At 44.3% G+C, this 246,712-nt stretch overlaps 4 protein-coding genes across 7 annotated transcripts; 2 read left to right on the top strand and 2 right to left on the bottom strand.

The window, feature by feature from the left end:
* Nucleotides 1-16,465: 16,465 nt before the first annotated feature.
* Nucleotides 16,466-122,376, top strand: HERC6 (HECT and RLD domain containing E3 ubiquitin protein ligase family member 6). The gene is made up of 47 exons (XM_030565087.1): nucleotides 16,466-16,712; nucleotides 22,748-22,907; nucleotides 25,953-26,029; nucleotides 27,368-27,595; nucleotides 30,348-30,442; nucleotides 31,706-31,836; nucleotides 32,787-32,920; nucleotides 33,562-33,635; nucleotides 35,997-36,124; nucleotides 36,792-36,851; nucleotides 38,128-38,221; nucleotides 39,782-39,971; nucleotides 41,274-41,422; nucleotides 41,516-41,632; nucleotides 42,316-42,426; nucleotides 44,015-44,185; nucleotides 45,204-45,350; nucleotides 47,706-47,872; nucleotides 49,815-49,881; nucleotides 51,111-51,181; nucleotides 52,478-52,661; nucleotides 52,766-52,868; nucleotides 54,317-54,526; nucleotides 67,819-68,103; nucleotides 70,426-70,546; nucleotides 72,205-72,281; nucleotides 73,746-73,967; nucleotides 80,864-80,955; nucleotides 81,788-81,918; nucleotides 82,803-82,960; nucleotides 85,342-85,418; nucleotides 85,783-85,883; nucleotides 86,809-86,868; nucleotides 87,931-88,036; nucleotides 88,824-89,007; nucleotides 89,371-89,543; nucleotides 90,956-91,054; nucleotides 97,948-97,995; nucleotides 99,801-99,902; nucleotides 99,996-100,115; nucleotides 108,418-108,561; nucleotides 109,318-109,484; nucleotides 113,021-113,087; nucleotides 113,304-113,386; nucleotides 114,248-114,431; nucleotides 118,765-118,864; nucleotides 120,524-122,376. The coding sequence occupies exons 1-47, from the start codon at nucleotides 16,466-16,468 to the stop codon at nucleotides 120,736-120,738; spliced, it is 6,231 nt and encodes a 2,076-aa protein (XP_030420947.1). The 3' UTR covers nucleotides 120,739-122,376.
* Nucleotides 103,181-103,877, bottom strand: PIGY (phosphatidylinositol glycan anchor biosynthesis class Y). The gene has a single exon (XM_030564862.1). It carries the CDS (start codon nucleotides 103,856-103,858, stop codon nucleotides 103,643-103,645), a length of 216 nt encoding a protein of 71 aa, XP_030420722.1. The 5' UTR covers nucleotides 103,859-103,877; the 3' UTR covers nucleotides 103,181-103,642.
* PYURF (PIGY upstream reading frame) lies at nucleotides 103,899-105,467 on the bottom strand. Its single transcript, XM_030564861.1, has 2 exons — nucleotides 105,206-105,467; nucleotides 103,899-104,063 (listed from the first exon to the last, which is right to left on the bottom strand). The coding sequence occupies exons 1-2, from the start codon at nucleotides 105,421-105,423 to the stop codon at nucleotides 103,922-103,924; spliced, it is 360 nt and encodes a 119-aa protein (XP_030420721.1). The 5' UTR covers nucleotides 105,424-105,467; the 3' UTR covers nucleotides 103,899-103,921.
* A 14,436-nt stretch (nucleotides 122,377-136,812) lies between the features above and the next one.
* Nucleotides 136,813-246,469, top strand: HERC3 (HECT and RLD domain containing E3 ubiquitin protein ligase 3). Of its 4 annotated transcripts, none has more exons than XM_030564845.1 (25): nucleotides 136,813-137,129; nucleotides 154,649-154,913; nucleotides 175,243-175,402; nucleotides 178,096-178,172; nucleotides 178,842-179,063; nucleotides 183,456-183,547; nucleotides 184,407-184,537; nucleotides 186,138-186,298; nucleotides 189,170-189,246; nucleotides 189,929-190,053; nucleotides 191,714-191,776; nucleotides 194,741-194,852; nucleotides 197,671-197,860; nucleotides 199,933-200,096; nucleotides 202,015-202,128; nucleotides 203,762-203,785; nucleotides 203,874-203,963; nucleotides 205,700-205,870; nucleotides 208,777-208,920; nucleotides 210,360-210,526; nucleotides 211,769-211,835; nucleotides 213,747-213,829; nucleotides 222,423-222,606; nucleotides 224,392-224,494; nucleotides 246,406-246,469. In XM_030564845.1, coding segments are annotated over exons 2-25 (2,949 nt in total). In that variant the 5' UTR covers nucleotides 136,813-137,129; nucleotides 154,649-154,687; the 3' UTR covers nucleotides 246,408-246,469. The 4 variants fall into 4 exon arrangements, with proteins under 4 accessions (XP_030420705.1, XP_030420703.1, XP_030420702.1 ...); XM_030564843.1 differs by lacking the exon at nucleotides 246,406-246,469 and adding an exon at nucleotides 240,720-242,295 and having other exon boundaries at nucleotides 136,818-137,129; nucleotides 191,717-191,776; XM_030564842.1 differs by lacking the exon at nucleotides 246,406-246,469 and adding an exon at nucleotides 240,720-242,295 and having other exon boundaries at nucleotides 136,818-137,129.
* The last annotated feature ends 243 nt before the right edge of the window (nucleotides 246,470-246,712 follow it).

Raw genomic sequence — 246,712 nt, 5'->3', positions numbered from 1 at the left:
GGCTACCATGGCAGTGTCCCCCCATTTGTGTGATGAAGTAATAAAGAATGCAGGAATAAGAAACACTGACTTTTTAGTGAGATAAAATGAGGGGGAGGCAGCCTCCAGCTGCCATGATAGTGTGAAAGTAGAATGAATTATATTGTAAAAATCAGAATGGATTAAAGAAATGTTGTATGTACCTTTAAGCAGAAATAAGAAATGTTGAAATACAGGTGCCAGGAAAAGAAACATTAGGCATAAACAAGGGTGCTAATGGCGAAACATTAATAGAAGATCGGTAATAGTTAGTAAGGAAATAAGATATGCATGCCTAGCCCAGGTAAACTTATCAGATTCTGCTTCCTTTGTTATCTTGTTACGTGCTCGCCCTTTTATCCGTATAAGTAAGATAGTTTGTGTCTTGCATGGTGCTCACATTATCTAGGTGTTATTAGCAGAGCGCTGTGCTAATAAAACAGAGTCCTGAGTCTAACTTTGACAATTGTCCAGGCAGGACATTAAAGGGTGGCGGGGGAGAGGAGCCCAGCTTCCCGCTGCTATGATAGTCCAGGCAGTACAGAATCTTTTCTTTAGACATGAAAGGGCAGGGCCAGCTTTAGGTCGATTTGCCCAATTCCCCCGAATTGGGCCCCGCGCCTGAGAGGGCCCCCGCGCAGACAGCGTCTCTCCCGGAAGCCAAGCTCTGCGTCTCCCAGAAGCAGCAGCTGTTGCTGCTAGGCAACGAGAGACGCTGGCGGGCAGAGGGCTGAGGCAGAGGCAGCCGCGTGGGTGTTGCAGGTCAGGAGGGATGAGGGGGGAGAAGGCACAAGACACATGTGCTTTGCAGCCTTCCTTCCCCTCCTCTTCCCCCAGCACTTACCTGGAGGAAATGCTGAGGGAGCTTATGGTCCGTGGGAGACAGGAATCTCTGCAGTGGACCTCACTCACCTGAGCAGCTGCTGGGGCTTCCAACGGTGAGTGTTTGACCCTGTGATTCCCCGTAGGTTTGTAATAGTGGGTTGGTTTTGTGGTTTTCAGTGGTGTTACTGTTTGAAGGTGAGTTTCTGCCTGCCTGTGTCTGTTTCAAAACTAAAGTCGGGATCACGTAATGTAACCCAGGAAAAAAGCCCCCAGCTGGTACTTAGTGCTGTGAACTCCAGGTGAAAGAGAGAGGGAGGTTTGGAGAAGGAAATCAAATACATGATCAAGAGGGGAGAATGCGAAAGGTCTGCAACATGGCAGGCTGAGACTTTTATCTCCCCGCCCCCCCCCTTTACTAGAGGGGAAACTGAGGCATGGCGTGATCTGATTCCCCTCTCTAAATTATTTTGCAAAGGAAGGGGACTGGGGCTCCTATCCAAACCAGTTCCCTTCCCATCAACTCTGCTTCCCCTGCTGCAAGACCACTGTAGGGACTGAATATTTCCATTATGCTATGGCTCCTTTGTTTGCCCTACCACAATAAATTAGACCGGCTTTGGGGAGGGGGCTATTCCCCCCCAAAGCTGTGTGGATATTAAGGTTTTTTTAAAGGGGGGCATGATAATATTTCAGATCAATCAAATGCCCAGCTCAGCTTTCTAGCCATCCAGCAGCTCTAGGGCAGGGAAGGAAGGTGCTCTTGGTGCAGAGTGGTTGCAAAACAGGGGTGAATTTAGCGGGGGGTGGGGTTCTGGTTGAAATCCCGCCTGATGCAGTCACACAGAATCACTGGCAGCACTGGGAGAGACCAGGAGTGGAAACAGGTGGCCTTGGGGTGTGAGAACATTTGTCCTCATTCCTGGGCTCTGGGATGGACTAAGCTGGGTGGTGGGTTCAGTCTAGTCTTCCAGCCTGTTGCTCTCACTGGGGTTTGTGGTTTTCATCTGTCTCCACAGAAAAGATCAAACAAGCCCAGTAGAAAACGGGGGTGAGAGAGGCGGGAAGGGTGTGTAAGGGGTTAAAGTGACCCATCAATGAAAGAGTAAAACCAAGGTTTGACTGGGTTTCCCTCCAGCCACCACTCCTGCAAACACTGGGCAAGGGGCAGCCCCATTCCTCACCGAGGCTGTGGTGAGGGGCAGCAGAGGAGGATGCCAGATGTGATGGCAGTTCCCTCCCCTCCCCTCTCCTCCCCCAGCACCCACCACCCCCTCTCCGGTCCCCAAACTCTGTCCCAGAGCCTGCACCCGCCCCTCCGCACTCCCTCCTAGAGCCTGCACCCCTCCACCCTTCCTGCACTCCACCCCATGCCCCAGCCCGGATCCTGCACCCAGCACCCAAACTCCGTCCCACTCAGCCTGGGCAAAGCTCTCCTTGGTCTGGCTCCCAGCCCCTCTTCAAGGGTTGCAGCTGTCTGGAGGTGCTGCCTTCCACATCTTCCTAATTCACACCTCATTCATTCAACAGGGCAATTGATTATGAACTGGGGGGAAGATCTTATTCTTCTCCTAGCAAAAAGACACTTTTCTTTTACCTTAATTACACTACCTTTGGGGCCTGCTATAACATATTACCAAGGTTCAATACAAAGTCATATAAAAGTTGTACAAAAATGGATAATGCAGAGATTTATCTACAACTGCACTGATTGACTGCTGTGTGCAGTAATATAGTGACCCCTGGGTCTTTGAATGAGGCTTTATACTTGGGGGGAAGGGTGAGGGGGCAAGTGGCGGAGGGGCAAAGGGGCAAGCAATGAGCCAGTAGGAGTTCTAGGGGCGGGCATGCGGATTTCTGGCAGGAGAGGGAGAAGGTGAAAGGAGGCGAGTGGTGGGTGGGGAACTGACTAGGAGGGATGCAGCAAGCCAGCAGGGGGCTAAGGAGTGAAGAGGGGTGTGATGGTGGGGCTGAGCAGGGAGGGAGTAGTCCTATTTTACTGCTGTGATCTGGTCACCCCATGTGTGCCGTTTCTTCCCACCACCGCCCACCTTGTTTTGAAGCAGCGGAGCTGGGGAAGGAGGGTTTGTTTCCACGGGGCCAGGCAGTGCTGGGGTGGGAAGGAGGGGACAATTTTATATTAATAAGGAAATATTTTATAAATTTTAATAAAATAAACATTAGTGAAGAAAATCAGTTGTACAACTATCAAAACAAATTATTTTCCTAATATGAAAGTGCAAATCAGCTAATTAATATATGATGCAATGTATGTAATATATAATGTTATTATTTATATAGTCATGGAAAGTAAATAATGCATGGAAGAAATGAAAGGAGTTTTTTAAAGTGTTTTTTTGTTTTAGTCATCCCTGCCAGGGCCCCATTAAAACTATTCGAATTGGGCCCCGCACTTCCTAAAGCCGGCCCTGTGAAAGGGGGGGTCTGATGGAGCTCAGCACCCAGTTGCTATGATTAAGACAGTTACCAGCCGTTCTGTACCATCTGCCGGGAATGACTGGGAGTCATTCCTATTTTTACCCAGGCGCCCCCGGCCGACCTCACTGAGGCCAGCCAGGAGCACTCACAGAATGATGAGCACGGCTATCAGTCATTTTGTACTGTACCATCTGCCACCGGGGAGGAGAGGGGAGAGGATGCTGCTGTTCAGTGCCGCAGCACCACATCTACCAGCAGCATGCAGTAGCCATACGGTGACACTGAAAAAAGTCAAGAAACGATTTTTTCCCTTTTCTTTCACGGGGGGGAGGGGTAAATTGACGAGATATACCCTGAACCACCCCGGACAACGTGTTTGACCCTACAGGCATTGGGAACTCAGCCAAGAATGCAAATGATTTTCGGAGACTGTGGGGACTGTGGGATAGCTGGAGTCCTCAGTACCACGTCCCTCCCTCTATGAGCATCCATTTGATTCTTTGGCTTTCCGTTACGGGTTGTCGCACAGCACTGTGCTGTGGCCTCTGTCTATCATAGCCTGGAGATTTTTTCAAATACTTTGTCATTTCGTCTTCTGTAATGGAGCTCTGATAGAACAGATTTGTCTCCCCTTACAGCGATCAGATCCAGTATCTCCCGAATGGTCCATGCTGGAGCTCTTTTTGGATTTGGGACTGTATCGCCATCCATGCTGATTGGAGCTCCACGCTGGGCAAACAGGAAATTAAATTCAAAAGTTCGCAGGACTTTTCCTGTTTAGCTGGCCAGTGCATCCGAGTTCAGATTGCTTTCCAGAGTAGTCACAATGATGCACTGTGGGATACCGCCCGGAGGCCAATACCATCGATTTGCGGACACATTAACCCTAATCCGACATGGCAATACCGATTTCAGCGCTACTCCTCTTGTTGGAGAGAAGTTCAGAAACCGGTTTAAAGAGCCCTTTGGATCAATATAAAGGGCCTCATTGTGTGGACGGGTGAAGGGTTAAATCGGTTTAATGCTGCTAAATTTGGTTTAAATGCATAGTGTAGACCAGGCCTGAGTAGCAGTGAGATGGCTAGGGGAATGAGGCATGCTCCCAGCAGAGAGTGGGAGTTCCTGCTCCTCGCAGCAGTGGCTGTCCTGGGAGAGAGAGAGAGAAGAGGCTGGATAAGGGCATAGCTGTGATGAAAGACACTGTGGGGTACAGGGAAAACAAGGACTATGTGCCCTGGTGTGATATGAACAATGTTCTGGGACTTTAGTTATAGCCTATCTGCACACTGTTCTTGTAATAAACTGCCCCCCCAAGAGGAGAATTGTTTAAGTAAGATCCTGAAGTGGAATCCTTTGGGTTATCCAAGAGGGAAACTGAGGCAAGGGGCTATTAGTAAGGCTGCCATGAGGAGGTGCCCAGGAGGAGGCCACTCTTTTACAGTGGCCAGGTACCTTCAAAAATCTGGTCCTTGGGAGCCTAATCCTGCATCAACATCTGTTTCAGTGGGATTCTATATAGCCTCAGTCCTGCATCCAGATATGCCATCTACATTATACAAAACACAAACAGTAATACTAAGATGTTGATCAACTTTCACTCTGTTTGTTTCAGCTCTTTTCCCCACTGTGTTTTTTATTTAGTTTGGAAGTTCTGCAGGACAGCATCTGTTTCTTATTGTGTGTTTATACAATACTTACCCATCACCAAAATGCAGCAGTCATAACAGCAACACTGAACAATCCTCTTGGGAAAGCAAGTGAAAAGCAATTCCATTACCAGTTAAAAGTGACAGGGGAATTTGGGTAAAGAGCATGTTCCCTTAACTGGTTCTTCCTTTAGGTCCACCAATGGCTATTAGCCAAGATGGCAAAGCCTCTGACTGCCAGATGTTGGGACTAGATGACAGGGATGGATCAGTTGATGATTGCTATGTTCTGTTCATTCCCTCTGAAGCACCTGCCATTGGCCACTATCAGAAGACAGGACACTGGGCTAGATGGACCACTGGTTTCATCCATTGTGGCTGTTCCTATGTATCTTATGTTTCCATTCCTAATAACCAAATCCTTTTCATAAAGCTATTGAAATCAAGCTGGCACACTGTTAACAGACACGTCCCCCTCCCCCCGTCAGCCACCGTGATGCTAAGGAGGCAAATTAGGACCCTTCCTTTCCTGTGCGTAACTAACATTATCATAATACCCTGTTAGCTACAAAGCAGACTTATTTTTTTTCCAGCTGTATTTGTTTTCAAAGTGCTGCTGAGGCCTTCTTGTCCCTCTTGGCTTGCTGTCGCTGTGAACACAGCCCTGGCTCCTAAGCTGTTTGGAAGGATGAGGGCCGCCTCTAGGCACCAGCAAACCAATCACGTGTTCAGGCGGCACATTTTCAGGGATGGCATTCCGGCCATCATTTTTTCTCTTTTCTTTTTTTTTTTTTTTGCTTTGGGTGGGAAAAGCCTAGAGCTGGCCCCTCACCAGTGCCTCCCCCACCCGCACCCCCTGCCACCTCAGCCCTAGGCTCCCCCCTACCAGTGCTGACTCTGCCCGCTCTCCCCTCACCTCCAGCCGGTCCAGCTCTGGCAGGGTCGGGGTAAGCAGTGGGGCGCCCGGGCCATGCCTCAGCCCAGGGTCCCTCCAGACAGGGCTCCTGCCTTCAGGACCAGCTGGGACCTGGGAGGGCAGAGCTGGGGGACTGCCCTGGCAGGAGGATGAGGAGCTGGGGCAGGGCAGCACCAGAGCGAGCAGAGCCCCAGAGAGTAGGACGCGGTCCCTGCATGGCAGTGCCACGCCCTCTATGGCCCTGCTGCTGCTGCTGCTTCTGGCTGCTGCCCTGGAGGGCAGCCACGCTGCAGCACCTGCAGGTGGCTCCATGTGCCCCATGGGGTGGCCCCCAGCCCGAGTGTCCCCTGCTCAGAGCCTGTTTGGCCCAGCCACAAGGTGCAGGCGCTGCTTCCCCATGGCGTGAACCACAGTGGCCCCAGGGCTTTCCTTGCGCACGACGCACTACTGCTGCCAGGGCCGGCTCTGGGCTTTTTCTGCCCAAAACAAAAGAAAGAAAGAAAGAAAGAAAGAAAGAAAGAAAGAAAGAAAGAAAGAAAGAAAGAAAGAAAGAAAGAAAGAAAAAGATGACCAGAATGCCTCCCCAAGCACGTGCTTGGTTTGCTGGTGCCTAGAGCCAGCCCTGTGTGTAGAGCGCCAGCACGCCACCTGCAGATTACATCACACTCCCACTTAAGCCCTATTCTGAAGACTTAAGAAGGACTTGATGGCAATGGTGAGTAGGCCTTTTTCAGGTCCTCTACATAAGAGTGAATTTCAGCCTGAGAGAGCAACTGCAGAGCCAGTAATTCATTAAACCATAGTCTTTTGCTAAGCCATTCGTAGTTCTAACTATTAAGCCTTCCCCTTGGTGTAATATTTCTTCAGGAGAAGCTCCGATATTTTTTTTTTGTGGACGCTGCGCTATGATCAGCACACAGAGCTTGGAATACTAAGAGGCTGTCTATAAACTGGGTGTCAGTAAAGGATGCAGGCTCAGGCTCAATGTGATTATGGAACAACAGTAACATGGGTCAGAATTTATTATTAGACACCTAAAGAAAAGGAAAGAAAAAGAATACAGAGGCTGAAATTACATTGTGGTATCCCTGCCATTAGAGTGCAGGTCTGGAGTTTAATACCTGTAATAACCCTAATTGAAATCAGTGGGAGTTTTCCATTGACATGAATAGGAGTATGAGTAAGCCCACAGGACTGAGAGAAACTATAACATAAAGCCAGTGTAGATAATGCACCAAGAGTATAAAAAAATGTATTTAGTAATTCAGTCATGTCACTAACCTACATTAATATGAATTTGGGGCAATTAGTTACCAAAAGAGCATAACCACTGCAATTACACTGTAATTCCATGGAACTACTGTATAATTAGACACTGTATGATAAAGTGTAACCAAAATATTTGAGAATCATCCCTCTGCTACTTATTATAGTCAATGCATCTACCGTATTTTATTTGTATTCTTTTTCTAAAAGAAAGTCCACCCTAAAACTCCATCCAAAGCTCTTGGCACCTGTGACATGCATTTAAAAATACAAGCAGAGGAAATATAAAATATAAATAGGCCAAAACAGAAGCATGGCTCCTACCATCTTGGCACACATCAACTAATTACCAGCCATGAGACCAACACAACTTAACCATCCTATCCCCCACCCCCAGACACAATCTTAATATGTGTTAACTGAAAGTGATTATGAAAGCCAGGAGTTCTGACTCCTTAGGACCGAAAAGCCCCAATGTCTGCGATCATCTACACTTTCAGCTGCAGCTTTATAGAAACGTACAAGTGGCCACATTGAGACCCAGTCTACACTTAAAACTTAGGTTGACCTAGCTATGTCTCTTGGGATGTGGAAAATTCACACCGCTGAGAGAAATGGTCAAGTCAAGCTAAGTCCCACTGTAGATAGTGGTAGGTCAAAGGAAGAATTCTTCCCTCGACCTAGCTACCACCTCTTGAGGGGATAGATTAACTATAGTGAGCTAACTGTAGCAAATATCTACGCTACAGCGGCAGCACCACAGGTGAGCTGCTGTGTTGCTTGTAGTGTAAACGTACTCTAAAATAGACAACTGCTCTGCCCAGTCTGGTATCTTGCCTCTGACAGTGGCCTATACATCTTCCCTTAGAGAAAGCCAAGCACCCTGTTACTGAATCTAGCCAATTTTGTAATGCTACTGCATGAAGAAACTTTCCTTGATGCCTCTCTGCAAGAGATCAACTTGTATCCTGAAGTCTGATAGCCAATTTTCCTTGTGATACATTTTCACCTAGCATCTGAGCTTAGCGTAACTGCCCTGGTTACATTTACTATAGCTGCCTAGATCAGATTAGGTCAGCATTTCTCAGTGTTTTTTCAGGCACATGACCCCTTATTTGAAGTCAGAAATATTCACAGTTCCCCCATTATTTGCATTATAAAAATAAGGCTACAAAAAGATTTAGCAATGTTAACAGTGATAGGCTGTGTATGAGAGAGAGTGAGTGAGTGAGCATGAGGAGAGGCTGAGAGGGAATACTTGATCTTGAACGGTAAGAGTGTGTGACTAGTTGGGAAATGAGATTTTCTTTGCTTTGGATTGTAATAAAATGTTAACATCTTTGTGACCCCCCCCCTCCCCAGTTGTCACAAGCACCAGTTGAGAAACACTAGACTAGTTGATCATAATGATCTCTTCCGGCCCTAAAATCTATTAAGAATATACTTCTTCATATTCCAGACCCCTTAGCTACAGCACTAAACTGTTTGCTTCAGTGATTTCCTATGGTAGTAAATTCCACAGACTGATTACAGAATACATCCAGAAGTATCTCTCATCAGCCTACACTGTGGTGACTGATGTCTTTATATAGCTGCCGCCACCAACTCGAAGAAAACCGGATAACTTAACAACAATAACCCCGAAACATATTCAAATAGCTGTAAAGGATCATAAAGCAGTGTGCAGGTGTGTGCATGCGTTTTAAACTATGAGTTTCTGAAAGCAGCTGGACCTTGAGTATCAATTATCTCAAAGACAGCGAATGCCACAGAAAAGGAGAAAGCTGAAAAGGAAAGCATCAGTTTCAACAGATAACACGCTTCAGACGCTAAGGAATGAGTTTGACTGTATAACACAAAGATGGGCCTGAGTTACAAGGTTGAGGTCTGAACAGCCCCAAAGTTCTGGGATGTTTGAACATCGGGGTTTGGGTCAGAATCCTCATGAGATAAAAATAGCTTTAAAAAATTAAAACATTTATAGTTTTAAAAATGGATTATTTTAAACTTTATTATGTAGTACTTTGGGACAGTCTGAAAGACAACTAACATTTTACTAATCATTTGAATATGAACTAAAAATTCTTCATAATCTAAGTGGAACAACATACTCCAGGAATTATGAGTATCTAATCTCTCTGTATTTCCAGGCCTGTGGGGATCCATAAAGTAAGGACATGGGAGGACTTGTGTATAAACATATTCCAGTTCAAGGAATCATCACAGCTCTACTCAAAATGAAGCCCATTTCTTCCTCAGGGAAGATAAAACTTATGTCAACTATCAATTGCATGTCTCAGTGCTTCAATGTTGTGAAAGCTGATGCAATATTACAGTGATTCAGTCTGTGGATGGGTACATTCTGATGTGCAATGCCATCTAGTGAAACAGTATGAAACTACAACTCAGCATACAAACCTACTGAAGTCTAGTCATGCAGCAGTGCAGAATCTAGGCATATATACCAACCAGCTTAGATAATAACAGAAGTTAAGTAAAGTAACCTTGAGATTCAAGCCTTGCAGTACTGGTTTTGTGCACAGGTGACTTTTCAAAACACTGAAAGCCTTGAAACCATCTTATCCTCTTCAGCGCATGGCAAGGGAACGCAACAACAATCAGGGTTTTCTGTTCAAACTTCTTGGTTACTGTATTTATGATTCAGATGATCACACGGATATACACTTGAGGCACTGTAGAGTTACAGACAATTGATTTGATTACTTAACTCTTTAAGCCCTTTCAAAATAGTTTGGAAAGTTAATTTCTAGGGTAGCATTTCCTGCACTTTTGAAAGCCAACTCCCTCTTTCAGGAAAATAACTGTTTGCTCTGCCCTTCACCTCAGAATGCTGCCATGTACTAGTAAAGACCAACCTATTTACATGTATTCATCTCCAGCTAGACCTCTGTGCACCCTACAGCTGAGGAAACACAGGTGTAGCTCCTCATAATATGACCTTTCCTTTCCTGAGAGAGACAAAGTGAGCAAGGTAATATCTTTTAGTGGACCAACCTCTGTTGGTGGAAGGGACAGGCTTTCAAGCTTCACAGAGCTCTTCCTCGGGTCTCTTCCTTTGTTGTCTTACATGATTTGACAAGCTCCACAAACGTTTACAATATTGACATTTAAAGTATCAGCACTGGTATCTGAGTTAGCAGGCAACATTGAAATGAATGGGGCAGGTCACATCTCAGGCCTGGTCTACACTACGCTGTTAAACCAATTTTAACAGCGTTAAATTGATTTAACGCTACACCCGTCCACACTACACTGCTCTTTATATCGATTTAAAGGGCTCTTTAAATCGATTTCTGTACTCCTACAAAACGAGAGGAGTAACGCTAAAATCGATATTACTATATCGGATTAGGGTTAGTGTGGATGCAAATCGACGTTATTGGCCTCATTATTTTACAGTAGCTACCCACAGTGCACCGCTCCAGAAATCGACGCTAGCCTCAGACCATGGACGCACACCACCGAATTAATGTGCCTAGTGTGGACGCGCACAATCGACTTTATAATATCTGTTTTATAAAATCGGTTTAAGCTAATTCGAATTTATCCTGTAGTGTAGATGTAGCCTCAGAGTTATTGCTTCAGCCTCTGCAAATTCAGGCAGACATTACCACATCATTTACATGCAGGCCATATTTTTCATGCTCTTTTTCACAACTAGAATAACTAGAGACTTACTTTTTAAAACAACTGAAAGCTGAGGTTCTGGAGATCAGTTGAAAGCTCTGTCCCAACTCTTCCCTCCCTCCCCCCACTAGTCTGCCATGCCCCTCCAGGAGGGTGCATCCTGCACTCTTGGGAAACAATGCTGTAAGGGCAGTAACCTTACTACATAAAATAGGTTATTTGGCTCCAGTCATATAGCAGGGGTAATATTTATTCCCTAAAATGACTTTTGTGTGTGTGGAATACGGTGAAAAAGAAGGAACAATAATCAAGTTATGTGTCCGACTAGCCCTTGATTTTGTTAAATACAATTAGTTATTAAAGATCTGTTCTAATGTAAAGGAGAGGGAACAATGTCAGTTTTGACGTAATCTCTGTTAACTTGCTCACATAAATCCTAAGGGCTTGAAAGAAGAAAGCTAATTGTTTACAGAAACATGTTATTGAAATAGCTGGCCAAGATCAAACAGCTGCCCTCAAAGGCACACAACCCGCATTCATCAGAGTGGTGCGAAGCCCATGGGCCCTGTTTGACTCCTCACTATACTTGGCTAGTCCAGTAGCATCAGTTTCCAAAAATGCTTTCTTTCACCTCCAGCTTGCCAGGAAACTCCGTCTCTTCTTCCCAGCTGGGGCCCTACCCACAGTATCCATGCAATTGTTATCTCCAGGGTGGATTACTGTGGGTATGTTTACTCTGCAGCTGGAGATGTGACTGTAGCACATGCAGCCATAACTGAGCTAGCTTTAATCTCGCTAGCTGTGAGTACAATAGCAGTGAAGGGGTACTTACTCAGGTAGCTGTCCTATACCAAAGTCCGTGCTGCCACAGCTTCACTGCTGTTGGTACTTGTGAAAAGAACAGGAGTACTTGTGGCACCACAGAGACTAAATTTGTTAGTCTCTAAGGTGCCACAAGAACTCCTGTTCTTTTTGTGGATACAGACTAATACGGCTGCTACTCTGAAACCTGTCATAGGTACTCGTTCTAGCTAGAAAAAACTAAACTTGGGAATGTCTACACATGCTGCTGTCACATACCCGGATTGCAGCATAGACATACCTCCTAACTCATTGTATCAGAGCTAAATGTGAAGATGATGCACGTTCTCCAACTGGTACAGAAAGTGACTGTCCAATTTCTCTATAGCTCACACTACTGCAAGCACATCAAGCCCAGGTATAGGTCCCTTCACTGCCTCTCAGTAAGTTTCCCATACCAGTTTAAGGCCCTGATTCTAATCTCCAAAGCAATTAATACCTCAAGCCCCAGCTTTATCAAAGACTGAATTTCCATCTATGAATCACTGTGATATCAGCACTCCTCTGGGACAATGCAGATCACAACACCCAGGACAAGACATGTGAGAGATGGGGACAAAGTATCTTCCATCAAGAGGATCTAGCTACAGAACAATCCTCCAGAGGAGATCAGGCAAATCCAGCAGCTGACCATCTTTAGAAAATGCTGCAAAACCTTCCTCTTTAAGACCAAAGTGATTCTTACAATTCAAACACCCCTTTCATTCCCAAACTCTACCAATTCTCCCACCATCCCCCCAAAAAATCCCCAAACCAGTCCTAAGCAGACTTTTGAAAAGGAAGAAGTGCCAGAGACTCCATGAAGTCCACGAGGGACTTTGCAATTGCTATTGATTTTACATGGAAGGCACTCAGATACTATGGTCATGGGTGGCAGAACAAAACCCAACAATAAATAGTAGTTTTGGTTAAAAAATATCTCTGGACAATCAACTTAAAAATCACACTTCTGTTCAAAAATGTTTTACTAATATTGTTGCAAGTAACATCAAGAATGACTGGAATAATGAAAAATATATAATTCCTCCTTTTTTTTCAGCTTGTGCATTCAGTAGCTCTTTGTGCCTAGCCAGTTTCACTGTCTCACCTGTAAGGCCCTGATCCTGCAAATACTAGAACACAAGAATAGATGTATACATATGAGTTGTCCCACATATGTATACATTTGAGTTGAGCCAAAATTATTGACGTGCAGCCTTGATTAGTCAGTTTGTCCTTTTGGTTGTCTGGGGTTTTCACACAGTAACAGGTGAGTTTAAAATATTTTACATGTTTAAAATAGGAAAACGAAAACGAAGTTATAAAACCACAAAACTGTCAGATGAAGCCAGGGACAGGAATAGCATCTGAAACTACTCGACATATTTTTTTAAAATGAGCTAGATTTCAAGTTGACAGAGTTTCCTTAATAATATCACCAGTGATGCTGATCAGGTGCTAGAGTCAATCTGTTCCTTTCAACATTGAATCGTTGTTATACATGTTTTTCTGTTTGGCGTTATGATGTTTTTCTAAAAAATATGTGCTAGTTCAACCACAGCTACTAGACTTGAAGCAGGAATTAACTCAGGGAAGTTCTAGGGCCTGTGTTATACAAGAGGTCAGACCAGATAATCACAATAGTCTCTTCTGGCATTGGAGTCTATGAATGTCAGGCAGTTCTCACAGTGCAACTTGGCTAATTCATAAAGTGGACTCAACAGCTGACAAGAGCTTCAGTGTTCAAGGTCAAGATGTTGATTATTTTGGAATGTGTTCTCATCTGAGTGCAATGTATTATAATGCACAGACTAACTTCTGTTTGAAAGATGGTTTGAGCCAGAGTCTAAGGCATGTTTCAGTAGACCATTATGAAGTGATTTTAAACATCCCTTAGTTGGGATCCAGCTACACACTTATACAGTCAGATAATCTTTTTCTGGGCCTGCAGGACAGGGATTGCTCTCTTGCTCTCAGCTAGTGATAAAGTAGATCCAAAAGGGAGTATGGGAGCTCACCAGTTCTGATGTTTGTGTGTCACCCTAAGTGTTCATGTCGTGGGCTAAAGTGACATGATGCATCATCTTGTGTGATTGTGATGGGAAAGGGCTCAGGGAAGAGGAAAGAGATGGAATGTATCAGAAAGGAGTCCATGTGACCAAATGACTCCATAAACAGCTAAAAAAACTCACTTCATAATGGGACATTAAATCATGCCTTAGATTGTGTGTGATGAGGTGTACAAACCCCACACTGGGCACCAAGGGGGTAACGAATTACTTTGGGCCCAGCCAGCCCTGCCTGCCACACCTGCAGCAAAACTCCATGTAACAGAGGAATTAAAAGAGAGGGAAACAGCTCATTTGGGGGCAGACCTGTGATTCCTGCAGTGCAGAGCAAAGGGAAGGCTGAAATCTCTAAGATAACTGCCCCAAAGGGCCCTCCCTGAAGGAAGGGAGGACCCACCCCAGAAACAGCCAGAGAAGGAAGCATTCCCCTCTCCCCCACATATGGATCCTGGCGTCGACATTGGTAATCCTTTTTTATTCTCTTGGTTTGGACTACCCCAGCAGAGGGGAAGCCTTGGACTGAGCTAGCCTTGGGGGGTGGGAAGTGGCTCAGAGAAGGCAGCCTTAAGCTGCTTTGGTGCCAGATCACTAGAAGCCCCAAAAGACTCTAGGTTGGAGCCTAGTGGAGTAGGAGGGCCTGGGCACTTCTAACAACAATCCCTCTGCTGGGCATGGGTCATAGCCCCAACCACTAGGCCACACTTCCTGACCAATCCCAAGTGAGGACTGTTACTCTGACTCAAATCATATTTCAAACAGAAGTTAATCTGTGCATTATAATACATTGTAATTAATGAGAACACATTCCAGAAATCACCAGCATCTTGACCCTGAACACAGAAGCTCTTGTCAGCTGTTGAGTCCACTTTATGAATTAGCCAAGTTGCACTGTGAGAACTGTCTGACATTCATAGATTCCAAGCCCAGAAGGAACTATTGTGATTGTGATGGGTTGGATCACAGAAACCCTTCTGGGAGCTGCCACTGGATGTGCCAAGCCTACTTCTAGCCCTGCTTTCCCTGCCAGCTCAGGACCCCAGCACTCTGTCTTCCTGAGCCAGACACTCCTGGCTGTTCCAGCACAGACCCAGGGTCTGAATTACTTGCCCCACAGCTGCAGGTTTACCTGAAAGCAACTAACGGAAGTGGTCCTGTCTTTAACACTCAGATGCCCAGCTCCCAATGGGGTCCAAACCCCAAATAAATCTGTTTTACACTGTATAAAGCTTATACAGGGTAAACTCATAAATTGTTCACCCTCTATAACACTGATAGAATGCAGATATGCTCCCCCAGGTATTAACTCATACTCTGAGTTAATTAATAAGTAAAAAGTGATTTTCTTAAATAAAAAAAGTAGGATTTAAGTGGTTCCAAGTAGTAACAGACAGACCACTTATGCCAGTATAACTGCATCCATCCTAGGAAAGTTCTGCCATTTTAATCACATCAAGATTAGATCCCTACTACAGTCAAGGTTCCCAATCCTGCAAACATTTAAATGTGGGTAATTTTGCCCATGTGAGTAATCCTTGGCAAAAATTTAGAACCTCTCTGAAGTTGGCCAGCTGAGAACATGGCTTCCTTTAACAGAGTATCAGCTGGTCTATCCTGCAAAGTTTTGTGAGCATAGCGATATCCACTAGGAGGATGAATTTCAAAATTTAGAACCTATTGTTGAAACGGTTTGAGTGAAACTATGCACACGCTAAGCATCTGCACGATCAGGCCCCTAACCAGTCCATTTAGGCGGTTCTGGATGAAATGGCGTAGGACCCTACAATACTACTGACTGATCCTTGTAGGCGGACAGCTGACTTCCAGATAGCTCCATGCTGGTGTACATGTTCAACTAAGCAGATTACTCATCCACAAGGATCAAACCACATGCAGACACAGCATAAGCCAGGAGGATAGATGCAATAGGTGGCTCTATTGGCACTGACTAAGCTCTGTAGTGTAGACGTGGCCTTAGTTACAGTATAAGGCTGCAGCTGCTTCCAGGTGGGTGGGTTTCATGTGCCCACACAAAGCCCATTGCAAAGCAGTGGCACTCCAGATGGCCGCAGCAGAGCGCAGCTGTTGGAGCAGGATGGGCCTAATGCTTTTAGTTGACAAAGAAGGGCAAGTAGTTTGATTCTGTTATCTCTGGTTGGCTGGGGGCTGTTTTCTGATCTGGGGGAGACTGCGGGGCTAGGGCTTTGTTTCTATACACACACTTTAAAGGCACTTAGGGGAGAGATTTCCAAAGGCACAAAGAGCAGTTGGGTGTCTCCATCCCTTGGGAGTTGGGTGCCTCGCTACCCTGGGTGCCTCTCTCCTCAAATGCCCCCAGTAATGCCAGGGAAGGGGCCGCAAGGAAAGCTCAGGAACGGCACCAAGGTTTTTGGCGCCCTAGGCGGGGGTCCTTCCGCGCTCCCGGTTGGCAGCAGCAATTCTGCAGTAGGGGGTCCTTCCCCACTCCCGGTCTTTGGGGCACTTCGGCAGCGGTCCCGGAGCGCGTGAAGGACCCGCCGCAGAAGACCCAGGGAGCGGAAGGACACCCCCCCCCGCCGCCGAATTGCACTGAGGGAAGCAAAATGCCACCCTCCCAAATCCTGGTGCCCGGACGGTCGCCTAAGTCGCCTAAATGGAAGCGCTGGCCCTGGGAAAGCTCCCTCCTTCCCTCCCCCCTGCAGCTCCAAGGCAGGGCAGGCAGGCAAGGGGCCGGCTTGACACAGGAGGGCGGAGGCAGGTTCCCCCGAGGTGGCGGGGCAGAGCCCGGGCGAAGAAGCAGCAGCAGCAGCAGCCACCGGCCGAGCATGTCGTACTGCTGGGGAGCCGGCTCCTGGGGGCAGCTGGGGCTGGGCGAGGCGGCAGCCGCCGGGCCGGTGCGCTGCCGGCCGGGGCCCGAGCCCAGCGGGGGTTGGACGCTGCTGGAAGCGGCTTGCGGGGAGCACCACACGCTCCTGCTGCGGCCGGACGGCACCGTCTGCTCCTGCGGGGCCAACGCCCGCGGGCAGCTAGGCAGGAAGCTCCGCCCGGGGCAGCGGGGCAGCTACACGCCAGGTAAAAGGCTGGAGAGTGCCGGGCGCCCCCGGGGAGGGGAGGACGGGGCCAGGCGCATGGGGCGATGCGGGGAGCTGGGTGCAAAGGGGGATCTGGGCGGTGCTTTTCCCTGACCCCGGGCACTGGGCAGGGCAGGGCTCGGGGGTGAGGTGGGTTCCTCTGGGTGTGTGCAGCCGGCTGGGAAAGCCGCCCTGGGAGGGGAGCCCGCTCCGCTCCGCTCCGCTCCGCTCCACTCCACTAAGTTTCTATTTCTCCCTCCTGCAGCTCCAGCTGCAGGTTTCGGATTCCGCCTCCAGGTCGCTGCTACTTTCGGTTTCGGTTTCCTGGTGGGGGCAATCAGCTGCTGAGAAGCGAAACCTAGCCCCACCTGGTGCTCAGTTTTCTGCTTGTGTGGGGCTGGCTGGCGCCGCTCACCACCAGTAACTCAGCAGACTAGGAGTACTTGTGGCACTAACACGGCTGCTACTCTAAAACCTGTCAGAGATACTAGGATCAGGGGCTAGCCTTGTTTGGCTGTAGCCACAAAAACAACAAGGAGTCCAGTGGAACCAAGTGGGGGGGGGGGGGGGGTTTGACCCACGAAAGCTTATGCCCAAGTCAATCTGTTAGTCTTTAAGGTGTCACCTTGTTGTTTTTCAGAGAGGTTAGTGAGAGCAGGTAGAGAAGGTGACAGCCCTCTCTGCACCTGCAAATCAATATTAGTGCCAGGGTGGATTTGATTTAAATCACTAGTCGGGAAGAGTGGATTTAATCATGGTTTGCTACATAAAAGTGCATTCCTGTTGGTTGTTATAACCTTAATACACATTCTTCACAACTCAGAGATAGACATAGGTTTCATTTTTATAAGGTACACACTATGCATTTTTAAACAGTGATTTATTTTGAAAACTTTTCAGATGAGTTTTACAGCTATATCAGAAAATGAATGATTGGTTATTTCACTTACCAAAGGTAAATGAAGGAGATATTTATGAAGTCATTGGGAGGTGAACTATCTCCAATATTTGGAGGGTTTTCTTGCTGTATTAGGAGGAGAACATCACCAGACAGGCATTTAAATTGTTTTATTTAACTGAAGCAACAGCGTTAAGTATTCTGATTTTTTTTCTTGAAAAGCAAACTATAATATAATATTTTAACAAAACAAGCATATGTCCCTTGCTTCTCACATATATCTCCAGACTTCTTGTCCAGCTCTATTCCACTCCCAACAATCTTCTATTCATTGAACTTTTTGAAAGTTTGCACTTTTAGAGACAGGAAAGGGATTGACTCTGTGTACACAAATTTGCAGAGGGACAATGGAGTTGAGGTCTGTTATTTCTCATCTCTATATATTTATTTATTTATTTATTTTAAAACATTTTTGCTGTTAACAAGCATGTTTCCTCTGGAGGCACAAATCCACGGATTGAGAACTGCAAAACTAGGTATCTCTGATAGTGTCTTTTACACTGAGCACTGAGTCCCACTATGTAGATAGAAAGATTAACCTAAATAATCTATACAGAAGCCGGTGGAACCCCATAAGATTGAGTCCCTAATCCATGAACTATCGGAACTCATTTACAAAACTTTCCTTAAACATTATATGAATATATTGTCTCATACTATAGAATTAGAATTTATAATCCCTATTCCATGATGAGATATCTTTGAGCTATAATGTATCTTAATTAAACCCATCCTTAGATAGTTGTTTTCCCCAAAAGCATTTTATCAAAAAAATCCAATTTAAATTTTAAAAATCTGATATTTTTGATTTTTAAAAAAAAAAATTGATTTTTATCCACCTTGATCAGTGCGAATCGATATTGGTACAAACAAGCCTTGCTCCTGCAGAGAGACTTATGTGTTTGCGTAACTTGTAGCCTGCAGGTAATTTCATTAAAATTACAGTGCCTACAGGAGGCTCGGTACAGAATCTGACCTGTTATATTTTTTGTTTTCTTCATGGTATTCTGGCTTCGAGCATTTTTTTTATTTTAAATAAAGCGCTGCCTAATTTGGTGTCCTGATGTTGTCTGCATGATCTGCAACCTGACAAGATGAGTCACGCTTTCTGCAAAGAGAGTGCTGTCACTAAGCAAAGGTTATGTGGCTGGTGGTTTATTTGTCGCCTTCCTGTGAAGGATCAGAGATGTCTGTGGTTGGAGATGTGATGCTAGATGAGGTGGGTCAGGGCTCTGATGGGGCGCTGAACGTTCTTTCTCTTTGGTGCTTGCCTGGCTCGTTCTTGCTCAGGTGCTCGGTGATTCTAACTGATCACTGTATGGGGTTGGGAAGGAATTTTCCCCCAGATCAGATTGGCATTGGCTTGGGGGGATGCTTGCCTTTCTCTGCTGCATGGATCATCTCTCTGTCATTTGCCAGGATTATCTGGGTATATCTCACTTAATCATTTTCCTGCCATTACAGGAGCCTCAGGCATCGGCGCGGCTCTGTCTCTTCTGTTTTCTCTGTGGCATAGAATAGCCTTGTCTACTGTGGGCTGTAATACTTTGGTCTGATTTTGGTTGTTGGGTTTACTGTTCAGGTGGTGGGGGTGGCCAGGTCAGGCTAGATGGTCTAGTAGACCCTTCTGTCTTTAAACTCTGTGTCTAGAAAAATAATTCAAATTGCAGGATTTCAAAATCATCCCATATGGAAGAACATGACTGCAGGCGATCTTCTTTGCGTGGCTTGTCTGCTGCTCTGCACACTTCTGCACAGCAGTGGTTATGTATTTAAAATGGTGGCTAGCTTTCTGTATAATTAGATTTTTAAAAATCAGTTTAATGTTATTTTGAATACACATGAATTGCTACATGGAATCCTCCCTTTTGAGTGCTATTGCTTTGGTGTGGTTTCCAGTTTGTTTTGGTATCAAGCTGTTATCTACTTCATTCTATGTTAAAAGGAGGGTGTAGAACATTCCACGCTGAAACCTAACGAGCTGTTTATAAGCTTTTGAAATGTTTAAAATATTTATTACCAAACTTCAATTTGTGGAAAAAAATCAGTTCAGATGTGGTGTCCAAATCCCTAAACTCAGTTTTGTGGACTACTGTATCTTGTAAATACAGTGAGATACCACTTTTCTTGTCCAGATCTTCCTGTATATTCACTGTTTCCATGATGCCACAAGATGTAGGTTATTAATAATATTCCAGAAGCAAAAACTTTTGTTGAAAAGAACTAAGGATGGTTGAGTTGGCATTCCCCCTCCTCAACCCCCTCCTCCCCATCAATACAACTCCTGAAAAGCAAGAAAATACCAATTTATGGAAGGTTTCAGAGTAGCAGCCATGTTAGTCTGTATCCGCAAAAAGAACAGGAGTACCTGTGGTACCTTAGAGACTAACAAATTTATTTGAGCATAAGCTTTCGTGGGCTACAGCCACTTCATCGGATGCATAGAATGGAACACATAGTAAGGAGAAATATATACATACAGATAACATGAAAAGATGGAAGTTGCCATACCAACTCTAAGAGGCTAATTAATTAAGATGAGCCATTATCAGCAGGAGAAAAAAACTTTTGTAGTGAGAATCAAGATGGCCCATTTCAGACAGTTTGACAAGAAGGTGGGAGGATACTTAACGGGGAAATAGATTCAATGTGTGTAATGGCTCAGCCATTCCCAGCCTCTATTCAAGCCTAAATTGATGGTATCTAGTTTGCATATTAATTCAAGTTCAGCAGTTTCTCGTTGGAGTCTGTTTTTGAAGCTTTTCTATTGCAAGATTGCCACCTTTCAGCCAGCCTTGTAAAACAGAAGGGTTTATCAGTTGTCTGGAACACAGTGGAGAACAGATCTTGCTAGCACAGAAAGTAAGAAGATTCAGCATGTCTGGGGGAGGTGGGGGAAATCCAGAGCCCTGGACCCTCCTCCCTGCCAAGGTCTCAAAACAGGAGACTGACTAGCTTCCAGCAGCCCAACCTCACTCAACCCAGTTGCCCCTCCTCTGCCCTTTGTCTCTTTCCTGGGCAAACTGGTCACCTGGCTTCACCTCTGTCGGCTGGCTCCTTGCAGAGGGGTGCCAGCCATCAGTTGCCAGGATACAGAGTGTCCGCCCATTATCTGAGCCCAGGGAGCTAGACAGCAGTCACACCCGCCCTCTATGAGTCTGTAACGATCACACACCCTTGTCCCACTACTTAGATCAGTGGTGGGCAACCTGCAGCCCATCAGGGTAATCCTCTGGTGGGCTGCCAGACAGTTTATTTACATTTGCACAGCTGCTTGCAGTTCACGTTCTCCACGTTTGGCCATGGTTCACCGTTCCTGAGCAATGGGAACTGCAGGAAGCGGCTTCCCACAGCTCCCATCGGCCAGGAACAGCAAACCACTGGGAGCTGCGGGCAGCTGTGCCTGTGGACGATCAGTGTAAATGACCGTCTCGAGGCCTGCCAGCGGATTACCCTGACGGGCTGCAGGTTGCCCACCATTGTTCTAGTAGCGCCTGGTTACGAGTATAATTTATGGCTGGAATGTGACCAATCATAGATATCCCAGAATAGTGGGGTTAGGGGGCAGCCCCCCAGATACACACATCTCGGCACAGTGGTGGGGGCCCCAAGAAGCCCCCCAGTGGACTACTTCGCATCCATTCCAGTTGCATTAACAGGCTCCAGACATGCACGTTAACCAAATAAACGGGATTTTGGTATTAAAACAACAACAACAAAACAGTTGCTCTACAGCAGTTGCTTTCTCTATTAACAGTTCTGTAGCAGCCTCTCTCTTTCCTTTGCTTATTTCTTTGCTTGTTGCCTCGATCATCAAAGCCCTATCTAAAGCAGAATTGTATTCTGTTAATATTATTATAAATACATACTTTGAATCTAGATATTTCCAACCAGGTTACAACAGTTTTATAAAGGCAAGGCTAAATTTTAGGTTCAGAATCAGGACAGTGGAAGGATTGTCTCATTGCTGTAAATCTGGATAAAAATAGAATTTTACCCAAAGACAATTACTTGGCTCTATTTTTTCCCCTCCTTTCTCTTTTTACTATTTTTGAAGCTATTCAAATGTTAGTGCTTTTTCCATCTCAGCCTACTTTGATTTATGCAGAAAGCATTGAAATCATAATTCTGTACAAAAGATACTGTGGTCTGTTCTTATCAATAAAATTATTGCTACAAATTTGGTTTTATGACTTATTTCCAGCATCAAAGAAGAGACAAAGTTCTCACAACCCATCTTTTCAAGTCAAAGTACAATAACACTGGTAATTAGCAAATCTAGTAAAGAGAAATTTTTTAAAAGATTTTAGGCTGATGTGTTTAAATGTTTCCTTAGTACAGGGGTGGCCAACCTGTGGCTCATCACAAGTTAATATGCGGCTCCTTGTATAGCCACTGACTCCGGGGCTGGAGCTACAGGCTCCAGCTTTCCAATGTACCAGAGGGTTGCTCACTGCTCAACCCCTGACTCTACCACAGGCCCTGCTCCCACTCCACCCCCTCCCCGAGCCTGCTGTGCCCTAGCCACTCCTCCGCCCCCCTCCCTGAGCCTCCTGCATGCCACAAAACAGCTGATCGGGAAGGAGGGGGAGGTGCTGATCAGCGGGGCTGCTGGTGTGTGAGGCGCTGGGAGCGGGGGCGGCGAGCTGCTGACATATTACTGTGGCTCTTTGTCAATGTACATTGGTAAATTCTGGCTCCTTCTCAGGCTCAGGTTGGCCACCCCTGCTTTAGTATAAAAGTTCTCTTATATTCTTGTGGTACTGCCATAATTTTTTCCCCCGAGGCACATTAGTGTTAAGTGTTAGAAAACTGAGAATGCCCTTGTTTTTCCTCTGTATTAACCAACACACTCATTGTCCTGTGTCAGCTCTGAGCTTTCTGGTAGAGGAAGGAAACTCCATTTAGAGCCTATTTATGCCACTTCTTAGTTAGTGGGGAGGAATCGTCAATGTGAATTTCTTCCCCCAGGAGCTGAGTGTTGCTATATGGCTAATCCTTTGCTATCGGCAGGTATGGTTGGTGTTTGTCTTTTCTTTCTGTAACCTCTGAATAACATTTTTTCCCCCATCAAAAAGAACAAATTCAAGCTTTAGAAGCACAGATTATTGTTCATGTGAGCTGTGGAAAAGAACACTCGCTGGCTGTTTGCAACAGAGGAAAGGTCTTCTCCTGGGGAGCTGGGTCTGAAGGCCAGCTGGGCACAGGAGAATTTAAGGAACAAAGTTTAATTCCAAAGTAAGTAGCCATTTAAGCATAATGTTTCAGACTCACAGTATGGTCCCCATTTGTGCACCTCATGAAACCACTACAAAATCTGGCCCAGCTTGACATAGGTCACTCAAACTGGAAGGTCTGAAAGAGAAAAGTTGAGTTTTGGAGGAAGTTTGCAGGGCATTGAATCTCACATGTAGCTGTCTCAAAACAGCTGTAAGAGTATAAAGATGCTGTGCGTGGTTTCCCACTCTTATATAGCATGTTCTTTACTTACCCAAACACAGCATTTCATCCACAAGTTAACTTTGGCTCTGCATGGTTTCTTTTACCATAAATGAGGGATTAGACAGTGGTTCAACATCACCTGAATTGTTTGCAGCTTGTTTAGAAGAGATTTTTCTGCTAACTATATTGGGGGTGATGTAGGCTTCTGCATGCATGGAGAGAGAACTGCTTGAGGATTTCAGATTTTTGTTTTCAAGTGCACTTACAGGACTTATTTATAAATATCAGTACATGCACTCATCTGTGAATATGGGATTACATTTAGCTCTGGCATAAGTGTTCCAGTAGAAGTCAGTGCCAGAGCAGCATTTGCTCCATGCAATTTTTGGGCAGTGGTGCAGGCACAAGTTAAAGTAGGGGATACATACTATTTTACATAATCCTGTTAGTTGTTCTTGTAAATGACATTTGTTTTACATCCCCCACCGCGAATGTCCAATCAATGCAAGTTACGTTGCTTTACCAAATATGCCTTTTTTTTTTTTTATCATTTTGCACCTGGCATGTTTGACATGACTGAATGGTATACAGAAATGTAAAGCACAAACAGTACAAAAACAAACCCTTCATTATTTTTATAGCAAGTATATTTCTGTCTCTCTCTTTCCTGTATAAGGAGAATTGTCATTTACCTCTCCTTCTCTTATCCCTCCTCCTCCTCCCTCAGAGTCAGATACATCTAAGACCAGGTCAGCTACTTCAGCTCCCTTTAATCCTGACTAAAGTTTGTGCAGGAAGGATGGGAACAGGTCTCCACTCTCTTGCAGGGTGCACCGAAAATTCAGGATCAAGCTCTAGAGTCTAGAGCTTGCAGTTTGTTGTCATTTAGAAGCCAGTGCACGTCATGCAACACAAAGCTATTCTGGGACCTTCACAAAGCTGCTGTAATGTTCAGAGTTAGATTTAGGCTTGGATTCTGACTCCTTTTGCCTCAGGTGGCAGAGAAGTCAGCCCGCTAGAACCTCCCCTTCACCAGCATGGGTGGGTGGGGGGAAGAGGGTAGCAGCGAAACAGAGAAGCTCCGAAAGTGGGTGTTGCTTGCCAGGAAGGGGATGTGGCAATGATGGCTCAGGGATGGTCCTATGGGGCCATGACCAATTTAAAGCTGCACTTCCCTAGGGGAATCCTTGTGAGAGGAAGGTGCCTGCCCTTTCCCTGACCTTAATTCTTTCCTTCCCCTAGTTTGCTTCCCAGCAGGAAATCACTAGACCTCTCCTCACCAGCAGTGATGCAAACAGATCCTCAGCACATCAAGTTCTAAAAAGCCAGTGAATGTTGTAAAATAGTCGCTAACATTTGTACACCACTGTAGAAGAATCATCCTGACCAGACCATAAGTCTTTGGTCACGTGAGGAGTGGGTAGCTGGCTTATGAAATTCTGAGGTCTTGCTGAACTCAGGAACAAAACGCTCCCATCCTATATCTAGCACTTCTTTACCCATTCGTAATGTTATTTTTCAGTCTGGTAAAACAACATTTTTAGTTAGTTAGTTATTCCCCATCCTACCCTCCCATGCATTCCCTTTCTATCTGCTTGTTGTGCATGGGGTTGAGAAAATTGTAAGCAGTTTATTAAAACTCACATTTGAAAATGATTTAGTGAAAAATATTGGGCCCATTCTTAAAAGCACTCTACACACAGACTTAAATGGGAATTTAGCACATGGAATAGATCCAGTCTGGATGACTTCATGGCATATCAAACATGGCTCCTCAAGGAAGTGTGTAGAGCAGATAGGGTTTCTCAAAACATTTAGAACAATCTAAAACACCAGTCAACTTTGTTTTACATGCATAAGCAATAACAACAGAGTATATTCAGAGAGTGCTATTTAGAAAAGAAGCTTTTATAATTAAGAAATATAGCATGCTTTTTTGACTCTTAAAATTCAGACATTAGAATGGCCATGCTGGGTCAGATCAAAGGTCCATCTAGCCCAGTATCAGTGGCCAATGCCACTGAGGGAATGAACAGAACAGGTAAGCATCAAGTAGTCCATAATCCAATCCATAATGGATTTTCATTATCAAAAAATCTGACCTATAAGCAATCTTCGTGCTAAATTTCCAGTTTCTGTTCCAAACTGCTAGGACATCAAAGTTCTTAAAAAAACAAAAAAAACCTTAGATCATTTTCTCCATTATTAAAATTTGTTTGCTTTCTGTTTCCCACCCTGCCTTTGTAGTAAAACAAACAGCAGAACAATATTTGCCTGAGCTTTCTAAAGACTTCATCTTTAGGAAGAAACCAGACCCAGAAAGTTTCACCCTCTCCAGGTGAAAAATTGACAAAGTTCTAGGCAAAAGTCCTTTTTAGCATGGACATGTTTGGGGAACCTTAACTTTAGCTGTAGCTATGCTCTCAAGCTATAACGTTTTTATATGGATATTTTTGCTGTAAAAAAAAAAGTTACATTGCAGTGGATGTGTAAGAATCTATTCTGAAGAGTGTCAAATTACAGTGAACATTCGCCTCTGTGTGAGTAATGGACAACTGAAGCACAGGGCATATTAAGTCAGAGTCCAAATGACACATTTATGTGCAGATATCCTATGTAGTGGAGAAACAGCCTATTGCAGAAAACTCTGACTGGCTAATGACCAGGCAAAGATAAAACAGAGACTGTGCAGAGTCAGTGTTATCATTATATAATAAAATATAATATATTTATTATATATTAATATTTTAGGTATTACATCATCTGTTTTCTGAAACATAATTGAGCTTTTCATATGATCTAGAAGCCAGGTTAACTTGGCTGTCCTGTTATCTACTACAGGAAAATAGATGGTCTCTCTGCTCTCAGAATAATACAAGTCACTTGTGGACACTTCCACTCAGTTGCACTGGCACAAGGTAATACATGTTTCATTTTTAAATTATTTCCCAAGTGCAATGCAAGCAATTCTGTTCTTTGGTGCAGTTAATTTATGTGCAAGTCAGATGTTAAGTTATCCATTACTCCTTTAACAGAAATTAGTATTGTAAATCATGCTTGTTAACAGTAGTTATGGACCAACCTAGAATGGAGCCCCATTGTGTCAGGTACGATGCAAACACAGAGTAGTACGCAATCCTTGCCCTGAAGAATTTACTGTCTAATAGACGAGACAGAGCAAAGGGATGCAATATGCAAGCAGAGCAATCAGTGTGATGCAGGAAATGTCAATTTATCTTTTTCTGTTTTTCCTACAGCCCAATTAATGCCCAGTACTTCATTTCTGAAAAAGGCCGGTAGGGCCAAGTTACCCATTGCTTAGTTATGCTCACAAAGGAGCTGCTTGTAACATTTTTTGTCAAAGCGTTAGCTATCGTGTCAGGTGTTTGTGATGGGAAGGCAACCCTTCTCAAAACTGCTATTTAAACAAGAAAATGTCAAAAATCTTCCCACGTTCTTTTTGGGAATTGTTCATTTGATAGGTAAGATCCGTCTTCAATAATAAAGAGGCGAACGTGTTCCTTCTTCCTTCTCCTAGTGAGGAACCACAATTCCTGCTAAATGCAGTGAGGCTTCTTACATCCAGCACTGATGGTTGGATGGGCAGAGAAGAAGCTTCCTCTGCTGTTGCCTGTTCTGTACTTGTTCTGTGGCTAAACAGAAGGCACTGGGTTCCAGGGCTGTCAATCTAGCACTTGTCATGAGCACTACATTAAATATATGCATTTGGCATAAGATGTCATGTTAAGAGGGTGGTATTTTATTTTGTTACACAGGTTCACTGGCATTTTACTAGTAGAAGGGGACACTGAGAAGTATTTTCCATTCATTATTTTTTATTGTTAGATGAAAAACGTAACACAGTTTCTGTGAGCATACAGGACTACCTGACTCCTCATCTTTGGATGGATTAGGAAACTACAGATACTAATTTCAATTTGTTACAAACACAAACTGTGTAAAATTATCCTGTCAGCACAGTGTCACGCAGCTCCAGGTATTTGCCAAATCACAAGCATGAGGAATCATGGATATGTGCCAAATTTAGTTGTCATTGGGGTGGTGTGTGGGTTAGTGAGTGTAGAATTCACCCTTATGTGGCTTGACTGAGTGGTAAGTCTGCCCTCCTCTATGGCATCAAGTTCACATCAAGGGCATAATTTTTCACAGCTCTTAGTGAGCTAGTTAATTAAAATGTTGCTTGAAAGTGTGTCGTCTTTTACTTTGTTTCTCTCTTTCTTTAAAAAAAAATAAAGATGGCAGAGTCTTTTCATGGGCACAGAACACCCATGGCCAGCTGGGCCTGGGACAAGAAATCCCCTCCCAGCATAGCCCACAGCATGTCACATCTCTCAGCGGGATCCCCGTGGCTCAGGTTGCTGCCGGCGGGGGACACACCTTTGCCCTGTCTCTCTCGGGAGTTGTGTATGGGTGGGGAAGGAACAACGCACGGCAGCTGGGATTAAGCCACGCTAACAGAAGAGGTAACTCTATCCTTTCATTTCTCAAGGAAACACCATCTTAATTCCAGATTTCCTTTTGTTGTATAGACTCTCCTGAGATAATGGGATGGACTTAGACTGTTCGCTAGAATGAACCATGACTAGAACTAGATGAATACAAGGGAGGAAAAGGATACGTAAATGTTTGAATGAATTTGCACCAGGTGTGTTTGCCTTCTGTGCATGTTGTATCAAATGAGTTTACTGGGGGCAGAAATCACCAAAACTGCAAACTTTAAGCAAAAAATGGCAGAATGTTTGCAGGAAACATATTTTGAATTCATATTGACGCTGGAAACCTGATTGTAAGAGTTGTACCTACCCAAAGAGGGAGCAGAAACGTAGTGTGGCATTACCCAGGGTGCAGTCTGGACTGATGGACAGCTGTGTCCCTTCAATTCTCCAGCCTGGGGTCCCTTTCTCAATGCTTCGCCATGAGAGCAACCACTCCTGGTCTGCTCACACACAGCCTCCAGCATGTAGGTTACTCCCAGTTATACCGTATCAGTGCTAGAGCCAGCCACTCATGAACTACTCTGCAGGCAATACCAGTAAACTCCCAGTCCTGGACTTTCCCCCCCAAATGTGCATTTTGTACTGCCCAGCGCCCTCCTGGACAATACAAGTTCATATAAAATCCGTTATTTCATTAATAAAATAACAGGGGTGGCCAAACTGTGGCTCGCGAGCCACATGCGACTCTTTTACCATTAAAGTGTGGCTCGCAAGCCCCCCAGACTCCCTCCCATTCTCCATCTACCAGACTGGAGGCGGAGGGGGGGAGAAGCTCAGGACCTCGACTTGCAGTAGGGTGATGGGGTAGGGGCTTCTGTCCAGCGGGGGAGGTGGGGTTTCAAGGCTTCAGCCCTGTGGGGTGCCTCTGCCAGGTCTCGGGGCTTCAGCAGGAGGGGGCTGAAGCCACAACTCTCGGCTCCTGGCAGGTGTGCCCCAGCTCTTGAACTTCTAAAGATTATTGTACGTGGCTTGGAGGGCCAGTAAGTTTGGCCACCCCTGGAATATGATATGCACAAATCCTGTTCTCCCAAATGAAGTTTCCCAAACGCACTGGTTTAGATAAAACAAATGTATTAACTACAGAACGATTTTAAGTGATTACAAGTAATAAGACATAAAAATCAGAATTGGTTACAAAGAAATAAAAGGTAAAATATAACTAATACTTAACAAGCTAAGTGAATTCAAAGCAAAGGTCTCTCTCACCAGAAGTTCCAACTGTTTTACTGGCTGAATCCTTTAGGCAAGATCCCTCTCCAGTGCTGCTTCCTTTGTTTTTCAAGCGTTGTTGATTCTGAGGGTAGAGAGAAAGGGAGAGGTGGTTTGGGGTGTCTGCTCTCTCCCTTCCAGCCATTTCTCTTGCACAAGAACCACCTCCAGCTGATGTTCAAGAGACAGAAAGTCTGTGTAAGGAACCTCCAGCTGTTGCTTTGTCAAATTCTTTGTCCACACCCTCTTTCCTGTGGAAGAGTGGGCACTTAATCAGCTGAAGGTCCATTTGATCTTGTTGACACCTGGCTGAGCCCTTGGCTAGCCGTTTGTCTCTGGGGAACTGGTTTGTGACTGCCCCTCAGAACAGGTTGCAGCATGTCTCAGTAATGCCACCCAGTGGAAACTTTACATACAGGGTTGCCACATACATTTTACCAAGACAATAATGATCAGCAAATCCTGCGTTTTCAAATAATACCTCCCAATGCGTACTTTTTACAAATTTTACCATAATCCTCTAAAAGGGGTGAACATAGGGGGACAGACTGTCACACATACCACCTAGCCAATCAAAACAGCTTGAATTTCTAACATTGAACTCTTTCAGTGTCCTACTTACAAACAAGATACCATGTAAGAACTATTTACAGAAATTCAGTGAATCATGTGAACAGCAATTACATTGGAGAAAATGATGTGTTTGGACAGGAAAAGATGAGATGATTGACTCTCTTTAGCCAGTTCTAACCATAACATTTCCACAGCTTGTATAATGGGCCCACAGTTCAGGCAGCTGTGGAGACAGTAGCACCTTTGGAAACCAGAAAGAATGACCAATTCATTTGAAAATTAATGGTATATAAACCAACAGAATAATGTGATAGTATTATACTCCTAAAATTCTGGCCAGGCTAACAATATGCAATTTCTGTCTGGATGGAAAGTTTGATGGTTCACTATTTTCAGAGAATCTGTTAGGCTAGATTTAACCTGTATGGAATGTGAGGTTTGGCGTGGCGGGTTGTTTTGTTTGGCAGTCTGGATGTTTAAGCCAGCATCTTCAAGCGCCCTTTGGGTTTCTTGCTCAGCCTGTAAGATTTCCCACCAGGAACCGAATCTATATCTATTTGGATTATAAATCCAAAACAAAGACAAAAACTACAGCCAGGTTGATGGCTTTCAAATGCAACTTCAGCATGGCCTAGAGCAAAAACTCTTCTGTTTCCACTTCTGCTCACCAGCCAAAGCACTTACATTCCTTGCACTAGTTGATGCTATAGTAGGTGTGTATGTAAATACGAGGAGACTAAAGCACAGATGATCTCATTTTGCCCTTAAACTCCCCTTCCCTTTTAAATATTTTTAAATAATCATGGTCAGATGATATGAAATCTCAGTGGGCAAGATGCTGAAAAGCAGGGTTAGGGTAACCCAACATCTGGTGGATGGTGCTCTGAAAGGAAAGAAGCCATTTCACATGCTATAGGAATCTGTGCTTCTCCAACAGAGCAAGTCTTCAAACCGTATGCGGTAGCTGCTCTGACGACTATTGACGTGGTCTATATCAGCTGTGGAGATGAGCATACTGCAGTGCTCACCCAGGTATGCTCCATATCCTTCTGTGTGGGGGACAGCTAGGCCATGACAGTCTAAAAACAAGTGTGCGCGGGCGCGCACGCTTAGTTGGTGTGACGGCACAGCAAGGCTTAAGGGCCTTTGTTTGATTGTGGAAGGGGGGTGGGGCGGAGGGATTAGAAGATCTGGGCAGTGCTAATCTTGTGCAAAGACCTTTGGCCTTGTAACTTTCAGTGAGGTCTCTGGGATGTTTATGTGCTCAAGGATGTCCAGGTTGGACATTGCTGCAGTCTCTGGCATTGGAAACCCCTGTTGAGTGTTTACATGAAACAGAACAAGGGCAGCTTAAGGTTATGGGACCCAGTCTTGCTCTCATTATATTTAATGGAACCTTTGCCATTGACCTCAGTGAGTGTAGGATTGGGCCAAATCCTGCTCATCTTATTCAAACCTATGATGGGACTACGTAGATGAGGAAGACAGGAAGTAGGATATGTCCCAAAGTGCTGTTTAATCATGAAAATCTCCATTATCAATGGATAATTCAGGAAGCTTTGTTCCCAAAACAGAGCTTTTAGAAACACCCCACTTATAGCTACTCTTTATCCCAAAATTAACAATTATTAACCATTATTCCAATATGTACAAACAGATGTAATGACAAACGTAAACAGGTTTTGTACTGTAGGAAAACGTGGGTATTTTGGAAATTTTAAAAAGAAATTTTACTTTAAATCTAAACAAAGGCTACTAATGACAATAGAAATTGAATATATTTGTTTCTAATACCAAAAGCTGTTTTCTGAAAAATTATCAAAAATAAATGGAAAGCACATGAAGTAAAAGCTACATCCCTGCACTACTTCTGACATAGAAATGTTCTCCAACCAGCCAGTCCATATGTTCAGCAGGTTGCTTCTCCCTGGGGGGATGGGGAGCTGAGTGTGTGCGTGTGTGTGAGAGACTCCCATTACTTTAACTGCTACTTACAAGAGGGTTATGAATCTGCTATCTCTTCCATACAGGGAACTTAGCCCTGTACTTCGAGCAGCAGGTTCATGCTTTTTAGTATGAGAAATCCCAGGTTCAAATCATGCTGATGGCCCAGACTAGATTAGTTACATGCCCACCGTGAATATGATCCTTCATTGGTTTCACTTGTGTATGGCTAGATTGTATCATCTTCTTTCAACAGTCTTCAGGTTTTCTTCTTTTTTGTTGAAGGGGTTAAAAAAAAATAGGAGGTGAAAGTCTCATAACCATGGGAAACAAAATTTGCTTTTGTTTCAGCAGGATGGCAGTGTGTTCACATTTGGAGATGACAGTGCTGGACAGCTGGGACATCACTCTTCAACCCAGATACCTGGTCCTCAAAAGGTCGAATGGCTAGATGGTCCAGTTTCCCATTTGGCATGTGGAAGGTGTATACTGTAGCTCATATGTTTTTCATAATAGTCACATTTTGCAAGGGAAAACAAATTTGTTTTCTAAAGGAAGGTAGACAGTTTTGGGTATTTTTTTTTAACAAGGTGTGTGCTTATTAAAAGCAAATAACTGCTTCAATGTAAAGCTAAAGTTGTACAGTTACAATCAAAGGGTCCATTAGTGAAGAAGTTACCCTCCAGTTCTGTGAGAACACAGATACATTCGGTGTTTGCAGCAGCCAGTAGAAACAGAGTTTTAGGGTGAAGTTCAATGGTACACTCTGAGTGCTTGGCACTCATTCCTTCATTAACAGTAAGCAGCTGTAAACCTAGCTTTAACTGGCCCGTGAAACTAGATTTCTTGCTCCTTCACATCAGTGGAGGGATGCAAAGCATTCAGAATATTCCAGTAAAGCTGGCTCTTAATGTATAATTATAATACAACTTGCATATGCAGATTAGACACGCCTGAGGTAGTTCTGCTGTCTGGATTTTTTTTGTGGATGGTCTATATATAGCAAATTCTAGAGGGTTCAGAGGTCTGATACATACTGTAATATGAAATAAAATAAGGCTGGCCATTTATGTATAGTGTGTGTATTGCTCTTCATTGATTTACAATGGTTTTGCAAATCAAGGGCCAAGCTGAAGTCAAATAAGGGAAATAGGCCTTGGTCACTAAGTAGTAGTACCCTCCTTTTCAGATAGGAACACTGAGTTACAATGGGACTGTGACTTACCGAAGGTCACACAGTCTGTAGTGGTGAAGAATAAAGCCCATCTTGTCTCATTCCCAGTCCTGTGCTCCAACCACTAGATATCCTAGTGAATTTGTACAGGTGCCTTTATAACCCTGCTTACCCATCAGCTGACTCTTATTGACTGGAAGGGAGAACCGAGAGTTTTCTGGGACAGATTTGTAACATGTTCTCTCTTCTCTTTGGCAGCTATCACACCCTGGTCTACATGTCTACTCCTGGGCAGGTTATATCTTTTGGACGTGGTCCCCAAAGACACATTGAAAATGGAACAGGGGAGCAGGCACAGAATTTTGACATCAGCAGCCTGGTTTCAGCTAACGGTACTGATTAGAAGTGAAAATATGTTTGTTTTTACACAATGTGTAATGAATCCGTGGAACTCATTGCCACAAGAGATAATTGAGATCAAGACCTTTAGTTGGATTTAAAAAAGGATTTGACATTTCCTTAAATTACAAAAACATCACCAGTAATATTAGATGGTATTAGAATATCTATATTTAGAAGGAATATAAAGCCCTCATGCTTCCTGCCATAAATCTAACACTAACATGGGCTACGAAGAAACAGATGATACCATCACTGAAATATAACTGTTATGTAGTTATTTCCAAGAAACAGAGACTATACAATGAAAGTATGTGGGAGAGTAAAATGTTGTTGTGCCTCTTGCCTGTATTTTTATATAACATCTCCCAGGGTCCAGTTCTGTAGCATGCTGAGCAGCTTCTGGGCATTTCTTAGCCCTCTCCATTCTCTTGACTTTAATGGAAGCTGCAGCCATTTAGCAACTTGCAGGTCTGAGGCCAGATCCAAAACCCCACTGAAGTCAACAGAAGGACTTGCACTGGCTTCAGTGGGCTTTAGCTCAAAGCCTAAGGCCCAAGAGAACAAATTAACAGCATAAACCGCAGCAGTAGAAATTGAGGATTTGGGGTTGATCTGATTCATATTCTTGTAGATCTGTCGGGCGTCCAAGTGAAAATGATTTTTGCTGGAACATATGTCAACTTCGTCAGTACTCTTCAGTCCCAGGTACTGATATCCTGTCTTGTAGATTTCATTTAACTCATTTGTTTCAACAATAGTGGGCGGAATTGCAAGCAATGTGTCACTAGCATGTTAGCAAATTTAAGCTTTATTTATTTTAAAGTAGATATGTCGTGTTTATGGATAAAGGGTTGGAAGCAATAACAGTGGCAGCAGTTTTTACCAAGAACAAGCAGTAGTTAGCAAAACACAGACGAGAAAATGGTAATTTCCAGTTTATAACTCAGCCAAATCTGAACAGATTTACATGGGGCCCACAAAAGACACCTCCCTGACCCTAAGTTCATTCCCTTGTGAAGTTTCAGTTTTGCTGGCTGTAAACTATGAAGGCATTAGAGGTCTCAATTAAGGTTCTTATTACTTTTTTATGGGAAGTATTATGCAACTTTCATATTTGCTCTTAGTACCTTTTTTCTAAAATCAGATTTTATGGACCAGATCTTCAGCTGCTGTCAATGGTCATCACTGCGTAGATTTCAATGAAACTTCGTTGATTTGGCACGAGGATCTGACACTATTTTAAGAAAGGAAAATCCATTCTTTAAATATACTCAAGTATATGAGCCAATGCTGTTTTTAAAGGAAATATGTAACAAGTTTGTGTTGCAAGAGTAAATCACCCAGTGTTAACCTAGCACATGGAGAACGGTAGAAAGAGCAGAGTTACAGTGGTGGGTTTAATTCTGACCGTAGTATCTCAAGGAGGAAGTTGAGGTTGAAGAGCTGCAGTATGGGCTGATGATAATATTTGGTACTTATACTGAGCTTTTACATCTTCAGTGTTCTGTAAAAACATTAATTAACCATGGCAATAGACTAGTGATGATTTATGGCTTTGAGCCCTTTGGTTCTCCATGAATGCTCTGTTAACCATAAGTTATCCACAAAGCCCTTCCTGGTAGTCTGCTGAATGAAATAGTTTGGAGCTAAGTGATGGTTGTTGGAGCAGGAGGAGGTCCAGGTGAGACTGGAAGTTTTCATTTAGTAGTTTGAAGTTTAGTTAAAACACAACTCATGTATCTATATTGCCTGGCTCAGACTAGGAGAGCCAGTTGAGCAGAGAAGATCCTCCAGTCATCAGCTCAAGGATTTCGCAAGCAGTTCACTTTAATCTCCAGAAAGTGTAATCCATAAATACAAAGCGAATCTGGAGACCCGCAGCGGTTGGTAGGAGACTATGTGGTCCCCTAACTTCTCTTCCCACCCCAAATTTAACAATTTTAATCGTCAAAACCTAGTTAGTGGCTCTCTTCCTGTACTGACCTTTCTTCCTCTCTAGAATTGTGTGCAGATCATTCTAGGGCTGATTCATATGGAAGTCAATAGCAAAACTCTCATTGGCTGCAGTGGGAGCCTGGTTTTAGAATTGGTTGCTATCTCAAAGAACTGGTTGGCATAGAGAATCAATGCAGGAGCTTTCAGGCTGTTACTACAATATACCATAACCTGTGTCCTTTTTCATTTTACTAACTGTTGGATAGATGATAAGGGATACTGTGAAGAGGAAAATTGGTGACCTTCAGGAGCTAAAATTAAGTTGTGAGGGATCCTAGGTACAGTTTGGTCCCATCTCTAAGGGCTAGTAATGATGATCTTCTGCTTCTGCTTCAGAATCCAAGCCAAGAGAATTGCACATGTTTATTGTTTGTCTTCCCACTATGTTACAAAATGTAAATCAGGGGTAGGCAACCTATGGCACGCATGCCAAAGGCAGCACGCGAGCTGATTTTCAGTGGCGCTCACACTGCCCCTGTCCTGGCCACTGGTCGAGGGGTGCTGCATTTTATTTTAATTTTAAACGAAGCTTCTTAAACATTTTTAAAACCTTATTTACTTTACATACAACAATAGTTTAGTTATATATTATAGACTTATAGAAAGAGACCTTCTAAAAACGTTAAAATGTATTACTGGCACACAAGACCTTAAATTAGAGTGAATGAATGAAGACTCGGCACAGCATTTCTGAAAGGTTGCTGACCCCTGATGTAAATAAAAACAAAAATTTTCTTTTCAATTTGGGAAGAATCAGGGTTATCATGGTAGTACTCGCATCTTGTTTTGCCTTTTTACTTCATAGCCTTCCACATAAAATAAATCTACTTTAATGTCAGGAAGAGTATTACAAGATTAGTGAACTGGTAGTTTCTCCACGTAGCTGTTGCATTTACCTGCCTAATGCAAATGCAGGGTCTTCAGTTTTGAGCAAAAGCGGGAGCAGATTTGATCAATTGCTTTGTAAAAAGCCTGTTTGCAGTGGTGGTTTATAATTTTATATACAATCATATGCATTTACTAAACTTAATCTTTTATTGTTGTATCTTTTGCTTTTTGGTTTTATTTAAGGATCTTGAGCATGCACGTGGGATCTCTCCCGCAGATACCCTGCAGAAGATTAGCAGGCTTGACAGGACATTGATAAATAAATGGATGGCAGTGACAGTTGGCACTGATGAATTCCAGGAGGCTAAAAGGTTGCTGTCTACCACTTTTCTACATTATGGGATATGAGGAATTGTCTTTAGACATCTTTATAGTCGATGTACTAAAAACTTATTCGTAAACTTTAAAGAAAAGTAGGGTCTGTTTTACTGCCTTTACTGAAACTGCTAGGCCCATAGCTAGCCTATAACATGGCCGTCCTACAGGTTAGCCAGCCTTGTATGAACATCTTTGATGACAACCAGCCCTGACTTAAACTCAATTCTTTAATTGTTTTTCACTGAATCATCAGAGACCCGTTTGCTGCTAAATGGGAATTGAAGCAGACCCTTAACTGATTGGAAAGACACCCTCTCATTTCATTTGGAGTCAGGTTAGATTCTAAAGGCCTGATGCAAAACCGGTTGAAGTTAACGGAAAGACTGTCTTCACTGGGTTTTAGATCAGGCCCTGAGAGAGAATAAAAATCCTGCAGCAAACATTATCTTCCTCTAAATGAAGATATCTTAAGAAAGCATCTTTTGGCAGTAGAAAATTCATCATGCAAATAAGAGTCACAAATGTGCTCTCTTAATAGCTAAAATAACAGAGTAATTGCTTAAGATTCAGTCTTGTAAATGTCTGAGCGCTAAAACATTGACCTAGTAGGTGGGATAATTGTTTAATGCCTACTTTCTTGTATTATTGTGCCTTTTGTAGGGAAATAGCCGTGATATTTTCTTCTCCTGCTTGTTTAAGTGCAAGTTTTTTAAAACCCAGGTAAGTGATACTTTCCGTGCCATTCTTTGCAAAGTTTAAACAAGAAGCTAAAATTGTAAGTCAACTAAATTATGAAGACAAAACCCTATGCCCATTTCCAGAAGATGTACCTGCTGGGCTTAGGGGTGGCAAGGGAGTTAAAGCAGAGCGGTATCAGCTGTTTTTAAGTTTGAATAACCATCATGTTGCTGTGGGATAAGAAGATTCCACTTAGCAAAGAGGGATCATGTAGTTGTGATACTTCAACACACTGAATCCCCAGCACCCATGCTAGCATATGCTACACACTGCAGTATATGCACTAGGCAGCTAGAGACTCAACCATGCCCCTAGCCAGCAGACCATGCTTGTCAGCTGGCCAGTCTAATGTTTGGCCTCCTCAGCATTCGTTTGTGAGTGTGCTTAGGGGTGTGTTGGAAAATGCTCCCTTTCCTCTCTTACCACTCCTTCACCCTCGGCAGGGCGGATCTAGCCCTTGAAATTTACCTGAGTTTCCTAAAGCTTTACTTTTAAAATACCTGAATAAGAATTGCAGAAACAAGCTGCCGGCTGAGCTAAGATGTGTTCTCGTGCTCTTTCACTTCACTTCGCAGTTCTACAGCTTGAAGGCTAACAACAATCCTTCGGGGCTTTTTACAAAGCTACAGCGATTCTAAGCTTGTTTATATTAATTTAAAAAAAACCCACGGGTCTATATCATTTTTGCTGCTTTAGGGGACAGGGTTGGTATTGTGCTAGTGAGCCTACAGAGTCACTGGTTCAAATCCAGCTCATTAAAATAGTGACTGACACGTGGGACTGTCTGAGGGCTGTTTGGTGGTAGTGTGACCTGAGTAGATAGTCTTAGGTCATTTCTCAGAAAGTGGACCCTTGTCCATGTCACAGTTGGAACTGGTCCTCTTTTTTTAATACTCTCAGCAGAGTGACCAAGGATTGAATGGGCACAAATACTCAGCTGTCCTCTTCCCCCTGACAGGTGATGCTTGGTTGACGCACGCTGACTGAGCATTGAGGGAAAGCTTGTATTACCACTCTCTGTCCTGTAGATTAGCAGAGAGAGTCAATTTCTAGGGCTGTCAGTTTGGCACATTGCACAGCACTAAATTCTGAAGACGAACCTATTAAAAATCAGTACTTGCTAAAGGGGAAAGAGCATTTTCCAGAAAAGATTTTAAAAGAACAACAACCCTAAGACCAAAATGTAACCATTTAGGTGTATTGCAGCATCCTCCTTTATTGTATAAAATGAGATGTATATTTTTCCTTATCACTTTAGTTCTGCTTTGGACGCAAATTGTATTGGTGTTGATCTACAAAAGGCAAGGGACGTATTTGATGAGCTAACCAAAAAGGAGTGGATTGTTAACCAGGTAAAACATCTTGAAAATTTTTGTGCAAATTACACTCAGGGTATAACTTAATTTAACAGGGCGTTGGGGTGCACAGGCTCAGTACTCTGGAATTGCTCTGAATGAAGTTGAGACAGGACCCTCTTGTAGTGTGACACCCCACAGAGCGCACACTCACGAAGGCACAACTCCTTGGCTTCAGCATCTTCTGCGTCTGACCTTGGAGTGCTCAGCACCCATTTCATGCTGTGAGCTCTCTGCAGTGAATAGGGTACCTGGGAAAGCCTTTCACACACCGCCATGCACCCCCAACTTCGCAGTCAGCAATGACTCTCAGCCAGCGTCGTAAATCAGAAGGGTTTCTTAGTCATCTGGAACACAGCACAGAGCAGATCGTCTTAGCACGGAAAGTAGGAAGGTTCAGCAAAGTCCATTTTGGGAAGCCCTAGAAGCCTTGGCTCTCCTCGCATGTCCCAGTCCAGGAGAGTGACTCGCTTCCTGCAGCCCACCCTCAGTCATGTCCAGTTGCCCCTCCTCCATCTTTTGATCTGTTTCCAGGTCTTGCAGAGGGTGGGGCCTGGTTGTCAGTTGCCAGGACACAGAGTGTCTATCCTTTGTCTGGGCACAGGGTGCTAGGTGGCAGTCACAGCTGCCCTCTAGGGTCTCTGCACAATCACCCACACTTGTCCCACCACCTAGATACTTTTGTAACATATAGGGGAAACTGAGGCACACACAGTATTCCTACAAAACATTAAGTAAATTCCCACTTTATCACACAGGCCGCTACTGATTAATTTGTTAATGAATTAACTTACAAGGGAATTTTTCTGTGGTGTGTTTGGGGAAGACATGAAGGGTCTGTAATGCGATCTGCCAGAGCTGCTCAGGACAAGCGTAGGATCCAAACTCTGCTCCCTGTGCAGTGATGCGTTGCACTTGGATATGCTAACACATGGACTCTCCTGATAGGCTGTTAATTTTCCTAAACCTCTCATCTCCCAAAGTCTTCACCTCCCCAAGTCTGAGGGATTGTTTTTAAACATAAAAAAGAGGTAGCTGGCAAATATATGAGAAGATGGGGACAACTTTTTGTCCCATGTCTAAATCGCCTCACATGTGGTATAATGTCAAAAGTATTTCTGTTTTTTAACACCGTGACTTTGTAATTGGGAGGTAGACAAGAAACAGAGCAGCAGCACAACTTCCAAATAATTTGGATAGTTTAGGCATTTGGGCCAGTAAGTGGCTCATCATCTCTGAATAGAAAGGTGCAAACTAGTACTTAGGAGTCAGCTTTAAGACACAATTGACAGTCTGTATAAAACAGCTCTAACAAACAAACCTGTCTTCATCCCTTTTTTACCCCAATTTTAACATAGATTATTTTTTATTTTAACTACATCTGAACTCTGACTGCACTGAATGCTTTAAACTCTACATACAAAACTCTTCTGCAAAGTTTCAAGTCCAGCATTATGCCAGGTGGAAAGTATTGGCCGTACATTGCACTGCAGATCATTCTCTAAGTGCTCTCTCTCCTCCACCTTTATTTATTTAATTTTATTTTATTGCATACAGATAAATTACTATCTGTTGGCCGATCTGATTCCTGGTCTTCCACTGCATTCTCCTCATCGTGAGGCTTTGTCTATTTTCCTGCTCCTGCCAGAATGCTCTGTGATGTACAAAGAACAGAACTTGGAGCCTTTTGTTATGCGACTTGCGCAGGCCATTAATAGCATGAGTGACCATTCCTCAAACATACTGGGTAAGGTTGTTTCACTTTGAGCATGAGGAGAAGCCACTGCCTGAGGTGGTGACTTCAGCACACATTTTAAAATGGCTTAATTAGGACCTGGTTAACCTACTGGTGCAAACGTACACAGTGATAACTTTTGCCTCTTCGCTTCACTGCTTGTGGATAGTGCTGCTTTCCCAAAATCTTTATATGACGTGTGTGTGGGAGATTTATTCTCTCTCACAATTTTTGTTACTTAGCTCCAGAGGTGCTAGACAGCACAGTCAATCAATGCAAACCCTAACAAGCAAGGAAATAAAATATTCTACACTCCATCTGCACTCTACTCCTCAGCTCCTCTTCTCAATTTCATGTGCATCTCTTCCACAACTCAGACCATATATCTCCACCTTCACCCTAAACAACCAGTGGGCTCCCTTTCTTCTTGTTGTTTGTACTACCAGGCTAAAAATCCTAGTCCATGGGGCACAGTATGCACAGAACAAAGACAGTCGCTACCCTGGAGATCTTACAGTCTAATTATAAGACCAGATAATTTAGGTGGATGCAGGCAGACTGGAGAGCATAGGAAACAATGAGATAGTATTGGTCAGTGTGATAGGCAGTGGTCTCAGCACACCAGTAGGCCAGTTGTTGTCAGGGATTTATAGGCATCTTGGCAGTGGGGTTTTGAAGGAGGGTAATGAGGCAGCTGTGTGGATGTTTATAGTAAGCACTCTCAAGCCTTCGGGGCAGCGTGGGAGAAACATGACGGTGCTTGTTTGAAAGTTTAACAAGTGGACAGTGGAGGCTGGGATCATGGTTCGTTCGGAGGCAATCTTTTTGATACTGAGAGGGTAGCATAGGGATAGATTATGAAGGGCCTTGAAATTAAGGACAAGAAACATATGTTTGATACAATAGAGAAGAGGGAGCCAGTGGAGAGAGACTCAGAGAGGGGTGACAAGAACCTTTGACGGGCTAGGAAAATTACCTTGAACTCTGACTGTTTATTGGCCTGGAGTGGTCATAAGTTCACATTTAGGCTTGGTGTTGCACTCATCTGCTGTAGTTCTGTATGTGTGTTTTATATGAGTGGGTGTAAATAGCTGAAATATGGTGTCTGATTGCATTTAGTGGCTGCATTGTTTCCCTCCAAAACCACGTTGCATTAAAAAACACTTTGAATCATGTATCATTCATAAGAATGCAAGCTGAAAGGTGTGTTTGTGGAGGAAGGCTGGGACGTGTGTGTTTTTTTAGAGATTTTTTTTCGTTGTTTTTTTGGCAGGGAAGTTTCATTTACATGAATATTTTCCCCTCATATTTCAGAAAAATGCTGGATGTCATTGTCAGCATCCTTTTTGGACACTGTGGTACAGATGTTTAAAAAGGCTGTGGTATCTCAGCTGACGTTTTACACCTCTTCCCTTTACCGGGGCACCAAACCTCTCCTAGAAGTGCTTGAAAAGCTGTACAGGGTAAGCATGTGTAGTCTGAATAAATGCATAGAGAATCATCACTGGTTCTAAGCAAACACGTGCATCTTAACCCACATTTTATTCCATTTCAAGGCAAACAGGAAGGCTAACTACATACTACAGTTAAGCAATTTTTACATAGATGAAATCTCCGGAACATTTATCCTTCCAACCGATGTAGGGAGGTGGCGCTCATGGCAAGCTACAGCTGTAAGTATGATATTGTACCATCTCCTGGTTATTCCAGCGTTTCTAAGGACAGTGGACGGTTAAAAGACAGCAGTTGCTCCTTTGTTTCTTATTAATGTAGCACCTAGCATCTCCAGCTGAGATAAGGGCCAGATTGTGCCAGGCTCTGAACAGCCGCTAAGCAAGAGACTGCGTCTGCCCAGAAGAGCTCACAGTCCAAATAGAGAAACACACACAACCATGGGAGGGGAAATAAAGGCACAGAGCTTTGAAGTGACTTGCCCAGTGGCACCCAGTAGGTCAGTGACGGAACCAGGAATAGAACCTTGGTTTCCTGCCTTCCAGTCCAGTGTCATAACCAGTACACCCTGTTGCCTACCTCGGAAATTTCTAACCTTAATATTAACTCCATATTGTAGCTGTGGTTTGATTTTTAAGTCTGGGTTTAGTTGCAGTACCTGGTTGGTGGGGGAAATGGGCCCCAGGACCTGCACATGATGCACAGCAGCTAATCCAAAGGGGTAGAGGGACTGTTAGAATGGTCTCCCAGTCAAGAAGGGGAAGGAGATTGCAGCCTTGCAGTGCCACTTCTTTGTGGGCGGGGGCAGGGAAGAGAGGGAATCAATGAGTTAAGAGTGCGGAAACTGGGACTTACCTGTTTTATTTTTAAGTATTCAAAAGATGTGTACCATTCTCATTGGTAGAATTTGTGTCATGAAGACGACGTTCCCGTCATATTCTGCCGTTTCCCTTTTGTCTTTAACTTGGTTTCCAAGACTCAAGTGTTCCACTTGGATTCAATTTTCAAGCAAGAGGTATGATCTGGTCTCTGTATACTGTGAGAAACAGTCTAGGTTTATTTGTTTTTCTTGTGTGCCACAAATCTACAGTGGCATTTCAACCCCAGGAGCATGTGCTAAAGTGAAGGACTTAGAATCTATTCACGTTTTTTTTCCCCCAAACCAAGACTGTGGCTAAACTACAAAGTTTACAGTGGTGCAGCTGTAGCTCTGCTAGTGCAGAGTCTATGCCGATGAGAGGGAGCTCTCCCATCAACTTAACGACTCCAGGCCCCGTGAGTAGCAGTAGCTATGTCCATAGCGCTGTGCACACCAGCACTTAGGTCGCTGTAACTTATGTCACTCATGGAGGTGGCTTATTCACACCCCTGAGCGATGTAACTTATACTGACTTCAGCTGTAATGTAGCCATAGCCTAAGTAAAGTATTTTCATGACCCAGCAGGTGCTATCACTTGCCAGTATAAAGTATTTTGCTGGGGATGTTTATATTTTGTTCTTGGGGAAAATGGCATTGGTTGTTCAAATAATGTACTAACATGATTGACTCTGTAACATGACATGGGGCAGTGTGGTTTTAGATTGGGGGGGGAGGGAGGAAAAGAACTTGTAGTGGAATTTGGGAGCATTGTCTCCCAGGACAATTATTTGAAAATACACCTGCAGTTCAGTGGAATTTAGTCCATTATACGTTGGGGGTGCGGGCAATTTGTCCTAATTTCCCTGTGGTTTGGTGGCAGAATTTTAACAAAGGGCTTCTGGAGCCTCAGCCAGCACCTTGCTGCTTTTCCTATAGGAGAAGAGTAGTTCCACCTAAATGAGAATTATTTAGATCTTATTAAGTGTGCCACCATTCTGAACCCTCAGCCTCCCTGGGGGCAGGGGGCAGGGTCTGACCAGGCTCAGGACTCTGCCTGTGTGGATTGAATTGCAGGATTTGGGGCCATTCTGATGTAACAAAGAACGGAATTTGCAATTGACCATCAAAAGTTACTCCTTTAAACGTCACTTAAGTCTTCTTTTACCAATGGGTGTTTTGGTTTGACACAGAGAGACAAGGTGGGTGAGATAATAGCTTTTATTGGACCAACTTCTGCTGGGGAGAGAGACAGGCTTTCAGCTACACAGAGCTCTGGGGAAAGGTATGCAAAGTGTCACTGCTAAATACAAGGGGGACCAGTTTTAGCATAAGCAGTTACCACATTTCAAGGGACCATGCCAGGTGAAGTGTCCAGTTAACATCTCTCCAGTCATGGGAGCTGTGGGGGGCAGGGGAGCGTTCAGTGAGTTATATATTGTTGCAATAAACCATGAATCCAATGGTTTGCCATAGTCATTTCTGTCATGTGTTTTCCTGGAAAATGACTCTTTTGATATGGAGTGCATTCACATTTTTATCTAACTCTCCTTATAAAATAAGTTCTAATTATGCTGTATGACGTGAATACCACTTACTTCTAACACAGTATGTTTCAAATGAAAGAAAATGGGTGTGCAATGCAATAAATTAGTGGTTAGAGCTGGGCAAATGTTTTACCCATTAACCGTGCAGTATTTTTTTCAGGCAAGATGCTGGAAATATAGTTATATATTCATTTTTTTAGGGTGCGAAGATAGCAGCCCAATTCATACTGAAGCAGAATGAACTGCTGAGAAAGAGTGAGCTTCCTGAGTTGCCTGTTTTTCCTCTGCAAGTTAAACGCAGCAACCTGGTTGAAGATACTTTACGTAAACTAAGTCTGGTGGAGGACAGTGTCCTGAAAAAGCAGTTGTTGGTATGGTGCTCAGTCATTCTTCCTACTTAGCAATATGAAGGAGATTAGAGAGAAACTGTATAGCTGGTTGGAATTAGGGCTGATTGAAAAAATTTCCATTGCAACTGCCTCTCAATTACCTGAAATTATTTCTGAAAATTGCCTGCTTTCCACAGAAATGTCACGTTTTAGTTGGGGGGGAAATGAAAACTTTTTGGGTGAAAACTCAAAAACATTGTAGTTTCAGTTTTTGATGAAAACTCAGGATTTTCCACGGAAGAAAAAACATTTTCTGGTCAGCTCTAGCTACATTAGGTGTCTAATTAGCCAATTAGCAAGGATCAGTTTCAACGCATTAGGCAGATTTATATACTTGGTTACCCTCGACAGCTTTGAAAACTTTAACCACGGTTTTGAGATTTTAACCATATGATCCCCCCCATTAGCAAAGATCAATTACTGCAAGGTTTGTGGTCTTACCTCTGCACGACAGTGAACATTTACCCCTCTCTATTAATACTTCCTGCCCTTGGATCAGTATGACACCACAGCTTGTGGTTCTTCCTTAGAATGTAGGCTGACTTGGTGTGGCTTGTCTGTTGCTTTGTTCAACCTCAGAGGGCTGACGAGTTCAAAAGCCAACTTCAGCTTATCTTGAGAGAAAAAGAGAGAGCAGTGCGTCGCTAAGCAGACATAACGTGCACTGTAGCAGTGTGTTGTGGACATCATTTTTCAGAAGGTAGAGAAGGGAAAGGAGGTGAGTCAGAGCTCAAAAGAGAGGTGAGAATGGCAATTTGTAAGAGCAGGAATGATGAAGTCTTCCCAAATCATCCCTTTGCAGAGTTGTTCCTGCTCTGATCTTGGAAAGGACTGATTATTTCAAGCCCTAAAGCTGTGCATACGCTGCACTTAGTAGTTTGACTCCGGCACTAAGGGATAAATGTGGTGTTGATTGTTCCATTTCTGGGGGAATAGTAGTCTGCAATGACTTTGGAACAATGGCTATGAAGAATAGCCATCTTTCTCTGTGTTTTTGCAGGTGCAGTTTGAAGGGGAGTTGGGAGGCCTGGATGCAGGCGGAGTGATATTAGAATTCTTCCTGTACCTATTTGAAGAGATGGTGAATCCACAATATGGGATGTTCGTGTATTGTGATCCTGCATCCCCAATGTGGTTTCCTACCAGTGTAAGTCAGAATCTGCTCAAGCCACTCAGGGTTAAGAGACAAAGGAAGTAATTTGCATTTTGACTCCAAGCTTCCTTACCTTCTGTACAGTAGCTGGAGTCGGCAGGGGAGGGTCTTGGAAGGCTGTGGCAATTTTCCAGAGGAGAGGGTGAGTGTTTTACATTGTGGCATTGGAGAGGGTCCAGAGAATGATTGGGTGCATGGGAAAACTCGTATGCAGAGAGATTGCAAAGACTGGGACTTAGCTGACCACAGAAAGGAGTTGAATAGGAGACGACATGATTAAAGCACATAAATCAGTGAATGCTCTATACATGATAAATCATGAGCTTTGTTGTTTTTGTCTCACAACACAAGAACAAGGAGATGTTCAACGAAACTGAAAAGTATTGAAGGAAATAATTTTCCACTCAGTGGGTAATTAGACTGTGGCGTTCTCTGTGGCCAAGAATTTAATGAGATTCAGAAAGGGACTGGACATTTATATGGATTACAAGTTTATCCAGTGTTGTTATAGTACAAATAATAGTTTTTAAAGGGATAAAAATCTCATGCCTCATGTTTTACGTCATCCTCTAGATATTAGGAATTAGGATGAGATCTTTATGAGAGGCAGATTATGCCACTTCTGCCTCCTGTAGGGGTTCTTGCTGCATCTGACTAGCGGGACTTCTGATCCAGGTCTGGCAATTTCTATATTCCTTCAAGAAATATTTTATAAGAAATAAAGTTAGAATATGTTAACCACTCAGATTATAGTCTCTGTCTAACCACAGTAATTAGCCAGACCACAGCAGTGTGTGGATTACTGTTCTCTATACTGCAACTTTCCATTACTAAACAAATTGTAACTGATCATCAGAGTGCATCTCTGAGAGTTCAGGTGAGCTGCATGCAGTCAGATGGGGGACCAGTTCCATGGTTCTGGAATTCTGAATGACTGGTGTTCTCAGGCTAACTACAAGCATAGTCAAAAACAATTAAATTCCTACGATCAGTAGCAACTCTTCAAGAGGTCATATGCTGCTTTTGTACACTTTATATGGCGGTGGCCCAAGTGATTCTATGTCCTTTGTGAAATTTAGTTTTATTGCTCAGCAAAATCTATTTTTTGTCAGGGAGGGGGAAGAAAAAGGTAAATTCCTTCACCCCAATTTCCAAATAAATGTGAACAAAAAAGGGGAAGACTTAATGCAGCAAATTAAGTCTAAAAGAGGGCTTTTCAACATAATTTTGCTCATTAATTGCCTTTGGTTTGCATTCTGTGAAGTGATAGTGTTACATACACCATCTTGGTTGATGCACCAGGGATTAAAAGCATGAACTGCTACAGCTTGAGTGAATGAGCCAAGGTGTACTCAGTGCACAGGGCCGGCGCTTCCATTTAGGCGGCCTAGGCAATCGCCTAGGGCGCCAGGATTATTGGGGGGCGGCATTTTGCCAGGGAGGTGGCAGGTGGCTCCGGTGGATCTGCCGCAGTCGTGCCTGCGGAGGGTCCCCTGGTCCTGCGACTCCAGTGGAGCTGCCGCAGGCGTTCCTGCGGACGGTCCGCTGCTCCCGCGGCTCCGGTGGACCTCCCACAGGCACGGCTGTGGCAGGTCTACCAGAGCCGCGGGACCAGCACGCGAGGCAGCGAAATGGCCATGCGCCTAGGGTGCTAAAAACACTAGTGCCGGTCCTGTCGGTGCACCTGTAACAGATTCTTATCCTTTGCAGATGAGGCACAGAGTGAGACCTCTAACACATTTCCCAGTGAGACACACGAGGTCCATGAAATCCACTGATGGCAGATCTGTGGTTAATGCATGCCCCAAAGTTGCCAAATGCCCTCTCTTTATCAGTAGCCTGATTCAGTCCTCCTTAAAGAGTCTCATTAACTTCAGTGGACCTTGGATTGGGCTTCAAAACAGGAGCAGACCTCTTATTCCAGGTGTTGCCGCTACTTAGGACTCTGTCCTACTCCCATTTTTTTTTTCAGTGGGAGTTTTGCCATTGACTTGAATGGAGCAGGGTTGGAGCCTTCGGGAGCATCAGAAGGTTCTGGTGGGGTTTCTTTAAACATTGTTTCAGCTCTTCTTAAATGACTGTTAGGTTCTGGTTTTGCTGATTTTGCCTTTTCTTAATTACCAGAACAATAATGTTTAAAAAATTTGCAGAGAGAGTTAAATTTTGCATCAATTGACATTGACATGATGCTCCTTTAACGTTTTTAGGGCTCAAAAATTAACCAAAAGATTTATGTAAATTTTGTCTTTCTGATCTCTCCATTCTGGCTTTTTTGTTTTTTTTCCATCATGACCTGCTACTTACTTGGTTCTCCAGTTATAATATTTCAACATTTGGGGTTTTTTTCAGCCTTCAGTAGAGAAGAAAAAGTATTTCCTCTTTGGGATCCTGTGTGGGCTCTCCCTGTTCAACAGGATCATTGCCTTCATCCCTTTCCCACTCGCTATTTTTAAGAAACTTCTGGATAAGAAGCCTTCACTCAAAGATTTGAAGGAGCTGAGTCCTGTGGTAGGGAAGTAAGTGATTTCAGCTATTGATTCCAGCCTGATCCCTAAAGGAGTTTGTGCATGTACCCACATGTATGTGAATGGGATGGATAGTTTGTTGGCATTCACTATATTGTCTGTAGAGTGGAGGAAGGAAGAATAGTCTTGTGGTTCGGACACTGACCTGGGACTTGAGGCAGTGTTCCATTTCCAGCTTTCCCACTGCTTTCCTGTGTGTGACTTTGGGCAAGTCACTTAAATCTTCATGTCTGTAAAATGGGATTAACATTTCCCTACCAAGGGGTTGTGAGGATAAATTGACTAATATATATGAGGTATTCAGGTCCTGAGGTTAAAGAGGGGGCTATGTAAGAACATAGATAGGTGGTAGCATAAGAGAAGCAAATGCTGTATTATTTTTCTGTGCGTGAGTTCTGTGTCAGTGTCATGCAAGCTGCCTTTGTGAGGCTATCGTTGGCAATAATTTGCCAGCAGCACTGTTGCTCTTAAAATAGAACGGATTGCAGTCTTGATCAAATTGAGTTTTATATGCAGTCTCGTAATCGCTACTCTCTGGGCCCATGTTAAGAAAGAGGGCTGCTTTGACCCACTCTGTAGCATTCCATACTTCGGCCACCCTCCTACCAGGTTGTCTGTCTGGTTTTGCCTATTTTTGTAGTACCTTTCTGTTGATTGTGATTTGATTTGGGAATTAAGGCTATGTGTTGTAACAGGAGGAGATGCATTGATGAGTACATCTGGATCCATTTTTTTTAGGGAATCAGTAGCACCTTGAGCCACACAAAGCCCTAACGGTGAAGGTCTGTCAGACAGCTGCACACCCTGCCCTGTGTTACATCTTATCCGCTGTCTTTTTGGAACAGAAGGAGAGAATGTAGCAGAGGCAGCTGTGAAATACAGCATACCACATACATTGCGCTGTTGTGAGAACGTCAGCATAACTAAAAGAACAAAGCCTGAATAGCTTGTGTTGTCATCAAAGCCCAGAGATTCAATGTTAAGAAAAATAAAATAAAAAAGGACAAATTACAGTTACTAGTAATTGTGCTGGACAATAAAACATACATACAAGTGCCGCTTGCATGCAAAGCATCTTATACTTTATAATAGGGGTAGGCAACCTATGGCATGCTTGCCGAAGGTGGCACACGAGCTGATTTTCAGTGGCACTCACACTGCCTGGCCACCAGTCTGGAGGGCTCTGCATTTTAGTTTAATTTTAAATGAAGTTTCTCAGACATTTTAAAAACCTTATTTACTTTACATACAACAATAGTTTATTATATATTATAGAAAGAGACCTTCTAAAATGTTAACATATGTTACTGGCACATGAAACCTTAAATTAGAGTGAATAAATGAAGACTCAGCACACCAATTCTGAAAAGTTGCCAACCTCTGCCTTATAACATAGAACTCATTTTGACTTCAAAGAAGTTGAAATACCATGTGTTTTATGGGACAACCAGACTTGAAATACAGATTTTTCCTGGACAGATATTAAGAAAACAAAAAATTCCCAGCTTGACCTCCAGGAGGGAAGGGAGACAGAGATTGATGAGAAGGACAGAACTCTGTGGCATACGATAGCAGAGATGGGGAAAGTGGGTGTAGATTTTCTACTGGTTTTTGAGTCCAGAACTTCTCATGGTGGCCTTTATCCTTGACATGTATCCAGTTCTTCTACCCACGAGTGCAGAATTTACAACTTTTTGGTGCTTGCGACTGGAAATATGTTTAACTATAGTATTTACTACTATAGTTAGCATAATTTAATCTACAAACAATCAATCATTTTTAATTGTTGTATATTGAACATAATGGCTCGTAGTTATTACAAATCAATAATAAATGGTTGAGCTTTCACTACTCACAATGCAGGGTAATTTATCACATGGTCTGTCATCTAACAACTTATAAGTATATTTTGGTCTTTTTTTCCCCCCTTTAGGAGTTTGCAGGCAGTTCTAGATTATGAGTATGATGATATTGAAGAGAATCTTCAGATACATTATTGTGTGAGTACCTCTGGAAGCTATTATGATACATGTCCATTTCATTTGCGATGCACTACAGTAGTTACAATTGTTGTCACTTTTGAAATGTTGTTCTTCACATGGTGCACAGCTCTTACACTGCTGATGTGGTATTTGGAAACTTTTCATGAACTTACTTCAGTCGCTTATTCATTCCCCCCTACCCCCACATGCTATCCAGTTTGGGAGACAATGACTGTTCCCTTTGGAAATTCAGAATAAACCGCTATGGGAATGCAAGTCTAGAGTGTCTTTTTATCAGCTCTTTGAGGCAGGGGCGATCTTTTGTTCTGTTTGTACAGAACCTGGCACAATGGTGTCCTAGTCAGTGACTGGGGCTCTGACATGCTACTGCAACACAAATTATTTTCCCTGCTTCCCAATCTTTGAAAATGAAAACCCCACTTTAATAAGATACTTGTAGGAACTAACCGATTTTGTTTTAATTATCACAGCCTCTTATTGGAGCGACGAGCCCTTTGGCTCTGAGGCTGGTCTCTTCCAGTCACAGTGGGTCAGATCTTGACTTGTTGTAAGCAAATGCAATTCCATGGACTTCACTAGTGTTGAATTTAGCCCATTCTGTCCTGTCCATCAATGAGCGAAAGCTCTGATTATGATAGGGGGAGACCTGGGCTTGAAGAGGAGATGGGAAAGACAAAAAAGAGGACAGAAATCTTCATGTTTCCTTTAATGCCTAGAAACACACCCATCTGAAAATGACATACACCTCTACCCCGATATAACGCTGTCCTCGGGAGCCAAAAAATCTTACTGCATGATAGGTGAAACCGCTTTCTATCCAACTTGCTTTGATCCACTGGAGTACACAGTCCTGCCCCCTCTCCTGCCCTGGAGCACTGCTTTACCGTGTTATATCCGAATTCGTGTTATATCCGGCTGCGTTATATGGGGGTAGAGGTGTATAAGAGTTCTACCTGTGCACATTACTGACACACCCATGTCTTTTAATAGCTGCAGGAAGTCACTGAAATTGTGGTCACATTTGCACCAGGCAGGCACCTCATTCTCTCTTGCCACTCTAGTGCAGTTTTGAAGGTGATTGGATTAAAGGTTTCTGTAACACGCACAACACCAGTGGGAACTTTGCAGCCTTATTGATTTCAAGTACCGTAGTAGGGAATTGTTTGATGGAGAGAACGTTGCCTGGATTGTTGCCTCTTGTCACAAGAATGTTTTCATGGTTTCAGGTGTCATGGGACAACAAGGAAGTAGACCTGATTCCAGATGGCAGTTCGATAGCTGTGAACAACAAAAACAAGTATCTTACTGCAGATTGGTTTATTTATTTCTAACTGGTGGGCCTTTCACAACCAGGCCTCAGAGTCAGAGCAATTGCCCAGCTCTTTACAATACTATCCTTTTAAGTACTGCAGTTCTCAGTACCTCCATGCCAATGATGATGAGGCAAGCCCTCCTAGCTGGGAGAGCATGGATAAGGTGGAAGGTACAGGAAAAGATAAGCGTAACATTTACAAACACTCCTGTATAGAGACCTGAGCTAGCCTCTGTCCATCTCACCATCCTCTCTGCCTGGAAGGCTAGGAGTGATAACATGTCTCCTTTGTTCAGTCCCAGACTCCTCTCGCTAGTGAGGTTATGTGAACTCCTGACTTGTCACCCAATAACTGATTTAAAACAACTCCTCCTTTGGCCTGTGTCTGTGAGAGACTCACCAACATTTTCCCCAAATGCGTGTGTGCAATTGCATGATACTGGGACTCTCGCCCTAGAACCGGGCAGTCTAAAGGCGCTTGTTGAGACTTTACCCACTTCAGGCTCCCGATGAGGACACAATCCCTAATGAAATTTTTGCCATTTTGTTACAAACTCAGGGCCAGATCCTGTGAGTACCGAGTGTAGCTCTTACTGTCATGAGTAGTCACTGGGACTATCATGATTTCAATTCGCAGTAGTAAGCAATAAATCCAGCAATAAATGTTTGGAGGGTCAGATTCTAAAGTACTTCCTACCCCTGGAACACAACACATAAGAACGGCCATACTGGATCAGACCAAAGATGCAACTAATCCAGTATCCTGTCTTCTGACAGTGGCCAATGGCAGGTGCCCCAGAGAGAATGAATGGAACAGGAAATCATCAAGTGATCCATCCCCTGTTGTCTAGTCCCAGCATCTGGCAGCCAGAGGCTTAGGGACGTCTAGAAGCTGGGGTTTCATCCCTGATCATATTGGCTAATATCCATGGAAGGACCTATCCTGCATGAACTTACCTAGTTCGTTTTAGAACCTTAGTAGAAACTTTTATCTTATAACCGTCTTTTGAAACTATTATCTGAGCCATTAAATGAATGTCTCCCTCTTCCTTAGCGTCAAAGGAATGTCAGTCTTTCTAACAAGGAGAAAAATACTTTAAAAAAAATTACAGGAAAAAAATGTGTGTCAAACTGTATCTGAATAAAAGCTATTCTTATTACTATTGTATTGCTGTGAGGTGAGAAGCAAGGTGACCAGGCAAATATATTCACTGTCCTATGTGTATGAAGAGAAGAATGTTGTGTGTGACCTAACCAATGTCTCTCTTTGGTTCTGTGAAGGAAGGACTTTGTCAATAAGTATGTGGATTACATCTTCAACAAATCTGTGGAGGTGATTTATGAGGAGTTCAAGAGGGGATTTTATAAAGTCCTGGACAGAGAGATACTTAGATTCTTCCAGCCTCAAGAACTGATGGAGGTGGCAATTGGAAACGCTAATTATGACTGGAACAAATTTGAAAAGGTATGAAGGGAACAGGGGAAAGAATCTTCTCCCATATCATTCTGATTTATCCACTGAGTTTCACTTCTTTAGAGTAAACATTTTCCCTTTGTTTCATTTTGAAGAATGCAGTCTACTGGGGAATGTATACTCCATCACACCCCACCATCAAAATGTTCTGGAAGGTTTTCCACGAGCTCACAGTGGCACAGAAGAAGGGCTTTCTCTGTGAGTATCATGTCCACCAACAGAAGAGTTTATTTGTCCCAAAAATTCAACTAATGAAAAATCTTTCAGAATAGAGTAGTTACCATGAGCAGAATTGACTCCTCTGGGGTTCTACAAAGTCTGTCCCGACATGTACAGTGCTCAAAGATTCTGTGCAGTAAAAATGACTTCTGAATGAAATACTCCCATTGACTTCAGCAGCCCTTTATGTGCATGTTTAGCACCACTGATGTCAATGAGACTATGCATATGTGCAGTGTTTGCAGGATCATTATACATACAATATGATGGGGGCTAATTTAGCTACAACGAGTCAGGAAAAAGATCTTGGAATCATCGTGGATAGTTCTCTGAAGATGTCCATGCAGTGTGCAGAGGTGGTCAAAAAAGCAAACGGGATGTTAGGAATCATTAAAAAGGGGATAGAGAATAATACGGAGAGTATCTTATTACCCTTATATAAATCCATGGTACGCCCACATCTCGAATACTGCATACAGATATGGTCTCCTCATCTCAAAAAAGATATACTGGCATTAGAAAAAGTTCAGAGAAGGGCAACTAAAATGATTACGGGTTTGGAGAGGGTCCCATATGAGGAAAGATTAAAGAGGCTAGGACTCTTCAGCTTGGAAAAGAGCAGACTAAGGGGGGATATTATAGAGGTACATAAAATCATGAGTGATGTAGAGAAAGTGGATAAGGAAAAGTTATTTACTTATTCCCATAATACAAGAACTAAGGGTCACCAAATGAAATTAATAGGTTGCAGGTTTAAAACAAATAAAAGGAAGTTCTTCTTCATGCAGCACACAGTCAACTTGTGGAACTCCTTACCTGAGGAAGTTGTGAAGGCTAGGACTATAACAGTGTTTAAAAGAGAACTGGATAAATTCATGGTGGTTAAATCCATAAATGGGTATTAACCAGGATGGGTAAGGAATGGTGTCCCTAACCTCTGTTTGTCAGAGGATGGAGATGGATGGCAGGAGAGAGATCACTTGATCATTACCTGTTAGGTTCACTCCCTCTGGGGCACCTGGCATTGGCCATTGTTGGCAGGGGCAGCTCTAGACATGGCTTGGCGTGATGGGGCCTGGAGCCGCCCCTGACTGTCGGTAGACAAGATACTGGGCTAGATGGACCTTTGATCTGATCCGGTACGGCTGTTCTTATGTTCTTATCAAGGCCTTAGACTGTAAGTATCTCAACTGCAGGGACTTTGTCTATCTGTTTGCCTTTAAAGCACTATTCATGCCTATGGGGCTATATAAATAATAAATATGAATAACTGTACCATTCTGAAAAGCATTATTGGAGATAAGTTTTTATATGAAATGTGCTATCGTAAATATTCCTCAAATGCCCATCACTTTATAAAAGGTAACTTGAAATACATACTTCTAACTCTTCTTCCAGATGAAATCTAATTCTGTTCTGTTCTACAGTGTTTCTCACAGGAAGCGACCGGATTCCTGTAATGGGAATGGACTGTATAAAGATAAAATTCAGCCCACACGTGACTATGTCTGAAGATCACATCCCTGAAGCACAGACCTGCTATCACATCCTGGTCCTCCCACAGTATTCTACAATAGAAAAACTCCGGGAGAAGCTGCTTCTAGCGATCGATAACAATCGGGGGTTTGGCAAAAATTGAGTCACAAATATGCACAACATGCATCAGAAACAGAAATGCTGCCTAGTCTCTTGATCCTGGATTCTTTCCTCCAGTATTCCCGTTGGAATCAGGCCAGTAGTACAGTTTTTTCCTGATACAGGAGAAAAACTTTGGAATAATTTAAACATCACGTACAAAAATGGGTTTGTTTGTTTTTGTGTTAAGTCTTCAGTGGCAGTTCCCAAACACCCTTGTTCAGGAGTGTCAGGATTATTTAGGGTCTCACTAATGTGAAGAAACAAATTAAACCCAAATAATATCTATATAAATTTAATGGTTTGACTAAGCCTCAGCCAAGCAGAAAAATGTAGAGCATAACCTAAAATAGGGTTTATAACAGAAACTCTGGCATGCTCTAATGCTAATCTAAAACTGTAGTGCTATAGGATGAGAATTTAACTGCCATATATTGAAAGCATCTAACCAACAAACTATATTAAATTACTGCTATATCACTTAAATCTCACATTAAAAAAATACTCTGACCATTCAGTGTATACATTTTGTATTAGAAACTCCATAAAATATCGTCGAGAAGTATATGGGAAGAATAGAGAGTAGTTGTATATGTTACAATCAAGTATTATTAATCCTGCATTGTATTAAAAGACAACTTCAAAAAATATATATAAAATATGAGTGTCAAAGGAATTATTTTCTTAGTTTTCAACCTCATACAAAATTATAGCCTGTCTACTGCACCTAGCAGATCAAACAGCGAGTTCCAGTTTATAACCTTAACTTTAGTTGTTTGTCAAATTTCACTAGCTTCATGACAACTCTGCCAGTTATTGAAGCAATTTTGACCAATTTTTTTTTTGGTAGCATCTTAAGGGTCAAAATTGCCTGGCCTCATTTTGATGTTAGCAAGTTGCAAACACTATTCAGTACAACGTAGTAAAAGTGACATTGCATGTAAAAAGAACAGGAGTACTTGTGGCACCTTGGAGACTAACAAATTTATTTCAGCATAAGCTTTCGTGGGCTACAGCTCACTTCATTGCATGTAAATGATTCTGACCTATTTGGAGGTTGGGTGAGCAGGGTGCAAAGAATGTTAATGAAGAAAATACGTTTGATGGGATAAAGTTCTGTAATATTTGTGCAATAATGGTGTTTCTACTGTATTTAGATAAAGACAACATAAACTTTTAGGTCCACATTATATCACCGATGTTTAAGTAGAACACCCCATTGAAATCAGTGAGATCTACTTAGAAAGCAATTGCATTACATGGCCTTTTTTTTTCTTGGTATTTAGCAGCACAGAAGTCTGATTTCCTTGGCCTGACTGCTGGTTGCATGTAGTTTGCTAATGAAAGTCACATCAAATAAAATTGTAACCTGCTTTTATTTCCTTCATTCTTCACATTGTCTTTATTAGTAAGGAAGTCAATCATCTGGTCCTGTAGGCATTTCTCTAGCGAAAAAAGGGATTGAATGACCTGACTCTATTGTATGCATGATGGACATCTGAGGAAGGGACTTGGGGAAAATAAAGGGATTAGTAATGAAAGAGAATATAAAGGAGAGTGGAGGTAGTCACACTTCCTGCTTGGGCCCAGACTCAGCAAGATATTTAAGCACCTGCCTGACTTTAATCACGAGTACCCCCATTTATTTCCACTCACGTAGTTGCTTAGAAATGATGCAGGAGGCTTAGTAAAAAGTTTGCAGTTTGACAAGATCTTGAACTTTTAGAAATAATGAACAACGTCATATTGTGGATGCACAAATGGCAGTTTTCGATGGTGTATAATTAAGTGAAATAGATACATTTTCACAGAAAAAGGCACATCACCTCTGCTACATCTGTTAACTGCTCCCTACCCTGAGGACCAAGAACTGTTTAGAAGAAAAAGCAGGACAACTCGATATTCACATATTGTTCATTGACCTCATTCCTGCAAGTGGATGAACTGTTTTTGATCAGAGTTTTCAAAAAAGTTCAACCTGAGACAGGCACAAAGCATGAAAAATTTACATCCTAAAGGTTAAAGTTTATCTTCTGGAAACTGGGAGTTATAATGTTATAGTGTTAAGCAAACTTTAACTATAGGCATTACTACTGTGCTGCTTGTAATCTTAGAAGTTTAATAGTCAACACAACATTCTCTTTGTTTGCGGAAGGGTGGCATTTTCTAATGGGGAAAGACAACTGTTAAAAATTGCTCTTCACTGGACTGAGGCTGAGAATCAGTGGGCGAATGCGTCCTTCATAAACTGCAACTCCAGGGCTGAGGGGTGGAGGTGGGGAGAAATGCAACTTCAGGTGGATGAGAGAAACTTCTGAGTTACATCACATACACATACCCACACACACACTTCTTCCCTCAAACCTTGTTCTCTGGCCTGGTCTGGTTTCTGAACAGTGTTAGAGAAACAACTCAAAAACGGCATTCGTTTGTGTGTTCTGCTCTGGCCCCGGGGCTGTTTTTTCTAAGTCAAGTCTCTGCCATCTTTCAGAAGTTGCCTCGGGCAGAGAACAGGTGTCAGTGAAGTAAGGCTGGAAGTTTTCATCCATCAGAATGTTCATCTTGAGGGGTTCACTTGACTTGTAGAGAATATGACTGCCTGACTCCAGATATCCTAAATCCCCACACACTAATCCTCGTCAATTAAGGGCTCCCAGGTATCTAGACAATAACTTTCTGTCAGAAATGTATTAACTTAACAAGGGGGACCCTTTTTGTTGTGTTTTATGGATCCTGTTAGGACAAATAGAAACACCAAATGAGCCGAGCCTGAGTCTCCAAAGAAAGAAGGCTGAGGAAATGAAGCAGTCTCTCTCGCACAACTCGGCAGCTCTGAGGGACTTTCAAACTACCATATTTGATCTTTTATCTCAAGATATACATGAGCTCTCTTAAGATCCAGGAGAAGTGAAAGCTTGTTTCACCTATTTAGAAAACGAACTATGAAAAACTGGCATAGAACTGAAGGAAGTTAAAACAGAGAACGTTTCCGTAAGGCAAAAACTAACCAGTCTTGAGGAGAAACAAGAAGATCTTGAAAACCGATCATGCAGGAATAATTTGTGGTTACTGGGGATCTCTGGAGGCCTGGAAGGAAAAACATGATTCACTTTCTCCAGAACATGCTCTCTTAGGTAATGGGATTGGGTCCCATTTTGCCTCCCCTAGAGATTGGAAGTGCCCATCAAGTGTTAGGAGCCAGAAGGAGAGAGAACAATAATAACTCCAGACCCATCATTAAATTGGTAAGATTTAATGACAAAGTTAAGCTGATGTCTGCTGCTAGGCAAAAAGGAACTCAAGTATAAGGATTTTAAATTTTCTTCGTATCCAGACTTCTCTACAAATTTAACCAAGAAGACGGCAGCATTTAATGGCATCAAATGAGCTCTCTCGAGGTCAGGTATTAAATACAGCCTCAAATAGACTGTGCTCTTCATAACAAAGTTGACAAACTCTGTGAAATACTTCAAAATCCCATTGGATGCTTGGCAAAGACTACAGGAGTCAAAACTAGATCTCGCTAACAGCATGATCTTGGCACATGTAGGTATTTTGGTAAATACTAGTATAACTCTGGCAGATTCTTAATTTGTATTGTGTATGGGGGAAGGGAGGATCGGTGCAGGCATGCACTGCTAGAATCTCGATATGCCCATATTGGAAATCTGGGATGTTACAGGGATGGAGAATTGTATGAGGTGTTATGTTTTTGTTTTATGGAGAGGCACTTGGAGGCTGTGAGTCTATTGGGCATCAACCAGCAGCTGAACAATCACTGATTTTTCATGAGCCCTATTTAAAGTTTTGTTCCTGGAATGCACAGTGGCTTAACGAACTCTCTAAGAGATGCAAAACTTTGAGGCACTTAAAATCAAATGGATGTCTCATAGTTTTCCTTCAGGAGACCCATTTAAGGAATGAAGATGCAGACAGAATTAAAAAACTGAGTGGGAAGATGAATATCACTCCTTTTTCAACTCCGGATGAAGGGAAGTAGTGATATTAATCCACAAGAACCTAATTTTTCAATGTATTCTGTCATGAGTGGCTCCAGAGGGCAGATACATCATAATTTGGGGAGTGTATATAATCCTATTGGTGAGAATGCAGCCTTTATCGTAGAAAAAAACAACATTATTTCCAACAGAACTGATGTCCCAGTGGTACCAGGAGGAGATTGGAATGGTATCATAGATGATATTGTAGACAAATCTCTGTATTCTAAGCAAAAATCTCAGGCCTTTGCAAACTATCCATTATCCTTGCTAAAAGATAGTGGACTAATGGATGTTTGGAGTCTGAAGCATCCTAGAAAGGATAACTACACATTTCTCTATGGTTCATACCTCCTATTCCAGATTAGATTTTTTTTTGTATCATCTAAGGTACTAGCTTGTAGAGGTGTAAGTCAGTAATATTATCATCTCTGATCATGCTCCAATTTCTGTTCACATAGATATTGGTTATAATGCTACAAGATGCTCAAGATGGAAGTTAAACACGCAGGGTGGTCCTTAGGATTTATGGTGCCCTAGGCGAGATTATTAAACTGGTGTCCCCGTGCCTGTCTTGCTCTTAGCAACACAAACATAAGCTTACAGTTCTGGAAAACTTGCCACATGCATGTTATTAAAACCAGTTTAACTTAATTAAGCACACTGTAATGCTGATGGACTAGCACTAAAGAAGTAGCACTATAGAAAAAATTCTGATTTGACAGAATGATGCAAATAATATCATTTTTTTTAATTTGTCAATATTTTATTGGAAATTTATATGAAGAGGTATTGAAACAAGGATTAGTTTTTAATTAAAAGCAATCTTTCTGGCTTTTTTGGCTGCAAAATCAGTAATAATGTCATCGTATGACAAAGACAAAGTGCTGTCTTGTTCGATTGCAAGAATAGCAAGACCAGTCAAGTGTTCCTGACTCATTGTAGAGCGGAGATAGTTTTTAATGAGCTTTAGTTTTGAAAAAACTCCATTCTCCTGATGCTCCTGTTACAGGAATTGTTAGTAGAATACGAGTGCAATGTACATATTAGGATATATGTCAACACGTTTGCTGGTATAAATAAACTGTACAATGTTCATCATTGATTTTGCATGTGGTAATAACTCAATTTTTCATACAGTTCAAGTCCATTTAAATCAAAATGATCACTGTGCTTCAGGAGGCTCTTTAGGTCAGGGGTCCCCAACCCGGTGCCCACAGGTGTCCTGGCGCCCGCAAGGGCCTCTCAATGCATCCACGTGCTGGCCGCAGGACGAGCATCTCCCGAAATGCCACCAAAATTCAGCATCATTTCGGCGGATGCTTGTCTGCCACCATGGTCCTTCATCTGGCACCCGCCAGACGAAAAAGGTTGGGGACCAGTGCTCCAGGCTCTTGCACTTTGTCATTAGTTGCTCTTGTTTTCCTATTTCGTTGAATTTAGTCCTGCTCAGCTCACTGCCAGCTGAGTGAACGGAACCCCAGGCTGACAGCGGGTTGAGTGCTCAGCTGGGGTCTCAGCCTCCAGCCTTCTCAGCCGCTGCCAGCCTGGGGTTCTGTGAGGGTCCCCAAGCCAGCAGTGGGTGCTGAGTGGGGCCAGGACCCTGGGTGCCAATGGGGCAGCAGCCGGAACCCCAGAGCTGTGGCGGGCTGAGCCGCTCAGCTCGCCGCTGTGTGCCATCAAAAATCAGCTTACATGCCACCTTTGGCACGTGTGCCGTAGGTTGCTGACCTTTGCTCTATACATTAGTAAGGAGATGAGCATATTACAGTTGTTGGAGGGCTCTATTTAGCAGTAACAGGGCTATAGGAAAGTCAGTCAACATTTTTTGTTTCTCTGATGAAAACTGGCCCACTCCCTTCCCCATACCAAACTTGTCACAAATAATTGTCAACAACTTAATTTTCTGTTGTTGGCTAAGATATTGATTTTTTTTTAAAAAGTTGAAATTAAATTCAGGATTATTAGCAAGCTTTTTTGGCAAACAAAGTTGTTAAATGACACTTTAAATGGCAACACAGTACTGCTTTCATGCTTGGCTCACCCCCCAGCCTGCTGGTCCAACAGCTGCAGTAGAGGAGGAGATAGGTGGGAAACTGCAGGACCCCAAAATCCGCCTCTTGGGGTGCAGAGTGGCAACAGCAGCAGCAAACCCTCAGGTCTGATCACACGCCAATGGGCACCACCACCAGCCCAATGGACCATACTGAAGTTAGCATAGCATCTGATCTCAGGGATGGGGCACCCATGGAGCCACAGCAGCTCATCCTGCCCTGTGCAGCTCCCCCCGATGAGATGGATCACTGCCAGTCCAGGGGAGAGATGCGCTCCCCTGCTAGGGTGATCAGATCCAGATGTCCTGATTTTATAGGGCCAGTCCTGATATTTGGGGCTTTGTCTTATATAGGCACCAATTACCCCTATCTAGGGTGACCAGACAGCAAGTGTGAAAAATCAGGACAGGGGTGGGGGGGAATAGGAGCTTATATAAGAAAAAGACCCAAAAACTGGGACTGTCCCAATAAAAGTGGGACATCTGCTCACCCTACCCCAACCCTCTGTCCTGATTTCTCGCACATGCTATCTGGCTATCCCTAGCCCAGCCCTGTGCGACCCTTCCAATCCTGTGCCTGCCGAGGAAGTGAGTTACTTTCACTTTCATTCTTCAGCAGGTAGCCAGCCAGCCAGCCTCCCCTCCCCCTCAGCATCTCACCAACCCAGCCCTGATGGAGGGGAGGTGGAAGAGAGGGGTGCTCCATGCAGGTGAGGGAGAAACGGGGTGCTCTGTGGGGCAGAGGGGAGAAGAATGGACGTTATGGGGGACAACAAAGGATACTGCCAGAGCCGCAGAGCCTGCCTCACCTCACGCCAGGGGAAAGAGTCACACTCACAGGTGATTTTCTTCCCTCACCCCTTCCCAGAGACCCCAGCAGCCAATCCCCTCCCTCAGACTGTGCTGCATTTAGCTCTCTCTAGGACCCAGCAGCCCTGCTCTTACATGCTCCACTGCTTCCCTTCTGTTCAGGCTCTCGCAGAGCGGTGCCCCCAGACCTAGTGGTGCCCTAGGCAGCTGCCTATTCTGCCTATGGCTAAGGACGGCCCTGTAAACACACATCTGCTTAGAGACCCTACATTTCTTTAGATGATTGAAACCTCCATTACAAACTTGTTAAAAGAAAATACAAATACTGTCTCCTCTCCTACAACTTTATGGGATATACCATAAAAGAAATATGGGAGGAGCTAAACATCTCCATTTCCTCTGACAGGTGGGATAATATCTGGCACAATATATGAGAGCATCCAGTTCTCTGTTTTTGCATTTCTTTCATAATGAAATTTTAATTAGCTGTTATTGGACTCCGGGGTAACTGCATAAAGCTGTACTCACCCTGCATAAGGAACTGCTGGAGATGTGACAGCACCTGTGCAAACCTGTCTCATACATTCTTTGAATGTCAAAGTATATCTACATTTTGGAAGAAAGTGTGTGGTTCTCTATCCAAGGTGACTGGGGTAGGGGTTTACCCTACTTCAAGCCTCTATGTTTGGGACATTCTAGAAAATCTACCTGTTCCCGTGATGGCAGGAAACAGGATTGCTGCAGAACTTTAGAGAGGCCAAAAGAGTCAGTTTACAAATCTGCTATTTCCCCCAACATTCTCTGATTGGCTGACAGCTAACTAACACCGTCCTCTTGGGAAAACTGACAATTTATGGAGATACAGGAACCAACTATCAAGACACTTGGTCTTTCGTGGGAGTGTTACAAACTGTTTTCAGGTACATTGGGTTTCTGAAGCTTCTCCTTTTGTGGGGTGGGTAGGGTGGTTAGGGAATTATTTTCTTATAACACTTAGGCCAGGAGTATTTATGAATAGTTCATTCTGTGTTATTGTTAAATCCATACTCCTGCTGTGTTTTCTTTGTCATTGTATTTGAATATGGCTGTATGGATCTGTTAAAACTTCTGAAAGATGAAAAAAATAAGAATGTTCATCTTCTCATCCCTGCTCCAGGGGATGCTGTTTGTGAGGCATGAGAGAAATGCCCAGAAATTGCAGCAGACACATAGAAATAATGCTTTTCTTATGGTTGCTTTTACTGAAAGGAAGGGGGAGCGATAAATACTACTGATGTAATGTCCAAATTTAAAACAGGGTGGTCCGAAAGGGCTGCATTTTCTGACAGAATGCAGGTCACTGAGGGTATGTCTACACTATGAGATGATTCCGATTTTACAGAAACTGGTTTTGTAAAACAGATTGCATAAAGTCGAGTGCACGCGGCCACACTAAGCACATTAATTCGGCGGTGTGCGTCCATGTACCAACACTAGTGTCGATTTCCGGAGTGTTGCATTATGGGTAGCTATCCATAGCTATCCCATAGTTCCTGCAGTCTCCCCCGCCCCTTGGAATTCTGGGTTGAGATCCCAGTGCCTGATGGGGCAAAAAACATTGTTGCGGGTGGTTCTGGATACAGCCTCACCCTTCCCTCCGTGAAAGCAGCAGACAACCATTTTGCGTCTTTTTTTCTGGGTGAACTGTGCAAACGCCATAGCACAGCAAGCATGGATTCTGCTGAGCTCAAGACCACAATCGTGGACGTTGTAAACACCTCGTGCATTCTCGTGCAGTCTATGCTGAACCAGGACCAGCAAAACCAGGCGAGGAGGAGGCAGCTACGGCAGAGCGGCAATGAGAGTGATGAAAACATGGACACAGAATTCTCTCAAACCGTGGGCCCCTGCGCTTTGGAGATCCTGATGGTAATTGGGCAGGTTCTAGCCATTGAACGCCAATTTTGGGCCTGGGAAATAAGCACAAACTAGTGGGACCGCATAGTTTTGCAGGTTTGGGACGATTCCCAGTGGCTGTGAAACTTTCGCATAAGTACGGGCACTTTCATGGAACTTTGTGACTTGCTTTCCCCTGCCCTGAAACGCCAGAATACCAAGATGAGAGCAGCCCTCACCATTGAGAAGCGAGTGGCGATAGCCCTCTGGAAGCTTGCAATGCCAGACAGCTACAGGTCAGTCAGGAATCAATTTGGAGTGGGAAAATCTACTGTGGGGGCTGCTGTGATGCAAGTAGCCAAAGCAATCATTAAGCTGCTGCTATGAAAGGTTGTGACTCTGGGAAATGTGCAGGTCATAGTGAATGGCTTTGCTGCAATGGGATTCCCTAACTGTGGTGGGGCAATAGATGGAACCCATATCCCTATCTTGGCACCGGAGCACCAGGGCACCCAGTACATAAACCGCAAGGGGTACTTTTCAATGGTGCTGCAAGCACTGGTAGATCACAAGGGATGTTTCACCAACATCCACGTGGGATGGCTGGGAAGAGTTCATGACGCTCGCGTCTTCAGGAACACTACTCTGTTTAAACGGCTCCAGCAAGGGAATTACTTCCCAGACCAGAAAATAATAGTTGGGAATGTTGAAATGCCTGTATCAGAGGGGTAGCTATGTTAGTCTGGATCTGTAAAAGCAGCAAAGAATCCTGTGGCACGTTATAGACTAACAGACATTTTGGAGCATGAGCTTTCGTGAGTGAATACCCACTTCGTCAGATGAAGTGGGTATTCACCCACGAAAGCTCATGCTCCAAAACGTCTGTTAGTCTATGAAATGCCTGTAGTTATCCTGGGGGACTCAGCCTACCCCTTGATGCCATGGCTCATGAAACCATACACAGGCAGCCTGGACAGTAGTCAGGAGCTGTTCAACTACAGGCTGAGCAAGTGCAGAATGGTGGTAGAATGTGCATTTGGCCGTTTAAAGGCACGCTGGGGCACATTACTGACTCACTCAGACCTCAGCCAAACCAATGTCCCCTTTGTTATTTGCTGCTTGCTGTGTGCTCCACAATCTCTGTGAGAGTAAGGGGGAGACCTTTATGGCGGGGTGGGAGGCTGAGGCAAATCACCTGGCCACTGGTTATGCACAGCCAGACACAAGGCGATTAGAAGAGCACACCAGGAAGCGGTGCGCATCAGAGAAGCTTTGAAAACAAGTTTCCTTATGGGCCAGGGTACGGTCTGACTGCTGTGTTTGTTTCCCCTTGATGAACCCCCCCCTTGATTGACTCATTCTCTGTAAGCAACCCACCTTCCCGCTTCGATTACAGCTTGCTTTCTAAGGAAATAAAGTCACTATCGTTTAAAAATCATGTATTCTTTATTAATTCATTATAAAAAGAGGGAGAGAACTGACAAGGTAGCCCGGGTGTGGTTTGGGAGAAGGATAGGAGAGAAGGAAAAGGCCACTAAAAAAAGTTCAAAGTAATGACAGCCTTTTGGTTGGGCTGTCCACGGGAGTGGAGTGGGTGGGTGCATGAAGCCTCCCCCCACACGTTCTTACATGTCTGGGTGAGGAGGATATGGAACATGGTGAGGGTGGTTACACAGGGGCTGCAGCGGCACTCTGTGACCCTGCTGCTGTTCCTGAAGCTCCACCAGACGTCGGAGGATGTCAGTTTGATCATGCAGCAGCCTCAGCGTTGCATCCCGCCACCACTGATCTTCCTGCCTACACCTCTGATCTTCTTGCCACCACTTCTCATCTCAAGCATCCCTTCTGTCCTCACGTTGGTCCCTCCTGTCCTCACGTTCACTGGCATCTTTCCTGTAATTTGAGACCACGTCCTTCCACTCATTCAGATGAGCTCTTTTATTGCGGGTCACTTCCATGATTTCTGAGAACATTTCGTCTTGTGTCTTTTTTTTTTCCACTGCCTTATCTGAGATAGCCTTTGGGATGGAGGAAGGAGACTTGAAAAATTTGCAGCTGCAGGAGGGAGGGAAAAAGGGAGAGAAGTATTTAAAAAGATACATTTTACAGAACAATGCTTATACTCTTTCACAGTGAACAACACTATTCACCTTACATAGCACATGTGATTTCACTACAAGGTCACATTTTGCATCTTAATATTGAGTGCCTGCGGCTCTGGTGTTAGAGATCTCACAGACGCAGGTCCGGGCAGCAGAATTCAGCTTGCATGCGGTCATAGTAAGCCATTGTCTTTCGGCTTCTGCAGCCTTCATATACATAGTGTCCTCCTTTCCCAAATACCAAGCAAATCCCGTTCAGTGCTGCTTCTTTCCTGATAACATGCAGCAGCAGAAACCACCCCCCCCCATCCAATTCTCTGGGATGATCGCTTTACCCCTCCCCCCACCGCGTGGCTGGTATCATGGAAGATCCCTGCTAGCCAAATGCGAAAAAGCTCAGCACCAGTCCCACCCCCGCCCTGCTTGGCTACCTGCAAGGAAGGATTTCTTTTAAGCAACAGGCAAACAGCCCAGTAGGAATGGCCATCTCTGTCCCCTTAATTAAATTCCTGCATTTCAACAAGGTTACCATGAACGATATCACTCTCCTGAGGATAACACAGTGAGATAAAGAACGGATGTTACTTGAATGCCAGCAATCACCGGGACCATACGCAGCTAGGCTTTGTTATGCAATGATACCAGATTACTTGCTACATGCATGGCGTGGTCAAGTGTCCCACCATGGAGGACGGAATAAGGCTGCGCTGCCCAGAAACCTTCTGCAAAGGCTTTTGGAGTAGCTCTAGGAGAGCTTCATGGAGATGTCCCTGGAGGATTTCCACTCCATCCCCAGCCATGTTAACAGACTTTTCCAATAACTGTACTGGCTGCGAATGCATCCTAAGTCCTCAGGGCAAATTAATCATTAAAAAACGCTTGCTTTTAAACCATATTTCATATTTACAAAGGTACACTCACCAGAGGTCACTTCCATGGCTTCATTGTCTGGGCTAGTGGCTTGGGAGGGCGGGCAGGGTAATTCCGTCAGGGTGAGAAAAAGCTCCTGGCTGTTGGGGAGAACGGGTGCTGTGTGCTCTCTGCAAGCTTGTCCTCCTCCTCATCTTCCCCATCTGCAGAATCCTCAGCCATGGCTGAGATCACCACCCCCACCTCGGAATCCACGGACAGGGATGGGGAACTGATGGCAGACCCCCCCCTAGAATTGCATGCAGCTCAGCATAGAAGCAGCATGTTTTCGGCCCTGCCCCGGACCTTCCGTTTGCTTCTTTGGTTTTCTGGTAGGCTTGTCTGGGCTCCTTAACTTTCACACGGCACTGTACTGAGTCCCTGGTGTGGCCTCTCTGCATCATGGCTTTGGAAATTTTTTCAAATGTTTTTTCATTTCGTCTTTTGGAACGGAGTTCTGTTAGCACAGAAACCTCTCCCCATATAGCGATCAGATCCAATACCTCCTGTGCGGTCCATGCTGGAGCTCTTTTTCGATTCTCAGGAGACTGCATTGTTACCTGTGCTGATGAGCTCTGCGCGGTCACCTGTGCTGGTGAGCTCTCCACGCTGGCCAAACAGGAAATGAAATTCAAAAGTTCGCGGGGCTTTTCCTGTCTACCTGGCCAGTGCATCCGAGTTCAGATTGCTTTCCAGAGCGGTTACAATGGTGCACTGTGGGATACTGCCCGGGGGCCAATACTGTCGATTTGCGGCCACACTAACCCTAATCCGACATGGCAATACCGATTTTAGCGCTACTCCTCTCGTTGGGCTATAAAGGGCCTCGTTGTGTGGACAGGTGCAGGGTTAAATCGGTTTAACGCTGCTAAATTCAGTTTAAACGCGCAGTGTAGACCAGGCCTGAGTCATTGCCACAATACACTGTTTGTCTCTGCTGGAGATAATGAATTGGATCCGCTCAGTCACCCAGCTAAAGAAACTCCGGCTCAAGTTTTTATTGCACAACACAGGAAGTAGCTCTGCGTTTTTCTCTTTCCATTAACTGATGCCTTTAAATCCGTGCCCCGTGCTGCCTCTATGTGTGACGAGCAGGTTTTACTTCCCTCCTCCCCTTGCTAAGCAGAGGGCTCGGGAACGCAGCGTACTTTCGATTTCCTGCAAGGACACACCTCCTGTCTCTCTCCCTTTTACAGCAGGCAGGAGGGCGGAGCAGTTAGTGGAGATTTAAACCCGTAGCCTCTTCCCTTCTCTTCACCAACATTCACACTCAGGGTGGCATCGGACCAGAGCGTCAGTCATACAAGGAACTTTTTATAAGCTAAAAAAATCCCTAGGCTGCCTGGTTCTGTTTTTCTTTTGCAAATCTTTAAAGAGTAAGAACCCTTTTCTCTCTCCAGTTACTGCCACAAGCAAAAGCTGAGAGACAGACGGACCCTTTCCAACGTGGATCCCAGTGGACTTTGTGTTTATCAGCTGGTTTTGCTGCATCTGGAGCTGTTTCCACAATACCGTGTGTCGGGGCTGGCTTTCTGTGGAGTGCTGAACACAGCTGGAGAATAAGAGCAAATCTAACAAAATGCCAAGGTGCTGCCAGACAGGCAGGCGACAGGCCAACAGCCAACCGCGTTTAGTGTCAGCACCTCTTCAACCACCAGCGGTAGCATCCTCCTCTTTGCTGCTGTTCCCAAAACCAAACTGCCACTCCAACTTCTTCAAAAAGCACCCGCAGGAAATCTGCCAGATAAACTGCAAAGAGAGCTCCCTAGTGGTCGTAGAGAAAAATGGGAGCGTTCTCGTTTTTGACAAAGAGGGTGAACACAGAAAACTCCGTGAGTATTTGTTTTTCAACCCCAAGAACCAGGTTCTGATCTGGTGTAAACTGACATAGCTCCAGAATTTCATAGCTTTCTAGCAGCCTAGAATCTGGACCAGTATATGAACATTTTCTTTTTTGTTGTCATGTCCCCAAATCTAACCCCCCATTTTGAGTTAAATGTGTGATAGAAATTGAAGGTGCCTCTGCTGTGATTCTGTAATACATTATTTTTACAGTGCATTAATATGTTTATAGTCTTCCTCTTTAAATTAAACTTATCACAGCAGACCAAGGTAATTTAGGTTGATTTTTCACAGGCAACTCCAAGTAGTTTGTGATTTGCCTACTCTTGCTGCTCAGAAGTCCAATTCCCAGGTCCCTGCTGCCACTCTTATTTCTGTCTTATCTCTTCTCTTCTCACTACAGCAGTTTCCTTTCTCTGTGTACCAAGTAGCAGTTTCGGTTTCCATTCCAGAGGCTGAGCAGAGTGTTACAGGGGCCTGTCAGGCTGCCTACAGCTGCCAGGAAATAATGGGTGAAGTGCAGGAGGTCACTTCTGCACTGCAGACGCCTCCTGATTGCTGGAGGAATAATCCTTTCTCTCTGAAAAAAGGGAATTTTGTTGATATTGCAGATAGTTGACCCTCCTTGACTTCTCAGTGATCTGAGTGACTTGGGCATGTAAATGTAAGTCCTGATCACTGGCTTCATGTTCATTTAGTTTAAGATAAATTTGAACGAGAGGATGGTAACTTATGGAGCAGTAACGTCTACATGATAAGGCAAATGAAGGCACGGATTAGTAAAATGGTGTCAAGATCTGTTGCACACTTACAGGTATCTGAGATTCTGTTATATACTGTGAATGTTAAAGCTGCTGAGCTAAAGCCCCATTTTAGATAAAAACTATTGACTTTATTAGGGTCCCGGCATAATCATCTTCCCCTTTTCACCCTTCTGGGTGGGTTTCTTTCGAAACAAACAAACAAACACAGACTCCTGTGTGCAGGAGTCCGAGTCTAATAAGAATGAAGTTTAAGGGATTTAGTGGGAACACTCCTATTTTGGTAATGGAATAGTGTCTGTGAGAAGAGGACCTACAGCAGGGGTCGGCAACTTTTCAGAAGTGGTGTGCCAAATCTTCATTTATTCACTCTAATCTAAGGTTTCGTGTGCCAGTAATACATTAACGTTTTTAGAAGGTCTCCTTATATAAGTCTATTATATATAACTAAACTCTTGTTGTATGTAAAGTAAATAAGGCTTTTAAAATGTTTAAGAAGCTTCATTTAAAATTAAATTAAAATGCAGAGCCCCCCGGACTGGTGGTCAGGACCTGGGCCGTGTGAGTGCCACTGAAAATCAGCTCACATGCCGCCTTCGCCTTCAGCACCCATGTCATAGGTTGCCTACCTCTGACCTATAGGCTAGAAAAATTGAATTAAAAGGGACGGTGGTTAATTTTTGCCTCCCTTTTTGATACTATTAAAGAAGAAGAGGAGTTACAAAATCTAAGTTGACTAGAAGTACTTTGATGATTTCTTTTGTTGTTGCACTAATGCAGGTTTTTATTTATGGATGTAACCATTTTCCTGCAGGACGGTGAACCCCAGCAGGCATGAGATCCAGACAGGCAGCTCGGCTATATACAACCGTGAAACTGACTAGTTTGTTTTCCATTGTCTAGACTGAGGGGTGTGCAATAAAGACAAACAGCCAGAAAAAACAGTGGCAAGCAAATTAGAGTGGTTTAAAACTCTCCTTCATTTGTAATAATCTGCTGGGCTGACTTTCAGAAGAACTGAGCACTCGCAGGTCTTGCTGAAGGAGATCTGGGTGCGCAGCACCTCTGAAAATCAGGTCATAATTTATAATTAGTCATGCCACATTCCACTGCATTCGGGAGACGAGAAGCAAAGTGGACCTGCCGTGGGTTCCATAAGCCACAGAACTGAGCTCTGCAGTGTTTCTTTCTCTATGGGGTGTTGTGAGAAGGCTGGGGAAGTTGGGGAGGCAGGGACGGTGGGTGTACAAACTGTAAGGCTGCCCTAGAACACACCATCACATAGAGCGGGGAGGAGTAAGGTTCAACCATTACTGAAACCTATGGCCCATGCTACTACATCCAGATCATCTGCATGCCACCTAGGAGAGAACTGTGTGCCTGAGAGTGGCCACATACCAGTAAATGCATATGTGCATATGTGCAAAGCTTTGTGCTGAGATGCAAAAACTCATTCTGTGATCATTAACATAGTGTGAAGTTGCTGGGTAGCTTTTAATATGTTCAATGTCTCAAAATGATGGTGGGTTTCTGTCTTGATTTACTCTGCAGAATGTGTGAATTCAGGAAAAGACAGTCGGGTGCATTCCTTGGACTGTGGAGCAGCTCATATGCTTATTCTCTCCTCGGAAGGAAAGCTTATTTCAGCCACAGCTAATAAGTCGGAGATGAGGTGGGAAATGTCTCAGGGGATGGTGATAATGGTTAGAGAGCGAGACCAGTATTTGGTGAATACCAAATTCAGAGAGTGGCCAAAAACGGGGGGAAGTTGGTCCAGAGCTGGGGTCCAATAATGAGTGTAAGCAGAGAAAGATCTGAGCTGAAGTAGCCCAAAATAAGGGTAAGGGATTGAGAGGAGAGGGGACAGTTGAGCAAGAAATGTGGGGCCTGGTGTAACTGACAGCCAGCTAGAGAGTGCAGGGAGAGATAAGAAGGATGGAATGGTCTTTAGAGGATAGATGAGGGAGGTTCTGAAATAATAACAGGGTAATGGAAGGGGTAGGGGAGGAATAGCTCAGTGATTTGAGCATTGGCCTGCTAAACTCAGGGTTGTGAGTTCAGTCCTTGAGGGGGCCATTTGGGGATTGGTCCTGCTTTGAACAGGCAGTTGGACTAGATGATCTCTTGAGGTCCCTTTCAACCCTAATGATCTATGATTCTAAGGAACCCATCCATCACTGTTGCCCCAGTCACTGGTAAGGGAAGTGGGGAATGGTAGTACACCTCTAGCCTGATGTAACACAAATTCAGTGCTCCAGGGGGGCAGGGCTGTGCATTCCAGTGGATCAAAGCAAGTTCAGTATAACACAGTAAGATTTTTTGGCTCCCAAGGACAGCATTATATCAAGGTAGAGGTGTAGTAAGCCAATGGTGCACAGTGGCAGAGACTGAATTAGAGGGGTATTTTGGAGATACGTTTCCCTTTTACCTAGGGAAGAAAGAGTTTGTTTTTCAACCAAAGAAAACATGGGTCTAAAATGTAAGTTAGGGGGTAGCTTTGTTTATACAGCAAGCATGGTCAATGCCCTGAAAGACCAACCATGCTGGAATGAGGCTTGAGCATCACCGGAAGGGATGCGCAACCCCAAGCTGACTCCTGTGATTACATTGTAGTGCACTGAGCATGTTTGAGGATAGCAGTACTTACAAGCAGCATATGAGTGCCTGCCTATTTCTCCTAGGGATGACAGAAAAGTGCATCCTACAGCAGTTGCTCTTGTTATAAAAGAGGGGGATGGAGCAGAGTCAGATTTTGAACCTACTTTGTTTTTTGTAACTCAGCAAGAAATAGACAATTGAGGATTGTTAATGGTACCAGACTAAATGGACTATCTGAGTACCAGACTCCCTTAGCATCAAGCAGTACCTTATTCCATCAGCCCCACTGGTCTCAATGGGACTACTTGTGGAGTAGAGGTACTGCTCAGTGTGGTGAAGGTGGGAGAATGGGCCCAAAGTGACCGTGTAGCATCTGACTGAACTGTATTAATTGACTCTCCCACTAACCGACAGGAAGCATATCAGTACACTGCCATCACCTGTGTGATGTTGTATTCTGGAGCCTCACCCCAGTCAGAGTTTAAAAAATATGTAACTGTAAAGCCGGATCGTACTCTAGCTCACATTGGTCTAAATCAGGATCAGCTCAGGTGAAGTCAATGGAACTACACCTGGGCAGAAGCAGGGTGAGTAAGGTTAGAATCGAGACTGTACAGCATGCTGAAAGTGGTAGAACAGGATAAAAATAGATTCTCAGGCAGGCTCTTATTGGGTTAAGATTAGAATCATTTATGTTGGATTCACAGCACTTCATGTGTTTTTTTTTTCCAGACTACTGAAAGAATTAAGAGACAAATACATTGTCCAGATCGCATGTGGGGACCATCATTCCATGGCACTGTCTAAAGGTATTCTCTTTGCTTAGATTTCCTCTAAATTATTAAGTTGGAGTATTGCAACTCTCTCCTCAGGAGCTAAAATTTTAAGTATCACAATTAGTTACTGCATTGTTATGAAAGAGTACATACTGGAGAGGAAGCTGTTTTCACAAGGGCCAGAGAGGAAGGGTGATCCAGTGATTAGGACGGTAGTCTGCAACTCAGGAGACCTAGGCTCAATTCCCTAATTCTGCCAGAAACTTCCTATACAGACTTGAGCAAAACTCTGAGTCTCTCTCTGTGCCTCCGTTTCCCCTTCTATAACTTAGGGGCAATAGGACTGCCCTCCTCAAAGGAGTGTTGAGGATAAATACATTATACTGGGATGTGCTCTAATACTATGGTAATGGGTATAGATATAATTCTCACTATATTTACATGAATTTGTTAATCTGTATGTCTCAAATTGTGCTCTTCTCTGAATGTGCATGCTTGTTTGGTTTTCTCCAAATGACAGTGTGTGTTCATTTGACATTAGATGAAAGAGCATGGGACTGTTGTCATACTACTTCCTATCAGATTTCTTCCTGTCACTTGTTCATGGAAATAATAAAAAAAAAGCTCCTACTCTGAGTCATAATTAATTCTTCATATTAAAATTGTGTGAATCATTTACTTATTTCTATAAATGTCAAAATTATTAATTAGAGTTTTTCACTTTTTAAAATATTGAATGTGTAGAAGTGCCACTTTTCCATTAAAATTGTTCAAGAAGGCTACTCATTATGTCTCTGATGGGGCTATTCCAGAGCAGGGATTACAGGATTGGATCCTTAGCAGATAGAAGAGGGCGACTACATCTAGTAGACTAAGCCTAGGGCTGGAAATCAGGAGATGCTTGGTTTATTCCTGACTCTGCCAGTGAGTCGCTGTGTGCCCTTGGACAAGTTACTTAACTTTACTCTCACACGTGTAAAATGGAGGTGATAAAGTGCTTTGAGATCTATGGATGAAAGGTCTATGAATTGCGGATTTGCAGGGAGGGTTACGACCATCACAGCTTTAAGGCACACTCTGGATTTTCACAAGTCAGAACCAGATCCAGCGAGTCCTGAATTGATTTAATGTCCCGATTGTGGAAATGCTGCTTTTTTACAGCATGATCCCTTCTCCGCATGTGATGACACCATTTTGATAATGTGATGATGCAACATAATCCTGCACTGATAAAACATTATGGAGCAAAGGTAGAGAAGGCTGGTTTGGGACCACCTCCTCCAGCTGCTCCCAAGGCTAACCTCACTGTAAGCCCCTGAAAGCCAGTGCTGAGGCATCTGGGATCTCTGCCATTACTGAGTATTAACTGGGGTCTCGATTAATATATAAAGAAGTTAGGCTCAATCTTCGGGTCCTTGGTGTGAAAGTAAGAGGGCCCATTAGGTGGAAACCTGTATGTTTGAAACTGTGATTTTTTTTTCTCTTTCTTGTGTTAAGGAGGTGAACTTTTTACCTGGGGACAGAACTCACATGGTCAGCTTGGAGTGGGGAACCAGATTGCCTTTACCGACAAACCACAACTGGTACAGGAGCTCAGAGGCATCCCGCTGGCTCAAATTGCTACAGGAGGAACTCACAGCCTTGTCCTGTCACTCTCAGGAGCTGTTTACTCATGGGGGAAGAACGATTTTGGACAGCTGGGACTTGGAGATACAGAAAGTAAGGAAAGACACAGTTCAGTATGAAAAGTAAGGCGGGGAGGATATTTTCCTAACAGAGGAGCTTGGCACAGACACAGAAACTATTAAGGATGCCAACCACCATCAGAGCCATGATGTCTGACAGTGTCTCTGGGAACAGCAAATGCAGATAAATTGGTGTTCCACTTGCTAGTTTGCCCTGATCTCTGCTGCCCATGGAAAAGCCAGCTGGAACAAGGGAGTTTGGTGTTTTACTTCCAGAGGACTAATCAATCATTTTACACTCCCACCCAGATAACATGGTCTCATAAAATGCTCGGACCTACGAGTTCTCTCCCTGATCACATTATGCTCTGCCAGTAGTTTGCAGCCTCCCTCCTTCAGTTTTCTGTTTCATAGATTTTATAAATACAAGGTGAGAGAAAATTAGCTATCCAGATTTGGAAACGTTGGTGGATTTTTAAAGTTAGGATCATAAAATCATATCTAAATATTGTCAAAGTTAGACTCAGGACTCACAGTTTGTCAGACCACTCTGTTTTATTAGCACAGCGCTCTGCTAATAACATCCAGATAATGTGAGCACCATGCAAGACACAAACTATCTTATTTATACAGATAAAAGAGCGGGAATTAGACAAAGGGACAAAGAAAGCAAAACAGTAAAATTCACCTGGGGCACAGCATGCATATCCTATACTAACTCTTATCGATCTAAGGCTAATACTTCACCAATTGCCCTTAAATGGTGCAATTGTTCTATGTTAATGTCTGTATTCCTGACACCTGGATTGCAGCATTCCAACAATTTTGCTTAAAGGTACAGACAACATTTCTTTAATCCTTTCTATTTTCACAATATAATTCATTCTACTTTCACAATCCCTCCTTTTGATCAAGCGCACGCCATGACCAACAATTACTGGGTTCCACAAATTAAGCGTTCCTTATCTCTGTTCATCAGTGATATTCAAAATCATCATATTAGCATTCTGTTTTGGGGCAGTCACCTGGGTGACACAATTCTGGATACAACAGGAGATTAACTGAAAGTATACAAAAATCACTAAGATTCCAAACAGGATAGTTAGGGCTCCCTGAAACAACCAGTTTCCTATGCCAGAGAAACTGAACAGGTTACTTAGCCACTTCCATAAAGAACTCGGCTCTACTTGTGATTTGTTCTAAGTGGCTAGTGCGATCTATTACCTCATTGGTATCATCAGGTATAAACAGACAACATTGTTTTCCAATGAGAGCACGGGTCCCCTCTTTGACCGCCAGCACTATGTCCAAAGCCTGACGATTCTGGAGGGCCACCTGTTGGATCGCCCCTGTTTCTTTGGCCAGGGCTCTTAAACTTTCTCTGGTTTTATTTGCCATTATTTTAACTACTGCTTGTAACCTCAGGAGCCTTTTGCCTGGTGTATTACTCCCCCAAGTGGGATAAAGGAACTGCCAATAGCCTCTTCCCAGGTGTCATTACTGTTCCATATTGTGTTAAACGGATAAGGTCCTCCAGTGAGGTCTGGGGAACTGAGTGGGATAGCCAGGACAGGAACACCAGTCTGAGAGTGGGCTGGGATGTGGCTGCAGACCCAGCATTTAGAAATAATAAGAGTCTGAGCTATCCACACTTGCTGCTGGATAAAAGAATTGTCATTGCGGACTCCCCAGACCTTAAGACACCAGCAGTCGAGGAACAGGCACCACCAGAGGCGCATGTTGGAGGCAGGGCCCTTCTGGTTCTGACAACCTCAACTGAGGAAGCAGTCACAGTTTTATGTCCACCAGGCAGCAGGCGCTAGGCTCACTACTGCTTCTTCTTGGGCCTTGCTTTAGGTTGTTGTCTGCTTCTGGCAACCCTTATGAGAACGTAGATTGTAAGGTATTGCAGGCTGTTCCTCTGCGTCTTCTTCTGGAGTCACAATTGACTCTGCGTGGTCCTGAGGTGATGATTGGTTCACTGGGGGTGGTGCATTTTTACACGGCGAAGCATGTATCCACTCTGAGATGCCAGACAGTTTAACAGTGGGTAGTAAGCAGTGCCTGGTGATTCTTTGATGTTCTTTAAGTCTCTTTTCTACTTCTTCCTTGACTCTGGCTATAACAATGGCCTTCACACCTTTATCTTTTCCTGATGCATACATTCCTCATTCACACAAATAGATTGAGAATACAAACAGCAGTATTTTATATCGAGCAAAAAAGCATTGCAATTTAAACCTTGCTAAGTTTTACAATTAATAACCAAGACAATTTACATTGAGACCCAGGCCTTCAATGTTTCTCTAATTTACTTAACATAGACACAATAGAGAATCCTGTCTCTTACTAAAGATTTAGAGAGGGCCTAATTTGTAATGCATATGGGAAAACAGAATCTTATAGTCTCAGGGGGTCATTTCTTTCTGCTATTTAAAAAAAATGGCTAGCAGGATGAAATCAAATTATACTTTAATTCTTATGGGACATTATAAAATCCTGCTTCTACATATCTCCCTTTTGACACTAAGATTATTAATCACCAGTGCCACTTCTTATTTAGTCCACGTAATAGAAAATACTGGGAGGTGATTTGGGCCTGTGGCTTTAGCTTTACATACATTTGTTTTATCCACCAGCACATTTTAAACATTTCAATTAAACACATACAATTTAAAACCAAAAACAATTAGAGGTAGTAACATTAGTATGCCAGTAGTTGTGGGAGACCATCCAGAAAATGTTATACCAATGGTAAGCTGTTATGTTTTTCTGCAGTGGCAATTCTTAACATGTCCCCATTTGCGTGTATAATATGAATGGTCCAGTTTTCCACATTTTTTTTTCTAGGAACTATGTTACCTTTTTACCTTTTAACAGATGATTGGTAACTGTTTGCCATTCAATGCCAAGATTGATAGAGAACTCAACTAAATCAATGCTTACAGTAAGCTGAGACTCTTTTGTTGGTGGTGGTGGTGTGGCAAATAGTAAATGTGATTATTGGTAAACACAGTACTTACAGTACATTTACATTTGTCTTCTGGTGGGTTGCTGACACTTTTTAAACACTGTTCCCCAAGAATTATCACATACACATAGCCCATTATACAGTACTTTGGATTATCTGAAAGACAAAAATAACATTTTTCTACCCCTTTTGGGGTGGCATTGATTATTACTTAAAAGATTCCTTTCTTTTACAAATACCCTTGCTGATTGCAGGCAAAACAGAGGAATTATCCCCTTATTTTCTTGTGTTTTTTGTTCTATAGGCAGGCCAGGTTTTAATGGGTTCTACTTTTTAAGGGTTATGCGGAAGTTATTCCACTGTTTAGTTATTAAATTCATGAGGTGGTGTACCTCAAGTTTTTCCTCTTATATAGCAGACCAAGTTTGTAATGTTTTTCCTGCTGTGTTAAGCTTTAAGTTTATTCACAGGTAATAGCTGAGAAGCATCATTACCATATTACCTTAAAGGATTTTTCCAAAAAGCATATACACTACAAGTTGTTACAGGGGTACTTACTAACATTAAAGTTATTTTAATGTTTAATATTAACAATAACATTAGCATCAAATCTATTAAAGGTATCTTGTTATACCATGCCTTTTATGTAAGCAATTTGTTTGCTCACCAGGTATGTTCTTTATTTGCAGCTTCTTTTGTGCTGGCAATTCTCACCTTTCTTTATCAGTTAGGTAATTTGCATCAACACAGGCTTGGCTTTTGGATTCAAAGCCATCAGCAGAGCTCAGAGACTCTCTGTCTTAACACACAGGGATCTGAAAAAGAAAACACAGCCTATTGCAGCTCTTTTTGGAGCCCTAATAGGATTTTAATTCAGCAGCACGTTTCATTTGCATTTCTTTTACCCCTTTCTACAATATACACTGCACATGTCCTAGGGAAAATGCACATTCCTTCTATACTATAACTTTTTAAAAACATTAGCCATATCAATTTTTACATAAGGTGTAACTGTTTCTTTTGTTCTCACAGAGTTTTCATGTACCCTTATCAAAGTGACAGTCTGATTACACAGAGCCATTTTAAGGCTCAGTGTTTTTAACATTGCTTCTTTTTGTTTTGTGCACCTCACCTCTGCTGTTGCTTCAGAGGGTCACTGTTAATTTCTTATTCTTTCATTACAGCTCTTATCTGCTATTGTTACAAAAACAAACAAGCAAAAAGACTCCAGAATCTCTACCTATTCTCCTGATTTTGACTGCCCTATTGCAGCCATGACATGGTCTTTATTTAAAAACATTTTAATTTTGTAAAGAATCAAGTTACCCCTTAAGGGTTAAATGCTAAATCCCAAAGCCAAACAACACTAATTACCTGTGTCTTGCAAAAAGGTCTGTCAGTTTTGCAACTTTGAATTAAAAAGTCAAATTAATTTGTAGTGGCATTAAAAATAAAAAACAAAATCAATTTATCTTACATCTACAAAACAAGAGTTTTACAAACCAGATGTGCTGGTTAGATTCTTAGAACTTTACATATTTTCACAGACATAGATACATACACATTTTCTTTTCCTTAACATTCCTTTACACTGCTTTGTTTTTACATAGCTGTATATATATTTGGATTATGTACAGGCATTCTTCTGGAAAAGGGCCCATTTCCCTTCAGAATGGCTGCAAAGAAACTGAGAATTCTCTCTCTTTAACATGGTCCTTTTTTAACATTTTCACAAAGTTTAACTGCTTAATTCTCTTCAGCCTCTGTAGAGTTAACTTTTCACTCTCTTTCCTTAAATCACATGTTTATGTCTCAAAATGACACCTTTATCACCTCAGATTTCACCATTTTAGGTATTGTTCCAGGGGTTCATGCCTGCACTTCCTGCTTTTCTTACTCCTAACGCTATTCCCTTAGGGCTTTCAACCTGTTTTTCAGTTTCTTTATCTGTTGCTTGCCTGCTTGTCTGGGCCTGATCCTGCTTTTTCCAATGATCCGTTTGTGAGTGATATTGTGGTCACAATTTTGAAAGAAATGTTCAAGGAAAGGGACCAGGAAGGGTGGGGGCTAGTTGAGGAGCCCACCCTCCTTGCTGAATTGGTAGTGGGACACTAAAGAATCAGTTTTTGAGGCAGACAACAAAGGGAAACAGAACAAGGGGCCTTCTGTCCTTTCTACAATGAGATGGCAGTATGAAGGGGGTTGGATCGATCTGGGGTTTGGAGAACGGGTAAAGGGGAGCGCTTGGTCTGGTGGTGGGAGAGGAGGCTTTTAATAAAGCTTTTAACTTATTTGAATAATTGAGAGAGGCAAGTTTTGATTTTGTCCACCTACGATTTGCCTCTTCCCACCACTGCATGAAACAATTAACCTCTCCTTTAGCCAATTTAGTTTTAGGTTGCCGAGTTTGTCTTTTAAGATGTCCACTCAGTCTTTGTTCCAAGATTTTAACAGTGGCCACTGAGTTTTGGGATCCCCCTGAGTTAGCCTAGACCATTTTTCCAGAAATTTATGGGAGTCTGGATCCTTTTTACAGGAGTCCGGACCCATCCTAAATACATAAAATCAGCCGGCGTTCATTTAGAGAACTGTCCTGACTTAGACGTCTGGTTACTAATACAGGAGGACTTCACACACCAATCACACAAGAAGGAAATTCGGGTTCATCAGAGCGAAGGCCGCTGCAACACACAAAAGGAGCCGACAGGCTACTGCCTCAATTGCCCTTACTTTCACACCAGGGGTTTTACCCAAAGTGCGGTGCAGCTGCGATTGTGCAGATTCCACTCACTCAGACCGTGGGGACAGGAAACCCTTGTTCGGCCAATTCCTGGACAGAGACGGCACCCAGACTCAAACACTCCACAAGAGGACGGATAGACACAGAGACAGGACAGTCCTCAGTCTGGGCAAAACACAGAAATAATTACCTGACCAGATTCCTGATGTCAGATCCCGGGACCCCTGCCAGAACAGAGTGGGAACCAATAGGTTCGATAGCGTAGAATTCACTGTGGTCATGCGCCTTTCCGCCCTAGTGGAGGACCGCTCGGGCCAAATGCCCAGGTGCCGGCTGTCACGATCATCCTACAAAAACGTCAGGAATCACATGGCCCCAGTGAAGACGGTTGCCATCTCGGTGGGACCTCCAAATTGTCAAAGTTAGACTCAGGACTCACAGTTTGTCAGACCACTCTGTTTTATTAGCACAGCGCTCTGCTAATAACATCCAGATAATGTGAGCACCATGCAAGACACAAACTATCTTATTTATACCAATAAAAGAACGGGAATTAGACAAAGGGACAAAGAAAGCAAAACAGTAAAATTCACCTGGGGCACAGCATGCATATCCTACTTCCTTACTAACTGTTATCGATCTAAGGCTAATACTTCACCGATTGCCCTTAAACGGTGCAATTGTTCTATGTTAATGTCTGTATTCCTGACACCTGGATTGCAGCATTCCAACAATTTTGCTTAAAGGTCCAGACAGCATTTCTTTAATCTTTTCTATTTTCAAAATATAATTCATTCTACTTTCACAATATATTTATGGCCTGATTTTCAGAGGTACTGAACACCCACAAATCCCACAAAAGCCAATGGGAACTACAGGTACTCGACGCCTTTGAAAATCAGACTACTTATCTAGGGGCATAAATATGGATGTTAGAGCCTAATTTAAAGCCCTTGGGTTTGAATATTGGCCCAAGTTTTATTCTTAGTTCTAACTACATAAATATGTAAAACAACCAAATAAACAAACTTGCCAGGGTATTATGAAGCATTCTGCATTGTAACGAAACGTAAATAAGCCTTGTAAGCAAGTTCTATATACAGGAAAAAGGCTTTTAAAAAAAAAAAAGTAATACCAAGAATGGTTATAAGTATTTTTCTAGACCTTTATTTGCTTTAGATTTACTAATGTTGTCAGTCTACATTGTTTTTCTTTTCAGACAAATATTACCCTTCATACATTAGAGCCCTAGAACATAAGAAGACTGTGTATATCTCGTGTGGTGGAGAGCACACTGCCGTTCTCTCACAGGTTTGGTTGAATTTGAATTCATTCACTTCACAGAGCACAAGGGAAGATGAGCCCAACAGAGATGATACACTGACTAGTAGAGTGTTGATTCCCTGCAAGGGCAATATTTACATTTATGGGAATGTGAAGCTGGCCCCTGGCAGTTGCTAACTGAGTTTTATAGGACCATAGTCTACTTAAATTCCTGCAGAACTTTAAATGAGTTGTTGTTCTCATTCAGCCATGGGTTATCAGAGAACCGAAGGGACATCCCAGTAGTGTCCGGCAGAAGCTGAACCTTTGAACCCAAGTACATGGGGACTGGATGTCTCAAGGCAACGTTTTTATAGTGTCCTCACTGACTGAGAACAACAACAACTTATTTACTAAGTTTACTCACACAAGTAAAGCCCTTGAGCAACAGGACTATTCTCAGGAGTAAAGTCACTCACATGTATAGGTAATGCAGGATCAGGCATTACATTAGCATTATTCAATTTGTATTTGCATCGCCCTTTCCCTGATCTATGGTCTGTAGCATGTTCTGACTTGTATGTAGTGTAGTTGTAGCCCAGGATATTAGAGAGACAAGGTGGGTAAGGTAACATCTTCTGTTGGACCAGCTTCTCAGAATCTTCTCTCTTTTGCCAGCAGAAGTTGGTCCAACAGAAGCAATTACCTCACCCACCTTGTCTCTCTAATGTCTTATCTGGATAATCAACAGGACTATCCATGTGAGTGAAGTTGTGTCATCATTCCTGAGATCTGGTCCATAGGTGGCAACTACCATTTTTTAATAGTTTGCTCTATTTTGAGATTATATGACCTTCATGTCTGTTTGTTCCTCTTCAAGGATGGGCTGGTGTGTACATTTGGAGCTGGAGATTATGGGCAACTTGGTCACAACTCCACCCAGAATGAACTGACACCTCGTATTGTGGCTGAGCTGTTTGGAGCAAGGGTGTCTCAGATAGCATGTGGAAGGTAGGAAATGGCAATGTCCTTGAATCTTTATAATGACAAGGAGATAACTATGCAAAGCTTTTGGGAGGCACTGGAGGATGTTAGGAAAAGAAATCTTTTGACTCTCTTTTTTCAGATCCCCTTATTTTAATGGCTCACAGCTGATAGACTGTTGACCAGACACACATTTTATTTATTAACTTTTCCACACACAGACCCTGCCCTCCATTGAGCTTCATGAGGACAAAGTCCCGCTCCAATGGCGTGAGCAGATTTAAAAATCATACCGTACCCATAATCCCTGGCTGCTCTCACCAGGTGATGAAGAATACATACATGTGTCAAACAGAAAAAGACCATCAAATTACCTAACAGGGAAGAAATCTACCAAAATTTCCAGTCAATCCCTGTACAACATGGGAAAATGGGTGTTACTGAGCAGTTACAGTCTAACTGTGAATGATGGAAACTATGAAATTATATTCAATCATTAACAGCCTGATACAATATCCACTGAAATCAACAGAAAATCTCCTGTTGACTCGCGTGGGCTTTGGGTCAGACCTAAAACCACGGAAAATATTTATGCTTGCCAAATGGAAAAATATCAATGCAGAACACTTTATTGTTTGTAATTCTCACTGGTTCAAAATTAGAAAATAAAAAGCTATCTGGAATCACTGGAACCGTGTTCATTTAACTAAAGATGAACACATTGTTCTTTCAGTTCTGTATGATTATTGTAAGGAATGCCCTACAAATTTGACTGAAAGGCTTCTGTAGCATGGTTCTCAGTAACTTTAATGGGAAGCTCCCCCATGTACTGCTCTGAAAATGTGCCTGTGTGTATTATCCTAAGTAGCTCAATGGCGCTCTTACATTGTCCATTTTCCTTCTCTGAACAGATGGCACACGCTTGTCTATGTTCCCTCCTTGGAAAAAGTCTATTCATTTGGTTGTGGAGCAGAAGGGCAGCTGGGCAATGGTGACACATCTAATCAGTTGATACCACTGCCTGTCGAATTACCTTCAGATTGGGTGAATGGTGGAAAAGTCAACCAGGGTAATTTTCACAGTAGATCTTTATATGCTGTACTTTGTTATTTTAGGTCCAAACTAGAAAGGAGTTTGTTTTTTAAAATGAAAAACACATTTTGTTTAACGAGAGGAGTGACGAGCGAGGGAGAGAGAGGGCTGGAAACAAGGAGATTTGTCCCTAAACATTGGACAGCCTGAAAGCAATTGAGATGATTGACCTTACAAACACTTGAGAAGAACTAAGTAGATATTTGTGTGCGAAATCTCCTGCCAGGGTGAAGTCACTAACTGCTATCTTCTCCTTCAAATTGGGCAAACTCATGAGAATCACACTCACTTCAAAAGGCAGAACTTGCCATCTTTCTCCCTAGCCTGAATAAATGAGTGGTTTCCCTGATGACTAATGTACTAGAGGACTCTGGGGGAAAACACTCCGGCAGGATTGCTTAGCCTGAAGCAACAGTTACCCTGGTATCTTCTTTACCTCTCAGCCTGATATCTAAATAAGCTGTCACCGGGTAACTGTTCCCTCTAAGGGGAGTTAAGGGGGACAACCACACCTGTGCCACCATAATTAATTAGTTGCTTCCCACCCTGAGGGGGCAGGACTAAGGAGAGGTCAAGTGGCAGATTAGTGAACACCTGGTCCTTTTAAAAGGGCTGTGTGGGATCAGTCTGAGTTGGAACCACAGGGAGTTGGCTTCTGAGAAAGGCCCTGAACTGAGGTTTGGAGGGAAATGGTACTCCAGGGGAGCAAGTCTAGGGGCCCCGTGCTCTATCCCAGAGGCAGCTATATTCTCAAAAGTTAGCCCAGAAAGGGGCTGGGAATGGGGCCAGGAGGGCATTGCTGAAGGGAAACCCTGAAGGGCAGAAGCCCTTTTGCTTGTTTGGGAGTTTTTAGTCTGGACTTTTGCTACCCTGGAACAAGAGACGTTTGTTTGTCACTTGGCCAGAAGGTTAAGCCACATCTCCATCACAGCCAGGTGCCTGGAAAGCCAAGGAGACAACCTTTGGGAAGGAACCTGAGGCAGGGAGTGCTGGCTACACCACAGCGAGCCAGCAGGGGGTGTTACTGAGCAGCCATGGCATTGCTGTTAAGGGTCAACTGTGGATTCTGGTATTTCTCCACTTCAGGCAATGTAGTGCAGGATACTCTTACTGCTGTGCTGTTCAATCTATTTAATTGTCTCAGTTGCTTCTTCTATGATGCAATGCAATTGTAGAAAGAACATCATGCCTTTAAAGGGTTGCTTAATAGCTACTTATATCATTGTACCTATTGCTGTTCAGCTAGATGTGCTGTGCATTCTCATTCGCTGGATTTTTTTTTTAATTAAGTCATTTTAAATTATTTCACACTTTATTCTGAAACTCAGATTTAAACCTCTTCAATTAGTCTTGTCCATGAAGCACTAACTGAGTTTAGTAATGTCAGAGATGTGGAAACCAAGCTAGTGAAGAGCCACTGACTCTGGTACCAAACTCAATTTTAATGAATAGAACAGATGTCTTCTCAACAGCACACCCTGGCCATAACTAGGCAGTTCTTCAGAGGATTGTAGCAGTAGTTTTTCACTGTTGCCCTCCGTGCTCCTAGGTTTGTAGCTGTTTGGGGCATCTGGAATATATCCAGATCTCTGTCATATATTTGGTAAACATGCAGTGATATTGAGGGCAGATCAAAATTAGCTTCTTATTCCTTTTTTATATTCCCTTATTTTAAAAAAGTACCATATTACAAAGTTACAGTTGGAAACTGTTATATCACATTTTTCTAACAACAAAGTAAGTACAAGTAACAAAGGAAAATATGGAAAATAATGAGAAACGCTAGCTAGATACCACCACAAGAACTGTACAGTAAACAACTAAGGAAACAGACTCCACCTTTATGGACTTATTATAACATTAAGGTGACTCAGGTTAACCTGCAGTGGGCAGACTTTACCCGTCTCAGAAATGGGGTTCCTCTGGGTTTTGTATTTAGGAGACTATGACTTTCCTTGGGTCTCTTCAGGCTTGATAACTGCTAGAATCCCACTCTTCTGTGGAAGAAGCTCTGCCTCTGTGTTGCAGATCTGGAACTAAGACCTTCCATGAACTAGAGACAAACACAACTCTCCACAGCTGGCTTCTTCCTGCACCAGAAGATGCAGGAACTTGCCTGCTGCTTTTAGATTGGCTAGCCACCCTCTTCCCGTGTCCCCACACTGCTTGCTGATCCCATCAGAGATATGTTTACTGTTTTCATCATGATAAATAAATGTTATATAGAATCACTTCTGGGGCTGGGAGCTTTTGATTAGTTTTTAAGGTTTGTTTTTATGTGCCTTGTCCATGCACTGAACTTTCTAAAGATAAGGGATTGTTCTTTGGCTCATGCTTTTCTTCTTTATCCCTTCACAGGAAACAGTACCTCCAAAAAGGTGATTAAAATTATTGCGGGAGGAAACCAAAGCATTGTGCTTTGCTTGAAGAAAAAGGTATGCAAAGTATCTAGTCTATTTTTAACTACGTGGTTCATGGCCAACGCTTCTGTTTTGCTGCTGTTGAACTACATATGAATTTGGATTTGCCATCTAGACCCATGATAGGTTTTTCTTCCAAAATCACAGCACTCTCCCCACTTCCCTCCATCCCTACACTGAGACCAAATTGTGTCAGAAAAGCAAATCTCGCTCTCTCTCATGACATCATTTCTGTATTTTATGCTTGTGGTGTTGTCTACTGATTGGAGGCCCATTTGTTCACTCCCAGTTTGGCCCACAGACGGCTGTGATCCTAGCTAACCAGAGTCTCATCTACTGGGCTTCTAACCTCATTAACATTCTTGCCCCTGTTATACAGAATCCATATGTTACTTTGAACGGAACTGCCACAGCAGAAGACAAAGAGGTGGATAAATGGATTTCTAATTCGGATCCTAAACAGTGGGAGAATATAAAGAAGTAAGTTAGATTCTTGGTGGGTTTTTCCATTAATACTGTAAATGCTAAATGTTCAAAACACTGTATTTTCTTGGTAATGTTCTTCCCTTTCAAAAAATCTTGTAGGGAATGTAATTAAAAGGACTATGGCAGAGATGCAGAATTGGCTATTTGCTTGTTTGCTGTTTTGAGATGCTCCAGCACGCTTTACTGCATCTTTGCTCAGGCAAAACTCACATTAATGAAATAAGGGCTCTAGTGTTTGGCCCTTGGACACCATTTTATTGCAAAAAGATGGAAGTGGACATTTCACAAGTACAGAGGTTGAGATACTCTGGCCAGCTTTAGGAGTGTATCCTCCTCTTATTGCAAATATATACTTGCCACTAGTGTTACTGGGAGTTAAGAGCGCACTCCAGGGGGAGACTCAACACCGAAGTGTGGTGGCCTTAAAACAAAAGAGCCTGATGCAAAGTCTGTTGAGCAGCTTGGCTGGAATTTTCAGAAGGACTCAGCATGCACAATTAGTGCCCAATTTTCAGAAATGCTCAGCTCTCTTTTAGGCACAGAAATAAGTGGGCAGATTTTCATCCTAACTTGGTACATTGCGATGGTGAACGCTTCTGAAAATCTCACCTTTTTGATGTGCCTGAAAGGGAGCTGACTTTTGGGAAACCTGGCCCCAATTATGCATGCTGAGTACTTCAAAAACTGGCTCTTTTGAAAATCTATCCCCACGTGGCTAATTTGGATCTCAGTGATTTTCCAAGTATTTTTAATCTAAGGTAAATGGTAAGGAAAGTGGCATTTAGAACAGCTGGCATCTTTAAATCACAAACCAATTTGTACACATCTTTGCTGTTTATTCAGACTGAATAGCTGTTGCTCCTGTTTTTATTGGAATGATTAATTCTGGGTTGTTTTTGTTGTTCTTTTAAATTAACAGGACTATTTGGCTGATCTTTTCATCTGAGGCATGTGTCAATGGAAGTTTTTTGGACAAAAGGTAGAGTGCACTAATTTGAAAACAAAATAGTACATCAGCTGTGTATAAATTGGTCAGAAAGTAGCTACATTACAATGACTATAGAGATTGATAGGATTATCTGGATTTGTAAAATAGAAGCTTATCAAATTTTTTTCAAGGGAAGGCTAAAATTCTCCTCTGATCCGCATAACAGATCTTGACCAAGATTTTAAAAAATGAGTGCCTAAAATTAAGCTTCAAAATTCACATGTAGGCACTTAAATAAGTGGCCTGATTTCAAAGGTGCTGAGCAAACCCAGGTCCCATTGAGGTCAGTGGGAACTAGGGGTGCTCAGCACTCTCACAAAATCTAATCACTTTGTTGCCTAAATTTGGACGTGGGAGTAGGGCTGGCTCCAGGGTTTTTGCCACCCCACCATGCTGCTTTCTTCGTTGGCGGCAATTCGGCAGCAGGTCCTTCCCTCCGAGAGGGACCGAGGGACCCATCGCTGAAGACCCCACTTGCCATCCCTTCCTCTTGGCCGCTCCAAGCACCTGCTTGCTGAGCTGGTGCCTGGAGCCGGCCCTGCATGGGGGCCAAGATTTAGAACTCTGCTCTCCGTGCATGCTCCCATCTCCCACTAATGTAGAGAAGGCAAAGGATCTGAGTGGAGGTTTATCACATGGATATGAGAAAAGCACTTTACTCAAAATGCAGATCGGCCAGGTTTGTTACATATTAACATTTACTGTTAATGAACTTGCATTTATATAGCATCTTATACCCAGAAGGATTCCAAATCATTTCACAAATGTTACTTTACCCAGCACTGAAATGCAACCACTTCTAGGGTGGAATATGGCAAGCAGCTGATTAACACACAGCCACGCTATGTGAGAGTTTAGAACAGGGAGTACAGAATATAATTCAACTGATGCTGCAGTGAGAATATAATTATACAAATTGGAATTAGGGTTAAGCATTTCTCAGAATGTACATTCCCTTCACACCCAAGGAGGGTTAAAATGCTTCAAAGTTTAGCCAGTAATACACAGCAGAAAAGCAGACCTTTCACAGCTCTGATTTTTCTTCCCTTCCAGTAGAGACAAACATTTCAGAACCTCCAAAGAAATCTCAGGCCTGGATATGTCAGCAGTGCTTCTTTTTTATGAGAAGATGAACAAGAAACCAAGAGTCTTCCAGGAGGTAAGAAGTGGCATAGAAATGATACTTGTTACGCTGATACCCAGTGGCTTTGGATCATCGCATTTTTTTTTTCACAAAGGGATGCTGACAAAATGTAGGTCTGGGTTTTTCAAGTGCTTTATAGACTCTACCATAAACAGGGAAAAACCAAATCTGCTGCCTATCAGAGCTGCTTCCAGTGGAGCAAGGAGAGTTTCATTTGTGGTTATTTCTTTGTATTAAATTAGGAGTTGCCAAGATATTATGGCAATGAAGGCCATGTAATGGCTGAGGTTCACATATTGTTTTCATGGTGGTTTTGTTTTGTTTTTTTGTTCTAAACTTGTTTTCCTAATTCAAACTCTCCCTGCTAGAGCAACAGAAACAGAAAGGGAAACTGATTAGAAGTGAAATTGATCAATCTGCAAAACGGTGGTGCAGAAGGTGTGCATTGTGCTCAGCACTATACAAACACAGAGTGTGAGATGGTGCTTGTCTCGAAGAGCTTACTGTCTCTAAATTGGCAGGCATATGGACAAGGGCGGAAGAATTATTATTATTCTAATTTTAGTGATGGAGAATCTGAGGCACTGACAGATTAAGTGATTTGCCTAAAGTCACACAGGAAATCTGTGGCAGAGTCATGAATTGAACCTAGATCTCCTGAGTCCCAGTTCAGTGTATGAAAGAAGATGGGATGTGAAACTGGGAATTCTGTAGTGCTCTTGCTGCTGTAAGTAATAAATTATGGCAAAACTCCACAGCATTTTTTAATTTCTCTTGTCCCCTTGCTCCTTCAATCCCCCAGATGATCTCTGCAGTTGAGAAATTGCTGTCATCGCTATCTTCCTCTCCCAGCTCACCTGAAGCTCTCAGGCCCTACCTGATCATTCCTGTCCTTTTACGGGGGCAGGATAACATGTCTGATTGTCTTCTTGATCGGCTAGCAGCAGCCATCCTGAGTCTCCAACAAAAAGATCTGAAAGTTCTTGGTAAGGCCTATAGCAGTACAGCTGGATCACCTGAGTACTTCAGCACTTTCTGGGGAGGGAGCTGGGAAATACTTCCATTGACTTCAGTTGGGCCAGGATTTCACCCCAGATATTTTCTACAATGGAAAAGGGTTTTGACAAGGTGCTTATGTAGAAATATATATGAAGGGATAATTTGTCTGGAGCAGTCTACAGATCAGAGTATTATATGAGTTTGAGATTTACTCGTTTAGTTTAAAACCAAGTGCTTTATTCGGTTCATTTAAAAACAAAACGAACCGCTATTGTCCAAAGGACAGATCTTACTAAGGTCTATTTGTATGTTGTCTAAGGTAGAGATGTCAACAGTTGTTTTCTTTACAGAATCCCTGTGGTCAAATCTAGAAATATCCTTTTTCAAGGACCTAGTGAGCATGTATCAAAGGGTTTCCAGAATCAATTTATCTCTTTTCATCATTCAAGCCAGAAGCTCTGAAGAAGTTACCTGTGAACCACACTTGAATAGGGCTCTGAAAATGCTGCAGATTCTTTACCAGGTAAGAAAGCATTTGGCTCTGGTGGGTTAGAAAATATACATATGATTTGAATATTTTTTCATGTATTTATTTCTTGAATTTATGAATACATGGCTTTCATACCTAGGGTGACCAGATAGCAAGTGTGCAAAATCAGGACAGGGAGTGGTGGGATAATAGGCACTTATATAAGACAAAGTCCCGAATATCGGGACTGTCCCTATAAAATTGGGACATCTGGTCACCCTATTCATACCTGAGGTACAATTGCTGATTACAGAGCAGAATACACTTTGTCCCATCTGTGCTAAGAGACTGGAACTGTAATGTTGCTTTGCCCCATTACCAGGCCCCATTTGTCCACTATACAAGAATAACCTGCATAGGGGTCTGCAATCAGTGAGTCTGAACTCTATTACCCTCTTATTCTTCCATTAGGGGACTGCCCCATGTCTTGTAGGCCCCACCCTAGAGGCAGGTTGAAATGTGAGTGTGTTGTTTGCTGGTTGCACTCTAATGCTGCAGAAGTTTTTTCACACTGATCAGCTGCTCTGAGGTCATAATAACTTGAATCCTCTGGAGAGCTAGGGATTCTCTCCCCTTTTATTACTGTTCTGGATGTGCAGCATCACAGATTCCACCCCCTCTTCCTGTTTCATCCACCACTTTCTTAACTCTCTCTCAGCAAGCCCATGCACCAGTTCCAGACACATGACTTTCTGAGCACCTCCAATGGATTTGCACCACTGTTGGCATAGAATTTGGGGGCAGATGGGAAGTTGGAGGGAACTTGAGTAAACTTACACACTGAATCTTGGGCCTTAAATCATGAGGACCCTAAGCTAATACCTTTGCTGGAAGCCCTGGGTTTGTTTGAATTAGCTCTGCCTGATTTTTATTTACTGACCCTGATTAGAATCTGTTTTTCTTCTGATTCCTCCCCTGTCTCTCCATATTTGCCACGTCTAAGTAAAAGGCCTTTCCTTTTCCCTCTCATCCCCATTTGGTAGAATTGTCTCGCTTGGGAAATCTACACTGCAAGTTCATTATGTCATTCTAAGATACGTTGTAATGCAAAGGGTCTGGTTCCCATTTACGCTAAGGTCCCTTCTCCCATTCTCATAGTAAAGAAGGGCCTTAAGTGAGTATAAGTGCAATATGTGCTCACTGTCAGAGCTGTGTAAAGGAGCTTCGGTGTAAAAGAAAATCAGGCCCATGGAATTCTCAGTTAATGCACAGAGTATACTACGATTCTTAGCTGTAGGGTTCTATTTATTGTATTGGTTTTGCACTTCTGCCCTTGTACACTGCTTTGCTGCTTTGTGAAAAGTGCTATGGTACATCTGCAATATAGTTCTGTTTTATAGGTTAAGTGTTCCTAGCTCATAGGATCTGCTGGCTGTTTCCTTTTAACACTGTATATATTGATGCAGGTGAATTCCAGTGCTGGTTTCAAAATACAAGAAAACAACTTCTATATACCTGAAGTGAAAAGGATTTGGGGACAGGTTTGGCATTTGAATGAAGGACCAGTAAGTATAACATCTTTCCAAAACTGGAATATATTTTCTTGTTGTTATTTAGGAAGTTAGAGATATTGGGGTCAAATCCTTGGGTCCAGCCCTTCTATCCCCAGTACAGCTTAGAAAGCTTTACATCCTCTCCGGTCCATGGCTATTGAGCATTAGGCTGGCCCCGATACACCATTCAGAACAGCACGCTTCTTCTAAGTTGTGCCAGCCGCCCATGACTTTCAAGGTTGTTTTGGCAGTCAGAGATCGACTGGGCGCAGTCATCCCCACAGCTACGCCTCCTTTTCCATGGCCACATCCCCCCCTTCACTGGAGGCTTGGGAGCAGAGTTAGCATAGGAGGAAACATTGGTGCTACATGATCTGGAGATTCCCCCATGCCTGACGTAGCCAATCCATTGGCCAGTCATTGCAAAGCAGCTGCAATGGGAACCAGGATCTGGCCCATTATATTTCTTCTTATTTTTGTGTTTATCCATTCAGAATTAATGGACTCTTATACAGTCCTTTGAAACTTTTCACCAGGAAGCCAACAGAACATTTTAATTTCCTTTGAGGCATGGACGAGAGCTACATAACAACTTCAAACAAATTTTCACTCCAGATTTTGTTTGTTACTGAGACTCGCTCTACAAACTATTTTGCACCGGTTTAACTAAAGGCATTGTTTCCGATTCTTGTAGTTAAACTGGTGCAAAGCCCATTTTTGAATGATATTAAAATTGACATAAGCCATTTATAAACTGATTCAAGAGCATCCACACAGGGCTTTGCACTGCTTTAATTTACATGAGTCATATATAGGAATATGCAGAAATCACATCTGGAAGAATAGGGTGTGACTTCTGGTCTCATGCTGATTGGAAGTGTATTCATTACGTCTAACTAGCAGCTGTAATTCTGCACATCATGCTAAGTGTTTGTTACATGAGGCTGTTTTATAGATTTTTCACCTTTTCTTAGCCATAGATTTAATCTGGTCTTGTCTTCCTTAGGGGATATGCCCTGATTCTATATATCACTGACTAGCCACTGATACAGCTTCATCAGGGCAGCCCCTAGCATAGATAGTGGGTTATACGCCATGATTTGCACTATGCAAGAGGAAGGTGCACCCCTGCAGATCACAACTGCTTGTGGCTGTCAATACTAGGGGTTTGCACTAGTTCAGCTACACCCATGGTTTGGCACAGATGGCTAAAATCCTCAGCATAGACCATGTCTAAACTTCATCCTTGAGATCTCTCCTGCCTTTATCTAAAAGTGGACTTTGGTTTTGAGTCTCATTTGCTCTTAGTTTGCAGAGTTCAATGTTTGTTGTGTGCTTGCTACTTGATTGAAGTATGCCGTGCGGTTTGTTGGGGGGCGGTGTGCTGAGCCTAGTGGCCTGCTCGGCAAAGCTCAGAGCTTCTTGAGGAGGCTTTGATCCCTAAGCCCTTTAGGATCTGTTAACTAGGGGGCAGGGCTACTCTACCTCTCAGTTTAGGCCAACAAACACTCCCCCACCTAAAAAAGCTGCAGGAATATAAAAGAATGCAGGCAGAAGTCCAGCAGTAGAGTGGGATCTATCCAGTTTATTGCATTGAATGTATGATTACCTGCCTGTGGGCAGGTGGCATATGTGTGCATTCGGTGCACGGAGCTCATGGTCCTCACAGACCGAGTACAGGATCGGGAGACCAGAGTGGCTGAACTGAAGGAGCTAAGAGAGACAGAGAGGATAGATGAGACTTTCCTCCACAGTGTAGAATGGTCCCATCCCCACAATCTGAAAGCCTCTGTGCTGTTGAGGAAAATGAAAGTCTTGGGGAAAGAGAACATCAAACTGGAGCAGAGGAAAATGATTCCATAGTTGGGACCCTCCTTCCAGATGATGTCGTGGTATCCTCTTGCACTGAAGATTCCTCTCTGAGGGAAGAAATCTCAGTTATTAGGAAGAGACGGCTAATAGTGATGGGAGAGTTGATCATTAGAAATATAGATAGCTGGGTTTGTGATGACCTGGAGAATTGCCTGCCAAGTATGAAGGTTGTGGATCTCTCCAGACATCTAGACAGTCCTATGTTCAGTGCTGGGGAGGAGCTAGTAGTTGCGGTACATGTAGGTACCAATGACATAGGGAAGGATAGGAGAGAGATCTTGGATGCCAAATGGAGGCTGTTAGATAAGAGATTGAAGTCCAGGACCTCCATGGTAGCATTCCCTGAAATGCTTCCAGATCCACGTGCAGGGCCAGCTAGACAGGGAGAGCTACAGAGTCTTAATGTGTGAATGAGCCAATGGTGTAGGGAGGAGGTTTTAGGTTTTTTAGGAACTGGGGAACCTTTTGGGAAAGGAGGAACCTATACAGGAAGGATGGGCTCTTCCTAAATCACAATGAAATCAGATTGCTGGCGTAAAATGGAGAAGATTGTAGAGGAACTGGGGAAAAGGGCTGAGGGCCGACAGGTATAGAGGACTGAGACATCCCTTAGAGGAGACTCTATTAACAAGGATTCTCTATATCCTACTAAAGGTGAGAGGATAGAAGTTGATAGAGTACAGGTAGGAACTGAAGAGAAACAGTCAAATGAAAAAATGTCCCATTCAATTAAATCACATGAAAACAGACAACTAAAAAGTGACAAATTTTATAAGTACTTGTATACAAATGCTAGAAGTCTAAATACTAAGATGGATGAATTTGAGTGCCTGGTACTAAATGAGGATATTGATAAATAAGGATTAAATGAGGATTTTGATGCGTCAGAGAAATTTGGTGATAATCAATGGGATACGGTAATACCAGGGTACAAAATTTATAGAAATGACAAGAGTAGATTGTGTTGATAGGGGAGTGGCACTTGATGTGAAAGAAAGCATGGAGTCAAATATAGTAGTAAATAAATAAATAAATCAGACTATCATAGAATCTCTATGGATAGAAATTCCAAGCTTGAATAATAAGAGTATAGGAGTAAGAATATATTACCAACCACCTGACCAGGACGGTGCTCATGATCGAGAAATGCTCTAGGAGAGTAGAGAGGCTATAAAAGTAGAAAACTCAATAATATTGGGGAATTTCAGCTATCCCCATATTGACTGGATACATCTGTCACCTTGGGATGGGATATTGAGATAAAATTTCTAGACACCATTAATATCTGCTTCTTGGAGCAGCTTCTTGGAGAGGCAATTCTGGATTTAGTCCTAAGTGGAGCACAGGATCTGGTCCAAGAGGTGAATATAGCTGAACCGCTTGGTAATAGTGACCATAAAGTAATTACATTTAACATCCTTGCAGGAGGGAAAATACCAAGGAAGTCCAGCACAGTAGCATTTAACTTCAGAAAGGGGAACTACACAAAAATGAGGAAGCTAGTTAAAGGAAAATTAAAAGGTACAGTCACAATAGTGAAATGTCTTCAAGCTTCATAGAAACTTTTTTAAAACACCATAATAGAGGCTCAAATTAAATGTATACCCAAATTAAAAAACACAGTAAGAGGGCCAAAAAAGTACCACCATGGCTAAACAACATAGTAAAAGAAGCAGTTAGAGGCAAAAAAGTATCCTTTAAAAATTGGAAGTCAAATCCCACTGAGGAAACTAGAAAGGAGCATAAACTCTGGTAAGTCAAATAGAATTAGACAGACAGACCAATAAAGAATTTGAAGAACAACTAGACAAAGACTCAAGAACTATCAGCAAATTGTTTTTTGAGTACATCAGAAACAGCTGCCAAACAATCAGTGGGGCCACTGGACAATGAACTTGCTAAAAGAGCACTCAAGGAAGACAAATCTGAGGAACTGTCCCAGATTGAGGTGTCAGTAAAGGAGGTTTTGGAACAAATAGATAAATTAAACAGTAATAAGTCACCAGGACCAGATGATGTTCACCCAAGAGTTCTGAAGAAACTCGAATATGAAATTGCAGAACTATTAAGTGTGGTGTAACCTACCACTTAAATCAGCTTTTGTATCAGATGACTTGTGGATAGCTAATGTGTCACCAATTTTTTTAAAAGACTCCAGAGGCAATCCTGGTGATTTCAGGCCAGTACGCCTAACTTCAGTCCAGGCAAATTGGTTGAAACTATAGTAAAGAACAGAATTATCAGACACATAAATGAACACAATTTGTTGGGGAAGAGTCAACATAGCATTTGTAAAGGAAAGTCATGCCTCTCCAATCTATTAGAATTATTTTAGGGAGTCAACAAGTATGTGGACAAGAGTGATCCAGTGGATATAATGTATGCTGACTTTCAGAAAGTCTTTGACAAGGTACCACACCAAAGGCTCTTAAACAAAGTAAGCAATCATGGGATAAGAGGGAAGGTCCTCTCATGGATCAGTAACTGGTTAAAAAATAGTAAATAAAGGAAAGGAATAAATGGTCAGTTTTTGGAATGGAGAGAGGTAAATAGTGATGTCCCCTAAGAGTGTGCACTGGGACCAATGCTGTTTGACTTATTCATAAATGATCTGGAAAAAGGGGTAAATAGTGAGGTGGCAAAATTTTCAGATGATGAAAAATTACGCAAGTTAGTTAAGTCCAAAGCAGAATGTAGAGAGTTCCAAAGAGATCTCACAAAACTGAGTGACTGGGCAAGAAAATGGAAGATGAAATTCAGTGCTGATAAATGCGAAGTAATGGACATTGGAAAACATAATCCCAACTATACATACAAAACTATGGGGTCTAAATTAGCTGTTACCCCTCAAGAAAGAGATGTTTGAGTCAAAGTGGATGGTTCTCTGAAAACATCTGCTCAATGTGCAGCTGCAGGCAAAAAAGCTAACAGAATGTTAGGAACCATTAGGAAAGGGATAGATCAGTGGTTCCCAAACTTGTTCAGCCACTTGTGCAGGGAAAGCCCCTGGCGGGCCGGGCCAATTTGTTTACCTGCCGTGTCTGCAGGTTCGGCCAATTGCGGCTCCCAGTGGCCGCGGTTTGCTGCTCCAGGCCAATAGGGGCTGCAGGAAACGGTGCGGGCCAAGGGATATACTGGCTGCCACTTCCAGCAGCTCCCATTGGTCTGGAGTAGCGAACCACAGCCACTGGGAGCTGCGATTGGCCGAACCTGCGGACGCGGCAGGTAAACAAACTGGCCTAGCCCGCCAGGGGCTTTCCGTGTACAAGAGGTAGAACAAGTTTTGGAACCACTGGGATAGATGATAAGACAAAAAATATCATATTGCCACTATATGAATCCGTGGTACACCTACACAGTGAATACTGTGTGCAGTTCTGATTACCCTGTTTCAAAAAAGATATATTGGAATTGGAGAAACTACAGAGAAGGACAACAGAAATGATTAGGAGGATGGAACAGCTTCCATAAGAGGAGAAATTAATAAGACTGGGACTTTTCAGCTTGGAGAACAGACGACAAAGGGGGGATATGATAGAGGTTTATAAAATCAAGACTGCTGTGGAGAAAGTGAACAAGGAAGTATTATTTACCCCAGCACATAACACAACAAACCAGTGGTCACCCAATTAATAGGCAGCAGGTCGCACAGTCAACCTGTGGAACTCATTGCCAGAGGATGTTGTGCAGGCCAAAACTATAGCAGGGTTCAAAAAGAATTAGGCTGTGTCTACGCTGCCACTTTCAGCACTAAAATTTTAGTCATTCAGGGATGTGAAAAAACATACCCCTGAGCGACAAAAGTTTTAGCACTGAAAAGCGCCAGTATAGACAGCGATTTATCCCAGCGATAAAGCTACCACCGCTCATTCGGGGTGGATATTCTTTATTGCGGGAGAGCTCTACCCCGGCGATAAAGCGTGTCTACACTGCCCAGGTCACAGCGCTGCCCTGGCCACGCTGTAATGTGGGCAGTGTAGAATATCTTACGATAAGTGAATGGACAATAGGGCCATCAGTGGCTGTTAGCCAAGATGGTCAGGGATGCAACCCCATGCTCTGGATGTCATAAGCCTCTAACTGCCAGAAGCTGGGAATGGACAACGGGTGATGGATCACTTCATAATTGTCCTGTTTTGTTCCCTATAATTGTCCCCATAATTGTCCATCTGAAGCACCTGGCATTGGCCACTGTCGGAAGATAGGATACTGGGCTAGATGGACCTTTGGTCTGATCCTGTATGGCTGTTCTTATGTTCTTAGCAATGAACAAAAAACTATCTTGTCTTATCCAGCAATGAGTCATAGAAGTCAAAATGCCCTATCATTTAAATACTGGTGAAAACCAGATATCTAAAGTAAGGGGAGAAAGAGGGGAGGGACACTAGAATATTTGCCTCCTCTTCTTGAATTCCAAATATATTCTAAATAATGTATTTTCAGTTATTGCCTAATATTGTTCATCATGTGGACAATGCACTTTACTGTAGTTTTTCTCCTTAAATAAAATCCACTGATTACACTTTCTAATCCAGTGACTAATCACATTGCAGTTATGCTTTTAAATAAGCAGTTCAGTCATATAGTTCAACTTCCGGTTCTATGAAGTAGTCATTAAAAAAACAGCAGTGTGATTATACTGCAACTGCAGTTAAATTACAAACAGTGTATTATGAAGCATAATGAAATTAACAAGGTAAGAGAAGGGAGCAAGGGAGGGGAGAGTAGAAATAATACCAAAGCAAACACTAAAGAACACACCGGCTGAGGTTTTTCCCTGTTCAGTAGAGAAGCTAGTAACCAGTTTTTCTTTTTGATGTGGCATCTTGAATTAGACTATTTTATATAATATCTATTTTTGAATATTTTCTAAAAGGTACCTATAATGATGAATCATTTTGCTAAACTTGTGCAATGGTTACTCAACGGTCCAGATGTTCACGTTACTGGTACATAACTCATTCTTTTGTAGAGTGCTTTGGAGTATCTGAAGTATTAAAGGTGCTATTAAAACTCCTATTCTCTTTTTTTAGACTTATGAGCAGTGGATCAAAAATGAGATTTCAAAGCGCTTGGAAATGGTAAGCTATATTTCATATCCAATTAGAAACTGGCCTTTGGACATTAGCATTAAAATGTACTTCTTGTTGTCTCCATGAACTTTACAGGAACACTCAGTCGTCCAAAAAATCCCAGACTGTTTGTACAGATGGTTCTGAATGAAAATTAGTCATAAGAAACAGAGTGATGCAAAATGTTTAATTGGAACACAGAACCCACCAGAATTCAAGCTGGGTTTGGATTTTAGTCTTTTCAACAAACATCTGCCTAAGTCTGTAAAGGTTTATCTGGCCTGAGAACCACACCTCCTGCCCTACACATACCCTTTCCCTGACCTGTTTTCTTTGAGATGGGTTTGGGGTCTGACTCCCCCCAGCATCTCTATAGCATACAGGTTCAGGGATTGACAGGGAAGAATTACTATCCTTTTCAATTCCTACAAGAGGAGATGCTGGGCTGGAAATAGTCCATCCTCTAGGGCATCAGGAGAAGGGAAATATTGGGTGTTCTTCTTGCAGCAGCTTTTACAAATAAAACTTAATTGTTAGCCTCTGTTTAAACAAAAAAAGTTGTAAAATGGGTTCATGCGTTGAGTATTCAACACTCACTTAATATTTCCGGTTTTTATATCTGTGTTACAGCAGTTTAATAAGAGCTCTTCCACAGTGGTAGAAAAACATTGTGATGTTCTGCAGAGTATAATAGTTCATTAGAAATTTATACAAGCACTACATTTTTCTTTCTAGACCTTCCTGGTGTAAATTTATACGCTGTTATCTTTCTTGCTCTGCAGCTGGGGTGATATAACCAAGAGAGGGATGTGATTTTTGTCATCCATGCATTCTCTTGGACAGTTATCTTTTCTAGCTCCTAAAGCCCCAATCTTCTAATTTGTTGTTGATTTCAAGGGGTTTCCATGATGATAAAAGAGTTGGCCCACACGCAGCAAATGACAGGAGCAGGCTCAGCCTGTCCACAATAGTTTTGGAAGTATACCAGACTGAAACCTCCTGCAGTAACTTACCAAATATATATTTGACTAGGTATAGTTGCTATAGTGAGTGGCACAGTTCTCAAACTATTCAGATGTCTCCGTACCAGCAGCATTTCTCACACATTTGCTTCAAATTTATTCATAAAATGGTCCAGTCTTAAAGACTGGGGTGTTATTTTCAGATTTTGCAATTTAGGTGAAATCCACAAATATTGGTCAACCCTTGTGTTCATAACCTACGCTCACTGTCCCCTTTCGTTGGTTAATATATTGCTTTGGAATGTTCATCGTTATGCCTTTAATAATAGCTACCATTGAAATTTAAGAGTAGCAACAAACAGAATTCGGGGGAGCTGAAAACCTCTGCAAAAATTCAATAGATTTTGAAGAAAATATGCTGAATCTGTATAAGCTATCTGGGAATTTCTACTGCCCATGCTCATTGCTGTAATAATGCCTAGGGCCAAATTTCAAAAGCAGCTTTCTGAAGTGTACCGAGTTTGCAAGTGAAAACCATGCATTTGTGCAGGCAAAATATGAAGGCCTGATTCTGATTTCAATGGGACTACTTCTGTAATGAGGTCTGGTGCATTGTGAACCAAGGTGCAGAATATCAGGCTTTAGAGCTGAGGTACTCACAGTAGGGAACATAACCTGTAAGTGGCTATTTTAACAGACAAATGGGGAATTTCACTTTTCAACGTTCCTTTTAAAAAAACGGCCTTATGTACATAACATGACAGGAACAACTGACAATCCAGCTTGTCTTTATCGCAGTGATATTTTAAATACATTTTCCTCATTGAAAATGAAACTTTCTTGTCATTTCAGAGGGCTCTGTTGAAACTGACTGCATACCCTTGCATCTTTGACATGCAAGATAAGATTGTGGTTTATGAAATTGACCGCCAAATTCTGTTCGGGTTGTACAACGTACGTATTGCCAAAGTCAATGAGGTTTTTTTTAACAATTTAACAACCAAAAGAATGTAAAGCTTGTAACACATTGTCTATTCTGTTTTGTAGACAAACTCTTTCCTGCCACGAGGTCCATGGTTTTTAGAGATCAGAAGAGCACATCTTGTGGATGACGTGTGGCAGAATTTAAGGAGCGCAGCACCTAAAACATTTGAGAAATTCTTGCAAGTAAGAAATCAAGCTTGATTATTTTGTTACCTCTTGAGTATATTGCTCTAGAGTACTTTGCCTTTAATATAGCTAATAACCAACAAAGAGATTTTTCCAGCATTCAGCGGGCATTTTAAAATTCAGTTAAAAATGAAGAAGGGAAAAGTATCATGGAAATTACTTAGAAGCACGTTCCATGTGGGCTAGAATTAACTGCTCGTTCTTGGCATACCTGCAATTAAGCTTTGTTTGATTAAAGCAAGTGGCTAATACAAATACCCAGTGAACGGGTGAGAACCAAGTCTTCGGACTTATCTACACAGTGGGGTAATGCGCACTATGGGGGTGGAGTATTTTATAAAGCACAGGAATGTGTTGCGTATTAGTTGGTCTGGGTACTCCCTGGTGGTGCACTTCAACATAGTTATGTTTGAAACAACAGTGTTAAAGTGCACTACAGGAGACCGTTAGTGTGCAAAAGCAGGGTCCACAGGGACCAATTAACACACAACACATTTGTGTGCTTTAGAAAGCACAGCCACATATAAGGCGTTACCCCACCATGGAGACAGCCCTTAGCCAACCAGTGCCAGCCATCTTAACTTAAATAGGAGCTCCCAGCTGGTCAGAGAGAGGCAGCTCTGATGTTGAGACAGAGAATGGTGGTAGCAAAGGTGACTCCTCTGCCTGAGCTAGACCGTACATGTACAAATTGTCCTTATGCAAACCATTGCCACCTTGATGTAAAATGCAGGAGGGTAAGGATGAAGGAGCAGAAAATTCTCCCTACGTAACTTTTTAGCTTAGGTTGGAAATGTGCTTCCATTTACAGGGCAGTAGCAAATATCTATCTCCATGTTAAAATTGAAGAGTAACATCTGTGTGCTGGATACCTATCTGGGTAGTGAGATTTATATACGTTCCTGCAAAGTGCATCTCTAAGCCTGTGATTCTGGCTGGTCACATATGAGGACTCGGAGCCATCCCCTGGGTACAATGAATCGGGGCGACTGCTGGGGTCCCCGCAGGAGGCAGCGGGGAGGTGAGGCAAATGGGGAGGCGAGCAGCAGCTGGACAGGGGTGAGGAGCCCCCCTACCAGAACCTCCCCCTCACTCCTCTCTGCATTCCTGTCCCCTCCCCACCAGCACCTCCTGCCCACAGGCGGGCCCCGCTCCCTCTCAGCACCTACCTCGGATCAGATGTTTCATAGCATCAGGAGGTGCTGGGGGGGAGGGGAGAGGGTGCAGCATACTCAGGGGAGGGGGCAGAACTGGGTGAGGAAGAGGTGGGGCAGAAGGGCAGGGGTGGAGCGGGGGAGGGCCTGGTTGGAGTGCTCCCCCATCCCCTGAGGCAGATTGGAAACTCAGCGCCTATGTCCCGGGCCCCACAGCCCCCTAGGGACAGTCCTGTGGGGACTGGTTAACATTGGTTATGTCTTCTAATGGGGTGGGGGGAAGCTATTCCTTGCATTAGGATGGAGTCAGTGACCTGTGGGTCTTGTCTATAACTAACTATTATGACCCTAAGTAAGATGGTGTCACTTGTACAAGTTGACAAAACAAACACAGCTATAAATCAAAGAATACAAGTCTACCAGATTCATTCTTTGCTACCTCCTTGCCCCTCAAATCTAACTCCGGGAAACAAGAGCTGCTCCCCCCTACCCCTTTGGATAAAGCACATGATGACAGCAAACCATGATACTGCCCAATCAGGTAGCATATTTATCCCATTTTCACAGAGTCTGTATTTAACTGGATGGTGGTTTACATACATGAATTTATATATAAATAAACCAAACTACAGGTAAGTATTCTTAAAGACTTAGTTACTGAGATATCAGAAGACAATAATAAGATGCTCTAGGGAGAAGCAACTAGTTATAATCTGGGAGGGCAGACAGTATTTTTGATGTGTTGCTTAATGAAGCAAAGTAAACAGGATATTCAATGCTGTAAGGCGTGGAATAAACGGCAGAGTGAACCTGCATATTCACACTGCTGCGGTAGACACAGGGTGGGAACCGCTGGCAGGAAAGGACTACCACCAAAAGAAAAAAAAAATTGGGTAACAGGAGTTGTTGCATTTGCTGTCTCTCGTGGTGTGAATATGATAACCAGAGCACTCCAATGCGTAGTGCTGATAATATCAGTTTGGAACATAGAAGGCTATATGACTTTATGATCCTGTAGTGAGATCTATGCAGACCCTGAGCCCATGGCAGAGCTCCATTAAAGTCCAGTACCCTGCAAAGTCAGGACCTTATTCACTCATCCATCCAACTGGTTTTTCATTATAGTTGGTGCCAGACCATCAGAAATGGAAACTGAAGCCTTGTTTGTAACTACAGCAGCTATACCGTCATCTCCCATGCTGTGCCATCTCATCTATGGTGTGTGGGAGGCCATCTCCAATAGGGAGAGCAGCAGTTAGTCTCTGTGGCCAAGCCAATTCTTGGCCCCTAGTGCTGGTCATGGAGATGACTTGTGTTGAACAGACATCGGTTTGCCTGGCCACCACTTTCACAAACAAACAGCCATGAGGAGGTGTCCTAGCCGTGAAGGAGTACTCTATTGGGTAGTGCTAATACGACTTTGGAAAACAGAAACCTATATGACCGTTTAATCCTGTAGTGAGATCTAGCAGCAAACAATGGATATTTTACGAGGCCAGATTCTGAGCCCTGCTCCCTTTGTACTGCATTTCCCCAGACAGCATAGATCTGGCAAGGGGCTGGGGAGAGGGTGTGGTTGCTGCATGCCACACGGCTATCCCCCGTTCGTAGGAACCTTTGCCAGTTGGCACAGATTCCAGTAACCCCCCAGCTACTATCCCATGAGTAGCTGGGCCAGCTCTGCTATCCTGGCAATCATCATAATGACATTTGTTGTTACTGAAATAAGCATCTTCATTCCCCCCTATGATTTAATTAGAGATCTTACTTTTCACTTCCCCATCTAAAATTAGACCTGGAGCGTTACAGGCGCATAAATGGATGCCACCTCCAATGTAGCTGCATTTCAGTAGTGACCAAAAAGCTCCTGGTACAGAGTCTGCAAAGCACATGTAGATACGAGTTTGATGTATTATACTCTTTATTTCCATAGCACAGTAAGACAAATGCATTCTACTGCAGACATCAGTTCAAACCACCAAAGGCAATTACCAAATAACAGTGCTGCTCCTTGAAAGAGGCATAGTGAAACTCACCATAACCTATTTAAAATAATTCATCTCAATCAGTGCACAACGTTTATTCTTAACAAAGAGACAACACCTTTGATGGGCTAATAGTGTAGCCTTACAATACACCCAGCGGTTTTGATGGGACACAGAGAAGGAACAAGAAAAATGTTAATTAATTATCTCTCTCGGCAGTAATGAGGCCATTGTGCATCAAGGCTGGTGCAGAAGGTTACATTTTCAGGTGTCATTGGGAGATTAATGGAGACCATTGCAATTTCACAGAATATAATATTAGGGTGCTGGTAGGCCACAAGTTTGGCAAGTCTACTTTTGTGGTGCCTTCCAAGCTTTTGCTGCCTCAGTTGTGTCGAAAAAGTTTAATACCCATCCAGGTCCAAAGGTGAAAGAACACATAAACTGGTATGGTAACAGGAAGCAGCAGACTGTAGAAACACAAGCTGGTTGTGCTGGTGCAGCCCTCTGGGAACTTTTCATCCACACTGGCTGAATAAAACAGGCCAGCTAAGGACAACAGTGGAACAAGTACAGTTAGTGTAGGCAGTGACAGGAACATTTTTCCTCCCCAGTTACTGTAGGCGTAGGTTAGTCTTCAGGTTTTGTTTTTAATAACAGCTATCTAGGTTTGCTTTGGTTCGTCATCCTGGGCCTTTCTGTCAATCATCCTTGCAGCCTGAGGGATCATATTAGGAATGCCATCAATGATTGGATAGGCGATGCCCAGCTCTTCGTTAATTAGTTCATTGGTGGATGCTTCATACCTGGTCAAAAAAGATTTAAAAAACTGAACAGTAGATACAGAGACCTGGGTTGTTAAGTCATTTAAAAAAAAAAGGGGGGGAGGGAGAGGGGTGCAGGGGAGTGGGGGGCGTGAAAGACAACTGAAACAAACATCAACAGAAGTATGTAGCTGGAAACTATGGAACTAGTAGAATTATCCTAACGGAAAGTAACCAGGACACATTCTCAGAGCAGGAAATCATGCCTTCAAATAAAAACACTATTTAGAATGGAGGCAGGGTATGACTCTTCATTACAAAATTTATAACATTTAAATTATGAACATGAAAACTCTTCTTAAGTGCTTGGGCACCCTACAGCAGTGCAGCTGAGAACTAAGATTTTGTGCAGAAAATGCCATTCAGCTCCATTGTACTTCACAATTATGTCCTCAAGGCTATTCACGGGGTACTTTAGGATTGTGTGTCTGCAATAGAGAAGAAGTAAATATAAATTATGGCAAACTGTAGCTTCCACAGAGCACATGTGCTTGTCATGAACCCTAGAAGTTACATTCAGTTCCCACCTTTTGCTGTATTTCAGTTAATTCTAGTAGATATAACTAGCATGCCCATAGAGGGAAATAGGTAAAAATGGAGAGAAAGCAACGTGAATGGGTGTGACACACACACACTCCCCCTTCCATTGTAACTTGCTTCCCTCCCCTGTGCAGATACACAGTTCAGTTAATGAATAGCTGCAGAAAATTGCAAGTGAGGAACCTGCCAAGATTTACTCCTCGGATGGTGTAGGTGCTCAGTCAGATTAACTTTATAGCTGATTTAAAAACCAGCTCCTCTTGTGATTAAAGGCTATTGCTGTGCTTTTCAACAGGACAGTGAAATTTCACTCACACTTTGAAATCAGCCTCAGACAAAATTGTCACTGTTGGTTAAAATCTTATCTCTAAAGGAGGAGTGGGGGGGGGGGCACTTAGCTGAACACTGGAAGCTCAGAGCGGGGAGAGGGTGTTTGTGGGGAGGGGGAGAAGAGAATATTCCCACAGGCAGGAATTCCTGGGCAAGGCTCTCTGGCTAGCATCATGCAGCAGGTCAGACTAGAGGATCACAAGGGTCCCCTAAGCTCTCTGAATCGGAGAGAAGGGGACGGAGGCTGGCCTCACCTCAGTGGTTTCTTGGATAGCGGGCAGACCAGGAACTCGAGCAGAGCCGGGTCAAACGCCTTGGGCTGCTCCTGGCCCTTCTGCCTGTCCGAGAAGTGTCTCAGGGCTGCACCCGGGAATGAGCTGTTAGCAGCAGCTGCGGCGCCTGCTCCCGAAGGCTGGGGCTGCCTGCGCAGCAGCACAGAGGTTAGGGTCCTGCTCACATACCGTCCTCGCATGGTCCTGCTCAGCCACCGCCAGGCCTGCTGCTGCTGTGTGCTGTGTGCTGACTCACAGGGCCAGCCTCCTCCTCTCTGCAACTAGTTCCTTCCTGTGCTGCTCGACAGAGTCCCTGTGCAGCCTGGCTGCTTGCACTAGTTCCTAGTAGTCAGCCAATGCTGGATTGCTCTCAGCTGTCCCAGCCATACCCCTCACTCCCCCTTGCTTTTCTTGAACTGTGTTATTTATAGCAAGTGCTCTTTCCTTGATAGCCGTTCATCTTTCCTTTCAGCCCAGGCTAGATGTATTCAGTTATCACTTTCACTTGGCTCCCCACACTATCAGCTAATTAAGCTATTTCGCCTATGGCTCGGAAGGCAGAAACTTTGTGGTTTCTATTTTTTAAACACTTGGAGTCTGTCAGATACTATGGTAGAGGTACTACAGGGCAGAGGTACTACATCAATACCATAATAGATTAATGGATCGACAGCTGTAGTAATTTAATCTCATTCTAAAACAATGAGGAGTATCAATCTGTTAGTCTTTAAAGTGCCACTGGACTCGTCATTGTTTTTGTGGATACAGCCTAAAACAGCTATCCCCTGATACTTAATCTCATTCCAAGCATTTCCCTTAGCAGTTCAGCCATGTCTAAAAGCTGAGGCTACAGCTATTTGTGCACCTATAGGAAAAGTTAAGCTCCCTTAGAGCTGACAAATTGTACTCATGTGGAGGGGTTAGGGATACTCCCTTGTTGGGAGTTAATTTTTAGTCTATTTTTATTTTTAAGCTCACTGTGATGAGGGAAGAATTTGTTGAGTTGATTTCACTGGAACATTGGAATTTCTTTTGAAATCTCACTTGTTCAACATAGTCCAGCTTCACTGCTCTAAACCTTTGTTTTCAGAGATTTATAACTTTCTCAGGAAAAAATGGTCCCAGTGGGAAACTGGAAAAAGAGAATCTAGGGTGTTTTAAACTCAATTAAAAAATGAAAGAGAAAAACAAACAAAAACACCAAATACTTAGTGCCTAATGTCATTCAATATAATAAAAATAATAAGACAAAAAATACTATATTTTGGCAAGTGAGCTTCCCCATAGCCTGTATTTTGACCTGAATATCTGCTGACATACAGAAAAAATCTAAACTCCCCTGACTGTCAGCAAATGCCCCAGACAGAGCAGCACTTGATTTGATGTTTGATGTCACACAGCTGCCAGAAGAGGTCACTCTACAAAATATTTCAGTAATAGTATAAAGGTAGCTGAAGCACATGGAAGCCACATGTGCTTTCAAATGTGGACACGGCCACTGGATTTCGTAAATGCTATTTACTGCTGCTGTGATACAACAGGGATGGAGCAGCAAAACACAACTGGGAGGTGAAATGGAGGCGCAAAGAGGGGAAGGGAACACGGGTGGAGATTGGAGGAATAGAGAAGTAGAAAAATGCATTGAGGAATAGAATGAAAGAACACATCAAAGAAAGCACACTGCAAGAGAAGACGAGAGAGAGAGAGACTGTCTCAAACATGAGAGAGCACAGAATAATGGAAGTGGGAGCCTAAATTTATTACAGATGTTCCTGGGGACATTTCCTTGGATTCTTTTACACTTTACAAGTTGGGGCCTATGTGACTGCTATACATGCTCTAATTTTTTTCATAAGAATGTCTAATGCTCATTTTAAATTAACAAAGTAGTACATTTATTTACACAACAGTCAGGCTTAGCTGTTCAAGCAACTCCTAGCTGGGTAATTATCCCTATCCAGGGGCTCTGAGATTATCAGAAACCATAACCCAAAAGATTTATTATTATCGTTAGAGTGGCAAGAAGGAATTACAGCTTTATATAAAACGGCAATCCATATTTGGGGAGTATAAAGTTTTCTGAGAACTGATATACAAATGATGCAGAACAGTAAATACATATAATTTATTGTAATGGCATTGTGTGTGAATATGTGTGTTATATATAACAAATAGGGTTTTTTAATGCAGATATGGCTAATATTTAATTCATAGCGTTAAAATTAGGTAGTACCAACTGATTTCCACTAGATGGTGCTATGCTGTTTATAGAATAAGGTTTGAGCTCAAGCTTCTCTGCTTTCCAATGTTATAAAACTACCAGTAGTGTTTTCTGTAAGGGAATGTATTGTTCTTTAAAGGGGCAAATTTGCACTGTGGCTTTATGCACAGTGCCTGCGGTGTGAATAAGCAGGAGACAACTATTTCCAAGGCTAAGTGAGTGTAGAACATTACCAAGTCACAATGATAGCCTTTTCCACCCACTTGGCCCTGGTGTAAATAACTGCACAGGTTGCAGACCAACAGTGATATAGATCCTGCAGGTGAAATCCTGTCCCTATTGAAGTCAATGGGAGTGTGGGGTCAGGATTTCTGCATACTAATATTCAGGTGTGGCTTATCCTCATTAAAGTGAGTGTCAAGAGCTGGCATCTTTCAACAGCACTAAGAGCAAATATTGGTGAAGCAAAGTAACCTGTGAAAACAGGGCAGGGGAGGAATTAGAAGTTTGGATTTAAGGATAAGGATCTAATTTGTCAGATTTTGGTACCAGTACTGCCAGTTTCAAGCATTCAAAAAAATCACGAGTCAGGCCCCCAAAATTATTATTGCTAGCACAATACTCACAATAAATTTATGACCGTTGACAACACTGTGGTATCGCGTATACCTTTTCCTTCTTCTATCTCCTGTCCGTTGTAACAGACAATGATCATTCAAGGGTAAACACACTGAGCATTTCATGCTGAACAGCCGCTGCAGTTATGGGTATTCAATTTGTTATTGCCACTTCTGGAAACAAGGGCCCCAATCCTGCAATTTCATATGCATTGACAGTCCCTTGCACCTGCGTCAAGCTCACTGCAGCTTTCAGGGACCAAGTAACTGCCTAGTGCTGGGAGGAGTTTGCAAATGACCATTTCAGTATGGACACAAGAGCAGTGATTTTGTTGGGGTCTTTTGGGGCTATTCAGGTGCAGTTTGTTGGAGAACAAGGTATTGATGTTGGAGGGCTGTCCCAGGAGTTCTTCACTATCATTACAAGGGAACTGTGTTGTCCAGAAGCACAGATATTCAGATGTTTTGAGGACTCCAACCTGATTTGGTTCCCCTCCCAGGTGAGTTGTTAAGATGATACTATTTTTTTAACCTCACTTTCAAAATAAGTCTCCCAGCTGGTATTTCCCCATATGACTGTCACCCCCCTTCACGTTTTTATGAAGTGGGTCACCCTCTGGGTCATGTCTTCTGTGAGAAACAGAAATGCTGTAGGTCTGCCTGTGGGCAGTGCTTGAGCAAGCTCAGCCTCCATTAGGGGAAATCCTGGAGTCCCACCAACAACCAGATTTTCAGTTAAAGGAGTTTCCAGTTCATATTTTGGGCTGTGGAAATGCTTGCTCCTTTAAATAACAAGCATAGGGTTCTGTATGGATGCAGTTACTTCTTTCTTTATGCTTAGAACATGTTCTCTGCATTCAGGAGGTGTGATTGTAGGACATGTAGACAAACATGAGCTTCTTTTGAAGGTAGGTCGAGTAACAATCGCAGTGAAGCCACAGTGGCACAGACTAGCCCTGTCTGCCCAGGACCCTGGGCATATACCTGAGTGAGCGTCATCTGCAGCTTCACTGCTATTGATACTCAAGCTAGCTTTGGTCTAGTGAGATCAAAGTTAGCTCAGGTGTATCGACATATGCTATAATCACACCTCCCAGCTGCAGGTTATGAGCTATGAGAGGAACTCAGCAGCAGAGTGATGAATACAATTCACAGATCCAGATGCCCAGTCCCCTGCCTCTAGCCACACTCCCCCCTCCCCATAATAAAAAGTCAGTAATAAGGGGTTTGTTTTGTTTTTCAAACACACAAACTAGGTACCAGGAAGTGAAGACACCTTTTTCCTGATTGGCACTCTGTTTGGAATGGCACTGTATAACATGAAGATCGCTCCCTTCCATTTCCCTCTAGCTCTGTACAAAAAGTTGCTGGATATTCCACCCACTCTAGAAGATTTAAAAGAGCTGTCTCCTACAGAAGGGAGGTATGATGAAACAATTTCCCAAGCTTTGTGCCATGAAATAAAAGTGCGGGGGGAGTCTCCCACTAAAAACAGCTAAATGCAGTTATTCAAGTACATGCCTTCTTTTGATATGATAATTCTAGGACATGGACATGCTCCAGAGATGAGACATTCAGGGTACCTCTGCCCTGCAAGTGGATTGCTTCCTCTGTCGACTGATCACGTCCACATTGGGGACACCATCATCGACAGGGTGAGCAATGCACTGTGGGTATGTATCCCACGTACAGTGTTGTGGGAAGGACGAATGCTGATTGCTGGGCATCTTGGGATTCTCTCTGAGTTCTCCCACAGCCCCCTCAGCTGCCGAGAGCAGCATTGGGAGTAGCTCTGTCAGCTCTCCGTGCTGAGGAATGGCAAAGCAGCCCAGCAGTCTGTCCCCCTCCCACTGCAGCAGCAGTCTGCCTGCTGCTGTGTTCATAGTGCAGGGCACTCCAATGATTTGCTGTTTGTTCCCCAAACGAGCAGCACACAGATACTTCCTGGAGCTTTGAAAGGGGAGGGGCGCATGCCTGAAGGGCAGCAAAGATCAAAACACTGGGCAGAGCAATCAAGGCAGGCATTGTGGGATACTACCTGAAGCCAGTTCTGTTGACAAAACAAGCAGCAGTGTCTACACTGTCTGAGGCCACGTCCAGACTAGGGTATTAAAATTGATTTTAGATACGCAATTTCAGCTACGTGAATAACGTAGCTGAAGTCGAATTTCTAAAATCGAGATACTCACCAGTCTAGACGGCGCGGCATCGATGTCCGCGGCTCTCCGTGTCGATTCCGGAACTCCGTTCAGGTTGATGGAGTTCTGGAATCGATGTAAGCGCGCTCGGGGATCGATACATCGCATCCAGACTAGATGCGATATATCGATCCCCGAGCTATCGATTTTAACCCGCCGATGCCGCGGGTTAGTCTGGACGTGGGCTGAGTCACAATAAAGGGAAGGGAAAAGACAAAAGTTTCTCCTAGGGGTGGAAGTATTTTGTTGCCAAAACTGGGTTTTTTCATGACAAAAGTCCCATTGTAGTATGTACGCTTTTGTTGTTTTGTTGCCAAATGGCAGTTTTTGGTGACAAAACTTGCCAGTGTAGACAAGCCCTCAGACTGTCGTTTGTTATAATTTAGACCTGGCTGAAACAAAGATGCATCTCATCTAATAGTCCCCTGATTGGCGGGTTATATATTTCTGTTGTGATTCCATTTTAACCAACTTAAATGTTTAGTATAACAGAAGTATTTCTCTATGCTGTGATCATGTCAGATCTGAGAAACTAAGGCCATGGCTCCACTGGCACTTTACAGCGCTGCAACTTTCGCGCTCAGGGGTGTGAAAAAACACCCCCCTGAGTGCTGCAAGATACAGCTCTGTAAAGCGCCAGTGTAATCAGTGCTGCAGCGCTGGGAGCGCGGCTCCCAGCGCTGCAAGCTACACCCGTAAGGGATGTGGTTTACGTGCAGCGCTGGACTCACACTTCAAAGCACTGCCGCGGCAGCGCTTTGAAATTTCAAGTGTAGCCATACCCTAAGACTTTGGTTTCAGAGTAGCAGCCCTTGTTAGTCTGTATCCGCAAAAAGAACAGGAGTACCTGTGGCACCTTTATTTCAGCATGAGCTTTAGTGGCTACAGCTCACTTCTTCGGATGCATAGAATGGAACACACAGACAGGAGATATTTATACATACAGAGAACATGAAAAGGTGGAAGTACGCATACCAACAGGAAGAGTCTAATCAATTGAGATGAGCTATCAGCAGCAGGAGAAAAAAAACCTTTGAAGTGATAATTGAGATGACCCATAGAAGGTGGGAGGAGAACTTTACATAGGGAAATAGATTCAATTAGTGTAATGACCCAACCATTCCCAGTCTGTGTTTAAACCTAAGTTAATTGTACCTAACTTGCATATTAATTCGAGTTCAGCAGTCTCTCTCTGGAGTCTGTTTTTGAAGTTTTTTGTTGCAAAATTGCCACCTTCAAGTCTGTCACTGAGTGGTTAGAGAGGTTGAAGTGTTCTCCCTCTGGTTTTTGAATGTTATGATTCCTGATGTCAGATGTGTGTCCATTTATTCTTTTGCGCGGAGACTGTCCGGTTTGGCCAATGTACATGGCAGAGGGGCATTGCTGGCACATGATGACATATGTCACGTTGGTAGATGTGCAGGTGAATGAGCCCCTGATGGTGTGGCTGATGTGATTAGGTCCTATGATGGTGTCACTTGAATAGATATGTGGACAGAGCTGGCATTGGGCTTTGTTGCAAGGATAGGTTCCTGGGTTAGTGTTTATGTTGTATGGTGTGCGGTTGCTGGTGAGTATTTGCTTGAGGTTGGGAGGCTGTCTGTAAGCGAGGACTGGCCTGTCTCCCAAGATCTGTGAGAGTGAGGGATCATCTTTCAGGATAGGTTGTAGATCTTTGATGATGCGCTGGAGAGGTTTAGTTGGGGGCTGTAGGTGATGGTTAGTGGTGTTCTGTTATTTTTTTTGTTGGGCCTGTCCTGTAGTAGGTGGCTTCTGGGTACTCTTCTGGCTCTGTCAATCTGTTTTTTCACTTCAGGCGGGTACTGTAGTTTTAAGAATGCTTTGGTTGCATTAGGTTTTGAATAAGAGATTTCAGCTATGTACAGCAGGAAATGGTGGTGGTGATGCAGTAAATAGCATTCTTCTCCTCAATTCAATTTTGAACCGATGTCCTATCATCATAGTTGGGGATACTGTGGTGCTCGTTCCAGCTGAGAAGTAAGAGACCAGGATCACAAAGATTGCATGACAATTTATTTTGTTTGTTTTTTAATAGCATGTCTATTAACTCCAGTGTCTTGGACAAGTTCCAACTTGGTTACTTGCATTCTGCCTACCCAACCTCCTCCCCCTGCTGGTTCACTTCTGATTTCACTAACGTGCACAGCACTTATCACCATGGCAACTAGGTGCTTCACACAAAAATTAAAAAAACAAAGCATGAATGACATCAGTGAACCAGATTACTAAAAAAATCTCCACTTCCTGTCTTAAATTGCTGTGTGGTGCTGCTCTGCACTACAAAATAGTTCTTCTCTACCATCCCCCTGGTCCATGATGGAATTCTCTTTACTCAGTAAACATAGCAGCCGCAGGCCTTGATTCTGCACCTACTTACACGTGTGAATAACCGTCAGTGGGACTATTCACATGTGTAAGGTTATTCGCATACGTAACTGTAGGATGGAGGTCCGAGGTCCCAGCCCTACAATCACCTGGGTGCAAGCTGACCCATACATCTGCATGGAATTCCTTTAAAGTTGGGGGGGTTCTGCTCAGGCCACATGAAGCTCATTGCTGGATCAGGCCTGAAGTTTATAGACCAGTTGTAGACCAATTTGTGGGTCATTCGGAATGAATGGTGCTAGATAAGGTGTAAGACATAAAATATGTGTATATGTACAGAATTAGAAAATATTTTGCTAACTTGCACTAACAAAATTATTTAGAGTCTATTTCCGTATTGCTTCTTGTCTGACAGGAATCTTCAAGAAATCCTGGATGAAGACTATGATGACATCCTTGAGAACATGATGATTGATTTCACAGTAAGCCATTATCATCCTACTTACGGGCCCAGCTCTGCAAACACTTATACACAGAGTAACTTGGTTCATGAGTGGTCGCACTGAAATCAACACAACTGATCATATAAATTAAGTCCTCACCTTGATAAGTGTTTGCAGTATCAGGCTCTGTGGAAAGAATACAAATGGCGTGTGTAGCCAGCATTCTGTTTTTTACTTTGCCTTTGACTGTTGTAGATAATGAAGAAACAAGGAGGATCTATAGTTTCCATCGAACTTAAAGAAAATGGTGCAGACATTCCAATCACAAAGCATAACAGGTAGTTCTCTCTCTCTCTCTCTCTCATACACATACACTTTTCTTTAAGCATCTCGTGTTTTAGTTTCTGTCTTGGAAGAGGTATAGATTTATATATATATATTGGTTTTAAACTGTAAGATTTTTTTCATGAGCGAAATGTTTGTTACATAGGACAGTTGGAAGTAAAAGTCCTTACAGTGTATCAGGGATAACCTCAACACAGGGGTAACTGGGAGATGATAGTCTTTGGTCTGTGTTATGCAGAAGATCAGAAATGGTCCTGACTGGGCTTAAAATCTCTGAATCTGAAAGCCCTATTTAAGCCCTATATATAATATTTTAAATGGGTAGATGGTCTAGAGCTGCCATTCCAGGGAATTATTCCTATCACAAATAAAAAGAAGACTCAAACTGAGTTAAACCTGTGTAAATCCAGAATAATTGTGTTGACTTCAATGGGAGTTACTCTGGATTTATACCACTCTAAAACAGCAGAATATGGACCATGGATCTGTGTTCATAAATGTGCAAAGAGCACAAAATAAAGAATACCTACCATGGCTTACTCTGGGGCCCTTGGCTACTACTAGAATATAAATAATTAATAAGAATTACCTTATAATGTATAAAAATAGCATGGAAAATGCATTCATGGGGGTGACTGAATTGACAGTCATTTGTAGTGGCCATTCTTGTTTGTTTATGTACACAAGTAATCCTACTGAACTCAGTGGGATGGCTACACATGTGCACAAAGTTTCTTGCATGTGTTGGATTAAGGCCACATTCAGGAATGAACTATTGCAGATTTCCCCTTTAAAATCTCACTCTGTTTCACTAAAAGCAAGAAATCAATAGCATTCAGTTGATATTTCTGCAGGAAAGAATACGTCGATGCATACGTGAATTATGTGTTCAATGAATCGGTAAAGAAGCCGTTTGAGGATTTCAGGAGTGGGTTTTTAAGAGGCTGTCCAGCTAAAAAGTGGAAGCTCTTCCTTCCTATCGAGTTCCTGACTGTTTTCCGTGGACATACAAAATATGACTGGAAGCTGCTGGAAGAGGTAATGCAGTCCAGCAGAGCATGCGCCTGCTTTACTTGCTGAATATAGGCTCTCTGTCTTTGTTCTTTTGTTGAGTACAAACCTTATGAATGAGGTTCAGAGGCCTGGTAAGAGATGAGGGGCTTTTCATTTAGGGCAGTGGTCCCCAACCTTTTCGTCTGGCGGGCGCCAGATGAAGGACCATGGCAGCGGTGGAGCATCCTCCGAAATGTCGCCGAATTTCTGTGGCATTTTGGCGGCGATGCCTCTCGATGATGTTGCTTGTTGGCGGCAAGGGGCGTCATCGAAAGGTGTCGCCGCTGAAATGCCGCAGAAATTCAGCGGCATTTTGGCGGATGCTCCACCGCTGGCCAGGACGCGGGTGCATTTTGGGGACCCCTGACTTAGGGTGACCAGATGTCCCAATTTTATAAGGATAGTCCTGATATTTTGGGTCTTTTTCTTATATAGGGGTCTATTACTCCCCACCCCCTGTCCTGATTTTTCATACTTGCTGTCTGGTCACCCTATTTTCACTTTGGGTTCACACCAGTGCCCCAATGTATTGTTCCTAGTGGCTACTAGTCATTTTGGGACCAAACAGGTTGATGATATTCCTTTAAATTCTTTGGGGTTGTGCTATTGTCCTATTTTTAGTGCTCTGTAGCCAAAGAAACATGATCTGGAGGTCCATGCTGCAGCGTACAGCACCAAGCATGCTTTGGGCACTCAAAGTAAGACAGTAGAAGAGCGGTGCCTCTGCTGACTATGCGAATGTACAGCACCTAGAAAATTGGGCCCCAGTCATGGCAAGGGTTTGTAGGCATTACTGTCATACAAATACTAATAACAATTTTCAGAGCTGCACCTGTTACACTCTTGTTGGAAATTTGCCCCATATGAAAGAGGCCCCTTCGGTTTTCCTGGTACCACTCCCCTCTCTAGAACTGGTTGAGGCAGACCCTCGCTTAGAATGCCCTGAACTTCTGTGGAAGGGAGGGTGGAAGTGCTGTGTGAAGAGATGCCCCAAAATGGAATCCATCATAGCAAATAAGTCCATCATGGCAATATTAAAATATAAGACAAACATTTGGTACAGTTTTTCCATTCTATCTTAAAATAAGTATTTAAACAGCTGGGATTACAGGAATCGAATCTTGGAGTCGCCTTGTGTCTCCAGAAGAAAGGATTAGAGCCTTTTATCTTCCTTATGAGCCAAAGCCTGAGTCATTCAGGACCAAGTTTTCCCTCAGTTCTACCCGTGTAAGTAAGCCCAATGGCCTAAATTCATCTAGTTCTCTGTTACCCTGCATCTTATGCAGTCATTTATACCCATGCTAAGTAGGTGTAAACACTTTCATTGTGATTTGGTGGCACTGTGCCTGGCACCCCATGAAGTACAACCTGGGGGCAATCAGGAAGTAGACCCACTGGAGTTACAAAAAGTGGAAACTAGGTCAAATTACAAAGGATGAAAATTAAAAAAACCTAACACCACAAAAATATAAGGAGAAAATTATAAAGACCAAGGCAAAAAATGAGATTAAACTAGCTTGGGACAGAGAGAGAACAAGAAGAAAGCATTTTACAAGTATATGAGAAGCAAGAGGAAGACCAAGAACAGGCCCATTATTCAACAAGAAGGGAAAGACCGGAATGTTAAATGCTTGTTTTGTTTCAATTTTCACTAAAAAAGTTAACCATGATTGGATGACTACCATAGTGAATATCAGTGTAAATGGGGTAGGATCTAAGGCTAACAGAGAAAAAGAACAAATTAAAAATTACTTAGACAAGTTAGATGGTTTCAGGTTGGTAGGGCCTGATGAAATACATCCTGTGTTACTTAAACTGGCTGAGGAGATCGGAGACATTAGCAACTGTCTTGGAGAACTTGTGGAGGATGAGAGAGATCTCAGAGGACTGGAAAAAGGCAAATATAGTCCTCATTTATACAAAGGGGAATAAGGACAACCAGGGAATTATAAACCAGTCATCTTAACTTTGGTACCAGGAAAGATAATGGAGCAAATAATCTATTTGTAAGCACCTAAAACAAAATAAAGGTGATAAGTAACAATCAACATGGATTTATCAAGTATGAATGATGTCAAACCAACCTAAAATCCTTCTTTGAAAAGGTAACAAGCCTTGTGGCTAGGGGAGAAGCAGCAGATGTAACATATCTCAACTTTAATAAGTCCTCTGATATTCTCTCACATGACCCTATAAACAAACTAGAGAAATATAGTCTAGACAAATCTATTATAAGGTGGTTGCATAACTGGTTGGAAAAGAGTACGTGGAGAATAATTATCAATGGTTCACAATTAAGCTGCAAAGGTATATTGAGTGGGGTCCAGCAGGATCTCTCCTGGATCTGGTTCTAATCAATATCTTCATAAATGATTTGGATAATGGCATAGAGCAGCGGTTCTCAACCCAGAGCCCGAGCCCGAGCCACAGCATCTGCCACTGGGTTGAAGCCCCGATCCCTGTCTCCGCCCCTGCCCTGTGCGGGGCTGAAGCTGGGAGCAGCAGGGCTGAATGCTAGAGCCCCAAGCCCTGGTACTCCCCAGGGGGCCGAAGCCCTGAGCCCATGGGTAGTGTTGGGGGGGCGCATTAGGGGACACAGGTTGGTGGCAGCAGCTGCTGCTCTGGCTGGTGCCATTGCACAGGTAGCCAAGGCGTTCCCTTGTCTCCTGCTGCTGCAAGAGGTTGAAGCTTCTCCTCAGTTCCCAGCCCCCTTTGCTCACGCAGCCGGTAAGAGCTGTCTAGGGTGGAGGACCTGGCTCCGTGGCTGGCAGAGCCCACAGGGAGCAGCTACCACAGGGGAAGCCCTTCTGGCACACACCGCTAGCTACACCCTCCCTGCACCCTGAGCTATCCCCCTATCCGCAGACAGCCCCGAGCTACTCCCGTCCGCACACAGCCCCAAGCTACACCTCCCTGCACCCTGAGCTACCCCACTATCTACACACAGCCCCGAGCTATCCCTCTGTCCGCACACAGCCCCTAGCTACACCTCCCTGTACCCCGAGCTACTCCCTGTCTGCACACAGCCCCAAACTACCCCATCTGCACACAGCCCCTAGCTATACCTCCCTGCACCCTGAGCTACCCCCCAACCCCTAGCTACCTCTCTGCACCTTGAGCTACCCCAGTCCACACACAGCCACTAGCTACCCCTGCCTGCACCCTGAGGTACCTATTAATACATCCCAGAATGATGATCACTTTTTTGCAACAGTGGTACACTGTTGAGTCAGAGTTTCATCCTGAGCTACCTCCCTGCTCGCACACAACCCCAGCTACCCCTCTCCCTGAACCCTGTGCTACCCCTTGCCCACACATAGCCCCTAGCTACCCCCTCCCTGCACTCTGAGCTATTTTCAGACTTTTTGACCTGAGCGCCCACTTTTGAGTTATAATTTTTGGTTGCATACCCGCCGCGCTTCCCCCCCCCCGCCCGAACCCAGACAGGCGGGTGGCACCGCTGAGGTGAGTCAGGTGGTGGAGGTGGCACTCCCTTCCTGGACCCCATCATGGGGGGCTGTCTCAACCCCCACTGGCCCCAGCCCACCCAAAATAGAAGACAAACTACATCTATGCCTGATCCCCACAGCCCAGAGCCCCAAGTCCTTCCCTCCCCCAGCTGGGCCCTGGAGTTTTTGTAGCATGTTGTGGGGGCTTAGAGAGAACACTTATAAAGTTTGTGCATGATGTCAACCGGGGAGCAGTTGCAAGCGCTTTGGAAAACAGGATTAGGATGCAACATGATCTTTTGGAGAAATCTGAAATAAATAGGATGAAACTCAGTGAGTCAACAGTGTACCATTGTTGCAAAAAGCACTGAGAAGGCCTCAACTGGAGTATTTTGTCCAGTTCTGCGTAGTGGGCACCCCACTTCAGTAAGGATGTGGACAAATTGGAGAAAGTCCAAAGGAGAGCAACAAAATGACCTCTGTGGGAAGACTGAAAAAATTGGGTTTGTTTAGTCTGTAGATGAGAAGATTAATGGGGGACATAACAGTCTCCAAGTATGTAAAAGGTTGTTACAAAGAGGAGGGTAATAAATTGTTTTTCTTAACCACTGAGGACAGGACAAGAAGTAATGGGCTTAAACTGCAGCAGGGGGGAATTAAGTTAGCCGTTAGGAAAAACTTCCTGTCAGGATAGTTAAGCACTGTAACAAATTACCTAGGCAGGCTGTGTAATGTCCATTATTGAAGGATTTTAACAACAGGTTAGACAAATACCTGTCAAGGATGGTTTAGCTAATACTTACCAAGGTGTCTTCCAGTCTTATATTTGTAGATTAACTGGGCAGGGCTATTTTTATTCTCTTTGACAGAATACAAAGTACAAAGATTATGAAAAGTCTGATCAAACCATCAAGAATTTTTGGACTGTGTTTCATGAACTCCCAGAAGAAAAGAAGAAGAATTTTCTTGGTAATAAAACAGGCATTTTAAATAATGCACTAAATATTATTCCACCTAAGGCTAATATATAGCCAGTGGAGGCTATGGGTCATGAATCAGCATGCAGCTGAAGCATGAAGTATTTGATTAGCTTCACAGCAGTTACCTCATGAGAGTATTTGACTAAATGGAAGAATATCTGTTTCTTAATTCTTCATCAGTGTAACCCCATTGACTTCAATGGGATATAAATGAAAGAATGTGACACTGGATACTAGTAGAATAATGAGCTACAACCACAGCAAGAAATCAGGTAGTTCTGCTGGAAATATTTTAGAACTATTTGTTAGTAGTTAGAGCAGAGGACTAGGAGTCAAGACTTTTCCTCCCAGCTCCTTCTTTGATTGGATTAACTGATTTCTTAGTACAGCTGGGGTGCAGATTTCTGTTAAAATATTTTTTTCAACAGAAAATGCCATTTTTCCAGGCAAAATTTATTTTTTGCTGATACTCTTTGATTTCCCAGGAAAATCTAAACAAAATGTTTTGGCTCAAGTAGACCAAATTGAACATTTTGATGTTTTTAAATGAATCAGAAGGTTTAGTTTCAGGTCAGTTCAGCATGAATCTCTGCACCGAGCAGCTCTAGAGCATTATGGAATATGTAGTTCAGTGTCCCCATGCCCCCATTTTCTCTTTTGGGCAACTGCTCCCTGGCTAGACTCCATTTCCCATGATGCACCATAATGGTTCAACAAGCAGGAAGACTGTGATGCATTATGGGAGATGCAGTCCAGCCAGGGAGCCCCGTCCATAGAGGAGAATGCGGGTATTATGCACCAGCACTACAACTCCCATGAGGTGCTGTGACAGCTTGGGAAGGCCCCAGATTAATGTTGAACGAAGTCAAAATTGAACCTTTTACTTTGGTTCACCAAACCAAAATGAAATGTTTCAAATTTGAGAGTGCTGAAACATTTAATTTTGACTGAAAATGTTGAACAAAATGTGTAATTGAAATGTGTATGAACTTTCCGTCCATGAAAAAAATTGAAATTTGGACTTATTTTCCTGATTTGGGATGACAACAAATGTCAAAATATCAGAAATTCCCCACAGGACAGAAATTCTACTAGATCTACTAATTAATCTCTCTCTCCAAGGTATTTCAAGACATCTATCGCCATAGTACCTTAGTGCAGGATAGCCATAGATAGCAATTCCTGTGTGTCTTTTTGTATTTAATTTTATAAATGTTGAGGTGAAATTGTGGCACAGCTCAGAAGGAGGGGGCACAAAAAAGATGGCTTGGTCGGGGCCTAAGAAGAGTCCTTAATTATGTGAGTGGTCCTTACTGACACAAGTAGTCCCTGCTTTATCCAAGAAGGTTGCTGGATCAGATTCGTAGTTTTTAAACACAGAAAGCCTAGCCTAGCATTTCTAACTTAAAAAATCTTTTTGATTAAAAAAGAAAAGAAGAGATCATGCTCATTATAAGTCAGGAAGTAAAAGGATTGAAAATACTCAAGTACACTAAGTGCAAAACAAAAAACACAGAACAAATAGCTTATACAATTACCTGTATATTCACTTGGTGATTCTCTGCCCCCAACCCCACTCTCCAATAATATTATCTTAATATGTTTTCTATCTGTATCGTGTTGAGTTGTTTTTTTTTCCTCCCCTCAGCTTTTCTGACAGGAACGGATCGAATCCCTGCTGAAGGGATGAGACATTTTCAGTTCACTATTGCAGACTTTAAAAAAGAAAACCCAGACCTTTTCCATCCTATTGCGAATACCTGCTATCACGTCTTGATGCTCCCGAGATACAGCAATGAAGAGATCCTTCGGGAAAAGTTCCTGAATGCCTTAGAGTTTTATGAAAAATTTAGCCTATCATAAATTGTGGCCAAGAAGCAATGTAAAAAACATTTTTCATGTCTTACTTGGAATAGTCTTCTATTGTTAGCTCTTGTGGGAGGAGAAGCCACCAAATCCTGTTTTTTATTTATACTGCACCTTAAAAACATTCAGATTCATTCATCCATTGGGATTGCACTTTAACAAAGGAGGTGATTCTCAGGCCTGCAAAGTACCTAACATTGTAGAACAGGTTTGTAAAAAGACACTGAACTAACTAGCCAAATGCAACGTTGACTAAACAAAAATGTATTATTGTTATTGGTTAAATGACTTTTTTCCCTGCATAATCTCTTAACAATGGTTAAAAAATATGTGTGTGTGTGTGTGTATATTATATATTATATATATTATATACACACACACACACTGTATTTATATATATATATGTGTGTGTGTGTGTATAGAGAGAGAGAGTGATTTTGTGATATGACAGGTGTATATACACTACATAGGAATTTCAAAGGTACCTATTGGAGTTAAATGCCCAGTTCTCCTGGAATTTCATTTGGATTTGGGTTCAGCGAAAAAGAGGTTAATTAGATGCTGGTAGGAGGGGTTGGTAAAGACAGTGATGACTAACTCTACAGTGCTCTTATTTGACATGGGCCTGATTACTCGGCAAAATAAGTCACTATCTTTGCCAGTTGCAGAAGCCTGAATTGTGTTCACATGGTGACCTCGAGAAGCAAGTCAACAACTATAATATTAACAAATAAGAATTAACACCTCTCCTATAGGTTTCCCAATGCATCCTGTCTTCACTATGTCTTTTTTTGTTAGGCCTGTAAGGTCTTTGGGGCAGAGATTCTCCATACTTTGTATCTTGTATAGAACCAAGCACACTGTCAATGCATTCTTAATAGTAGTCATGCCAAGGGGAGAGGAGGAGGAAATTTCCACTGATCAGATATACTAGTGATGAGTTCTCTAGCCTTACCCACTACCTAAGGGGGCTTGAACCTGCAAATTCGTACTTAACTGAGCAGTCCATACTCTGACAACCACTGCCTTTGACTCCCCTAAGTAAGAGTTTTCAGGATCAGGACCTAACATGGTAAATATTTTATATTCTGTCAGTCATTTCCAGGCTTCGCTAAAAGCTGTATTTTTAAAACATTAATGCAAGGGCCTTGCATTCCCAACAAGCTGTAAACTTATTATTTTACTGTAAGTAGCTTTTTAAAGAGGGTGTGTGGTGTCCTAAGCAAATAGATTTCATTTTCAAAAGCATGATTTTTTTTAAATAAATGTCACTGCTACCGTAAGTTAAACTCTTAGGGTCTAACTCCATGTGAGTGGATCTATGCAGGCTTCCTGGTGGGCCCTGGGAGATGCCTGTACTTTGTACAGTTAAGGCCCAACACTGATAACATTATGCAAGGTTGTAAACACTGCAGACTATACTTCTGTATAGTTTGTTTCTTGTAAAAAGCATATAAATATTGCATCTTTTTCACTGCCCGACAACAATGTTCATTGCTTACCCTGCGTACCATATGTTTTTTACACGTTGAATATGTCAATGGGCAGGTAGCTAAAGCAAGTTTCATGTGTAAGAAAGTGTTTTACTGGCCCTTTTGCCAAATGTGTTGAAATAAATGACGATAGTCTTTCATATTTACAGCTGACAGTGTTTTTCTTTGTTGTACAGCTGCTGGTGGACTGTTGTGTTTCCTTGAGTTTCTCTCTTCATAAAGCCCATTTTGAGAAGCAGTTACAATAGGAAGTGAAGGCTGAGCTGAGTGTTTAAGTCCATTATGTGTAGCATAATTATGTTTCTGATCCAATTTCCTATTACATTAGTAAGCCAGGTCAAGGTCATTGCTGTGTGGTGAGATATTTGCTTTATACTCGTATATAGATCTAGGACAAACATTAGATACAGTATTCTTCACTTCCTGTCCTAAACTGTTCTGTGTTGCTGCTGTGTGCTGCACAGACCCTATGTTTTGCTCCAGAGGCAGCTGCATTTCAGTGATAAGTGAGGTGATTCCTGTATAAGTCTGGCCCCACACTCCCTTTCCTTCTGTCAGTGCAGAGGAAACTAAACTCTTGGATCTGAACAGGGTCACAGGGGGGAGCACCGGCTCTACCCATGGCTCCAGATTCCCACAGAAACTTCTCTGTGGGCTGGGCAGGCCTGGCTATGCTCTTTGGCATCTTGCTCCTTCCTCCTAAAACTGTAGGCCAAAGCAAAGCAAGTGCCATATGTTGTGATGCCTCCTCCCACACATACCCCCTACAGGAGTTTCAGAGAGGAGCAGCAGCTGAAGTCTCTGGCTCTGTCACTCCTAGAGGAGAGAGGTTGCCATCGTGTTGCAAAGGGTGAAGTGGAAGTGTGTGATGAAACAGGCAGCAGGACCCTGTGCCTCTTTTATACACTGCACTTTCTTTCATTGCAGTGAGGAGATTTAATTCGGATGAACGACTTGCAATATTGTATCCCCAAATCCTAACCGAGCTGGGACTCCCACTCAGCTTTCCTGCATGGCGGCTCAAAGCACCACCCTGGGCCAGCCTGCCGCTGATCTACTTGTTTCTTTCCTTTTATATTTTCTGATTCTACACTAGGGCTTGGAAATTCTGAGTGATTGTAAGTACTGTGCAACTATATGAAAGAGGTTTTCTGTTTGGATTTCACAGTAACCCAGTACAAATTAAATGATTATAGGTTTATCTGTAGCCTGAAGGAATTTCCTCCATCTTGTATGATGCAACTGGGCATGAGAGATAAAGCCTGGAGTAACTTGCAAGGCTATTTTTAATTCGTCCTCAAATAAGCCCTAATCTTAAAAAAATAGACTCCCTCACAAGCAGTACTTTGGGCATCAATTTGTGTCTACATTACAGCTCCTGAGTACATTACCAAAGAAACCCCAAAAACAATCCAGAGGAGCTGAACCTATTTTAAGACAGATTTTGTGTAGGCCAGAGGAAGTGTATGAAACCCACATTAGAAAGTATTTTTTGAGACTCCTCTTCCTGTCTGAATGTCACACTTAAAGAAGCCCTAATGCCGTTTGCAGAGAAGAAGAGCTGGTTTTGTCAGGCATCCTTTTAGAGCAAAATCTCCTTGGAGTTTCTAGGTCAAGATAAGCCAAAGGGTGTGAGATGTGCTCTGTGAAAGGGTTAGCCAAGGGTAGGGAATGGATGTTCTGGAGGAAAGGGCCACTGGATCACTTGCACACAGAACTACCGCTGTAGCACTGGTTGGCATAACCTCGGCCTTGCTCTGGAGATTCTGTACGGGATACAGGCATGACAGCCTGGGACTCTTGGTAAATGTCCTCCAAAAGGAGATAGCTAAACCATGGCAGGAGTACAGGAAAAAACACATAAGTGGGTTCATTCCCTCCAGTGACAGAGACTTCTATGGTCACCTCAGGGTTATTACTCCCACACAAGCATGTTTATGGATGGTGGGTGAATAATGTCTGGCTTGTCAGATGGCATCTTATCCCATTAGATCAAGAGTTCTGCCTTCAGTCTATTCCCAACCCCCAACTCTGGGTCATTCTTACTTTGAGTCACTTGCTGGCTGACAGACAGATTCCTCCAGGGACTAGAGACATCAGCGCATGTCTGCCAAGGACCATCTACTAGAACTATAATAGAAGTTTTTAATCTGCCTTCATTCCAGGTCTAAAACCTTTCTGTTCCAACATTAATATAAGGCTTGCTTTATTTCTTCTGAGACAATGCAGGGACAATATGGATGAGAAAAGACCTGTGTACTTATGTGCTAAAATACTGTTAAGGGGAAATAATTCCCAGGATTAGAGACTAAATAAAGAAATACAAATTTTTAAAAACAAAGAGACAGGAAGCCACCAGACACAAGAAATATTAATCTTAACGAGAGGACAGAGACTGCAGTAGGAAATGTAGGGGCCCAAATTCTCTGCTGCCCTGAGTTTTTGTGTGGCACAGCAGAGGGGGGCAGCTCCTTGAATCTCAGGGTAGATCTGAACCCATGGTTGGTTAGAGCAGCACCTAGGCTGCTCTGACTTATGCCAGCTGACTGCAGCAGCTGGAGCTCAATGCACTCTTGTACATCCGGGCCCCCTCACAAATCTTTCTCCCCCATTCGGCAGGAATTCTCAGCTAGCCAGATCTGGCTGCTTCCTGGCCTTTTGTGTACCACCAGAGAAAAATCAAAGGGACCAGAATGCACAAGAGAATCTGCCCTCTAATATATACCAGTTAACGAATGTTGGTGCTCTGATGTTTCTGTAAAAAGCTAGTAGAAGATGGGATGAAAATTACAAGCAAGGAGGAAAGCAGGCAAGAAATCTGTGAACTGACTAATCTGAGACAAAGCAATAAAATGTAAAAATACATGACACACACACTGCACCAGTAGGGATGACGTAGCTGTCACTCTATCAAGCATCCAATCACGCTGCCTAAGCACTGGTACAAAATGAAGGATCAAATTGATTTAACTACAGAAGACGCTGCTGTTGTGCTGAACTACTCTTACCTAGTTGGATGGATTTTTTAAATTTGTCTGAAGTTTTCCTTCTCTGCCTGTGAAATGGCTCATACGTTCTTCAGTCCTCCATTGTGGCAAAGCTCATGCAAAGAGATGGGAATTATGCGGTGATCAGAACATACACAGTATTTCTAACCCCAAATATTCAAGGAGAATGAGTCAGCTCCCTGCACCCAACAAAATAATGATTGTCTTATAAATTATGAGCTTTTAAAGTAAAAACATACAGTTTGGATAATTTTTTCTTTATCTTCAGGTTTTGAGTCTTTAGGGTGCACTCAGGTCACATTCTCGAGCTTTTCTCAGAAGCCCCAGTGCTAGAGAAACCTGCTCTTTAGAAAAGGAAGCTGGGAGTCTCATGTCTTCAGTAGCTCGGGCTTTCGTTAGCTTGGGATTGTTCTGATCTCTAGGGCTTGGCTACACTGGGCTGCAACTTTCCCGCTCAGGGGTGTGAAAAAACACCCTCCTCCCCCGAGCGCTGCAAGATACAGCGCTGTAAAGCCTCAGTGTAATCAGTGCCGCAGCGCTGGGAGCACAGCTCCCAGCGCTGCAAGCTACACCCGTAGAGGATGTGGTTTATGTGCAGCGCTAGGAGAGCTCTCTCCCAGCGCTGGTGCTGTGACCACACTCACACTTAAGTTTCAAGTGTAGCCATACCCCCAAGTCAGTTCCCTAGTGCAGAGTCCTCTGTTGAAAAGCTCTACCCCCTGCAAGCTGCACTAATGATTACAGCTGTGTCAATGGTTCCTGGCAAGGTCTCAGAATGCCCTAGGCTCCTTTTCGATTGGTTTTCTGCTTGATTTTTGGGGAGTACAAACATACATTGTTTTGGGAATTATTTTAATATTACCTTCAAGTGATACTACACGAATGCTGGCACCTTTTCTCTTACTGCTGCATACTGAGAAAGCTGATCATCTGGCTAACCAGCACCTCTGTGCAATTGGCACTAAAAACTGGATTTAAAACAGGGCTGTTCCTCTTCCCTTCCCTCCCTTTTTTGGTCACTTGGCTTCTCAGATTGTAAACTCTTCAAGGCAGGGATTATGTTTTCATATTGAATGGACAGTAGCTAGCATTAGCAAGTAGCAGCAATGAGAATCATGATAATTGTTTGGCTACTAATAACATGCTTAACTTTGCATGCTGGAATTCAGGCCAGATCCTCAGCTGGTGTAAATCAACAGTTAATAGTGCTACACTGATTTACTCCAGCTGAGATCTGCTAATCAAATGTCATGCTTCTGGGTGCAAACTGATCATCACAGTAGTCAGGAAGGAACTTACTCCAGATACAGCATTGAATGATTACCCAGATAGCTATCAAGCTACCTGGAAGAGCATTTTGGTTAGGTTTGTGTGTATGTTTACTTTGCTTTGGCCTGCCTCTAAAGAATTAGGCATTAGCTACTGTTGAAGGAGAGACAGAAGATTTAATGACTTGATGAGGTATGACATCTCCTATGTTGCTAAGTAATAATGATCAATCACAGACCAATGCTATATCTGCATGAAAATACAGCCTGCAACTATGAACTCCTGGGTCAAGAGATATGATACTCTACATCACCATGGAGACAACATGAGCTGAAAGGTAAAAAACAGAAACCTATAACATTCCACAAACTATGGAAGGTCAGATTCTTAACTGGGCATAACAAACCAATGTTTGTGGCTCTGTGTTGCTGGGGCAGGATCTGCCCTGGCCAAGTCCCTAATGTGGTTTAGAGCAGCCCCGGACAATTATTTTCCACCAGTTCCTTTCAAAAACCTCATTCCCTCAAAACATGAACAGTACCTGCTTGCCTCCTGAAAACAGAAGTCTCCAACAGCTCTCCCATAACAGTCCTTAATGGACAGAAATCACATCTGATTGTCCACTTGTGCGGACAACTGTGGTTGTTTGCACCACAGTGAGGTCAGCCCTGGATCAGCTATTACTCAAGCTGGTATCCTCTATGGTAGGAGAAAGATGGTCTGGCCAAAAGTACCAAGGCTCTGGAGTATCTGTAATCATGCTCTCACATACAGTCGGTCTCCTTCCCCTCCAGGCTGGAAAATAGGTGTCCAGACTTTAATTGACTCATATGGATAAGAACATAGTGAACTGAAATGGTATTTAAAGAGAACTGTAGTCTAGGGCTTGGAGCTTTTGAATGGAAGCTAAAAACAGCAGCATTTGAAACATGGAGCTGCCATAGGTTCACCATATGCCTCTGAATCAGTTTGCATCTTGAGAAACTGGTAGCCAGTTGAAATGAAGCCTCTTAGAGATCTCCCTATGCATCCGAAGAAGTGAGCTGTAGCTCATGAAAGCTCGTGCTGAAATAAATTTGTTAGTCTCTAAGGTGCTACAAGTACTCGTGTTCTTTTTGGGGATACAGACTAACACGGCTGCTACTCTGAAACCTGTCTTTAATGGCTGTCCCACTGCTGAAGGAGCATATTTCCTCTATAATAATTCCTATTTCACAGGGGGGGGTTAGAGGGTTATTTTACTACCTATTTGTGAAGAGTTTTGAAGAGGAGTAGTGCTATTCAGATGCATAAGTAGTAGTGTGATCACCAGATAAGTCACAGTTAAAAATTAATACCATGCACAAAAATGGAAGAAGTGCCAACACTGGAATCTGAAACACACACTGAAGATAGATACCTAATTACCTGTTGGAAGGAGCTTTACAGAATAGATGAATGCTGCTACCTCATCACCTTTCTTGAGCCTAAATTGCATTTGGAACATTAACCCCACCTTGGGATGTGTTTAGCCAATATCAATTTCCCCCTTTTCAGTTGTGGCTTCAACTCCAGACCTCTTAAAAACAGGCCCAGGTAACTAGCTTCTCTTGGCCAGCATTCCACCTGCAGAGCTAGTTGGCTGCAGTGAGGAATGCATTGTCTTAAACTGACAGTTGTGTAAAGAATCCCTCCTCTCAGCTTAGGGTGACCAGACAGCAAGTGTGAAAAATCAGGACCAGGGGTGGGGGTAATAGGTGTCTATATAAGACAAAGTCCCAAATATTGGGACTGTCCCTATAAAATCGGGCCATCTGGTCACCTTACCTCAGCTTGTCTGAAAACCAGGCGGTCTAAAAAGAATTGCATACTTACATTTAAAAGCATCACTCTAACGTTTTAATCGTTCATGTTCATAATAGCTGCATGATCTCTTCAGAAGTGAGATAGTCAGAAAGCTCTGGTAATTATATTTCCTAGGTAGAGAAACACCCACAGCTTGCTGAAGACAATAATCCCTGAGTCAAGGTCTGGTTCCTCTGTAATGACCAGCATTGCTGGAATCCAATATATGTAGATTGATTTGTTCAGAATTACATGTGGAAATATAAAAAAGAGTCAGACATGTACTTGCTCTTCAATCAAGTGAAGCTATAGTAAACTATTAAAAATCATATTGTTAATGGTATTTAGGCACCTAATATACAGATAGGTGCCTAGTGGGATTTTAAAAATGCCTAGGACCCTAATGCCTATTGTTTTTTGCATCTTTTGGTGCCTAAATACCTTTAGACTCATAGACTCTAGGACTGAAAGGGACCTCGAGAGGTCATCGAGTCCAGTCCCCTGCCCTCATGGCAGGACCAAATACTGTCTAGACCATCCCTGATAGACATTTATCTAACCTACTTTTAAATATCTCCAGCGATGGAGATTCCACAACTTCCCTAGGCAATCTATTCCAGTGTTTAACTACCCTGACAGTTAGGAACGTTTTCCTAATGTCCAACCTAAATCTCCCTTGCTGCAGTTTAAGCCCATTGCCTCTTGTTCTATCATTGGAGGCTAAGGTGAACAAGTTTTCTCCCTCCTCCTGATGACACCCTTTTAGATACCTGAAAACTGCTATCATGTCCCCTCTCAGTCTTCTCTTTTCCAAACTAAACAAACCCAATTCCTTCAGCCTTCCTTCACAGGTCATGTTCTCAAGACCTTTAATCATTCTTGTTGCTCTTCTCTGGACCCTCTCCAATTTCTCCACATCTTTCTTGAAATGCGGTGCCCAGAACTGGACACAATACTCCAGTTGAGGCCTAACCAGTGCAGAGTAAAGCGGAAGAATGACTTCTCGTGTCTTGTTTACAACACACCTGTTAATGCATCCCAGAATCATGTTTGCTTTTTTTGCAACAGTATCACACTGTTGACTCATATTAAGCTTGTGGTCCACTATGACCCCTAGATCTCTTTCTGCCATACTCCTTCCTAGACAGTCTCTTCCCATTCTGTATGTGTGAAACTGATTGTTCCTTCCTAAGTGGAGCACTTTGCATTTATCTTTATTGAACTTCATCCTGTTTACCTCAGACCATTTCTCCAATTTGTCCAGATCATTTTGAATTTTGACCCTGTCCTCCAGAGCAGTTGCAATCCCTCCCAGTTTGGTATCGTCCGCAAACTTAATAAGCGTACTTTCTATGCCAACATCTAAATCGTTGATGAAGATATTGAACAGAACCGGTCCCAAAACAGACCCCTGCGGAACCCCACTTGTTATACCTTTCCAGCAGGATTGGGAGCCATTAACAACTACTCTCTGAGTACAGTTATCCAGCCAGTTATGCACCCACCTTATAGTAGCCCCATCTAAATTGTACTTTCCTAGCTTATCTATAAGAATATCATGCGAAACTGTATCAAATGCCTTACTAAAGTCTAGGTATATCACATCCACCGCTTCTCCCTTATCCACAAGGCTCGTTATCCTATCAAAGAACGCTATCAGATTAGTTTGACACGATTTGTTCTTTACAAATCCATGCTGGCTATTCCCTATCACCTTACCACCTTCCAAGTGTTTGCAGATGATTTCTTTGATTACCTGCTCCATTATCTTCCCTGGCACAGAAGTTAAACTAACTGGTCTGTAGTTTCCTGGGTTGTTTTTATTTCCCTTTTTATAGATGGGCACTATATTTGCCCCCTTCCAGTCTTCTGGAATCTCCCCCGTCTCCCATGATTTCCCAAAGATAATAGCTAGAGGCTCAGATACCTCTTCCATTAACTCCTTGAGTATTCTAGGATGCATTTCATCAGGCCCTGGTGACTTGCAGGCATCTAACTTTTCTAAGTGATTTTTTACTTGCTCTTTCCTTATTTTCTCTTCTAAACCTACCCTCTTCCCGTAAGCATTCACTATACTAGACATTCCTTCAGACTTCTCAGTGAAGACCAAAACAAAGAAGTCATTAAGCATCTCTGCCATTTCCAAGTCTCCCGTTACTGTTACCCCCTCCTCATTGAGCAGTGGGCCTACCCTGTCCTTAGTCTTCCTCTTGCTTCTAATGTATTGATAAAAAGTCTTCTTGTTTCCCTTTATTCCCATAGCTAGTTTGAGTTCATTTTGTGCCTTTGCTTTTCTAATCTTGCCTCTGCATTCCTGTGTTATTTGCCTATATTCATCCTTCGTGATCTGACCTAGTTTCCATTTTTTATATGACGCCTTTTTATTTTGTAGGTCACGCAAGATCTCAAGGGTAAGCCAAGGTGGTCTTTTGCCACATTTTCTATCTTTCCTAACCATCGGAATAACTTGCTTTTGGGCCCTTAATAGCGTCCCTTTGAAAAACTGCCAACTTTCCTCAGTTGTTTTTCCCCTCAGTCTTAATTCCCATGGGACCTTGCCTATCAGCTCTCTGAGCTTACCAAAATCCGCCTTCCTGAAATCCATTGTCTCTATTCTGCTGTACTCCCTTCTACCTTTCCTTAGAATTGCAAATTCTATGATTTCATGATCACTTTCACCCAAGCTTCCTTCTACTTTCAAATTCTCAACAAGTTCCTCCCTATTGGTTAAAATCAAGTCTAGAACAGCTTCCCCCCTAGTAGCTTTTTCAACTTTCTGAAATAAAAAGTTGTCTGCAATGCAGTCCAGGAACTTATTGGATAGTCTGTGCCCCGTGGTGTTATTTTCCCAACATATATCTGGATAGTTGAAGTCCCCCATCACCACCAAATCTTGGGCTTTGGATGATTTTGTTAGTTGTTTGAAAAAAGCCTCATCCACCTCTTCCGCCTGATTAGGTGGCCTGTAGTAGACTCCCAGCACGACATCACCTGTGTTTTTTACCCCTTTTAGCCTAACCCAGAGACTCTCCACCCTTCCGTCTCCTATGTCCATCTCCACCTCAGTCCAAGTGTGTACATTTTTAATATATAAGGCAACACCTCCTCCCTTTTTCCCCTGTCTATCCTTCCTGAGCAAACTATACCCATCCACACCAACATTCCAGTCGTGTGTATTATCCCACCAAGTTTCAGTAATGTCAATAATGTCATAGTTTTATTTATTTATTAGCACTTCCAGTTCTTCCTGCTTATTACCCATACTTCTTGCATTTGTATAAATGCATCTAAGATACTGGTTTGATCTTGCCTCCCAGCTTTGCCCTGACCCTCCTTCCTCTCTGCCATTATAGCCCGTGCTCCCTCCTGTTTCCAACCCATCTCCCAGGTCTTGTTCCCCACTTACCTGTGGGCTTTGCTCACCTGTCCCCGTCGAACCTAGTTTAAAGCCCTCCTTACTAGGTTAGCCAGTCTGTGCGCAAATAAGGCCTTTCCCCGCTTCGAAAGGTGAACGCCATCTGTTCCTAGCAGTCCTTCCTCAAATAGCATCCCGTGGTCGAGGAAGCCAAAGCCCTCCTGGCGACACCATCTTCGCAGCCAGGCATTCACCTCCACGATGCATCTGTTTCTGCCCGGACCCCTACCTTCAACAGGAAGAATCGAAGAGAATACCACCTGCGCTCCAAACTCCTTAACCCGTACTCCCAGAGCCCTGTAGTCACTCTTGATCTGCTCAGCGTCACACCTCGCAGTATCATTTGTGCCCACATGGATGAGTAGCATGGGATAGTAGTCAGAAGGCTGGATAATCCTCGACAAAGCCTCTGTAACATCTCGGATACGGGCCCCTGGCAGGCAGCATACCTCCCGGGATGAACGGTCAGGGCGACAGATGGGTGTCTCCGTCCCCCTCAGCAAAGAGTCTCCAACCACCACTACCCTACGTTTCTTATCAGTGGTGGCAGCAGACCTCCCAGCCTTAGGGGTACGAGGCTTCACCCCCTTAACTGTTGGGGGTGATTTCTTCTCTCCTGTATCAAGAAGAGCATAATGGTTATCTTTTACCACAACAGGAGGGTTCGCAGCAGCGGTGGAGCACTGCCTGCTGCTAGAAGTAACCAGCTGGCTGTGTCCACCCTGAGCCTCCTCCTCCACTGGTGTGTCAGATACACCCTGAGGCATCTCCTCCTCCACTGGAGTGTCAGTAGTCCTGTCAACTGGGACAGCACCATCAGCTGTCTCCACATGGATACTGTCCAGGAATTGCTCATGGACATAGATGTTCCTCAGCCTGGCCACCTCCTCCTGTAGCTCTCCCACCTGCTGCCTGAGAGATTCCACGAGTAGGCACCTTTCACATTGGATGCCACCCCCAGCCTGGATATCAGTAAGTGGAAATTGCATATTACAGTCTTTGCAAGCCCACACCAGAATCTGGGTAAAAGCATCCATGCTTTGGTGCTTTGTCTGGCTACAGGCGCAGGTGGAGGAGACAGAAGCAGTGCTGGCACAGGTGTTGCGGGTCCTCCTCACCATTGTAAGCCTCCCTCTATCAAACTCTCTCAAATTCCTGTCTACAGCTCCCTATCCGCTCCTCTCTGCTGTAAACAGAAAGGTTTTCGATGTGGCTCAGGTTATGGGTTCAGGGGACCAATGGGTCACAGATGAGACCGACAAGGGACCCTCCCTCCCTTCCTTCCTACTCCCCTTCCAAACTCCCTTGCAAAACTCCCTGTTAGTAACTCCTGTTCGCTAAGCTCCCTGGTCACTTGTGCGCAGCTTTATAAAGCCCTGGCCTGAGTGAATGCCCCGCCCACTGATTAAGGTTCAGCCAATTACCAGAGGCTTCTAGCTTTCAAACCTTCCTAGTAGCTCCATCTCCAACTGCCAGCTACAGCACACGGTCCTTCAAACAAACAAACCAAACAGACTGACAAACACAAGCTCAGCACACAGCAAGTAACCCCCCCACACACACAAACCCAAACACTGCAGACAATCACTTACCCCACAGATGCTGTATGTGCTCCTCCTTCACCTGGAGAACTCCCTTGCAAAACTCCCTGTTAGCAGCTCCTGTTCGCTAAGGAATAACTAAATAACTAAAACACTACAAAGGTGAGTGTAGACCAGGCCTGGATTTTGTGCTGTAGAAAATGTATACACATGCCATAATATTTCATTGTTGAGTAATTGCATCAGAATGCCAAAGAGAAGGTGAGTGAATCAACCTCATCAACCTGTCATATACAGACTGAAAAACCAGATGAAGAAAGTTGGCAGCACATGGAAACCTGAGCTCAGGATGCAAGAAATATATGAACATAACAGTAAAAAGAGGAGCAGTGGGAAGAGAGATTATTTTAGTTGTTATTGGTACTGCAATAGCTTGGAAGGATCTCCAACTTGAAACCTAGCCCATTAAAAACATACTTTAAAAATAGTTTCAGGTGTTACATTTGCCTTGAGTTCCTCTCACAAATGTTGTGGGTTTATAATCACATTTTCGTATACTTCTCATGGTTTCTTTCTCCTCTTATAGTTACATCAAAGACCCATGCAAACAGAGGAAACTAACAGTATACAGGAGAAACACACAGAAATTGACTAAACACAAAGTTCTTCCAAATCACAAACTCAACAAAGCAATAAATAAATAAAAAGAGAAATATATTTTTCCTCTAATCCCTTATTTATAGTAATCTAGAGGTAACTTGTAATAACAGTACATGAAACATTTTCAGTCAGCAGTGTAATTTGTAAGTTGATGGTATTCTTTTAAGCAAAATAAGTGTGCTAAATGCAACATACAAGAGTGGATTGAACTCCATCAGTACAGAACCCTGGACACTGTCGGGGAAAGAAAGACTGTAATGTAATTACCCACTGAAATGCAGTTACCCTTTGGGGAGAACGCAGCAGCTTTTGGACAGCCCAAAGCAATATTGCACAACCATTTAAAATCAGAAAATGAGTCCTCATTAGTTATAGCTGTGTACTCACTTGCACCCCCTTCTCCCTCCCCAAATTTACAATTTGGCTGAAACATGGTAAAAAAAAATCTGAGCCTCAGGGCAAATATTTTTTACCAAATGTCTCCAAAGACTCCAAAAATTATAAGATAAAAAAGGGGAATAATCACTTTGACATGATATTGTTATAAAAGAAGTGATGTTTCATGCTCATACAACTAAAAATAATATTTGGACAGAAACAGAGAAAAGGTGAACCTCACTTGAATAAAATATTTTTATTTATGGATAAAGGCCACAATTATGCAAAAGTATATGCACATGCTTAACTCTGCACATCTCAGTAATCTCATTGCTTTAAATACAACTACTGATGTGCTTAAAGTTAAACATTAGCTGTATGCAGGATTGGGTGTGACTGCTAACAGGGTGACATTTTCAAACATACTCAGCTTTGAAGTCAGTGGGAGTTTTGCTACTGATTATCCCCAGAGAGCACAAAAGACAGGGAGTGCTGGTTAGAAAGTAAGAATGGCCATATTGGGTCAGACTAAAGGTCCGTCTAGTCCAGTATCCTGTCTTCCGACAGTGGCCAATGCAGGTGCCCCAGAGGGAACGAACAGAACAGAGACAATCATCAGGTGATCCATCTCCTGTCACCCATTCCCAGCTCCTGGAAAACAGAGGTTAGGGACACCATCCCTGCCTGTCCTGGCTACTAGATGTTGATGGACCGAGCCTCCATGAATTTATCTAGTTCTTTTTGAAACCTGTTATAGTCTTGGCCTTCACAACATCCTCTGGCAAGGAGTTCCACAGGTTGACTCTGCGTTCTGTGAAGAAATACTTCTTTTGTTTTAAACCTGCTGCCTATTAATTTCTTGTGTTATGAGGAGTCAATAAATAACAAATAACACTTCCTTATTTACTTTCTGCACACCAGTCATGATTTTATAGACCTCTATCATATCCCCCCTTAGTCATCTCTTTTCCAAGCTGAAAAGTCCCAGCTGTTCTATACCCCTAATAATTTTTGTTATCCTTTTCTGAACCTTTTCCAATTCTATCATATCATCCCCCTTCTTGAGATCCTGCACAAAATCCCACCACCTGAGTTCCATGGGGATCTGCCAGATTTATGGGGGAAGGAGGGGTGGAATCACTCTGTCTTTCAAGTCTTTCTCAGCAGAGGAGACGTAAGCAGCAGAGCTCCATGCCAGAATTATTGCTGCTTCAAACAAATGCCCAGGGTTGGGTGGCCTCTACATCCTCACTCACTCCCCTTCTATCCAGGGGGCAATCTGCAGTAAACTCCTTGAGATGAAATGGGTGGACATTTCTTGTCCCTCCGGTTTCTCTTGGGGTGCACACCAGGACAATTTTGCCCTGGCAGCAGCAGATAAATTTAAAGACCGAGATCTTCCCCAGTGCATTTGTAAAAATGCCTCCTTGGAGAGCTCATGAAAACCTGCCTGTCACAATCAGAAATGTTACTTTCAAGAAATTAAAAGCTGTATGCAGTGTTGTACAAGGCATTGCCTGCCTGTGCCATATCCTCAACACTTGTGCACGGGGGTGGACAGTCCCCATGTTAGCCAAGCTATATGAAATCAGTGCAACCTCTGGTTAAAACAAGAAAACTGTTGTGATTATTATGCAAATAATGAGGCTGCCAAGTCTGATTCATGGCCTGTGATCCTTACACATCATCATGATCCTTTGCAAAAATACCAAACTGACTGGTTCCGTGGGGCATCCTAATTCAGCGAACTCGTTTTTTGTCACGTAGTGCAGTTACCCAACTCTCTTTCTTGAATAGGGGCTCAGGGAGCACTCTGAGGTAGGGGCTTCACCCTGCGAGTCACTCACAGTGAGCACTCTGAAGCAGGAGCTCATTCAGTGAGCACTTTGAGGTAGGGTCCTGTGGGAAAAATCAAGAAAAGCTCTGGGTGCCTTGAAAGTTTGTCTCTCTCACCAGCAATTGTTGGTCCAGTAAAATATATTACCTCACTCTATCTCGCTAATATCCTGGGACCAACACAGCCACAACTACAGTGCGTAGTGCATGATTGTTTAATTACTGATGGTATCATAATGCATGTGCAGAAGGAGGGTGAATTTAGGTTGCACAGGCACCTGTAATGCTGGCCTTTCCCAACTGTAGAATGCTTGACTTTGTAACTTTAGTCTTTTCACATATTTAATGGAAAAGATATATTTATCACCCTTTCTCACTTTGTCCCTGCGATATCAGCTCTATACATGCAGTCTCTCTCTCGCTCTCCTGAGTGAACCCCAAACACACTCATTTTGAAACCAGAATGCTGGCTGTCCTCCTGGCATTTTATTTCACCCATTTAAAAGCCTAGGAGGAGATGCTGGAGCTCAGACCGTTTTCTATGTACCTCCTCCCCAGTTGCACGTGGAGCAGCCGCCTACGAATATCGTCCCGCAGACAGTGCTACCGATGTCACTACCTACCCCGTACACAACCCAGCTCTGCCAGGCTGAACAAATCGCTGTGCACCCCCGTCCTCCTCCTCTCCTACCAAGCCAGGCCTTGGCCCCAACCCTCCCTGATCCCTACTAGGACATGGCGATTGGTGCAGGTTGGAGAGTTTCTGGGGCTCCCATTGGACTTCGCACCGTGTCAGTCACGGATGTCGCCTGGCTGCTTCCTTGCTAGGGCTCGGGGGAAACTTCCTTATTGTTGTTACTGTGAGTGACTCGCAGGGCGAAGCCCCGGCCCGAGCCAGAGGTGCAGCCGCAGCTGGACGGAACGCGGGGAGCAGCTGCAGCCGCCGCCGCCGCCGCCGCAGGAGGTGAGTAGCGCTCGCTCGCTAGCTCGCTGCAGCCGGGCAGCCCTCCGCGGCTGTGACCCCAGCTGGCTGCGGATTTCAGATCGCCCTGGCAGGCATTTTTGCCATGGGCTAAGGGGAAGGCAGAGCCGCCGCGCTCAGCTTTCCGGGGGGGTGGGCAGTGGTGTGAAGCTGTAACCAAGTCAGCCCCTGTAAGCCCTTTCCTCCAAGCCTGCTCTCCGCCCCGGCGGTTTCCTGTGTCGACAGTGGATGTGGCTGCTGGGAGGGAGATAGGGAGATTATTGCTGGCTTTTATTAGCCAGAGATACAAGCAGGTTTGCATGACTTTACCCCTCCCCCTTTCACGTTTCTGTGCTCAAAGTGACAAGGGCCAGGAAAAAATACCCTTGCACAGCCCAGCCATAGTGAACTGTGAAGACTAAACCAGCTCACTTTTCAGTGAGCCCACAGGGATTTGTGAGCTATGCACTCGGCTGCCGAGGAGAGCGAGCGAAGATCATAACGCTTGTAATCCATGGTAGGCGGCTTCTTGCAAGCTGCTCTTTCTCTTCCCTGCAGCCTACCAGGGTTAGCAGTATTAGCATCCAGGCTTTTCCTGGGAGATGGTAGGTGTGCATGTAAAGGACTTGTCTGGGTGGTGTAAGGTTTTCATGGCTCTCCGGGAATTGTGGTTTTTCTCACAACTCAGCTGATACACACTGCAAAGTGACCATTTTTATTAGCGAAGCAGCGGCAGAATTTGTCAAGATCCAAATGATCTACCCTGGATTTTATTTAGGGTAGATCTTACTTATTTACCGTGTGTCTGATCCCTCCAGGAATGTATGTAGAGGGATGTTGCTTAGTTAAGTCTTTATCCTTTTACCCATTTCAGCATCTTATTCTCTCCCTGGCTGGCTCTCTGTAGGGGGCAGAGACCAATTCTTAGTTTCATTTTGGCCTGATATTTTCAGAGATGCTAAGCAACCCCGACTCAGTCAGCCTCAGGAGCTCAGCGGCAGCATCTTTGAAAAGCAAACCACGTGTTCCACCAGAGCATGAGGCTTATATACCTTTGTGTGTGTGTGAGACTGTGTGTGCAAGCCTCATTTCCGAACTCCCCCTGGGCTCTGAGGATAATGAGGTCAAAGATAAACTGGCTTATGCTAATAGTGAGTGGGTCTGCGTGGTGACTTAAATATTTGGGCCTCCTTTAGGAATTACAATATAGTAGAGTGAAGTTAATACACTAGCCTACCTGTACATTGATAGAGAAGTGGCTTTTAATAAGAGGGTTTTTATATGCGGTTGCAAAAGTCTCAGGAACTATAAAGGTAGGTCCTGGGGTGTAACTCTACAAAGGAGTATACTGTACTTCTGTGCACCTCTGTGCCATGTGTCTGCATATATGCAAAGAATTTAAATTGTAGTAGATGAAAAATTCATGCATCTATACAATCTTAAATCACTATTAGCAGTTTAATGGCCTGTACAGTACCATTAAAGATACTCTAGAAAATTGCACAGGCAAGGATCCTGCAAGTGATTTTCATGCATGTATAATTTTAGTCATGTGAGTAGTACCACTGACTTCCATAGGACTAATCTCCTGAGTAAAGCTATGTGTTTGGCAAGATTGGGTCCTAATTTGATGCCTATTTGCATATGATTTATTTTTAAGAACAAAAATTGGCTTCCATCCAGCATAAGGCATGGCAGATGTCCCAGAAAAATGGATTCTCAGAGTCTTTTAAATGCATTGTAGGTAATTTATTTGTGGCCGTGCCCCCCAAACAAAGGAGCACCTTCATTGACCCTCTAAAAGTCTAAAGCATATAGCTAGTGCATTCTCTCTGGGGTTCTAAATGACTAAAATAATCAGCTGAACTAGCATTTTACTCTCTAAAGCATTCTCCCCGTCCTGGTGATCACAATATTTAGGGTTTGTGTACACTACAAAATTAGGTCAAGGAATGGTAGATTATCCTACAGCCACTGCAGTAATTACATTGGCTGTTGGTATCCACACTACCTTCCTGCCAGTGGTGTGTGTCCTCACCAGGAGCATTTGCACTGACTGAAGTGGGGCATTGATAGCCAGCGTGTGGGGCACTGGCAGCTGCATGGGGCTCACAGCTGGAGTCCTCCCACTGTGGGCTGACAGCCAGAGCCAGAGAGAAAATGTGAAATAATAGCAGCAGTGAAACTGACAAGAATGTCAATTTCACTACTGGTAGGCTCCCTGCTGTGCAATTGCGCTCCCTGTGGGGCTCATAGATCTCCTCACCCTGTGTGTGTGGGGGGAAGGCGCTCCCTGGCTCACAGCTTCAGTTGTAAGTCAGGGGCTGGGCTCACAGCTTGGGTTGTCAGCCCTGGGTGGGAAGAGGTGGGAGCTCTGCTGTGAGCCCCGCATGGTGATGTAAGTAATGCAAGTAATGTCTACACACAGGCACTGTGTCACCCTAACTGCATTGACCTAAGCACTACGCCTCTCGTGGAGGTGGGGTTATTAAGTCGATGTAGTGGGCAACTTACTTTGGCTGGAGCACCATTGTAGTGTAGACACTTACAGAGTTAGGTTGACAAAACTGTAGTGTAGACCAGGCCTAAATCTTGTACCCAATCTCTTGAATGCTGGGTATCTGAGTATGACTAGACAGTAAAACACTCCCAGGGAAACTGATTCCCTTTGGCAATCTCACACTACTGGGAATAAGTGCTGTGGCCAGAATGCCTTGCGTTATTGTATGTTGATTCCCCCCCCCCCCCAGTAATCCAGTCTTTACATGATGTAAAGTGGGGGGGGCACTCTGGCTCCAGCAGACTCATGAGCGCCCATGCATGTGAAATTTCAAATGGTGTGTGTCACTGTCTTTCAGTTTTGGGGATCCCAGTTTTGTTGCATTCAGGCCATGTCTGTGCTACCACTTATGCCACTCATGGGTGTGAAAAAAAACACGAGTGTCTCCCGCTGACATAGCTACCACTGCTCGTGGAGATGGTTTTACTATATCGACGGGAGAGCTCTCTCTCGCTGATGTAGTGCAGCTACACGAGTCATCTTACAGCGGTGCAGCTACATCAGTACAGCTGTGCCTCTGTAGGCTCACTAGAGGAGACATGCTCTCAGACTAGTAGATAAGGGCATCATCCTGGAGGGTGCTAAGTGCTGGGGAGGAGTTCTGAGCATCCTCCACTTTCATTAAAGAACCGGAATTGAGGGTGCTCAGTGTCTTTTAAGAAGCATTTGGTACATTGCAGGATCATGTCCAGGCATCATGTGGTGTATGCTATCTCCAAGAAATGAGATGAGACAGAAATTGATGATGCCGATATTTTCAAGATGTGCCCATGTAACTGAAATGATCACGCTGTTATCATCTTGACCCTCCCCTTGTGCCTGCTTATGATCCTCACTTGTGTTGAAATTAGATTGTGCTCCTTGGGGCCAAGGGCATGTGTCTGCCTTTGAAAATGACAGAGCTAACTCAGAGAGAACTCCACTGGAATGTTACTGCAGGTCTCAGGCCAAGAGCAACAAGTAAATGAGCCGTCCCTGGGTTGGCCTCCCAGGCAGACACCTCGGAGAGCCCCCTTAGCTATTCTGTTGATGCTGAGGCTTGTGATTATGTAGGTATCAGAAGCTGTCTGAGGGCTCAGTGAGACTTCACTTAAAAGTGTGTCAATGCTCCTACCTGATCAGCTGGCAGGGTTGTCAGTGGAAAAAATGTGAAGCAGTTCCTCTGTCTCACCCCTCCCATCCTCCAGAGACTGAGAATCCTGGCGTGGCGAGCAAAAGAAATTGGAATTGGGTGTTGTACCTGGAGCTCCTTCAGGCTAGGGCAAAGGTGGTCCCAAGGTGATCATCTGACCCATTCACTCACTCGCCACTTCTTCACATTGCCAAAGACTCACATCCCAGAATTTTAAGAAGTCAACTGGATTTTTATTTCCATAGTCCAGTGATTTCAACTTTATTTTCAGTATCAGTTTCCTCTTTCAGCCCTGTTAACCCCATAAATAAGTGTCTGTGTAGTGGCACCGTGCTTCTGGGATATAGTCACATTCTTTTTTTCCCTTTATGTACTAGATCAGGGGTAGGCAACCTATGGCACGAGTGCTGAAGGCGGCAGCTGATTTTCAGTGGCACTCACACTGCTCGGGTCCTGGCCACCAATCTGGGGTGGCTGTGCATTTTCATTCAATTTTAAATGAAGCTTTTTAAACATTTTAAAAACCTTATTTGCTTTACATACAACAATAGTTTAGTTATAGATTATAGACTTATAGAAATAGACCTTCTACAAACGTTAAAATGTATTACTGGCACGCGAAACCTTAAATTAGCATGAATAAATGAAGACTCGGCACACCACTTCTGAAAGGTTGCCGACCCCTGTACCAGATGTTAAAAGGGACAATGTCCTCACCAGGGCTATGAAATAGGGATTGGGAAGATTGTTGTTTAAATTGTCCCATGTGCTGAGGATACTTTGCTTGTACAACAGAAGTGAAGATGCCTTGCATTCTGTCACACATGGAACAGTTCTTGTAAGACTCCCACTTTTTTGCTGCCTGTCCTGATTTAGCTCAAACATCGAGGTGTAGCAAAACGAGGGTCTCTGGGAGGAGAATTATTTCCGTTAGGAGAAAAAACATTGGACTAGGGGCTAAGCGAAGGGACCGTTTGGTAAATTCTGTAATTATTGGGGCAGTGTCAGTAGAAGAAGCACATTAGTTACCGCTGCAGTCCAGTGAATAACAATGAAGGAGAAGTTTATTTGATCGTGCTCCACCAATTGGCAGCCATCAGTGTTTCTGGAGTGCTCAGCACTGAGCGTTGTTTGTTGTGAGTACCGTGCCGTGTTTACTTTCACTCACTTTCCCAGAGTGGTGTGGTTATAGCAATAGCTTTTGCTTCTAGTTTTTGAGGTTGGTTGGAACAATAAGTTCCTATAATCACATGAGGAGGCTGTTAGATGCCATGCCGATAAAAAGAGCTACCTCTGTGTGTTAGATGCAGAGTTGTGTAGGACAAAAAGGTGTTAGTGTCCTGTGACTACAGGGGTGGTAATGGGCCACTTCGTCTTAAGTGGTTCCTTAGAATACGTATTAACTACTTTTGCTAAACCAGGGGTGGGCAAACTTTTTGGCCTGAGGGCCACATCTGGGTATGGAAATTGTATGATGGGCCATGAATGCTTATGAAATTGGGGGCTGGGGTGGGGTGAGAGTTCTGGCTGGGGGTGCGGGCTTTGGTGATGGGGCCAGAAATGGGGAGTTCAGGGTGCAGGAAGGGGCTCCGGGCTGGGTTAGAGGGTTGGAGTGCAGGGGCTCCGGCTAGGGTCCATCTAGCCCAGTATCCTGTCTTCCCACAGTGGCCAATGCCAGGTACCCCAGAGGGAATGAACAGAACAGGGGATGGATCACTTGATAATTTCCCTATCATCCATCTCAGCATCTGGCAGTCAGAGGCTTATTACCAGGCATGTTGTATGTAAGACATGGGTGGCAATTGATAAGATCTACTTGGCATTGGTGAGGCCTCAGTTGGAGTATTGTACGAGTCCCTCCTCCCTTAATATGCTCGGCTCCTCTCCCCGGCAGCTGAGCCCGGGCCTGGAGTGAGCCACCGCTGCCTCCCAGCGAAGCTCTCTCAGACAGAAGCAACTCTGTCTCACTCCCCACCTGGCTGCCAAGGAGAGCAGTCGAACATGCCAGGGGGAGGGACAGGGAGAGAAGGACAGAGCCGCTCTCCCACCTCACCAGGCCAATCTGGGAGGGCACTTGACCCCCCATGCCTCCACTACATGTTGCCTCTGCCATAGTAGACAATTTTGGGGGCTTTCATTTTCACAGGATGGCACCTCTGGAAAAATCAGATTCCATGTCCTAGGGCTGTCTCAAGTTGGGCACCCATAATGACTAATCACTTTTGAAAACTTAGGCATATATATATATATATATTTCCCTTTACCTATTGCCTGTCCTGAAGATTTCCACATGGTGGTCATCAGGATAAAGGCTTGTCTGCGCTACAGAATTAAGTCGACCTAAGTTATGTTGACGATCATAAGCCGCTTTAATTACATTGGTTGTGCACGTCATCACAACACTCCTTGTATCAATGAAGTGTGTCCCAGTCGTTGCTCTTGCATCGACAGAGGGAGCGTTGCATTGTGGGTAACTATCCCACTGTACAACTTGTCACTCTCTGCCTCTGGGAGCTCTGGGAATGGATTGTGATGCATCATGGGGAGGCATGCTCGCCATCTCATGATGCATTTATTTTCATCCCATCATTCCATGGGCTTCCAAATTCGTTTAGTGCCGTTTTTCAACAGCCCTTGTAAACTGTGCACCCGCCATCTCTGTCTAACAGCATGGATCCTGAGTTGCTGACCATTGTGGTGATGAACGTTATGAACACAACACGGCTGGTCCTGCATTATTTCATGAACTGCGAAAGAGAGAATGACTCGGTGGTGCCTGCCCTGCTGGCTGCCATGGAAACAAATAATTCAAGATTGCTGCTGGCATTCACGGAACAGCTGCACGCGGTGGACCGTCGGTACTGGGCTCGGGAAACAAGCACTGAGTGGTGGGATCGCATTGTTATGCACATATGGGATGATGAGCAGTGGCTGCAGAACTTTCGGATGCGCAAATCCACCTTCCTGGAACTGTGTGCGGAGCTTGCCCCAGCACTGCGGCGCAAGGATACCAGAATGAGAGCTGCCCTCACTGTTGAAAAGCGAGTGGCGATCGCTGTGTGGAAGCTGGCAACTCCAGACTGCTACCGGTCAGTCGCAAAGCAGTTTGGAGTTGGCAAGTCCACTGTGGGGGCTGTGGTAATGCAAGTGTGCAGGGCCATTAACCGCCTCCTGCTACGAAGGACTGTGACTCTTGGTAATGTGCAGGAAATAATCGATGGCTTTGAGGCAATGGGATTTCCTAACTGTGGAGGGGCAATAGATGGAACTCATATCCCAATTTTGGCCCCAGATCATCTTGCGAGGGAGTATATCAACCGAAAGGGCTACTTTTCGATGGTCTTGCAGGCACTGGTGGATCACCGGGGCCGTTTCACTGACATCAACGCAGGGCGGTCAGGGAAGGTGCATGATGCACACATTTTCCAGAACACTGGACTGTATAGAAAGCTGCATTCTGGGACGTTCTTTCCAGACCAGAAGATCCCAATGGGGGATGTTGAAATGCCCATAGTGATCCTGGGAGACCCTGCCTATCCCTTGCTGCCATGGCTCATGAAGCCTTACACTGGGAAACTAGACAGCAGTAAGGAGCGCTTCAACAACAGGCTCAGCAGGTGCCGAATGATCGTTGAACGTGCCTTTGGCCGATTAAAAGGTCGTTGGCGCTGCCTTTTTGGCCGGTTAGACCTCGATGAGGAAAATATTCCCATGGTCATTGCGGCCTGCTGTATTCTGCATAATATTTGCGAAGTGAAGGGGGAAAAGTTTCCCCAGGAGTGGAGCGCTGAAGTTGAACGTCTGGCTGCTGATTTTGAGCAGCCAGATACCAGGGCAATTAGAGGGGCACAGTGTGTGGCTGTTCGAATCAGGGAAGCCTTGAAAGAGCATTTTGACCGTGATTCCCAGTAATGTGTCTAAACATTTGGCCAAGCATTGTTTACTTGCTGCCTTGAATGGTACCTGTAGTGCTTGCTTCCTCAGCTTTAACTGTAGTGAGCAAATGTTCCTGCCTTTAGCCACCGTGTTTAAATGTTAGCACTGACTAACGTGTGTATGACACAAATAAAAAGTCAATTTGTATCAAAGAAGAAAGTTTAATAACAGGACAAAACGCATTTTTTTTTTGTCAAACTAGGGACATAGAAATGAGGAACAGTCTCAGTTACGGCTCTCACAGCTGAGTGTAACTCCGACTTTCACTGTGAAACCAGTCCCTCGGAGTTGAGTGCAAGGCTTACTGTGAGGGACCGGGAACATGCTTAGAATGTGGTGGGGAGTTTGGGGAGGACATGGAATGGAGTTCTGTATTAGCTGCAGGGGCACTTGTGCTCTGACAGCAGTGTGATGAGGGACTTGAGCATCTCTGTCTGGTCCTCCAATAGCTTCATCATCTGCCCCTACCCATCTCTCCTTTCCAGGGTATCCATCCTGAGTTTTTCATTACTTGTCTCCCTCCACACTCTTATTTCGTTATGTGCTGTATCTGTTGACTGCAGCACTTCATGAAACATATCCTCCTTACTCCTCTTAGTTCGCTGCCTTATCTTACGGTGGCGCTTCACCGGTGTGGAGGAGTGGGTCCTCAAGGGCACATCTGCAGAAACCAAAGAAATAATGAACAGTGACAGTCTTGTGAGTGCGCTCACAGCTGTGAATCATAACATTTACACACACCTCTTTCTCACTGTCCCTTGGGTAGCACATGGGTCAGCACAAGCCCCAAATACGGTGAGTTCAGCAGGAGGCGCGGGAATATTGGAAAGAATGGACTAAGAGTCTGGGTGGTTTCCAAAGGGAGTAACTAGAAGCCCCAAGGGAGACTTTTCTGAATATTGTTACCGTTTTCCACAGGCTAGGATAATCGAACCCAATATCTCACTCCTAAGGGTAACCTAAGATGCAGGGGTACATCTCCTGCTTGCATGTGGCTTCAGACCAGCTCTGTATGCTGCTCGCCTATGTGCCGCTCTGGTCCCTGCAGAAATTATTGTCATGTGGTGCGGCAAAGTTTTGTACAGCAGTGGGGAGAAACAAGGCAGCTCTTTCAAGGAATTTTTGGCAGAGGATTGCAGAGTACCTACAGGAAAGTTTCCTGGACATCTCTGTGGAGGATTCCTGGGATATTTCGGTGTATGTTAACAAATTTTTCTGCTGGGCCCCCGCTGTGTAGATGCTCAGGCTCTGCTGCATGTCCCTTTCATGCCCCTTCTTCTGCATGCCACTAGCAATCAGCCCGTAGGTATCAAAGTTCCTACAGCTGGAGCGAAGCTACAATCCCATAGACCAAGGGTGGGCAAACTATGACCCATGGGCCAGATCTGGCCTGTTGGGGCTTTGGATCCAGCCCATGGGATTGCCACTCCCGTGGCACTGTGGGCCCCGTGCTGCTCCAGGAAGCAGCCGGCACCACGTCCCTGTGGCCCCTGGAGGAGGTGGAGAAGAGGGCTCCGCATGTTGCCCTCGCCTGCAGGCGCCGCCTCCCACGGCTCCCATTGGCCGGGAACAGGGAACCGCAGCCAAAGGGAGCCTGGGGGGAGGTATCCACAGGAGAGAGCAGCGCACGGTGCCCTCTGTGCCCCCTCCACCAGGGGCTGCAGGAACATGGTGCCGGCCGCTTCCAGGAGCGGCGCAGGGCCAGGGCAGGCATGCAGTGAGCCTGCCCTGGCCCCGGTGTGCATTGCTGCCACCCCGGAGCTGCCCCAGGTAAGTGGTACCAAGCCAGAGCCCCACCCCAACCCCCTGCCCTGAGCCCCGTGCTGCACCCCGCATCCCTCCTGCATCCCAACCCCCTTCCCTGAGTCCCTTCATACACCCTGCACCCTCCTGTGCCCCAACCCCTTCCTCTGAGCCCCTTCCTGCACAGCACACTCCCTCCTGCACTCCAATCCTTTGCCCCAGTCTTACATTCATGGCCCTGCATGCAATTTCCCCACCCACCCTCTGGCCAAAAAGTTTGCTTACCCCAGATCCAACAGCTCTGGTGTTCTCCATGCGGGAGTGGGTTTACTGTGGAAAGCTGGCATGGTCTGCTGGGAAGGTGCTCTGTGCACGGTCCATGCAGAGCAAACAGGGAGAGGAATTTCAAAAATTCCCAGGCTTCAAAAGGGGGAGGGGTGCATACCTATGTACCTTCAGGGCATGGAGTTCAAACTGTTGACCACAGCAGTCAGGATGAGCATTGTGGGACACAGGGCCGTCCTTAGGCATACGCAGAATACGGGGCCCCCCAGGGCACCTGAAAATTTGAGGCACCACTGATTCTTAGTGTCCACCCTCCCAGCTCTTCATATCTCTGTTCTGACTCTTCCTGCAGACTCCCACAGCTAGCTGCCGCGGCATGGTGATTCTGAGTCTGGAGGGGATCTAGTAACTTAAAAGTGAAAAAGCCTTCCAGCCTTCTAGACCTATTAGCACAACATTGAAACTGTTAAAGAGGCATTCAAGTGGTAATGAAGCATTTGCCAACCCGCAGGTATATACTGACAGTTTCTGAATTTACTGGGCAAAACAGTTGTGCATGACTGTAATATTTACTCAGAACATGTTAGTCTACAGGAGCTTAGTTTAAAATTTGCTTTAAAATATTTCATTAGTGAGTTGGTGAAGATTATAAAATCACATCTCTAAAAAATCCTTGCATAGATTTTTAGATGCACAATCATCTTTAGCCTTAAATGCTTGGATCTTCAGACATATAATTTTTTAAATAAATCCTTCAAAAGACCACCCTTATCTAAAATACACATTTAAATTTTACTTACTGTAGTAAAAAAAACTTGCTTCCAAAGTCTTCCTGTCCTTTCTGTCCATCCTTTTCTCCCTTCACACACCTCCACCCTTGTTGAAGAGAGCCCTTCAAGGGACAACACCCCTTTCCTTCCGGGTAGCTGGACAAAGAGTTTCCCTTTCTTTACTTCTGACTATCTGATGAACTAGTTTTAAGAGAACCCTCCAGCAAAATCAGTACCTAGCAAGATATAAAATCCTTTGTTATGCCTAAAATCTTTGGAAATTTTTTTTTAAAGTTGGTGAAATTTCATAAACGTCTGTCGTTATGGAGATCACACAAAGTAAATTTTTCTAAGAGCAATGAACATTGTTATGAACACACTAAACCTCTGTGATGGATTAATTTAAAATAATGTTTTCAGTTGTTTCAGTGAGTTAAATATGTAGTAATCTGGAACGATTATTTTATGAAGGCTTAAGAGTACATTTAAAATATAAAAGAAGCTTAGAAATACTGATTAAGAAAATGTAAAACAGAGGAGAGCTACATCATGTATTCCATAATATTTAATGTTGTAATCAGCAAGACAGCTGACTCACCCTTACTACAAAGTTTTTGCAAATAAATCTCAGACAAACTTCTGGGCATATCAGAAAACCTGTCACCGACATTTTTTATTCCCAAGTTTAGTGCTTTTAATTAGGTACCTTCTGCATGTCCAGTCTTCACCATCTGGCATGCAGTGGAAAACAGGCTCCATTTTCTTTAGAAAGAAATTGCAGAAGAGTGTTTTTTTCAAATGTGATTTGCTTCATTTGGGTTCAGGGATTTAGCTGGAAGGGATTGAGCAGAGTGGGGGAGGAAAGAGAGGAGGGAGACAGGAGGGAGAGAGCGGGGCCGGGGTGGAATGGGGGTAGGGTCTGGGGTAGAGTAGGGATGGAGTATGGGTGGGGCCACAGGAAGAACTGGTGGCCTGGAGAGCTAGCCTCACCAAGCAGTAGCTTCACCCACCGCCCATCAGGGTGGATTTGATATAAATCAAATTGATTTAAATCACTAGTCAGAAAAACTCAATTTAATCATGGATTTCCAAATCAAAGTGCATTCTTGTTGGTTGTTATAACCTTAATACATATTCTTCACAACTCAGAGATAGATGTAGATTTCATTTCTAGAAGGTACTCACTATACATTTCTAAAGTGATTTATTTTGAAAACCTTTCAGATGAGTTTTACAGCTATATCAGAAAATGAATGATTGTTTTGTCATTTCATTTACCAAAGGTAATTGAAGCAGATATTTATGAAGTCATTGGGAGGTGAACTTTCTCCAATTCAACAAGTTAATCATTAATATTTGGAGGATTTTCTTGCCATGTTGTGTTGGAAGGAGACCGTCGCCAGACAGACATTTAAACTGTTTTATTTAACTAAAACAACAATGTTATCTATTCTGGATTTTTTTTCTTCAACAGCAAACATATAGTATTTTAACAAAACAAGCATATGAATTTTTTAATTTAGTTAAACATTCAAGTTTTTTAAAATCAGGTTTGTTCTTGTTAAAATTGTTTTTAACTAAAATAGTTAAATGAAATATTTAAAAAACAAAAATTAAATCGACTATGTCAGCCAGGTCAACATGAGAAACTTAAAATATTGGCTTCTGCAGCTAACTCAGTCATCTTCACCTTCAGTTTCCTGTTTGTTCATAATCTGGAAGAGAAAAACAAACTTTCCTGCTTTTTCGGGTCCCAAACGATTTCTCAGTTTGGAATGAATTAGTCCAAAGGAAGAAAATATTCTTTCTACACTAGCAGAGAAGCTACTGCTGTTAAAAGTAAGATTATCACTTCAACAGTCTCTGAATCCGATTGCTTAAGCGACCGCTGAAATGCTGCCAAAGACCCAGAGCGACTGAAGGGCCCCTGCCGCCGAAGACCAGGACTGCCGCCGGGCCAGGGCTTGTGGGGCATTTCGGCGGCGGGGTGACCCCTCAGTCACTCCGCATCTTCTGCAGCACTGAAGGGCCCCCCGGCACTGAAGACCTGGAGTGACTGAAGGGCCCCCCACCGCCGAAATGCCGGCTGAAGACCCGGACCGTCGCCAGGCAGGGCTCGCAGGGCCCCTGCGGGGTCTGCGGCCTGGGGCCAATTCCTCCCTCCCGCCCCCCCCCCCCCCCGGGCAGCCCTGTCATCAGCAAACATATTTCTTGAATGGTTCACCCTTAGCTCTGAAGTTTATTATAGTTGATATTATGGAGGAATGATTGCTGGATGTCCATGTCATAGCCAATTCCTCTTCGTCAGTTAAGGTTTGACCCTGGTACCGAGTATTGAGAATATTTGCAAGAAAATGAGATGAAGATAGTGCTTGCCTCATTTGTTTTTTTTATGCTTGTAATTTAGCTCTGTCATTGAATATATCTCTTTTTAAGATCTCACTCAGTTACTTCCAAATTTCAACAGTGTCAGCAATAAAACAGCTATTTCCCTGCATTTTCTTCAAGGCTACGGAAATAGGCTTCAGAGTACTCAGCATGTGTTCAACATTTCTCTGAAGCCCAGTGTTGAGAACTTTGGCTGTGACAGTGCCATCTATTTTTTCACGATTTTGTTCACAAACTGTCATCAGATTAGGCCAGTTCTTGAGATAGTGCTCAAAACAGTCCACTACTGCAGTGATTCGCAAACTAGGGCCGCCACTTGTTCAGGGAAGCCCCTGGTGGGTGGGGCCAGTTTGTTTACCTGCCGCGCCTGCAGGTTCAGCCAATTGCAGCTCCCAGTGGCTGTGGTTTGCTGCTCCAGGCCAATGGGAGCTGCAGGAAGCGGCACGGGCCGAGGGACATGTGTCCAATTAGGGTGACATAACCAACCACAAGTCTATGCTGGCACTGCGTCACTCTAACTGCATCACAAAAAGCTCTGAGCCGCTCGTCGAGGCAGTTTTATTATGTTGGCATAGCAGGGGAGTTACATCTGTGGGAGAAGCATTTCAGTGCGGTCACCTGCATTGTTTTGTCGATACAAGCTGACTTTTGTCGACAAAACTGTGTTGTGTAGACAAGGCCAAAGTTTTTTTTTTAATAGAGCTTTCAGCTCAAACTCCCAAAACAACATGAAGTTTCCACTCACGACATTAATGGCAAGGAAGAGTAAAAACATTAAATAGAATCGGCAGTGGAGCAGGAAGCTTCCATTTTGAGTCTTGTGGATAAGTATACAGGAAACATTGTGCCCATTTGAACATATGACACACCAAACTTACAGCATTCTTGCATAATGCATTTATAAAAAACAAAGAATTTTAATTTAAACTTTAAAGTGCACAACATCTTAGAAATAAATCAGTAACAGACCGGGACTTACAGGACCTTTGGAAAATCTTCTGATTTGTCATTCTTTCAAATAGACGCTGCATTTGTGTCTTGTTCTGCTTCCTGCAAATATAGCACTTCCTGGGAAGTGTCAGTAAAAAAGCCTGAGAGACACAAAGGTGCCCTTTGCAGTGCCCTCCTAAAAACTGTTTAGAAAACTCATGTTTGTTGTCAGTTATACCACCATGCTTTCAAAAGAGCTCAGTACACAGCATCTCCCATTGTTTTCAGTAGGAGCTGCTGGTTCTTCTGCACTTGAAAATCTGGCCACTTAATTTATGGGGCTAAATGGGGGCTGAGGCCCTTTGAAAATCTGGACCCTAATTTGTATTTATATTACAGGGGTTCCCAAATTTTTTCATTGCATGGATCCCATTTTAAGAGATGGTCTTGGTGGCCACATTTCCTCCAATTGTCAATCACTTGCCATCCCTGTGGCAACTGCTGCAATTCTTACATGGAAAATTAAATTAGGGGAAATAATTATTCAATCTAATTTTTAACGTTAGCTGCTGGAAACAAGATAGCCAGCTCTCCCCAAACCATAGCCCTGCAACTCTTGGGGAGCAGGGTGTGTGTGTGTGTGTGTGTGTGTCCAGCTCCTACATACACACCCAGAAGATTTATATATAGGTAATATAAGAAATCAGTGTAGCTTACCTGTGTAAACAAATGCTGGAGACCAAATTTAATGTTGGTGTGACTCTTATAGTCAGTGGAGCAGCAGCTGTTTTCACTATCACAGACTTTGGACTTGGACATGTAGGGCTGCTGTTGTATGGATAGCTGTCAAGCAGGTTGCATGCTGGGAAGAGAGTCATGTCCCAGAGCGAATGTTGAAGCTGCAGCCTCACTCTGGATCGCGCTGGCTTTGTTGCTACCCAGAGGTTGGATGATGGGCTTCTTGGAGAGGGAATGTGAGTTTAATACAAGTAGATATCATTTGAAAAACAAACCATCAAAAATCTATACTCACCGCTTTTACTGCGCTGCAGTATTGCCTGTTCTTAGGGAACTGCTGTGGTACACTTAGTTATCACTGCCTGGTGCATATCAGCTGGGATCTGTTTTAGTGTCAGCTACTGTGCAAGTTGTCTTTCACCCGGCATCTATGTCCAGTATAATTAAAAACCAAAATACATGGAAGAACCAGTTTGCACAGGTGGACAAAGCCCTGTCAGCTGGGACGGGAGGAATCTTGACAGGCGACTTTCACTGTTCAGAAGGAGCAGTTCCCTACTGGTGCAGATGATTTAGTCTATACCATGGGTGGATTTGGGGCGGGGGGAATGATTGGAAGGGAACAGCCCTGAAAGTTTAAATAAAAAGGCCAACAAAGACAAATGGGATTTGCAGCATGTTTTAAAGCAACCCAGGAAGGGACTGTCCCATACCCATTCCAGGAGAAAACTCCACCCTTCTCAGTCCTGCCTTAGTGGAATTGAGAGCAGGTCACCGCAGCTGACCTCAGCCAAAATAGGATGAGAGATGAGCACTCAAATGTTTAGGGCTTCGATTCCCAGGCTATTTATTTCCTTCTCTTCCCCCATCACCTCCCTCCCCCAAAATAGTATCCTTGAGTCAGTCCTGTTGTATTCCTAGAGCAGACAAAGGAGTTCTCTGAGGCTTCAGGGGTGGAATTTTATTGTTAGTGCAACATGTTTTAACAAATGACCCAAATACTTTGAGATTAGGTCTGATGGGAGAATTTACAAAAAATCTCACAGTTGCTTCTGGAATGAGAGATTGTTTCTCTTGCTGCTGCCAGTATAAACCAGGAGTGAACTTGGCATATGGCAGGGGTGGCCAACCTGAGCCTGAGAAGGAGCTAGAATTTACCAGTGCACATTGCCAAAGAGCCACAGTAATATGTCCCTCACTCCCTCCTGCTCCCAGCACCTCCCACCCACCAGCAGCTCTGCTGATCAGCGCCTCCCCCCGCTCCCTGCACCTCCCGATCACCTCCCATGCAGGAGGCTCTGGGGGGAAGGAGAGAGGAGCAAGGGCATAGCGGGCTCAGGGGAGGGGGCAGAAAGGGGTGGAGTGGGGGCAAGGTCTGTGGCACAGCCAGGGGTTGAGCAGTGAGCACCCCCCTGGGCACATTGGAAATTTGGCGCCTGTAGCTCCATCCCTGGAGTCGGTGCCTATACAAGGTGCTGCACTGGGGGAGGAAGGGTAGCTCAGTGCCTTGAGCAGTGGCCTGCTAAACCCAAGGCTGTATGATCAATCCTTTGAAGGGGCCATCTGGGGTGAAAAATCTGTTAGGGACAGTACTTGGTCCTGCTGTGAAGCCAGGGGACTAGCCATAATGACCTTTAATAGGGGAGTAGGGAGAGCTCAGTGGTTTGAGCATTGGCCTGCTAAACCCAGGGTTGTGAGCTCAATCCTTGAGGGAGCCACTTAGGGATCTGGGGCAAAAATTGGTCCTGTTAGTGAAGGCAGGGGCCTGGACTCAATGACCTTTCAAGGTCCCTTCAAGTTCTAGGAGATTGGTATATCTCCTGTTATTATTATTATTTATCATTATATTAACTTCTGAAGAGCCACATGTGGCTCTGGAACCACAGGTTGGCCACCCCTGGCTTATGGCATTGTCAAGTACTGGCTAACTGCATGTTTTCTTTTTTCCTTCCTCTTTTGTCTGTCTTTGTTTCTTTGTCCCATGTTACTGTTCTCTTTGAAGGTACTGGCTTTTAGATGGTTTAGTGGACTCAACAGAGGATGGGAAGCCAGGTGTTCTAGTATGCGGGTTTGGGCAAGTCACTTTCACATCAGTATCTTGTTTGTACAGCTCTCTGAGGTGCTAAACTGTTGTTGTGATGCTCCATGGGAATTGTATGTGGTGCACCCTTTCTCCTGGACATTTCATGGCCTTGGGGTGGGTGGGAGGACGTGTGCGCACACAAACGTGTTTTGGTTATGCTTAGTAGTGCAGCTCCCTTCTCTGCCTGGATTTCTCAACTAGTAGTGTACTATGGTATTGCACGTGGCCAGTACCCTGTAAATAACTGAGATCAATCTAATCAGGACCTGTTTAAATAACTTCTTTGCAGATATCATCCTTTGAAAAGGTGGTCTATTGTAATTGCCCAAAACATTGCACTATCATAGAATATCAGGGTTGGAAGGGACCTTGGGAGGTCATCTAGTCCAACCCCCTGCTCAAAGCAAAACCAGTCCCCAGACAGAGTTTTGCCTCAGATCCCTAAATGACCCCCTCAAGGATTGAATTCACAACTATGGGTTTAAGGAGGCCAATACTCAAACCGCTGAGCCATCCCTCCCCTGCAATACAGTTATAAACTGCTGTGTTTTGAGCCATTAGTTTAGAACATTGTAGTGGATTTTTAAGGGTCAGAGGAAGAATAGTTTTGTCTAACAATGCTTAGCACTCTTGTATAGTGCTTTTCCCTGCTAGATCTCAAAACACTTTAAAAAGTAAGCACCATATCCCTGTCTTATACATTGCCAGGGCAGCTAAATAAGGCACAGTAGCTGTGACACACTGAGTCTATAGCGGAGCGGGAGTGGAGCCCATGAGTCCTCATTCTACTGTCTAATGCCCTATTTATTGGTAAGGATTAAAGGTGAATCCATGTAGCAAATACACAGACATGACGGGATTAGACAGGAAATATTTTTCTGTTGGTTCCGCTTCCTTCTGAGAACAGGATGTGGTTGCATCACTTATTCATCACTTTTCATTTCTCTTCTTCCCCAGGAAGGAAAAAGGCTACATGACTTGCTGAAGGGAGACAAAATGTTATGTTGGGGATGTTGGTCTTTTGGCCAGCCTGGGATAGGTAGCAATCTCCAAGCAATCATCCCTGAGCCACAGGTGTATGGATTCATTCACGACCGAAACATCAAGGAAGTGGCTTGTGGAGGAAACCATTCTGTTTTCTTACTGGAGAATGGAGAAGTTTACACATGTGGCTTGAACACCAAAGGACAGCTAGGCCATCAGAGAGAGGGAAGCAAGCCAGGTACATGGATTTTTTTTTTTTTTTTTGATACTTCAAACACCAGTTGCAGTGATGGGGCACGTGTTTGTTTGATTCTTCATGCGAAAACTCTTGTATGAATTCTTTGTGACTCAGCAATGACTGGAGCTGATGGGCATGCTTAGTTGTACAGAATTAGGGTGCTGAATAAGATGGGTTTGGTTATCGGAATGTATAGCTATAGAATGGTGGGATGGGGAGAGAAATAACCGTGACATATCGAAGCATTGCACAATGGTAGAGGCGTCAATACGGGTGTAGATGATCTGGGGCAGAAGTTTCCTACTTTGTGTAAATGTGACTTGCTTTCTCTTAGTGTTGTAGCAAGGGAGGGCTGTTAGTTACAGGGCTCTCCCCTGCTTCTCAGACTTTACTGTGTTACCCAGAATCATTAGTGTAGGAGTTGACGTCTTGCTAGGAGCAACCCTGGGGGCTGCTCCTGCGCCTTGTGGTATCAGTGGAAGCTTGGTCATTGCTATTTGGGAGTGAGCCTATTTTTAGCACAGTTGCTGATAGCAGGGTTTCTTTAGACAAGAGGGTGTCTTCTGAGAACCCTGTAGCAGGGCGTCATGGGGTACGGCCTTCATCACCAGACTGGTGTCTCCTTGAGCTGGGGTTAGCTCGAGGCCGACACTCACATCTGTGGTCTGCACACCAGCACTCTGTCTCTGTTCCTGCCAGCAGCTCCTCTCAGTTTCCATAACGGCAGTGACTTCTTTGTGACTCCGGCTAGGTCATCATCTGTGTTTCGCTGTCCAACAGGCCAGCCACTTCCCCAGTGGCGAGTAGTGGGGACCCGGGCTGTCCCAGGGACCGTGTAACCAGCAGTCTCCTGCTGCTCTTCTGTGCCCTCCGTCAATGCTACTCTATTTCCTTTGGCCACTTCCGCATGACCCCAGCACCTTCTTCACCTTCACCTCAGGGCACTCAGCTGCTCAGTCCCAGCAGCCAGCCAGGAGCTCCATCTTGTTTCCCTGGTTCCTGCCAGCAGCTGCTCTGTCCAAGTTGCTTCGTTCTCTCAGTCCTTCAGTGACATGGTCCTTAATCTCTGGGCTCCATGAGAGAAATTGGTCTTACTCTGCCTTGCAGCTCCCTTTTATCTGAGCCTGCTGGGCCCGGATTGGTTGCTCCCTACAACTCTTCCCTGATTGGCTGTGCTTCACACAAGGACTCACCTCCATTGCTCCTTCTGGGGCAGGGCATGATTAACCCCTTTTATGCCTGTGTGGGGTAGGGACCCCATCTGACAGGAGTCTCAGAAGAATCTGTGCCACAGTCTGTCCCTGTCCCTCCACCTCTGGAACAAGATATTCTCCCCGTCCACACACACACTTGCCTCCCCATTCTGTGTTAGCCAGCAGAGCCTGGGTTTACAATTTGTGGGTTCTCAACCCCTCCCCTCCCATGTGCCCACAAGGGTGGGTCAATCTCCTTACCTTTATCTTTTTGGAAGGCGTTACAGACCTTTGTAAAACTGATCTCTCTAACAGTAACATCCCAGTTTGCTTGGAGCTGCTTTATATCTTTCTCACTCCAGTGTGGTCCAAAGAGCTGGATTTCTTGGCTGTGATTTTTACTGAAAACAGAATATTAAACGGTTTAAAAAAAACAACCCCAAACCAACACTTCCCTCCCAGGCATCCCCAATCCAGGTCAAGGCTATTGCTGCCCTGCGAGGTAGAGATGTGATTCCCCTGCTCACGCATTCATACCCACGCTAGCTCTGACTGAGGTAGATGAATAGCAGCCTATCCACAGTAACTCAGGTAGCTGCCATGGAGACATTTGAACTTTTTAGCAGATAATGGTTTAAAGCTCTGACACACTAAAATAGGAAGACAACAAAAATCTGTAATCACAATACGCTTCAGAACACAAGGACGTATTCAAAAATTTAAAAAAAACAAAAACAGGAGAAAAGGATGAAGTTGTGTGTGCACTGTAGATGGTGTGGCCCAGTTATTAAATGTAAATATTTATAGGCCAATAGTTCTAAGTCTGCAACAGTAAACTGTTTATTGAAATGAAAAGTTTTATTTGGGGAGTAGAGGTATATTGTTTTCTTAAACTCAGAGGTGGTGGTGTGTTTTGAGTTTGGTTTTAGTTCTGCAGCAAACCACATTGAATTTCATTCATCAAAGCTTTCTTCTACTGAATACTTTTCCCCCCAGTCTTTCCGGCCACCAAAATAACCCCCCATAGTTACCCAGAAAAATTATGAATTGATTTTTCCACTGATTTTTGACCTGTTTTTGTTGCTGTAGTAATAAACACGGATACATTCCCAAAAACAAATTAAATAAAATAAAAACAGAAAACAAAGAGCCGCACTCATTTTGTAAAGTAGGGAGTGGCCCAAATAAAAAAAAAAAGTTGGTGGGTGACTTGGAAATGGTTGCGTTCCCTTGTCCTATTGCAATTTCTTTGGTCCTACAACTTATTTTTCAATTTGTTATTTATGGAGGATGGGGTTTCAGAAGTGCCTAAGTCACTTAAGAGCACAAGTCCCACTGACTTTCAGTGGGACTTGTGCTCCTCTGTGACTGCAGCATTTTTGAAAATCCCATTGAGAATCAGAGACTAAAATTTAAAAATCACACACTTGTGTGGCTTAGTAACCACTTGGGTCATTTTTATTCAGCTGGATGCAAATATTTCTTCACACAGATCTTATTGATTAGTTGTGTTGCTGTTTCACATAACGGCACCCTGATCTTGCTTGGGTCTTCTGTGCAAAGGTACTATATGGCAACATAATAAGAGACAGACTGTACAGAGTTTTCAGTCCAAATTCACAAAATAGGCAATGGTGGGAGGGAAAACGGAGACACAAAGAGGTCAAGTGATTTGCCCTAGGTCATATTAGTGTCTGCATTCGGAATAGAATCCAGCTGTCCTGAATCCAAGTATGGTACTCTGTCCACTAGATCATGCTGCTTCCCATAAAGATTTTGCCAAGGCTGCAGCATGGGATTGGGAGGATGGGATAGGAAGCCCTTGGATTGATCCCAAGTTCACCTCTCCAGCATAACCACAGAGCCATTGCTCCTACTGCTGATTATCTCAAATATTTAATTGCTTTTGAAAACGTTACCCAAACCACATGCTCTCTGAGAGCATTTCAGTGTCATTTGTAAGTCATTGTGTCGCTCATGCTATGGTTCAAAGCAGTGCCTTGGGTCGCACCTCTCCAGAGTTTAGTGCTAACTACGTGAAAAGTAGCTGGGGATGCTCAGGAGCGCAGTACTCGAAAAGAAAGGAAAGCGTCTTCCCATCTCAGATTCCTAGTTTCTTTATACACATACAAGAGTCTGAATGGTGAGAGTGGTTTTAAAACTCCTGAAGGCTCCCAGCCTGCTGCTCCATTGGCTGCAGGAGGCCTGCCTGCAAGGTCAGGGCCCAAGTTACTAAGCTTAACTTGTGAGTAAGGGCGATAGGAACTGGGTATTCCGGCTGCCCTTCCCCGGATTTTTATGGCTAGACATTGAAATGACATGGCTTATTGTCCTACTCTCTGTTAGCAAACTGTGAATCCATAAATAAGGCTTCGCTTTCATAAAATATCGGTTGGAAAGGACGTCAGGAGGTCATCATGTCCAACCCCCTGCTCAAAGTGAGGAATGGGTATACTCGCTGGCGTCCCAGGCTGCTAGCGGGGGAGGGACTGTGTAACAAGTTTGCATCTGCTTCCGATCTTAGCACCTGCATGTGTGTAGTTGGAGGGCAGCGTGAAAAGTAGCTGGGGAAGTCTGGTGGCCAGTTGTTGAGCGTTGCTGGAAAGGGCTGCCAGTGCTGTTACTTTACTGCACTCTCCATTGATTTAGGCTTTGGGGCCCAATATGTACTCAAACTCCTGTTAGCTTATTGGCACAACCTGGCTGTGGCTGAAGCAGTGCAATTAGTTTGTGATCCCAGGTATGCCAGTGGGTTTGTGGCTGGCTGGGTTACCCCCAGAAGTGGGTAGGGTCCCCTAGGAGGCCGTTGAACCCAAGCTGGCCAGAGGATAGACACAGATTTATTGTGTCTCCCAGGCTGCCTCGGCTGGAAGGGCAGCTGCCAAGCCCCACCTGGAATGTGGAAAGATTTACATTGCCCTACCACACGGCTTTGCTGTCTCAGAGAACAGGGAAAACGTTCGGCGGTCCTGAGCCTTCTGAAGTCAGTGGGGAAAAACTCGGTGACTTCAGTGGGGTAGGATCAGGCCCCAAGCAGTTTGCATCTCTAAGGGGAGATTCCCATTCCCCCTTCTTATCGCCCCGTGGGAGCTTTTTGCAGTTGCTGCATGAAAAATCTCCACTAGCGTTTTGGGATCGTGCCATCCTGTCGTCACATCCAAGATGGTTCCTTCCCTTGGTGACATCTGCTCTTTAGCAAAATTCTGGGTGGGACTTTCAACAGCGCTGCACATCAGCCTAACTCTGCTCCCACTGAATCAATGGAAGTTTCACCAGCAACTTCAGTGCGAGCAGAGTTAGACCAGCACTGAGCACTTCTGAATGTCCCACTTTCTGTCCCTTTCCTAATTCCAGCTGACTAGTGCTTTCTCCTGCCCCACATCTGTGCATCCATCAATTAGATGGTCACTTTATAATGCCTCCTTCTGTCAATATCCTTAAACATCAAACGGTAGGATGTCTGTGTGTTCAGGTAGCTCCTCCTGGATGAGTGTCCCACACTCTCAGAGAGCAGCTCTGGAGATGCAATAGGGCTCTGGTTAGTTAAGAGGTGGGCTGGATTATCACCTCAGGCAGGCACGTGGCTGTAATACAAAAATCATACAGGAACAGCAGGTAAAATCCCAATCTGACAGGCTGGACTCTGGTCCTCCCTCCAGTCTGGGGTTTCAGACCCACTGGGGCTAGGCTGTCAGAGTAGAACTTGTAGAGATTTCTTCTTTTCTGCTAACTGCCTTCTCCCTAATTCGACCACTTGTGCAGAATAGGCAGAGCAGAGCAGTTAGAAGTGGAAGAGCCCCATTGAAAGGACCCTCTGGAAAGACAGGGTATATTTCCTCCTCTTTGTGCTCTTCTATTCCGTCCCCCCCCCGCCCCGAGAATTAGCAGTTTAATGTCTGACACATCTCCAACATCACATGATGACTTTTTATTGGAGTAGATGTAAATGTGCTCCCAAGACTTAATTTGTAAGTTTCGACTGAGTCACCCATGGGTGTAGAAGCTCTTTCTCCTTTGGCATGGGTTCCTTAGAGTCCAATCTCACCTTGGCTGCCCAGCGTGACCCACAGCTCGTGCGGCTGCCGAAAGGGGCATGTCGCTTCAACCGCAGTTGCTTTTGCCTGGAAGTGTCAGAACAGGTTGAGGGGCACTAGGCAAGGGTTCTTGCTGGGTGTATGGTGTTGGCACCAGGGGGCTATGACCCCGAATGGGTCTTCAATGACTCTCAGTGGAGTAGATTACTAAAAGGTCCACAGTAATTAATTTGCATACACTGCAGTTTATTCGCGAAGGAATTACGCAATCGGTAAAGGGTTACATTAAGCAGATAACTCCAATGTTAGACATTAAAGAACTATACAGTAAGAGCGATACATTCCTCTTAGCGAGCCTCTCTTTCACAAACATACACAAACAGGCCTGTGCTAGCCAGACACAGTTCCTGCTTGGCAAACAGAGAAAGTGGTTACCAAATTCTGTGGATGACTTCTCTCCAGGTCTGGTCTCCTCAGCCCTCTGGTCTGTCTTGGATTCCCTCGAGGCCAGGCCTTGGCTGCCTGGAGACCCTTCTGGCTCACAGTCCTACTTGAGCCCATGAAGCATAGTTTGGGCTACTCTGTCTAGCAGCATTGCTTCTTTAAGCGTCAATTAAGAAATTCTCCAACAGTAATTTAATTTACTTGATTTTTATACTCTTTTTCCTCAAAGGAGTCACATGTCTTAAAAGCATCCCCAATGGGCGTGTGGCTACTAATTTTTACCTAATTAATACTTTAGGAGGAGACTGCAAAGTGTTGCCAACTGAACATTAACCCACATTCACTCCCTTATCAATCATTCACTTCAGCCCCCTGTGTGATGGCCTTCAACAGGGTCGAGATGCCCGGTCAGCCCATGCTCCACTCAGAATGTTCTGCATATGTTGTTTGCTTTCAAGTGGACATATTTGCTGACCCAAAGATCAGTACTGATCATACCTACAGTATGGAGCCAGTCAGTTTCACCTCTGCCATCTGCCTGATGCTAAGAGAGAGATTTTGCTCCCCGAATCCTCTTTTGTTGGTTCAGTACGGCCACACCGTTTGGGCACCATCCCAACATACGATATGCTGTGTTATTATTCATGCCGCACCAGACGTGTGCTAAGCCATTTAAAAGACACAGGCTCTGTTTATTCAAGTTTTTTTCCTTGTACCTGGAGGTATGGTACCAGCAGCTCCATTTGATGTTGTGGGTCCTTGGTCTTCACGTCCTACAAGGCCCCACTTTTTCAGATGGGCCATGTCTCAGAGAACCTATAATGTTAAGATGGGGGTTGGGGTGGGCTGGAGAAGGAGGCTTGCACCTTTCCTCTAGCAACAGGAAGCAAAGAAAACCATGCTTCCCTTACCACCATTGCCTGTAGAGCTGCAGATCAACAGGGCATCAGTGTGTCAGTTTGCATTGTGTAGGCTATCAACGCAGCTTGAGGGCTTGACATGTAATTAAGCTTTACTTCAAAAAAAAAAAAAAGGATTCTGGAGAGTTGTAGGAATATCCACAGAATGATACATATCCCCTGGATTTCTCTGTCCCTGACAGCCTGTACTCTGCAAATTGAACTGCACTTATTCTAAATTCCAGTACAGCGTTAGCTGTGTCCGGAAATCTCAGTGCTCGCTCCAGAGCCCTGCTAACAGATGTGTATCTTGAATGGAAAGGCTGTGTGGATGCTTGGTCCCCGCTTAACCTCTTGCAGCTGGATGAGGAGTTAGCTGTGCCAGGGCTGCTTCATTTAGACTGTGGGAGGAGCGTGAACGGGAGTCGTTGCACTCACTGGAAGCATCCACGGGAGGGAGCAGTTCCCAGATGGAAAGCAGTGCCTGGGGGAAGGCAGGGTTGGTGACTGTACGAATTGGGTGAGCAGTGGGGTAAGTTGGAGAGCCGCTTGGCAGGATGGCAGCAGTGGCACAATTGGGAGGGTTGTTGGTTTGCAGCTGTGCTCCCCTCTCCCCCGTCAGTTTCCTTTCTTGTTTGCAGAAAGACAAACTGAAACAGGAAAGAGAGGAAATAAAGGCGGTTTAAGCGCCAGTGACCTGCTGGGCTTGGTGCTCCCACCCATGCAGCCTGAGAGAAGAGGCTTTTCACGAGGGAGCTAAAGGGAATCTGGAAGATTCTTCCCCCTGCCTACACAGGAAATGTCAGTGCAGCTCAGAGCTGCAGGAGTGCACTTCCTTAGGCCTGTGGCAGATCTGCTCTCTGCTCTCCTGGTTTGTATCTGCCCTGCCTCCAAGCTCTCTGGTGTCTCCTCTGCACTGCAAAATAGAACTCCACAGTGCACAGGCAATAATGCATGGTCCCCCTGTAGACTCTCCATTCTGCGCTCTCTGCAACAGAAACACAGTGGTTCTGCTTTTAGGAGTCAGTTGTCAAATCAGAGGATGCTCCTATCTTACGGTCTTGTCCTGCGTGACTTTTCCAGGGTAGGAAAACCTTAGCAGAGCAGCACAAACCATTTTGGGACCACTAAACTTGTTAAGAATCAGAGATTGCAGATGGAAAAGTATCTTAAAGTGGTCAGAAATATCTCTTCTGCAACCACAGAAAAAGTTAACCTCCCTTCAGAAAACAGTCCAACCCCTTTACCCCTGTAAGGACACCTGCAGGTCATCATTCACAATCACAACACACCTTTACTTGAGTGACTTTCGTGTAAAACTTGCCCCTCCCATAATTTATTGATTGTTCAATTTTGACATCATTTGTCCCCTTTACCCTAGTTCCCCCCCGCCCAAAGTGTATAAACTCCTATTAAAGTTCATTTTGTTTTTCCAGTGAGACAATAAAGAAAATTGTGCGCGAGTTTTAACTCTTAGCTAAGGGAGCAATAGGACAGATTCTAGCAAGTTGAAGGAAAATTGTAATCCACCTGGCACTTGCTTATTGCTGTTTCTCTTCTGGCAAGACATGAAATGTCCCAGAGGCCTGGTAATTACTCCAACAACTGGAACCTCGGATGTAAACCGGCATTCTACAGTTCCTCAGTTCCACTCAAACCACGAACAAAGTACTTTTTCTCGTCAAGATAATCAGTTGGCTCACTCCAGACGCTCCCTTCTAAATAAGATCTCTTTCTGGAAACCAAAACAGCTCAGACCAATTCAAGGTTCGCAGCAGCATCTGAGAGGATCTGGCATTCCCTCCTTTTCGGTAACGCACAGTGTGGCTGTGAAAGGCTGCTCTGTCTTATCTCTTGGCTTACCCTTTAAACCACCTGTCTAAGGGAGGGAAGCTTACAAACACTCGTCTCTACTCTTTTTAGAATGCCTTTTGAATGTTGTGCAAACAAAGAAAACTAAATTATTCTGTTCGTTTCTTTAATGTAATATCATTACAGCTTCCTGGCCTTACTCCTGCACTGATGCTGGTGAGCATATTTCTATGCTTTGCCGCTGCTTTTCCACTGAACAACCACTATTAAATTACTGAATTGCTTAGCCTTGAACTTCACAATGTTTTTACTGTGTTTACAGGAGAAGACTGGAGTTTCCCTGAACTCTGCATTGAGCCTATGTTTTAGCTCGGATATTTTTATGACTCATTTGTACTTTAGCCCTATGGCAATGGCAGAATGTCCAGCATTTTGACGTTTTCTCCAAACAGCCTGAATATATTCACAAGAACTACAGCAAGAACCCCCCCCCCTTTTTTTTTTAACTAGATGGTTCCGGAGACAGCAAGCTGCTTTCATACTGTATCTATCTGGGAGCTGTGAAATCACTGTCTCATTGCACATCCTACACTTCCTCAAACTACCACTTTCTTCTCTTACGTACCTTGCTAAAGCAACAATTTGGTTGGAGTGCGCTTTCTCGTGAATTTAGCTAACTGAACGATCCATGAATCGGGGTCAGAGTAAACGCCAGTCCACACCAGGGAACTGTCTCATATTACTTGGAGTGTGTGTAAATGACATCAGTCTATCTCAGGGCTGAGGGTTACTTAAGTCATTAAGTCATCAAAATGTCAGTAACTGTCTGAAATGCTGCTTTCAATCCCCCTGCTCTCTTAGTAGTAGGATATTCTTGAGCAGTATTTGTGAAAGTGATCTGGATTGCACTGCGGGGAGGGAAGCAGCTCTAAGAGAAATGATCATAGAAATGCAGGGCTGGAGGGGACCTTGAGAAGTCAAGTCCAGCCCCCTATGCTGAGGCAGAACCAAGGAAACCTAGACCATCCCTGACAGGTTTGTCTAACCTGTGACAGAGCTAAGACCCACTCCCCTGCCATGGAACATTGTTCTCTTTGTTGTCATACTACAGCAGACCAATGGTCCTTCAGCTTGGGTACCTAGGCGCCCACAATGATAAATACCAAATACTGTGGAGAAGGTGTTCAGTAATCACCATAACACACCCTCCTGGGCGATGACGTGACTGAAGTACATGGACAGAGGCTCGTTGGTTTTTTTTTTTAAGCTGTAGATGATGATAGTGTTGATGTCTGATCCCTTTAATCTACATGTCCAACCAGCCCTCAAAGCAGGTAAACCCTGGTTGAGCTAGAGAGTAGTTTGTTAATCTGTGATCAAGTGGAGAAGGAGGTGGGTGCAGAGATGGAATCCTGAATTTACTTAGTGTGTTACTCTCTTTTTCCCACTGATGCTTCTATTCAATAAGAGCATAGCTTTCAGCTCCCTGGCCAGTGCTGATCATCCATGCACGGTAAAGGGCCAGTAACCCTGTTGTCCAAGAGTGTGTGAGCTGCCATAGGAAAGGATGCTGAGAGATCAGCCATAGCAGCACACCTCAGTCTGCAGGGGTGGGATTCCTCCTTTGAATATGAGTGGACTTTTGAGTTGGTATTGTGTGTCGTTTCCTGTCTGAAAAAGGGGCTGTCGGTCATCCGGAGCTGTAACAGGTTGATTTCAGCTGTCGCAGTTCTCCAGGCAGACTTAACAGGAATGGCATCTTCGTTGAAGGTCTGGCGGAGCTACGTGTGCTAGCACATACAGGCTGGAGGTTGGTGAATAATTCAAGCACCCATTAATAATACTAGTGGCTAACTTCAACTCTGTGTTGATTAAGCTGTATGCGGTGACTGTTTATTCCCAAACTGCAGAGCAGTATTCATTTGGAGCAAACAACAGGGCCAAAGCAGAGATACGAAAGCCCCAAGTGTCTGCTTTGCAGGGAATTCCTGATAGTTTTCATATCAAGGCAGTATGAGAAGAGACCTTCATTTTCAGGTGTTCTAGGTGGGGCCAGTATGTCAGGCTACAGTTAGTTTTACTCCCAAGAATGTGACAACTGGTCGAAATGGAAATAACCATCCTTGTACACCAATATAGATGGGTTGATTGGCAAGACGATTGTTTAGATGGAAAATAGTTGGTTCTGCCTTGTTTTCACTAAAGATTAGTCTTCATTGTTGGAAATAAGTGGTCAAAAGTGTTTTGGCTAAGATTCCCTTCAGTGCTATGGAAATCATTTCCAGTGTCTGCAATACAAATGTCATCAGCATACGCATACTTCTGGGCCTGCATTTCAGGAAGGTTGCGTGAGTATATAGCGAACAAAAAGGGAGCCAAAACTGGCCTTTGTGGAAGGCCATTACAGAGACTTTTTAAAGTGACTGATTTTTTTCCCAACTTGCAGAATGAATCTTCAGTTAATAATAATTTCTCAAATGAGCTGAACCATTGGCCAAGAATAACTTACAGGAGCTTGACAATCAGCCCAGTGTGCCACACAGTGTCCTAGGCTGCCATCAGGTAAAGACTACACCACCTTTCTTTCCTGACTCAAACGCATTTTCTGTGTCTTGAGTCAGACAACGTACCTAATCTTGCATGTGTTGTCCCCGCTGAATCCAGCCTGAATGCAAGATAGCTGAGGGCTTGTCTGCACTACTGCACAGGGTTGATCTAAGATAATGCAACTTCAGCTACATGAATAGCCTAGCTGAAGCTGACGTACTTAGATCTGTTTACCACGGTGTCTTCACTGCGGTAAGTCGACAGCTGATGCTTTCCTGTCAACTCCGCTTGCGCTTCTCCTTCTGGTGGAGTACTGGAGTTGACAGGAGAGTGCTATAAATTGATCTCTGCCCGCTGATCCGACGGGTAGTGTAGACAAGTCCTGAGATCAACTACCTTATTATTCCACATCAGGATTAGTCTATCAGTTTATAGGTAACACACAGTAGAGAAATTGGTCAGTTGCTCTTTGGGTTTATCAGTGATTTCCCTGGCTTGGGAACAGCTATGACCTCTGCTCTGCACTAGACTTTGGGATTGTGCTAAGTAGAACAATTCAGAAATCAAAGCAGCCTACTTTTGATGATTGGATGACCTTGTGGATGTCACCAGGAGCCTTGGTAGTCTGCAGTTGATGTGTGATCTTGATTTTGATCAGTGAAAGGAGTCATCAGGTTTGTTTCCACACGTAGAGCAGCTATCTCTCCAGAACCATCATTTGAACTGCATGGCTGAAAACTTTTGTCTTGATTAGGATGTCTTCCATTGACCACCAGCTGAAATGCAGTGGAGTCTGCTGTGACTGGGTGTTCCTTCTTGCCCAGACTGGAATATCCACTCAGTCTCTGAATAGTTTGCCAGGTTTTGTGATCACAACGTGTGAAGACAGTTTTTTTCCCATTGCTCTTGTCTGTTCTTTTGTTGAAAACCTCTTGTTCATTCTTGGCAGATTTAAATTCCTGGTATAGTCTAGTTGCATCAGATGACCAACCAGAAAGGAATTGTTGATGAAATCCCAAGCTTTGTATTTCTTTGTAGTGGCTAGAACTTTATCGCCATAAGCTTGGTATTCAGCACTGATATTGTTCTCAATATCTGATTCCGAGTCTTTGCCCACAAGAGACTCCAATTCAGATTGGAACAGGTCCTACCTTGCCTTCCAAAAATTCCATCGAGGCTTCTGGAATTTTTATGCCTGTTTTGATCAGGCATGGCCAATGCTGGGATCAGCAGTGTCAGTCTCCTCATCAGGTCCAAATGATGTTATCGAATGGCAGGCTAATGACTGATATTGGGGATTGTTGTGGGAGGGGAGATGAAATGGTCTGTTCTACTACCACTCTGTTAGATATGTGGACAGAAACAGAAGGTTTATATAACATGCAGCGTACTCCCGAAATGAGTTGATTCTGTTATGGTAGTGTCCAGTGACCCCAGTCAAGATAGGTGGCCCTGTTGTTCCAAGTACTGTACAATCGTATTGGAAGATATGTTCCAAAGAGCATGCAATCTGAAGGCCTTCGCTTGTAGTGCTGTTCAGAAGAACAAATACCATGTCAGTTATTTGGGGGATAACAAGAGTCTTGTTGTCTTCTAGGATGGGCTTGGGAGAGAAGATAAAGGAATGGGGTAAGTGAAGAAAAACTGATTAGAGAGACTAAAACATGCTTGCAATAAAATTGAACTTAACCTCCTCTCCCCTTTTTAGGCTAATAAGTCCACTGGCATTTAATCAGCCAAGGAAATCGTTATTAGTTTGTAAACACAGGGAGTGTCCTAAAGTTGTGTTGGTATTTACAGCACCGTTAGTGTGAATGTTGATTTGCAGATGTTAGAAATAACAAACTGAGGAGCTAACAATTATACTTGTAGATAACACAATGGTAGAGATCGCAATTGATTAGATGATGTGGATGGTGCTGACAGACAATGGACAGGTGATCAGAGTGTGATGAAGAGAGCGAGTTCTTGGTAGGTTTTTCCCTTTGAGCCCTTTTGATGACAATTAATTGAACTATTGTGTTACCTGCTCCAATCTTAGGGCTAGTCTACACTGGGGGGTGGGGAGGAAATCGATCTAAGATACGCAACTTCAGCTATGCTGTTTGCGTAGCTGAAGTCGAAGTATCTTAGTTCGACTTACGTGGCCATCCTCACAGTGATGAGTCAACTGCCACAGCTCTCCCGTCGACACTGCTTACTCCTCCTGCCAAGGCAGAGTATGGGCATCGATTCGCGGATTGATTTATCGCATCTAGACGAGACGCAATAAATCAATCCCTGATATATCGATTACTACTCGCTGATCTGGCGGATACTATAGACATACCCTTACAGGTGCCAATTCAGCCTTATTTTGAAAACATTTAGTTTTAAATTTAATTCTGAATTGCCTGACTCACCAGCGTTGTTTTTAGTAACTACCCATTTGAGTTTTGGCTTTATTAACAAAACAGCAATCAGGGAACATAAATAAATAAGCTCAAACTTCCCCAGACTTGGCTGCTCCCAGGATTCTCTCAAGCTGCTAAGCCTACATTGTAAATGACCCTCGCTTCCCCCCCCCACCCCGAGCCAGTCTCCATCTCCCTTGTATCCACAGGTAATGAGCCACCTGCCTCAGTGAGTCAGTCAAACCTTTCCCACAAGCAACCAGAGTAGAATGTTTCAGGCAAAGCCTGTTACGCTCCTTCATGACCGTAGTCTCTTATAGGGTTTCCAACTTCCTAATCGCACAAAACCGAACATTCTTGCTCCACCCCGGTCCCGTCCTTCCCTGATGCCCCGCCCCTTCTGAGAGGCCCAACCTCCACTCACTCCACCCCCCTCCCCCATCGTTCACTCTCCTCCACCCTTGCTCACTTTCACCGGGCTGAGTCAGGGGGTTGGAGGGTGGGAGGACTCTGACTGGGAGTGCAGGCTTTGGGGTGGGGCCGGGGATGAGGGGTTTGGGGTGGAGGAGGGGGCTCAGGGCTGGGACAATGGCTTGGGGTGCAAGCTCTGGGAGGGTTTTGGGTCCAGGAGGGGACTCTGGGCCGGGGCAGGAGCTTGTGATACGGGAGGAGGTGAGCAGTGTGGGCTCTGTAAGGAAGTTTGGGTGCTGGAGGAGGCTCGGGGCTGGGGCAGGGAGTTAGGGTGTGGGAGAGGGCTCAGGGTGCGGGCTCCAGCTGGGCAGCGCTTACCTCAGGCTGCTCCCAGAGGTGTCCAGCATGTCAAGCTCCTAGGTGGTGGGGCCAGAGGGATCTGCAGTTCCTGGCCAACGAGAGCTGCGGAGCCACTGCTCAGGGCAGGGACAGCACATGGAGCCTCCCTGACTGCCCCTGCACCTAGGAGCCGGACATCCTGGCTGCTGCTAGGAGCCATGAGAAGCCAAGGCAGGCAGGGAGCCTCTCTTCCTTAGCCCCACTGTGCCGCCGACTGGACTTTTAGTCAAAAACTGGTCACCTGGCAACCCTAGTCGCTTAACCGAGCGATGTTTTTTTCTGTTGTCAGCTAGGGATTCTGCTGCTTACTGCCTTGATAACCTAGTTTCCATCTCTCCGGTCTTCTTCTTGGCTATAAAAAATCTTTATATTTGAATTATCCAGCTCTTTCTTGGACAAAATCCACAGATCCTGAATCACTGTGGTTGACTTCATCCACGCTGCTGTGAGTCAGACCAGCACAGCCACCTCCGTGTTCTGCACTGCAAAGGTTACTTTTCTAATTGGCTGAGTCAAGGTGTGTGGTTGCTGTCAGCCTTAAAATAGAGTGACTTCATATGTGCATGGGTGAAGGGAGGTCGCATCCTCCAAAACGTGCTGGGGGGAGAGTGACATGTATGGGGAGTCGTCCAACCAGGTACTTTGAAAATGGGATTTGATTTAAAAGTTAGTGTGTGTTATGGAGACACCATAACCCTCTGCTTCCCAGCCTGTTTTGTTGGAGTCCCTGACCCCCACCCCCTTTTTTTATTGTGTATTTTTTATTGTGTTGCTGTGCAGTCATGTGCTGTTATTTCTGCAGGACCTCTGGGGAGTGAATGGCGTCTGATCATGTAATTAAATATGGTCATAATGCTTATGTGCACGGAGGCAAAATGAGTTGCACTGGCCAACTTTGGCATTTCCTGCCTTTTGAGCGCTTCGAGTTGCAACCTTAATACTCTCTTGGTGTGGGGTGTGGGCGTTGTATGGGACCATACATGCCCTGTGTACCACTGGCTGTCAGATGTACCACGAGTAGTACTCATCGCCCTCAGGCAGTAAGCTGGTCATTTCACCTAAGATACAGTGTAAAGCTGCTTCTGCCAAGCCTTGGAGGAGGTGTGGTGTCTCAGCTGGGAGATCACACCCCTGTGGTGGAAAAGCCTGCACCTTGTCTGTACTGCAGCTTCCCCCAGTTGTCACCATCAGTGGAGAATTCTGGATCCGAATTTTGCCAGTGCAGCTTCAGTACATAATATTTGTTACATTTAGATGGCATGATCTTGGGGTAACTTTGTTCTATATCTGTGCAGTACTAGGCTTGCTTATGGCGCTATACATACTATATGTATAATAAATCATCTGGTGAAAACCTGTCTTGCAAATACCAAAGGGAGCCTCTTGTGTCTGCCAAGGGGACACAACCTGACTAGGAAATGTGTTGGAAAAGGAAGGCCTGATTAATGGTGCAGTGGTTTTATCTTGCACGCAGACTATCAGGGTGGATTTGATTTAAATCAAATTGATTTTAAATCCTGATTTAAATCACTAGTCAGGAAGACTTGATTTAATCCTGGATTTCTACATCAAAGTGCATTCTTGTTGGTTGTTATAACCTTAGTACATATTCTTCACAACTCAGAGATAGATGTAGGTTTCATTTTTAGAAGGTACTCACTATAAATTTTTAAGTGATTTATTTTGAAAACTTTTCAGATTAGTTTTACAGCTATATCAGAAAATGAATGATTGATTGGTTATTTCATTTACCAAAGGTAATTGAAGCAGATATTTATGAAGTCATTGGGAGGTGAACTATCTCCAATTCAACAGGTTAATCATTAATATGAGGATTTTCTTGCCATGATGTGTTAGGAAGAGAACATCACCAGACAGACATTTAAATTGTTTTATTTAACTAAAACAACGACATTATGTATTCTGGATTTTTTTCTTCAACAGCAAACTATAACATTTTAATAAAACAAGCTTGAATTTTTGAATTTAAACATTCAATTTTTTTTTATATCAGGTTTGTTTTTGTTAAAATTGTTTTTAACTAAAATAGTTAAATGAAATATTAAAAACAAAAATTAAATCGACTATATATCAGCCAGGTCAACATGAGAAACTAAAAATTTTGTACTTCTAGTAAGCCCTTATTTCCAAGGATCTCGCAGTGTGTTACAAATAAGCTTCACACGACCTTGGGGAGTAGATGTTATCCCTGTTTAATAGATGGGGCGGGTGGAGAGGGAACCAAGGCTCAGAGATTGAAGGTGGAATTTTCATTCCCGTTCAGCTTGGGCCTATCTCTGCTCCCATTGAAGCCAATGAGAAGGCTCCCTTTGTCCAAGGCTGCAGAGTCAAGAATAGAATGTAGGGGTCCCAGTTACCAGAACTGGGTACTACTACTAGACTACTGTGAAGTCAAACTGTCTTGAAGACAGTGAGCCTCTTCACCATTATACTAACCCACCTGTGTTGCTCCACTGATGCAAAGGAGCTGTAAAGCTGGGGGATGTTATCAGCTGGGAATTCCACCTGCGCAGAGAGCATGGCTGCAGCATCTCTTCATTCCAGTTACTAAAATTGCCCCTTGGGGCCACTGCCAGGAATAAATCAGAGCAGACTTGGGGCTGCTCTAAATGTACACTGGAAGCGAAGCCACCTTTACCCCTAGCTCTCTTGGGACAGACCTTGCACCAAGTACAGCATGACAGAATCCAATTTGTATTCAAAAAAATCTGAGGACGACCCTAAAATAAATCAAACTTTATTACCTTCTCCTAGGAAAAGTGGGTGAGCGGGAGCTAGTTATGAAAGTGGCCCTGTGGACCGAAGAGCTACATTTCAAAACTCTCTCAGGGATTGCCAGCCCGTATGCTGGCTCCGAACATGGATGCTGCAGTGGGGCGTGGCTGTTCTCTGAAATGAAGGGTTGTGACTGAGTGTGTTTTCTATAAACACTTCCAGTTTGGAGTTACAGAGCTGTCAGATGAGGTTGACTCTTTAACGTAATTGGTTTGATATTTAAACACTTCCCTTTCTCTAAGGATTCATACCATTTTACTTTGTGAGTTCCTGGATGCATTAAACTATCTCAGCTTGGCCTATGATTCTCCAGCAAATATGGTAAAAACAAGATAATCGAGATAAAAAGCACTAGCTACACCCTTCTCTACATATTTTCAGTCCAGTAATGCCTGTTACTGACATCCAAGTATCGTTTACCATTGCCTATGGGAACCTGTAAACGTGCATCAGACATTTAAACTGTCTGTCCACTACACTCTGTGAGGGAGTGATGGAGGATGGGTTAGGGAAGTATTTGCCAGTTGCCTGTAACACTTTGTACTGTTTAACAGGGAAGCAGTAGATTCTATAGCATAGTGCATTGCATGTAGTAGCGCTGTGTGTGTGGCTTAAACTTCAGTTCCAATCAGAAGAGAATGTAGCTAATACAGAGCCAACGCCAGCTCCAGCTTCTTTGCCACCCCAAGCAGCGAAAACAAAATAAAGCAAAAAACGGTTGAGCTCACCAAAGTGCCGCCGAAGAAGAAGAGATTGCGAGAAGGACCCGCTGCTGAAGACCTGGACGTGCCGCCCCAAAACTGGATGGAGTGCTGCCCCTTTCTATTGGCCGCCCCAGGCACCTGCTTCCTCTGCTGGTGCCTGGAGCTGGCCCTGTGCAGAGCATATGTGCTGTGCCTTTGGAGCTCTTGGCTATGAGCAGAGCATTATGTGCAGAGAACAGACTTGGGAAAGGCTGAGACTGTGGGTTTGTGATAAGTATATTGAATAGACCTTGCACAGCCTGTAATATCAGATGGGTAAGTGCATCATAGCAAGACCAATTAAGGTAACATGAGAGGTGGGCTGCAATTTATAGTTAAGAAGTAACAAAGCCAGTTCCTCATGAATGCAAGGAATGTTTTTATTTGACATTTCTTCACTCTGTTTTCTTGTGAAGATTCCTTTCCAGGTGGGGATTTTAATTGGGGACTTCCAGATCCTAAAGCAGGTATGCTACCTTTTGAGCTGAAAAATGATCCAACATCCTCTTTTAATTGTCTGACCACTAAAAGGAAGAGACTGCTAGAACTAGAACCAAAATCAGTCTTTCAGTGTATTACTGTGTGCTCATGAATGACCTGTTCTTACCATCCATGGTACCCCCAGGCAGCAGCTAGTTGCTTGGAGCCTGCCTGTAAAAACAGGCCACCTAAATCATAGAATCATAGACTTTAAGGTCAGAAGGGATCATTATGATCCTCTAGTCTGACCTCCTGCACAATGCAGGCCACAGAATCTCACCCAATCACTCCTGTAACAAACTTGTGTCTGAGCGATTGAAGTCCTCAAATCATGGTTTAAAGACTTCAAGGTGCATAGAATCTTCCAGCAAGTGACCCGTGCCCCACGTTGCAAAGGAAGGTGAAAACCCTCCAGGGCTTCTGCCAATCTGTCCTGGAAGAAAATTCCTTCCTGACCCCAAATATGGTGATCAGCTAAACCCTGAGCATGTGGACAAGACTCACCAGCCAGACACCCAGGAACGAATTCTCTGTAGTAACTCAGATCCCACCCCATCTAACATCCTGTCACAGACCATTGGGTATATTTACCGCTAGTAATCAAAGACGAATTAATTACCAAAATTAGGCTATCCCATTATACCATCCTCTCTATAAACGTATCAAGCTTAATCTTGAAGCCAGATATGTCTTTTGCCCCCACTGCTCCCCTTGGAAGGCACATAGCACAAAACAGGCCAGAGTGCTGCAGTTGGGCATGGAACTGCTCAAACCTTGGACTCGTGTGTAACTTACATGGCTGCTCTTGACAACTGGGTCCTGAGCTATGTGTGTCCACCCTTACTGTTATGTGAGAAGGTGAAAATCTTAAATTAGGTAGAAAAAGTTACAGAAACTAAGTTACTAAGCACCGATCACTATTTTCATAGAATTTAATCTCCCCTCCCTTCCTTCTCCTGCTGTAGGCAACCTGGTTTTCTTGTGAAAATGAGTCTTTTGCCTGCATGTGACAGAGCAAATCTTTTTTGGTCCAGTCTGAAACCTCCATCTGTATTTAATTTTTTGTCTAATTAAAAATCATTTTGATTTGATGGGAAAGTTTTGCTACCAAACACGTACCAGCTTATTGCAAGACAGGAATTTTCATTTAATTAAGCAAGCACTGAAAAAAACACCCTTGTAATAAAAGTGCCGTGATCGCTGATGCTGCGATAACATTAAAGCTATTTCAGATACTTAGAGTGACTTAGTAGTGAAAAATTAATTGCAGACAATATTCTTATGGCAGGGTGACTGACTTTTACTCCTCTGTAAAATCTCTTGATATACTCACTGTTTAATGCGGACATGAGAGAGAGTTATAATTTATAGTAATTTAATTGGGTTGATGGATTTGTGCCTGGTTCAGTCTTGGTACTATGTGATATTCTAACAGCTCAGCTTTGGTAGGCTGGGTACTGTCCCAGGAGATGAATAGGGAAGAGAGGTGAGCTGTGGAGCTAGCATTAGGAAGATGGGTGAAGGAGTGAGGAGTTTTGGAGGGACCTGTCAGGTCTCAGACAGGGACAGTCCAGTTCATGACTAACTGGCTTTATTAGCTCCCTAAATACTTAGCTGCAACATGCCCTGCACCTGTACCTTAATTACACTTGCTTTGATGCACATTACTCGCACACTGCATCAGGCTAGACTTTCAAGAATCTCAGCAGCCACGGGCTTGGCCAGACTTTCAAGAGAGCCCAGCACATTGAGTACTGAGCTCCCCTGAAAATTGGGTGATACGTGCCACAGAGGAAGCTGCTAGTTACTGAGCTCTTTGGAAACTCTGTTTCTCTCTGCTGCAGTGTGGGTGTTGGTCACAAATGCAGCATGCCCGTGAAACAGTGCAGGAGAAAAACATTAAAGGTTGTGAGGTGATCCGAGACCATGGGCAATGAGGGGCAGGTAAGCACCATAAACAGAGAGGTAATTCAGTTTTTGTGTCATCGTTTGTATTCGACTTGTGTGTAGTGGGTTTCCCAGCCAAACCCAGGATTTCATTGTGCTCTGTCCTGTACAAACACATGTCTTCTTTATACCCGAGTATATGTGGTGTATGTACAGGACTGTAATGTCCATGCAGAAATATGAGAGTCCCAACACTGTCCTGTTGCTTAGGGGGTTTCCTGTCTTCCTCAGAGCAAATTGGAGCATTGGCAGATCAGCACATAGTCCATGTTGCCTGCGGGGAGTCTCACAGTTTGGCACTAAGTGAGCGTGGCCAGCTCTTTGCCTGGGGCGCAGGTAGTGATGGACAGCTTGGGATCACGACTAGAGAAGATTCTGTGGCAGTGCCAAGGTAAAGTTTACAGGAACCAAATGCTAAAGTTTTCACATGCAATGTATAAAGTTAGATCTTCTAGTTCTTCTTCCTGGGCCTGTGTGAGTCTTTTCATTAACTTCAGTGGGCCCTCCTTGTGTTAAGAGTAACAGAGGCAGGACTTTTCTCCCCATCCCTATTCTGCTTATCAAGTCATCAAGGCCCTTTGGTTTTGTTTTTTACTAGAAAAAATCTCACGTTTTACAAAAGCTATTTGGTTTTCACTGATTTCTTCCCTTCTCTTCTCCTCCCACCCTCAGCCCCGCCCCAAATGAATATTGGACCACTCAGGTACCTGAAAATATGGATTAAGTTAAGAAAATCCAATCCATTACATTATTTATGTTAATTATGGTTTAGTCTAAGTGTAAATGCAAGACTGTCAAAGTGAGGCAATGTAGTGGAAGATACACATGCACCCAGTTGCTTTCTCCAGTAGGAGAGATAGTGACTCAGTAACGTGGGATACCCTGGTTACCGAGTCACCATCTCTCCTTCTGGGTATTCCTACTTTCTCTATTGCCTTTTTTTCTGTCCTCTCATCCTTCCCTAGTAACCCTGATTTTGACCCTGAAAACAGAAGTTAATTTTTTGCACTGATTTTTCACTTTTAATTTTTTGTAATATACACCAATCAATTTCTGAGAAATTTTAAACAAAATAAAAACTACAAGCGAAGGACCTTGCAAGTCATTTGTCCCTTTTGGTTCAGAGATGAGTTTTTGTTAAATTCTGCTGCACAATTCGATGCATTATTCTATGCTATCACAGACGAAATGGAACTTGCACTCTGGTTTCTCAGGAGGAAAAATGGGGCGTAAATTAGCAGATACTTTTTTTTCTGATGCTATAATATTTTAGAACTTTGTATGAGGCACGGGTGAGGAGTTGGGATGCAATGAAAATGCTGATTGGCACCCAACCACCCTTTTACTCCCTAAAAATTCTTGTGCTATGGGATCTGTCTTTCAAGACTAGAGAACTAAACTTAGATGTTTGAAGGAGCACTGTGATTTTGAAAACCTCATGCAACGTTGCCTAGTCACTCATTTTACTTAGTTGAGTTTATGGCACATCACAGTTCAATAAGGAACTATGAAACTGCCCATATCAGCACTGTAGTTAATATTACTCAGAAATCTTTAGATAGTGCTGACATTTTTTATATTTGTTTAATCTGATTGGTTCCTATCATTTCAAAGTGCTGAAAGTTTTAAAAAGCATAATAAGCTTAGTATCATCTGAAAAATGATGAAAAGCATCACCTTAATCCAGCTACCTCGTCCCTGTACCTGTTGAGTCAGAACGCCTTACTTTAGGGGGCAGATATATGCTTTCTCTGTTACTTGTTCCTGTTAGCCTGGCAGAGCCAATACAGAGATGGAAGAGGAACCTTGAAAGCTCTTCTAGGTTGTGCATCATGAGCAAAACTGTTAACGAAGTTCCAGTTTCAGAATCTTGATGATGCATGATCTGAAGGAATCCAGCTTGGCTCGCAGATGTCAGGTTGACTCTACGGTACTGGCTGCTAGGAAAACATCTCTTGTGAATTGAGCAGAGTTATACAAAAATCATTGAAGCAAAAATGGAAACCCCCACAGTGCCATTTTCTGAGTGTTTCAAAGAAATAACTCCATCTTATGAGCCTTATGCCATTCTCCATGCAAGATCTTAAGCTAGTAAACAGAAAGAAACTGCACATCCCACCCACTGACACTGGCAAACACCAGTTGCTTGACAGAGGCTAGCACTATAGACACTGCGAACCAGCTGTTCTAAGTAAGGCTACGTCTAGACTACTCGCCGTATCGGCGGGTTAAAATCGATTGCTCGGGGATCGATATATCGCGTCTCATCTAGACGCGATATATCGATCCCTGAGCACGCTTATATCGATTCCGGAACTCCACCAACCCCAACGGAGTTGCGGAATCGACAGGGGGAGCCGCAGACATAGATCCCGTGCGGTGAGGACAGGTGAGTAATCCGATCTTAGATATTCGACTTCAGCTACGTTATTCACGTAGCTGAAGTTGCGCATCTAAGATCGATTTCCCCCCGTAGTGTAGACCAGCCCTAATTTACAAATGATAGAGCTCAGCTGTACTGAAAAAGTTTGCTTGGCTCTATTAAAGCTAGTTGAAGTCTGTGGTGTTACTCTACTGTCCAGGGGTGTTTTTAGCCACTCCACTGCTTTGTATCCCAAATGGGTGTAACTGTAATCTCCTCAAAATTAGAACTATATATCGCTGTAGGGGAAACACATGTTGCAGGGAAAATATTGGTTTTGGGTTAGAATGACCACGTGCGCTGGCAAGATGTGATGGACTTTAATAATAGAATAAAAGAATATCAGAGTTGGAAGGGACCTCAGGAGGTCATCTAGTCCAACCCCCTGCTCAAAGCAGGACCAATCCCCAACTAAATCATCCCAACCAGGGCTTTGTCAAGCCGAGCCTTAAAAACCTCGAGGGAAGGAGATTCCACCACCTCCCTAGGTAACCCACTTCAGTGCTTCACCACCCTCCTAGTGAAAAAGTTTTTCCTAATAGCCAATCTAAACCTCCCCCTCTGTATCTTGAGACCATTATTCCTTGTTCTGTCTAACAGTAGTGTGTGTGTGTGTGTGTGTGTGTGTGTGGTTACTTTTTAAAATAACCTTTCCTCTTTAGGTTAATAAAGAAACTGAACCAACAGACGATACTGCAGGTTTCCTGTGGCAATTGGCATTGCCTCGCTCTCGCAGCAGGTACTGTCACATTCAGTCTATGTTGTTAATGACATATTATTTGTGTTGTGGTCATGCTTAGAGGCCAGGGCCCCACAGCGTTATGCTCCGTGTGCTCACATAACACAGAGACAGCGCTGTGCAAGGAGCTTTCAATCAACTACAGAAAACCGCTGGAGACCACAAGCGGGTGGAGGGAGCCCAAGGACATGAGGAGAGAATTCTGGTCAGAAAGAAAAGTGATGGTCTCAGTACACCAGGTGCCTAACCATTATAGGGCAGCTGGAATTTTTTTTAAGTCTTTCAGTCTCTGTGTTTAAAAAAAAAAAAAAGGAGCGGGGGGCATGATCACAGTCATTGTGACATTGAGAAAAGCATTCCTGGGTGCTTCTCTTCAGCATGCAGAACAGGTGCCTTTTTCTATTTAGCGGTGTGTAAGCCATAATAGTTTTCCGCTGTCTGTTTTACCATAATATCTGCTGAATCTCCTAATTCAGTCACACACTTTATTTATTATTTTACCTGGTAGCTCCATAGTGCACATTTTTGTAGCCAGTAGAGTCTTCGTCACCACTCCTGCCTTCAGTAGCACTGAAGCCCAAAGCACTGTTTCTTATTCAGGCTTATCAGATTTGTTTCGATGTTGGGCAGATTTTACTTACTAACTTCAGTTGTCCGTCTTCATTTCAGACGGCCAGTTCTTCACATGGGGACAGAACAACTATGGCCAGCTGGGCCTGGGTAAAGAATGCCCCTCTCAAACCAGCCCGCAGCGCATCACATCTCTCGATGGGATCCCCTTGGCTCAGATTGCTGCCGGCGGAGCTCACAGCTTTGCCCTGTCTCTCTCCGGAGCTGTGTTTGGCTGGGGGAGGAACAACTCAGGACAGCTGGGCTTAAGTGACGAGCAAGGTATTGGAACACTTACCAACGAAGGATGAGCTGATTGCTGAGGGTGGCTTTGCTTTTTGTAATAATCCATCATTCTACCAAATGGCTTATAGGAGAGAGCACGGAAACGTGATTCCTCCCGAAGGGTCCGTGAGCCTTTTATACCATCAATGGAAGGAAACTCTCTGCAGATGTAAATAAGAATTAGCAAGGTCAAAAAGAGAGTGGCCAAACATTTCTGGGTGCCTGTATTTTGACACCTAAATCAGTGGTCTGATTGTTTTTGCAGCGGCACTGAGCATATGTAAATCCTGTGGAAGTCAGTGGGCTCCACGGAGGAGCCGAGATCCACCCATGTGGAACAGCCTGCAGGATCAGGGCCCTAGGTTGGTTGAAGCTAGCAGAAAGCAGGTATACAATCTACAATGATTAGCAATAGACATTATCACAGTCTTGTAAAACTGTTTATTGGTAGCATGTGGGCAATGACTTTTTTTTCCCCCCTGACAGCTATGCTAGCCAAAGCTGCTTGTAGCCTGGTCTCCAAACAGTCTGCAGCATGGATTTAGAATAAGTTTCAGAAAAGCAAATGTCATGTCCATCCTGGCCTCAGACACCTTGGTATTGTTGTTAACACATTTTCAATATGGTGTATAGATCAGAGGGGTTTTTCTGCGGGTGGCTTTAAATACATGTTTTAACTACTAGGTAGGCTATTGATTGTGCAATGCAGGTAAGTTAACGATGATTCTGTTTTGCCGTGTATGTAAGTGTGTGTATATACAGTACATACAGCCTTTTGTAATATGCTGCATTTTCATAATGTAGATTGCAAAATATTATCTATGCATACAGGGCCGGCGCTACCATTTAGGCAGCCTAGGCAATCGCCTAGGGCACCAGAATAATTGGTGGGCGTCATTTTGCCGGAGGGGGTGGCAAGCAGCTCTGGTGGAGCTGCCGCAGTGGTGCCTGTGGAGGGTCTGCTGGTCCGTGGCTCCGGTGGAGCTGCCGCAGTCGTGCCTGCAGACGGTCGGCTCCTCGCACGGCTCCGGTGGACCTCCCGCAGGCATGACTGCGGCAGCTCCACCGGAGACGCGGAGCACCGGACTGTCCACAGGCACCACTGTGGTAGCTCCACCGGAGCTGCGGGGCCAGCGCCCTGGGTGGCGAAATTCCCGTCCGCCTAGGGCACTCAAACCCCTAGCGCCAGTCCTGTATGCATAATACTTATATATATTGCAAAATAAAGCCATGAAGTTGCTCCACATTTCACATACATGTAAGTAGATGTTGCAGCTTTTAGCAGCTCACCTAACTAATACAAGCATGTATTTTGAAATTACGCAGAAAATGCACAAAGAATGTTGAAGGTATGACTTTAACCTACACAATGCCATAGATGAGCAGTCTCATCAGCGCTGGGGAATTCCTGCAGTGTCTCGGCAGGTCAATCCTCCATTCCATATTATTATTTATTAGCATTGTGGTAGCTACTCATGGAGGTTAAGTCCATTAATGGCTATTAGTCAGGATGGGTAAGGAATTGTGTCCCTAGCCTCTGTTTGTCAGAGGATGGAGATGGATGGCAGGAGAGAGATCACTTGATCATTACCTGTTAGGTTCACTCCCTCTGGGGCACCTGGCATTGGCCACTGTCAGTAGACAGGATACTGGGCTGGATGGACCTTTGATATGACCCAGTACGGCTGTTCTTGTTCCTAGGAACTCCATGGAGCAGGGTTCCTAGAGCATTCCATTGTGCTAAAAGATAGTCCCTGTCCCAGAGCTTGCCTTCTGTAGCTATTAAGTTTCTCTCTTTCTCTCTCAACAATAGTGGTGTGTGATTAATGCTCTATGGTATCTCTTTTATTTTTGTTCTTTTGAGGAATGGCAGAACACATTTTTAAAAGGTGGGGGGGGCATTTCATGTGTGTTTTTTTTAATAAGATCTAAAATTTTTCTCTCATGTAAGTGACTCATCTAAGAATTATCCATTGTGAATTATTCTTAATAAACATTAACAGCATGGTCGATAGGCATTTGCGAGTGTTTCACAGCACTAGGGTATTTAACTGATGTAATGTTTCGTCTCTCTGTAACAATCCATAGAAGTGTCGTGACCAGCAACATGTCTTAAGCCTTGCATCAGAATGGTGGCCATAGGATAAACAGACAAAGCATTGTGGTTCTGTTATAATTCAAACAGAAAAAAAATCTATAGAACGGCACAGGTCTCCCCTCTCCACAGGCTAAAGATTTCAAAAATAGGTGCCTAAAGTTAAGCTATAAATAGGTGATCTGATTTTCAAGAGTGAAGGATATGAAGCTGCTCCCATTGAAGTCAAACAGCTACTGGACATTCATCTTTCCTTTAAATGCTTAGATATGGCCATCAGTAGCACATGTAACATTGTTCTGTGTGTTTGTTACAGAGGAGACAGACTTCTAGGTATTGTCTACAAAAAATGCCAAGGGATACTTGGAGTATGGGGTTGCCTCTTTGACCATCTTGGCTAATAGCCATTAATGGACCTCTCCTCCATGAACTTACCTAATTATTTTTTGAACCTGGTTATCTTTTTGGCCTTCACAACATCACCTGGCAATGCATTCCACAGGTTAACTGTGTGTTGTGTGAAGTACTTATTCCTTTTCTTTGTTTTAAATCTGCTGCCTGTTAATTTCATCAGGTGATCTCTAGTTCTTGTGCGGTGTAAAGGGGTAACTGTCATTTACTTTCTTCATACCATTTATGGTTTTATAGACCTCTATCATATACCACCTTAATCGTCTTTTATCTAAGTAGAACGATCCAAGTCTTTTTCATCTCTCTTCATATGGAAGCTGTTCCATACCCTTATTCGTTGTTGTTGCCCTTCTCTAAACCTTTTCCAGTTCTAAAATACCTGTTTTGAGATGAGGTGACCAGAATTACATGCTGTTGCTGGAGTGGTTCGGGGCCAGCCGCACCGGCCGCTGCTTAGGCAGCCCTGGGCAGCTAGCCAGCCCCAGGGACTGCATGAGCAGCAGCTGGTGCGGCTGACCCGGGGACCACCTGAGCAGCAGTCTCCGGGTGGCTTGTGAAGCCACTACTAGCAGCGGTCCCCAAGCAGCCAATGTAGCCGCTTCCCCAGGCGGCCCGGTGCAGTCGCTGCCGGCAGCCCCTGGTGGCAGTGCCCAGGTGGCTGGTGCAGCTGTTGCCGGCAGCCCCCGGCAGTGGTCCCCAAGCAGACAGGGTAGCCGCTTCCCCAGATGGCCCCCGGCAGAGGTGCCCAGGTGGGCGGTGCAGCCGCTGCCAGCGGCCCCCAGCAACAGGTGCCACAACTGGCCCCAGCCTCCCCAAGCAGGAGCCTCCCAGGGTGACCTCTCCATCAAGCAGAGATTCCAGCTCCCCCGGCTTCCTCCCCAACAGCAGCCCCTCCAGATGCCAGCTCCCCAGCAGCGAACCCCTTAAGATTTAGTCAGGGGTATTTTTAGTAAAAGTCATGGACAGGTCACAGGCCCGTGAATTTTCGTGTATTGCCCGTGACCTGTTCATGACTTTTACTAAAAATACCCATGACTAAATCTTAGCCTTACCTATTGATTATCCTCATTCCACCAAATTTCTGGGATGCTAGTCATGTCAATATCCTCATTTAAAGCCAGGCACTCTAGTTTACCCTCTTAGTATTTAGACTTCTAGTAACCATCTTGAATGCACAAAGATTAAAACCAGAGCCACTATCCAATAAAACAAGCAACAATGTATTGGTAGATGGGAAATTGTTACATGTGAAAATGCATCCTAAAAAAATTCCATTGATCACATTTGAACTGGTTTCAGGTACTCTGGTCATCCCAGTAGATACCTTTCATTTTATCCTTTCACCTTTGTAGGATAATCTCTCCATGTGAGTCATTTCTTTGTGGCTCCCTGAGGGTCATCTTTGTCCAGCATGTTTTCAGATGACAGATCTCAAAGGAACCTCTTCTTCTCCAGCTAGAGTTGGGCTGAAATACTCTCTGTCTAACTTTCTACCCCTGCCAGTTTGAACACAAAAGAATCCTTGAGTGTGACTTTGCAAGTTTTTCTTGTGTCCCCTGCAGTGTTATCTTTGAGAATGTCCCAGGTCTGCAGAACTTAACTCTGTCATTGTCTTCTGGCAATATGTTACCTAGCTGCTTATCTGCTTACTATGGCTGGATCCCCCTGTGGCTCCAGTTAGGGCTCTTAAACTTTGGAGATGGGAAATGCTATTTAAACACTTAAGAGTCTGATTTTTTTCAGTTGCTAAGCACCTGCAGCTTCTGCTGATGTTGGAGTTGTGGGTGCTCATCGCCTCTGAAAATCAGGCTGGGAGAGTTTTTCAAGTACTTCAGCATCTTATCGATGAATTGCCTCCTTTGCTCCCATTGTCTCTAATGCAGACCGAGAGTCCCCTTGCCACGTGAAGCTCTTACGGACTCAGAAAGTCGTCTATATCAGCTGTGGAGAAGAACATACAGCAGTTCTGACAAAGGTAAAGGCACCAATCAATCAGGAATTCCTTACTAGCTTCTTACTTACTTACTGGGTTTGCTTAGTTTACTTTCTGGGTGATATCAGGAAAGAACCGTGTGGCTTTTCACACCTCTTTTCTCTCTCCTGGCCCCAGCATGATTGTCTTTAAGTACGAAATCTTGTTTTACTTTACTCTAAGATTAACCACCAAACCATGCTCCCTCTACTCTTCTGTAGTGGAGCCATTAACGTTTGTTGGTTTGGATTTGGATTGAATTATTTTTCATATTCACACCCACCCACTGTACCTTGGCAAGACATCAAAAACACAGTGCATAACAATGAAATCCAAACCTTAGCAAAACAGTGGCAGAGCCCATAAAAAACCAGCAGCTCATCAGAAAATAGCAGATCCTTCCGCCTCCAGTCTCCTCAAAGGTCCACCCAAACAGGTGGACTTTGCCTCATGCCCTGAAAGTTAAAGTGGAGCTGCCATCCACCAGCCAGGACAGGGAGTGGACTCCAAAGTTATGGGGCACCAAAGATGCTGATCCAGGAGTAGGGGAAGCTGTCTTAGTCATTTGTGCTATTTGACCATCTGAAAGCAGCTGGGATTGTTAACAGAAGGTGAAGGAGCAGCGCATGTGGCATAGAAGTACCTGGAGAGAGTTCCAGCAGTTGAGTTGACCATTTTAGTTTTTATAAATGCTTCCCTGGACATTGCACTGTCAGGAATTGTGAAAGCTGCCTTTTCATATACCTTCATATCTAGTTCTGTCTCTCTTTAAGCTGGGGAACGGTTGGGAAACAAGACAGGGAGATCTGTTACCAGGAAATGGCTCACTAAATGGTGCATGGGCTGTCTAATTTTCTAACAGAGTGGAGGCATGTTCACGTTTGGTGCTGGTTCCTGCGGGCAGCTTGGCCACGATTCCATGAATGATGAGGTTAACCCCCGGAGGGTTCTGGAGCTAATGGGCAGTGAAGTGTCCCAGATCGCTTGTGGCAGGTGAGTGACTGAGTGGAATGAACGACTCCCATCTTGTGGAGGATAGCCCTTTTATTTTTTCAGGTGCAAATGAAGGGGTTAGATACCTATCTGCCTTGTAGATCACACTTACTGGTCACTAGGTTATAGCCTCTTGTATGTCTGAATTTTAATGTTCTCTGTAAATGAGATTGGTTCTGATTTGGGCTGTTAATCATGCTATGGCCTGGTGCTGTGTAAGATCTCCCTATACAAAAACAGCCCAACTGGATCCTAAAGAGTTATTACCATTATACAAGGCACTGGTGAGGCCTCCTGTGGAATACTGTGTGGAACCCTGGTCTTCCATGTTTAAGAAAGAGGAATTCAAACTGGAACTGGTGCAGAGAAGGGCTACTAGGATGATAGAAGAACCTCTCTTATGAGAGGAGACTTAAGGAGGTTGGCTTGTTTAGCCTAAAAAACTGAGGCTGAGGGGAGGTATGATTGCAGTCTGTAAAAACATCAGGGGGGTAAACACCAGAAAGATAGAGGAGTTATTTAAGGGCTAATATTGGGAAAAGAACAAATGGATATAAACTGGCCATCAGTATGTTTAGGCTTGACTTTAGATGAAGGTTTCTAGCCATCAGAAGAGTGAAGGTCTGGAACAGCCTTCCAAGGGGAGCAGTGGAGGCAGAAAACCTAACTGGCTTTAAGACTGAGCTTGATGAGTTTATGGAAGGGATGGTGAAATGAAATCGCCTACAATAGCATATGACCCATCCGCCAATGGCCAGAGAAGGGGAGAGCTCTGAGTTACTACAGAGAATTCTTTCCCAGGTGTTTGGCTGGTGGGTCTTGCCCACATGCTCAGGATTTAACTGATCACCATATTTGGGGTCAGGAAGAAATGTTTGATAGGTCAGATTGGCAGAGACCTTGTGGTTTTTCACCTTCCACTGCAGGCGGGGCCCACAGGTCACTTGCTGGTTTGAACCAGAATTCATGGTGGATTCTCTGTAACTTGAAGTCTTTAAGTCAAGATTTGAGGACTCAAGTAACTCAGCCAGAGGTTATGGCCCTGCTGAGGAGTGGGTTAGTGAGGTTGGTTGGCCTGCAATGTGCAGGTCAGACTAGATGATCATGATGGTCCAATCTGGCCTGAAAGTCGGAGTCTCTAGCTGCACTCTCCTCACCCTAGTTATTTCCAGCCTTGCTCAGAGAAAGAAAGTAAGTTACTAAAGATACATTCTGTAGTAGCCTTGTGATGTGGCAGACCTTTGCCAATGACTAGGCCAACACCAGCAAACTCATTACATTTGAGGAATGAACCCAGGTGTGTTTAGGAGAAAGGTTGAGTGTGTTTTCACACTGTGCTGTGCATAGGGCTCCAGTTGTGTCCCCCCGTCTTAGGTGTCCACATTTCTCACATTAGCGTAGGGAATTCTGTCGCACTTTAGCATGGCTGAATGCTCCTGTTTTGTTGCAAATCAGCAATCTGCTATTGATGTAAATGGAGCTGTGCTGATTTACTCCAGCTGAGGTGCTGGCCCATAGTTTTCATGGCTAGTTTTTAGTCTGCTTTCAAAAAAAATATTATTTAAACTTGGCACAAACATTGCAACTGTCTTCATTGCAGACAGCACACTCTAGCCCTTGTGCCTTCTTCAGGACTGATCTATGCATTCGGCTGCGGAACAAAAGGCCAGCTGGGAACTGGACACATATGCAACGTTAAATGCCCATCTCCAGTGAAAGGTCACTGGGTGGCTCACAATGGGCAGCTCGCAGGTAGAGCTGGTAAGTGTTCTGTTTGTGTGTGTGATGCGGAGTAGCATTGCAAAGAGACAAGCGCAGGCTGAAATGAGCTAAAGACGTTTTGCATTTGATTAAGGGTATGTCTACACTTGCAGAGTTTTTGCGCTGTAAGTTTCACTGGTGATAGGGAACCGGGTGAAAGTAAAGTGCTGGTTTACGTACTCGCTTAATTCCTCAGGTGTCAGAGAGTGTTTACACCATCGCAGATGAGAATAGCTATCCCACAGTGCAGCTCTGTTGATAAGTCTTGTGGGAAGGGAGTGAGTGGAAGTCATTCTAGTCCCTGTTCAGTGTCCCTCTGTAACAATGAGATCTATATATGGCGATATACCTAATCTCATAGACCTGGAAGGGACCCTGAAAGGTCATCGAGTCCTACCTTCACTAGCAGGACCAAGTACTGATTTTGACCCAGATCCCTAAGTGGCCCCCTTAAGGATTGAACTCACAACCCTGGGTTTAGCAGGCCAATACTCAAACCACAGAGCTATCCCTCCCACCTATGCTGCACTGCTTCATAGGGTGACCATACAGCAAGTATGAAAAATCAAGACGGGGCTAGAGGGTAATAGGCACCTATATAACACTAAACCCCAAATATTGGGACTGTCCCTATAAAATCGGAACATCTGGTCACCCTACTGCTTCATGTCCCAGCAGCTCCATTACTTCTTTGTTTCTTTCGTGGCATTTTTTGAAAAACCCACTGCTATCTGGCTGCTTTCCCCGCCACATCTGCAAGCAAAGGCAAAGGGAGTTTCAAACTTCCTGTGGCTTATAGGGGGAGGGGCAGAGTCCATTTACCTGGCGTCAGAGCAGCAGAGATGCTGGCCAGAATGATTGGACCTGTGGGGTATTTCCTGGAGGCCAAAAGGTGTTCACACTGGTAGAACGTGTCTTCACTTTCACAACAGCACAAAAAGAACGTGGGAAGAGCTGTATGCCTCTCATGAAGGTGTTTTCTCACTGTGCTGTGCATAGGGCTCCAGTTGTGTCCCATCTGTCTTCGGTATCCACATTCCTCACATTAGCATAGGAAATTCTGTCGCACTTTAGCATGGCTGTTTTGGTGCAAAAAGTCATTAACTGCTCCCACGGCTTTAGCGCAAAAAAGGGACATTTTGCACTGTAAATAGGCATAGCCTTAGAATGAAACTGCAAACAACAAAACCACATAACTGGGAGGACCCTGGGAATTAATTTATGCCTTTCTCATCTTCTGCATGGCAGTGCTGAGCCTTCGACTGTGCCACTCTGTGCCACTAGTGAAACACTGATGAGTTGTTCAGTGGCTGACTGCTGGGAAACCATTCCATCGTAATTAGGGAATGGGGACTTTTCTCTCCATAGACATCATATTGGCTTTCTCTATAACAATATTACACAATAACTGACAGCTTTTATTTTAAAATTCAAAAGTAGGTGTAATTTTAGTTGGTAAAACATGGGATGGGGATTGATCTTTATCATTGTAAAGCCTGATCCAAAGCTCACTGAGGTCAGTGGAAAGGTTCCTGTTGATTTCAATGGCCTTTGGGTCAGGGCCTGAGTTCATAAATTTGGCCAAGTGTGCTCCTCTGTTGGAACTAATCTCCTGTTCATCTGAAAGGGGTGCTGACATCCAAGTGGTCACAAATGACCTTTGAAGTCAGTTCATAACATTTGAATCTAAGTACGAGAGCAGCTGGATGTAATTTCAGATTTGATTTCTAAAAATCTAGGTATAAAAACTTTTCCCAACTAAAATGGACCCTGCCCTGTGCCATCTCAGAATACTTACAATGAAGTTTATATTCCCCTCATTGCTATCATTAAAGTAATACCGGATTTTCTTTATCCCAATTAATATTTCTGGTTTTCAGCTATTTGTATCAGGATTTTATTTAAACAGAGGCCATCAACTTGAAAATCACATTTCTGTCTGAAAAGCACCTACTAAAGCTGCAAGTAACGTGTAGGATTACAAAAACTCAAAAAATAAATTAACACAATTATATTTTTTCCTGTGTTTTAAAGCTTAATTACTGTCCATTAAAAAGCACTTTGTGTATAATCAGTTTTACTGGTTTGCCTTGTATAGTCAGTTTTTGTAAATATTAATAAGGGAGCAGAAAAAATTATTAAACATTTTTAAGGACTTTAAAAAATGAACCAAACCCTACATTTCAAGTCTCACTGTTTAAAGAGTGCTCTTCACTTGATAAATAGGAAATTCTCATAAATGTGAAAATCAGCATGACATTAGGAATATTCACAGCTATAACAAGATTTGAGACAGTAGTCACAACTTTGGCCAAGACAACTAGTTTTAAATACCAGTATCATTTTTGTCAGAATTAGACAGTTCTAGCAAACAGGGCCAAACACTTTGGAATGTGTCACTTACTCGCTGATCCTGCAAGATTCAAATGGGAGCGTTTTAACCATTGCCTTCAGTGGCAAAAGATGCAAAAATATAGGCCCTGATCCTGCAGTAGGCTCCGTGCAGGTGCTAGGGACCGTCTGACTCAAGTTGTAGGATCTGTGCCTAAGTTCCTATATAACCCCCCTTCCCTGCCCTGCCCCACCCCGATTTTGGGTTGGTCAATTGCATTTAATTGTGACTAACTGCAAACAGGTGAGGTTTGTAAAGAGTGTTTCTTGCACGTCATGGTGTTTCTTTTGTGATACGAAAGTGGAGTCTTTATGCCCCCGTCTATTTTAAAGAGCCAAGCCCTGGGCATCTGCTAACAAGGTGATGAATGCTTTCACTCCCATTGACCACAGTCGAGGGCAATATAAGTCCATAGTTGAAAGAAGTAGCAAACTTGTGTTGATTGATCTGTAGCACGATTGTATCTCTTTCTTCAATAGATGCCTTTAAATATCACATTGTTAAACATATCTTCTGTGGAGGAGACCGGACTTTTGTACTTTGCTCCAAATCTGAGGTAAGCAAAGAATGCTTTTTCTCTTCTCTACAAGAGGGTGTCTGTGTGTGTGTCTCTTCTTACTTTGCTGTTGAATTCACATAGGTAGCATCAGTTCTGAAAGGAAGCTGGGTTAGCCTGTCTGATTAGCAGCTGTGGAAACTCAAAAGAGGGATATTTGTCAGTTGTAGAACAGGGGTCCCTGCTGTGTAGTTGGTGAGCTTAGGGCCACATAGTGAGCATGCTGATGGCCTGCCAACATAAGCTCACCATGAAGTTTTGTGAGCACCGAATATAGAGATCTACAGTGGTGATAGACAGGGGATGGGGAGGCTTTAGGTGACTTTTTTCCCCCTCATTTCCTCAGAGATGAGTGCCGTAAAGTGTCAAGCATCCTTTTGGGGCTAGATAAATAATAAATCACAGTCACTGTTATAAAACCAGTCCCTTGAGTCCACCCAATCTATACTTGTCAGTGGTGACTTTGAAATGGCCTTTGGCACTGTGTAAGAAATCAAATTCTCAATTTTTTTCTTTTCCCTCTTTCCCTTTTTAATTTTGTTTGGGAGTATCTTCTCCTTTGGAGGTGGTTGAGAGATGCCTTTGGGTTGGTAAATGGTGTGGCAGCCCTATTATCAATCCACCCCAAAGAAACGTGTTATGTGTCTTCTCCTTAAATACTGAGATCTGTATCTTCTCACAGAATTCCTTGCCTGCTGATGATTTCCGGACCATAAATCAATTATGTTACACTTGTTTAATAAATGATGACACTATAGATGTTTGGAAACAAAAGCTATTAGAACGGAACAACCCCAATTCCATCAAGTAGGTGTTATTGGACAAGCCACTTTTGTTTTACAAGCTTTTCTTTAATTGTTTTGTTGGCATCTGTGCTTTAGAACTTAGCATTTTCTAGTTTGGGTCTTGCTCATATCAAAGGGAAAGGCCAGTTGGTGAGAATTCAGCTTTAGGAAACTTTGTTCAGATACAACCCTCTAAAAAAAAATGTATTTAGGTACAGTTCACTACTCATGGTCTACTCTGATTATTGCACAAAGTTTGCTTTGAAAGTGGTATAGAAATCTAAGGGCTGAACTCAAATGATGCATCACCCAAATCTCAGCAGAATTTCTATGCATCACACACGCACTATGTTTGAACTTCAGTTACTGTTTATTCTGAAACCTGGGATGTTCTCTTTTTGTCTAAACCAGCACCAATTCATAATTTATATCAGGAATCTCAGGTCAGGTCTTCCTAGCAAAACCAGGAAGATGCGTCACAGCTTTCTCAGACCCTAACTGAAGGGATGGAGGCATTGGATTCTAAAGAAAGAATCTTTTAACACAAGAGTGGAGTTCACAAAAAGAAGCAAGGAATTTTGAGCAGTCTGATTTAAAAATCCCTTCCCTCTCCAATGTGGGTGCCCTAGGGAAAGCATTGTAAGTGAAGGGGAAAGCATTGTAAGTGAAGGGAGGTAGTGCCAGCCCATCTCTGCCAAAAACTGGTCATGTGACCTTGAGGCAGTCACTAAACCTCTGTGCCCTGCTGTCTCCCCACTTATAATACCAGGGCCGGCTCTGGCTTTTTTGCCGCCCCAAGAGCAAAAAAAACCCCAAAACCCTGTGTGGGGGCTGGAGCAGCAAAGGGAGGGGAGCGGGAAACCTGCCAGCCGGTCTCAGCAACAAGGGGGAGGGAACCTGCCAGCCAGAGCAACGAAGGAGTGTGTGTGTGAAATCTGCAGGCCGGTCAGAGCAACGAGGGTCGGGGGGGCAATGAAACCTGCTGGCTGGAGCGGCGAAGAGGGAGAAGGGGCATGAAACAAACCGCCCAGCCGGCTGGAGCGGCAAAGGGAAGAAAAAACAAAAAACCAAAAAGAAAAAAAAATACTTGCGGGGCAGTAGGTGCAGGGGGACTCCCAGCCCTGCAGACCCCCAGGCAGCAGAGTGCACAACCCAGCTAGCGGGGTGGAATGGTGACAGAAGGGGGGCAGCCAGGGCTTCCTTAAGCGGGGTGCTCACCATGTGGCCCCTCCAGCCGCGTCGCCTGCTGGGAGGGCTCCGCGCGCTCCGGTGGGCGGGCAGGGAAGGACACGGTCTGCGTGCTGGGCTTGCTGCAGACCTGGCACCACTCCCAGCAGCTCCCCTTCTCTGCTCCGCTGGCCCCCTACAGGGCGGCAGGAGCAGCAAACCAAAAGAAAAAACCCTGCAGGGGTGGCAGAAGCGGCAAAACGCCAAAAAAAAAAAAAAAGATTGGGTGGAGTGCTGCCCCTTGGAATCTGTCACCCCAAGCACCAGCTTGCTCGGCTGGTGCCTGGAGCCGGCCCTGTATAATACATAGGTGGTAATGATAATACTTTTGCATATAAGGGATAGAAGGGAAACAACTAGACTTGTTGGTAAAAGAGCAAGTGAGATATGCAGACAAGTAGCATGACATCTGTTCATATCAGCACCCCTGTTTCCTTTTGTCTTCCTTCTCCAAGCAGTGAAGTTGTGCAGATATTGTCGTCGGCTGCCTGTTGGAATGGAAGCTTCCTGGAGAAGAAGTAAGTAGCCAAATGGGGTCAAGAATCATGGCTTTCTTGTGCTTGCTATTCTGTAGAGATAAAATAGGAGTCACCTACTTTCTTCACTGCTGCAGTGGGCCGTGAGACTAAAGAACTTGTGATCAGGCCAAAAGTGGGACAGAGAGTGATGACTGGATAGATGTAGACAAGAGGTTTAGGGGCAGATTCGTGACTTGCTGGTAAAGGAAGACAAATTGCTTAAGAAAAGACTTCTTGAGTGTGTTGTTAGTCAGTCTGTCTGTTTCTGTTGAGGGATCAAAGTGAAACTCACCAGACTTGAATTGCTTTATTAAACATTGCTTAAATGACTTAAAGACATTGGGAGGACCCTATGGGTAGTTATGATTATTTTCTAACTGAGGAAATAGTCATCAAAACAATATACTCTAAAGGAGAGAGTTGGCATATTGAGTGAAGTGAAGTGAGAATGACAGTGGGTATATGGGCTGGGTAAGACTGCCACTTTCAGTGCAATAACACAGAGAAGGTTTGGGGCTGATAGCAGACTAGACCCAAGCTCACAACATGTCGCTATTGGGAAATATGTGCTTTTGTGGTGGAATGGCTTGAGTACAGGTGCGGCCCTGTAAGAACGAGGAAGCAATTCCAATTTGGTGATGTCATCCTTGGAAAGTTTTGAGCTTCTCGTTTTTATCAAAGTGACCAATAGAAAATAAGATAATTCAAGGGAAGGTGACAAAGATGGGTAAAGGATTAGAGCAGGGGTAGGCAACCTATGGCACAGGTGCTGAAGGCGGCACGCAAGCTGATTTTCAGTGGCACTCATGCTGCCCGGATCCTGGCTACCGGTCCAGAGGGCTCTGCATTTTAATTTAATTTTAAATGAAGCTTCTTAAACATTTTGAAACCTTATTAACTTTACATACAACAATAGTTTAGTAATGTATTATAGACTTCTAGAAAGATACCTTCTAAAAACATTTAAATGTATTACTGGCACACAAAATCTTAAATCAGAGTGAATGAATGAAGACTCGGCACAGCACTTCTGAAAGGTTGCCGACCCCTGGATTAGAGGGTGTGACCGATGGGAGGAGGCTAAAGAAAGTGAACATGCACAGCTCAGTGGAAAGACCAGGGCGGACTGGGAAGGGTGTGGGTTGTGACTACTGTGGCTATAAATTGTTGGGAGGTAATAAAAATAAGATGAGGTTGACGACTTTTTTTATGGGGACATGATGAGTCATGGCCTGCAATTAGGTGAAGGAAGACTTGTTATACCGGCCAAGAGCAGCTCAGACAGGAAAGAAAAACACAATTTGTTCTTCCCATCTTCCAGTGGTGTGAAGCCTTCAGCTCAGGCTCTCTGAGAGGGCTACAGTCATTTTTGGGGTCTTTGGGTGTAAATTCATTTTTTATTTAAAATATTCTATTTTTTTAATTGTAAATGCTTCCATTTACTAACTCTAGAACCTCATTTGAATGGGGAAGATAAGCTGAGTGCAGGATGTAGTTGTGGTTGGGGTACCCTGACATGATACCCCTCCAAACCATTAATGGTATCATACACTGAACAGTAACTAATGCTGATGGAAACAGCTGTGATCTGTGCCCAAGTGGCACATCAGTCCTGGAGTGTGATTGCTTATAGCCTTCATAATATGAGGCGTAACTGTATTTTAAATGTGTAATTTTATATGAAAAAGATAAAAATCTTCATATGCTTGAGAAATAGGCCCTACAGCATCACTTCTGATGCGCTGTCCACCTTGGAACTTAGTCAAGTTGTAACGCTGTTGGGTGTGGACAAAGGGGAGAGATCCTACTTGCCTACTATGCCTGCTCGACTTGCACACTATCACCATCGCTTCTGTGTGCTGCTTCCACACATTGCAGCAAGAGCCTCCCTGCACCATAGGACTTGGGAGTTCTTTCCAGCCCCGTCATCTGCGCTGTTATGGTAATAATAGCCAACCCATCACAGGCTGCAGCAGAAAACTGACAAATTCAGTATATATTTAACAGGTGTCTTTCCTTCCTGAGAGCGTCTAGTGTTGTACACGGTTAAGGCTGGCTTGTTCCCACAGTGCTCTGGGGAAATACTTGGTGCCAATGCTTGGGCTCTGTGAAGTTGTGGAAATTGCCTTTTTACTGCCATCTGCAAGTTGTACAGGCTATTTTACCTGCATAGAGTTGTGCTGTAGGCGTCTGATACAAACCATTAAACCTGATGCAGGGTCAGATCACTCACTGCATGAAGCTCCAGGGCCTGGTCAAACCGTGAGATGCAGCCTTTTGCATTCAAAGTTGTCCGTCAGGCCGAAAAAGAAAAGGATTTGTGGCTTGATCCAACACCAGCTGAAGGCCATGGAAAGACTCCTCTTAACTGTATTGGGGTTAGATTGGGTCCTTGATTAGCTGGAGGACTAGAAGATTTTAGAGTGAGGTTGTCAGAGGAGCCGAAGGGAGTTAGCTCATAGGAATTGGGAGTTTAGCTCGCTTAGGCTGCACTGAAAAACCCAGCGTCATCTCCTTTGGAAACCATTCCAAGTTCTACTGTGTGTCCCTAACCACAGTCAACGTCTTTGTCCGCCCTCTCCTGGAAAAAAACAAAACAAAAAAAATCTTGAGTTCTCAGGGGACCATCATAAGGACTCTTGCCACATCTAGCAGGACTGCCATTTTTCAAGCTTAGGTCCCAGTTCTGCAACTGGATCTGTGTGGGCAGATCCTTTGGCCTGTGTGCAGTTCCACTAATATCAATAGACTCCATGCAGGGCTCTGTTTCCCAGATTAGGACCCAGAGGGAGTACAATAAAAGGAATAGTTTATCTTGCACTATTGTATTTAGCCAAAGATTCCAGGTTTTCTAAGTCTTGTTATCTCTCTGTCTATAGACCTGTTCCCCATTGGTGCACTTTGCCTGTGTATCTTATATCTTTCTAATACTTACATCTGTCTGGGGCTTGTTTTTTGTTTTAGGATCGATGAACATTTTAAAACGAGCTCCAAAATCCCAGGAATTGACCTGAATTCCACCAGAGTGTTGTTTGAGAAGCTAATGAACTCTCAGCATTCCATCCTGCTAGACCAGGTATAAAGGTGTTTTATAAGTATTCTTTAAAAAAACTGTTTCGTAGTGTTGTCAGGGGGGGGTTTCTGTGTGTGTGTGAATTTGAAAAATGTGAAGCAGTTTTTATTGAAAGCTGCAGGCTAGATCCTAAACTAGTGTAAATCAGCCTAGCTCTAGTAATCTCAATGGAGCTACACTGGTCTTCGGCAGGTGAAAATCTGGCCCGGTAACTGTTTTTAAAAAGTGTTTGCAATTAAGTGTGTGTATGATATGCAGAGTAGATGCTTGCTAATCCCCTCCACCTATAAATTCAGATCTCGGTGAATGTTTTAGGAAAGACTGAATAATAGAGTGGTGTAACTAGGACTTTTATTACTTCACAAAACTATTACTAAGACGTTATGAAATGTCACATAGAAATTAAACTGCACAAGTACATCTTGTGATGCGGAGTTTTAGTTTTGCATGCGTCTGTATTTGGCTACTTATTGCTTTACAAAATTCAGTCTGTCACGCTGAGTCTCTGCCATTAATGCAAAGTAGGATCTTCAGCTGGTGTGGCAACTTCAGTGGACCTAAATTGATTTACACCAGCTGAGGATTTGGCCCACAGTCTTTTTAATAACTGTTGATGATGCTCTGGTGAGAAATACTAACATTTTGCTATAACTTTGTCAGATTTTCAGGAATTGTAGAGTAACTGCACTTCTTAGAGGTCTGTTCTCCCACTGATGTTAATGGGAGATGAAGTTGTATGTGCTAGCAGAGGAAACGAGACCCCTTTAGATATAGGTATATGGCTACATATAGTAGGTCTAATTTTTCTCTTGTTTACACCAGTGACTCCATTGACTTCAGCGCAGCTATTCCAGATTCACACTGGTGTAAGCAAGAGGCAATGCAAGCCAGAACATTTTACTTCTATTTCTAAAAAGTAGTGGCAATTGTACTCTCTAGTGCAGCATTAGTTAATGATGGATGGATTTGTTCACTAAGACTTGTAGGACATGGTCCTTTTCAGAGCCCCCCCGAAATACATTTGTGTCATTTATGGACACAGACATTTACTACTCTTCTAGCTATTATAGTGATGATAGAGTAAAAGTGAATTTTCATTATTACCTATTTTCTGGGCTTTATCAATGGCCTGTTTAAAGAGAGATTTTTTTCTCTGAGCTAAATTTAATAGCGATGCATGTTAATTAAAAATTGCTTTTAGAGTTAAGAGAATAATAGATCTTAATATGCGTGAAGTATTTAAAGCAGTCTTAAATTAGCTAATTGCCTTGTCTGTTAGATTTTTGTCATCTTGCACCTCAGTATTAACCTGCTTTTTTAGTCCTCCGTTTCCCCAGAGCAGAGACTTCCTAGGTGTGTTGAATTGTATAGTAAGATTGTGGGTAACATGACTCATAGTATCCTTGTTGCATGCAGAGTGGATCCCATTTACAGTGGATTCCGTATAATGAAACTCCGTTTGTTATAGGCAGCACAGGCACCGGTACCTGTTTAAGGCTGCCCAACACTTCCAGTTATAAGACCTTGTTTTCAGCTGCTTGAAACATTGCTAAATTTAAACCTCAAGCTGAAATTTTCCAGGCTGGCTGTCCACTTCAGGCTGACTTTTCTGAGAAAGTTTCGGCTAGAATTGCTCATCCGTTTCTCAGAATGAGTTTAGGGAAAAATACATTGTTTTGGCCGTGTTAAAAAAAAATATTCTTGCAACTGTTCCATTGAAAAGCTTTAGCACCTCAATGCTTTGAAGCAAGGACTTGATATTTGGCAAGGGGGTTGGTTGGGTGTCAGAGATGAGTCATCTGCTCTCCCTGTGAAAATCTACCCAAATTTTAAGCCCCTGAAAAAAAATCTGTTTGCATGTGCTCAATAGAGACTTTTTAGAATTGGGCAGCTAAATTCTCCGAAGAGATGTTTTCACAGTTCCTACGTGCCAGCCAGACTGCACATGCACTATCCCCAGGGAGTGACTGACCATGCTGCGAACTGACTCAAAATGCAGAAGGTTGAGGAACAGGGAAAGGAGATGCAGGGCAGGAGGAGAGGAGCAGAAGGTTGAGGAGGGGGTAGAGGAGAGGCAGTAGCACCAAGGGGGGAAAGAGGGGCATTTCCTAACTAGAGTGCTTGACTCTGCAACCTTAATGTTCTTTTAATGTGTTTTTGGATGCAGTAGGTGAAATGGAACGACAGTTCTCCAGTGTTGCATTATACTGCGGCCTCTAAGTTTTTGTACAGCGATCCTGTAGTCTTTGTGTGGATTAAAAATGAATGCACTTTAAGAGCATATTGCTGTACACACCTGTCTACTCGCCACCTAGCAAATACTGTATTTCAACAGAGCCAAATGGAGGAGGGTTTTTTGGAGAGGAGAGTGCGACATTGCTCACTTAAACCCCCAAAACTGTAATAATAAAATGTAACAAAAACGAATAGAAAGAATAGGAACTCAGGTCTGCAATAAGGATTTTTAGTATCAGTGTCAGATTGAAGAGCACAAAAGCTTAAGCAATGGATTAAATTACTATCATTTTACCTTTTTCCTCCTGCTGCCCTTCACTCCCAGAGTCCACTCTGCAGGCTGAGAGAACAGATGGGAATGTCAGCCTGGATTTTCAGCCTTCACAAAGTACTTCCTTGCTATAGTGAGTTATCTTTAGACCCTCAAGTGTACTGACACTTACATAGCAGACTATAAAAGAGCTGGTAATGAGACAAATGTGCCAGATGCGCACAACGTGGTCTTAGGTGAGCACTGAGCCAGCCTTCTATTGTTCTTCAGGGATGTATGCTGAGTTAACTTCTCTTGTTCTTTTTTCTCCTTCAGATCTTAAAGAGCTTCGAAAGCTTTTTGATTCCCCAGCTGTCCAGCTCCCCACCAGACGTTGAGGCAATGAGAATCTACCTGATTCTCCCTGAATTCCCCCTGTTTCAAGACTCAAAGCATTACATAACGTTAACTCTTCCTCTAGCAATGGCCATTCTGCGACTGGATACCAACCCCAGCAAAGTATTAGGTAAGGGGTGAGCTTCATAGAGGTGTATCTTGTTCTGCGTCATGCCTTTAGCATCAGTCCAGGACACTAGGGGGAGATCATTCACAGAACATAGACTTGGGACTTTCAAAAGCGCTCCGTGTTGGCTAAACTCTTCTCCTGTTGAGCTACTGCTGGCTTCAGTGATAGAGAGTTAGGCGGGTACTGAGTGTCACTCACGGTGCTCCGTTGATGGCTAGTTTGAGATTCAAATACTTGACCCTTCCTCTCTTTGTTCATAGAGACATTAGAACCAGCTGTGCCTCGTCCATGAATCAGTCTCTATAGAAATCCTAGTTTATTGTGTTTGTGACTGTCTAGAACTGTACAGGGTGCTTATACTCTTCCCTGCCAGCCTCTAGTTTTTTTAAATACTAAAATCTCCAGGGGGTAAATCCCCAGATAGTGGCTTTTCCTAGTGGTTGAATTCTAAATGCTATTTTGTTTTTTGCAAAATGTCAAGGCAGACTGGTTCTAGGGGTTGTGGTCCAGTGTTGGTAGCAGAGCAGTACTAGAAGCTGACAGGCAGTGTCCCAGCAGAGGCTGGGCTGGGGGTATTGCCTTTGGCTAGAGAAGGTCTCCCTCTCGAAAGAGGTGGTGTAGGCCAACCTTAAACACTGAAGGGATTTTCATGGGGCATGGAGAGAGAGAGGGAAAAACCCGCAGGTAGATGGAAAGACAGGGGCCAGGCAGGTGAATGGAGCGATGCAGAGGGGCAAGCGTTTCTCCTTCATTTAAAAAGGCATGATGGGATTCTCAGCAAGGTAACAGAATCCTGCAAAAAATCAATGTGGGCTCTACCACTGCTGGGAACAGGGGGATTACTGCTGAGCTAATTGGTCGTGGCTAACAAAGGAAAGAGGGGTGGAGGGAAGGGATTCCCTGAGCTGTCCTGGGTTCAAACCGCTGCCTAGGGCTGACTCCTGCTTTCTCCCTTTAAGCCTCTTGGGAGGGAACTGGAATCTAGATCACTATGCGTAATTGTGTGGGGGTAGGAGTGTATTGTTTAAAGATGGAAATGGCACATAGGAGTTAATATGGCCTAAATACTGCCTTCGGCGTCTCCCAGTACCCAGTGATTCACTCATGGGTGTGACACTTATGCTGTCTTGTAGGAGAAGAGGGTTTGGACAGGTCGTGGAACAGCCCCTCTGTGGTCTAGAACAGCCTCTGGAAGGGGTTAACTTATTGGCAGTCACTGGGTGTAGCTTGGCAGGCACTTACTGCCACAGCGCCTCCTGCTGGGTTGGGGGGACCCCCCAAGCTCCCTAAGCCCTCTTTGCCGCAGTGTCCCACTGCCAGTCTTCATCTAGCCCCTTTGCTCAGGGGCAAACTGAAATGGCCACTCATCATTGGCAAGGGGGTTTGGACCTACTGCCTTTTCCTGGCCTGGCTGCACCACTGTAGCCTCAGTACCCCCACAGGCCCTTTTTGCCTCAGCTCTGCCTGCCCCTCCCCAGCACTGCTCTGCTTAGGACACCCTCCTCTAGCAAGTAGCCAGGTCCTTCCCACTCCACCTCTGGAGTGAGACTCCCCCTGCCTAGCTCCCAGCTCTTTTATCAGGGCCAGCTGGACTCTAATTGGGTGTGGCCACATCTGCAGCTGCCTACCCAATCAGCCTCCCTCCCTTTCCAAGGGCTAGCTTTTAACCCTTTCCGAGCTGGAGCGGAGTGACTGCCCCATTACACTGGGCTATTGGGCCATGGTTGTCACTTGCTCTTCAGAATACAGGACATGTGACTAACAAATAGGAATATAAATTATGACCAAGCTGGAGTGCGGAAACTTCCCCCAGCTCCGCTGCTTAAAGGAGTCCTTGCTTACAACCTTCACTTCACAAATACCTATATATGGTATCATTTGTGTCAGTGCTTGCATTTTTCAGAGCTTCTTTTAATGAAACTGCAGAGCCCATCTTTGAAACAGAGAGAGGAGATACAATATATTGTATAGTGTTACAATACTTTTTTCTCAGATTCCATCACTATAATGCCTGCTACCACCAAGTGCTCTAATAACAGTATTGACATATATATATATTTTCCCCCCTGTAGATAACTGGTGGTCTCAAGTATGCCCAAGGTATTTCCTGAGGTTAGTGAACCTCTATAAAAGCGCCGTAGTTTATCTCCTGAATGGAAGAAAAACATTATTGATCCCTGTCCTGTTCAGTAGTTACATTACAGCTGCTCTCAGACTGCTAGAGAAACTTCACAAGGTAAGAGGCAAGCATGTGTGTTTTGGAACAGTACAGTGTCATAGTCCAGGGGCTCTCTGACCTTTTCCATACCAATCCTTCTTCCCTGAGCAATGTGGGAAGGGAAGGGCAGTCGCAACCCATGATGCCAATTCACAAGCCCCAGGTTGAGGACCCACACCATCATCTACCACAGACATTTGTAATGGCAGCCACGGAAGGAGAATGTGAGCACTTTACCTGAACTTGAGGCAACATTGTTTAACTTCATAGGGATTTGTTTGAAACAATTTAATAAATAGCTGAACTTTGGTAGAATACCCCGCCAGCAAACCGCGCACGCACGTGTGCACACACATACACACACACTCTCTCTCTCTCTCTCTCTCTCATTCTCTTGGTGTGTATGTTCTTTTCTAAAAATTCCAGTAGCTTAAAGCAACAGGAAAGTTTAAAATCTTTTTGTACATAAGTGGATGAGTTATTTCTTGATTGTATTTTAGCATCTTTCCATATGCACTGTAACTAATGACACAAGTTTATTGGATGCAAACTAAAATCTGAGGCACCTCAGTTGTTTGCAAATGCTCTTTTTGGACTGCTGCCCGATCTTTAGATTATATATTAATTGTATTGATTATGTAAGAATCCCCAGTGATCACTTGAGGGTTAACAGGTTCTTGCCCCAAGTATTATTTAAACTATTATATAGTTGGGAACCCCGATGCGCACAGTTGCAACACTCATACTATAGGATCTTTTATATTTACAAATAGAGTGTATTAATACTTAGTAAGTTAGATAACGTTACTACAGAATGTACATCTGCACATCCATACACTCACAGCATCCCTTGCAGAACAACCTGAAATGTTAGCCATCATCTTCCTCATCACCATCACCTTCCTCATCATTACCAGTGACCATCATTCTGGCACCTCCCAAGGACTACATCTTCCCCTACTATCCCTAGGCTGGGATGCCACTTTTATAATATGTTACGCTGATGCCACTAAGTTTGATGCATATTCAGTAGGGGATTTTCCCCTTTTCCTTATTTGTATTTACTCACCTTACTGATTTGGAGTGTCTTTTCCCTATAGGCTAGCATATCAATTATTTTAACTTATTATTATACATGTCAGTTCGTTACCAAGGTCCTTTTGTGATTAGGTATCACATTTCTTATTTCTGTCCTAACCGGTTATTTCGGTGCTTTCCAAGTTGTGGTGTACCTGTTAAGTTTAGAAGGGTATGAACTTAGGAAAGCCCCTGCACCAGCCTATATATGGCCCTTCCATGGACCTTATGCTTTAGTTCATCTCGGTGAAAGGTCCCAAACATATATATGCTAACTTGGATTTAGCTCAACGTACAGGATGTGGCCCGTAGGTCTCTTGTGTTACATCCAAAATAAACTCTAATAGAAATCTATACACCTGTTATAATAAAACAGTCAAACCCATAAGAAAATAAGAAACTTATAAGAAAAGAGCTATAGGCAAGCAAGCAGGCTAGCCTGAGATGTGTCTCATGTACCTGTTATGTACGTCAGTTTGCTACCAGGACACTATTGTGGTTGACTCATGTACCTGCGGTCAGAACTTCCCCTTAAACTCTGTTTTCAGCTCCCCAAATACTTGGGTTTTCTGTTGGGCCATTTGTCTGTGCAAAATGTATAGACCTCAAGCCTTATGCTGACTTGCTGAAGCTAATGTCTTACAGGACACAGGCTGGTAGGTGTTTTGCATTACTGCTGAATGTAATGCAAAGCAGTGAATATTGATAAAGGCGAGCTAGCCCAAGCCTGCAAGCTGCTTTATGCAGGCAGATCTGAGTATGTGGGGAGCCCCCAGGAAAGAAAAAGAGCCTGTGTGTTTCTAAAGGTGGGAAAAGTGCATATACCCTGAAATTTTAAGCCTTTTGTTTTCTTAATCAGGTGAATCTGAAAGTTAAACATGTGGAATATGACATGTTTTATATCCCAGAGATTTCCAACTTGGTGGACATCCAAGAAGACTATCTTATGTGGTTCTTGCATCAAGCAGGAATGGTAAGGGGTTTTAATGAGTTGTCCATCTTCTTTGCTGTCCATCTTCGCCTCTTCAGTGCTATTTATAAATTTCAGTATCCCTACTAATAATGATTGTTCGTTGGTGTAACACATTGAACACTGGAGCATATGTGGGTAAGCCGTCTTTGATTTGAGTACTTACTAGCTTGATGAAGATAACTTAAAACAATGCCATCAGAAGAATAAAGCTACCAAATATATATTTAATGTCTCCTAAATGATCTCTAAAATTCACTAAGGTGGTGTTATGCCTTCAGCTTAATTCAGTCACTGTTTAACTTGATCCTCTTAGTTGAATCAGAACCTCAGGAACCAGCTCATATGTAATAAAAATATAACTTCTACCCTTAACTTCCAGGCAGTGTTGTTGTAGCTGTGTCGGTCCCAAGATATTAAAGAGACAAGGTGGGTGAGGTGGTAGCTTTTATTGGACCAACTTCTGGTGTTGAGAGAGACAAGCTTTCGAGCCACACAGAGCTCTTCTTCTGGTCTGGGAGAAGAGGTCTGTGTGGCTCAAAAAATTGTTTCTCTCACCAACAGAATTTGGCCCTATAAAAGATATCACCTCACCCACCTCTTCACCCTTTATTTCTATCATTTAGGAAGGTATTATAGAAAATGGTGATCATTGGCTATATAATGCGGCTCCTTAAAAGGAAACATTGTCATGCCAATGAGCAGGGCACTGAACTGGGGCTCAGGAGATCAGGTTCTATTCCAGGCTCTTCTAGTAACCTGGTGGGTGATCTTGGGAAAGTTCCTTCATCATTTGGTGTCTCAGTTTCCCCATCTCCAAAAATGGAGGTAATGAAATTTGCCTCCTTTGTAAAGCACTTTGAAAACTGTGAATGGAGAATGTGATATAGACGCTAGGGATTGTTAGTCATAATAATGACTATGACCAAAATTTTGAATGAGAGAGAACAAAAATATCAAGGGAAGCCACAATAATAAAAGATGGTTGTGACTAAGACTTATTTATCTACTTTTATGGACAATAAAGACTACACTGTACCGGACAAGCTGTGACACCCCCTTTCAGTCGTATGGTAATACTGTACTAGCCTATGCTTGTTTTAGCCAAAGTGATGAGATGTGATCAGAGCAATACAGCAGCTCTGTAGTAGTAAAACTTAGTCAATTAATTGAAAAGCTGGTTAAAGGGATAAATGTGTTAAATGAAAATTGTAGCATTTGGTAATTGACCGAACTTAATGTTGTCACAGTTGTAGGCTTAGAATAGTACCTATTTGTTTGAAATAGTCCCACTAGCAAAGCTAGAGATGAAGTAATAAGAAGTTAATGAGTTGATTTTGTTGTTTTTTTGGAGGTGAAATTCACCCCTGTGCATAGGGTTAGCTCAAGGCTTATGGACCACTTGGGATTTAAGTGGGGCCTTGCTGGCATATAGCCTTGACGTGGCCCTCTGCTCAGAAGTGAAACTCACCATGTCTCTCTTTCTCCAAGAGGAAGAAGCTGGGGTTTTCATCCCAGAAGATACGAGGTTCAGAGGAGTTGGATCTCCTCTGAACTGTCCATCCGAAAAAGCAAGACATGGAATATCGAACCAAAAGAATTAACCTTTTTTTTTTCCTCTTCTCTCTTTCCACAGAAAGTAAGACCATCTATCATGCAGGTAAAAAAAAAATATTGATTACTCTTCTCTTTACAAGTGCTTGTCCAAGTTGCAAACAGCAACTGAAATTTCCCTTTCTTCCTTCTAGGATGCTGTGACACTCTGTTCTTATCCTTTCATCTTCGATGCTCAAGCCAAGACCAAAATGTTACAGACGGATGCTGAACTACAGATGCAGGTAGCCAGCTCTCCTCTCTTTCACTTTGCCTGTCCCTAGTCTTCTCTTCTGCCTTCCCCCACATACTTAGGTGTAGTTTGCTAATCGTTCATACATGGGCAGTATTTCATCGTTAGTGTAGTTATGTGCCATCTCGCGACGATTAACTCGCTGAAGGGCCTCTTGCTACTGGATTCCACTGAGGCACTGCTGAAGTCCTTATTGTGCAATAATCCTTTATGTAAATAGAGGTATTTCGCTAGGCAAGGTTCACCGTGATCAGAATTGTGATTTGCACCTTGCAATACATTGAACAATGTGATATTTTCATTCTGTTCCACTAAGTGGGTGGCATCAAATATGGCTTCTGCCTGGAGATCTTGATGTTGAGTGAGTGATTCTCAAAAACTTAGTGCTGGGTTTTATCATAGTGTACGTGATCAAGCACCAATTTGCATCAAATCTGTGGCCACGAGTCAACATCATGGTCCTCAACTAAACCACACTTGTGCACTCTAGGGAATGGAATCCAGAGCTCTAGTGGAGGACAGTGGCTTGTGGTTGGTCAGGTCTGATACATCCCTTCCAGTAGATGGTAGTGAAGCCACGTACTATTTAGCTTTCCTCAGTTATCTTTGTGAATGTAAAAACGCTGTATGTGAACAATGAGGTCATTTCCATCGACATTCATTGAGGACCAGGTGGAGAGGGTGGGTGGAGAGAGTCATTAATAATGAGTCACTGGTTAAAATGTAGCACAGGTTGCTAGTGTCCAAAAGTCATTACCATCTGATGCCTGTTATGCGGACTTTGTGAAAAAAGAGTCTAGTTCCTAGCTGACGGGTTCCCACACAGTGAAAAACGGTCACCACAGTTGTCACTAGAGGTGACTCTAGTCTCGGTGGTAGGGTTACCATCTTTGAAATGGAAAAAAATAAATAAATTGGCACCCTCAAGACAAGTCTGTCACAACCTCAACCCCCAACCACAAGGCAACTCTGCAACCCACCCACCCTTCAACAGCCACTTACAGCGACTCAAACCCTCTCTCAGACACACACACGGTGCTTTTAGGTGTTGGTGGGCAGACAGCTGCTGTATTTTGAACAGTTTTGGTCTGTTGCTGCTTAAACTGCGAATTTGCATTGTCTTTAGCTGGGCACAGAAACTTTTAACATTAGATATCCCAGTGTATTTTGGTGATGATGCAAATCTTTAGACCTACATAAAAAAAACCCCCAGCAGATTAGAATTTTTTTTTGTCAACTGGCAAATCCATTAAAAAAATTTTTTTTTAAAATGGATAGGCCGGTCAAATACTGGCCAAGTGATAACCCTACTCGGTGCCGAGGCTAAAAGCTGAATGATCCAAATAAACTAAACTACCACCTCACTCCTTGAGAAAGTCCTTCCAAGTCATGACCAAGACATGTTGTTTGGGTAGCGTGGGACCAGCTTGAACTGCTGTTTCCTATGTTGCATCTGTCCTGTATATTGAGGACTTCAGCCTCCTGGGAGGCAGTTTATTTATGAGCACTGTGCTGCTGTGAAGAGAGTATTTGTAGTGAATCCTCTGGGTCTCACCCTCAGCAGTAATCAGATGGCTGATGCTGGTGGAACAAGAGGCAGAAGGAAGGAATACCAAGGATTGGTCACAGACTAGGGGGTGGTAGTACGACTGTTTCCACTCAGGAAATAAATAGTGCCGGGGTACCCTGCTTTCTTCAGTCTCTCTCTTTTTTTGTGCTGCTTTATAGGTGGCGATCAATGGAGCGAATTTGCAAAATGTTTTCATGCTTCTCACTCTGGAGCCTCTGCTGGCCAGAAGCCCTTTCCTAGTTCTTCACGTCCGCAGGAGCAACTTGGTTGGTGACGCTTTGAGGGAGCTGAGCATTCATTCAGATATCGATTTGAAAAAGCCTCTGAAAGTAAGATCCTTCAGGAGTTTTTTCCCTAATCTGCCTTATTTTCCTTGTTTCCTTCTCAATTCTCTTAGAAAATTGTTCCCTCCAATCCCTGCCACCCACACAGTGGGCTCATAATAAGGTATATGGACTCCATTCCTGCTATAACCAGTAGCAGGGCTTCATCTAACCAATGAGGGGATGAGTCTGCCTCCTTCCTGATCAGCAGGCTTTGTTGGGACTGATTGGCTCAATACCAATGGGCTTCTCCCTCATTGTAAAAGGACCAGATAAAGGAAGCCATAGGGAGGGGTTTGGCATCCGCTGTGAAGGGCCCCCTTGATGTGGCTACTGTATGTGTGTGGATAGGTGGGTGGGGAGGGGGATGTGAGACCAAAGCAAAAACAAACCCCAGAACAAGTATCTTGTTTTTATACAGTGTTAAGCAGTGTCTTGTTGCCATTTTGCAGTAAGAACAAGACTGGGTCACCTAATAAGGAATGTGTTTTATGTCTGAGAAGATGCCACAGAATTCAACAGCTGCTGGTATCAGTCCCCCTAACACTTGTGACCAGGAGAACTGCCCTCTTACTGGGGGCAGGAAGGGAGACAGACAGGAAAGAGGGGGAGCTGTGCTATTACCTGAAGAGCAGCTTATTATTTATGACTTTTCCTTCTCGCGCGAAATGTTGAATCATCCTTTAAAAAAAAAAAAAAAGTCTTCTTAATCCTTCACTTCCCCCTTTTCCTCCAGTGCTGAAACAGTCCCAGGCCTGGTCTACAGTACGCGTTTAAACTGAATTTAGCAGTGTTAAACCGATTTAACCCTGCCCCCATCCACACAACGAGGCCCTTTATATCGATATAAAGGGCTCTTTAAACCAGTTTCTGTACTCCTCCCTGATGAGAGGAGTAGCACTGGAATCAATATTGCCATGTCGGATTAGGGTTAGTGTGGCCGCAAATCGACGGTATTGGCCTCCGGGCAGTATCTCACAGTGCACCATTGTGACCGCTCTGGAAAGCAATCTGAACTCGGATGCAGTAGTAGGTAGACAGGAAAAGCCCCGCGAACTTTTGAATTTCATTTCCTGTTTGCCCAGCGTGGAGCGCTGATCAGCATGGCTGGCAATGCAGTCCCAAACCCAAAAAGAGCTCCAGCATGGACCGTACGGGAGATCTGATCGCTGTATGGGGAGACAAATCTGTTCTATCAGAGCTCCGTTACAGAAGACGAAATGACAAAGCATTTGAAAAAATCTCCAGGCTGTGATAGACAGAGGCCACAGCACAGTGCTGTGTGACAAGCATAATGGAAAGCCAAAGAATCAAATGGACGCTCATGGAGGAAGGGAGAGGGTACTGAGGACTTCAGGTATCCCACAGTCTCCGAAAGCATTTGCACTCTTGGCTGAGCTCCCAATGCCTGAAGGATCAAAAACATTTTCCTGGGTGTTTCAGGGTATATGTCGTCAATTTACACCCTTTCCCCCTCCCCCGTGAAAGAAAAGGGAAAAAAAAATGTTTCTCGCCTTTTTTCAGTGTCACCCTATGTCTGCTGCAAGCTGCTAGTAGATGGGGTGCTGCAGCGCTGAACACCAGCATCCCCTTCCTGATGGTTAGCAGTCATATTGTACCGTCTGTCATCGTCATCATCAGCCCGTGAGTGCTCCTGGCTGGCCTCAGGTGAGGTCGGCCGGGGGCGCCTGGATAAAAATGAGAATGACTCCCGGTCATTCCCAGCAGATGGTACAGAACGGCTGGTAACCGTCTTCATCATAGCAACTGGAGGCTGGGCTCTATCAGCCCCCCCTTTCATGTCTAAAGAAAAGATTCTGTACTGCCTGGACTATCATAGCAGCTGGAGGCTGCTTCCCCATCATTTTATCTCATTAAAAAGTCAGTATTTCTTATTCCTGCTTTCTTTATTACTTCATCACACAAATGGGGGGACACTGCCATGGTAGCCCAGGAAGGTTAGGGGAGGAGGGAAGCAACAAGTGGGGTTGTTGCAGGGGCACCCCCTAGAATGGCATGCAGCTCATCATTTCTGCGAGATCTCTGGGGCTCTGACACGGAGCACCTGTGCTCTCTGGTTCTCTAGTACACTTGCCCTATATTGTAGGCAGGACTGACTCTATTTTTAGACAAAACATAAGAAGGGAATGATCCGGGGAGTCATTCCCATTTTTGTCCATGCGCCCCCGGCCGACCTCAGCAAGGCCAGCCAGGAGCACCCATGGCAGCAGCAGATGGTATAGAACAACTGATAACCGTCATCTCATCGCCAATTTACAATGGCATGGCAGACAGTGCAATAAGGATAGTAACTGTCTCTGCTACCTTGCAAAGGCAAATGAATGCTGCTGTGTAGCACTGCAGTACCACGTCTGTCAGCAGCATCCAGTACACATACAGTGACAAAAGGCAAAATGGGCTCCATGGTTGCCATGCTATGGCATCTGCCAGGACAATCCAGGGAAAAAGGGCGCGAAATGATTGTCTGCCGTTGCTTTCACGGAGGAAGGATTGAGTGATGACATTTACTCAGAATCACTCGCGACACTGCTTTTGCATTGGGATCTCAACCCAGAATTCCAATGGGCGGAGGAGACTGAGGGAACTATGGGATAGCTACGGGATAGCTACCCACCGTGCAATGCTTCAGAAATCGATGCTAGCCTCGGTACAGGGACGCACACCACCGAATTAATGTGGTTAGTGCGGCCTCGTGCACGTGACTTTATACAATCTGTTTTACAAAATGGTTTATGTAAAATCGGAATAATCCTGTAGTGTAGACATACCCCCATTGTTGAAGTCAGCTTTGTATGCTACAGTTATTAATTTGCATGACCTGTGATTAAATCGGATACCTCTAATTTACAATCACAATCGGTATCCTGATCGGTCACCTGTTTTCACGGCAGGTGATCTTTGATGGCGAGGAGGCTGTTGATGCTGGAGGGGTCACAAAGGAATTCTTTCTCTTGTTGCTAAAAGAACTCCTGAATCCCATCTACGGAATGTTCACCTACTATCCAGAATCGAACCTGCTGTGGTTTTCAGATACGGTGAGTCACTGGTCTGTCTGCATTGTTTGCACACACGTGCTACATTGAAGTTAGTGACAAAAGCTATGTGAGAGAAAGTCAGCTTCCTCTTGTTTTTTTCCCTATGATGCTAATTGATAAGTGTGGAGCAATTGGATGGTGTGTATTCATTGCTTGATTTGATAGTTTGGCATCTCAGCTATAAACTGGGGATGTACAAAATCAGACTTCTAATCCAATTTAAATTTCTGTGCATCCCCTGCTCTTCATATGATCATAATCAATAACTACAATATCTCATTCATGCATTGAGCTTTTTAATGTACAATGCCAGGGAGCCATGATCTAATCATTAAAATAGCACAGTTACTCTCACTTGCTTACCATTGCAAATAGTGTTTTGAGTGGTGTGGAATGAATATCAAGTATTATACAAGAGACGGTTCACTCTCTCTTCTTGACTGCAAAATTGAAAATTGCATTGTTGGGTTGTTGTTCTGGTATGTGTGGTGCTTTTTTAAAATAATCTGATTATTTTTAAACTTGAAATTTTACAAGCGAGAAGACAGCACGTTACATTTTTGTAACCCACAAATAATATTACACTGCAATTGTTAGCATTAACATTGTGAAAATAGCAAATCAGATGGTGGTAAGAATAATTGTAGTATACACAATGAAAATGACTCATTCAAATGCTTGCAAAGTTTAAAAAATATGTGCAACACTATTTTCATTGACGCACAAATCTCAAACCAAACAGCAATGAAGACAGACGTGAAATCCAGCAATAGCTACTTGTGTGCTCCTGAACAGTAGTGCAGTTATGCATGACTTTTAAATGAAAAGAGGCTTTGTTGTTTGGATTGAAACATTGTCCTGCAGTATTTGGAATGGAAACATTGTGGCTTGGGAACCTGGCTCTGCTTTTGTTAGGATCCAGCTTGAGGGATGTGCAAAAGGCATAATAGATTACAAGTAATTTGGCTGTAACAATCAAGGTGTTGATTCATTTGAGGCTCCAGTCCTGCCGTGAGCTCTGTGTGGACTGGTGGTTCTGCTTGCAGGATTGGAGCCTACAAGTGATATTTTTACATCTGTCCTCTTGAATAGCTGGGGCCAGTTCATTAACAATAAAATTATTAATAATGATTTATGGTACCATTTACTGGGTGGGAGGTGTTGTCCAAACAGTCTGGGAGCACAGTCTCGGCTCTGAGGCTCTCACAGTTGAAGGCCAGATTTTCAAAAGAGCTCAGCTTCCGTTGAGGTAACCAACTGCAGTGACTGCATTTTTGGACAGGCCCCACATCTCTATGGGAGCTGCTTGGGGGCTGAAAGTATGAGCCCAAATCGTGATGCTGCAATATGTGTATATCTGCAGGAGGAAGATACATTGGCATTCCATGAAGCTGCACAATGAAGTTTGTTCTAACTGTGACTTCCCTGTGTGTTTGAAGTGTTTTGTAGAGCACAACTGGTTTCACTTGATCGGCATAGTATGTGGACTTGCTATATACAACTTCACTGTGGTAGACCTCCATTTCCCGTTGGCCTTGTACAAAAAGTTATTGAATGTGAAGCCCTGCTTGGAAGACTTAAAGGAGCTGTCTCCTACAGAAGGAAGGTATAATGCTGAAGGACTATCTAGGCTGCTTCTCTGACTTCTTCCCCTTCCAGTCCCCACAAGGTTTTCATCTGAGAACAACGTATGTTAAACTGGTTAATGTTAGTTAAATAAATGACCTGCTGACTTGATCAAGTCGTTCATTCTAGGGGCCCTGATTCACCAAAGTGCTTAAGTACATGTTTATTCTAAGCACCCGAGAGGTCCCATTGAAATCAGTGTTCCCTCTCACATGCATAAGTGGCTGACTGAATCTGGACCAGAATGGAGTAGAGTCATGGGGGAGGCTACTTGTCTTTTTGAGCTTTGAGCGGGCATGTAGGCATGTAGTGGGCTGTAGGTGGGGGTTCAAGAGATCTGGGTTCTAGTCCCCGCGCTGCTGATGACCTGCTTGGTGACCTTGGACAAGTGACATCGCCTCTCTCTGTCTCTGTTTCCCCTTTCCAACCTTGGTCTGACTCATCAGTTAAGACTGTAAATTCTCCTCCGTACAAGCTCTGTCATCTGTTCATTGCTTGGCCTGATGGGGTGCTGAATTCTGTCGGAGCCACTGTGAGCAACCGTCACGATAACCGGCTAGAAAGGCAGTTAAATGTTCTGGAGAAATGGCTTCTGAACACAAGGAAACTGGAGTTACTCCCCAAGCATTGTTTTTTCCAAGCTCTGACAGGTTGCAAGGTTCAGGTCACATGAAATTCTTGGTCTGATTATCATCTGACATCGATTGCTATGTGATTTTTTTATTTTTATTTTTTTAGCTCAGAGTTGAACAGTGTTTAAAAAAGAATTGATGGGGCAAAAGCGAGGGGTCAGGAAGATACAGGAGTCCTGCAGCCACGTTTTGGGAAACATCAATGGGACTCTTAAAAAAGGGGGCTGTGGACGTGCCCCGCCCTTCTGCAGCCTTCACGCCTATCTTGTGATCCTTCAGAGCTAGAAATCGAATGCTTTTTCCAAGTACTGGGCCACTAAACAGGATCCTTGTTCTTGTCAGACACAGACTAGATTGAGAATTTGTAGTGCGGCATTTATTCTATGTATAACAAAGCATGCGTGTATATGGGAATGCAGGTCATTGTGCTCCTTTACGCAACCCAGAATTTCTCTCTATCTTGTCCTGTTACTCTGACTTACGTTATTTACTTTCACTGCTGGGGTTTTTCCTTTAAACATAAAGCACAGACAGTATTGCCTCTTGGATGTCTGATTTGTCTCCTCCTCTCTCCCCCGCCTGTCTCATAGGAGTCTTCAGCAGCTTTTAGATTATCCTGGGGATGATGTAGAAGAAACCTTCTGCCTGAACTTCACAGTAAGGCAAATTCATACCATTTCTCAGTGATGTGATTTGTTGTGTGGGTGCCTGCAGAGTCCATAGACATGCACGGGTGCTGTGGGTTAGACCCAAACATGCCCATAAAATACATGCTGTATATTGCAGAAATGTTAAACTTCCTTGCGGGTATTCTACTGTTCTTGTGTATATGGTCAAGAAGACTGCGCTGCTAAGTGGATTAAGGGGGTGCAGTTTTCAAAAGTGCCCAACTTCCATTTTCAGAAATGACCTAGGCACTTAGGAACCTGTGTCTCAGTCACTTTCAGTGAGGTGTAGGCTCCAAAGTCCCTTTTGAAAATGGGACTTTGACTCCAAAGTCACTTGGTTGCTTTTGAAAATGTTACCCCATACCCATCTTTTTTTTCCCCCTTCCCATAGACTTTAAGGTCAGAAGGGACCATAATGATCATCTAGTCTGACCTCCTGCACACTTCTATCATTCTGTTATTGGTAAACAGTGCAGACTCCTTTTGCGACTTCAAACATTTACAGTGAATAATATTTTACTATTGTGTCAGACCTTCTTTGAGACCTAATGCTGCACTATATCACTAGGACACTGGCTTTGGCAGACTGAAATATTGAGACTCCAAAAGATTTTCTCCCGGCCAGTAAATGCAATCGATAACCTCTGCAGTGGGGTGGAAATCCATGAGAGTCTCTCTGGTTTCTCTGCCTGGTCACTCAGTCTGAAGACATGCGCCCAGAGGCACCTCGCTTATTTCAAAGTTACGATACACTGGCAGGCCTGAAGCTGAAATGGTCTCACCTGGAACAGGATGTTCTGGGTAGGCCCTAACTTTACAAGTAGGTGCTTATCACCTTCCTGTTTTATACAGAGTAGTGTTTGGGGTGAAGATGGATGCATTAGTCCAACATCTGAGCGCACCTGTTACTAGCGAGAAGACACGAAAGCTCCTTTCCCAAGGGGCTCTGATATGAGCTAATATGGCCAGGTATTGGGTTGAGTATTGTGAAGAAATCCTTCCCACCTCAATGTGCTCTGAGAAGGCTATACTTCATCTTGTTTGATAAGGGAGGGCCTTTAAAACAAAGCTGTCTTATAAATCTTGGCTTTAGAGTGAACCAATTCTGGGTCTAATACAGCCACACACAGGTCTGTGCTACCGTTCAGGGTGAGGTCAGGAGGTGATAGCACTGATCACATCCTCCTGTAAAATGAACAGTTAAAATAACCTTATATAACTTCCCCCAAGCACTTTTGTGCCTGGTTTCAGGCAAAAGGACATCTTTACTGCTGTGTTGATGCCTTGAAATGGATTCATCATTTTCCCCAAATGGTCTGAAGGAGATCTGTTTTGTGGCTCATTTGTGCTGGCTGGCTAAAAATCTGACCCATAATATTTTATCCATGAGACACTGTAAAATAATAGAAATATGTATGGAGTGCCTATATACTGCTGGCATTCTAGCTCTGTTACGAACACAGACAAAAGTAGCACATCTGACTTATCAAATAGTCTGGTAATCTATTAATGGAGCATCCTGCATTGCCATTATTCAAAGGGGACTTCGTTGGTGCCAATACACATGGCATTGGTTAAATGTAATTTTTAGCGATTATCAATCTCTTGTTTTTCAACGTGCAGTTGGTTCTCTTCCAGGTTTGCATTTGGCCTTGATTGCAAATCATGATCTAAGGGCAAATGTTGAATATGAAAAATGATGCAAGTATAGAAGGGTGTCTGCGTATTTTTTTTTATTCTCTCTAACTCGTTGTATCTGTTTTTCCAGCCTCCTTCCCTCGCCCTTTGTGTCAGTAGCTATGCAGTTTACCTGGAGCGAGTAAAAGAATCCTGCACCCATTCTGCAAGCTTGTAAGGTGACACACACAATGGAAAAACAATCTATTTTTTTTTAACATAGATATGCAGAGAAAGCTATGGCGTGACAGAGCAGAAGAAGCTAATACCAGAAGGAGACAAAATTACTGTGCAGAAGGACAACAGGTGAGTTACTATAATTGAGAAGCCATGGCAACTGAAATGCTTTTTTGGTGATGCCCTACGTCAGTGGGCACCTGGGTGATAATGAACTGAGATGGGATAGATAGGTTAACACAGGGGAAATGTCGGACCAGACTTTGAAAAGATGTCAGGATCCAGTGGGTCCCATTTCGGCACTTAAATAAGTGCCCAGATTTTTATAAGAGCTTAACGTCCTACCACCCATTGTTAAGGCCTGGTGCACGCCCCTCACCCCACCTCACCTGCACTCTCCCTATAAGGCCCTAACCATCACTTGAGCCCTTAATGCAGTGGCTAATCTCCCTTTGCAACTGATTATGGGGGAGACCAAATCCAAAAACACGCCTCAAGACTGGAACAGAAGACATAGACATCCATATAAACAGCCCTTCCTAGGACCTGAGCCAAAGATGACACTCAAAATCGTCCGTTCCTGGGTGGAGGGATTCTCTGCAGAGAAGGCTGCCATTCTGCCTGGTACAGAAGCAGACATCGTATGCCTGCGAGAGAGAGAGAGAATAGCCCCAAACATCCCTGGCATGCATATAGGTACGAATGCTGAATGCAACATTTATGGCAGTACTATACTTGCATGTGATAAAAGCCTGATGAAAAACACTTGTGAAAGACCATAGTGTCATGGCTGAACTTGACGAAATAGCAGTAGTTTCTGTTACACTTGAACTTCCACTTGACAGAAAAAACATGCCTTTTCATAGGTGACTTCAACAGTCACTGGACCATCTGGGGACACTCCAGCAATGACAACCAGGGGGAAGAAGTTGGTAAGTGGGCAGCAACAAACAACCTGATTCTGCTGTATGACCTCCCAGGACTAATTCTCCTTCCAAAGTGCATGATGGAACAAGAGGATATTTCTAGCTCTTGCCACTTCTGAAAATGCAGGTAACTTCAGAAGGAAGGTCATGGCAGCAATCCCAAGATTGTGGCATAAGCCAGTGCAAGTCACAATAGAGGCTGCTGTACAACCCAGGAAAACAAAGTATCTGCCAAGATCCAACCTCAGAAAGGCTGACTGGGAAGACTTTACCCTTGAATTGGATGAATCCATCTGTATTAGTACTGTGACACACAAGAACTCTGGAGAATTTGTCTTGCTGGTGTGGAAGATTGCCCAAAGAACATCCCGAGGGGATTTGGACATTATATGTATGGTCTTTCAGAAGAAACCCACCAACAATATAAAAGATATTCAGAATTGACGACTCGATGAAGAAACCATTGGGCTTGGGGAAATGCTTGTGAGAGAGATGAGAAAGGAGTGGCACAACTGCTGGAGGTAGATGGTTGAAACAACAAACCTGTGGCACAACAGCAAAAAAGCATGAACCACCCTTCACAAGGTGAACCCAGATGGACAACAACCAAAGCACATTGCCACAGTCTGTCCCAACCAAGTGACACACCAACTCATCCTAAATGGGAACCAAGCCCACAAAACACTGCGTGAAACAAAACAAATCAAGTGGGAGCCTCACTCACTCCTCACAGAAAGCAAAGTCCACAGTGAGCAGCTCAATACTGAGGAGCTCATGATAGCTATGAAAACTCTGAAATGTGTAAAGACAGCTGGATGTGATGGTGCATCTAATGAACTATTACTACACCTAGGGCACAAGAGCAGAGAAATATCTACCTGATTTCTTTAACTCTCTTGTATGGAGACAGTGCAGACACCCAAGCTGTGGAGCCATATCAAAGTGGTTGCACTACTCAGACCACGTAAAGATGTTAACTATGCAAAGTTTACCGTATCCTTACTGTATTACCAGTATCCTTATTTTGCTCAACCTACAAGCTATATAAGCTGATGAATATAACTAGAATAGTTTAGTTGATAACCAAGCTGATTTCTGCCCAGGATGTTTACACTGTGACCAAGTTGTAAGCCTAACTTAATAAATCGAAGATGGCTTTGAAGCCTGCAAAATTACAGGGGTAGTGTTTTTATAAGTCTGTCAGCTGACACTGTAAACCATTGTTCACTTCTTCTGAAATTGGCAAGAATTTAGACCAATAATAAGGTGGTCCAGGTCATCTCCTCTCTGCTCAAGATTTAATGTTTCTCTGTTGAGATGGATAATTAGAAAAGTAAATGGCAAACTCAGCAGAATGTGTTGCCCCAAAGTTCAGTTTTAGCACCCTTGCTGTTTAATGTCTACACAAGTTACCAACCAGAATTCCCTAGTGCGTAAAGATTTATTTATGTGGATGATCTTTGCATTGCCTCCCAATCGGAGAGATTTGAGGACATCAGGCACATTTTAACTGACTCCCTGGGCATATGTCAAGAATACTATTGTGCGAGGTCCCTGAATGTTAGTTTTACCAAGATACAAGTGTGTGCCTTCCATCTGAAACACCATCAGACCAAGAGAAAAATCCAGATATCGGGGATGGTACAATCTTTGAGCATTATAAATATCCATTGTACCTTGGGGGTCACATTAGACTGAATGCTGACATACAAAGATCACATTAAGAAGCTGAAAAAGGAAAGTGAACTCCAGGAACTGTGTACTTCAAAAAAATTGTGAATACAAAATAGGGAGTTGGTCCCAAAACACTCTGAGCAACCAGTGTTGCCTTGTGTTACTCACTTGAGCAGTTCTGTACACCCTTCTGGTCACACTTTAGCCATGCACACAAAATTGATACTGATCTGAGGCAATCCTCTGGGATCATCACAAGGACTTTGAAACTGACTTGCGATGATTGCACCACGATCAGTGAGCTCAATGCTTTCAGTAGGCAGACAAGAGAGACAAAAACAGATGCATGATCCAAGACGCTCATTGTATGGACACAATCCACCACTCAAGAGGCTGATGCCCAGAAAGAGCTGTGCCTCTGAAAATTCCTCACCACAAAATACTACAGTGGAAGGCTACAGAATTACAAAATGGTGAGAGAGGCTAATGATCCTGGAAAACCTGGCTCCTTCAGAACAACTGCCGTCACGCACTGACGTAGAAGGAGAACTCTGGTATGCTCTAAAATGAGTAAGAGCTGGAGTGGCAAAGACTGGTAACAGTATGACCCAGGGCTGGTCTACACTACGGGGGAAAATCGATCTTAGATACGCAACTTCAGCTACGTGAATAAAGTAGCTGAAGTCGAAGTATCTAAGATCGAATTACTCACCGTCCTCACGGTGCGGGATCGATGTCCGCGGCTCCCCCTGTCAATTCCGTAACTCCGTTCGGGTTGGTGGAGTTACGGAATCGATGTAAGCTTGTTCGGGGATCGATATATTGCGTCTAGATGAGACGCGATATATCGATCCCCAAGCAATCGATTGCTACCCGCCGATACGGCAGGTAGTGAAGACATACCCCAAGTGGAAGCTGAGGAAGGACCCCAAATATGAATGCAGAGAGCCTATGCAAACACGTGAATACTGTCTAAGGCAGTGCCCTCTGTCAACATCTTGCACCCCTGAGGTGCTGTTTGAGATAAAATAACAGCAGGTCTTGGTTATGGTTTTGGAGCTAGATGAGGATGATGAGCTACTTATATAGTGTATAGGGCACTGAGTAGTCACTCCACAACTGGTGATTTTCACCCTTGAAAACTAATTTGAGATTTTGCAGGACAGATACTGTACATGACAGTCAATTTACTGAATGAGGTTAAGACCAGCAGACTTACTGTTAACTGTTTGAAGTAGAAGCCATCTATTTTTATGCATATCTGATACAGTGGGGTGTTGTTCAGGGGCCGTAGGTGCTACCTAACACAAATAGTAATTAACTTCTTTCAACTTGAACCAGCTCCTTGGATTGGAAACAACACACCTACCTTTTTTCTTTTTTCAGCTGTTAAACTGTTTTCTTCTCTTAAGTAGCATGTCTTGGGATTGGCACTGGCAATCTTCAGGAAGTTTGCAAACTTGACAAAGTCCTTTTCTTCTAATCTGATTACATAGAAAAGAGTTCTGATTGTTTCTCAAAGAGCTGGGAAGCAGAATCTGCAGAATGTGTATTGAAAGAGTTGTCTGTAGGCTGACTTTTAGTAAACACTATAACAAACATCTTAGGGTATGTCATCACTACAGCAAAAGTGTGTTTTTTATCTCAAGATGACCTTTCCACTGTAAAATCCTAATGGATACCAGGTGCAGTAGTGTTTATCTCCAAGGCCACGTCCAGACTAGGTATTAAAATCGATTTTAGATACGCAACTTCAGCTACGGGAATAACGTAGCTGAAGTCGAATTTCTAAAATCGAGGTACTCACCTGTCTGGATGGCGCGGCATCGATGTCTGTGGCTCTCCGTGTCGATTCCGGAACTCCGTTCGGGTTGATGGAGTTCCGGAATCGATGTAAGCGCGCTCGGGGATCGATACATCGCGTCCAGACTAGACGCGATATATCCATCCCCGAGCAATCGATTTTAACCCGCCGATGCTGCGGGTTAGTCTGGACGTGGGCCAAGTAACTAACTGCGGTCAACCCTGGGTGGTTGTGCTGTAGGGTATACCTAGCTCCATTTCACTGAAGTAAAAAAAAAAAAAAAATCCATGCATTTTCTCCACTGGGATGTAAATAATGCACCTTTCTGCAGTGAAGAGAAAACCTTAAGACACATCTGCCCCGGGGAAAGAAGTGTATATGTTAGCTTAGCCTAGGGTAAAGCACAAATGTTTGTAGCCTGGAACAAACATTTGGGGAGTGTCCAGTTTAGTCTTTGCAAATGTGTTAATGAACTGAAGGTTGAAAAGCTCTAGAGAAGGAGGAGCCTAGACTAGACTTTAGCTCAATCAGTTTAGCAAATGCAGAAGTAGAAGTATTTTCTCTTGACTAAATTCTGAAGGTACAGATTGTGCTAGCAAACCTGAACTAGCATCTAAATTCTAGTCTAGACAAAGCATAGCTGGCCACCCATAGTCACCTGTCTTCACCCCTGGTTAGTTTGCCCTTTGGACTGTCCCTCGTTGTTGAAAATTCGTTTAGATCCACTTGTTTCCACCCTCCCAGGGTAAATAACACTTCTTGCCCATTATTGTTCCAAATACCACACTAGTATGCCCCTCGGAGTGCAGATGAAATGGGATTTGGTTAACTAGTGACTGTTCAGGGTTTCATTGCTTGATGATTTTCCCCTCCATTCCTCTGTGCTTTGGAGGCAGTGAGACAGATTTGCTGCATTTCCCTATCCCAATAACCTGCTGAATGCACACCCGTAGGTATTTCATACTTCAATACTGCTTTCCTATTGGTATACTGGATAGGTGTATAATTTTAAGGAAAAGTAATCTGTGAAGCATCTGCAGCGTTCCCTTCTCAGAGTTGCCACGTAGGATTTTACATCAAAATGACAATGTTCCAGATAATGTTCATGTAAGCAACTTCTTTTGAAGCCACAAGGGCAGAAAAGGGATGTTGGGCAACAGATCAGTGTTTAGTGTCTTGACATTGTCAGTGGGAATTTCTCCAAGGGCTCAGTCAAGTGTCAAGAAAACAGCAATAAAAGACGCACACTGGATAACAAAATATCCCTCCCTGTCTCCTTATTTCAGGTTTTCATGTCTCTGTCTGTTGTTTCCTTTCGTAATTTCTCACTTTTCCCTTGCACATGCTACTCAAGAGCATATATAAGAATCTCTTTCTCCGACTCTTTGGGATGTCACTGTTTCATTTTTTGATTGTGTTCTGCTTTCTGTCTATTGAACTCTTCTCCATTTCCTGACTTGCTTAGCAAATGAAGAATAGTGTGAACTGTTACCAAATGTCACGCAGAAACAGCTGCTGGAAGAGATTGGGGAAGTCACGTCCATCCACATCCCAAAGAGCAGCCCACAGACCAGCTTGAGGAGATCTCTTAGTTCGCCATGTTACTGTCGGGCTAATAATATACTGAAAACAGCTTTAAAGGGAAATATTGCTGGGTCTTTGCATGAATAATGTTTGTGTGAAATTAGGCATTTGTGTAGTATTCTGGTCAAAGTGTAGTGCGGAGAGGGAGGAGGGTGGAGAATAAATGTGCCCTTAGCAAGAGGTGGAGGAGTCGTTATGATGCCTGGCTTAAGATTCTGGCTTTTGGTGCCAAAGGCTACAGGACATTGTGTTTTATTCCAATATTGTTCTTGACCACCCCCAAAGCAAAACAGTGTAGTTCTTGTAGGCCAGGAGAAGCCGGCTCCTTCTTGCCAAGCTCTCTCAGGGCTGGTCTGCGTAGTTTTTTGCACCAATTGAATGCTAAGAAAACCATTTTACTCAAATTGGTATAACCTCTTTGTTGTGTGGACCCAATTATACCCTATCAAGGTGCTTATAACAGGCTATACCCTTATAAGCACATTTACACCAGTATAACTGCATCCACAGTAGGGCCGTGCCACTTTAACTCCATCGGCAGTGGGCTGCACTCAGCTGCATTCGGACAATGCATGGAAGGTGTGACTATCTCCTCCACGAATGGAAAATCAAAGAATCAACAAATTATGTTCCACCACGGACAACTATCCCTTTCACATGTGCAGTGGGGGACCCACCCAGCTATCCATGAAAGCATTAGAGTGGCTTTTGAATCTCAAGATTCAACTATACTCCCAGCCAATTGCTTTTCAACTGCCATCTGCAAGAAGAGGATGACTGCATTGGGTTGTTTACCAATTTAGTAAGCTGGAGCAAAAACTGTGTGTAGAAATACTCTAATATTTTATTCTAATCAAGGGATTGGCAACCTTTGGCACGCGGCCCATCAGCGAGACATTTTATTTACGTTGACCGTCTCCAAGCAGGTCCCCACACACCTCCCAGTGGCCGCGGTTCACTGTTCCTGACCAATGGGAGCTGTGGGAAGTGGTGCGGGCCATAGGGATGTACTGGCTGCTGCTTCCCACAGGTCCCATTGGCCGGGAATGGCGAACTGCAGCCACTGGGAGCTGTGGGGGTCTGTGCCTGCGGACGGTCAACATAAACAAAATGTCTCACGGCCCGCCAGTGGATTACCTTGACGGGCCATGTGCTGAAGGTTGCCGACCCCAGTTCTAATCTTTCCTAGATGAGCCTTCTCTTAACTTAATCCTTATGTAGAAACCATGGCACCCTCTACTGGCAGTCTCCAATATTGCATGAATTCACTTAACCATATTTGCGTCTTTTAAATGAAGAAAGTCTCACATGCATTTGTAGGAATAAACACTTCAACTGAGTCACTTCTTTCATCCTGCCTGGCCCTCTGTGTAAATTAGAGCAATGTCAGGGCTGACTTAAATTTCAATTCTGCTTCTCAGGGCCCCCTGTGAATTCTTAAAAAGTCAGAAATAGCTGTAGCATGGGGCTCTTGCCACAACACCCTCCTGCCCTCGACTCACCTACTTCTTCCTCCAGCCTGCCCTCAGCATACCCCATACATTAGGGGTGGAAGCAGGGCTGGCATTCTGCTCTGACACCAGTTCTGCATTGAACACGGAAGCCCTTGTGCCAAAGATATCATCAAGGAGTAATTTCCAGTGTTTTCCGAGCTCCTTTACACTGCCAGAGTGGTATAATGAGATCTTAGTGTAACTAAGAATCAGGTCCTTTGCCTTTTGCTGCTTTCTGTCTGTTACTCAGGTTAGCTGTTACTGGGAGGTATCTGACTCTAGAATGTCCTTGTATCTTTTTCCTTCACAGCCCTCAGCACACACAGCACCTGTGTTAATGGGAAAGAGAGGGAAGTTATTGTAGGTTTAGACCAAGACTTTCTAAAACAGGCCCTCAAGTTTAGGCTCTTCTGAAGTGCTGAGCACCCAGCAGTTTCCAGTGAGCTCTGTCCAACAAGTGCCTAAATATAGACTTCTTAGGCTCTTCTTTTTGAAAATCTTGGCCATGGTCTCTGTCCCTTTGGTTTGACTCCCAGTCCTGAGGATAGCATCAACTCAGGGCATCAGGAAGCAGCAGGTCAGTGTAGAGAAAGCAGGAAATGCTGTGCTGAGTGATTTCCCCCCTCCCACCCCTGTTCCCTAGTCACTTTAATGGATGGCTGAAAGGAGCTGTAAGTTATTTCATGCACGTCTTAAACATAGGGCTGGGAGAGCTGTGCTGAGGGGCTGGTGTGTCCTATGGAGGCCTAATGCTGACTTCTGCTTTAGTGGAACATCAGCTGTAATGTGCACAGCCAGGAAAAGGACTCCACACCTCAGCAGCTCGCAAAGGCTCAGCTGACTCCTAGCCCTCGATGCTCTGGGCATCTGGATGCTCTGCCCTTGAGTGGGTCTGTATTCATAATGCGCAGCATGTGCTATCTGAAGAGCTCTCTACTTCCATTGGGTCAAACAGGCCCCCGGTGCCACTTGCTCTTTGACTCTTTACACTCATGTGTGCCGTTACCGGGTAGGCCTTGAGACATGGGGTGGACTGGAAGCATTTCACTCCAGCCTCCTGAACAGCGTGTCCATTTTGTTCATAATACACAGGAGTCCCCTTTTTAAACCTGGCTGAGTGTGTGTGTCCCTATAGCTTCCAGCCCACTGCGTGAACCGTCACTTCCTGACAGTTTTAATAAAACCCAACAATGTGAATAACAATCTTTTCTTTTTCCCCTCCCCTTCTCTCAATACACCAGGCAGGAATTTGTTGAGGCCTACTTGAATTACATCTTCAATCTCTCAGTCCATGAGTGGTATATCGCTTTCTCCACTGGCTTCCTGAAGGTTTGTGGTGGGAAGGTCCTGGAACTCTTCCAGCCCTCAGAGCTGAGGGCCATGATAGTAGGGAACAGCAACTACAACTGGGAGGAACTGGAAGAGGTAAGCTGCCGTGGGGCATCTCTTCTGTTTGTCTTGATGGGCACAGAAACCAGTAAGGATGGTCCAGTGGTTAGGGCGCTAGGCTGGGACTCAGGAGACTGGTTCCTCAATCTGACACAGACTTTGTGTGCGACCTTGGGCTTGTCTCTCACTGTCTTAGTTCCACATCTGTAAACCGAGGGCAATAGCACTGCCTGACCTAAAAGTCGATGTTGGGAGGAGAAACCCATTGAAGATTGTGAGGTGCTCAGATATGATGGTAATAGGGGCCACATTAGTACCTAGCAGATAGTTTATCACGTGGGTAGAATTAAGTATGTCTGTGATCTGGATACTGGATGCCCACTGCTAAGGGTTGGGATAGAACAGAGCCTCAACCTCTTATGGGAACTTCCTCTTCTCTCCTCACTGGAGCACCTTCTCCTGAGTCCCTTGAAAGTCATTATCGCCAGTAAGTTTTCCTGCCACTAACAAAGGCAGGCAGGAGGAGAAGGATTTGCACTATCTTTGTTTAGGGATGAAGTCTGGATTCAGTGGAGGATATGAACACAGCATAGCTGGTCCCTCTCTCAGGGGGAAATTCACCTTGTGGCAGAGAGGGCAGGAGAAGGCCAAGAGCTGAAGTGGAACTTGCGTAGTACACAGGGCTTATGCTGCCCCTCTGCATGAGAGTGAATTGTACCCTCTAAATACAAACATGTAAGCTAGTTTCTTTCCCCTTTCCACACCTTATAAGTAGTACTGGACATGTGCTGTAGAACAGTGGTTTTCAAACTGCGGGTCACGACCCAGTACTGGGTCGCGGAATGTAAGGCACTGGGTTGCGACAGCTCTGGTCAACATCACTGACCAGCCGTTAAAAGTCCCATTGGCGGTACTGCTCGGCTAAGGCAGGCTTGTCTCTATCTGATACAACACCACGCTGTGCCCTGGAAGTGGCCAGCAGCAGGTACGGCTCCTAGGCGAGGGGGCCACGGGGCTCCACGCACTGCCCCCACACTGAGCACTGGCTCTGCATTCCCATTGGCCGGTTCCAGGGAACCGGCCAATGGGAGCTGGGGGGAGCGGTCCTTGTGGGTGAAAGCCACACGTTGCCACTTGCGCACCTCTGCCTAGGAGCTGGATGTGCTGCTGGCTGCTTCCGGGGCACAGCACAGTTCACAGTGCCAGAACAGGCAGGGAGCCTGCCTTAGCCCCTCTGCTGTGCCACTGACTGGAAGCTGCCTGAGGTAAGCCCATGCCACAACCCCATGTCCCAATCCCCTGCCCTGAGCCCCCCCCCAATGCAGAGCCCCTTGCTGCACCCCAACTCCCTCATCCCCAGTCCCACCACAGAGCCTGCACCCCCAGCCCAGAGCCCTGACCCACTCCCACACCCCAATCCCCTGACCCAGCCCTGACCCCCCCAAACCTGGAAGCCCCTCCTGCACCCCTGGCCCTACCCCAGAGCCTGCACCCTCAACCCAGAGCCCTGATCCCCTCCTGCACCCCAACCCTCTGCCCCAGCCCTGAGTCCCTCCCAAACCCCTCATCCCCAGCTCTGTTGGGTTGCGGGCATCAGCAATTTTCTTCAACTGAGTCACCAGAAAAAAAGTTTGAAAACCGCTGCTGTAGACAGTAAATTACCACGCATGGTATTATAAGTATATCAGCAGTTATTTTTGGATTTCTAAACTGTGGATTTTATTAATTAAATACCTCCTTCTTAGGATTCTAAAGAAGCGGAGGTTAGTTGTGGACCATCACTTTCTCTCATAAGAAAAAAGTTTGTGCCTCTTTTAACAGTGTGCCATCTACAAGGGGGACTACTCCGCTACACACCCAACAGTGAGAATGTTCTGGGAAACCTTTCATGAATTTCCCATGGAAAAGAAGAAGAAATTTCTATGTAAGTATCTTGCAGTGGCATTAGCCACATCTTGAAATTTTAGGGCCACATTCGAACCTCAGCTATATTGGTGATATCTTGAGTATCTGCACTGACTCTTGCTGTACAATCAAAGCGGAAAGGTTGGTGTCTTAAATAAGAACTACTAGCCAGAATAGCTTTTGCCTTTCTCCTCCTGTTCCTTTTCTCTCCCATGTTAAGCTTGGCACTAAAAATCCCTGTAGTCCAGGAGTTCTCAGACTTATTTGGCTATGCGCCTTCTTCCTTGTGTCTTAAGTAGCTTACGCTCCCGCCTTCCCCCTTCCCCCGTACATACATCGCCACCCTGCTCTAAAGGTAGCACCGTGCCAGCAGCAGCACAGAAGTGAGGGTGGCAATTTGAAAAGTGGTATTTGTCAATATCACTTTTCACAGCCAATTTTGCACGCTATTGCCACCCTTACTTCTGTGCTGCTGCCACCCCGGAGCTGCCTGCTGGAGCCACGCTGCCACCTCCTGGTGAGGGATTGGGCAGAGGAGGGGAAAGGAGAGCCCAAGCCTGGGCTCCCAGTGAGGGATTGAGGGGGATGGGGAAAAAGGAGAGCCCAAGCCCAGGCAGTGGGGCTCTGACTGTGCTATCCCCTTTATCCCGCCTGCCCCCCCCCCCCCACACACCTCCTGGGTGTGCACGGCAAGCCCCAGGGCTGACAGCTGGAGCTCTTAAAAAGAAAAAAGGCACACAGCTCACACCTCCCTTGACACATTCCCAAGGAAGGCATGGAAAATAGAAAAAGTAGAAATTTCTCTGTAGTGGGAAGTATAATGCCACTATGTTCCCACTGTATACCGCATAAGTACCCTGCTTTGGCAGGGGAAGCCAAAGCTGCAAATAGCTTTCCAAAGCATTCAGTCCTGGTCAGCATGGACTTCCAAGTGAACTCAGTGATCTTAAGCATGGTCAAGGGACTTTGGATGTTGGCCCATCCCTGAAAATCCTTCAGCTAAACGTTCCACAGTTGTAATCTGCCTCCAGGAGACATATCATCTCTCTTTCTGCCAGCTGCCTTAACATCAAAGGTTATGACCTTTTGAGTGACTTTCGGCATAGTAAATATGCTGTGCTGCCTATGTTAGAGCCAATCTTGCTGGCACAGAACCACTACCATCTATTTCAGACGTCTGTGATACTGAGAGAGTTGGTCATTTCAGAGTGGCAAATGTGTACAAGTCACCCAGCCTACTCCAGGCTCTTATGGTCCCACACCCTACCATCTATGTTGGAGACTTTACTAGCCACTGGGATATGGATAGTCTGATCAAAATGGAGTTGACTTTTTTGACTGAGTCTCACTCCATGACCTTCACCTCATCCATGATCCAGAACAACAGGGTACTTTTCATTCTACCAAATGGAAACAAGACTACTTCCCTGGCTTCACCTGGACCATCAGTACAGGCAATCATTCATTTCAAGCTGTGAGCAGTGTATTGAAAAACTTTCCACACAGTCAGCATCGTTTGGTCCTTATCAAAGTTGGAGTAATCATATCTATTGGGAGCACCAATAAAAGCCCTCACTGGAATTATTAGAATGCAAACTGGCCCAGCTTTACTCCGTTCACTGGCTGCTACGTCACTTGTATCCCACACAACATCTCCACTGAAGACACTTACATGTGGTTCATAAAAGCCATATATGAAGCTGCCATGGAGTCAATTCCAAAAGGTTGCTATGAGACATACATCCCCTCCTACCTGAGGAGTGTGTAGAACTCCTTCTCAAGCAGTATGGAGAGTGTGGTGCCCAGGCATTGCCACACATCTCTTGGACAACTTGAATGCTTCTGGAAGAGCAAGATGGGAGCAGACTACTGAGGAACGAAACATATTGCGATCCAGCTGCGAATCCTGGGCCCCCATCAGAAAAGTGTGGTGCTGCTGAGAAGCCTTCAGCACAGCACTGTTACTCGGTCTCTGCAAAGAGTATTGCTACCCACCTGATAAATGTTACAAATGCGGATAAGGACAAAACGTTTGATGGAGGGGTGAAGAAGAAATAATGACAATACAAACAGTGCATACCAAAAAACAAAGACGACCTTCAGCCTTTCACCACAGCTTAAATTTAAATTGAAAACAGGTAATGTCTGTGGGCTTGGTAACCTCTCCCACAAATTCCTGAAGAACCTGGTAATAGCTAGCACAAAATGGCTAGCCATCTTTCTGTCTAGAGCCATCCAGGAGAATAAAATACTGAAGATTTGGGGTAGAGCAAAAGGAATAGCCTTGTCAAAACCTCACTAATGACTGCAATATGTTACCAGCCCATCTCTTTGCTAAGCTGTGTGTGCAAATTGCTTGAAAGGCTTATCCTTCAAAGAACTGTCTCCACCACTGACGGTATCCAAAGTGTAGATTTAAGCAGGTTTCAGATCAAACTGCATAATTGTCATCAAATACTGGCACAGTTTGGTATACAGATCTACTGTACAGGCTGTCATTGGTCCTACCAAAGTGGGTTGTCACAGCTGTGGAACTGTTGCAGAGAGACTACCTGTTCCAAGGTCTACTTGGACAAAAGACCAGATCCTGGGGGTCCCAAAATAATGGTCTACCTCAGGACTCAGTTCTAGCAGTAACACTTTTCAACCTCTTCCCAAGTGACCTTCCCAATCAGGGCTGGCTCCAGGCACCAGCGCAGCAAGCAGGTGCCTGGGGTAGCCAATGAAGAGGGGCGGCACGTCCGGCTCTTCGGTGGCAATTTGGTGCCGGGTCCCTCAGTCCTTCTCGGAGGGAAGGACCTGCTGCCGAATTGCTGCCAAAGAGTGAAGCAGCGCAGTGGAGCTGCTGCCGAAGTGCCGCCAATCGCGATTGCGGCTTCTTTTTTTTTTCCCCCTGCCGCTTGGGGCAGCCAAAGGCCTGAAGCCGGCCCTGTTCCCAGTGCCGCTGGCAAGCATTTTATTGATGCAGATGATAGCTGTTTGGCACTACAGGACCAGAATTTCAGTGACCTAGGAGAAGTTCTGAGTGCCTTCAGATGATGGCCTGTTGTTGTAAAAGATGAAGACTTAAGGCTTGTACCAAAAACAGTTTCCAGCTGCTTCCACATAGGCCACACCAAGGCCAATAAACAGTTCAGTATCTTCCTGAATGGATATAGGCTGGACCAGGACTCAACGTCTGTCAATCTGTGTCACACCTTGACTTTCAGGGAACACCTTCCCAAGACCTCGCTGAAACTAAAAACCAGAAAACCTGGTTCTGCCTGGGGAGCCAGGTCACAGACTCTAAGACACTCTGGGCTCATTTTGTGCTATTCTGTGGCAGAGTATTGTTCCTGGTGTGGCTCATTTCTGTTCACACGGAACTAGCAGACACTCAGCTGAGTGAAACCACAGGTACCCTACCATGAGATTGACCAGCCTGGCTCAGCTGCCGGGTCCTATCCACCATCGCTCCTCTTGACATTGTGTGACAAGTTACCGTCCAGAATCTGCTCCTTAAGGTGCAAGACTCGCCACAACTATCTCTTTAAGGAGTCATTGAAAACTACACTCCATAGCATAATCCGTGCTTAGACAGCACAACTCTGTCTCCCTCTAGTGTCTGGGCCACAGAGAGATTTGATTCTGCTACAGTCTAAACTAACAGACCTGTGTCTTTTTTAGCTCAGGTAGTAGAGGCTCTTGGTTTTAGATCCAGAAGTCCCAGCTTTGCTCCCTGCTGCTGCTGACCCCTCAGGGGCAATGGAGAGCACAGAAAAGAGACAAACTTTAGTTTCCTTCAAGTATAATAATAATAATAGTTGGTACCATTCTAATCAGCATCTCCCATGTTTTTGGTTTCTAAGCTGTTGGTAGTATGGCCAGGAGAAGGATATTTTTGTTTTTTAGACAAGTGTCATCTTTAAGGGGAAACACTGCGGCATGTCTCATTTGGTGGATCAATGTGTAGATGATTTTGTAAATCAGCATGGCAGAGCAATTGGTAAATATTTGATAAGATGTAGCTTGGAAGCTTCCCCTCTTCTGTGGCTATAGAAGGCCCTGATTTCCTCATGTGGAGGCTGCCTGTTGTTTCTTTCACCATCTTCCCCCCACCCCCCGTCTTTGTCATGGATTCTTCTGGCTGAATAACCTGCCTTCCCAGCATGCCACCCAGGGCTGTCCCGAGTGGGGGCCAAGTGGGGAAATTTTGCCCCGGGCCCTGCAGGGGCCCCACGAGAGTTTTTTTGGCGCCCCTGGAATGGGGTCCTTCACTCGCTCTGGGGGTCCCAGAAACTCTTGCGGGGGCTCGCCCCCGGAGCTTTCTTCCACTCTGGGTCTTTGGCAGGAATTCAGTTGCGGGGGGTCCTTCCGCTCTGGGACCCACCACCAAAGTGCCCCGAAGACCCGCGGCGGGGGGGGGGGGGTCCTTCTGCCCCGGGACCCGCCGCCGAAGTGCCCAAAGACCCAGCAGGGAGTCCTTCCACTCCGGGACCTGCTGCCGAAGTGCCAGGTCTTGAAGACCCCAGGCCCCCTGAATCTCTGGGCGGCCCTGCATGCCGTGCCTCCAGATGTGCCACAGCTCCTCTTCTACCCACTGCACCAGTGGTGTACGTGAGTAAGCCTCTTCCTCTGGCCTGTCCTCATCTCCTGGCTACCATCCTAACCAAACCTCTCCCAAGGGTACTAGTAGGGGCTGTTCTCCTCACACTTCTTGTTCTGTATCTATATCAGTTTAGACACATTGGTGCAAGCCCAGTGTGGAAGCAATTGTACTGATGTAAGCCCTTTTCATACCAGTATAACTGGGTCCGTGACACAGGGGTTGCACTGTTTTAATGCTTCTAAAACGTGTAGTTAAACTGGTACAAAAAGATTGTGTAGCCAAGCTCCTCTGAGTTTCCAAGCCTGATGCTTGGTTTCAGTGGCCACCCTTCCTTTTAACTAACATCCAGGACTTTCTTGTGAACTCCTTTCCTGAGTCACTTACCTGTTCTCCTGCTCCCTTCCTGCAAGCTCTCTGAGTGCACTGGGCTGTGTAGAGAAGAGGAGATGTTCCCTCCCCTGAGGCTGGAGCAAAAGCCTTGTTGCAGGCAGGGGGGAGCTTTGGAATGTTGCATGCTGAGTCGCTGGCTCTGTGGCCAGATAGAAAATGAAACACTAGGATTGTGAGCTGTGAAAAGGCTCTCTCTGCCCTCCAAGCACTGTGAAAATGGAGTTTGTTTTTAGCAAAGGGCTTTGCAGGTGCAATGGGAGGGCTAGAAGGGAGCTGAAATAGAAACAAGCAGTAGTAACAGCATCCCCTTCCTCCCCTCGACTTCTCTACAGGGGACCTCTCTGATGGTCTCAGCTTTCCTTTCTTGTTGATCCTTGGCTTCCGGGGTAGGCCTCTGTAGTGCTTGTGCAAACGTGGTAGTAGAGTGGGATTTTCCAAAGCACTCAACATTGGCCAAACTTTGCTGCTATTGAAGTCTATGGTAAAGCTCCCGCTGACTTCTGTGGGGCCAGATTTGGCCCGCTCCTGCATGCTTGTGAAAAGCCCACCCTATAGCGCGTGGCATTCCATGTCCCACCAGCTGCTGCTGGACTCCTCAGTTAATCCTTTAACTAGTTGTTGGAACTGCGCAAAGTGTGGCTTTCAGACGATTTGGTTTGTCCGTAGACAGAGGGGTTTGTTACAGAGGGCAAAACTCTTCCTCTCCCCTTTTTTGGTCTTGTGTAGAAGTGAAGATGCAGAAGTCTGCAAAGTAAAACTGCTGAATTCAGCAGCGCTTGGGCCCTGGTCCCCATAGAGCACTGTCAGCTCATGCTTTACACACCACGTGGGCACCACCCCGGGGTCTGCATTCTTGCCAGTGCTTGCTGCCTCCTTTGCCAGCACACTTCCTTCCTCCTCCCTCCCGTGCCCCTATTCTCCACAAAGCTGTACTGCCACCCTTCAAAGTGAGTTCATGCCAGCGAGAGATCCCACGGGAACCAGCATTCTGGTCTGCTCTGAAAGCTGCACATATCTGTGTCCAGAGCTGTGCTGAGGTTCCACACAGAGGGGCAGTCCAGCTGCCAGCATTTTTGCGAGACTAACTTTCAAATGAGCAAGTGTTTCTTTGCCTGCAATGGTAGCTTGCTTAGTGGATGATCAGGGGGTGCTGCATATGAAAGATCTGGGTTTGAGCTAGAGTCTGGGAGTCTGTTGTTTAAGGTCAGTACAACAGCTATCTATAACTGCCCTTGTTTATTTTCATATGACAGAGGCCAAGCTGCATATTTGTGGCGTTTTTTCCATGTTCCAGTCCAGTCTCTTTGTGGTAGTTCTGCTTGGCAGGCAGCCACCAGTCCACTTCTCAGCTGGTCTGGGGCATGGGGAGGGGACAAGCCTGGAAATATTTGCTGTCAATTTATTTTAACTGATTCCTTTTAACAAATCCAACATCACAAGGCCAGATTCCTTGCTGACGTCACGCGATTGACTGCAGGGCCAGCTGGGCATCAGGCTGGGGACACCATCAGCAGAAAACAGGGCCCGTAGGATAAGAATATTAAAGGTTTAAGGGTAAATCTGCCTCCTCTTGCAATAACTAAAACGCAGGTGGCAGAGAGTGAGTTTCAAATGATCAAACCCTTGTGAGATGTCATTGTTTCAGCTTGGAAGAGGGGACAGCTTCCCCGGGGAGCCAGATGGAAGTGGGCAAGTGACACATGTATGCACAGTCCCTGTGGGGGATCTTGCTGGTTGCAGAGGGCATTTCCCTCCCTTGTTTCCTGCTCCTTTCTCCTTTTTGTTACCAAAGGACAGAGGCAATGTTTGCCTTGGTTACAATAATAACTGCAGCCCTCAGCGCTCCCCCGCCAGGTCTGAAAGGGTGTGGGTAAGTCTTTGTGAAACAGGGGGACTGGCAGTGGGGACAGAAAGGAAAAGGCCAACAGTTACAAACTTGGGTGCCTAGGTACCTGGGTACACTCATATGTAGTGTTACAAACTGCCCTTCCTCCCCCGAGCAATTGAGCCACATTTGAGCCAGCTGGTTTTAACAAGTTATTGAACAAACCACAACAGGAATCTAATATATGATCCTAGGTACAACTACAGCAGGTAAGTAAAATCTCACTCCCTGCTGGGTGGTCTGGCAAGGCATGCCAGCTGCAATCAGATGAATCTGTTTCTCGGGCTAGAGTCTTTCCCTACTGCCCCACACACCACCCAGAGACGCTTTTAACACACCCATGTATACTCTAGGCCAGTGGTTCTCAACCAGGGGTACGCACAGGTCTTCCCAGGAGTACATCAACTAATCTAGATATTTGCCAAGTTTAACAACAGGCTACAGAAAAAGCACTAGCAAAGTCAGTACAACTAACATTTCATACCCACAACTGTTTATACTGCTCTATATACTATACATTGAATATAAGTACAATATTGATATACAAAACTGATTTATTGTATTATTATGAGGTAAAAAATGAGGAAAGTCAGCAATTTTTCAGTGCTGCGACACCTTTGTATTTTATGTCTGATTTTGTAAGCAAGTAGTTATTAAGTGTGGTGAAACTTGGGGGTCCACAAGACAATCAGACTCTTGAAAGGGGGACAGTGGTCTGGAAAGGTTGAGAGCCATTGCTCTAAGTTATACCTGTGCCAGCACATACACAGCATCTCCAGACCTACCTCAACCATGGCTCCCTCAGCTGCTAGAAAACGGAGAATACATACTAAAAGATAAACATTAAAAACAAGAAAGAGGTGAAGGTGCCTTACCCTAGGTACTCAAGAGCATCTCCGGGTGCAGCCTGTATTGGGTCTCCAGTGCCATAGCAATCCATCTCTCTTGGCTCCACTGTCGGATTTTACCAAGCTAGTGCCATACTCACATTTTAGCGAGTATCCTCATACTGCTTTTTCTTTTCCCGTTTGGTTAATGCCATTTCCATATTGATTTGAAATGCCAAAGTAAATAACAGTCCCAGCATTCAAGATGTGGTTATGCTTTGAGTTACAACTGTTAGAGCAACTGTGTGCATCAGCATCACTACCTTAACTGGGCATTTGAAGCATTCTGGTGGGTTGGTCAAACCTTCATTTGGATAGGTCCTGCAGATTCAACATGCAATTGTTTTAATGATTTAGGAGTTGGCAAAGGAGTAATTTTAGGAGCAAAGTAGTATAACTTTGTGATTGCTAATGGGCAAGCCCTTTAAAAGAAGTGATTCAACACATTTCTATGGACTTACATTTAACTTAGAATAATAATACCATTTATATCTTTAACAAATGTAAAATTAAACCCAGCATTCACCATAGTACATGCTTCCCAATAGTACTCCAACCTCCATCATACCAGGTTTCAGTTGGTATGGTAGATTCAACTGAACTGGCAGAAAAGGTTTGCCATGCACAAAAAGACCATCTATTACCATCTGACTGAGGTGATCAATTATTTTTTTGTCAAAGTAAGTTGCGGGGAGTGTATGTATAGCAGGAGTGTAGTAGCAAGACACAAGAAGTAATTCTTCCGCTCTACTCTGAAGCTGATACAGCCTCAACTGAAGTATTGTGTCCAGTTCTGGATGCCACATTTCAAGACAGATGTGGACAAATTGGAGGAAGTCCAGAGGCAAGCAACAAAAATGATTAAAGGTCTAGAAAACATGACCTATGAGGGAAGATTGAAAGAACTGGGTTGTTTAATCTGGGGAAGAGAAGACTGAGAGGTGACATAATAACGGTTTTCAGGTATATAAAAGGTTGTTACAAGGAGGAGGGAGAGGAATCGTTCTTGCTAATCTTTTGAGGATAGGATAAAAGCATGGGCTTAAATTGCAGCAAGGGAAGTTTAGATTGGACATTAAGAAAAACTTCCTAACTGTCAGGGTGGTTAAGCACTGGAATAAATTGCCTAGGGAGGTTGTGGAATCTCCGTGATTGGAGATAGAAGACCTCTCAAGGTCCCTTCCAGTCCTACATTTATAAAAAGTTTCTATAAATTCTAAATTTCTGGGTCAAGTTGTCCCGCCAATTACACTTGGAAGTCCTTCAAGGCTGCATGGACCTGACTGAGGGCTAGTCTACACTGGAGTGGTACATCGGCACCGCTGCACTGCTGCCGTCTAGCAAAGGTGCTCTGTGCCAACAGGAAGGAGCTTTCCTGTCAGCATAATAACTCCAGCTCTGTGAGAGGTGATAGCTATGTCGGTGAGAGAAGCTCTCCTGCTGACATAGTGCTGTCCACACCATCACTTAGGTTGGCTTAACTTACGTTGCTCCAAAGGGTGGATTATTCGCCACCCCCTAAGTGATGTATGTTGTACCAAAGTAAGCAGTAGTGTAGACAAGGTCTCAGCCTTTCATGGGTTTCAGAGCCAGCCTTCCAGCATCCTTGAATCAGGGCCTTTTTCCTGATAATCCCCTTAGGCTTAGTATTCATCAACTTTCCCCATTTTTCTTGGAGTGAAACCAAAGGGGCTTGTTCAGAGTCTACCATGAAGGGGTCTCTGGACCAGTAAGGTCCCCTGTAGCAGGAGATGTAACTGCATACCTCTTCCTCTACCACTTTCTTTTTGTAGAGGCTCTAGCCCACCACTCTCTGTCCTCAAGAGACTAACATAGCATTCCCCACCTGTAGTGCAGGGTTGCAATCCCTGCTCCCAAGTGTTGTAGTTTTACAGAACTGGTAAAATCCTCACAGGGGGCACCAGGTATTATGAACTGCCTTCCTCCCCCCACCCCCGAGCAATCCAGTCATGTTTGAGAGAGGCCAGTTGGTTTTAACAAGTTATTAAAAACTCCAACAGGATCCAAATATATGGTCCTAGCAAGTAAGTAAAATCTCGCTCCCTGCTGGGTGGTCCAGCAAGGCATGCCAGCTGCAGTCAGATGAATCTGGTTCTTGGGCTAGAGTCTGTCTCTATTGCCACACCTGCTACTCAGAGATGCTCTTAACACACCCATGTATACTCCTGATCCAAAAAGGTTTGAGAACCACTGCTCTGGGCTGTGCATGCTCTCTGTGACAGCACATACACAGCATGTCTAGACATGCCCCAACCATGGCTCTTTCTACTGCTGGAAAATGAGAAATACCTACTGAAAAGATAAACGTTAAAAACAGGACAGGGTAGTGGTGCCTTACCCAGGGGGACATGGGCCTCTCAGGATGCGGCCTGTATGCAGTAGGCAATTAGGGTAGCAGCTTGGTGTCTGTAGTTTCTCGCTGAGACACGTGACTAGAATTCAAGAAGCGTGGCCTAAACAGCGTGTCCAGTGTCACCCAGAGTCAGTAGCTCTCTGAAGCTGGAGGAGGGGTCATAGAGAGTAAGGCTGTAGGTGGCAGAGGTCATGCAGGGGTCAGTGAGGAAATAGTTGGAAGCAGCTGGGCTCATGGAGGGGTCACTGAGGGTGAGTCTGGAGACTGTGGGGTCAGAGCAAGGAAGGCTGGAGGTAGATGGGGGTCACAGAGGGTCATAGAGGAAGCTCAGAGGTACTGGGGTCATACTAGGGTCAATAGGAAAATGGGGAAGTGATGGGTCATGGAGGACAAATTTACCAGTAGTTATGGTCATGAAGGGGTCAATGAGGGTGGGTATGACAGCAATGAGGTCACATGGGGTCAAGAGAGAAAGACTAAAGGTAGTGGAGTTTATGCAGGGGTCACTGACCCCCTCGTGACCCAAACTACCTGTAAATTTATCCTTTATGAACATTTGAGCCAACTCCAGATTTTTCCTCCTTGACACCAGCATGACCCCCTGTACCGTCTGCCTTATGATCTGACCCACAGCCTCCCAGACTCACCCTCAGTGGCCCCCTCCATAATCCCAGCTGCCTCCAAAATTTTCCTCATTGATGCCTGCCATGACCCCTACTACCTAGAGCTTTTCTCTCTGTGACACTCCCGCTTCAAGAGCAGCCTAGTTTGGGTCCCAGCTAAGAATGCCAAATTCAGGACAGACTAGGAAACAGGTGTGTGTGTCTCTCTCTCTCTCTCTCTCACACACACAAACATGGTTTATTCCATTGTTAGGGGTCACCAAGTCAATAACAAAGGTGAGAGCCTGTATCACTTAGACTAGATAAAAAGGAGCCAAAACAGTCTTCTGGAGGCAATCCAGCCCCTGTCACCACCCAGACAACTGGATTTTTGTGATGGAAGGTTATTAAAACCAAAACCAGCACATGTTCACTTCTTATAGTTCCAAAGAACCAGCCACACACCCCAGGTCAATATATAGCTCATGCCTTACCCAAAGACCACATTTGTAGCCAATCCTCTGGTAATGAAAAGCTAAAAGTTAATTTTAAAAAAATGAGTTATTAAAAAATTAAAATCAATCATATATGTTACAGCTGGTTTCTGAGTTTGTTAGGGTAATAGCAGTGCTGTTAAACATGCTCGTTTGCAGTATGTCTCTGTAGATCACCCAGAAAGAGTTGGGGTCCTCAGTCCTTTATTCAAAGCTTCCCTTTGTTAGAAATTGTAGCCCATAGATGTGGAACAGGAATGAAGACAAAGAATGATGTCACAGTCTGCAATGTATACCTCTTAGTCCAGGTGCATGGAAAAGTTATTGACACAAACATGGAGGCCTGCGTCACATGTCTTTGATGAATCATGAGGCATTCGTTGGCTGCATGCTCCTGAAGAGGCCTTAGAAGGGGTCTCTGGAAGAGCTGATTTGACTGTAATAGGCCATCAAGTAGGCTAGCTAGCCTAGCTATAAATCTCTCTTGCCCAGAAACAGCAGGTTTGAGACATAAGCACATAGCACAGTTTCATAACTTCATATGCAATGATGATACGTCCAGCTAAACAGGATAATCCTACTTTGTAGGTTATAACTGAACACAACATACAAGATTTATCACAATTGAGCATCAGTGATAATATATTACTGTGAACATAGTCTCCTTTCTTTCATACAGCGTCATACAGTCCATGACCCAGAATGCCTCCAAATGTTTCCTCATTGACCCACCATGACCCCCATTCCCTCCATCCTCTCTCTGTTCCTCTGTGTGACTCCATTCTTGCTCAGCATGCCCTGAGTGACCCCTGTTTCCTCCAAGTTATTCTGCATTGATGATTATGTAACCCCCACTTTATCTAGCATTACTCCCTTGCCCCATGTGATTTCACTGCCTTCAGACGTACAGTCATTCACACCTTCATGATCCCAACTGTATATAAATTCATCCCCAATTGAGGTCATGCAGTGTTCAAACAGGGTGAGGAGCAGACCATGCAGGTCATCTGAGGACATGGACCCTGCCGCTCAGTGTAGTGAGGATCACAGACAGATCAATGTGGAAAAATTTCAAGGCAGTTGGGGTCGCTGAGGATGAATTTACAAGCAATTGTGGTCATAAAGAGTTCAGTCACGATGAGGATGAAACCAATGAGGTCATCCATGGACACAAACTCTAGGGATGAATATAGTTGGGGGGGGCACAGAGAGGTCAATTTGGAATACTTCCAAGGCAGTTGGGGTCACTAAGGAGGAATTTACAAACAATTAGGGTCATGAAGAGTTCAATCAGGATGAGGATGAAGCCAGTGAGGACACAGACCCTATGGCTCAATATAGTCTGGGGTCACAGAGGTCAATGTATGAAACTGTAAAGGCAATTGGGGTCAGCTGGGGTCATTCAGGATGAATTTACAAACACTTGGGGTCACTCAGAGTTCATTGAAGGTGAGGCTCAGCTCATGCAGGTCATCTCAGGACACAGACCCTCAAGCTCAATATAGTGGCGGACACAGACAAGTCAATGTGGAATACTTTCAAGGCAGTTGGGGGTTACCTGGGCTCACGGAGGATTAATTTTCAAGCAATTGGGGTCATTGAGTTCAGTCAGAGTCAGGATGAGACCATGCAGGTCATCTGAGAACACGGACCATGCAGCTCAATCTAGTGGGGCGGGGGGTCACAGACAGGTCAATATGGAAACTTTCAAGGCAGTTGAGGTCACCTGGGGTCACTGAGGATTAATTTTCAAGCCATTGAAGTCATGCAAAGTTCAGTCAGGGTGAGGCTGAGACTATGCAGGTCATCTGAGGACATGAACTCTCAAGCTCAATGTAGTGGGGGGTGGTCACAGACAGGTCAATGTTAATTTCAAGGCAGTTGGAGTCACCTGGGGTCACTGAGGATGCATTTTCAAGCAATTGAGGTCACTCAGAGTTCAATCAGGGTTAGGATGAGACCATGCAGATCACCTGAGGACACGGACCCTGCAGCTCAATGTAGTGGGGGTCACAGACATATCAATATTCAAACTTTCAAGGCAGTTGGGGGTCACCTGGGGTCACTGAGGATTACATTGCAAGCAATTGGGGTCATGCAGAGTTCAGTCATGCTGAGGATGAGATCCTGCAGGTCATCTGAGGACAAGGACTCTCAAGCTCAATGTAGTGGGGGGGTCACAGACTGGTCAATGTTGAAACTTTCAAGGCAGTTGGGGTTACTTAGGGTCACTGAGGATGCATTAACAAGCAATTGAGGTCATGCAGAGTTTAATCAGAGTGAGGATGAGAGCATGCAGGTCATATAAGGACACGGACTTTCAAGCTCAATGTAGTCAGGGTGACAGAGAGGTCAATGTGGAAAGTTTCAAGCCAATTGGGGTCACTTGGGGTCACTGAGGATGCATTTACAAGCAATTGAGGTCATGCAGAGTTCAATCAAGTGAGGAGGAGACCATGCAGGTCATCTGAGGACATGAACCCTGCAGCTCAGTCTAATGGGGGGTCACAGACAGCTCAATGTGGAAATTTTAAAGGCACTTGAGGTCACTGAGGATGCATTTACAAGCAATAGGGGTCATGCAGAGTTCAGTCAGGTGAGGATGAGACCCTACAGGTCATCTGGGGACAAGGACTCTGAAGCTCAAAGTAGTGGCGGGGGGGGTCACAGAGAGGTCAATATGGAAAATTTCAAGGCAATTGGGGTCACCTGGGGGTAAACTGAAGATGCATGTAAAAGCAATTGGGGTTATGCAGAGTTCAATCAGGGTGAGGATGAGAGCCTGCAGGTCATCTGAGGTCATGGACTCTCAAGCTCAATGTAGTGGGGGGTCATAGGCAGGTCAGTGTGGTGACTTTCAAGGCAGTTGGAGTCACCTGGGGGTCACTGAGGATTAATTGGGGTCATTCAGAGTTCAGTCAGGGTGAAGATGAAACCATGCAGGTCCTCTGAGGACACAGACCCTCCAGCTCAATGTCGTGGGGGTCACAGAAAGGTCAGTGTGGAAATTTTCAAGTCAATTGAATGTATTTGAGGTCACTGAGGATGCATTTACAAGCAATTTGGGTCATTCAGAGTTCAATCAGGGTGAGGATGAGACCCTGCAGATCATCTGAGGTCATGGACTCTCAAGCTCAATGTAGTGGGGGTTCATAGGCAGGTCAGTGTGGTGACTTTCAAGGCAGTTGGAGTCACCTGGGATCACTGAGGATTAATTGGGGTCATTCAGAGTTCAGTCACGGTGAAGATGAAACCATGCAGGTCCTCTGAGGACACGGACCCTCCAGCTCAATGTCGTGGGGGTCACAGAAAGGTCAGTGTGGAAACTTTCAAGTCAATTGAATGTATTTGAGGTCACTGAGGATGCATTTACAAGCAATTGGGGTCATTCAGAGTTCAATCAGGGTGAGGATGAGAATATGCAGGTCATCTGAGGTCATTTACTCTCAAGCTCAATGTAGTGGGGGTTCACAGGCAGGTCAATGTTACTTTCAAGGCAGTTGGAGTCACCTGGGGTCACTGAGGATTAATTGGGGTCATTCAGAGTTCAGTCAGGGTGAAGATGAAACCATGCAGGTCATCTGAGGACATGGACCCTCCAGCTCAATGTAATGGGGGTGACAGCAAGGTCAATATAGAAATTTTCAAGGCAGTTGGGGGTCACGGAGGATGCATAAACAAGCAATTGGGGTCAAGCAGAGTTCAATCAAGTGAGGATGAGATACTGCAGGTCATCTGAGGACATGGTCTCTCAAGCTCAATGTAGTGAGGGGTGACAGAGAGGTCAATGTGGAAAGTTTCAAGACACTTGGGGTCACTGAGGATGGATTTACAAAAAATTGGGGTTATGCAGAGTTCAATCAAGTGAGGATGAGACACTGCAGGTCATATGAGGACATGGACTCTGCAGCTCAGTGTAGTGGGGGTCACAGACAGGTCAATGTGGAAACTTGAAAGGCATTTTGGGTCACAGACTGAATTTATAAGTAATTGGGGTCATGTAGCATTCAATCAGAGTGAGGATGGGACCATGCAGGTCATCTGAGGACACGGACTCTGAAGCTCAATGTAGTTGGGGGGGGGTCACAGACAGGTCAGTGTGGTTACTTTCAAGGCAGTTGTTGTCACCTAGGGTGACTGAGGATCCTGTGGAAGCAATTGGGGTATTACAGAGTTCAATCAGGGTGAGGATGAGACTATGCAGGTCATCTGAGGACACGGACTCTCAAGCTCAGTGTAGTGGGGGGGTCACAGACAGGTCAATGTGGTTACTTTCAAGGCAGATGGGATCGCCTGGCATCACTGAGGATTAATTTTCAAGCAGTTGGGGTGATTCATAGTTCATTCAGGGTGAAGATGAGACCATGCAGGTCATCTGAGGACACGGACCCTGCAGCTCTATGTAGTGTGGGTCACAGAGAAGTCAATGTGGAACCTTTAAAGGCAGTTGTGATCACCTAGGGTCACTGAGGATACATTTACCAGCAGTTGGGGTTATGCAGAGTTCAATCAAGGTGATGATGAGACTATGCAGGTCATCTGAGTAAACGGAACCTCAAGCTCAATGTTGTGGGATTCACAGACAGGTCAATGTGGTTTCTTTCTAGGCATTTGGGGTCACTGAGGATGCATTTACAATCAATTGGATTCATGAAGAGTTCAGTCAGTGTGAGGATTAAGCTAAGGAAATCATCCAAGGACACAAACACTCAGGCTGCATGTAGTGGGGCTCACAGGTCAATGTGGAAACATTTCTAGGCAATAGGGGTCTGCTGAGGTCATTGAGGATGAATTTGCAGGCAATTGGGGTCTTGGAGATATCATATAGAGTAAGACTCAAGCCAGGGAGGTCATCCAAGGACACAGACACTCAGGCCAAATGTGGTGGGAGTCACACCGAGGTCAGTGTGCAACAATTTCAAGTGGGTTCCTAGTTGACGACAGTATTTGTTCTCTAGTGTTGGTGCCTTCATTAGTGTGCGGCTGCCTTCTCAAACGTATGTGTGTTGTTTCTGCTTTCTCAGTGTTCCTGACCGGCAGCGACCGCATCCCTATCTATGGCATGTCAAGTTTACGTATCATCATCCAGTCCACATTGAGTGGGGAGCAGTACCTGCCTGTAGCTCACACCTGCTATAACCTCCTCGACCTGCCCAAGTACAGCAGCAAGGAGACCCTGAGCATGCGGCTTACGCAAGCTATCGACCACTACGAGGGTTTTAGTTTGGCCTGATCAGCAAGAGACAGAAACAGACACAACAAATGGAGCCGGTTTTATTTTTTGTACAGTAATGTCTCAGAATGTTTTTTAAAAATATTAGAATGAAGGGACACACAGCGCCAGCATGACACTGTCAACTCTTCTGGGATTTTAGCAGGGAGAATGTGTGCACTGAAGTCTCGAACCCATCAAACAAAATCAGTTCATCCTTGTTTTGGTTAGTTGTTTTTGTCACTGGCAGTTGCTTGCAAATTTCTTCCCTCATCCCCTATTTTTTCTTTCAGTCATCTTAATTATTTAGATCTTTGCCGCTCTTTGCGTTTCTGGCAGTGGGTGAAATGGTGATTCCTTTTTAAAGTATCCACCTCTCCCTGCTTCACTCCTCTCCTCTCCTCCCCTCCCCTCCAAATGCAAGCTGGTTCTTGCTTGCATAGAATTGCTACATCTCATGCCCACTACCCTCCTTTCTGCAGGACAGTTGGGTACTGGGGTGGGGACACTATTGTGATGCTTGTCTCCAACCCCCACTTCTTATGGTACACACTCATTTTGTTTGCACAAGGACTGTGGATTCTCTGTTTTTGCTTTTGGTCTCAATTTTTGCTTGTATCTCCCTGCTTAGCCTTTTGAGAGGGCTCTCTTGGGGGCTAGGTCACTCCTTTTTAGTTCTGAGGAAGAACAAATTTAGAATTGGTGTCCCAATTGAACCTCTACCAATATAGAAGTGCAATATACAAGTCTACAGTAGACTTAATCTGGTCCTAGTTTCTCTCCTCTAAGGCAAATGATTCCTGATCAAATGTGAGATGGGCAGCTCCAAGAAATCAGAATCAAATCAAATCCACAGGTCTGTATATGTTGGGAGTCTGCGGAGGGGTTAGTTTTTCATTGCAACATTTCTACTGTCTACTTGCCACTTTGTGTTACTATTAAATGCTGGGACTTAAAGGCAATCTTTGTTATGAAGCTTTTATTGAGCACATTTGACATGTACATTAACACTTCTGGGTAGGTAAGAGGATGAATTAACTATCCATTTCTCAAAAGATTAGTGAGCCTTCTTTTTTCCCCTCCATGATCAGTTAAAATGGTGAACCAAGAAGCAGTGTAAATCTGTTGGAGAAAATGGACATATTTATAGAATATACACTATTTACATCCCATGTTTGGTATGTAGTATTGAGCTTGGCACCTCTCTAACAAAAGGTTGTAAGCATGGGTTTTTTTTTTAAATGTGCAGATTGCTACACTGGTAGCCTGTCAGCCTCTTTATAACACAGCATTAAAGACAAATATACAGCTATAGCAAATGTTTATTTTCTGTGTGTACGTGTACATAGTTCGATATTATGCAATAAATTTTATGTTTAATTCCCTGAGCATTAGCTCCCTTTGTTTGAAGGTGTGGAAGAGGGATGGAAATATTCTGCGTTGGTTTTCAGCTTGGAGAGACGTGGTAGGAAAGGATGCCTTCCTCGCTCCACTAGAATAGCTCACTTCAGTGGAAGTGCTGATGGTTGCTATAAGTTCTCTCCCCTCTGCCTTTTCCTCTACACCAAGTGGTTTTATGGGTATATGCTATAACTAATGGCTTCCCTCCTGCATCAGAAAGACATGTTGGTCAGCTTCCCTTCAGCTGCACCAGTAATATGGACCAGACAACTCAATTATGTGGTGGGAGTGCCTAAAGCCCCCCGCCCAAGCAAACAGCGTGAGAGTCCCTGCCCCGAAAGCACATATTGCCTAAATCAGGGGTGGCTCTAGACATTTTGCCACCCCAAGCACGGCGGCATGTTGCGGGGGGCGCTCTGCCGGTCGCTGGTCCTGTGGCTCCAGTGGACCTCCTGCAGGTGTGCCTGTACAGGGTCCGCTGGTCCACTGAGGTCCACCGGAGACAGCCTGCTTGCTGCCCTCCTGGCAACCGGCAGAGCGCCCCCCGTGGCATGCCGCCCCAAGCACGTGCTTGGCATGCTAGGGCCTGGAGCCGCCCATGGCCTAAATAGCCAAGCCCGAGAGAGGTAGTACTATTCCTATTCTATAGCTGGGAACTGAGGCAGAGAGCAAGACTTGTCTAATGTTGCAGAGAAGTCCCAGCTAACCTCCGTGCCATCTTTCTTCTTCTTGTACCCCACTTTGTAGAGTGCTTTGGGAGCTGCAGAAGGGTGGGGCTAAGTATGTGCCTATTACTGTCATCTTCTCTAGGTACTGTTCTGTCAGTGCACAAGCAATGCTGTAAAATGGTGGTCTGAGTATCAGGGCTCAGTCCCAATAGCAGTTCATTAGGGTGCCAGGCTGTGGGCACATGAGAACTTCCCCAGGCCACAGCCCTGCAGCAGAGGAGAAGAATGTTCTCTGCTGGCTCAGTCTCCCGGAGGCTACTGTAGCCAATCCAGGAGATTTTTAGGCTGCTAAAAGTCAGATGGTGCAGCGGGGCTAAGGCAGGCTCCCTGACATGGCTCCGCACCACTCCTGGAAGTGGCAACATGTCCAGCAGCAGCTCCTAGGCAGAGGCGTGGGCAGGGGATCTCCATGTGCTGCCCCCTCCCCGAGCGCTGACTCCACAGCTCCCATTTGCTGGGAATGGGGAAGCCAGTGGGAGCTGTGGGGGCAGTGCTTGCAGGCAGGGGCAATGTGCAGAGCCATCTGGATGCCTGTGAGCCTAGAAGCCACTTCCAGATGTGCTGCTGCTTCCAGGAGCCACCCAAGGTAAGCACTGTCGAGCCAGAGCCTGCACCCTGAACCCCCTCACACAACTCAACTCCCAGCCCCCTTCTGCACCCAAACTCTCTCCCAGAGCCCACTCCGCCTCCTGTACCCCAACCCCCTACCACAGCCCTGAACCCACTCCTGCACCCAAACTCCCTCCCAGGGCCGGCACCCCCTCCTGTACCCTGATCCTCTACCACAGCCCTGAACCCACTCCTGCACCCAAACTCCCTCCCAGAACCTGCATCCCATCCTGTACCCCAGCCCCTGGCCCCAGCTCAATGAAAGTGAGTGAGGATGAGGGAGAGTGAGTGAGAGGGGGTGGGGGGCTGGAGTGAGCATGGGTAAGGCCTCAGGGAAGGGGCAGGGCAGGGCAAGGGTGTTTGGGTTTGTGTGATTAGACAGTTGGCAACCCTACGCCCACCAAGATTTTTTTTGGTGCTATTACTGTCATTACAACCCGGAAAAGGCCAAGCTGCTCAAAGCATTGCTAAGGTGCACAGAGAAGTCCTTGCATTGTGTCTCTTTTGATGCTGGAGCTTGGGATAACTATTTTCAGTTGCTTTCATAGGCGGTTGCTCTGCAGGGGAGAGCAGGAGGGGACCAGCGCTTCCTCCATTTTATTCTTTGACTCTGATTTCTCTACAGTTGGCTAGGCGTGGCTGGGGAGCTATTTTCAATATGCCCAAATACCCAATTACCTGTTAAAGGATGAACCTCAGTTGCAGTGGGGCTCAAAGCCCCAAGCCATCTTTGTGGACGTAGTGGCAGCTGAATGCAAGAGGGGTGGGTGACGCAGTGTGGAATAGGGCTGACCATTTACAATACTGTTGATACCAATATTACAAAATATGCCAGGTAAGGTCGCAGTGGAAAAGTTATGATTTGCCAAGTATGATAATCTTGTTTGTATCATCTTTGTATGGCGCACTATAAATGTGTGTGGCATATCTGTATCTCAGACCTGTGCTGTGTATCTGCGTGACACCCCCAGACAGATTGGCATCAGCACTTTCTAGCCGGCGTGATGGCCTAGCACAGGCGATCAGCTGTACCCATTGAGAGAAGGCAGGGATACACCTGAGTCAGCAGGACATGTAGGGACATGCCCGTGGACAGGGGACTCTGCTTTCCCAGGCCCATGTTCTGAAAGTTTGTGTTTGGGACAAAGGAAGTACAAACCACATGGCAAAGGATATAAAAAGGCAGCTGCTGCTTCTCCATTTGGTCTTCAATCCTGCTTCTTACCCCTGGAGTAACTTCTCTGGAAGCTGAGCAAAGGACTGAATGGCTCATCCAAGCTTTGGATTTGTTTCAGAGGGACTCTCCAAGCCAGCAAACTCACCAATACTGCTGAGAACCTGACACATGGACTCTGAAGTCTTACTTACGTATCTGATTGCTTTACCATCTAACTCCTCTCTTCTCATTCTTTTCTAATACACCTTTAGTTTTAGATACTAAAGGATTGGCCAGCAGCATGGTATTTTGAGTAAGATCCAAATTAATATTGACCTGGTAATGTGGCTGGCCCTTTGGGGTTCAGAAGATTTTGTATCATGAACAGAGGTTTTAAATATCTCCTCACCTTATTGGACCATGTGCTGCTTGAGAGCCACAATGCACTGAAGAGGGAGGTGTGATTCCTTGTTTCAGCTTCTTGATAACGAGTGTGGGAGATCAGGAGCACAGTTTGTGACTAGTTGAGCACAACCCCATAATTTTGGGAGAATCTGCACTTCTTCTTGGCGCCTGCCCTGACCGTGGCATTCTCAGTAGGGCTACCCTAGGCACCCCAAGTCACAGGGTGTTCCTCTTGGTGTCTCAGGTCCAGGTCCTCAAAGGTAGGTTGGTGTTCAACTTCCAGTCTGATTCTCAGGCTTTGGAAAATATGGTAGCTACAGGAAGAGAAGGTAGTGGGGAATCGGAGGAGGAAAAGGCTTGAGCATGAAAGCTGATGCTACGTCCATGCTTTCAGAAGGACTTTCTCAGTCTCCTCCCCAGGCAGCACCCAAGTTCAATGCTGAGACTATTTCTGAAAATGTGTTCTTTGTGCTTGCTGCAAGACAGAACTGCTCAAGGGAAGGGAGGTTGGACACTTCTGTTCTCCCTGTCTCCTGCTACATGAACAATGTCAGATTGAACAGTTGCAAAAGGTGGCAAGTTGAACCCTGCTAAGAAGAATTACTCTCTTGGACAATGAACCTGGGGAACTCATTGCCACCCAAGATCTTAGCAGAGATTAAAACAGGATTGGATATTTATATCAGTAACAGGAGCCTCCATACGTTACGCAAATAGGAGTATTAATATAACCTGGTATCTAGCTTCCAGGAGGAAATTGTCCTGGGGGTGGGGTGGGGGAAGGAGCCAGTTAGCCTATCGCTGTCTACTGCAGTGTCTTCCTCTGAAGCATTTGGTACTGGGTACTGTTGGAGATGGGCAACAGGGCTCAATGATCACTGGTTGGATCCACTCTGGCAATTCCTGCATTCCGGCGAGGGAAGTTGCCCCAGGTTCTCTGTGTCTGATGATGGGCATCGTGTATGAACGGAGAGAGCGCTTTAAGGCCTGATAACTCTTGCCTTGGTGTATTACCCCCGTGACTTCACCCAGAACAACTCCTGGCTTACCCCAGTGGAGCTGAGGGGAGAATCTGGCTCTTTCTAGCTGCAAACAAACCGCTAAAGCCATCTCACTCCTATGTGTTTCCAGGCTGCAGTGCTGAGCCTGACCCTTCACCCTGGAAATAGCACTGAAAAGCATTTCATTTTTTCCCTCAGAGGATGCTATGAAATCGATCTCCCCACCAACTCAGCTCCTGGACTTTGGAATGGCTGCCGTCTCCAATGTGCCAAGACTGGGGCTTGGAAAAGAGATGACAGAGAGGGTATATCACAGAGGTCTATAAAATCATGATGGGTAAGGAGAAAGTAAACAGAGAAGTGTAATTTACTCCTCATAACACAAGAACTAGGGGTCACCAAATAAAAATAATAGGCAGCAGGTTTAAAACAAACAAAAGACAATCTTTCTGCACACAATGCACAGGCAACCTGTGGAGCTCTTTGCCAGAGGATGTTGCAAAAG

The sequence above is a fragment of the Gopherus evgoodei genome, chromosome 5 (genome assembly GCF_007399415.2).
Source record: "Gopherus evgoodei ecotype Sinaloan lineage chromosome 5, rGopEvg1_v1.p, whole genome shotgun sequence".
NCBI classification, from domain to species: domain Eukaryota; kingdom Metazoa; phylum Chordata; order Testudines; family Testudinidae; genus Gopherus; species Gopherus evgoodei.
Note: the sequence above shows the minus strand (reverse complement) of the source record. Positions and strands in the feature narration are given on the sequence as shown.

Excerpts from the sequence above, each read along its gene's own strand:
- PIGY (XM_030564862.1), bottom strand. The coding sequence starts at position 103,858 with ATGTTCCTGTCACTGCCTACACTAACTGTACTTGTTCCACTGTTGTCC.
- HERC3 (XM_030564842.1), top strand. The coding sequence starts at position 154,688 with ATGTTATGTTGGGGATGTTGGTCTTTTGGCCAGCCTGGGATAGGTAGC. Across the intron at positions 190,054-191,713 it reads AACAACCCCAATTCCATCAA|CAGTGAAGTTGTGCAGATAT; the intron begins GTAGGTGTTATT and ends TCCTTCTCCAAG. Across the intron at positions 205,871-208,776 it reads ATTTGAAAAAGCCTCTGAAA|GTGATCTTTGATGGCGAGGA; the intron begins GTAAGATCCTTC and ends TTTTCACGGCAG.
- HERC6 (XM_030565087.1), top strand. The coding sequence starts at position 16,466 with ATGTCGTACTGCTGGGGAGCCGGCTCCTGGGGGCAGCTGGGGCTGGGC. Across the intron at positions 27,596-30,347 it reads AAGCCACGCTAACAGAAGAG|AGCAAGTCTTCAAACCGTAT; the intron begins GTAACTCTATCC and ends CTTCTCCAACAG. Across the intron at positions 42,427-44,014 it reads ATTCAATTTTCAAGCAAGAG|GGTGCGAAGATAGCAGCCCA; the intron begins GTATGATCTGGT and ends TCATTTTTTTAG.
- PYURF (XM_030564861.1), bottom strand. The coding sequence starts at position 105,423 with ATGCGAGGACGGTATGTGAGCAGGACCCTAACCTCTGTGCTGCTGCGC. Across the intron at positions 104,064-105,205 it reads CTATCCAAGAAACCACTGAG|GTATGAAGCATCCACCAATG; the intron begins GTGAGGCCAGCC and ends TTTTTTGACCAG.